A 265,659-nucleotide genomic window follows, 5' to 3' on the forward strand; every position below is an offset into this window, starting at 1 on the left:
AGGGATGCCTTCCCACAGCTGCCACACACACACACACCACACAGACCCACACACATGCTACACCCTCCCAACACACACACCGCACACACAGACACCCCCACACACATACCCACATGTTCACCACACATATACACACCCTACACATGCTACACTCTCCCAGTACACGCCACACACGTACACATACACCCTGGGCGGGTGGAGGAGAAGCATCTGCTGTGTACCTGCCATTGCATCACACTGTCTTGGTCTGTTGCTATAACAAAGTACCTGAGACTGGGTAATTTACAAAGAATGAAAATTTATTTCTTATTGTTCTGGAGGCTGGAAGTCCAAGATCAAGGTGGCAGCAGGTGCAGTGTCTGGTGAGGGCGCCTTTCTGTTCCAAGGCTGAGTCTTCTAGCTGCATCCTCTCATGGTGGAGGGGCAGAAAGAGCCAAAGGGAGCTCCTGTCAAGAACTCTAATCCCCATTCATTAGGGTGGAACCCTCAGGGTTAATCACTTCCCCAAAGGCCCCGCCTCTTAATAGTATCACACTGGGGATTAGGTGCCAGCCTCTGCATTTGGGAGGGACACAGACTTTCTGACCACAGCAGCCACTTTCACAGATCTCAGGTAATCCTCATATCAACCCAGCATAACAAATTAACACAAACCAGTGGCTTAAAACGACATACATTTATTATTTCCATCTCTGTAGGGCAGGTGTCTGGGCATAGCCTAGTTGGCCTAGCTGCAACTAGATGTCACCAAGATGGGTGACAGCCTTACTGAGCTGCAATCAAGGTCTCAATGAGGGCTGAGTTCTCATCTGGAGGCTCCAATGGGGAAGGCTCTGCTTCCAAACTCAATCAGGTTGTGGTGAGGTAGAGCTCAATCAGGTAGAGCTCAAGGTGGCTCTATCAGGGGTGTCCACCCTGTGGCTGCATGCAGATTATTTGAGGACTGTTTGCTTATCCGTGGTGTCAGATATTGCAAAAAGCACACACAGACCTTTTCTTTTGCTCATCAGCTTTTGTTAGTGTTCGTGTAGTTAATGTGTGGTCCAAGACAACTCATTTTTTCAATGTGTGGCAGGAAAGAAAAAAGGCTACAGGCTCAGAGCCCATAGCCCAGTGGTTAGGGCGCCGGCCACATGCACTGGGGCTGGTAGATTCGAACCCGGGCCGGGACTGCTAAACAACGATGACAATAACAACAGCAAATAGCTGGACATTGTGGTGGGCACCTGTAGTCCCAGCCAATTGGGAGGCTGAGGCAATAGAATTGCTTAAGCCCAAGAGTTTGAGGTTGCTGTGAGCTGTGACACCACAGCACTCTACTGAGGGTGACAAAGTGAGACTGTCTCCAAAAAATAAAAAAAAAGGCTGCACACCTCTGATAGAGTTTAGATCAAGTCTACTAGAAAGACTAAGTCTTATCTGACGATGTAATCCTGGGAGTACTACCTCTCACCTCTGTAATACACTGTTCGTTAGAAGAAAGGCCCAGGGGTTATGGAGCCACCTTAAAATCTATGCCACACATATGTAGAAACGTAAATTTGATCATTTCTTTCTTTATGGTTAGATGTCATGAAGGGAAGGGGACACTACGATGCCTAGGAAGCTTCGATTTATTTTGTTTTGTTTTTAAAACTTTCTTTTATTTTTTAGATACTTACCAGCCACATGAGGGCACTGGCAGTGGTCCCTGGAGATGCTTACAGAGAAGGGAGCAGCTCTGAGGCTGAAGCCACTTCTCTGTCCAGACAAGAAAGAGACGGTTCTCTCACAGGGGAGAAAAGAGACTTCTCCTCCCCAGAGGAAGAGAAGTGATTTTCCGAAGTCCCCTTGGGGGCCGCCAAATGACAAGTTTGGGAAATGCTCAGGGCTCAGTAGGTGCTGCTTGGGGGGTGAGGAGGAGAGAAAAGAATTTCTCTAGGTCAAGATTAGAATATCAAAGTATAAGTTTATTTTGTATTAGAGAAAGGAAAGATGGAGGGGAAGAGATGAGGAAGAGAGAGAAGAGAAGACAGAGCTCAGAGAACAGGGAATGAGAAGCGAAGATGGAGGTGGGGGGAGAAAAGGGACAAGAGAATGGCCTGGCACCCCGGGAAAGGAGGAACGTTCGCCAGGGAGCATCAGCTTTGAAGTTCCCCACTGGCAGGTCCTCTTCCAAGGCCGCGTGTGTGTGTGTGTGTGTGTGTGTGTGTGTGTGTGTAGGGGGGCGTGGGGGGGTGGATCCGAGCTTTGTGGGCCCCAACCCTGCACATACGTGGGAAACAACCAGCAATCGCTGGGCCCCTCCCAGGCCCCTCCCAGGCCCGCAGCTCCCTGCTGTGTCTTCACGATCCCTGGACTTTCACTGCAGCACTTTCTCTTTCAGTCCATTACAGGGTCCAAGAAACAGCAACTATTCCAAATACGGCACATCCATAAATCAGCAGAGGTGCTGCCTGCGCTTGGCCTGGTCCCTTCCCGTCCCTGGCTCCCCTGCACCCCCTCTCTCCTTCCTCCCCCCCAAACCAGGGAGGCGTCCCCAGACCCACCTCCTAGCTCCGGGTGTGTGTGTATTGGACGCCTCTGGCTAACCCCCAGTTACAGATGGACAGTCCTATCGCACACATGCGGATTCACGTGCGCACACGCTTTCCGCTCTAGAAGAATCACAGGGCAGAGTGCTGGGGTGTCCCCGTGCTCAGGGGACCGTCACCCCGCGGAGCCTGTCAGATCACTTCACTCCCCTGCTCTCCAGACCAACAGGTCAAACGTCGCCTCTCCTCAGTCTCAGCGCCCTCTCCTCCTCCTGCCTCTCAGCAGAGGCCCGTGCACCCCACTTTACAAGGAAAATAGAAGCCGCCAGATGGAGGGGCCCGACGTTCTCTCGCGGCGGCTGCGCCCCTGCACCCTCCGCCTACGCCCTGTCCCCACCCTGCTCAGAACCTCACCCAGGAGACACCCCTTTGTTCCTTTCGGTGATCTGTGTTAGCCTTTATTTTCAACCCTCGCTCTCCAAGAGCCTTCTCACCAGGGTCTGGTGTCTGGAAAGAACCGGAGAGGACTCGGCGCCGCCCTGGTGCCGCCGCGGTCTCCTGCCTCCTCCCACAGCCACGGTTGTTCTTGCTGGTCGCCACCAGGCTTTGCGCTCACTGTTCAGCTGCTCAGTCCCGTGGCCGCGTGTTCAGCTCAGCGTGGGGACTCCGTGGTCACTAAACCCCAGCAGCGCTTCTGCGTCGTCCTCGCGCGCGCTCCGCAGCCGCCCTGCGGCCCCCGGACAGGCTCCCCCGGGCTCCTTCCAGTCCCCTCTCCGGTACCTTCTTGGCAGAAGGGAGAATGCTAAAAACCACATTTTCCGTTCTTCCTTGCCATCGTTTCCAGATGAGATTTCAATTTCATCCATCAGACCCGCTGTCTGGGACGGTCAGGGGCAGGGCCGGGCTGGGGGCGTCCTTGCTGCTCCTGGGCGCTGCAAGGGCGCAGGAGGGCCCCGGCTCCCAGCTGCTAGATCCATGACTCCCCGACGACGGCAGAGGCAGCAGCTCCTTGGAGAGTTATTCCTGGACACTCGGCCCAGCGTCTGTCCTTGCCTTGCCTAACAATTCTGTAAGTTGCTAAGACTTTCAATAACCGCTTTTTATTTATATTTGCCAGAGTGGACTCTGCTGTATGAGACTAAGAAAGCTGGCCAAAGCAGGGGCTGTTACCAGCACTGCCCTTATCTTCCCTGAGCCTCCAGGCTCCTCCTGCTTTCCCAGGCCACTCTCCATCAGGCTCTGAGACCAAGCGGTCCCCAGCTGGTCCCAGCCACTTTTCCCCCGCCGTGGGTGCCCTTAACCCCTGTGGCTGCAGTCAGCGCTCGCAAATATGATGCACGGATGTGTCCAGCCAAACCACCGTCTCTGTATAACCATCATCACTGTATTAGTTTCCCATTGCTGCCCTAAGAAATCACCTCAAATGCAGAGGCTTGAAACAACAGACACTATTATCTCCCAGGTCTATAACTTAGCAGTGTAAGTACAGGGTGGGCTGGCTGCACATAGCTGCCATCTAGGTATACAGGGTGGCCCGGCTGCACACAGTTGCCATGGAGGTGTACAGAGTGGCCCAGCTGCACACAGCTCCCATCTAGGTGTCCACGGGACCGCATTCCATTTGGAGACTCTGGGGAGATCTACCTTCAAGCTCAATCAGGTCCCTTGTAGAATTCAGCTCCCCCGGTTGTAGGACTGAGGTCCCTGTGGCCTTGCAGGCTGTCGCTGGAGCCTCTCTCAGTTCCTAAAGGCCACTCCCCGCCACCTTGCCCCTTCCTTCTTCAGAGCAGCAGTGGGGTGTGGATTGAGTCTGCCCCACACAAGGAGTCTCTCTGGCTTCTCCTTAGGCATCTTTCATTGTTGTTATTGTTGGGTTTTTTTCTTTCTTTCTTTCTTTTTGGCTTTTTCATTTTTTTATTTTAAAAAATTGAGATAAAATGTACATCACATAAAATTTATCATTTTGAAGTATACAATCCAGTGTTTTTAGTACATTCACAAAGTTGTACAACTACCACCACTATCTAACTAACCCTAGAACGTTTCCCTCACCTCAGAAGGGATCCAGGCACCCAGTAGCCGTCACTCCCTGCACAGCCCTCTCCTTTGTCCTGTTGATCTACTTTTGGTTTCTATGTATTTGCCTATTGTGGACGTTTTATATAAATACAATCACATAAGGCCATGTCTTCTGAGTCTGTCTTCTTTCACTCAGTGTGATGTTTGCAAAGTTTGTCCACGTTGGCAGCGTCTCTTGATACTTTATTCCTTTTTATGGCTGAATAATATTCCATTGTATGGACATACCATATTTTTTTAGGCAGTCATGGACATTTGAATTGTTTATGCCTTTGGCTATTTTGAATAATGCTGCCACAAACATTCACGTACAGATTGTTATGTAAACATATGTTTTCAGTTCTGAGTAAATACTCAGGAATGCAATGGTGGGGTGATATTGTGACCCCATGTCTTAACTTTTTGAGAACTGACAAAATGTTTTCACAGCAGTTGCGCCATTTTACACTCTTACTAGAAATGTATAAGGTTCCAATTTTTCCACATCTTTGCCAACACTTGTTATCTTCCTTTAAAAAAATTTAAAAAATAAAAAATATCATCCTAGTGGTATCTTATTGTGGTTTTAATTTGCATTTTCCCTAATGACCAATAATGTAAACATCTTTTGGTGTACTTACTATTTGTATATCTTCTTTGGAGAAATATCTTTTCAAGTCCTTTGCCTCTTTTTAAATTGGGTTTTTGTCTTTTATTGTTGCGTTGTAAGAGCTCTTTATATATTCAGGATACCAGCCCCTTGTCAGATGTATCGTTTGTGGATCTTTCTTCCCACTCTGTGGGTTGTCTTTTCACTTTCATGATAGTGTCCAATGATGCAGAAAAGTTTTTAACTTAGATGAAGTCCACTTAATCTATTGTTGCTTGTGTTTTGGTGTCATATTTAAGAAAAACTCTTTGTTTTTAAGGACTCATATTGGGCCCACTTAGATAATCAAAAATACCTCTTAAGGCTCCTAACCTTAATCACAGCTTCAAAGTCCCTTTCGCCATGTTAAATTACTGTATTCACAGGACCCAGGGATTGGGATGTGGACATCTGCAGACCCATTCTGCCTACCACAACCAACCTACTCTGACATCTCCTTCCAGCTGCCTCAAGCTCTTCTGATACAGCACCTTGACGATCTGTCCTCTTCAGATGTTTGTGACCACCTGATACCACCTGTTCATTTCAAAAGCCAAAGTCATCCTTGAAATCATCTTCTTTGTCACTTTCTATACCTATCTGCCCACTTTCTTCTACTTCCACCAACCTTATTCACCATTTACTAGGTTTTTGTTTTACTTAATAATTAACAGATGATATTGAAACTGTAACATATTTCTAAAGCCTCGGAAGCTTGCCTGATACATAGTTAGCTTTCAATAAGTGTCGGCTATTGTGTTGCTGCTATTATTGTTGCTATACAGTTTCTGGATAGAGACAAATTGTTTAACAATGCCTGGGAGATGCTGTGTGGTCTGGCCTCTCTCTCTCCAACTTCATCTGTCATTGTCTGGGCTCATTCTCCTCCAGGCCCTCCTCCCTGGGACCGTGGCCTAGACTCTTGTTCTCTTTCCTCTTCTTTACCCAGTAAACTCTCAACACTCCTCCAATCTCACAGCAGATCCCACCTCCTCCGAGAAGTCCTCCCCGGCCTCCTTGACTAGATCATCTCCTTTCATAGCATGGTGCAGGGATCATGGTGAAACCTGCCCTTTTCCCTTGGTTGGTCCATTGAAAGATCAATTCACAATTATGGTAGATTAGTAAGAGGAAGGTTTATTCCCAAATACCATGCACATGGTAGGGGGTAACCACAAAAATGATTACCCCAAGTTTCAGTGATGGTCAGAGACCTTTATAAATGCCTTTTGGAAGGGAGGGGGGAGAATGTGGAAAATATAGGTGCAGCAAGTGGTTGCTGGGGGTGTGTGTGGAAGGCTGAAAACACATTGACTAGTAGGTTAACCTGAGAGACAGGTACCTGCTACAGATGACCCTGGGGCCAGGTCTACTAGCATGTAGTAAGGAAGTCAGCAGCCCCCTTCGGTTCTCATTCTGGTCACTCAGGTTTTATATAGACAGAGGAAAGCCTTCCTTCAATGCTTCCTTATCATGAATGGCCTTCAATTCTTTATACCAAGGAGTCACATTTTGGGGCAAAATTTCCTTAGCTTCTTCAGTGGTGTTCAGCTCCTGGTTAGAGTTGCAATTTTAAATTTGTTTGTGCAATTATTTGATTTGTAACCCTCTCCCTCACTAGACTGTAAACTTACCGAATTTCTCTAGCATTTGCACAGTGATTTGCATTTAACTAGCTGCTCAGTAAATACTTGTCGAATAAATGTAAATTATAATCAAAAGGGCCAGAATCCAGTTTGGAAGAGTTTATTCAAGCAAAAAGCTGAGAATGGCCATTCCAGGATGCACAGACTCCAGAGAAACAGCATCAGTGTTCTACAGTTAAACGGTCAAGTTCCTGCTTTTACCTGAAGAAGACAAATTCAATAAGATTACAACATTTTCTATACAAGGCTGATTTCAGAGTTACAACAAATTAATTGGTTATAGTTTGTTTTCTTTTCCCTACGGCTTTGTTTTATTTTCCTTATAGCTGGTTCTCCTTTCCTTTATAATTGAAAAAGTGTATTTAACATTCCATCTTAAGATAATGTAATGGTCTTTGTGTGAGAAAAGAGGGAGGGAGGTTAATCTATAGTGAACATCAACAGTGGGGTGGGAAGGATCTTTGGGGTACACTTCTGTCACTTAAGGCATTTCACAAAACAATGCCCTAAGGAAAAGGCTTAATTCAGACAAAGGAAAGCTTATAGCTGCTTATCCAATGACTCAGGCCCATGCTCATATTTCTTTTTCTTTTTTTTTATTTTCACATATACATGTGTTCATTAGGCTTCCACTTTTTGCCTTCACAAAATTAAAAAGGCTTAAAATTTAACACCAATAACAATGTTTAAGATAGGGACCAGAACCAAACCATGCTCATATTTCTTTAAGGCTGGAACTAATTTAGAGTTCCAACAGCTTAGATTTTGAATTATTTATTTTCACAGATCCAAAAATGTTAAGATGATAGATTGATCATCTGGCCTACCCCTTTCTCATGTGTAAATTAATAAAAAACACCCAAACGAAAGTGAGAAAAAGGGTATGTAGTCAGAACTTGCAAGGAGTCGACCCACCATCATTTGCCTTTTGGCAGAGATTCAGAGGCAGCAGAGAGGTGGGAAAGCTTTCTAGTAGACAAGAGGAAGGCTTTGGGAGGACCCTGATTGGAGCCTGTTGCCACAGGGAAGTTGCAGGTACCTAACTAGGAAGAGGACATTACTTGTCATTGGTTACAGGTGCAGATATGACTTTCTCTGGTTGAAAGCAGGGGCAAAAACTAGGATAACTGTACATTATTAATCAAGTCCTGGACCTTTGGGACCAATTCTTGCAGGGGTTCTTGTTTGGCTTCCTGGGTTGTTTGCTAGACGTAATGCGAAACTTACCAAGACTGGAAACTTACCAAACTTACTACCTTTAAGTTTGACTTACAGACAGCATGATGGCTTCCTAGGCTGGTGATTGTGGATACTGGATTGTTTTCCCAGACTGGTTGCTGCAGATTGTGGATCAGAGTTCTATTTTTATACATGGTCCAGCAATTGTCCATTTTTATATTCAGTCTCTCACTCATATACATGTATACAGGAAAAGGGATTCAGGAGTATTAAGAGACTTTTCCAAGTTTATATTGAGAGAGGACACCCGAGAAGGGTGAGGTCTAGAAGAACAGGTCAAGGAGACCACAAGGATACACCTGCAGGGTCCTCTCCATGGTGACTCAGCTCTTGGGAATTTGTAAACTTAACTTCCTGGAACTTGGAAATTTCCAAGATTTGTGAAATCCTATAGTTCTGTAGGGGCTGGAATAGCATCTCCTGCTTGATTCAAACTGGCCAATGAGAAGGGTAGTTGTGGGGTAGAACTTTTTGACTGTCAATAAAAAGGGAAAGACCAAGCCAGTTGGGGAGCTTGGCCATTTGGAATTCTATGCCATAAGCTCCTGGCTGGTATAAAGCCTTCCTTTTATAGACGTGGTGTTTGGGTGCTCTTTCTCTCCATTGGGCCTTGTCTTCCTGCAACAATATAGCTTGTTTCCAAGTTTATATAGCAAGGATCAGTACTGGACACCTTACCCTCCCACTCACCTAGAAGGCGGGTCATGCCTATTAGGCAAATCATGAAGTTCTGTGCTATAATCTATGAACCATGGGCTGAGAGGCTTTTACTGTGCTTCTAAGACTGAGGACAGACTATGTAATAAGACTATAAAACTTTTGGGTTGAGGTTGACAGTATGGTCCTACGGTTATGAAAAGTTCCACATTTCTCTTGACAAGTGAGTTAACTTTCACCTTCCCCTGTGTAGTGAGAGGGTGTGGATTAATTCATTTAAGTGCACTGTTTTTCTTAAAGTATGTAAGACTTGGGCTGGCTGATGCCCAGGGCATGTTGGGCACAGGTGCCTCTTTGGAAGATAATTGTGTCAGACATGGGAATAGGGAACTATAATTTGCAGACCTAAAAAGGATCATTTTTAGCTTCAGGAAATTTCTCCAGGAAGCTCTTGTCTGGAATAAGGCTGAGTGAAGTGTGAAAATATTGAAAATCTGAGTTCCGCAATTATCATCAGAATGTAGGTGGCTCCTCAGTAGCCCCTGTGGAGTGTGTCCCCTCTGTGATCCACATCACTGACCGTATCCTTGGGCTGTGTTATAAAGTTGGTGAGGAGCAAGGAGGCTTTCCAGGAAAGAGGCCCTGCAGGACCTTCAAGGGCATTCCTAGGACACAGTCATGTCCCTTCCGCCAACATTTGCCTGGTTTGGCTCAATGGTGGTAAAATACCTCCAGTGTGGTACTGAAGACCTACATCTTTTAAGGTCTCCCTGGGTAGACGTCAAGGGTGTTAAGTTTGGAGAATGTGGGAGGAACACAACTGCACCTCTTTATCTCATCTGTTGTTCTGGCAAATTCTCCTGAGGTAAGTGTGCATGTCTTGGTGGAAAGGCAGTGCAGCACCATCGTGTTGGAAGTAAACTCAATTATTGCCCCAAAGTGCATGAATTGCAGGTAAAATGGATGTGTGTAGCAAGTCTAACTACCCTTGACCAGTAACAGTATCTTCAAAAAAGAGGCCCAATGAGCCCCTAATGACAGCCCACAGCAGACAGTGAGGACTGGTAAAGTGACTTCTTTTTCCTCATGAACGTGCTGATTTCCTGGAGCCCGACACACATAGTTATGTTGGTCCACTAGTCCGTTCGATTTAAACTGTGCTTCATCAGACCAAACCATTTCCCACAAACTTCTCATCTTACACCACGTTTTGAACCCGCTCACTACACTGCACCCTCGGCTCAGGGTCATCTCCATCCAGGGCATGGAGTGATCTTGGGATGAAAACTTTCCATTTGGCTATTTTAAGAATGTGTCATATGCTTGTCCTGTTAACTCCTGTCCCAGGCACGTTGTTTGGCAGATTTCTGCTTGAGCGTGTGAACTGTTCCAACACCATAGCAGACGCGGCGGACTGTGCGAGGCCTCCTGGATCTCCCCTTGTGCACGTCACACAGCACCATGTGTCTCAGACTTGCCGTGACCGCATGCAGTTGTTAGACGTGGTAGAGGTTCGCTTACATGCTCACACCCCCATCGTTGCTGTACTTCCACAGTGTGGTAGAATTTGAAATACCATTTCAAAATGGTCTTGTGTTCCTTGAACGACAACCATGCTTCCACCATTTTCTTTGACTGTCCTACCTGTCACATGGTAGGACAGTCAAAGAATCAACTCCCCAGTATTCACTTGATTAAAACCATCTTTTGAGCAAATGTCATAATACATGGTGCGACCACAAGTCAACTCAATTTCAAAAATTAATACATAGATAACATCTCTTAAAATGAGTATACATTTTTTGGCACCCCTGGAATTTTAGAGAAAATCCCAGAAGTTGGGTCTTTTCACCTATAAACATTTCATCGCATATTGTTTTTCTTTTCTTTTTTTGCTTTTGAGACAGTCTCATTCTGACACCTGGGTAGCAAATTGGCCTCAGCCTCGCTCACAGCAACCTCAAACTCCTGGGCTCAAGTGATCCTCTTGCTTCAGCTTCCTGAGGAGCTAGGACACCCAGCTAGTTTTTCTATTTTTGCTAGAGATGGGGTCTTGCTCAGCTCTGGCTGGTCTCAATCTCCTGAGCTCAAGGAATCCTCCTGCCTCGGCCTCCCAGAGTACTAGAGGTGTGAGCCACCCCACCCAGCTTTATTGTACATTGTTAACTTAAAAATCACAAGCTCTATAAATTTAGAAAAGGAGAACTTTAATTCTTATAAAAGGTTATCACCTACACCATTATGACAGGCCAGGAAGTGTAGTTTCTGGCAGAAGCTGAGAGACAGACATTTGGAGAGAGGGAGACTACAGAGAAGTTTGCACTGGGCATGTTGGAGGTGTATATATATATACCCTATGCTGACTTGGGAGGTGCTCATGTCAACAATAAGTCCTTAGATAAATACCTATAACCCATGTTCAATGGGCTTATCGAGGTGGAGACTTAACAATTAAATATACTACAATTAGGCTCTACACATCAAAAGGTCATTTTGGGACATCCAGGCACTTAGGTGAGCAGCTTCTGTATTCCGACCAGAAACAGTCCATGGTCAGTGGTCTCCTAATAAGGGGAAAGATCCTAAAATCAGTCTTTCGTGTAATCAAGCTGTACTTACGGCTCATGGAAGAGGGCAGGGTTCAGTGTCTGGCAGTAGATGAGCTGCAAATTGTTTTATATTGCTCATCAGAAGGAGGCCAGGCGGGGCTTATTTAGCTACTAGACTGAAAGAGAAACCTGTGGCAGTTAAGACGTGGTCTGTTCTTTAAGGGTAGGGGTGGGTGACTTAACCCTGGCCTGGCACAACTGTGGATCCTGTTTATAACTTGGTATCTTATTGCCACAAAGAACCCTGACTCTGCTGTCAGTCTTATGGTCTCTATTTTAACACTCATGCTTGTGAGTTATCATTTTAAGCCATAAAAGGGCAGAGACATAGGAGGTAGAGTGAGGGACTTCAGACCTCCCATCCTGTCATGGCTGGTAACTCGGTTTTTAAGGTTTCTCTGGGGTCCCATTGGCCAAGAGGTGGCGGTTCAGTCAACTGGGAACTTAGGACTTTATTTTTAGTTTATAATATATTTAAGAGAAGATTATTTTAAAAACATAACAAAAATGCTATTATTACATTAAAAAAAATCAACATTAAGTCCTTAATATCATTTAAACCTCAAGCTATGTCTATAAACCATGATACAGATTATCTCAAAACTGTTTTATCATGGTTGGCTGGTTTGAACTGTGCACCAAACAAGATCCACATATTGTGCTTGGTTGACATCTTGGGGCCCTTTTGTGTCAAGGGAAACATTTTCTTATATTAAGTTTATAATATAACATTTATATTACATTAATGTAATATAACATTTAATATGCTATATTTATAACATGACATTTATATATTGTTATGTTATATACATTATATATACAATATAAGAATATAACATTTCTTATATTAAGTTACCCAGGGATAGAAGTCCAGATATCCTTAGCAGTCAGGCAGTAACTGTAAATGATTGTAGGGGGCTTAAAAAAAACTAGGCTTTAATTACAGGCATGTTTTACATACTAACCATCTAGAAATATACTTCCAAAGCAATATGAACTTCCCACCTCACTCCACTGCCGTTTTTGGGAAGTCTAGGTCTGTTTTTGGTTTTGATAGACACGTGGTATAACAATTCTCTCATTTTCTTGACAACCCTGCCAATAATTAAGAAGCACAAGATGATCGTAGGTGATTGACCTTTGTCTCAAGCTGGGGCGACAGCAGGTAGACCATCTGTGCTGTTGGCAGAGCAGAGGTGCTGACTCGGGAGGTGCTCGCGTCCACTGCTGTGGCACATCCATCAGAAAAGCCAGCCCCTTGTGGCCAGCCTTCCCAGTCTTTGAGAGAGGCTGGAAATTCCAATATTTAGTAGAAGGCTCCTGAGTTTATACTCTGACAACTAGTGAACACATTGCTGATCTCATGAGTTAGCTGGTAACGTGGATAGTTTCTGTGTAAAATTGCCAGTCAACAGTGTTAACACAACAGCTGTTCCCTGATTCATTTCTCTCAGTCTCCATTCCCAGTTGCCCCAAAGTCAGCCTATTTTATTCTTTCTCCCCTCCTCATCTCTCAGCTGCTTATAACATGAAATCACTTAGCACCTCTAACATCTTAACACATTGTTGATTGGAAATTTTACACAGAAACTATCCATGTTACTGGTCAGCAATGTGTTAAAATGAAACACAATCCAGAAATGTCCACTTACCATCCTGTGGCACTGTCTCTGATCAGAGAGAGATTCCTCATGTCTGCTCTAGGTCAGTAATCCTGGGATTTTCCCAGGATAAATTCCTGTAGGGGAGAAAAGGTAATATGTTTTCCTTTCCCATCACAAGATTCATAGCTAAACCCCCTATAACAAAAGACAGATTAGCATAACAATGTTTTAATGTAAGTTTTACTTGACAGACTTCAGAAATGAAGACCTAAATATCCAAGGAAAACTGTATTTTTATGGATTGTCATGCAGAGTGTGATTGGAGGACAGAAGGGGCTGATCTACTGCTATTGACCGGGGGGAGCTTGGCCAGGCCTCCAGGTATTGGGCAGAACCCCTCTGGAATGAGGTTTTTATGATCTACCTTTAGGGAGGGAAGTCAGAGAATTTTTTTATGACCTACTTTGGGGAGAAAGGTGGGAGAGGGTCAGACTGACCTTCCTACTCCAGTGGTTTTCTTTTTTTTTCTTTTTAAGCCACTGCAACCAAGATTTTCCTTTACTTATAACTAAAAGTAGTCCATACAACAAGTTACTATTCTTGTCTTTGGGAATGAAACCAGCAGCATGTGGGTCTGCAAACCCTTTCTCATTTCATCCTCTCAATAATCCATCAAGAGTAAGGTTAAAACCCTATTTTCACAGAGGTAGGGACTGGGGCTCCCACATTGTTCAGAATGAGTCCAAGGCCTTGCAGCTGGCTAAGGGGGATCAGAGTCAGACCCTTTTCCCAGGTGCAAAAAGAACACACCCCCTGATACTCCTACATGTCCAGCCTGCTGGAGGTCAGATGTGTTTTCTGGGCTCTTGAAGGTGGTGACAGGTGCCAAGGAAGCTGCTACTGCAAGTCTGGTGTGGATGCCCCCAGGTATACACGTAGGTCTGAGAGGGTGAACTGAACAAGCTTGGCAGGGATGGTCTCTCGCTGTAGCTGCTGGTAAGCTGCATAGCGGTGGCAGCCCCCAAAGGAGTAAAAGTAGTCACCACCCTGGGCCACCTTGATCCAGAGGACATCAACGGGGGGTACGCTGTCTGGGTCCTCCTGGATCGTGTCCATGAGGCTCTGCACCTTGGCCGGGTCCAGCACAGACGGCAGCGGCCGAATTAGCACGCTCAGAGGCACGTTGTGCACCATGGCGATGCAGCCTGAGTGGATGCTGCAGCTGTAAGCGCTGCCGCTGGGTCCGGGACCCTCGGGTGCCCCCTGGCCTACGCTCGCCCTGCTCAACGCTCCCCTCGCGCCCAGCCCCATCTCGCAGCCACCGGACGTGGGACACGCGGCCTCCCCAGGCTTTAACTCGGGCCGGGCCCCAATGGTTTTCTTAATTCCCTTCAGTTTTAAATACTGAGTATTCCAAGTGCCATATTTTGGTGTACAGTGTTCTGAGCCCCAGCATCCCCAAATAGATGGTTGGATAGTCTTTACACCATCCCCCCAGGATAACCAGGCTGGATAACAAGGCTCAGTATAAAATGATGCTCTGCTATCGTTGCAGAAAGACAAGGCCATATGGAAAGAAAGAACACCCGAACACTGTTCAAAAGAGTAAGAGCTTTATCTGAGCTGGTGGAGCCACAGGAGATGAGAGTCCAAAATGGCTGTTCTCCCTGAGAGGCTCAGTCTTTTCCCTTTTATCTCCAGTCAAGGGTTCCTGGTCCACTGATACCTTTCTCATTGGTTAGGTTGAATCAAGTTGGAAAAGATGGCTCAGGCTTTTATAGAAGTGGAAGCAAGTGTTAGTTTCCATGTCCCAGGAAGTTAAATTACTACAAATTCCTCAGAGCTGAGTCACCACTGGGAGGACTTTGTAGGTGTGTCCTTGGGGCTTCCTGGGAGAAGACTTCTGTTCTTTCAGACTTTACTTTTTCTGGGTATCCTCTCTTCCTACTGTTAAACAAAACTTACAGGGGCCATTGTTTTGGACTAAACTCCCATGCTAGGCTCCAAAAGGCCAGCCTAAAAATCAAATCAAAACCAACCAAGTTGTTGGCTTGGCGCCTGTAGCACAGTGGCACTGGCACATGTACCGAGGCTGGTGGGTTCGAATCTGACTCAGCCTGCTAAACAGCAATGATAACTGCAACAAAAAAATAGCCAGGTGTTGTGGCAGCCACCTTAGTGAGGCAAGAGAATCACTTAAGCCCCAGAGTTTGAGGTTGCTGTGAGCTGTGATGCTACAGCACCCTATCCAGGGAGACATGGCAAGACTCTGTCTCAAAAAACAAACAAACAAAAAATAAGTTGTTATCTGGCCATTCAAGAAATCAGGAGAGAAAGAAAACATTCGAAAGAAGCCAGTTTCAATCGTCAATTGGCAGGATAATAAAGTTCACTCTATTTTAATTCTTTTTTTTTTTTTTTTTGTAGAGACAGAGTCTCACTTTATGGCCCTCAGTAGAGTGCTGTGGCCTCACACAGCTTACAGCAACCTCCAACTCCTGGGCTTAAGCGATTCTCTTGCCTCAGCCTCCCGAGCAGCCGGGACTACAGGCGCCCGCCACAACGCCTGGCTATTTTTTGGTTGTAGTTTGGCCAGGGCTGGGTTTGAACCCGCCACCCTTGGTATATGGGGCCGGTGCCCTACCGAATGAGCCACAGGTGCCGCCTCTATTTTAATTCTTGTACCAGAGTATCCTGAAGTAACCTTAGGTTAGCCAACCATTTGTTTTTCTCTCATTCTGTCTTCCTGTTTTCACCTTACAAAGAAAGTAACTTTGAAATGACCAATCCAGTTTTCTTTCTCTCTACTTTCTTCAGCATTTTTTTGTCTATGCTAAATCTAACTGCCTCTGCTTAAACTTGGTAAAACACTTACTCTGTTTTATGGAATTAAGTTTGGCCCCCATTCTAGACGTTGGAAATCAAGCCCATTGAGATTGTTGAGGCTCAAAAACGGATACCTGAAAGTATGACACATCGACTCTCAGAGCTGAAGAAAGCACACAGGTCTCTCTGACCGGCTTCCCCACTTGGCTGCACCCCCTTCTGTCTGAATCTTCTGTCTTCCAAGCACAGGATGAAGTTGTTCTCGGAAGTTCCCTTATCTGCCTAAAGTCTGGACCCACCAAGAAAACAATGACCTCTGGTGGCTTTCTTAAGTTTTCACCAACAGAATTCATATGGCAAGTTAAAAGACTGCAGTAGGTCAACACACCCCGACAGACTTTTGTCATAAAACATAGTCTGCAGGCCCAACAGATTTTATCCCAGGCCATTGTATGTTCTTCAAGTTCATTTAATTTCTCTAAAATGCTTAAACCACTCCCCTAAAATTACCCACACTTCCCCATGTCCCCTGAGAAGGATATATAATTACCTGTACCCCATGCATGCTAATAGATTTGTATGCCATTTCTTCTATTTATCAGCTTTTTGTGAGTTGATTTTTCAATGCAAAAGGGAACTTCTCCTTTGGCCTTTACTGAAAGTCCATGTAGTGAGACTAAGACAGAGTCTGTCAGGCCAGGGCAGACATGACACAGCTAGTCTGGCCAGTTTAGGTCCTGCCTGACCTTCACTCCATCTCCCATTCTTACTATTTTCTAAGTTTAGCTCTTACCCTCAAGATGACTTTCTTGAGTAGTTCAGGTGAATTGATTTAGGATATCAACTTTTAAATTAGAATGTTGTTTATTTGTTATGACTCATGCTTTCTGCCAATTATTTAAGATAAGGGTTAACATGGTCTTCACTTTGAACTTAAATGCATAAAACTAATGTTGGAAATGGAAGAACAGAACAGTCTTGGAGAGGTTACTCTCACTGTTCTCCAGAATTTTAGCCTTCTGACAAATCAAGTTCTGTGCACCTATCCCCAGACTTGCATATGCGCCAGCCTCTGCACGTTGGCTGACAGTCACTGGCGGCTGGACTCTCTAAGTCTGGTGACCTTACAAGATAATTAAGCTACATTTGTAATTTTGTCTTTTGATACTTGTTGAGTTTCACCATGTTTCCAGACTTTCTCAGTCCTCCCTAGGACAGGTCAGTTGCTTAAAATTACTGTTACATCCTGAGAAGGAAACAAAACCTGCTCTTTGAGAAAAGACACAAAGAAAGGGACTTCAAGAGGGACGAAGAAAGCCTGGTCTGCGGAACCAGGAAGTCCCAGGGCCCTTAAGAATGTGGGTGTGCGGTAACCCAGGTAACCAAGGACCAACAGAAAGAGACCATGTGAAACTTGGTAGATGTGGAATGTTGATGTCTTAGCACAGTAACTGGGAGAATGCCAGGAAGGCTGTGTTGACCAGTGTGATGAAAATGTGTCAAACGGTGTATGAAGCTAGTGTATGATGCCCCATGATCATATCAATGTACACAGTTATGATTTAATAAAAAAAAAAAAAGAAAGAGACCATCAATGACCCATAGGAAGGGCAATACTGCCTGGAGGCGCAGAGAGGCCAATGAAAGAATTGCAACCAACTTCAAACAGAGAAGGAGGATATTTATACCTCTACAGGCCTTTGCATCTCTGTCCTCTCCCTTTTTCTGCTTTCAACTCTCTTTGGAAGTGCTCTAAACTTTCTCTTTGTTCTGAAATAAAATTTTTCCGTTACACTGAAACTTGTGCAGGTTACCTTTGCCTTTATTCATGGTGTCTGTGCTGCTTTTATTAATGGGCACAGGAGTCTTACAAAGATCTCAAAGAAGTGGCCAGATGGTTGATGTGTTTATACCATCTTGAGGTTACAAAAAGAACAGGGCTTGGATAACAGCAAAACAGGTTATGGGAGGGACAGAAGAAGAGGCCTGGCTGGCAGAGGCGGGCTTGTTATGCAGATGAAACCTCACAGGTGGCAGCCCTCCCCGAATATAGATGGTTAAAGCTTCTTTCAGAACCTTAAGGATGTCAATCTCTCAGTAATCTTTTCCAGATCCCACAAGAAAGGCCCCTGAGAAATCCTGGCTGCATCAATGCAAATTCTCTGCAAATGCAAATCTCCCCTCCCCACCAAAAATAAAAACAAGAAACTCAGCCCACGCCCCCTCCCCCCCCCAGCTTTTAAGCTGTTCTTGTATTATTTCTAGTCCTTCTGAGTAGCCATCTTGAAATATGTCAAGGAGATCTATTTTGGAGTGAGATGTTTTGGTTTCCTTCACCAGGTCATTGTCCTAAAGCTGCACCCTGCTCTGGTCTGACTCCACAGTCCCACGCTCTGCCAAGAAAAGCTAGACTTTGGCTCAGCGCCTGTGGCTCAAGCAGCTAAGGCGCCAGCTACATACATCTGAGCTGGCAGGTTCGAATCCAGCCCGGGCCTGCCAAAAAACAATGATGGCTGCAACCAAAAGGTAGCAGGGGATTGTGGTGGGTGCGTATAGTCCAGCTACTTAGGAGGTGGAGGCAGGAGAATCACTTGACCCCAGGAGTTGGAGGTTACTGTGAGCTGTGATGCCACGGCACACTACCCAGGGCAACAGCTTGAGGCTCTGTCTCAAAAAAAAAAAAGGAAAGCCGGACTTCCCAGGGTAAGATGCGCCTGTGCCTCTGTCCAGAGCCATTCATCTACCTTCCCTACTCTCTGAAGTCCCTTCGTTTTGTAAAATTAAATAACTCAAACTTAAAGCTGTTGGATCTTTAAGTTATTCTGGGCCTTGGAAAGAGTGTGACTATGTGGCCTGGGTCACACAGCTTGCCCTTGGAACTTGTGCCTTTTTCCCTGTCAGTAATAAGGAAAAACAAGTGGTGCCAGAGACGAGACCCCTCAAATCTTTACCCCTCCTCATGGAGTATTAAAATGGTCTTGAAATGTGACGATCTGTCTGCGACCAATCAAACCACTATAATGTATGCACTGGTCTCCAGTGGAAAATTCCGTAACCATGCTAGAATTTCTCTCTCTCTCCTGTGTTAGTAAACTTCGACTTCTCCACACTGGGACCCCATGTGTTTGGAGTCAGTGTCTCCTGGGTGGCTATCCTTGAGCTTTGTACCCTATTTAAAGGAAAATCATAGACCAATTAAATATAACAGCTTAATAGAGCAAAGAACAATTTTCAAATTGGACAACCCCTCCCACCAGAACAGATTCAAGGCAACATTGGGGCGGCCACATGGTCAGAGAGAATTTAAGAACAGAAAAAGGGAAGTGATTTATAGCAAACAGAAGTCAGGGACAGAAACATCTGGACTGGGAACAGCCTGGCATTTGCCCGATTTCAACATGGTTTGAGCACCTGGCTGCCTGTGATTGGCTAAAACTCAGTGAGTGGTTCAGGAGCAGATGACAGTCTGTTTACCCGTCCAGTTAGGTTACAGTTCACTATGTACAGAGAACCTTTGTTACCTGAAAAATCGGGGTTTGTTCTCAAGGTGAGTAACAAATGACTCTCCACAAGGATGTGGGATTGGATCAGTAGGAGTTTTATAAGTTGTAATGACAAAGGACAGCACTGCAAATATTCTCCAAAGCAATGTCTCCAAGGGAAAGTGGTGTAGGGGTTTTTATGGGGTAATAGAGAAAAAAGATGTGTCATTACAGGCAGGAGAGGGGTTCCAGTAGGGGGTGGTCACATAGCACTGGGTCCCTGTCCTGGTAATGAGGCTATAGCTCCTCCAGGGGTGGAGACTTACCATAATGAGGAAAGTTCCTTTGGGTTCATCTATAAGCTGCCAGGGTCCATCAGGGACTGGTTTAGCTAGCTGGGTGGCCACAGGCCCCTCGGGGCTCTGGAAAACAAGCTGCAAAAACAAGAAACTGCAATGTAGGCTGATGTTGCAGCTGGTTGAATTCCTGTAGTTCTCTCCCTGCACACTGACACCTATAGACTTTGCTTAAAATATGCGAGGAGAGGGCGGTGCCTGTGGCTCAGCAGGTAGGGCGCCGGTCCCATATGCCAGAGGTGGCGGGTTCAAGCCCAGCCCCGGCCAAAAAAAAAAAAAAAAAAAAAAATATGCGAGGAGGCAGCTTTAGGCTAATTTAACAGCTTGAGTAAACTCTACAGTTAATCACATTTTCTGACAGTTTGAAGTCTTGTCCTCTATCCGTCATTCCCCTCTCCCCTTTCCCCTGGCTATGGCTATGATAGTGTTCTGCGCAGAAAGGAAGTCCCAGTACTCTGGTCCATGTCTTGCAAATTCTGATGCTTGGGGTCTTTGCAGAATGGCAAGGCTTATTTCTCAACTCAAGAGACAAGTGAGATGGCTCAGCGCTCATAGCACAGTGGTTATGGCTCCAGCCACATACACTGAGGCTGGCGGGTTCAAACCCCACCGGGCCAGCTAAACGACAATGACAACTGCAACAAAAAATAGCCGGGCGTTGTGGCAGGCGCCTGTAGTCCCAGCTACTAGAGAGGCTGAGGCAAGAGAATCGCTTAAGCCCAGGATTTTGAGGTTGCTGTGAGCTGTGACGCCATAGCACTCTACCCAGGGCAACAAAGTGAGACCCTGTCTTAAAAAGAAAAAAAAAAAAAGAAAAGAGAGAGAGGTGAGATCTGTAACCAAGCCTGTTTGTAACATTTGTGTCTTTACCTCATAATAAAAAAATTGCTTCTCCCTAACCTTGGCAACTCAAAGTATATCCATAAACTAGCAATATTGGCAGGCCTTTCCTGTGGGCTTGTTATAAATGCCATGACTCTAGCTCCACTCAGACCTACAGAATCGGAATTTGCATTTTAACAAGATCTCAGGTGACCATGTGCACATCAAAGGTTGAGAAAGTCTGCTCTGAACAACCAGAAGATTGCACAGAGAAGCAAGACAGGAAAGAAATTGTTACCGATCTCCCAGCCTGCAGCCTTTAAATAAACTGCCCCCAACTCACCCATTTCGAATTGCACTAGCTCTTTTGCACGTGAAGTCTCAGTAGGGCTCTCAATGGCAAAGTCTCACGTATCCAGACCCTGATTTGGGCTGTGGACTCATTGGATGGGGAAAGAACAGACTTAATACTTTCATGTTGAAATTTTTTCTTTGAGTTAGTCCTTAATCTCCAAATGATGCTAAACTAACCTTAATGGAGCAAACATTTAATTCTGACAAGTATCACTGTTTCAACTTGACATCAGTCATAGCCCACCCTTCTGTGTGATCCTGATCCCTTGGGGACTATTGTTTTTACAATTCTGTGCCGTGTATGTAACTGGCAGAGATGCAAATTATGTCCTGTTTGCTGGAGATTCAATCTACTTCCCTCCCCCACTATGGAAAAATCTGCTTACCTTGATTTGCATATTAATTTCCATACACCTGATCTATAAATTTGCTCTTTGGATTCTTTTTTGAACTGGCTGTAGTATTTGTCCGCTTCCTGCCTGAGTTTTTTTTTTTTTTCTTTTGAGTCATCATCTCACTCTACTGCCGAGGCTAGAGAGCCCTGGCATCAGCCTAGCTCACAGCAACCTCAAACTTCTGGGCTCAAGGTCTCCTATGGCCTCAGCCTCCTGAGTAGCGGGTACTATGCACCAGCCACAATGCCCACTTCTATTTTTAGTAGAGATGGGGTCTTACTCTTGCTCAGGCTGGTCTTGAACTCCTGAGCTCAAGAAATCTACCCACTTTGGTCTCCAGAGTGCTGGGATTACAGGCCTGAGCCACCCCTCCTGGCCACTTCATAAGTTAAATGAACTCTTTATCCTGGGTTCATTTTTACATCTTTATGAGACTTGTGATATTATCTTTTTCTGAAAATTATTTTCTTTGATGACCGTCTTTCTTCTTCTAAGGCCTCGGCACTATTGCCATTTTGAGCCTGAGAATGCTTTGCAGGGGGTGGAGGGGTCTGTCCTGCGCGTTGCGGGATGTTCAGCAGCCTCCCTGCTCTTTACCCACCAGGTTCGTTCGAACGTCTCTGATCATTGTTAAATGTCCCCAAAGGGGGAGGGTGAAATTACCCGCCCACACCCCAGAGAGCCACTGGTTTGTAGTTAGTAGAAAAAGAACACGGGTCTCAGCACTACTGAACAGACACAGAAGGCACAGTTATAGAAGTAGCTCATTATTCTTTTGGTATTTTCCTAAAGCATAGGGATGATCAAATCTGCTGGCAATATCATGTTTCAGACGCTCTGAAAGGTCAGGAGCACATCAGGAAAACCAAACACTCTGAAATCCAAAACGGAAGCCTTCTAAGTGAGGAAACTTGGGAAAACTAAGAAACTGGTCCAAGGTCACATGGGTTATGGCAGAGCAGGAACACATCGCACCTGGGCTTGGTCCACTGTGTCGACCGCTGGCTCCCAGGCACCCTGCGTAAGTGTAGTCAGTAATGTACACACTCACAACACCAGGGCACAGCAGCCAGGGCAAGCGAGGACGGCTTCTAGGGGGAGGTGACACTTGAGCTATGCCTTGAAGCATGAATGGTTGTGAGCTTGTATTCACTCATCAAACATTTACAAGCATCTCCACGGACCCCAGGCCCTGCACCGTGAATTTAAAACTACGTTTTGGCTCCTTTCACGTTCTTGCCATTTAAACGTCCATTTCTTGGCCGGTGCCTGTGGCTCAAAGGAGTAGGGCACCGGCCCGATAGGCTGGAGATGGCGGGTTTAAACCCATCCCCGGCCAGAAACTGAAAAAAAAAAAAAAAAAAAAAAAAAGTCCATTTCTTGTCCTCCTCCGTTTTATGTGTGGGTTGTAGCACTCAAAGTTTCTGGTGGTGGTGTCACTGGACAAAGAGAGTCTGGCTGCTTGTCACTGTCAGCCAAAATGCAGTGACAGGGATAAGGCCACCAGGCTTTATCTGTCAGAAGGCCAGTGATTCTGGAGAACAGTGATAGGAGCCTCTCCAAGACGGTTCTGTTCCTCCCTTTCCAAAATTACAGTTTTATACATAAAATTTAAAAAGAAGAACGACTAACCCTTAAACAACAATAATTAGCACTCATCTTAGACAACAGTAAGCACCATAACCCATGACCCATAATGACAATAGTTGATATAACCTGTGAACCAAAACAACATTTCTTTTCTTTCTTTCTTTTTTTTTTTTTCAGACAAAGTCTCAAGCTGTTGCCCTTGGTAGAGTGCCATAGTGTCATACATAGTTCACAACAACATCCAACTCTTGGGCTCAAGTGATCCACTTATCTTCGTTCTTCTATTTAGTAGAGACAAGGTCTCACTTTTGCTCAGGCTGGTATTGAACTTGTGATCTCAAGCAGTCTACCTGCCTCGGCTTCCCAGAGGGCCCAAAACAACATTTCTAATTCAAAAGTTAATCTCCTAAATCAATTGCCCTCAACTACTCAAGACATGCACTTTTAGGTTAAAGCTGAGCTTACAAAACAAGAATGGGAGACATGAAGTAAAGGTCAGTTAGGACCTAAACTGGCCAGACCAGCGGGCTCCCCCTTCCTCTCACCTCAAGGCTCTCAGTGGGATGGGCTCCCTTGTGAGTAAAGCTGCAGTAAACATTGATGTCAAGTCTTGGTGGGTGTCCCTGCTTTCGGTCCTTTGGGTATGTGTAGCCCAAATGGAATTGCTGGGTCACTATTCTGCATAACCACCAAATTGCTTTCCATAGCAGCTGCACCATTTTTTATTCCACAGTAATGAACTTGGATTTCAGTTTATCTACATCCTGGCCAACACTTATTTTCCGTTTTTTGATAATAGCCACCTAATGAATATGAACTGGTATCTCACTATGGCTTCCATTTGCAATTGCCTAATGACCAGCGATGTTGAACATCTTTCCATGTGATTATCGACCACCCATATATCTCTGGTGAAAGGTCTGTTCAAGTCCTTTGCTTATTTTTTAATTGAGTTGTTTATTGTTCAATTGTAGGAATACTTTATATAGTCTAAATAGCCACCCGTATCAGATGGATGATTTGAAAATATTTTCCCTCATTATGTGGGTTGTCTTTTCACTCGTTGATGCACAAGGTTGTTAATTTTGATGTATTCCAATTTATTTATTTAGTTTTTGTTGCCTGTGCTTTTGATGTCCATGAAGTCATTGCCAAGTCTAATGTCATGAAGCTTTTTCCCAATGTGTTTTCTTAAGGAGTGTCATAGTTTTAGCTCTTATATTTAGGCCTTTAATATGTTTTTAGTTACTTTTTGTATATAGTGTAAAGTAAGGGCCCAACTTTATTCTTCTGCAAGTGGATACTATAGGCTAGGAAAAAAATTGCACCCTATTTTTAGATCTTTTCTTTTGTCTACTGTTTCTTGGATGGCCTTAGCTCAAAAGAACGCACATGCCAAAAAGGCGAATTTTCTGTCTGGCACGGTGGCTCATGTCTGTAATCCTAGCACGCTGGGAGGCAGACAGGTGACGCTTGAGCTCAGGAGTTCAAGACCAGCCTGAGGGAGAGTGATCTCACTCTCTTACAGGGGAGAACACCTCACCCTCCCCTAAGCAGACTTTTCATCTGTTCCTCTAAGGGCAGCTTGGAGAGGTTACTTGGGAAGCTTCATCTGCATAATAAGACAACCTTGGTTCACTGTGAAGTTCTGCACCTCACCCTCCCAAAATTTGGCTCCATCTCCCCAGAGCTCAGAGGAACTTTGTCCTAAGCCAATTGTCTATCCTTTGGACTCATTCATTTTCCCTCAAAGCACCTATTCCCCATCTAAATTGCCTATACCGCTCCCACCCTCTCCCCTAAGAGAGTTTAAGTTCCGGTGTCTCTTATTTTCTACAGCTTTGTGTTTATCATGTTAATACATTTGTATGCTTTTTCTCCTGTTAAGGTGTACACTGTCAGTTCATTTCAGCATTGAACCTTCAGAGGGTGGAGGGGAAGATTACTCTCAACCCTGACAAATAGATCTTTAAAAATCCTTGGAGTTGCTGTCATCCTTGTTGAAACTTGGTCTGATGTCTGCCCTCTAGAGCCACACCAGGCCCATTCAATCTGTGTTGGTTCGAAAGCTGGCTAAATGTCAATTCTAAGCTTTTCCAGGAGCAGCTTGATGAGTAAAACTTTTAATGTATACATAGGAACCTTCCAAAAACAACCTCATATTCATCTGCTTGTATTATTAAGTATTTCTAATCATTAGTGACTTCTTTCTCCCTCATACAGGGTGTCCATAAAGTTCATGTGCAATACGTTTTAAAATTGCACACAAACTTTACGGACGTTCTGTGTTTAAACACTAAATTAGTAATGCGACTGGGCCTGCCTTTTATTTCCCAGAATAGTGTTTGTTTGGAGAAAATCTAGAGGCATCTGAGCTCTTACAATAAAATGTAAAAACAAAGCATTCGTAAGCCTGCCAGTGTTCTAAAAAAGAAGGAAACAACCAAATACAACTGTGGTCTTTGGCTTAACTTTCTACAGCAAAGAAAACAAGCCATCTGCTGGTAACAGGCTGCTCACAGGGCCGAACAGAACATCCACAGTAATTAGTGGGAGCACCAAAATAGAAACTTCAGCACTGCTTTTCCTGTCGTCCTGGTGACAGTCCCCCAGCAGCCCACCACCCCCCGTGAAAGGCCTGCACTAGGCACTTTCTGCGGCCTTCCATCTGGTGTGCTGTCTTGGAGGGTGCAGGGAAATTAAACTGATTGCTCATTTGTCATCTCAGGGTTGTGTATATTGGGGTGTGAGGCAGAGAAGGATGTGAATAGGAAAATTCCATGGGGGCCCTGCAAGGCTGACAGCAGGCCACAGGCAGGTGCTGTCAAGGGCTGAGAGCCCACTGAGGTCGGGAGTGGCTGATGACAGATGGCCTTGAGAGAAGCAGACTCTTAACCTGAAAGGAGGAATGCCATGTCCCAGGCTCTCAGTTTACCAAGATGTCTCAAATTCACCCTTTCTTGTTGAGTAATTCCCAGGGGTTCCTTAAAAATCATCAAGTGTTGACATTCTTGCTGCTCTGCTAAAAATCTAAGAATTTGGCCAGAAGGTCTGGTTTGTTCCTGTTCAAAGTCTAGAGATTTAGAACTCGCACTGCTTATCATCTTCGGGTTCCTGTTCATTTTGGAGCTACAAGTTAAAAACATTGATTTGTGCACCCATATCATGAGCTGTTGTCAACACCACTATCTCCCCCAGAGGCCCTGGAAACTACTTAAATGTAGCTTCTTCATCACGGCACCAAGAATTATGGAGATGGGATATGAAAGTGTTTTGGAAAAAATCCTCAGCTATGCTCTGGACAAAGGTTTGATTGGCTTATAGCGTAAGGTCTATGTTTTGGAGGTATTTTATTCCCTTATCCCTTAATCAGTCTTCCCTATCTTTTGCTGTTCTGTTAACTGCCCTGGATTTTGTGTGATGAACAAAGTTGATGTCCATCACCGCTTGGTGGGGAGAAGTCCTGGGATTCCTGGGTGGAGGCTGCTAACAGGAACGCACACTTTCAAGCTGTGCCTGTCCCTGTTTGCATGAATCACAGCCCCGTGTGCTGCTGGTTATGTGGCTGACACCTTCCTTTCTGAGCTTTTATAATGTTAGTAGCCAACTTTGAGGTTCCTGGCTTCAGTGTAGCCATGTTTATTTTACTAGTTACATACATGATAGCTAGACCTTGCCATTAGTCACACATGCTTTTTTTTTTTTTTGCAGTTTTTGGCTGGAGCTGGGTTTGAACCCACTACCCTCCAGCATATGGAGCCAGCACCCTACTCCCTTCAGCCACAGGCACTGCCCACACATGCTTATTTTTAAGGACACATTTCTTTCTTTCTTTTCCTTTTCTTTGAGACAGAGTCTTGCTCTGTCACCCCGGCTAGAGTGCTATGGCATCACAGCTCACAGCAACTTCAGTCTCTTGGGCTCAAGTGATCCTCTTACCTCAGCCTTCCAGAGTGCTAGGATTACAAGTGTGAGCCACCATGCCCCGGCCCAGGGAAAAGGACTTTGAGTCTCTATAGGTGGCAGCTTGGGGGAAGGCAAGTGACTGCAGATAAAGTCTCACTGATGACACTTGTTAGCTAAGGAAGACTCCTCTGGTGCCATCTCTAGGTCCAGAAGGTCCAAAGTTGTCTGCTAAGGTTAACCTGGTTCTCCCTGCTGGGGGTGGAGGGGAGGATATCTTTTGTTTGTAGACCTATGACCTGCTTTAGACGAATGTGGGGAAGGCAGGGAGCTCTTCTGCGTCTGTGCTTCCCTGCCTGGCAGCTCTCCTCACCCTGGTCTGTGTGATCTGGTTTCCCTCAGTGCAGAGTCAGACTGCCCGGGCCTAAGGACACCTCTTGTGCTAGCTGTGTTCCTGGGGAAATTACTTGCACTCTCTACCACTTTCATCTTTTTCAGTCATAAACTGGGATTAATAATACTGTATATTCTTTGAAGTTCTAAAAATTCAATGAGGTAACACCTAAAAAGTCCAGGCTTACTGCCTGGCAGGGAGTAAGTGTAGCATCAGTTATTCTCATAATTAAGCAACTCACCGATGCTCCTCCCTACCCAACTTTTTACTCATCATTTCTTAGACCCAAATCTTCCCCTCCAGGCTCTCAGTAGAAGATGTCACTCATTTCCCTGCCAGGCAGCTGGTCAGGTTCAGGGGCAGATGGTCAGCGTTCTCATGTCATTAACGTTGGACAGCCTTTGTGAATGGCAGTATCTTGTGAACAACCCACAGCGTTCAAACTTTGTACTGGCAGTGCCTACCAGGGTGGGTCCAGGGCAGGGAGAAGGCTGCCAACGATCTGAGAGTCTCGTTCTCCAGGCTGCCTGGCTCCCTTCTGGAGGCCTCCAGCCTTGACTCTGTTGTATCTTTATCTTCCAGGATATTCATTCAACAAACATTTGAGCATCTACCATGTGTCAAAGACATGAAACTGGAGAAGATAGAGTCCCTGCCCTAGAATTGTCATGGTCTGGACAGCTGGGCATGCCTGGATAGCAAGGCAGGGAAGACCAGCAGTGACAAAAGTGCAGTAGTGTGGTCAGAGAAGGACTGTGGAACCTGCCACATTCCCAGGGTGGACTCCACTCCCAACACTGTTCCTGGAAGATGTCATGCCAGGAGACATCTCTTTCCATTCTTTTTTTGTAGAGATAGAGTCTCATTTTATGGCCCTCGGTAGAGTGCCGTGGCCTCACACAGCTCACAGCAACCTCCAACTCCTGGGCTTAAGTGATTCTCTTGCCTCAGCCTCCGGAGTAGCTGGGACTATAGGCGCCCGCCACAACGCCCGGCTATTTTTTGGTTGCAGTTTGGCCGGGGCCGGGTTTGAACCCGCCACCCTCGGTATATGGGGCCGATGCCTTACCGACTGAGCCACAGGTGCCACCCCCATTCTTTTTTTTTTTTTAACCAGCTATCTGGGCATCAATTACCCTAATCAAATGGACATGTAAAATTAACCATTAAAAATACTGAATTAATTCTAGTGTGATATAGAAACTTTACTCATGTACAGAATTATTCCCTCCTCTCTCTTTGGCATGAATTTTTCTCTCCTCTCCATGTGGCTCTGATGTACGTCTCAGTGTCCCCACTGTGTGGATGGGAAACTACGGTCTGGAGGGGTTAACTGCCTAAGCAAGGTCACCCAGTGCAGGAAGAATGGGGACCGAAGACTCCATTCTTGGCAAGGGAAAGCATCCCCAGAAAAAGAGGGAAATTAAAAAGTGACCTGAGTGAGTTGGAACAAAGAAAAGTCAGCTAGTTTACATTTAATCTAGCCATTGCTATCAAGCTTCCTGTCTTTTCTGAAATTCTAGCCTGGTGGGGATACAGCTTACGAATACCCCTGCTGGGTCTGTGAGCACTCTGAGAAAAAAATGGCCATAGAAGAGGTTATGGCAAAGACCCAGAAAGATACATTAACTGGGTCATTTCCTGCCTAGTAAACAGGCAAAGCAGATACCCATTGTGGAGAATTGTATTTGCCCGGGGCAGAGACCAAGGGAGAAGCTGAAGACCTGAGATTTGGGCAGAAGAGCTTATGTCCCTTATTGCAGAGGAAGATCCTCTGTGGTGGTGATGGGAGGAAAATTCCTCCCTCCCACTGATTCCTCAGAGGAGATTAATGCTGGTGGTGTTTTATTCCACGGAGAACTAGTGACCTAGAAATCTGTGTGTGATATCAAGTGGGAGGCTCTCCCAAAACAAGGATCAGATTTCATATTTCTCAAGGCTACTCCTGCTGGTGTCTTTGTTCCCTCCCTCATCTTACCCTCTGGGCAAATAGACTTCAATAAAAGCAGAGTGGCGCAAACACTCGGTGCCATTGCCGGAATCCCACAAACGGGCAGTGGACCCCTGAGTTCCCACCTTTAATTCTATTCTGTGTCTCATGTCTCTTTCTTTGTCATCATTTCTAACTTTATATTTCTCCAGTTGTTCGCAGCCAGTTCCACGGGTTTTAGTGGACCCTGCCCCTGGGGCAGAGCCCTGACAACCCAGCCTGTACGAGAGCAGTGGGAGTTGAGATTTACACACCACACTTGGCTGTTCAAGACAAACACACATTGATTATCTGTGACTGAGCTCATTAAATGCTGGATGAGATTCTTGCTGGTAGTAGGACAGACTTAAAGGAGTCCCTTAAATGTATTTCTATTTCTTCTAGCCCTTTCCAGTTTAAAACAGTCAATTTGAAGAGCAACTCCCCACCTAGGCTTTTTTCCTAGGATACATCTGCATTCAAGGAAGAGGTAACATTTCTTCCTGGCAGACTCCAGGAAGAGTCTCTGGTACTTGGGTGATGGGCTATGGTTTCTCTTGGGCATGTGTGGCTTTACCTAATTCTTTCAATACCTGCAAAAGCCCTAGGTGCTGGCATATCTAAAGCTGGTCCACTCTCTTAGCACAGTCAGGGGCTCCTACAGTTCTGCCCTTCCCTGAGTGCCTATGCCCCACCTCTGGGAGCTTGAGGACTTCCAGGACTTAGCTTAATCTCCATCTGACCCTAGGGATGGGGTCTGAACTGTCCTGTCCCTGGTTCCTGGTCAGTGCACCCTTATGTGGTGGCTCCATCAGGCCAATGGCTCCAGTTCCAGCTCCCTGGTAGTCTCCCTGAAAAGCCACTGAGACTATCCAGGCCCCAAACCATCTAGATAAAGTCAGCCAAGCCTGACTACTTTTATTTATTTTTTTTAAAGACAAGGGTCTCACTCTATCATCTAGACTGGAGTACAATGGAGTGATCATAGCTCACTGCAGCCTCCTGCAGCCTCAAGCTCCTTGGTTCAGGTGATCCTCCTGCCTCAGCCCCCTGAGTAGCTGGGACTCCAGGTGCTCACCACCATACCTGGCTAATTTTTTTTTTTTTTTGTAGAGACAGAGTCTCACTTTATTGCCCTCAGTAGAGTGCTATGGCATCACAGCTCACAGCAACCTCCAGCTCCTCGGCTTAGGTGATTCTCTTGCCTCAGCTTCCCGAGTAGCTGGGACTACAGGTGCCCGCCACAATGCCTGGCTATTTTTTTGATGCAGTTTGGCTGGGCCAGGTTTGAACCCACCACCCTCAGTATATGGGGCCAGGGCCCTACCCACTGAGCCATAGGCGCCACCATTTTTTGTTTCTTTTTGGTACAGATGGGTTCTCAGTATATTGCTCAGGCTCGTCTCGAACTCTTGGTTTCAAACAATTCTCTTGTCTTGACCTCTCAAAGTGCTGGGATTGAAAGCATGAGCCTGTAATATCCTATTGATAATGTTAAAGGGATACTAACTATTGCTATATTTACTTCAGATTTCTCTTTTCAAAAAAGAAATAAAAATTTAGAGGTATAGCTAAACCTGTTTCCCAACATCTCACCTTCCCATCCTCTCTAGGAGGGGATTCAGTGCCTAAATGTTGTGGTATATTGTACTTTTGATCATTTCTGTTCTTATACAGTCACTAAACTCTACATAATATTTCATGTATTCACTAAACAGTATATTATTATTTAGTGTTTTTAAAGAAGTTACATATAAGAAGTCATGTTACACATTTTTTTCACCTTCTGTTTTCTTTTTCTGAGACAAAGTCTCACTTTGTTGCCCTCAGTAGAGTGCTGTGGCATCACAGCTCACAGCACTCTCAAACTTTTGAGCTCAAGCTATTTCCCTTGCCTCAGCCTCCCAAGTAGCTGGGGCAACAAGTGCCTGCCACAACACCCAGCTATTTTTTTAGTGCTGGGGTCTTGCTCTTGTTCAGGCTGGTCTCGAACTTGTGAGCTCAAGCAATCTGTAGGCCTTGGCCTCCCAGAGTGCTAGGATTATGGATATGAGCCACCATACCTGGCCCTTCACCTTTTTTTTCTCTCACCATTTTGCTGAGTGATCTAGTTGATCTAGTTCAGGAGACAGCAAATTTTTTCTGTAAAGGATCAGAAGGTAAATATTTTCTGCTTTTCTGGCCATACAATGTCTGTTGCAACTACTCAGCTCTGTTGTAACAAGAAAGCAGCTGTGGACAATACATTAAGAAATGAGTGTGGTCATGTTCCAATAAAACTTTATTTACAAAAACAGACAGGGGGCCAAGATCTGGCTCATGGATCATTGTTTGCCTGACCTGTTTTCCAGTTCATTCATATTAACTGTTGAATACATGAAATGAATAAATTAGTTTATCATTTTGTTTTCTTACTGAGGAAGGATTACATTTTCTTTTCATTATTTCAAAGAAAGCTGGAATGTACATTCTAATGTGTTGCTGCATATGTTTGAGGGAGCGTCTTTAGGGTAGACACTTAGAAGTAGAATTGGTGTAATCTCTCCCCAAATAGAAAATAATTGTTATTTGCTATAAGTGAGCTACACAGGGAAGGATATGTGCCTTCTTTTAGAGGGATGCTTGTATTTAAGTAGCTCTGATCAATATTTAGTGACATTGGTGGGTGCTATTGGTATGAAGGTGAGAAAAGATTCAGCCATTCTAGGAGCCTCGATATATTTCATCCTCCTCCTCACCGTATGAATCTTTGTGACTACTGAACACTATAATAAGGAATTGGGTGAGGGGCCTGGAATCCTTCCTGAGTAGTACTGTAATCTTCCTCTGCATTTATCTAGTACACATCTTTAGAGAGAATTCTCAAGTGTATTATTCCATTTTGAACTTCACAAGGAGCACAGGCAGGCTTTCATAGATGTAGAAACTCAGGCTCAGTGAAATTAGATGAATTGTAGAAAATAACATAAGTAAGTGTCAAATACGTTAAAATATTCTGGCCTACCTGATTGCTTTTTTTAGGTTGACCACAGTTAGTACCAAGTACACATACTCACACACTTAGACACATGCTCATGTACAGAGAGGGAGGTGGGATGAGGGTTTGGTGGGGAGAGAGACTATTTAGTGAGAGCTTTACATGCATAATCACTCTGAGCACTATAACAACTCTACTGGACTAGATGACATAACACCGTTTTACCAATGAGGAAACCAAGGCACAGGGGGGTGATGTCATTTTCTCAAGATCACACAGGTTGAAAGTGCAGCGTCCACCTGGCTGTGGGATGGAGCTTTCCCTGTCTTCTTACTACCCTGCTATGTCATTGGCTGTCAATATTTATGCCCCTTTCCAGGAGGATGCTTGTGTTCAGGTAGCATCCAGAATACAAGCTGAAGACTTGAAAACATGCTACTAAATCCTTCAGATACTCACATTGACAAATAAGTTCATCCATATTATTTCCAAAATAAATTACCATGATGCCATAATTGTCATGAACAGGCAAAATAAGGCCAGTTTTAGGATCAAAAATGGAACACGCACATAATATTTAGAAAACTTGGGACTTTATGAAGCCAAAGGCAGGGAGCTGAGCCAAGAAAGAAGTTCAGCAAGCTGAACTCCAAGGAAGAGCATTCAAGAAAACAAATTACAGGTACAAAGCCTATTGACTAGAGGACAGGAGACCCCTCCCCCAAGCAGGAGGCCTGCCACAGGCTATCTGCAAACAAGACCTCTCATTTTACCTTGCTGGAGAGAGCCACTCAACTCCAGATCTCTTTCTCCAGGGAGGTCCCACTTATGAACCTAGACACCACCCTGACAGGCATAAAATTGAACAGATATTTTCCCCCACAAGTCCAAACTCCCAGTCCACCCTTACCCCTCGCATGGTGGTCTGAAATTCTGCCCCCTGCAGAGCACAGAGTGTTTGTTTTTGTCCTGAGAAGTGTGGACTGCCAACCATCAGGACAGAATCTGTGACTAGCAGGGAAGAAAGAGGTTGTGGGAAGAAAGGGACGCTGGAGGGAGGAGGAGCAGCCCCCTGGTTACGACTATGCCTGGTCAGTGCTGGTGTTGACCCTTGGTTTGGGCTGTGTCTGGAGGGATGGGGTGCAGAACCCCTCAGCTCTGACAGCACCCACAGTGGGAGAGTGGCTGCCCCATGTGGACTGAGTTTGGCAGACAGGGCTGGTCCCCAGATGTTGAGTTACCATCTGCCATTAGAACTCTATCACATACTTTAGTTTTATGTTTTGTAGAATTTTGGGGTCATGTGCGAATATGTATTACAGTAGTCAGTAGCAAGGCAGAAAGTAACACAGGCTTTATATTATTAAAGATGTTATATTATCCACAGAGTGCTTCGAGAATCTGGGATAATAAGGATTGTTCTGCATATTTCCCATGGTAAGGGTAAAGTGAGGTGAGGTATGCAGTAGCTTTGAATATTGCAATTATCACTAATAATCACTCAATAAATAAGTGACTGTGTGCTGGGTAAGAGGTCTTGTCTTCTCTTGTGTGTGTGTGTGTGTGTGTATATATATATATATATATATTTTTTTTTTTTTTTGAGATAGAGTCTCACTATGTCACCCTGGGTAGAGTGCTGTGGCATCACAGCTCACAGCAACCTCCAACTCTTTGTCTTAAGAGATTCTCTTGCCTCAGTCTCCCAAGTAGCTGGGACTATAGGCACCTGCCACAACGCCCAGCTATTTATTTTTCCTTTTTTTTGTTGTTGTTGCAGTTGTCATTGTTTAGCTGGCCCGGACTGGGTTTGAACCCACCAGCCTTGGTGCATGTGGCCGGCACCATAACCACTGTGCTATGGGCACTGAGCCCTCTTGTATATATTTTAACTGTAGGTTTGGTTTCTGGATCACATTTTCTTGGCACTTGGGCAGACCTATCAACTAATTTGAAGATGGTTCATTTTCCATAAGTTGGCAATATTTCCAAATAAAAATGTTACACAAACAGCCTTTGTGTTGGATGAGGACTTGGAATTGAGGCTGGCCATTTTCCTGCTTTACTGCTCACATGTTTTCATCTATAAAATATGAGTCAAAATTTATGCTTCAGAGAGTAGCTGAAATAAATAAGCTTTGTGTAAGAGCACTATGTAAATATACAGCACAAAACAATTGCACCACTAGTTATTCTTCTTCTTCTCCAAAATATCCAGGGGTGTAGTGTTTCCAGTTCTCTTGTCTATAAATCTTTCATCTATTCAAGAGATATTGGAAAATTCATTCTTAACACTAAGATTATGAAGGCAGAGCTATTATTTCCCCATCTTGTGACAATAAAGGCAACATTAATTCAGCTATAGCTAATTTAAAGACATGTTCGGTTATGTATACCTTAGCCCAGGTGAAAACAAATCATTATGCTACAAAGTTGTCGGCTACAAACACATTATCCTATACATTGAAGTTAGTGATGGGAAAGTGCTGTTGTCACAGAAAATTGGATTCTGAAAGTAGATAAATGTCCAAGTGCTCATTTTCAAAATAGGAATCATCCATCTTGCAAGAGTATTGTCTTCCAATAGCTTTATTTCCATTACCTAAGTGCCAGGCAGGCACTTATTATCCTGAGAGAATGCGAGGGCTCACTACCTCATCAGCAGATAAATGCTCTTGCCATTCAACGCCAGATGTAGTCTGAAGCCTTAAACTCAAATCCAACTTCTTTATTTAAAAAGTTTTTAATTTGTGTATTTAAAAATATGCAATATAAATAATGACCTCAAAAGTTAATAAGATTCAAAAGGAGGGCGGTGCCTGTGGCTCAAGGAGTAGGGCACCGGCCCCATATATCAGAGGTGGTGGGTGCAAACCCAGCCCCAGGGCCAAACACTGCAAAAAAAAAGAGAAAGAAAATGTAAGATTCAAAAGGATATATAAGGAAATTTCAGCCTCTAGCCCCTCATCTTTGGAGGCAAACGTTGCTTGTGGTCTGCTGTGTATGAATAGGTGTTTTATGCATACAGATCATAGATCTATACGTATGTCTATGGGAAAGGAATTCTCATAACCCTGACAGCATCCATTTTAGAAAACAAGCGATCTCCTCCCCAGATTCTTGGAGTGCATCAAGGCCAGAGTTCCTGGAAACACCCTACCCAGATGCTGGCTGGTACAAGGATATGCCCATAGTCCTGACCTCGCTAAAGAAGAGCCCCTGGGATATGCTGGGCTCACTTCCCCATCACCCCGCTCTTCCACCAGTACTGATAAGGTAAGAAAAGCCTTTTGCAACTGTGTGGGAGCTGCCCGGACTCCTGCTCAGACGCCACTCTCCTCTTCCCTCTAGTAAAGCCTTTCCTTACCCTAGCCTGGCCTCCTCTCCTTTCTTAAAGGCCTCACCCCAGTTCCAGGCCAGAGCCTCTGGATAGCTTTATTTATTTTTGCCCCCTGTTATGGACTAAATTTGTGTCCCCCAACTTTACATGCTGAAGTCCTCACCTCTGGTACCTCAGAATGTGACCGTATTTGGAGACAGGGCCTTTAAAGAGTCAGCTAAGGTAACAGGAGGCCATATGGGTGGACTCTAGTGCAATCTGACTGTGTCCTTACAGAAGAGGAGATTAAGGGACACAAACGCACAGGGAGAAAACGGCCACCCGAGAGCCCAGGAGAGAGGCCTCAGGAGGAACCAGCCCTGCTGATACCCCAGGGCTGGGATGTCCGGCCTTCAGAATTGTGAGGAAGTACATTTCTGCTGTTCAAGCCACCCAGTCTGTGGCGTTTGTTATGGGTGGATTAGCAAACTAATCCACCGCTCTGCTTTTACGAACTAGTAGCTTACAGCGCCCCCTCTGCTTCACTTGCTGAATTTCCAAGAAGTAGGTGAAAGCTTCTTGCTTCCCTCTACTGCTGAGGAAATACGGAATCTTTGTGTTCTGTAGCTGTAGCATAATTATTTGACTGCTCTCGTACTGATGAACACTTAGGTGATTTCCAATATTTTGCTATTAAAAGGAACATGGTAATAAATAAGCAATTTGTACATAAATTATCTTACACAAGGACAAGTATAGCTACAGGATCCGTCTCCAAAAGTGGTGTCACTCGGTGTAAGGACACATACAGAAAAATTTTGTTCGTGGTTGCCAAAATGAGAATACTTAATTCCCACTTCTCTCACATAGAATGAAGTATCAAACCTTTTGATTTTTACCATGCTGGTGGATAAGAAATTGGGCTTTGGGAAATATCGTTTTGCATTTCTTCCATTATGAATGATGTTGAATGTCTTTTCATACATTTACAAGACACTTCATTTGTTGGTGAAACTTGTTTTTCTACTGGATTTTTCATCTTTTTCTTCTTGTAGATATTTTTTACTTTTTAGAAAAACCGGTTATTTTAAGCGATATGAGTTGTAAATGTTTGTATTGGTCTTTTATTTATTTATTTATTTATTTGAGACAGAGTCTCACTATGTCACCCTGGGTAGAGTGCTGTGGCGTCACAGCTCACAGCAACCTCAAACTCTTGGGCTTAAGCGATTCTCTTGTCTCAGCCTCCCAAGTAGCTGAGACTATGGGCGCCCGCCACAACGTCCGGCTATTTTTCTGTTGCAGTTGTCATGCTGGGTTCAAACCCCCCACCCTCAGTGTATGTAGCTGGCGCCGTAACCACTGTGCTATGGGCGCTGAGCCTGTATTGGTGTCTTTTTACATTGTTTCTGAACAGGTCACATAGACACTTTTGTTCAATGTTATCAAGTTTTCCAGTCCTTTTTAAAGAGTGCAATGGCTTCTGATACTAACTGAAGGCACATAGAGTGAGAAAAAGATGGAGTGTGTCAGGCTGGGCAGACATGACACAGCTGGTCTGGTCAGTTTAGGCCCTGGCTGACCTTCACCCCCTGTCTCTCTCTCTCTCTCTCTTTTTTTTTTTTTTAGAAGAGACAGAGTGCCATAGTGTCACAGCTCACAGCAACCTCCCACTTCTGGGCTTGGTGATTCTCTTGCCTCAGCCTCCCGAATAGCTGGGACCACAGGTGCACACCACAATGCCCGGCTATTTTTTTGTAGCAGTTTGGCCAGGGCTGGGTTTGAACCCGCCACCCTCGGCATATGGGGCCAGTGCCTTACTCACTGAGCCACAGGCGCTGTCCCGCTGTTTCCCATTCTTACTGTTTTATAACTTTAGCTCTTACCCTAAGGTCCTGAGTAGTTTGAGTGGATTGACTTAGGAATAACTTTTGAACTGGAATGTTGTTTTGAGTCAGGGGTTATACTGACTGTTGTTTACTCTGGGTTCTGTCCTGGGTTCTGCCAATTATTGTTTAAGATAAGGGTTGACATGGTCTTCACTTTGAACTTAAATGTACGAAACTGTAATATTAGAAATGCAAGAACAGAACAGGGTTGGAGAGGCTACTCCCATGGTCCCCCAGCATCCCAGACTTCTGACAAATAAAGTTTGGTGGACTAGTCCCATCTCTGCATGTTGGCTGACCGTGACAGGCGGCCGGACCCTTTCTTCTGGTAACGTAATTACGCAGAGACAGGTCAAACTTCACAGGTGAAGATGGAGCCTTCCATTAGACTGCTCTCACTTTAGCCACCAGCTGCAAATTCAGGGCCACCCCTACTTCTGACCAACTAGCTACAAGTTCAGGGGTTCCCACAACCCTCTGAAGTTCAATAATTCACTAGAAGGACTAACAAGACTCAGGAAAGAGCTATATGTTTTTTTTTAATTTTCAGTTTTATTATAGCAAAAAGGCCACAATCGGAACCAAAAGAAGAGATGCGCCGGGTGAGGTCTGGGAGGGTCCTGAAGGAGATGCTCCCGGTCTCCCCTCTGCAGAGTCAGGGTGTAGCACCCTCTCGGCACCTCCGTGTGTGACGATACGCAGGGTATGGCAGTTAGCGATGGGCACGTGTGTTTCATTATGTGGGTATGAGTGATCGAAACCTTGGTCATGTTTTTTTTTTTTTTTTTTTTTTTTTGCAGTTTTTGGCCAGGGCTGGATTTGAACCCGCCACCTCCGTTATATGGGGCCGGTGCCCTACCCCTTTGAGCCATAGGCCTACCTTGGTCATATTTTAAACTTAATCTACAGGTCTCTGGAGGTCAGGCTGACACAGTTTGACTCAACGCTCCAACCTTCTAATCACATATCTGGTCTTTCTGTCACGGCCAGCCCCTGTCCTGAATCATCTCCTTAGCATAAACTGTCTAGGGCCTGCCATGACTCACCTTCTTAGCATAAATTGTGCAGCCCCACCACGAGTAACAAAGACATTCCCATCACTCAGGAAATCCCAATGATTTAGAAATTACTTCCCAGGAACCAGAAGACAATGCCCAGCAAATTCCTTATTACACAACATGTAGATTCTGGGTTTTGTATGTCACAAGGAAAGTTCTTTCTTTTTCTAAGATTATTACAAAAACAAATGGCTTCATGATTTCCTAGTACCTGAATGATTCTCTTTTTTCTTCCAACATACAATAGGATTACAGTTTCAAGTTTTTTTCTTGATAATTGTCTCCTAACCAATCATTGAATAAACTAACATATTCTTCTTAGTAAAGTATCTCAAGAATGGAAGAAAAAGTACCCAATGTACTCAGCCCTACTATGAAACTAATTTAGGGTTTTCACATGAAAGCTATAACCCAGTTACAACCTAAGAATAGGGGGAAGGGGGAAAGGGAGGGGAGGGAGGGCGGAGGTGGGTAGAGGGAAGGAGATTGGTGGGATTACACCAGCGGTGCATCTTACAAGGGTATATGTGAAACTTGGTAAATGGTCTGTGAAGCTAGTGAATGATGCCCCATGACTATATCAATGTACACAGCTATGATTTAATAAAAAAAAAGAATAAACTATCTTTTTTTTACTGATTGAAATGTCAGCCTATAATACACCATAGTCCTGCATGTGTTTGGATCTGTTTCTAAATTTTATTATGCGTTCTCTTGAACCGTTTTTCTATGTTCATACCACATTGTTTTAATTATTATAATTTCATAGTTTATTATTTCAAGTGAATAGTAAGGGCAAATTTCTTCAACTTTAAAAAACATTATTTTGGAATTAGATTTAAAATCAAATACCAGATAAAGGTAAGAGACACACATATAGCTGTCAGGTGAGTAGATAGCTTTCTATTCATCTGTCTTGTGAGCTACTTAGCAGCTTCAAGTAGGAATTGCTCTCAAAGAATTCACTTACTTTACTTTATTTTTATTTATGTTTTTGAGACAGAGTCTCACTTTGTCGCCCTGGGTAGAGAGTGTCATGGCATCATAGCTCACAATAGCCTCAAACTCTTGGGCTCAAGTGATCCTCTTGCCTCAGCCTCTCTAGTAGCTGGGACTGCAGATGCCCAGCACAATGCCTGGATATTTTTAGAGATGGGGTCTGGCTCTAGCTCAGGCTGGTCTTGAACTCCTAAGCTCACCACCTGTCTTGTGGTGCCCCACAGTGCTAGAATTACAGGCAGGAGCCACCACGCCCAGCTGGGATTCCCTTACTTTTTATGCCAGAATCAAAGGGAGCTCACAGAACTGTGCTCCACTTCTTTTTTTTTTTTTTTTTTTTTTTTTGAACTTTTTTTTTTTTTTATTGTTGGGGATTCATTGAGGGTACAATAAGCCAGTTACACTGATTGCAATTGTTAGGTAAAGTCCCTCTTGCAATCATGTCTTGCCCCCATAAAGTGTGACACACACTAAGGCCCCACCCCCCTCCCTCCATCCCTCTTTCTGCACCCCCCCATAACCTTAATTGTCATTAATTGTCCTCATATCAAGATTGAGTACATAGGATTCATGCTTCTCCATTCTTGTGATGCTTTACTAAGAATAATGTCTTCCACTTCCATCCAGGTTAATACGAAGGATGTAAAGTCTCCATTTTTTTTAATGGCTGAATAGTATTCCATGGTATACATATACCACAGCTTGTTAATCCATTCCTGGGTTGGTGGGCATTTAGGCTGTTTCCACATTTTGGCGATTGTAAATTGAGCTGCAATAAACAGTCTAGTACAAGTGTCCTTATGATAAAAGGATTTTTTTCCTTCTGGGTAGATGCCCAGTAATGGGATTGCAGGATCGAATGGGAGGTCTAGGTTGAGTGCTTTGAGGTTTCTCCATACTTCCTTCCAGAAAGGTTGTACTAGTTTGCAGTCCCACCAGCAGTGTAAAAGTGTTCCCTTCTCTCCACATCCACGCCAGCATCTGCAGTTTTGAGATTTTGTGATGTGGGCCATTCTCTCTGGGGTTAGATGGTATCTCAGGGATGTTTTGATTTGCATTTCTCTAATATATAGAGATGATGAACATTTTTTCATGTGTTTGTTAGCCATTCGTCTGTCGTCTTTAGAGAAAGTTCTATTCATGTCTCTTGCCCATTGATATAAGGGATTGTTGGCTTTTTTCATGTGGATTAATTTGAGTTCTCTATAGATCCTGGTTATCAAGCTTTTGTCTGATTGAAAATATGCAAATATCCTTTCCCATTGTGTGGGTTGTCTCTTTGCTTTGGTTATCGTCACCTTAGCTGTACAGAAGCTTTTCAGTTTAATGAAGTCCCATTTGTTTATTTTTGTTGTTGTTGCAATTGCCATGGCAGTCTTCTTCATGAAGTCTTCCCCCAGGCCAATATCTTCCAGTGTTTTTCCTATGCTTTCTTTGAGGATTTTTATTGTTTCGTGCCTTAAATTTAAGTCCTTTATCCATCTTGAATCAATTTTTGTGAGTGGGGAAAGGTGTGGGTCCAGTTTCAGTCTTTTACACGCAGACATCCAGTTCTCCCAACACCATTTATTGAATAGGGAGTCTTTCCCCCAAGGTAAGTTCTTGTTTGGTTTATCGAAGATTAGGTGGTTGTAAGATGTTAGTTTCATTTCTTGGTGTTCAATTCGATTCCAAGTGTCTATGTCTCTGTTTTTGTGCCAGTACCATGCTGTCTTGAGCACTATGGCTTTGTAGTACAGACTAAAATCTGGTATGCTGATGCCCCCAGCTTTATTTTTGTTACTAAGAACTGCCTTAGCTATACGGGGTTTTTTCCGGTTCCATACAAAACGCAGAATCATTTTTTCCAAATCTTGAAAGTACGATGTAGGTACTTTGATAGGAATGGCATTGAATAGGTAGATTGCTTTGGGAAGTATAGACATTTTAACAATGTTGATTCTTCCCATCCATGAGCATGGTATGTTCTTCCATTTGTTAATATCCTCTGCTGTTTCCTTTCTGAGGATTTCATAGTTTTCTTTATAGAGGTCCTTCACCTCCTTCGTTAGGTATATTCCTAGGTATTTCATTTTCTTTGAAACTATGGTGAAGGGAGTTGTGTCCTTAATTAGCTTCTCCTCTTGACTGTTATTGGTGTATACAAAGGCTACTGACTTGTGGACATTGATTTTATATCCTGAAACATTACTGTATTTTTTGATGACTTCTAGGAGTCTTGTGGTTGAGTCTTTGGGGTTCTCTAAGTATAAGATCATGTCGTCAGCAAAGAGGGAGAGTTTGACCTCCTCTGCTCCCATTTGGATTCCCTTTATTTCCTTGTCTTGCCTAATTGTATTGGCTAGAACTTCCAGCACTATGTTGAATAGTAAAGGTGACAGAGGACAACCTTGTCTGGTTCCAGTTCTAAGAGGAAAAGCTTTCAGTTTTACTCCATTCAGTAAAATATTGGCTGTGGGTTTGTCATAGATAGCTTCAATCAGTTTTAGAAATGTGCCACCTATGCCTATACTCTTCAGTGTTCTAATTAGAAAAGGATGCTGGATTTTATCAAATGCTTTTTCTGCATCTATTGAGAGGATCATGTGATCTTTATTTTTGCCTCTGTTAATATGGTGGATAACGTTTATGGACTTGCGTATGTTGAACCAGCCTTGCATCCCTGGGATGAAGCCTGCTTGATCATGATGAATGACTTTTTTGATGATAAGCTGTAATCTATTGGCTAGGATTTTGTTGAGAATTTTTCCATCTATATTCATGAGTGAGATTGGTCTGAAATTCTCCTTTTTGTTTGGGTCTTTTCCTGGTTTTGGTATCAGGGTGATGTTTGCTTCATAGAATGTGTTGGGGAAGATTCCTTCTTCCTCAATTTTTTGGAATAATTTCTGCAGTACAGGAATAAGCTCTTCCTTGAAGGTTTGATAGAATTCTGGAGTGAAGCCATCTGGACCAGGGCATTTTTTAGTTGGAAGCTTTTTTATTGTTTCTTTGATCTCAGTGCTTGAAATTGGTCTGTTCAGGAGGTCTATTTCTTCCTGGCCAAGTCTAGGGAGAGGGTGTGATTCCAAATATTGATCCATTTCCTTCCCATTGTCAAATTTCTGGGCATACAGTTTCTGGTAGTATTCAGAGATGATCTCTTGTATCTCTGTGGGATCAGTTGTTATTTCCCCTTTATCATTTCTGATTGAGGTTACTAGAGATTTTACTTTTCTATTTCTAGTTAGTCTGGCCAATGGTTTATCTATTTTATTTATTTTTTCAAAAAACCAACTCCTTGTTTCATTAATTTTCTGAATGATTCTTTTGTTTTCAATTTCATTGATCTCTGATTTGATTTTGGAGATTTCTTTTCTTCTACTGAGTTTAGGCTTAGATTGTTCTTCTTTTTCCAATTCCATAAGGTCTCTTGTGAGATTGTTGATGTGCTCTCTGTCTGTTTTTCGAATGTAGGCATCTAAAGCGATGAATTTTCCTCTCAAAACTGCTTTTGCAGTATCCCACAGGTTTTGGTAGCTTGTGTCTTCATTGTTGTTATGCTTAAGGAAGTTAGTGATTTCCTGTTTGATTTCTTCCTGCACCCATCTGTTATTCAACAGAAGATTGTTTAATTTCCATGCCTTTGGATAGGGTCGAGCATTTTTGTTAGAGTTGAGTTCCACCTTTAGTGCCTTATGGTCTGAAAAGATACAAGGTAAAATTTCAATTCTTTTGATTCTGTTGATATTTGTTTTGTGTCCCAGGATATGATCAATTTTGGAGAATGTTCCATGGGGTGATGAGAAGAATGTATATTCTTTATCTTTGGGGTGGAGTGTTCTATATGCGTCTATCAAGCATAATTGTTCTAGGGTCTCATTTAAATCTCTTATATCTTTGTTTAATTTCTGTTTAGAGGATCTGTCCAGCTCTGTAAGAGGTGTGTTAAAGTCCCCTGTTATGATGGTATTATCAGATATCATATTGCTCAGACTGAGTAAGGTCTGTTTCAAGAATCTGGGAGCATTTAAATTTGGTGCATAGATATTTAGAATTGAAATGTCTTCTTGTTGTAGTTTTCCCTTGACCAATATAAAGTGACCATCTTTGTCTTTTTTGACTTTAGTTGCTTTAAATCCACATGTATCTGAAAATAAGATTGCAACTCCTCTTTTCTTCTGAATTCCATTTGCCTGGAAAATTGTCTTCCAACCCTTGACTCGGAGCTTTAATTTGTCTTTTGAAGCCAGGTGTGTTTCTTGCAGACAGCAAATGGATGGCTTGTGTTTTTTAATCCAGTCAGCCAATCTATGTCTCTTCAGTGGGGAATTCAAGCCATTAACATTTATGGAGATAATTGATAAGTGTGGTAGTATTCTATTCGTCTTATTTGGTGAGAGTCCATTGCTTAGTTTTATCTTTTGCATCAGTGTGGAGGTTAGGTTCTGTCCTTTGATTTCTGAGTTCTTACTTTGCTGCTGATCCATTGTGGTGGTCAGTGTGCAGAACAGGTTGAAGTATTCCCTGTAGAGCTGGTCTTGTTGTGGTGAATTTCCTCAATGTTTGTATATCCGTAAATGATTTGATTTCTCCATCAATTTTGAAGCTTAGCTTAGCAGGGTACAGAATTCTGGGCTGAAAATTGTTCTGTTTAAGTAGATTAAAGGTAGATGACCATTGTCTTCTTGCTTGGAAAGTTTCATTAGAGAAGTCTGAGGTCACTCTGATGGATTTGCCCCTGTAGGTCAACTGGCGCTTACTCCTGGCAGCTTGCAGAATCTTTTCTTTTGTCTTGACTTTGGACAGGTTCATCACAATGTGTCTTGGAGAAGCTCGGTTAGAGTTGAGGCGACCTGGGGTCCGATAGCCCTCTGAAAGCAGTGTGTCAGAATCTTTGGTGATGTTTGGGAAATTTTCTTTTATAATATTCTCTAGTATGGCTTCCATTCCTCTGGGGCATTCTTCTTCCCCTTCTGGAATTCCTATAACTCGTATGTTGGAACGTTTCATAAAGTCCCATAATTCTGACAGTGAACGTTCTGCTTTCTCTCTCTTCTTTTCTGCCTCTTTTACTATCTGAGTTATCTCAAAAACTTTGTCTTCTACCTCTGAAATTCTTTCTTCTGCATGGTCTAACCTGTTGCTGATACTTTCCATTGCATCTTTAAGTTCCCTGATTGACTGTTTCATTTCCTTCAGCTCTGTTATATCCTTTTTATATTCTTCATATCGTTCATCTCTGATTTGATTCTGTTTTTGGATTTCCTTTTGGTTATTTTCCACTTTATTAGCAGTTTCCTTCATTGTTTCCATCATTTCTTTCATTGTTTTCAACATGTGTATTCTAAATTCCCTTTCTGTCATTCCTAACATTTCTGTATAGGTGGAATCCTCTGCAGTAGCTACCTCATGGTCCCTTGGCGGGGTTGTTCTGGACTGGTTCTTCATGTTGCCTGGAGTTTTCTGCTGATTCTTCCTCATGAGTGATTTCTTTTATCTGTTTCCTTGCCCTAATTTTCCTTTCACTTCCTCTTGCTCTTTAAGTTCTCGTGCCTGTGGACTAAGGGTTACAGGACCAGAAAGGTGAGAAGGTTGAAGAGCAAAAAAGGGATGAAAGAAAGGAGGACCGAGTGATAAGAAAAAAAAGAAAGATAGAGAAAGGAGAGGGGGTAGGGATAAGGAATATTGACAAAAAGAAGAGAGGCACAGAAAGAGGGAGACAGGGCAATATAGGTGTACAGTAGGGTACTTTGACACAACCTTAAAAAACCCCACCTTCTGGGGGTTGGGTGCCCAGTTGGGTGGTTCCTTTGAGGTCAGCAGCTCTTTGCTAACCTGGTCAGACACAGTACACCACCTCCACCAAGTAGAGAGGAAAGACAAAAATGCTATAACTCAAACCAAAACAAGCAAACAGAAAACTTTATGGCGATAAAATTGGGTGAAAAACCAAGTGATAGCGGTAGAAACACTAGCAAAAATGAAGTTGTAGTTATTAAAAAAGGCAGCAATGGGAAATTATAATTAAACTAGAAAAATTGAGAAAGAAAAAGGGATCTGTATGGAAAAGATTGAAATTAAGAAACAAAAGAACATCAACAACGTCAAAATAAACAAACAAAAAAACCCAACCAAACAAAAAAAAAAGAAAAAAAAATACACAACCAAAAACAAAGCAGTTTGTATATGTTGATGAATATTGTCTGGGCAACACGTGGTCTTTTGGGGTATGGGATGTTAGTCACAGTTCCGATACGACTGGAGGCTGCCGATTTCTCAAACCCCAGCAGGTAGACACCCTAAATCTCTCTTCAGCCCACTTAAAAGGCACTTTGAACTTGTAAACTTGCTGAGCAGAAGCTTTCCCAGCTTTCTCGCTGGAATCGCTGCTGAAGTGGCTATCCACTTACTCAGTGTGCCAAAACCAGTCTCACTCTGCCCCTGAGGGTTAGGGCTGCAAGGCGGCTCAGACCCCACCCTTAGGCTACTTGGTTGCTGGGTTACCAGCTCCCACCCGTTTCTAGCTCTGTGACCCTGAGGGCGGAGCTTGCCGGGGCAGATCACTGACAATGGATCCGTGTGACCCACCGCCAAACACTATTAGCTCCGTCTGGCTCAGCGGCTCAGACTGGGGCCCTAGACAACGGCCAAAGTTCTCCGCACTCCCACTCAGGCCTTCCCCAAGGCAGTTCAACTCAGTGCCAAGTCCAAGGACATCAAAAGAGTTCACAGGTAAGGCCTTTCTGGTTTGCAGTCTCGCTGCTACTGAACTTACAGTTGTGGGCGGGTTTAGACGGGTTGAACACACGCGACCACTTGCCGGTTTTCCACTGTTTTAGTCCTCCTCTTGGGGTCCAGAAGTCTCTCGCTGACTCCCTGTATCCTCATAGGAGTGATGATAGGCAGTTCCCACCAGCCAGAGATGCCTGGAGTCCTATCTCCCCAGACTCACGGTGCCCAGATGCAAGGAAGCTGTTACTCGGCTGCCATCTTGCTCCGCCCCCCCTGTGCTCCACTTCTTATCTTTTATAAGGAGTTATGTTAATTAGTTTGATTTACGCATTCCACATTGTAATCAAATCATCACACTGTCCCCCATAAATGTATACAGTTATGATTTTATAAAAATTAAGTAAAAAAAAGAATCATTCAGAACTAAATGAAAATTTCTTTACTGCCCTGTAAATAGCTCAGCCAACTCCTCAAATCCAGCAGAAGCACTGAGGTGTCTGGCCTTCTGGGCCAGCTGTTGAGTGAGTTGGGCACACACTTTCCTCAGTGACACGTCCTGTGTACCTTGATCTACAGTGATGTCACTTACTTTTTCAATGACTATGGTCTTGTCTATCTGGACAGGGAAGTCACTCACTTTCTCCCAGCAGAATCAAATGGGCCTTCCGCTGCTCCTGACCGGGATGAGTCTGTCGCTGCCAGTCCATCTCAGGTCCAGCGCTGGCGGAGTCTAGTTCTTTGGTTGTCAACCCTGAGAGGAATTGCCATCTTTATACCAGACTTTCCCTTCAGATGGGGCGAAGAACTCTTGGTGAACAGACAGACGGGTAAAAATGTAGCCTTGTAAGTTTGCCTGTGAACATAGCATGAATTTCAGACCCTGTCTCAGCTGCACTAAGTGGGGGAGCTGTAGGAGTTATGCATCAGTCTTAACTTCCCCTCTAACAGTGTCAAAACGTCTGCTTTATCCTATCTTTCCATCTTATATCCATTAATATTTAAACACTATGAAATTTTTTCTCTGACAGAAAACAATGGTAGTCTTATATATGTGTGCAGATGTGTATTTATATCAAAGGGAGGAGGGGCAGATTCATTGACGACCCAACCCTGCTGTAAGTCAAGTGTAACGTGCCGGAGACAGAGGGGTCACGAGATGGGACCTCTGGTATCAAAGCTTGAAATCCACTGGGGTAGCCTGATGGGGACTAGGCATGCAGAAAATCTCGATAGCATTTTATGGAAAAAACTGAGTTGGTAGAGCCCAGGCTGAAAGTGAACCCATGAGAATCCACAAACATAAATGTTTTTATTTATCACTCAGTTCCAGAGAAGATTGAGGTGGCTTGAAATGTTTGTTGACTTGAAAAACACACAGGAAAGTAGTATATTCACAACTAAAAATAGTAATAAAATGCTGTCTCACATTCAATTAGCAGTAATGGATATTACACATTTGAATTTCTATTTTTCTGTGACAGAATGGTATGTAAAATATGAAGTGTCTTTTTTTTTTTCTTTTTTTGCCACGTCAGGCATTGAAAATCTAGAGGACTAATATGCCATGTTGTTGGCTTATAAATTCAAAAGGAAAGGCCCAAGTGTGTGTGATGTAGAAGAATGTGGAAAGGAGGAAAGGTGGGTGCAGGGGTGTTGTCAGCACACTTGGTGGTGTCCCCTCTCCTGGGCTGAGGTCCCTACCTCCTAGCGGTTAGAAGTAGCAGGTGCCTCTCAGCTGGGCCTCTCTCCTGAAAGTGCCCTCAGCCACAGGGAACTGCCTCACAGCAAGATGAGGCATAACCTCCTTCCCCCAGGAAGAGGCTTGTGATCAGTGAGTGGCTGATCTGAGGATACAAATGCCCAGCTTCCCAGCCTCTTGTCTCAGTTGGGGCTAACTCTGCAGGGCCAGCTGGCCTCCCCTAGGACAGTTTGTAGCTGCAGTTTCCAGCACCCTGAGGGTCAGATTCTCCTTCAGTCCCTAGTTTTGCCTTCCTTACTTCCAGAGATTAGTGTGGGGAAGGGGGAGAGAAAGACAGGGATGCCTGTTCCAAGGCCAAAGACCAAGGCAGGATGAGCCCTGCCCCCAGAAGATACGCGCTGGGCAGCCAGATGCAGCTGCTTCTCATGGAGGTGTCATAGGCAGAGTGTTGAGAATCCCCCTCCTCTCCAGTTCCTGGGCCCTGTGTATTTGCACCGTCTCCCACTTGTTCAACCAAATACCCATCTAGGATCTGCTGTGATTGCATTTTGCACATACAATTAAATTTCCACAGTTGGTATGAAAATAGGGAGAGTATTTGAGGGTGGCAGACTAACCTAGTTACATGAGCCCTTTAAAAGCAGAGGGCTTTCTCCCTCTGCTACAGAAAAGGGAGGCAGAGTTTGAAGTACAGGAGGATTCGACACCCCTTGCTGGCTTAAAGATGGAGGCGGTCATGTGGCAAGGCTTCAAGCAGCTCCCAGATAACGGCCAGCGAAGAAACCAGAACCTCAGTCCTCCATCCAAAAGGAATTGACTTCTGGCAACAAGAAGCATGAGCTTGGAAGTGAAATTTTCCCCAGATCCTTCAGAGGGAAACGCCACCTCTCGAGCAGGGGACCCAACCATGCTATGCTGGACTTGGGCCGTGTAGAACTGTATGCTAACAAATGAGTGCTCCTTTAGGCTGCTAAGTTTGTGGTAGTTTATTACATGGCAATACAGTTAATGCAGAGGGGGAAATGAAATGGGAGGGGCTAGGATATGCTCCTCCCCACCCACACAAGCTGCATTTAGTGGATTCATTTGATCACATCAGCTGTAGGGAGAAATGGGGGCGGTGTGCTCTGAATGTGACTAAACTCCAAGGCTAACTGCATTTGAGTAAATTTATCTGAGACTAGACTGAGTTTTCAACAAGAGACAGAATGGGGGGCTCAAGGTAAAAATTAGTAACATTTTTACACTTCAGAGTCTGTGACCTCTGAACTTTACACTCCCTGTTCTTTTCACTGGGTTGCTGGGAGTGTTTCAGAAGTCCCTGCCTTAAGCTTTCCATGGGACAATGATTCATTGGTTTTGTTTCATTGCAGACGATTCATGTGCATTTCCCCCAGTGCCTGGACCTTCCCTGGAATGTGAATTGAAAGAATCTTAGAGCAACATCTACCAACTGCAACATGTGAAACTTAACGTGGATCCTGATTCAAACAGGGTCAATAAAAAAATTATGAGATAACGGAGACATTTCAGCCAAGTTGAATATTTTATAATGTAAAATAATCATTATTAATTTTCGAAGGTGTAATTTTATATGTAAATATGCATATTTATTATGTATTTATATTATAATTTGTATACTATATTTACATTATAATATATTATGTATGTACGTGTTTATAAACCAAATGCTTGGGCTCAGGTGATCCTCCTGCCTCAGGCTGTAGAATAGCTGGGATGACAGGCATGTGCCACTGCCTAATTTTTAATTTTTTTGTTGAGACAGGATCTCACTATGTTGCCCAGGCTGGCCTCAAACGCCTGACCTCAAGCATTCCTTCCATCTCAGTCTCCCAAGGTGGTGAGTGTGAGCCACCATGCCCAGATGTATTCCTTTTTAATATTGTATATTTGAACATTTTCATTAAAAAGAAAAAGCATCCCACTGTGGTTCCTTTGTTCCTTTCTGGTTCTGATGACTGAAGCCGCAGCCAGCCCATGCCTTTCCTGGCCCAGAGCCCCTCCGCGGGCCCCTCCTCACCAAGCAGGTGCAATGCAAGGTACAAAAGGCCTTTCCCACCGCTCCTTCCCCTCCATCAAGGTTTCGTGACAAAATCCCCACTGCTCTTCCTTTATATCATCCCTCTTTTCTATTTCTGAACTCCATTTCAAGCTTTTTCTAATTATTCCCAAGAAAGAAGAAACTTGAAATTCACATATGTTGAAACTGAAATTCTTATTGCTGAAAGGGCAGACAGAAATAGCCCAAAGGAGTAGAATTCTTCCCAAGGAAAGCAGCTGGGAAGCTGCTCCTTTCCTCTCTCCCTCACTCCCTCCCTTCCTTCGCTCTTCTCTCCCTCCCTCTCTTGCTTTTTCTTTTTTGAGACAGAGTTTCAGTCTCTTGCCCAGGCTAGAGCGCTGTGGTGTCAGCCTAGCTCATAGCAACCTCAACGTCCTGAGCTCAAGGGATCCTCCTGCCTCAGTCTCCCAAGTAGCTGGAACTACATGTTGGCTATAATGCTGAGGCTAGTTTTTCTATTTTTAGTAGAGGTAGCATCTTGCACTTGCTCAGGCTAGAACTCTTGAGCTCAAGCAATTCGCCAGCCTCAGCCTCCCAGAGTCCTAGGATTGCAGGCGTCAGCCACCATGCCCAGCCTTTTTTCTCTTTTTCTCTTTCCTGTCTTTCCTTCCTTTTTTCCTTCTTTCCACCCTCCTTCATTCTCTCCTCCTTCCCTTCCCTTCCCCTTCCTTCCTTCCTTCCTTCCTTCCTTCCTTCCTTCCTTCCTTCCTTCCTTCCTTCCTTCCTTCCTTCCTTCCTTCCTTCCTTCCTTTTTCTCAGCTTCTCTCTGTTGCCCAGGCTAGAGTACCATGGCCTCAAGGTAGCTCATAGCAACCTTAAACTCCTGGATCCAAGTGTTCCTCCTGTTTCAGACTCTTGAGTAGCTGGGACTACATATGCCCTCCACAATGCCTGGCTAATTTTTCTATTTTTACTAGAGATGGTGGGGTCTTTCTTCTGCTCAGTCTGGTCTTGAAATCCTGTCAAATGATCCTCCTGCCTCAGCATCCCAGAGTGTGCTAGGATTACAGGCATGAGCCACTGTGCCCAGGCCATTTCTCTCCTTCTTTCCTCCTTCCTTCCCTCCCTCCCTCCCTCCTTTCTTTATTTCTTTCTTTCTGTTGTTTTCTTTTTAAATTTCAGGTTAATGTGGGGGTACAAACAACCAAGTCACAATATTTTATTTTGTTAGGTACACAGTCCCTCTTGTAGTTGTGTCACACCCAAAATGTGTGCCACACACCCCTACATTGTGCCCATTAAGTGGCAGCACACCATTCCTCCCTCCTCCCCTCTACCCTTCCCTCGTTGCCCCTACTCCCAACTTGAATTGAATTGAGTTTTACTCCTATGTGGGCATGAATTAGATCATCTACAGGCTTCATATTAGTATGGAGGACTTTGGATATTTGCTTTTCCATTCTTGTGATACTTTACTGCAAAGAATGTGTTTCAACTTCATCCAGTTTAATACAAAGGATGCAAAGTCACCATCTTTTATGGCTGAATAGTATTCCGTGGTATACACAGACCACAGCTTGTTAATCCATTCCTGAGTCGATGTGCATTTAGGTTGTTTCCACATCTTGGTGATTGTAAATTGAGGTGCAACAAATAATCTAATACAAACATCTTTATGGTAAAATGATTTATTTTTTTATTGAGACAGAGTCTCACTTTGTCACCCTTGGTAGAGTGCTGTGGCATCATAGCTCACAGCAACCTCCAACTCTTGGGCTGAAGTAATTTTCTTGTCTCAGCCTCCCAAGTAGCTTGGACCACAGGAGCCTGCCACAAGACCTGGCTTTTTTTTTTTTTTTTTGTAGAAGAAAGGTCTCATTCTGGCTCAGTCTGGTCTCAAACCTCTGAGCTCAGAGCAATTCACCCCCCTTGGCCTCCCAGAGTGTTAGGATTACAGGCGTGAGCCACCATGCCTGGCCGATAAAATGATTTTTTTTTCTTCTGGGTAGATGCCTAGTAGTGCAATGCAGTCACACAAGGGAAGGATTGTAAGAGCATCCAAGAGGAGGCAGAAGAGGTCTGATTCTCACTCCCTGCCAGGGAAATGATCCTTATACGTAGAAAATCCCACAGACTCAACCACAAGACCCCTGGAAGTGATGAAGAAACACAGTAACATCTCAGGGTATAAAATCAATGTCCACAAATCAGTAGCCTGTGTATACGCCAAGTTGAGAAGCTAATCAAAGATACAGTTCCCTCCCAGTAGCTTCAAAGAAAATGAAATGTGTAGGAATATACCAAACGAAAGAGGTGGAGGACCTCTACAAAGAGAATTATGAAACACTAAGAAAAGAAACCGCAGAAGACATTAACAAATGGTAGAACATACCATGCTCCTGGCTGGGAAGAATCAGTATTGCTAAAACGTCTATACGTCCCAAATCAGTCTACAGATTCAATGCAACCCCCATTAAAATACCAACACTATACTTTGAAGAACTGGAAAAAATAGTTCTTCATTTCATATGGAACCAGAAAAAAGTCCCACATACCCAGAGCAATTCTTAGTGATAAAAACAAAGCCAGAGACATCACCCTACCAGACTTTAGGCTATATTACAAGTCTACAGTGTTTAAAACATCATGATAGTGGCACAAAAATAAAGACATAGACATTTGGAACTGAATAGAAAACCAAGAGATGAAACCAGTCTCTTAATAGCCATTTGATCCTTGATAAAGCACACAAAAGAATACACTGCAGAAAAGAATCCCTATTGAATAAATGGTGCTGGGAGAACTGGATAAACACATGTAAAAGACTGAAACTGGACCCACACCATTTCACCACTTACAAAAATTGATTCTAGATAAAAGAGTTAAATCTAAGACATGAAATAATAAGAGTCCCAGAAGAAAGTGTGGGAAAAACTCTTGAGGATAGTGGCCTGGGGAAAGATTTTATGAAGAAAACTTCCATGGCGATTGCAGCAACAACAAAAATAAACAAATGGGATTTTATTAAACTGAAAAGCTTCTGCACATCTAAGGAATACAATAATCAAAGCAAATAGACAAACTTCAGAATGGGAAAATGTATTTGCATGTTACAAATCTGACAAACTATTGATAACTAGGATATATAGAGAACTCAAATTAATCAACAAAAAAGAGCAAACAATCCCATCTACACTGGGCAAGGGACATGAACAGAATCTTCTTTAAGGGTGACAGACAAATGGCTAACAAACGTGTGGAAAATGCTCATCGTCCCTAGTCATCAGAGAAATGCAAATCAAAACCAACTTGATATATTGCCTCACCCTGGTAAGATTACCCCACATCACAAACTCCCAAAGTTGCAGATGCTGGCATGGATGTGAACACATTTTAGTAATGCTGATTCTTCCCAGCCAGGAGCATGGTATGTTCTAGCATTTGTTAATGTCGTCTGCTATTTCTTTTCTTAGTGTTCCATAATTCTCTTTGTAGAGGAGCTTTATGAACAAGAAAGCACTGTTAAATGGTGGGTGAGATTGCAAACTAATACAACTTCTTTGGAAAAAAAGTATGGAGAATCCTCAAAGAACTCAAATTAGATCTCCCTTTTGACCCCCCCAATCCCACTACTAGGTATCTACCCAGAAGAAAAAAATTCTTTTATCATAAAGATGTTTGCACTAGATTGTTTATTCAGCTCAATTTATAATCACCAAGATGTAGAAATAACCTAAATGCCCATCAACTCAGGAATGGATTAACAAACTGTGGTATATGTATACCATGGAATATTATTCAGCCATAAAAGATGGTGACTTTGCATCTTTTGTATTAAATTGGATAAAGTTGAAACACATTCTTTGCAGTAAAGTATCACAAGAATGGAAAAGCAAATATCCAAAGTCCTCCATACTAATATGAAGCCTGTAGATGATCTAATTCATGCCCACGTAGGAGTAAAACTCAATTCAATTCAAGTTGGGAGTAGGGACAACGAGGGAAGGGTAGAGGGGAGGAGGGAGGAATGGTGTGCTGCCACTTAATGGGCACAATGTAGGGGTGTGTGGCACACGTTTTGGGTGTGGGATACAACTACAAGAGGGACTTGTAGTTACCTTCACATTAACCTGAAATGTAAAAAAATAAATGGAAAAAAATACAAAAAGTAGCCAGGCATTGTGGAGGGCACCTGTAGTCCCAGCTACTTGGGAGGTGAGGCAAGAGGATCTCTTGAGCTCCAGAGTTTGAGGTTGCTGTGAGTTATGACGATGCGATGGCACTTTCCTCAGAGCAACAGAGTGAGACTCTGTCTCAAAAAAACAAGTTTAAGGGGCAGCGCCTGTGGCTCAGTGAGTAGGGCCCTAGCCCCATATACCAAGGGTGGTGGGTTCAAACCCAGCCCCGGCCAAACTGCAACATAAAATAGCCGGGTGTTGTGGCGGGCGCCTGTAGTCCCAGCTACTTGGGAGGCTGAAGCAAGAGAATCGCCTAAGCCCAGAAGCTGGAGGTTGCCATGAGCTGTGTGATGCCACGGCACTCTACTGAGGGTGATAAAGTAAGACTCTGTCTCTTAAAAAACAAACAAACAAAAAAAGAACAAGTTTTAAAAAAGCCCCATAGAAGAAGAAAAAATATTTATAATCATATATCTTATAGGGAATTGATATCTAGAACATAAAAAGAATGGGTACAACTCAATAAAAAGACATCTAATCCAGTTTGAGAAATGAACAAAGGATCTGAACAGACATTCTCCAGAGAAAATATGCCATGACCAGTCAGCACACGAAAGCTATCAGAGAACCGCAAATCCAAACCACAGTGAGATACCACTGCACACACTAGGGCAGCTATAATCACAGAGACAAATAATAAAGGGTGTTGGCTAGGGTACAGAGAATTGGAACCCTCATACATTGTTAGAGGAAGGTGAAGGATGTAGCTACTGTGGAAAACAGGTTGGCAGCTCCTCAAATGGTCAAACATAGTGACCATATGGCCTAGCAATGGGCCCACTCGTAGAAATAAATCCAAGAGCAATGAAAACATATGTCAGCACATAATCTTGTACATGAATGTTCACAGCAGCACTACTTATCACAGTCTGGGGCCAGATGACCACTTCTAAGAGGGCTGCTGGCATGGGGGTGCTGGCTGTTGGCTGGAAGACCAGCGGGGGCTGTGGCCTGAGGATGGAAGTCCTCTCTCCCAGTCTCCTGCATTTACCTACTGAGTTCCTCACAGCATGGTATCTGATTCCAAGAAGGAAAAGGAGTATCCTAAGAGACTCCCAAGAAGTAGAAGCAATTAGTTTCTTAAGGTCTGAGTGTGAAACTGGTACCATCACTTCCATTGTACTTTATTGGGCAAGCAGTCAAGGAGCTCAGATTCAAGAATATGGAACAATAGACCCCAACTCTTGATGGTAGGAGTGTTGCAATTTTGATGAAATGTTTCCAGAGCTGGGATGGAATCAAGACGTGTCTGACTGTAGAGTTAGAAGTCTTAAGAATTCTGGTTTTCATTTCAAGTAGGAGTGGTGAGAGCCCTGGGATGAAATAGTGGAAAAGCTCTTTCAAATATCCTTAGCTGGCATTGGAAGGGGTGGTTGTTGATGCTGTATCACCCGGCTCATAATCCAGAGAATCCACATCCTTTTGAAGAAAATATTTGCAGTATATATGGTACATTTCAGTGATGTCCCTTTAATGCTGAGCTTCTAGAGGTGGGAAGGCCATTTACAGCAGACAAGAAGCTATTAAAGAACAAACAGGAGAAGGCTTATTTCCCTTAGCGGCAGATCTGCAGTTAGGAGTCACTATTAGCAGAAAGAGCTCTGTCTATGCTTTGGTTTCAGTGGAGAAGAGCGTCTCCTTATGGTGGGCATGCGCTCACTCGGCATCAGGTTACTCAGTGGGGCTTTGATCCTTGAGCTATGATCAAGCTGCTCAGAACCCCATCATTCTACCTGACAGAGGGGCAGGTGCCAGCAGCATTCAAACTTGGCAGCATTCAGCTCTTGGTTTTAAGATGCAAACAGAATCCAGTCTCTTTCCCATTCTATCCTGTCGTTGTCCCTAAGATGACAAACAAGATAGGGGAAATTCCAGCCATTTCCCACATTTGTTTTAGGGGTCTTGGTTTTTTGTTTTTTTTTTTGAGACAGAGTGTCACTATGTTACCCTTGGTAGAGTGCCTGGCAGCACAGCTCACAGCAACCTCCAGCTCTTGGGCTTAAACCATTCTCTGTGCCTACACGCGCCCACCACAACACCCAGCTAATTTTTCTTGTTGTCATTGTTTTGTGGCAGGCCCGGGCCGGGTTTGAACCCACCAGCCTCAGGGCATGTGGCCAGTGCCCTAACCCCTGAGCTACGGGCACCGGGGTCTTGGATTTTGATCCCACTGGAGATGAGGATGTGCATAAATCACGGCTGCTAAAAGGTGGACTCACTGAATACAACATAGCAGGTAGGACCTTGCCTCCTGGATGACACCAGGTGCTCCCAAGTGACGCTGTGCTGAGGGACTGGAGCCTGCCTATGGCAACGACCCGGCAAGTAGGTCCAGGATGTGTTATCTTCTCTGGTTCCCATTCTCAAGAAGAACACAGTCATCCTGGATGAGCACGGAGCTTGTTTTGTGGAGTGAGGCTTCTGGCGGGGGCTCCCAGAGCCACGACCCTGGAACCACACTAGATTCCGGTCACACACAGCTTACCACAGGTTGTCCCTATCCAGGCACTTCCTCTAGGTCCTCATCCTCAGAGCCGTCCAGCCTAGAGTGCCTTGTGACGACAATTCAGAGTAGCCTGCAGTCTTTGGGAGACTACGACTGTCTACACTGACAGTTCTACAGGAATAGCCAAGGGAGCCGTTTCATGGGGTGACCACATGAGGGGTTGTGTCCTCAGGATCAGGAAGGATGAGGAAGTTGGCATAGGACAGAGCTGTCCTTCAGAGGCCCCAGTGACAAGTTTCTTCTTTGCACGGTGTCCTGCCCTCAGAGTTTAGGGGATGACCAAGGAATATTCCCAGAATCTTGCTTGGCAAGGCAGATGACACATGACTTGCTGGGGCCTGCACAGGCCGGAACTCTTCTCCCTCTAATGGACCAGAAGCCATTAGCACCATCGATCTCCGGTCAGGATGCAGACGGAGCCTCTCCCGGGATGATTTATGAGAAGGATGCTGAGACAAGAGCATCGACAGAGTGGCTCCCAGGATGTGGTCCGGCTGCGGCCGGAATCCTTTCAACACGAGCTTTTCACCAGGAGCAAAGCCCTCAGAAGTTGAGGCTGGCGTTTGGCATCAGGTGATGGGCTGGAGTGGCGTATGTGGAAAAGTAACCTGGAGATTTAGGACAACGTGGCTGGCAGAATGGGGACCTGCACAAGGACAAATGTTCACTTGAGCAGCTTGTCTCTGCACAGATTAGGAATCTGGGAAAGGAGCTGAAAGGCTCCCTGCAGCCTCTGCCTGCACCCTCCTTCCAGATGAGGGCTTGCTGGTCACCTTCAGAACCAGCCCTGTGCAGTTCCTACATCTTCCTCCCTGAGCAGGCAGTGTTTCAGCAGCAACCTTAGCCCCCGACCCGGGGGATTTAGAGTTAAGTCACTGACCTGGGATGGGGAGGCCTCGTCACCCTGGGTGGGCTCCTGTGGCCCTGGCCTGCCCCCTCCTCTCTCCTGGCTGTGGTTCTCCTTTGCTGTGGTCTGAGTTCTGCAGTGTCAGGCTGAGCCCCAGCAGAACCGTGCTCTGTGCCGCTGAAGGCCCTGCCCAGGCTCCCTATGCCTTCCTCTGATTTTCTGCCTCATCATTCCATCCAAGGCCTCCGTACACTCCCCTGCAGAGGGCTTGTGTCCTGCACCCTCCCGCCAGCTTTCCTTCCCAGGTAGGGTTCACGCCAGGACCTGGGTGGGTGGGTGGAGGAAGACGTGCTCCGTGCTGTGGGCACCCTCTGGCCCGGCCAGCAGCTGGGTCGCAGCCTGCAAGACCCTGAGCCAAGGACCCAGCTAAGTCCTGACCCATGGAAGCTACGAGATAATAAATATGGGTTATTTCAAACTGGTAAATTTGTGATAATTTATTAGCCAGCCAAGGAAAACTAACCACTACATTTGAAATTTCTGCTGCCTCCCTCTGGCCGGGCTGCCCTGTTTGTGGTGACCCAGTCCTCTCGATATCGAATTCTATCCTTCCAGGGTGGAAAACCTGCCAGCAGCTCTTTCTGAGTCTGGCCCGTGGGCCTTGCACACCTGAGTGGGTGAGCTTGGCTTTGGACTGAGAACTCTGCCAGGCTGAGATGTGTTCCAGAGTGTGACGATTGCCTCAGAGGAATACAGCAACTCACACACATGGTTTGAGGAGCACGGTGAGCGGTGTGCTGTGTGATGCCTACATCTCCCAGCCTCCCTCTGGCATCATTAACTCTAGTTACCCAAGTTCTAAACTGACTGAAACCCCCAAAGGGGTTGGCAAATAGAGATCAACCCAGTTGCAGATGAGGCTGGTATTAGAGGAAGAGGGTGAGCTGTCCAGGCCCCTCCTAACAGTGCGACCGGCACCACAGGCCCTGGCCCAGCCTTGCCGGGGCAGCCCTTCCCTGCAGGAGCAGAAGGTGGCCTTCTAGCAGACAGACCCTCCCAAGCAGGGGCTGGGTGCATGAGGAGTCCTCCCATGGCAGAAGCCACCCTGTCTTCACCAGGAACAAGTGAGAGAGAGAGCAGGGGGCAGAACAGTCTGCTTGTCAAGCTTGTTCTCCTTGGGGGGAAATAGCAGGACCAAGAGGCACCTGCCCTGAAATCCATTGTCCGTGATACAGTCGGAAAGCCCAGCTATCCCCAGCCAGACGCAGAGACACGGAGTGCTCCGCAGTCAACCCCAGGAAGGGAGGGCAAACCATCCCCTACAGCTGGGCTGAGACAGGCTGGACCTTCTCAATTCCTGTGAACCTGGAGGGAAAGGCAAGTAGGAAGCATGAACCCCACAAATGGATAAACTTACTGAGGCACCTCATTCTTTTTCCTAATTGGGCTGATTTTGGTCAGAGATTCCCTAGGTAGGGCGAGGCCTACTGGTTACGTAGTACCAATTTTTAAAAAAATATACATTGAGGTTAAAATACACACACACGTGCACACACATACATATAACAGCATAAAACTTACCATTTTATCTATTTTTAAGTTAGGTCGGGGCAATAAATACATTTACCTTCTTGAGCAGCCATTACCACTATCCATCTCCAGAATGTCTTCATCTTCCCAAACGAAAACTTGAGCCCATTAATTACTGACTCCCCACTCGCCCTGCCCTCGGGTGCTGGTAACACCTTTCTACTTTCTGTCTCTATGAACCACTCATATTAGTCCATTTGGGCTTCTATAACAAAAATACTACAGACTGGGTAGCTTAAACAATAAACATTTATTTCTCACGGTTCTGGGGCTGGGATGTCCAAGGTCAAGGTGCTGGCAGATTTGGTGTGTGCTGAAGACCCTTCCATTGTGTGCAGACATCTTGTACCCTCGTGCGGCAGGGAGAGCGAGAGCTGGTTTCTTTCTCTTCTCATAAGGACACTTATCCTATCATGCGGGCTCCACCTCCATGACCTTGAATAAATCCAATAACCTCTCCAGGGCCCTGCTTCCAAATACCATCACACTATGGGTTAGGGTTTCAACCTATGAATTTTGGGGGACACACTATGCAGTCCAGGCAGCATATAGCTGTAACCACGCAGTATTTGTGCTTTCGTGTCTGGCTTTTTTCACTCAGCATAATGTCCTCAAGGTGCAGCCTTGTCGTAGCCCATGTCAGAATTTCGTTCCTTTGTGAGGCCGAGTAATGTCCCATTGTACATATATATTGCATTTTGTTTATCCATTTATCCACTGAAGGACTGTTTCCACCTTTTGAGTATTACAAATAATGCTGCTGCAAAGATTGGTATACAAAGATCTCCCTGAGACCTTGCTCTCAATTCTTTAGGCATTTACCCGGAAGTGAGATTTCTGGATTATAGAACAATTTTGTGCTGAACTTTTAAGGTCCTGCAATTCTATTTTCTGTAGAACTTGCACCACTTTACCTTCCCATTAAGAATGCCCAAGGGTTCCAATTTCTCCACATCCTTGCCAACACTTTTATTTTCCTTTCACTTATTCTTTTCTTAACAATAGCCCAATAGCCTTCCAAATGGGTGTGAAGTGGCATCCTGTTGTGGCTTTGAGTTTCATTTCCCTAATGACTCACAACGTTGTGCATCTTTTGATGTGATTACTGACCATCTGTGTATCTTTGACGAAATGTCTATTTAAATTCTTTGTTTATTTTTTAGCAAGTTATTTTGTTGTTACTGTTGAATTGTAGGATTGTGGGAGGTTTTTGCATGTTCTGGATGTTAATCCTTTTGCAGATAGATGATCTGCAAGCCCTTTTCTTTGTTCTATGAGTTGCCTTTTCACTCTGTTGATAGGGTCCTTGGATGCATCAAAGTTTTTAATTTTGATGACATCCAATTTATCTATTTTTTCTTTTGTGTTTGTGCTTTTGGTGTCACAGGCAAGACATCATTGCCAAATCCAATGTGATGAAGCTTTTCTTTATGTTTTCTTCTAAAGGTTTTATAGTTTTAGCTATTATGATGAGGTCTCGGATCCACTTTGAACTAATCCTCGTCAAAGATGCATGGTAAGGGTCTTAGTTCATTCTTTTGCATGTGAATGACCATTTTTCCAGTGTTAGGAAAACTGGATATCCAATGCAGTCCTTTCCCATTGAATGGTAGTATTCATTCTTTTTTGACTTTAGCAGATTTTACTCCCCAAACCGTCAAATCTCAGGTAGCTCATGGTAGATGGAAATGTTCCCTGCCACTAGTCTGACTGTGCTTTAACCTTTGGGCTCTGCCCCAACCTCACATTCATAGGAACCAAATACAGAATGACGTATATAGGATTTAGGTTGTCTGGTCAGTACATATGGTAAAATCGCACATACTCAAAACTGCCTTTGGGAATCCTTCAATCACCCTAACATTACAGAGTGACACTCTCAGTGAGTTAACCGCTGCTGATTTCCCTGCCTGTGTCACGACTGACTGCTTCTTGTTTTTCCCTGAGTTGAGCATCAGATGCAGTGGCTGGCTTGCACTGAGGAGCAATTTTATATGAAAAATATGAACGTATATTGACAAAATCACCTTCAGCGTGGCAAGATGCTCCCCAGGTGGGCTGTCTCAGATGCTGAGATTGTCCTTGGGAGCAGAGCCCCAGCCCCACCCCTGCTTGGTCCAGGACACGTGCCCAGCGGGTGCAGGCGGTGGGCACCTGGCACCCTGACATGGTATTTTCTCACTCTCTGTAGGTGGGAGTGGGTTTGATTTGCATGTTAACTGCTAAAGGGCACGTGGTGTGGCTCCACTCTAAGCCAGAGGAGCTGGGAAGGTGGTTTTCTTGATGGATCCAGGACTACTTCTGGTCTACCTCTGCCTCAGTCCACTGTGTGCCCTGCTGGCCCTCTGACCTCAGTGTGACTCTTGGGCTTGGCCTCACCTCTGGATCAACTCCTCCCAGTGTTTTGGCTTCTGAACTGTTGGAACGCTTCAGTTCTTACACTGTTGTCTTTTGAGGCTTGGTTTGCTTTTGGATTAACTTCTCAACTTGGATTGCTGAACTTTGGGCTCAAGTTCAGAACGGAAGTGCCTGCTCTGGCCCCTGCCCCTGTGTGAACCAGGCCACCTCCTGGCCGGGGTTTTTATTACTCACCCACCCTTGCCACTGTGGGGCTCTCATTCTCCTGGAATCGGCTTCCTGGTTTGGCCCTGGATGTTGCTTAGAATCTTGGGTCTGGGGCTGGGCTGCTCTTTTTCTGGGATACCTGGTCTCTCCTAAGCAAGGAAGGAAATGTTCCACATCACTTCTGAAACATCTGGGACTTAGGTTGGCATGGCATGCATTGGCACTGAAGCCATCTCATTCACTCTTCTCTGGACAGGCTTTCACTCTGAGTATCTGAAAAATGTATTCTCAATTCTAATTTCCCTTTGTTCTGGATTTATCTCAAGTGTGCTTACTAGTTATTAGATTATAGTTGGCTCCTCAGTGGAGACTCTTTGGTCCTATACCCAGTAATGGTTTGCCTTTCCCAGGTCTGGCCATTGCCTTGGGGTTCTTTACGTTGACTTGTGCCTTGCTCAGGCTACTCCTAGGATCCCGTGGTCCTGTCACCACCAGTTTGCAGCAGGAAATCACAAAACAAACAAACAAAAAAGAGCCATAACAATGTTTTCCACACTGTGAGGTCAGAATTGCTAAGAGACTGGACTGGACTGGACTTTCTGTTACTCATGTTATCTACCTCTGGAGCTAGTGGGGAAGCCACAGAAAGACACAGCTGACTGGAGACTCCTGCCCACTGGGGCTCCAGAAAGAGTTGGGACATCTGTCACCCTGCCATGTTGGCAGGTGTGGGGACCAGAAGTCAGGTCCCAGTGTTCGTGTTTCTTGGTTCCCAGCACTGCAGAATGGTTACTAGTACTGAGCGGATGGCGTAAACAAGGAGAGCAAGCAGGCCAGGTGCCAAAGTTTACTAAAGCATAGAACATTCCGGAGAAGGAACCAGCCAGCCTCCACGAGTGGAGGAACCCTGAGTTTAATAAAATCGCTACCCTTTAGCTGATTCCCTAATTCTATGTTGGGGCGGCTGGAATATTTATGATTGTTTTTCCTGGAAAGGGGTGGAGAGTTCAACAAATTGAGAAGCCTCCCTTTTTCTATCTTTGTAAGGCAATTTCCAGGGGTGCCATGGTATTTGTAAACTGTCACGGCACTGGTGAGTGGACTTTTACTATGTTAATGAGGGTAGGCCAGTTAGGGACACTGTTGCTTCACCTGTGTATGTGCTCTAAAGACCCTCTATTGAAGCCTTGATCACAGTCCTGCTTGTTGGTTTTTCTATCCCTTTCTGGTTGGATAGTCCTTGGAGATCATCTGTTATTGTAGACCAAACATCTCCAAGTAGACAAAGCATCTTTTAGTGTCGCCTGCCTCTCAGTGGATACCCCCAGACAAAGCATCTGCTCCCTTCCTCCTCATCCCTACCTAACGTCATCTCCAGTGTCTACACACCTCCTGATGGAGTTTTGGAACAGCACACAGGTACTGTTCCTTAAGCATCTTGGTGTACCAACGCTGTGCTCAATATTTCACGTGCACGATGAAGCACAGCTCACATGCACAACCCCTGGAGGGGGGCATTGAAATCTTCCCCCATGGTTGGTGGAAATCCAGGGTGCTCAAGCCGCCAGGCCAGGGGCTCACAGCTGGTGACCGGCAAACTCTGTTCTGGCTGATTGCAAAATTTGTATGCTTAGCACTCCAAAACACAAGTGTGCAGCAAAATTCTGAAGCAGGTAATCTCATCTTTGGTGTTTTCAGCAGCTCCCCTCTCTCCACGCTCCATCTGCGAAGCCACGGTTCAATACAGGATTGCATTTTGTCCTGGGCTCTTGGGCAGAATCCTGAACTATGGTTTATTCTTTGATTCCCCCCCCCCCACCCATTCTCAAATAATTTGCCCTGAGGCCATCCCAGCAGGCTGGGCACTGGACTGGGTAGCCCCTAAGGCAATGTGACTGCAGTGCTAATAGGGGACAGTGGCTCCATATGTCTTCTGTTTCATTGAAGTGTTTGTACTTTCACAAAACTCTCGCTCAGAGGACCAATGGCAGGAATTTGAAACATGTAGCAACCTTGAATGGAAAATATTTCTGCTTAGGTGCTATGGGCTAAATTGTGTCTCCTCCCCACCCCCCATCATTCATATGTTGAGTTCTAACCCCTGGTACCTCAGAATTGGCAATATCTGTATTGACAGAGATAATTAGGTTAAAATGACAGTCATTAGGGTGGCCCTGGTCCAACATGACTGCTGTCCGTATGAGAACAGGATGCTGGGACACAGACAGGCACAGGTGGGAGAGAAGGTAAGACACAGGGAGGAGACGGCGTTGCAAGTCTGAGGGAGAGGCCTGCAGAGAAACCAGCCCTGCCCACACCTTAATCTGGAACTTTCCAGCCTCTAGGACTGGGAGAAAATAAATTGCTATTGTTTCAGCTACCTAGTCCGTGGTACTGAAAGCCCCTAGCAAACTAATGCCACGGGCCTTGTCAAGATACGGTGAGTCTCAGCTCACAGAACAGAGGCCAGTGCACGTGCTGGGGACCACAAGGGCACCCAGCCCCTTTTGCGGGACGGAAGGGCACCATCTCCTTCCTGGCTCTCTCTCAGTAAGTGCGGTAATGAGCTGGGAAGGGCTTTGTGGTCAGGCTCTGCGCACTTTGATGGGATATATGAGCTCGGAGACACTGCAGTCAACTTGGAGGAGCCAGACAGAAAGGCAGAGGGACGGGCCCATCGGCACACCCTGGAGCCAGACATGTGTAAATCCGAGATATGCCATTTGTGCTGTGCAACCCGGGCCCAGTCACCACCCTCTCTGGGCCGTGCCTTCTTGAGGTAGAAATACTAAGGCCTACTTCACAGGCTGCAAAGATTAAGGGAGTACGCCATACTATTAGTAACATATGTCCTTGTTCAGAAAATGACAGCCCCCAAATTGCAAATGACTTAACACTGCCCCTCTGGCCTTTTCTCCTTGTTCTTTTTAGACTTGGGTATTCACTGGGAGTGGCACTTAGCTCCCTCCCTCGCACCTTAGCCATGCTTCCCTGTGAGGACTTGGCTCTTCTTTTCTGGAGCAATGATTTAGGATTGTTCAGTTTGGAGCTCATTCTCGCCCTGTCACACCAAGGCCCAGAGAGGCGACTCTGAGCTAGATTATAGCAGAGTTAGTAAGAGTTAATAAGCCCTTTGCAACTTCTGTGCCAGGGAGGAAGCAGCCTGCTCTCGTGGAGCCATTGTACACAGAGACACAGACCCAGCCCGGGTCTGTGAGCAGGAGCAGGCTGCCGTGATTGCTGCCACCGCTGGGCCACGTGGACTGGCAGGTGTAGCAGGCTTCAGATGAGGGCAGGTGAGGATTCCCAGGACACAGCCATGGGACATGCACTCCAGGCCTGTAGTGTTCCCTTCCTACTGGCCCCTGTCACACTTGCCTCTTGGGCACAGAGTCGACTACATAGGTCACTACAGTGGACCTTCAAAGGATGACCCACCTCTATGCTCAAAGCAGAAAAGCTGATTTCCAAAGAAAGAGTGGAGAACCTATCTTCCCCAACAGTCAGGGGCCCTCCCTGGGGTCACAGAGCCTTGGAGCCCACTGCAGGGTCTGAGGGAGACAGTGGGGAAGGCAGGAGGCAGATCCTGGTGACAGCTGCTGGAAGGTGCAGGCAGCTCCATGGAGGAGGCAGAAATGCCAGCCGAGAAAGAATAGGGTTTCAGGTGACTTCAGTAATGTTGTCAACTATTGGATGGCAGGCAGAAAACCAGCACAGAAAGTCCAAAATGCCCTTGACTTCAGGAACGCCCCCAGGCCGGTCTGAGCTCAGTAAACCATCAGTGAGCTATTTAGGAAGCTCTTGCCAACAAGTGGAACACGGATGTTGCATTGAGAGGAAGAAGCCGGACACAGGAGTACACTCTGCATAACCCCATTCATATAAAATTCAAGAAGAGACACAACCAGTTTGTGGTAGTAGAAATCAGAACATTTATTTTCTAGCTAGAGAGGGGAGCTATCGCAGGGGCTGGAAGGGGAATAGGAAGTGATGGAGATGTTTTCTGTCCTGACTGGGTACAAACTTAATGAATAGGACACTTGAGATCTGTGCATTTTACTGATTAAAATTGTATCCCAGTAAAGTTAACTGCTACCCAACTTCCAAGCATCTGCTATGCACAAAGCATTGTGATAGGTGGTCTATCACGTGTAAATCAAACCAGAACCTGCTCTATAGAAGGGAGAATGGTATAGACAAGATAAAAGACATGACCCCCACGTCATAGCTCAACACAAACAGCAATAATGTCCCCAAGAGAGGCGAGGTGGGGGAAGACCACGTCTGGCTGGAAGAACTGGTTAGGCTTCATAGAGGCAGTGCTGGAGCTGAGCTTTGAAAGAGTCGGGCCAGAACATTTCAGAGAGTAGAAACAGTAAAATTAAAGGCGCGTGGTGGTATGGATGGAAAGCAGCGAATAGAGCAATTGGTTGCTGTGAAAAAATAAAAGATTAGAGAGTAAGTAGGATCAATTTGTACACAGCCTTAAATCAGGCAAAAGAGTCTGGATTTTATTAGGAGGCAACTGGGAGGAGCCGAGTGGGGATTTGACACTGGTGTGATGTACAGGTCACACTGGGATAGGGAGGGGCCCCTCAGGTAGCGTTTTGCCATCCACAGAGTGTGCAATGGCCAGGCACGTCGATGTCACCTGGGAGCTTCTTAGAAAGGCCGAACATCTAATGAATCAGACTCAGTGACTTAGAATCTGCATTTTGACAAGGTCCTGGGTAATTTTTACGCACATCGAAGTTTAAAAATCACCGGTGTGGAAGTTCGACAGTGGACGGTGGTCTTGTGTATGGGCAGGGCTTCTGAGTCATTCCGTCACTACCTGAGGCCTTGAGGGTGAGAGGCAAGGCAGGTGGATCACGGGTCTGCATGTTGCCATTCAGCTTACATGGGAGAGCAGCCTGTTTCAGGAGGACGGCTGCAGAGCAACTGAGATACGGAGGTAAGGAAGGGGTAAAAAATCCAAAGCGGAAATGCCGCTGGTCTCCACGCACTGGCGTCTAGAATGAAGGCCTCTGCGGGTTGTAATGGTAGAATCAATACTTCTGGGCTGCAGTGAGTGGAAGCTAAGATTATATTGTTTGAATAATTTATCAAGCCCCGCTACTCTTGAATTCTGTCAGTGGTTATGGACTTTCTGAGGCTGCCATTTTAGGTTAGGGGTCCATATGCCAGACTTTGCCAAGATCATTCCAGTTTAGAAAAAGAAGACAGAAGTGGCTCTTGCCTGAACTGTCTAAATTCCTCTGCTTTGAGTCTCCACCAGCACCATAATCTTGCCACGAGTAAATCTTTTTTTTTTTTTGCAGTTAAGCTGTGACTGGGTTTGAACCCACCACCCTTGGTATGTGGGGCCGGCACCCTACTGACTGAGCCACAGGCGCCACCCAGCACCATAATCTTGACTCATCAATGTTGAAGAACAAAGAAGCAAGGAAATCATCGGCCTGTCCCACTCAACCTCCTATTGCCTTCCCATTCTCCCCTGGGGTCCTGCTTCATTAATCATTTAACACCACGTATCACCTCTCCAAAGAATGATGGAGCAGTGATGGCAAGGCTGTAAGCATGGGCCCTTCCTGCTACACTAAGAACTTAGTGAAGACTCAGGGATCTGTAACTTCTGTCCTACTCAGACTCACAGGGAGTGTTTAGGAGGTTAAGTCATAACTCTCCTTAACCACAGGCTGGCATCAGGCCTTAGGGACTGCCGGGCAGTTCCAAGTAAGTCATGGATCTAACTAAGACAACCTGAATTCTGAGTTCAGACCCCCAGGCTAGTCTTCTGATGAGTATTAGCAGGGTGCATCCGTGGGTAGGAGATCAGTCCTGCCTCCTCTGAATGGAGAGGCGTTCTTTCCCATGGCCTGGCCCACCACACTGTACTGGCTTTAGAGCACTAAGAAAACCAAACCCCACTGGGTACAGCCTCTTGCGTAGTAATCCCAGTTACTTCAGGGGCTAAGGTGGGAGGATTACTTGAGGCCAGGAGTTAGAGACCAACTTGGGCCCTGTCTCTAAAAAGAAAGTAAAATTGAAGCAAACAAATAAAAAACCTAGAGGTGGCTCAGGCAGAATTGTCATCACTAAAATGCCTAGAGACTGGCTCCTGCCCATGGCCAGCTCCATAGAGCTCTCCTCAGCAGCTCCCTCCCCACAGGTCCTGAACCTTTAAGGAGGGGTTCTGTGGTCCTTATTGGTACTGCTGGCCATCAGGTTAGAGTCTTTGCTCTTTCTCCAGCAAAGAGAAAAGTGATTACGTGACTTTTTCACTATCCTATATTTGGTAAGTTGATAGCCTGAACAACCTCTAAAGATCTTCCAAAAGTCAAAGAATTGAGCTTCTGTGAGTGTTTGAGAACTCTTACAGATTTCCTGCCACACAGTAGAGTGTGCAAAGAATGCTCCAGTGTCACCAAAATAATTCCCCAAACTTTCTAAGAATAAGTCACTCAAAAGAAGTTACATTCTTTGGAGGAATCTCAGAAGTGCAGTTGGAGAGAAATAAAATTGATCTAGAAAGATGACGTTTCCCATGCATGTGGTCACATTCCTGCCTATGAACTTACAGTGAGGGGCCTGGTTTCCTGTTTCTGTGTGTATTTACTCTCTCAGTCGGTAAATATTCACGTGCCTACGTTTGCCGGGCACCATGCTGTGCAGGAACGTGAGAGGGGAGTGGAGCACTTTCAGCCGAAAGATTCTGTTTTCTAGTAGAGGATCACATTACTCCTATACTTAGCCAAAGCAAGAAGGATGAGCCTCTGGGTTCTGACAGGGCAGGGCTGAGCCTATGCTCTCCACTTTACTAGCTGTGGGGGGAGCTTATGATGAGTTTCACAAGCTCTCTGAACTTTAGGGTCTTATCTGTAAAATGGGTTTGCTGCAAGGGTTAAGCAAGCTGACTTTGGGAGGTGCCCCATTCAGGGCCTAACAGAGCGAGTATCCGGTAAATCACGGCCATTACTGCTGTCTTGTCCCTGAGTTTGTTTCATTGATCTTGTCCTCTAACCCAGGTGCTTGAGTCTGCTCCAGTAGCCTGGCCCATCTTAACAAAAATTTTCTCATCATTTTTTATTATGAAAATTTCAGACATAAATGTTGAAGAAATTCTGCACCCATATACCAAATACCTAGATTTTGATATTAATACTTTACTCTTTGTTTTATTACGTATTTATTTATCCAGCAATCAATCCATTTAAATTTTTCTGATGTCTTTCTATGTCTTTTCTTTTGAGGGAAATTCTGACATTAATGCAATGCTCAAATCTTTTTTTTTTTTTAATTTTTTTTATTAAATCATAACTGTATACAATGATATGATTATGGGGCATCATACACTCACTTTATAAACCATTTGACACATTTTTATCACAGTGGTTAACATAGCCTTTCCGGCGTTATCTCAGTTACTGTGCCAAAACATTTACATTCTACATTTACCAAGTTTCGCAAATACCCCCTCAAATCTTTAAGATTCTGACTCACTGAGTTTTTTCAAACCGCCTGAATCTGTGTAACCCATACCTCTGTGAAGGTAAAGAATATTACCATGATCCCAGAAAGCCTCTTACACCCTTTCCCTGTTAATTTCCACCACTCTTTCCTTCCCAAGGCACCACCAATCTGATTTTTTCTATCATAATTTTTCTTTCTTTGGTGTATTATATAATATATAAATATACGAGGTCTGACCATGAAGTCTGTGAACTCGCCACCATGCACTTACATTGGCAGCACAGTAAAAACAAGTTGTAAGGCTTTACGCCCTTGGTATGTCAGCGTCTCAGAACTGTGTCTGGGTTGACGTGTGGCTGTGTTTTGCTGACTGTTGTTCATTATTGCACATTTTTAAGTGTCATTGAGAAAATGTTGAAGCTTGAATTAGAGTGATGAACAAGCATAAAATTTCTTATTAAAAGCTTGGCGAGAGAAGAAGTGAAATCAGGGCCATGTTAGTTCATGTTTCTGGGGATAATGGCATAAAGAAAACAGCAGCACAGAGATGGATGAAATGTTTTCCTGAGAGGAGAGAAAGCATCACTGATGGAGAGAGGTCAGGGCAGCCAGTCACTGATGAAAGTATTGCAAAAATTGTCAAAGTGTGCATTAAAATTGCCAGCTGAGGCAACCTGTAGAAGACTGAAACTGGACCCACACCTTTCACCATTAACTAAGATAGACTCTCACGGGATCAAAGATTTAAACTTAAGACATGAAACTATAAAAATACTAGAAGAAAGTGCAGGGAAAACCCTTGAAGAAATCAGCCTGTGAGAGTATTTTATGAGGAGGACCCCCCGGGCAATTGAAGCTTCAAAAATACACTACTGGGACCTGATCAAACTAAAAAGCTTCTGCACATTAAGCTTCTGCACAGTAAGTAAAGCAAGCAAACAGCCCTCAGAATGGGAGAAGATATTTGCAGGTTATGTCTCCAACAAAGGTTTAATGATCAGAATCCACAGAGAACTCAAACGTATAAGCAAGAAAAGAACAAGGGATCCCATCGCAGGCTGGGCAAGGGACTTGAAGAGAAACTTCTCTGAAGAAGACAGGCACGTGGCCTACAGACATATGAAAAAATGCTCATCATCTTTAATCATCAGAGAAATGCAAATCAAAACTACTTTGAGATATCATCTAACTCCAGTGAGATTAGCCCATATCACAAAATCCCAAGACCAGAGATGTTGGCGTGGTTGTGGAGAAAAGGGAATACTTCTGCACTGCTGGTGTGAATGCAAACTAATACGTTCCTTTTGGAAAGATGTTTGGAAAATGCTTAGAGATCTAAAAATAGATCTGCCATTCAATCCTACAATTCCTCTACTAGGTATATACCCAGAAGGCCAAAAATCACATTATAACAAAGGTATCTGTACCAGAATGTTTATTGCAGCCAAATTCATAATTGCTAAGTCATGGAAAAAGGCCAAGTGCCCATCTATCCATGAATGGATTAATAAATTGTGGTATATGTACACCATGGAATATTATGCAGCCTTAAAGAAAGATGGAGACTTTACCTCTTTCATGTTTACATGGATGGAGCTGGTACATATTCTTAGTAAAGTATCTCAAGAATGGAAGAAAAAGTATCCAATGTACTCAGCCCTACTATGAAACTAATTTATGGCTTTCACATGAAAGCTATAACCCAGTTATAACCTAAGAATAGGGAGAAGGGGGGAAGGGAGGGGAGGGAGGGGGGAGGTGGGCAGAGGGAGAGTGATTGGTGGGATTACATCTGCGGTGCATCTTACAAGGGTACATGTGAAACTTAGTAAATGTAGAATGTAAATGTCTTAACACAATAACTAAGAAAATGCCAGGAAGGTTACATTAACCAGTGTGATGAAAATCTGTCAAATGGTCTATAAAACCAGTGTATGGTGCCCCATGATTGCATTAATGTACACAGCTATGATTTAATAATAATAATAAAAAATTGCCAGCTGACTGTGAGAAGGATAGCAGAACAAGTAAACACCGATAGAGAAACAGTTAGGAAAATCTTACCTGAACATTTTGGCATGAGAAAGGTGTGCACAAAAATAGTCCCAAAGAAGCTCACCAATGAAGAAAAGCAAAGGAAGAGTTGAAACTTGCCAGGATCTTTTGGAAAGACGATGTTTGGGGCCTTGTTATCACTGGTGATGAAACGTGGATAAACCAATATGACCCTGAAACAAAGCATCAGAGTGGACAATCAAAGTCAGCTAATTCTCCAGGACCAAAAAAGTTCTGTTAGTCCAAATCAAGAATCAAAACAATGCTGCAAAACTTTTTTGGCATCAGAGGGATTATTCATTATGAATTTGTACCAACTGGGCAGTTAACCAAGTTTACTATTTGGAAATGCTGAAAAGGTTGCATGAAAATGGTTTGGACTTTTCACTCATGGTTCTTGCATCACAACAATGCACCAGCTCTCACAGCACTGTCTATGAAGGAGTTTTTAGCCAATAAACAAATAACTGTATTGGAACACCCTCTCTACTCACCTGACCTGGCCCCCAATAACTTTTTTCTTTACCTGAAGATAAAGGAAATATTGTAAGGAAGACATTTCGATGACATTCAGGACATTGAGAGCAATATGATGACAGCTCTGATGGCCATTCCAGAAAAAGAGTTCCAAACTTGCTTTGAAGGGTGGGCAAGGTGCTGGTGTCAGTGCACAGCTTCCCAAGGGGAGCAGTTTGAAGGTGTCCTTAGTGATATTCAGCAGTGAGGTATGTAGCACTTTTTCTGGGATGAGTTCACAAACTTATCGGACTTCATATACAGAGCAGTATGTAATGTATACTCCTTTTTATCTGGCTTCTTCCACTTAGGCTGTTTTTGAGATTCACCCATGTTGTTTTGTGTATCAGTAATTTGTTCCTTTTTATTACTGAGAAGCATCACATTATATGAATACTCTGCAGTTTGTTTATCTATTTTCCTATTGGTGGACACCTGGGAGTTCCCAGTTTCGGAAATAATAAATATAAGAATTTTTTTTGTGTGGGCATATTTACTTGGATAAATGCCTATTCTGTGGATTGACTATTTGTTTTCTTTCTTTCCTTTTTAGAGACAGGATCTCACTCTGTTGCCCAGACTGGAGTGCAATAGCGCTGTTGTAGCTCACTGCAATCTTGACCTCTTGAACTAGCCTCAAGCCGTCTTCCATCCTCATCCTCCCTTCTCAACCTCCTGAGTAGCCGGGACTACAGGCATAAGCCGCTGCACCTGGCCTCTGTTTTTTGAATAATCATTTGAAGAGCAAAAAATTTTAATTTTGATGAAATCTAATCTTTTCATTTTTTGCTTTTACGGTTGTCATTTAATATTTTGTTTTCTAAGAATTGTTTTCCAACTCTCAAGTCATAAAGATATGTGCTTTCCTTTCTTATATTTGTGTTAGCTGTTTGGTTTAGGTTTATGCCTCCTATCAAGTAACATTTTCTGTTGGATGGGATCCAGAAGGGACCTGGTAGTGACCAGAGAGACCCAGAGCCATTTCTTTTTCTTTCTTTCTTTCTTTCTTTTTTTTTTGGAATCAGAGTCTCATAATGTTGCCCTTGGTAAAGTGCTGTGGCATCACAGCTCATAGCAACCTCCAACTCCTGAGCTTAAGCGATTCTCTTGCCTCAGCCTCCTGAGTAGCTGGGACTACAGGTGCCTCCACAACACCCGGCTATTTTTTGGTTGTAGTTGTCATTGTTGTTTGGCAGGCCTGGGCTGGATTCAAACCCACCAGCTCCAGTGTATGTGGCTGGCACCTTAGCTGCTTGAGCTACAGGTGTGGAGCCGACCCAGAGTCATTTCTATCTGGGGCACCAAGTCCCTGAAGGCAGGTTCTGGTGTTTCGTGTGGGACCCCAGCTGTCGAGGGCTTTCTCAGCGTCCATCCCCCGTGTTGGCCTGGGTCAGGCCTCTGTCCCTCTGTGCTGCTGGTTACTCTGTCTTCATCCCCCCAGTGGCAGCCCCAGGACTCGCACAGGCCGGGACGGAGGCCTTGGAAACAGAGCTTGCCTGTGTGTAAGATGCCTGTCTGGGGCTTTGACATTGTCAGATTGTCGAGCTCAGGCCACACTTAGGAATTTGTTAAGACTTTAGCCGTTTTCTTCTTCCTACCAGTTTTTTTGTGTGCAGCCACGCCCTCCCCTGGCTCTGACAAAGGTGAAACTCCTGTGGGTCTGCCTTTCCTGGGAGGAGCTTGTCATTCTTTGGAAATACGTTTACATCGTTGTTTTGCTGCCTCTGGAAAATTGAATGATTTTTTTTCCTTTTGGAATGTTAGGCTTTTTCTTGTTGTGAGGGTGGAAGCCACGTTCTCTTGCTGAGCCAAGTGGAAGTCTGTCTCGTTCATTTTAGTGCACGTTTGCTGAGTGCGCTGCTTGTCAGGCTCTGCGCATGCAGACTACATGAAATACCATCTTTCCTTCTGCCAGCAGAGCATCTACTGAGTCGGACCAGGAGCGATCGCTGCAGGATGTGATCACTGGTGTGTGTGACAGTAGGCACCCCATCTGTGGGGGGAGTCCCATCTCCCAGCAGAGCATCTACTGAGTCAGACCAGGAGCGATCACTGTAGGATGTGATCACTGCTGTTGTGTGTGATAGTTGGCACCCCATCTGTCGGGGGGTCCCGTCTGCCAGCAGAGCATCTCCTGAGTCAGACCAGGAGCGATCGCTGTAGGATGTGATCACAGCTATTGTGTGTGATAGTTGGCACCCCTGGGGGGAGGGGGCGGCCGGTGAGGCTTCTTCTGGGTTACAAAGCTTATTCTGCTGTCTCACAGAGGGTAGAAATACCCTGGTGGACAAAGGAGGCGAGGCGATTTGAAGGTAAAGAAAACCCCATGCCTGTCCTCAGAGTGGGATGAAAGAGCAAAGCCAACCTCATGAGGTCCGGGCTCTGAATGCCAAGTTTGCAGCTGGCTGCTGGAGCTCCCCCACAGTCTAGTTTTCCACAAGATGACTCCCCACCACAAACATAAGCCTACAGGAGTGGGCCTTCCAGCCGCCCACTGCCCTTGCCATCGCTCCATTATATACTCCCAGGATACAGGATGCCTGAGGCTTCCTCATCAACCCCGCAAGACCACGAGCTCCTCGGGAGTGGTGGGGTCTCACTCATCTCTGCGGTCCCTGCATCCGGTCCAGTGCCTGGCTTGGTATAAGCTCAGGAAGTGTTGGATGAACTGCGATCAAGTGATGTTCCTTTATGTCTCATCAGGGTGATTGGACTACTCTGGATACCTCCCCTCAGACGTGAATGTAGTCCTGCAAAACAAGTGGGCTGTCTGGAGCACAGCACGCAGCGTCTGTGGTCAGTCTGTTTGCTTTTAATTGAAGAGGGGAGACCATCTTATGCCAGCCTGTCACCGCCTCCTGGAATTTGCTAGTCTGGTCTTTTCTAAATGTTAACTTTTAGTGAGCTAAATTATTCATTCATTCCTCCCTCCCAGTGACATTTTGATTGCTACATTCACTGTTTAAATTTTGAATGATCTCAGATTCTATTTGAGCCTGTCTCAGACACAGTAATAACTGGAATAGGAGAATAAAGAATGGCTTGCTCTGTGACAATGGTTTCAATTGTAATTTTACAAAGCAAGTAGTTTCTGCTTAAACAGAGGAAATAGCGGAGGAATCTGTTTTCGAATGTGACATTTTTTCCCATGGGACACTCTTTCAAATGTTCTGTTGTTCTGTCTTTTGCTTCTGCCTGCCTCCTTGTCTCTCACCAGAAGAACAATGTCATATTTTTCCAGCGCACAGCTCAATCATGGGTACATGGGATGTAAAAGTAAGCTTGAAATACAAAAGACTAAAATTTTCTATCTGGTAGTTAACTGTGGGAAAGTTAAGGGCAGCTGATGAAAATATGAAGAATAGTTTACATTGGCATGGTTCAGTAATTACCAGATGTTTCAAGTAAGTAAAACAACACACACATACTTAGGGTTATATTTATAGTTTTGGTTGCAGAGTTGAGGGCGTATCTGGGAAGGAGGGATCAGAAATATCTTCAGAGAATTCACAGTGAAGGGATCAGGAATATCTTCGGAGAATTCACAGTGAAGCTGATTGTTGGAGGATGAGTAAGAAACTATGAGGGAAAAGATTTCCAGGAGGAAAACAGCAAGTGTTAGCACGTGGGATTAGCTAGTATCTCAAATTTAATCCACCTAATTATAAATAAATATCTGTTTTCCTTTTTTTAAATTATTATTTCAGGTTAATTGAAGGTACAAAGACTTAGGTTACAATGTTTGCATTTGTTAGGTCAAGTTCCTCTTATAAATGTGCCATATACCCTGACATTGGGCCCGTTAAGTGGGAGCACACCCATCCCTCACCCAATTGCCCTCTCTACCTCGTTCATTCCTCTGCCCTCCACCCTGAATTGATTAGAGTTTTTCTCTTACGTGGGTGTGTATTAGATCATCTACTAGCTTCATGTTAGTTTTGAGTACATAGGATTTTTGCTTCTCCATTCTTGTGATACTTTACTAGAAAGAACGTATTTCAATTCCATCCAGGTTAATACGAAGGATGTAAAGTCTCCATTTTTTTTAATAGCTGAATAGTATTCCATGGTTTACATATACCACAGCTTGTTAATCCATTCTGGTGGGCTGGTGGGCATTTAGGTTGCTTCCATATTTTGGCAATTGTCAATTAAACTGTGATAAACAGTCTAGTGCAAGTGTCCTTATGATAAAAGGATTTTTTTTCTTCCTGGTAGATGCCCAGTAATACGATTGCAGGATCAAAAGGGAGGTCTAGCTTGAGTTCTTTGAGGATTCTTCACACTTCCTTCCAAAAAGGTTGTATTAGTTTGCAGTCCCACCAGCAGTATAAAAGTGTTCCCTTCTCTCCACATCCATGCCAGCATCTGTAGCTTTGAGACTTTGTGATATGGGCCATTGTCACTGGGTGAAGTGATATCTCAAGGTGGTTCTGATTTGCATTTCTCTGGTGATCACAGATGATCAGCATTTTTTCAGGTGTTTGTTAGCCATTAGTCTGTATTCCTCAATATGTGTTTTCTTTATATCTCCTTTTATGTACCCTGAATTTTTCCCTCTTCCCATAGAAATACAATCTTAACTCTTCATTTTGAATGGTGGATACGTGGGTAATGTTATATTATTCTTTGTTATTATCTATATTTTGTTGTTGAATAGAAATAAAATTTGTTTTGAAATGTAAGCTTAGGATAACTTAAGAATTTTTCTGTCCTGCTATGGATATGAGCTTGATATATACACTTATAAATATCACCAAAAAAGAAAAAAGAGAAAGAAAGAAAGAAAAGAGGACGGGGCAGGGGCTTCCTCATCAGGGGAGGAGATGGCTGAGGTGGTATCTTCATCACCAGGTGACCACTGAAAGGCTCTCTCTCAATGTCTGTGTTCCTCTGATCAGCCTGGACCTTACTTGCTTCAGAGTCTGGGTTTAGATTTGCGTGAGGCCCGTTTGAGCTTTTGCCTGTGTGTTAGCTGGCCACACTTCCCCAGCCAGTCTTCTTCACCCTGACATGGAGCAGGTGTAGGCAGCATGGAGCCGGCTTCTGGGGGGAGGAAGGGAGAAGCAGTCAGAATGAGCCCCTGCTTCACGTGCCATCTAAGCCATGGGACCCTCCGTCCTTATGAGCCGCTTAGATGGTCGCCTTTGAAGTTCATGTGGAAGCAACGCACTTGCTTTTCAGCTTATCGAAGGAAAAGAAAGTTGCTCTGTCTCTCTCTCCCCAAATCAGTGATTCCTTCTGGTAGTTAGTCTTGAATATGGGAAGAGAATCCTTTTCTGTTTGACTGGTTTGGAAACAGATGCGGCAGGCTATCTCTTGGGCCTGTTCTCTCTCCTGTAGTAACACAGTCACATAAATCTTCCTCATTTTTTGTTTTGTATATATTGGTCCCTAGACTATTTTCAATCTTCAGAGAACAGGTAGTACATTTCAAATGGGCTGTCTGGAGAGCTGGGCAGTTTACCAAAACTCTGAAGCACGACGGAGTATTTGTTATTTTCTGAATGCTGAGTCGGCAGGAGCTTTGGGGATGTGAATCTATTTGGTGGTGCGCTACTTCTGGGAGGCAGTGAGTGTTTGGGACTCTTTGTTCAGTGCGTACTTCGTAAGTGTATTTGCTGTCCCTAGTACTGTGGGAAATCAAAGGAGTTAGTGCAGAGAAGGTTCCTGGTTCCCTAAGTTGAAATAATTCTAGAATAAAGTCAGTGGCCCATGAGGCTGCAAGGCCTGCCACATAGCTACAATTTCGTCAGTGGCATCAAGATCTTCCTCTCTGCCCTAACTCTCATTTGACCTGAGAGGCTTCATCTTCTGTGCTGTCAATGACATAAGCCTCCCGGCACCAACCTTCACCTTGACTGCCTTTCAGCCCCCAGGGCTTCATTGTGCCCTTGCTTGCAAGTGCTCCATTTCTGAGACCTTACACGTCAAAGGTTTACTCAGGCCATTTTCAGAGACTGCTAGAAAGCCGTCAATTGCCCTTGAAGGTCACAAGCTTGTTCAGAATAAAGCCTGTATTTTACAGCCTCTCTTATCGATGAGTATGGTGATGCCACCAAGTTCTATCTCAATGCGATTTAAATAGAAGTGGTATATGCAACTTTGAGAGCTGTCTCCATAGGAAGGAGAGCAAGGTAGTTTTTATTTCTTCCTCCTCGCTAGGTGGAATAAGGCTGTGATGACTGAGGCTTGAGCAGCTGTGGGGGACATGAGTTAGAGGCTCTCGTGTTGAGGGTGACAGAGCTGTCACGGAGAAGGGACCTGGCTCCTTTACAATCACAGCATTCCATAACCACCCTGGGCAGCTGTGTCTATATAGGAGAGAAGCAAGCCTCAGTCTTGTTTAAGGACTGTCCTCTTTAGTTTTCTGTCTCACATAGCCATCCTCAGCCCCAGTGTTCCTCCTGAACTCTTTTTCTCAGGGAGACCTCAGTCCTGTTTCTTCCAGACTCCCCGTTGGTGTTATTTCCTTCTTTCTCCATGGTTTCTTTCCAGCCTTTCCAGCCCATAAAGTGGTTCAGAGTTACAAGGTAGCCTGTTCTTCTGCAGGGTGCACAGACATTGTTCCTGTCCTGTGTCCAGGCAATAGGGGAACCCGTTTGCATCTCAGATTTCACAGGGAAGCCCTCCTTCTCTGTCACTACAACTACAGCCCAGAGGGCACCAATTTTACCAAGACCGTGGACTCTGCAAGATGGAGTGATGACACAGCAGAGCACTTTGGTTGGAGATGGGGCGGCAGCTTCACTGTGGACAGGGCCTGTGGTGCTCGCTGAAAGGCCTTGTGCCCATTCAAAGAGGCCAGTGGGTGAAGATGGTTCTTTTCTGTTTTTTTTTTTTTTTTTTTTTTTTTGCAGTTTTTGGCCAGGGCTGGGTTTGAACCCACCACCTCCAGTATATGGGGCCAGTGCCCTACTCCTTTGAGCCACAGGTGCTGCCCCAGTGAAGATGGTTCTTTTCACAGTTCTGTCAGCAGAAGGCTCTGATGAATCAGACCTGGCAGACCGGATAGGGAAGTGCTGCTGAGAATGAGCAGGGCCTTCCTGCTGCCCCTGGCTGCCCTGGTTAGGAGCCCTCCCCCGGCTTACGGGCAGGAGTCCGAGATCCCAGCCAGAGTCTGTGACTCCCTCACTGACTCCAATACGGGTGCTGCATTACTTCGTCATTCTGTCACCCTCACGACGTTCTGAACTAAATAACGTAGATGAGCCAAGGGTCTCGCCTCCAAAGTAGACTAAACGGTAACATCCCTGAGAAAATGATGTCTTCATGGGCCCCTTTGAGTTTGCTCCCCCACGTTGTAGATTAGGCCCACACTCACCAGGAGCTGTCCTGCACTACAGGGCGTGGATTTGTCCTTCCCTCCCACTGGACTCTGAGGGTCCCCGGACACAGCTCTCTGCTTACTCATTTATATATTACTGGAACCAAGACCAAGATGTGGTGATTAGTCAATAAATATTTGTTGACTGACTGAGAGAAAGAATCCTGACTGCAGTATGGATCTGAACTTAGACTTTGGACTGAAGAATAGTCACCCAGAGTCCCCTGTGCTGACTGAGCAGGAGGCCACGTGCGAGGTGGGCGCACGGTATGATGCGAGCTCTCTGGAGTAGGCTAGCAGCTGCGACCAGGAGCTGGGAAGAAGGTGGGAATGCTGTCAGATTTGGGTTCCATGTAGAATTGTATCCTGACTAATAAGAAGGCACCAGATACCTGCGTGAGCTGTCCTCACGGCTCACACACTTGTACTTCATGCGTGTGAGAAATAGCAAGTCGTGCAAAACAGCATTGCTCCTTGTCATGGGAGAGCTTGGTGTACAGCCTAAGCACAAGAGCTGCCTGGAGAGAGGACAAAGCCCTCCTGGCTGCGTAGTGTAGGGTAGTTGCGGGGAGCAGAGCTGTGATTCCCTCAGATGTGAGGCTGGCTCACTCAGGAAGGAAGGATGGCTTTGGGGGTGACATGATCCCTTGGGGACCTCCTGTGGGGGGGCTAACTGCTAACTGTTGCTCTTCTGTAGGAGCCATGAGCCTGTTGGGAGACAGGACTTTCCAGAAAATACCTTCTTATAAACTATATTCCAGTTCTTTCATTACCCATCCAGGCTTCCTCACTACAACCTTCTCCTTTCTTTCTCTGCAAAATCATGTCTTATCTGAGCTGGGAGAACACACTGGGGATCTCTTAATAGCCAGTGCCCTCGCATGAAGAATGGAATGAAATGAATCGAGGACGAACAAATGGATATATGTGGACGTCAGGGTGGGCAGAGAGAGGATTGGGCAAACAGGAAGACGTGAATAGTAATAATAATACTAACAAGGGTCAAACTAGGAATTGAGGCAGAGACACTGAACATCTCTTTTCTTTTTTTGAGACAGAGTCTCACTCTGTCACCAGTGCCATGAGTCACAGCTCACAGCAACTTCAAACTGTTGGGCACAAGCAATCCTCTTGCCTCAGCCTTCCAGTAGCTGGGACTATAGGTGCCCACCACAATACCTGGCTAGTTTTTCCATTTTTGTAGAGACAGGGTCTCGCTCTTGCTCAGGCTGGTCTTGAACTCGTGAGCTGAAGCAATTCACCCACCTTGGCCTCCCAGGGTGCTGGGATTACAGGCGTGCGCCACCAAGCCTGGCCCAAGCATCTCTTTGTTGTGTGGCGTGGCTGACAGGAAGGTGCCTGCAGTTGTCAGAGTCTAAAAGCACCTTAAAACTCAGTTGGGATTTTAAGCACATGCTAGTCCCACCGCTGTTCATCTGTTATCTACACACTGTAAATTCTTCATAGAGGCTCAGTCTGCACAATCAATGGAAGTGGGGATGCTGACGACAGTGATAAAGACAACGACGAAATATGTGGGCCTTGCAGGATTCACACAGTCACCTATGTTTAACAAAATAGCATCTCACCGAAGCACGCTGTTTGGCAGATGTCAGCACGTTAGAGCCTCAGGCCACTGCAGACTCCGGCCGTGTCTCTGTCCTCATACCGCCTGTGGCATCTGGTGCAAGGGCTCTGACTTAAACCAGCTTTGTTGGCAACTGGGCGTGCGCCAGCATTTCAAATTGCACCACCAAAAAAAAAAAAAAAAAATCCCCAAAAGTAACAAAGCAAACACCTGAGCAGTTTTTCAGGGTGTGACAGGTTTGGGGACAAAGCTCTCAGCTCCATGAGGACAAGAACACGGGCTCCTCTGGTGCCTGCAGTATGTCCAGGCCCTAGCATAGCACCAAACACAGGGTGGAGTCCAAATTATTTGTCAAACGATTGATTTGAAAGGGCCACTGTGTGAAGGCTAGGATAGGATTTGTTTCTCTGGCATGAGGAGAGCTGTCTGTTTCTAAGGTCTCTGGGCATAAAGCCTGACCTACCTGATTAAGCCCCTGTGTGGGGCTTAATCAGTTTTGAGGACGACAACAAGGTGTTAATGTCTCGTCTTCTCTGTGACTACGCCTTTCCCGAGCCCCACGCTCCTCGGGTTTACCTCCATCCTGACTAACATGCTATTCTGAATGTCCAGGCCTGCACTTGTGTCCCCTTCTCACGAGTGCAGGAACCCACATTTACTTTCCCAGAGTGCAGGCAAGTGGCCAGTAGGGTGGGTACTCATGAAGGGTTTGCTGAATGGACAAATGAACCAAAACCCTCACTGTTGCATTTCACAGATGGCCCCCAAATGTGGCCTGGGTCAGGAACAGTAGTAGTAAGGTGTGTTTTTGGAGATACTCAGAAATGCTACTGGAGGGGGGTTCTGCATGGAGTTGGGGCACAGAGGCTAAGGCCAGGGGAGTGTGTGCTAGCTGCTAGGGGCCGGCTGGGAGCATGGGCTTGGGGTCTCTTGATCCAGGATTCCAACCCCTGGTTCTTCTCTTCACTGTCTGTAAGCGACCCTGCCTCCCTGAGCACCCATTTCCTCCTCTACAAGGTACCTAGGATCGTTGTATAAATAACACCTGGGGTCAGGTGCTGCATAAAGGGTTGTTATTATGTTTGTTATTAATTGAAATACTTGGACATATTAGTGTAAATATGAAATAATCAGAAGGGTCAGAATCTAGTTTTAAAGAGAGTTTATTCAAGTGTAAAACGTGAAGATAGCCACTCAGGACACACAGGTTCCAAAGAATGGAAGCCAGTGTTCCAAAGTATGGAAGTTTGGGATTGTTTACCTAGACAAAGTTTAGGGAAGTGAAACAATTTCAGCATCTTTCTGTATAAGATTTAATGTAGTTATAATGATCTGATTAGTCAAGGTGGTCTTTCTCTTTCAGGAAAGGTTTATTTATTTATTTTGAGACAGAATCTCAGTATGTCACCCTTGGTAGATTGCCATGGAGTCACAGCTCACAGCAACCTCAAACTCTTGGGCTGAAGCGATTCTCTTGCCTCAGCTTCCCGAGTAGCTGGGACTACAGGCGCCCACCACAACGTCTGGCTATTTTTTTGTTGCAGTTGTCATTGTTGTTTAGCAGGCCAGGGCCGGGTTAGAACCCGCCAGCCTCCGTGTATGTGGCCAGTGCCCTAATCACTTGAGCTACGGGCGCTGAGCCTGGAAAGGTATATTTAATATTCTATACTAAAGATGTAAGAGTCATGGGGTCATCTGTGCCATCTGGTCTGAGTTAGGACAGGAGGAGGCAGTTAACTTATGACAAAGACCAGTGATTGGAAGGGGGTGGAGCCTTGTCTCCGGTCTCTCCTAGTTATACACAGAACATTACAGGGACAAGGAGGACACTTAGGCCAGAATCAAAGACGCAGAATCACAAGCATGAGGCATGACTCAGTCTCTAGGGCTTAACTTCCCCCTTGGCATAATAAATTCAGAGGATCTTCAAGTTTTGTTTTCTTTTACATTAGGCCCAGCCATGAATCCTGGGTGGAGTTTACTGGAGGCAGAGGGGAGAGGTGAGGCTTCAGACACCTACCTCTGCCTGTCAGCCCTCTCCCCTTGAGTCTGAAACAGCTCAGGACCTGCTTCAGTGGTTTTCTGGAGCCCTTGAGGGGAATCTAGGCAGGGGGGGAGGCCTCTGAGAGCCTCCCAGAGAGGGCATTTAGTGGTCTGGGGAGTACCCAAGTGAGCAGAAGGCCTGAGCGCGGAAGAGTTGTAGGCAGGGTTGAGTTGTAGGCAGGGTTGAGTTGTAGGCAGGGTTGATTTATAGGCAGGGTTGAGTTGTAGGCAGGGTTGAGTTGTAGGCAGGGTTGAATTGTAGGCAGGGTTCATTTAGGTCCCTAAGTCCTAAATATAGTGAAGTGTTTGGTCCAAGCACTTTTGAAACCATCAATTGTATACAAACTGTAGATACTAGCATTACAATGTGCTTATTAAGTGTGTGCCTTTCAGGTTCCATGAGTTGGGCTATATTCCTTAGATTTTATTTACTTTTTATTTTTTAAATTGACTAATACAAATTATATACATTTATATTATACAACATGTTCTGATCTATGCATATATTGCGGAATGACTAAATCAAGCTAATTAACGTATCTTTTCCCTCACATACTTATCTTTTGTGTGTGACAGAGAATATGTGTGGTAAGAACATTTAAAATCTATTCTCTTGGGAGGCTGAGAGTCGCTTGAGCCCAAGAGTTTGAGGTTGCTGTGAGCTATGATACCATTAGCACTCTCCAGAGGGTGACAAAGTAAGACTCTGTCTCAATATAAAAGTAAAATAAAATCTATTCTCTTAGCAATTTTCAATTATACAATACATTGTTATTGACTATAACCATCATGTTGTACGGAGATCTTCTTGTCTAACTGAAATGGTCCTTTGACCAACCTCTCCCCAGGCCCCCTCACCCCACCGCCCCTGCTAACTGACATTCTACTCTCTGCTCCTAGTTCAGCTTTTTTAGACCCATACATAGTGAGAGCATGTGGCATTTGTCTGTCTACACCTGGCTTATTTCACTTGAGCATAATGTCCACCAGGTGCTTCTGTGTCTCAGTGTTATGATAGGATTTCCTTCTTTTCATATTCCTAACATTTTAATGCACCCTCCACCACCCAAATTAGAAATGAGAGTGCATTGACCGAGGGTCTACTAAATGTGTGTAGAGCTCTGCAGGGTTACAAGGACGAGACCCTGTTGCTTCCATGGGGCCCACAATCCCATGTGCCTGTAAAGACATCGTTTGCTAATTCGTGGTTCCAACGAGGCTGGTAAGCCGCCTTAGCGTTCCCCTTGCTACACATGGCAGGGCAGGATTAGGTTGGTGAAGTTGGAAGCAGAATTCCCACTTTCCCTGGCCACACGCAGTAGCCTGCTGGGCTGTGCCACCTGCCCGGACACTCATATGGTGTGCTTCTGCCAGGAAAGGAGGTTCTGTCATTTTAAATGCAGAGGCAGAGGCAGGGGTTCTGCTCTCTGATGCATGTGCCCCACTAGGGCAGTAATTTGAAACCCATTTTACCTTTTGTTGAAATGCCAGAGTACTGTGCTAACCAGTTGAGGCTACTGATGCCCCTAAGAGTGACATCTATGTAAGGTCGCTAGGTAACAAGGTGGGCCTGTGTCTTACTGGGCTGCTCCGCACCTCACTGGGTGGCTTTGCACGTCACTGTCACCGTCACCACCCTGCCAGCATCCCCCCCTCCCCCACACTCTGGTGCTGCACTCAGGTGCCATGAGCAGCCCTTGCCTTGCCCAGCACGCATGCACTTTGCTGCTGTGGCATCTCACAGAATACGAGCTGTAATTGCATTTAACCTTGAAACCACCGGCTTCAAGGCTGCTTGATGAGGCATCTGTGCCTTGAGGACAGTGTCCCAAATTTCATTTTTTAAAAAGTTGGCTCCTCCCATAAGTGGGTCAGAGTAAATTTAGACAAGATCTTTAGTGGCTCTGAGGAGTCAATTCAATTTGAACTTGACTTTTAGGGTCACAGTGTTCTCATGGGGGGGGGGAGATGCTCCTGCCTTGTTATTTTGAGCTTTTGCTTTAACTGTATGGTCAGGCAATGACCTTGTTTCCTTGTTCTGGTTTGAGGTGGAGCAACAAGACAAAGCCCCTTCTGTGGCCAGAAGAATGGTGGCCTTTCACATGCAAAAATCCCTCTGCATTCTTGGGGACATCAAAATTGCCAGCATAGGTGGGAATGCAAACCCATATGTACCTTTTGGAAAGATGTTTGGAGAACACTTAGAGATCTAAAAATAGACCTGCCATTCGATCCTACAATTTCTCTACTAGGTATATACCCAGAAGACGAAAAATCACATTATAACAAAGATATTTGCACCAGAATGTTCATTGCAGCCCAATTCATAATTGCTAAATCGTGGAAGAAGCCCAAGTGCCCATCAACCCACGAATGTATTAATAAATTGTGGTATATGTACATCATGGAATATTATGCAGCCTTAAAGAAAGATGGAGACTTTACCTCTTTCATGTTCACATGGATGGAGCTGGAACATATTCTTCTTAGCAAAGTATCTCAAGAATGGAAGAAAAAGTATCCAATGTACTCAGCCTTACTATGAAACTAATTTATAGCTTTCATATGAAAGCTCTAACCCAATTATAGCCTAAGAATATGGGGAAAAGGGAAAGGGAGGGGAGGTGAGGGGGGAGGAAGAGTAATTGGTGGATTACACCTGCGGTGCATCTTACAAGGGTACATGTGAAACTTACTAAATGTAGAATGTAAATGTTTTAACACAAGAAAAAGCCAGAAAGGCTATGTTAACCAATGTGATGAAAATATTTCAAATTGTATATAAAACCAGCGCATGGTACCCCATGATTGCATTAATGTACCCAGCTATGATTTAATAAACAAAACAAAACAAAAAAAAAAACAAAATTGCCAGCATAGGGGGTAAGTCCTACACCCTGTAGTCCGTCACTTCTGCAGGGGAAATTCTGCCTCAGAACGGTTGTGGCTGATCCAAAACTTCATTCTAATTGAATGGGGACTAGGAAACTTGTGGAAATGGTCATGCCACTTTACATAACAACAACAAGTCAATTGTTCATATACATACACAGGAGTGAGAGGAGGATGGAGATGAGACAGATGGGGTAAATTCCTGTCTCCCTCCCTCCCCAGCCAGCCCTGCTCTGCTCCCTTCACCGGGGTCAAGGTTTCAGTCATCACCTGGGGCAGTGCACGGGTGACCCTTCCGAGTGATGAACATACTTTTTGAGTAAACAAAATAAACCTGTGGTTCTAGTGCTTGGTACCCTGCCAAGTTCTGTGATTTTATTTTATTTTTTTCACAGGTTGGGTTGAAGTATTATACTTCAAGGTGCAGAAATGCCTTAGGCCCATTCCTGTCTATTCTATAATCCATTCAGAAATAGAAATAACGTGTCGCCACTGCTGGAGTTCATCTTCTGTGTCATGAGTTATGTGAGGATGTAACAGGCCACGATCCCTTGAGAAATGACGCCACATTAACAAAACAGTCATTAGCAGCTACTGCGTTCTAAAACACATTGGGAAAAGGATTCTGGTCAAATAGGTTATTTAAGGCTATTTTACAACTTTGAAAAGAGATGAAATGAAGTCAGTGAAATTCAAGACCTGGGTTAGTCTATTAAGCTCCTGTCCAGAAGCAAGTGAGCTGACAGGGGCCAGGCTCTGCCATGACAGCCCAAATGGAGCCAGACCCCATCTGCTCACCAGTGGGGTGGTTACTAGAGTGGGTTTGGGGACAGCTGCAAGGGCCTGGTCAGGATAGCCCTGGTGTGAATGCCCACTTTGCCAATTATTACTGTGTAACCTCGAGACTGCTGGCAATGTTTCTGATCCTCCATTCCTACAGCTATAAAACTGGGACATTCGCCTTGATTGGCTGGATGGTCGGGAGGGTTCAATGAGCTGGTAGTAACTTGGGGTTGCTGAGCATTCTCCTGTGACAGGCCCTGCACTGGCTCATGGCCTCATTTGGCCCCCATAGCCACCTGGGAAGTAGGTGATGTCATCGCCTCACTTGACATAATGAGACTACAGAGAGGGCGAGGAGCACCCCCAGGGCCACACTGTGTGGGAGGCAGGATTTGGACCCAGGTCTGACTGGGCCCGCAGCTCTTAAATCTGCTCACTGCCATGGCTCCCAAATGTTGCTGAAAAATAGAATTACCTGGGAGCTTTAAAAAATTCTGATGCCTGGGTCTCACCCCAGATCAACTAGATCAGAAGGTCTGGGTGGGAGCCAGGCACTGGAGTTTTTCACTGCCTTGGTGAACCCAGTGTGCAGTACAGTTTGCGAACTGTTAGCTTAAAAAATCCTGCTCTGTTGGTGCTTCTCAATCCTGCTGCTCAGTAGAGTCATCAGGGGAAGCATTTGAAATAGACCAATGGCCACACCCAAGAGATTCTGATTTATTTGGTCTGGGGCAGGGTCTTATGTCACCCTGGATGATTCTAAGATGCAGTCAGCTGAGACTATTATGCTGCGTTACAGGGAAAGCACCCAGCCTACTGAGCACTCAGACAACGGGGCCATCACTGGACAGAAGTATAACATGAAGGCTTGGTAAGGCTATTCTTAAGATCCCTTCCAAGTTGTGCTCATACCCAGGTCCATCTGGCCACCTCCAGGAAAACTGCTGTTCACCTTTGTCTCAGTTCCTTGGCTCAGGGAGGAAATAAAATAATTGAATAAGGAACAAAAGAACTGTTTGCATAGATTTAAATCGCATTATCTCTGTCTTAACATGAAGAGGCATTTTTATATGCTCTGAAATTCTATCTTCTGTTTTGATTCCTTTCCTTGATATTACTTATATGTGCGTTTCCATTTTCTAGACAGTCATTCCAGTGAAAATTGGCATTCATAGACAATTCCCGGATCTCAGTGGCTTAACACAGGCTCATTTTTCACTCGTGCCACACATCAAAGTGGGTCTGAATCTCAGCAAGGACCTGCTGACGTGATACTCCACAGTTGCCGAGGTAGAAAAGAAACACGGTGAGTGAGCAGTGGCTCTTAAAACTTCCTGCAGGCGGTGACACACCTGGGTACTGTTCACATTTTATTGGCCAAAGAGCTGTGCTTGACTTCAGAGGGAGGTGGAAAAATGTGATTTTACTGTGTGCTCAGAAGGAGTAAATAGAATATTAATGATCAGCTCTAATGACCAACACAATAAAATTCATATGTATTGTTTTTATTAACACTCCTGCCCTGAGAACTTTGGCACCTGTCTAGAGTCAACTTACAAGTAAACAGGCACAAACCCACAATAAGACAGCAGAAGTGTGGCTGCTGGTGTCACGGGGACACGTGGAAGTTCATGTGAATTGATGGGGGTGGGGAAGAGTTGTTTATAGGAACAAAACGAAAAGTGACTCTTCCTACAAAATGCCATAGAAGATGCTGTGCCCAGGAAGGAGTAAACTAGTGTCCGTAGCACACCCACCGTGTGTCACACAGAGTAAACTAGTGTCCCGTAGCACACCCACTGCGCGTCACTCATCTCATAACACTTACCACGTTGTGTTAGGATTCGCCATATTATGACCACTTTATTTAACAAATCTTAGGGAATACTAGGTGCTATTCTTAATGCTTAGCTGGTGTTATTTTGTTTAATTCTCATAACCTGCCTATTCTATGATTACTATTACTATTTCTATTTTGGATACGAAACAACCAGGCCTGGAGGGAGCAGGAACTTTCCCCAGGGTTGTTCAGGGAGAAAGTGAGCGGCAGTATCAGAGCCCAGGGAGTTGGACTCTCCAGGTCAGGCGCCTCTTGGAGCAGGTGAGTTTAGCTTCACCTTCCCACAGGCCTCGCTCTGCGTTCAGTCCTGAGCAATGTTTATTAGGTGAAGGGGCACAATACTCAAACCTGGTGATGGACCATAATTTGACTGGCCTGTTTCCAGATTTCACTACATGATTTGTGATGCTGCAAATAAATGTATTTTACAATTACTTTGATTTCACTGGGATGATTTTGGGTAAATTCCTCTAAGTGAAGTGACTCATGAAACACAACAGTTTTACAGATGATTTCTTATTGTTTAATCACACCCCAGAAATTTGGAATTTAGAATTTAGAATTCCAACAGCTACTTTCAGGTGTACTTATCTTAATTAATTTAAACTTCTATTTTTAGGACACCAATGTGGGCCGGAGTTGGCCTCTGGACTACACTGTAAGCCTTGATGAAGTTTATTAGCTCACTGGGACGCTATAGACCCTCCTATATTTGAAATGGGGAGGGTTCTTTCAATCTAATAGGCAGATTGAAAGGGCCTAGGCTGTCAGTGCTGTTTGGCTCCTGTTCATCCTCTCATGTCCTGCCCCACTAGCCGATACCCAGAGACCTTAGTTGTCTCCTGGTAAGAAAAATTCAAAAGCAGGAACTCACTTCTACTAAATCACCAACGACTGATAATAGCTTAGAAGTGCCAACTTCTTTTGGCAAAGGACTGAAGCTTAAACAAACAAACAAACAACCTGAGAACCTTGCTATGTAACCTTGTGTCTTGAAGGGAATGGAGTTTAGAAGGGAGCCGGTTCTTCTTGGCCCAAGGCCATTTGCAGGAAGGCTGGCATGGCCTGAGAGGCAGCAGAAGTATAAAAAAGGGCTTCCTTCAGTTCTTAGCTGAACAATTCAGGTAGATTCTGGAGCTTGGCAGTGGGGCTTGAGGATCCCTCACAGCGGCATCTCCAGCGCAGTGGTGACATGGGGGCGATGAGGCTGGTCACAAGGGGAGTGTCGACTCCCCAGAGGAGCCTCCTACTTGGTCCCTGCTCCACTCAGCCTGATTGCTGTGTGTTTTCCAGCACTGAGCAGGGAGTTTGCCTCTTCTGTTTGTCTCTGGTGTTTGTAATTCTTAGCATGGTACCTTATACACAGAACATACCCAGCAAACCGTTATCCCTACAATAACCCGGGAAATATCATTGTTGCTGTTTTTCAAATGAGTCTTAAAGAGATGGCCCAGCTTTTATTGTTTGAACCAAATCTGCATTTTTCACTCTCAGTGCTACACTGATCCTTATAACCCAGAGTGTGTTGAGGAGCCAAGTTCATTTAAAGGGCTAGCTTCATTAGGAGTCAGAGCCTGATTCCTTGCACGACGGTAGTCTAACGCACACAGCCTTCAGACGATGAGGCTGTGAGGACGATCCAAGTATGAAGAGTATAAAATAGCTACTGGTGGTTTATGAATCGCCCCCTTAAGGGTGAATACTCAGTCTGGCTAAAGTGAGGTAACCAAAGGTTTTCTTTTAAGAATAGACATATACCATCATCTGATGAACGTGTAAACGAAATGGATCATCTACACAGTGGAATATTATTCAGCCATGAAAAGAAATGAAGTACTACATTGCTATAACATGCTACAACATGGGTGGGTCTCAAAACCGTCATGCTAGGTAAAGGAATCCAGGCACAAAGGCCACGTAGTAGATGACTCCCCTTACCTGAAATATCCTGAACAGGCAAATCCATGGAGAGGACGGTAGAGGAGCCAGGGCCGGGGGCGGGGGTGGGGAGTGTGGGGTGGGACAGGGCGTGACTGCTTAATGCAGGTGGAGCGTCCCTGGAGGTGCTGACCAGGTTCTGGAAGTAGAGAACGGTTGTGGCCACATGACACTGTGAATGACTAATCCCACTGAATTATGCACTTTAAAGTGGGTAACATGGCAAATTTTGTGTTATGTACCTTCTACCACAATTTTAAAAATCGGTGAATTAGAAAACAGATAATGGTAGTTGTACTTTAGTTGCCTTTTGGACACTAAATATGCATAATTCTGTCAAGCTTAATAGTATCTAGAGGTCTAATTTACACATACAACATAAGGGCTACAGTTAATAATACTGTATTATGTTTGGGATTTTTGCAAAAGACTACATTTTTTAGGTGCTCTTATCACAACATATGAGGAGGTTACTACCTGTATGTAAGATGAAGGATATGTTCATGGCTTCCCATTTCACTCTGTGTATGTGTATCAAAACATCCTGTACACTTTAAATGTATACAATAAAAATAAATCAAAAAATAAAATTAGGAATGTGTAAACCTCACATTACATTAACAAATGTGTTAAAAATAATTAGAATTATGATGTACGCAGCTTTTAAAAAGTAGAGGCACGGTATTGAAAACCTTAATGTAGTGTTAACTCCTGGTGAGGAGAAGAAACAAGGCCGCCGTATTTGCCTGCGGCTGGATGAGAAAAGTCTGCTGGCTGCCGGTGTTGGCTGTCACCCAGAGGGCAGAGCACGCCCTGCGTGTGAGGAGGGCTGGTGGCTGCGTCTGAGGAATCTGCTGCTGCTTTTTTAGGACATAAGAGCAACTGGCACATTCACAGTGGCTTGTGGTGCTGGTGCCTCCAGGCAGCTGCTCTCCTTCTGCAGCTGAGCATGACCCATGTTGCTCTTGGCATTCATCTGGACAGTAGTGTACAAGATGACTTCACCCTACTCTCTCGCCTTGCCTTTAGAAGTGGGAACGCCTCCCCAGTAAAGACTGAAGTGCACACGTGCCCAGCTATTAGAAAATGGGATGATGGGAGAAGTTCCAAACCAGCTTTCAAGGCACTGGCCACTGCCTGATGCAGCTTTGCTCACTGAAGGTTCTGCTCCCAGCCCAGCTCCTGTGCCCGATGTGACCTGTGTCTGCTACCATCTCCCCACATCTCTGCGTCCCCTGCTCCCACCTACCTTCCTCCTTCACACTGAAATGCTGCTCCTCCAGCCAGGGCCACTGCCAGCTGCCTTGTGCCTAGAATTTCTACCACACCAGTTTTGCTTTTAATTTTTTTTTTTTTTTGCCTAGGTATTTATATCTCTTTCTACCAGATGGCAAGTTCCGTTATGGCCAGAGTGTCTCCTTGCAATTTTGGCAAGTCCCACAATTGTCTACAGCTTCCAGAGGGCCTCTCCCTCGTATTCTAACCACAGCCTTATTGTCCTTTGCTGGGCCATCCTGCACTGTGATTGGCCGAGGGCCAGACATGTGACTTAATCTTGATCAAGAAGAATGATCAGCCCTGGGCGTTTGCTGGAGCTCCTGGTTAGCGGCCTCTCTTCATTCAGAGTTGCCAAACTAATAGACGGTCTTGGGGACCATTGTCACTAATCTCGGGATGCTCGTCTGAGAAGAATCTTGATGTGGTTTGAGCCTCTCAGTTGTGGGCACCACAACTCCCCTTCTTGGCTGTTGCTTCCAAATCAAAGACGCCGCTGGCCCTCTTGACATTTGCCATGGGCACAGAGTGGGCATTAAATAGTCAGTGACTTGTTTCCAGCTATGTCTAGGGTGGTTAAGTGAAATATTTATTTTTGGCATTAAAAAGTTTTTATTGTGGCAAAATATGCACAGTGATTACCACTTCAACCATTTTTTTTTTTTTTTTATTCACACTGTGGAACTATCACCACTATCCATTTCCAGGACTTTTTCTTCATCCCAAACCGAAACTCTCCATGCCTGTTACACATGAATTGCCCACGCTCTCCTTTCCTCAGCCCTTGGTAACCTTTATTTTACTTTCTGCCTCTGAATTTGACTGCTCTAGGCATCTCATATAAATGGAATCATACAATAATTATCATTTTGTGACTGGCTTATTTTACTTAACGTAATGTCCTTAAGGTTAATCCATTTTTCAGCATGTGTCAGAATTTACTTTTTTAATCCATGGTCTGTACAGACCACATTTTATCAACCCATTCATCTGTTGATGGACATTTGGATTGTTTCCCTCTTTTGGCTACTGTGAATAATGTTATGAAATGGGTCTATACACGAGTGTTTGACTCCCTGCTTTCAGTTCTGTGGGGATGTAGAAGTGAAGGGCTTGGATCCTGTGCTGATTCTACGTTTAACTTTTTCGAGGAAGCCCTACTGTCTTCCACAGTGGCTGCCCCATTTCACATTCCACCAACAGCGCCCCAGGCACCTGGTTTCTCCACATCCTCGCTAACTCTTGCTGTTTTTTATTTTTTGAAAAGATTTAAGCTTTGAAAAGATGGGACTCTGGTAATGGTCAAATAAGAAGGAAATTATTGGGTTCCTGAAACTATTAAAGCCTAAAGCTTCGGTCTGAAATCATTCTTCTCATGCCCTTTGGCAGCCCACTTCTTTGAAGATACTCGCTCCACCACAGGCTAACAGGTTGGGCAACATCTCAGTATCAGAGATGGAAACCTTTCTGCAGAGATGGGCCACTCCCTCGTTCCTTGTTGTGGCGGGAGGGAGAACACACGCTGACGTGTGGGTAGCCAGGTCCTCACGTGCTGCCCCACCCCAGTTTTGGCTTGTGAATACGGTGTCTCTTTCTCCCAGGACCCCTTACAGAGTGTAGGCAACCACATGACCACATCGCCGAGGATACTCGAGTGCGTTCCCGGAGGGTCCGTTAGCAACTGCTGCCATGGAGCCGTCTCTTCTCTGCCTCATTCCCCGCTCCAGGGGACCGCGTCCATCTGGGCCCTCAGGGAGAGATGGAGGGCGTGTGAGACGGGAGATCTGACAACGTGCTGCCATCTCAGAAAGGCTTTATTTCTACTCTGCGGTGGTTTCATACAGACTTAGACGCACCAGCATTTGTTTCAATTTGGTATCCTCATGACTTTTTAAGAGTGTTTTTCCTTAAACAATAAAATTGTGAGTCAACGCTGTACATTGCCAGTTAATCTTTTAACAATAATTTAAAAATGTTGTTGCTGTGGTATCGTCAATGCAAGAAGACCAACAATAAAAGTACAAGGAAATTCACAATGTGTTACAGTGGAACAGACGGAGTCACATTTAGGTGACGGCGAGGACACAGCAGCAGTTGTGTACGTGCACCGAAGGCGTGCAAGTCGGGTAGAGGGATACGTGGTTTATACAGCGACTGTCCAAGCCCTTCTGAGGACTGTGCCTTGTCACCAATGCGGTCCTTTATCCTCTCCAGTGTCTGGAGTATCTGTCTTGCCTACGGGCTTCATGGCTTTTTCACTACAAAAAGTTCACCGAATCACACAGTCTGAAGCATTTAAAAAATTCTTAAAAAATAGTAACACTGACAAAATAATATTAACTTAAAACACACTAATGCAACATGGCAATAAACCAACCCAAAATGTAACAGTGCAAATTAAACAGAGAGGCAGTCGGGGATCCAGAGCAAGGGTATTTGGAATCTCTTAAAATGTACATTTTTAAAACTTTAATTTTTTATATCTATTTATACCTTATTTACCTTTTGTTTAATATACTGTGTGTAAAAAAGATGGAGACAAAAATAGTTATCTGAGCTATGAAAAAAATTAAGTTATTACAGGCACGTTTACTGTTTCATTCTGGAAACATCTCAGTTTCACAGGTTGAACATTCAGCAGCTGTTTGTTTTTTAAAAACATTCTTTGACCTTGAGAAAACTGGATCTCTCCTTGGGGGCCGAGTCTGGTTCTTGGTGATGGTGCAGTCACACCGTCACAGCGGGCTGCTCTGTGACACTCCGTGCAAGCTTGCGTCGCGGCTCGGCTTCTCCTCGGGCAGCTCCTGGTCACCACGCTCCTCCAAGGACGCCGGGTCTCCAGGCAAATGAAATTGTGAGGCAGTGGGGGAATGTGGGGCCCATCGGGACGGAAGGCGACGGTTTGCTGGTCTTTCGGGTCTGGAGAAGCAGGGCTCTAGGGATGGAGCTAGCGCAGAACATGGTAGTTCCTTGAGGGCCGAGAAAGGGAAGACTGGGTTACTCACCTGCAGTTGGACTGTGGGCCATCACCCCAATACTCTTCTCAAGACTCACGTTAAATGGACAGACAAGGGGCAACTCATGAATATTAGTTAATAGTTTACTCATGGAAAATAAAGTGTTCAACACAAATGATTGGTGATAGGAATGGGAAGATAACAAATTATGATCAAAACATGGCAACGCTGTGAGGTGGTCTGGCTCTCGAGCTCCTGCAGAACTGGTCTGGGACACTCAGAAGACAGGGGAGAGTGACTGGTCTCCACAGGCACCTTTCCCATATTCCAAGCCAGCTGACCCATCATTTGGCTCTCCTGAGTGACCTACCGAGCTAGAGCAGCGGTTCTCAACCTGTGGGTCACGACCCACAGGAACTATATTAAAGGGCTGCGGCATTAGGAAGGTTGAGAACCACTGAGCTAGAGTGACCTCAGTGAACTGGTCCCTGTGATTTCATCCAGTTGAATTAGAAATGAGATTCATCTTAAAACAAACTCTGCTGCTGTTTATTCCAAACTGCCTGGCAGGAGGCTAAACAAGCACCCACAACATGGTAAAAACACTGCAGGCAGAAATTGTAATTTAGGTCTAGTTTTCTTTAGTGACTCTTCATTGTAGCGGCATTTTTTTTTTTTTTTGAGACAAGAGTCTCACTTTGTGGCCCTCAGTAGAGTGCTGTGGCGTCACAGCTCACAGCAGCCTCCAACTCCTGGGCTTACGCGATTCTCTTGCCTCAGCCTCCCGAGTAGCTGGGACTACAGGCGCCCGCCACAACGCCCGGCTATTTTTTGTTGCAGTTTGGCTGGGGCTGGGTTTGAACCCACCACCCTCTGTATATGGGGCCGGTGCCCTACTCATTGAGCCACAGGCGCCGCCCCATTATAGCAGCATTTTTTTTTTCCTTTTCTTTTCACTTGTTGCAGAGTGTCTTCCCATCACCAGCTACAGAACAAGCTGGGAATGGAATGGTACCTCTGCTAGGCTTGCTTTCCCTCCTGCTTCCGAAGCTGGCAGAACACTAGGGGCTCTCCAGATGCGATCGCAGGAGGTCTGTAGCAGCACTTTTGAAAAGCAGAACCAGCGTGCACTTGTTCTGTGTCACAGGCATCCTCGAGTTCTGAGAACAGGTGAAGTGGGACACACTTACCCGTGCACAGGTCACCTGGAATCCTTACTCTCAAGGTAGTTTTTTTGCTTTTAAAGTGTTGAACTGCTTGTTCTTAGTCTGCATGTTAGGAGACCAGGACACCCACACTGGAAATTTGCTGACACACAGAAATGTAAAAAGCTGTGGCCTGAGGGAACCCAAAGGGTCCTCCAGGCCCAGAGGCCCAGAAGGTGAAGCAATGGAAGGCGCAGAAGCAGAACAAGGGCCCCCAAAGAAAGGAAGTGAGTCGGAGGATTTAAAGAGATGTGACAGGCAACTGAAAAGACCAGAATGAGGAGAGATTCGCCAGCGGTACAGGAGAGCAGCTGGGGGCAGACGGCCTGTGAGATGGAGGGATGGAGCTTGGAGGGGACAGATGGCCTGTGGGAGTGCGAGGGTTCTGGAGGAGTGATGGGGTGAACGGTTTCCCTGCCTCCCTGTGGGGTCAGCAGAAAAGGAGCATTAAGCCCAGACACTGCTCCGTAGTTAACGTTTCCTGCTTGTTTTGTGACCGGCACTTTGGTGGCATTATGCTGCTGCCACCATGACAATCAAGTAAGACACCATTAGCACCACTGAGGGATGAGCCAGCCCACGTGCCACTGTGTCCTCACCTCACCTCTGCCCATTGTACTGGGGGGGGGCACATGTGGTTTGAGAAATCTGCTCCCCTTACTGTAAGAGCAGTTCATGTCATATCTGCTCTAAGTGTTGTGTCTGTGGCGTGTTGGTGAGGCTGTCACTGAACAAGAATAGGTTTTTTTATTTATTTTTACTTTACTATTACTTTATTTTAGTAGAGACAGAGTCTCACCTCATCGCCTTCAGTAGAGTGCCGTAGCATCATAGCTCACAGCAACCTCCAACTCCTGGGCTTAGGTGATTCTCTTGCCTGAGCCTCCTGAGCAGCTGGGACCAGAGGCGCCTGCCACAACCCAGCTATTTTTTGTTTCAGTTTGGCCGGGGTTGGTTTGAACCTGCTACCCTTGGTATATGGGGCCGGCGCCCTACTCACTGAGCCACAGGCACCGCCCAACAAGAACAGGTCTTTATGGGGCCAGTTTGCATCTGTTCACCAGCATGTGCTTGTGCAGGAAGGAAGAAATGTCATGTGACCCTGAGTTCAAGGGAATGAGTCTTTTCCTTAGAAATACACACAAGCAAATGTGTTGGGTTTTCCCAGCAAGTCACTGTAATGGGCTACTCGGGCGTCTTGTTCCGGCGCTGCCCCGTCGCACCGTCCTGAAATCTTGGACATGACCTTCCCCCTATGTTGTCATTTTTTCATGGGGACACATCTATTGTCTTTCACAGTCGACTATACTTTGAGTCAAGGTGAGTGGATGAGGCGGATGGGTGACTATGTCCTGGATCCAAAACAAAGTATGTGTTTTCTCATGAGCTTTGATTCAGGCTCTGAAGGCAGTTGTGAAATAAGTTCTCCAAATACATGGAGCAGGGATCCTTCGCTTACTGATTCAAAAAGTATCTGTTAGGAATCACTTACTCTGTCACCTACAGGGCTCTCTGGGAAGGATAAGATATATTTGGGTTTATTCCTTGTGGTATGGTGTTGAAAAAATGAGAAAAACCTTACCACTTTATGGTCACACCTCATTTTAGCAGGTGGCACTGAACATATGTCACCCAAATGATGGTGAAAAGGTGCGTGGCTGGGCTCAACGTCCCCTCAGGTGAGACCTTTGTGCCTGAGGCATCCTCCCCCAAGCAAGATCTCACTTCTGTGAAAGTGCCTTGGCTGCAAACGGCACAGGAGGGAAATCTCAGCAGAACCTCTATCATCTAAAACATTTCTTTGCTCTGAGTGATCAGCCCTTCAGTGGGGCACATGGGAGTTGGCCTGGCCAGTCTGTCCCTGGGAATAAGCCAGTCCCCGCAGCCCTGGGTGAGCAAGGGGGCACTTCCTCAGGTGTGAGTGTCAGGTACCATCCATGAGTCACACAACCTCTCCAGACAGTTGGGAAACAAGGAACAGAACACTTACAGCGTGAGGCAGGCAGGGCTAGAGTCCCCAGGGGGCAGTTAGTAAGACAGTTTGGTTCTGGACAGAACAGACAGAGAAAGAAAAGAAAAGCAAGTAGGTTGGAAAGTATTTTTCAAACAGAACAGTAAAGATTCAAAGTCAGCAAGCCTGGTGGCAGAATTCTGTCCCTGCCACTCGGGGACGGCCACCAGGAGAGCCTGGAGAGCTCTCAGGTCCAGCACATTGACCCTGAGGCCGCGTGGGGGAGTGGCCTGGGGCAGCACAGGCCTGTCCTCTGCCATCTGCCACAGAGCAAAGAAGGAACCGCAACGGAATAGCCGCTCTGGTTTCTGTGCTTTCCCAGCTGCCCTTTAGGATTTCAGAGGGGCTTTGGCAAACAGAGCGATGGAAATCGCATGATTGCTATGTCTGAAACAGAGGCCACTATACGCCGGTCTTGTTTTGGTCACAACAAATGGCTGCTGCTTATACTAAAAATTTCCCCTCCTATTTTCCACTTAGATGGGGGAGGAAAGAATAGCATCTTCCTCTCTGCACTGGACTCCTTCCCACAGCTGCTCTCGGCACTGCTGAGCCGGGGCCATCGCACTGAGAGGAGAGGAGGCCTAAGTCGCTCGGGTGAGAGTGAAGCAAGACTGTTGCCTAAGTCACCCTAGAATCTAGAACATTCAGGGAAAGATTCCACACCAGGATGCTCAGAATAGGCTGGACAATCAGAAGCAGTCCTGGTGATTTTGGAATAAAAGCCTGTAACTACTGCATAATGTATAGAGAGATGGGCGGGAGTCACCAACGGCCCTAATATTGTACACCAATTCAAACAAGGGATAATTCCAGTGGAATCTACAACAGAAAAGGGAAAAAGTGTCCAGGGCACGCAGACACTGCCACAGAGTGCTCCAGGCAGGTTCTGAGACCCTGAAACTGTCCTGTTATCTCCAAATCATCTCTTTTGGTCGCAAACACTAAGTGAGGAGAAAATCTAAATACTCACTTTACAGGCGGGGTGGGGGCACAGCTTTGTACTGATGAAACAATTTTCATGCCACAGTGCTGGGATCCTGTCATTAAACCATTTTCTTTAAGTTATGACAGATGGCTTGCAGCATTTACTGTTAGTAACTCAAAGAGTTAGTTCATAGAAATTAATTTCTAAAATAAATGGACACTGACACAGCAATCAACGCTCCAGGACTCAGCCCTAAGTTCAGCTGCCCGAGAAGGCTGAGTCTTCACTCGTAATCACATCTTCCTACTGCAGGAAAACTTACCTGAGGGCCAGGGGCATGGGGGTAACAGAAGTCCAAAGAGATGCCATTTGTGTCCTGGGAACACTCAACCAGCAGTGTGTGTCCATCTCAGCATGTCACCAAGGGCACCATAAAGACTCAGACCTTTGGAACATGTAGGCCACATACTAGCTATTCGTATTAGGTTGAACTGTATGGAATGGCCATTTCTATAGGTCACTGGCAGTTCCAGGAGGTTCAGACTTAAACTCTCTACCTTGAGTTAAATATTCCTTGGTGGGTGGTACCAGGAATTGAATTACCATCTTCCTGGGGGAAATTTACCTTCCTCCTCTCCCCCCATGAAGCCAGGGCTGGCTCTGCACAGCCAGAAAGCAGCAGTCAGCCCCAAGGACACTGCCTGCCCCTGTGGCTGCCTCCTCCAACCCTCACCATCTGCAGAGGCCTGGGCTGAAGAACACTCACAGGGTCTGGTGTTCCACCGTATAGAGTTTGCTCCTCCTGGCTCTGTATCAGAACCCAATCCAAGGTTGGTTAATTTGTGAATAATGTCAAGGGGCTCATGATCATCTCATATTGTATTCTGAATTTAGCCATTTGTTTCACCTGGTGTTATTTATCGGTAGGGGAATTCATGGCCACAGGGAGGGTGAGTGATCTATGAGACACCAGATGGCCATTTTGTACTGAAGCCAGCCTGGGAATCCAGATGTTCCTGTGGTTGCTGATGTGCTGTGTCTGTGTGCTCCAGCCCCCTCCCCCAGCTCAGCTCTCATGTGGTTACAAGTGTGTCCCCAGGTCTGCAGAACGCAGAGATCCCTGACATGGCTCTTACATAGGCTGCACATGTACAGATTCATACAGAATAGGGCAAATTGTGACCCCCAAAGAAAAGCCCGGATAAATAAATAAGGATCAATTGCTTAGAGCAGAGGACAGACCCTGAATTCAACCATGTCCTCAGTGAGGGCAACACAATGAAATTTCCCTCAGCAAGTTGTTCACGGTGCGTGTTTCTGCCTATTCCATTCTCCCCTAAACCCAACACCTCTCCAGCCTCCCAACAACAATTATGGACAAGGATTCCTGGAAAAGAGCCCAACTCCAGGCTCCAGCATGCCTGACAGCTACGTGGGAGGCCTGGGGTCAGGGGGAGGGGGAGACACTTGGCTTTCATTACCTCCATGGACCCCGGCTCCATCGTGTCCCCCAGCGAGTGGCTGTCACTGTTAAGACTCGGGGTGCCGTGGGCAGCCTGCCACCTCTCCTCCTTTAAGGCGTGTTCCAACAGCTTCTTGTTGAGGATCCGGGCCACATTCTCAGCGAGTGTGTAGCCAGGTGGAGCGGATAAGTCCTGCCTCACAGGTGTGCCCTCGCCCCCTTCCTCCTTGCACATCTCTGAGCCCACCCCACTGGGGCTGGGCGACCTTCCTCGGGAATTAGTGCCTGTTTCCTGGCCTGGGCCCAGCTCTGGTCGGGGTTCTGCTGAGTGAGAACGACCACCGGCCCGTATCCCCTTCTGGAAGGGGTCCTGCACCACGGGGCTGTGGTCGATGATGTTGAAGAGGCTGGAGAGGCCGTCGTTGATGGTGTTGTGCACAGGGCTCTCCCGGGTGGTGGTGGAGCGTGCCCAGGCCGACTCACTGTACCCTCTCTGGGTCATCCCTGGGGAAGTCCTGTTATTTGGCTGGTCAGTTTTGGGGAGCGGTTTCCTCTGCAATTTGGGAGAACCGTACTTAGGGGAGCAGCACGTGCGTTCAAACTTGGCCTGCACCTTTTCAATGGCAGGGGCCACCTGCCTGCTCCTAAGGCTGCGGGAAGGAGATGACACGGGGGTGGTGCCGCCCCCTGCCTTTGGCGTGAGACACTTGTGGGGGCTGCTGGTGACAGTGCTGCCACGCAGGGCTTCAGTCTGCAGGCCCACACTGGTGTTCTGGACGGTCTGTGTCCCTGTGGTCCGGGACCCGTTGGTCTGGCAGGCCATGTCCTTGACTTGTGGCTCGGCAGGACCAGAGCAGATGGCATTCCTGACAGAGAAGGCAACCTCCTTCATGTCATCACTCATGTTCTTGGATATTTCTAGGCTGTGCAACGGGGAGGCAAACCCCAGGGAGGTGCAGAGGGGTGTGTCGAGGGGGCGCCATGCCCCCTCTGTGTAGTCTCGGGGATGTCTGGGGGGAGTGCAGGACCATCTGCTAAGCATGGGCTCCAGAGGGCCCCCCTTGGCATCTCCCAGGCCCCCTCTGGCCCTGCTGGTGGGGAAGGGGCCCTCGTTGCCCACTGTGGTGATACAGTCGACCCTGCGCACAGCAGGCGGGCTGTGCAGCACACGCACCCCAGACTGCTCTGTGAGGACGTGGCTCCTCAGCGGCTGCTTCTGGCAGTGCTCTGGGCTGGTCATGGTGTCAGTGGTCATGGTGACACTTGTGGTCAAGTACCAGGAAGAGTCAGGGAAAGGCTCTGTGCTGGTCTCATGCCCTGCCCGCCCCACCTCGGTCCTCTCTGCCCAGAGGTCTGTAGGCCTTTCGGTCCCGGCCCCACCATGGCCCCTGGGGGGCGTGTACTCCCAGCTCTTGCTGTTGAACTCCTCGATGTACTTGAGATCATCTGGAGACAGGGGTGGAGTGACATCCTCCTTGCCACTGGTGGACGGCAGGCCCTTCTCAGGCAGAAAGGGGGAGATGTCCATCAGACGCTGAAATTCAGACATGGAGGACACGGACACGGCCCTGGGGAAAGTAGAGGGAGAGCATCAGCTCCCACCAGGATGCCCTGGCCCACCACAGCGCCTGCGTCTGCCCACCAGGATGCCCTGGCCCACCACAGCACCTGCGTCTGCCCACCAGGATGCCCTGGCACACCATAGCGCCTGCGTCTGCCCACCAGGACGCCCTGGCACACCACAGCGCCTGCATCTGCTCACCGGGACGCCCTGGCACACCACAGCACCTACATCTGCCCACCGGGACGCCCTGGCCCACCACAGCGCCTGCGTCTGCCCACCGGGACGCCCTGGCCCACCACAGCGTCTGCATCTGCCCACCGGGATGCCCTGGCCCAGCACAGCACCTGCGTCTGCCCACCGGGATGCCCTGGCCCACCACAGCGCCTGCGTCTGCCCACCGGGATGCCCTGGCCCACCAGAGCGCCTGCGTCTGCCCACCGGGATGCCCTGGCACACCAGAGCGCCTGCGTCTGCCCACCGGGATGCCCTGGCACACCACAGCACCTGCGTCTGCCCACCGGGATGCCCTGGCCCACCACAGCGCCTGCGTCTGCCCACCGGGATGCCCTGGCACACCACAGCGCCTGCGTCTGCCCACCGGGATGCCCTGGCACACCACAGCGCCTGCGTCTGCCCACCGGGATGCCCTGGCACACCACAGCGCCTGCGTCTGCCCACCGGGATGCCCTGGCCCACCACAGCGCCTGCGTCTGCCCACCGGGATGCCCTGGCACACCACAGCGCCTGCGTCTGCCCACCGGGATGCCCTGGCCCACCACAGCGCCTGCGTCTACCCACCGGGATGCCCTGGCACACCACAGCGCCTGCATCAGCCCACCGGGATGCCCTGGCCCACCACAGCGTCTGCATCTGCCCACCGGGATGCCCTGGCACACCACAGCGCCTGCATCAGCCCACCGGGATGCCCTGGCCCACCACAGTGCCTGCGTCTGCCCACCGGGATGCCCTGGCACACCACAGCGCCTGCATCAGCCCACCAGAATGCCCTGGCCCACCACAGCGCCTGCATCAGCCCACCAGGATGCCCTGGCACACCACAGTGCCTTTGTTTGCCCGGTGCGAGGAGGAACCGTGGACTGTTGGCACACTGGTCAGCTGCCAGACGTGCTCCACATCTAAGCTTTCCCAGTGGGTGTTCCCTGGACCTTTTATGGCTCTGGAATGTTACTGAAGCCTTGTACTGGTCAGAAATTGAACACAGCCAACCAGCCAACCCTCAAATCCTGTGGAAACAAGTAAGAGAGGGGCCTACAAGTCGGGCATGGCTAAGCTCCAGACTGTGCTCGGCCTCTGCAGGGAGATGAGCACCAGCAGCAAGAGCCGAGCACCGGGCGTCACTGCAGGGCCCATTCCATGCAGGGGACACTCCTGTTCCTGCCTGCAGTGAGCCACAACACAACAGACAGCCTCATGTCTCTTCACCCAGTTAACTGCTGTTGGCTTGAGGTACTAACAGTCTCCAAGGGGCACTTGGAAGATGTGGAAGAAAGGAGGGCAGTGGAAATTCTACTCAGATCAGAAATTACATACCAAACAGAAGCTCACCTGGCCCTGCCCCAGCACACCAGTGGGCTTAGTTCTTTATGAGCAATGATTAGTTTGTCTGTACTCCTAATTAAAAGAAAAACCCCCTCAGACACATGTAAAGATAGGTGGGCCAAACTGACAGCAGGCACCAGAGGGGTGCGGGGCATGCATGTACCTAAGACAGGTGGCTGGAGTGTTCGGCAGCAGCCAGCCCTGCAGGGCAAAGAGGTGATGGCCGGGGGGGGGGGTGGAGGCAGGAGGTTTGCAGACTCACTGTCTCTGCAACTAAGACCAGTTTCTCACGGGACATGCACCCCGCCCCCACCCCAGGGGTCTACACTGGCAGTGTCCTGCTGAAGGGGTCTCACACTGCAAGCTTAGACCACTCCCTTGTAGGACTCATTAATGACAACAAGGCCAGAATTTGGGTCCTGCTCTGAGTAAGTCTGTGCAGACAGGTGTATAGAACTACCCTGTTTCCCAGAAAATAAGACAGTGTCTTATTTTAAGGTGTGCTCCCAAAGATGCGCTAGGTCTTATTTTCAGGGGACACCGTATCTTTCCTGTAAGTAGGTCTTATTTTTGGAGGATGTCTTATTTTCGGGAAAACAGGGTAGCAACGCGCAGGGCGGCTTTGCTGATGACCACCTTCACCCTGGGGCAGGGCACACACTCTTGTGGTCCCCTGGAGTGAAAGAGCAGACTAAAAGTGACATTGTCAGGCATCCCATCTAAAAACAATCTGCCAACTGTCCCGTGGTGCTTCAACAACAGCAAGCTGGCTAGAACCAGTGCTGGAAATCAAAGGAAATTGAAGGGATGGATTGATTTTTCACAAGGTCTTCAGCTTTGTAGCAAATAGGAATTTCCTCTTTTTGCTTCTGGTCAGCTCAGAGTGGTTGCACTGACAGTGAGTGTCAGGTGCTATTCCGGATGCACGTGCTCCCCATTGGCTGCAGCCCATCTTCCCAGGGTTTGTGGGCGGGGTGCACCTCAATCCCACTCGCCCGCAGAGGAACTGCTCTCAGAGGTCATCAAGGGCACCTGTGTGGGTGGGGACACTGTGCCTCTGGGGCCTGGTTGGATATAGTGGAACAGGAATGACGAGGACAGAGAAAGGAGAGCCGTGAGCCTGAGCTGTGGCCAAAGCAAACAGACAGTACCCACGAGAACGGGATGCGCGGAGCACGTGCAGGCACTCACAGGTGTGCAGGAGAGACCGCGGGATGCACACCAGGCCCTTAGAAGCCAGAGGAGGGTCGCCGGCCCAACATACCAAGGGTGGCAGGTTCAAACCCAGCCCCGGCCAAACTGCAACAAAAAAATAGCCGGGTGTTGTGGCAGGTGCCTGTAGTCCCAGCTACTCAGGAGGCTGAGGCAAGAGAATCCCCTAAGCCCAAGAACTGGAGGTTGCTGTGAGCTGTGATGCCTCGGCACTATACTGAGGGGAACAAAGGGAGACTCTGTCTCTAAAAAAAGAAAAAAAAGCCAGAGGGAAAAGGGGCCGTGGGATGTGGGGAGGGCACATTCAGTTTTCGCTTAGGACATGTTGACATTATTTACATTTTACAACAAGCATGGATTATGTCTGAAATTAACTGAAGTAAGATTTAAAAAACAAAGGACTGCTGACTGGGTGCTAAAGGGGAAGACCCGTGAACTCAGACTCAGCACCAACGTGGACGCTGCTGTGAGTGGAGGGAAAGTGGGAACGAAACTCTGCTCACTACCTGTTCTGTGCCAGGGGCTGCTTTCATTATTGTCTGTGTATCACATATGCAAACTACCAAATAAACAAAACCCCAAATACTTCCTGTGTACATATAAGGAAACTGAGGCACCACGCCACCGAATAACCTCCCCAGAGTCAAGTGGATGGCAAGAAGAAGCAGTTTGCACCCAGGTGGTTTGGCCACAGCGTCTGAGCTGTCACATGCTGCCTGCGCTGCCCGAGAGGGACGAGAGAAGGCAGGGCAAGCACCAAAACGGGCCACCAGCACCACGTGGGGCTGCAGGGAGTTGACAGAGGCCACATGGGAAGGGGGCAGCTGTTCACAGATTGCACGTTCTGAGGAAAATCAAGGAAGAAAGGACCTGAAAATGGTAAATTTCCTGAGAAGAAACTTCATGTAGTGAAAAGAGTTACCTATTTGTCTGTAGAATTCATAAAAAGTAAAACTAGGGGAAAGGAGGCTGGGGAGGAAAAAGTTGGTATATAGCATCAGCATCCATCACTAGGTATTTTCTTAAGGACTATAGCTAAGGGAGCTTTTAAATAAAGTATATAAAACGTCTCAGAGCATATACAAAGGGAATTTTCCAGGCTTTAAATGAGAAGAGAGAGGTTTCCATGGGCTTTTCCAAAACCACTGAACACAAGCATTCTTGTGTATATATAACAACACTATAACCGGAACATCCTTGTCATGAAACCAACACATGCATGGACACAGCACATTTACCCTCCGTGTTGCTGATAATAAAAAAATACCAATTTATGCAATGAAGAATAATAAAGCAACCACTTACTCAGAATTCTTTCATTTTAAGTCATTTTGAAGAGAGTGTTAAAATAGACAACATCAATTAAGATGGAATTTTAAGACCAAGAGATTTTTATTTCAGTAATCTATTATTCTCATCAATCCCACTCACCTTTGAAGATTCCCCTTGTGATTTTCTTCTTCCTATAAAGAAGAAATAACTTGATCAGAATCAGCTAAGTTTGCTTCCCGAGGAGCCCTGCTGTGCTTCCGGGATGTGTCTGCCGCGCTCCTCCAGGAAGACACCATTTGAAAGGTACACCGAGGCCTGTGGTCAGGAGAGCTGCCGCCCCTAAGTCCTTTGAAGTACAGTAATAAGGCGGCACCCACGCCGTGATGAGGGTGAGGGAGCTTCTGCAGTTCAGGGAGGAGCCCACGCCACGAATGAGAGAAATGGGCTATAAACTTTGTCATGGGGGAAGTGGCTCCTCCTGCTTCTTTAAAGGACTTCACTAACTACGTGAATTTCAAAGGTGGCCCTTAAAATACCCGAGTAAGTCAGAGAGAGAGAGAGAGAAGAAAGAGAGAGAGGGGGAGAAGGAGAAAAGGAAGAGGGAGAATGGGGGGACAGAGGGAGGGAGAGGAAGAGAGAGGAAAACAGAGGGTAGTAAACTCAGTTGGGAGGCTAATGTCCTGCGGTCCAAAGCTTGCTATAAAAGTTGGTGTGACAGCCTTAGGTTTGAATACTCACTTGGTTTTAAATATTCCACTTTCCCTTGAGAAGGAGAATGACAGCTGTGCTGGCAGACAACACCACAAACACAGGTTTTCCAGAGAAAAACCACCCTGTGCCGACACAGCGTTGAAGAAGCAAGCCTTTGACAGTCACGGAAACGTGTTCCCGGGACAGCACACCACGGGGCATGCTTCCCCTTAAACTAAGAGTGTGCCCCGTCCCTGCCACACAGATGAGGAGGGAGGTCCCTGCCCCTGCAGAGCAGGAACACGGACAGTCCCCTGACCCCAGGCCTCCATCTTGTCTGCTATGAAATTGGCCATGCAAGATCGACGCTCGACCAAACAGGGCGGACTCGGGGCCACGTCAGGTCAACCTGGTGCATACTGCTGAGAGCAAGGTGCTTGGCCTCACGGACAGGTAACCGAAGTATAATTTCCCCAATCTCAGCAATACTATTTGACATGAACTCTCTGAAGCATTAAGTGTTTGGGAGACCAAGTGATGGCTGTGGCAGTTGTTGAATCTGTTTAATGGTGCTTAAAATTAGTTTTTAAAATGAGGTTTTAGAAAAACGCAGCTAATGCTGTGTCCTGGAAATTTCAGTACATAGCTTAGCTCCCTCATTTGGTAATCTAATTCACTTAAGTTTTCTAAGTGTTGAATTTTTTTCTCTTTTCCCCCAAATAAGAGATTTATAGTATATCATTGTTTTTAGTAATATTTGCTGTTTCCAAATGTTAGGAAATTTCTCTAAAATAGAATTTTTTTTGTTATTAGGTTTTATAGACTCGGAAGACTATGATTTCAAGAAAAGTTGAATCTACACATTTAGAATTATTTCCTTCTTCTTATAGGTTCTTGTAGGTTACATGCTTATTGATGGGACCTTCCGTTTACTTGAGACACTAGTTGGGTATTTCTAAATGTTCAACGAGGCGGCCAAACTCAACTGACCACAGAGCACACTAGGAGTCTGGGGGTCAGGGCCACCAAGCCAAACCCTTAGTACCCTGAAGATTTTGTTTTTATTCAATTCAGGGGTTGCCATATATGCACAAGCCACTGGCGCCTGCCAGGAGGGGAATTTAAAAGACACCTGCTTGGTTTAACAACCCCTCATTGCAAAGTATTTAACCAGGATGAATAAGACCCAGGCTGACCTCAGGGAGGCAATTCCTGAATTCCCTCTCAGGCCTGCAGGGTGGTGGCTCCTCCGGCTCGTCGTCCAGGGACAAGGCGTCCAGGTAGAGGTTCTCACTGGCCGAGCACCTGTCTGACTCCTTCAGCTTGGACAGTGGCCGGTCTTCAAATGAGATGGAATCGGTCTCTGTGCACGGCCACGCTGCCATGGGATGGGGCATGTGGAGGCTGCCCTGGTGGGGACAGGGGCCACCACTGCCTTCCTTTTGGTCACAGAGGAAACTGCCACTTCTCCGGGGACTGTTCTCTTTCTGCAACTTTAGAATTTTAAAAATGAAAATAATTAGCCTCACTTTTCCATCTCATGGTCTCCCTTAAACTTTCCTTCTCTCCGTAATTTGGAATTACACATGGGTCAACCTGGAAGACTTTTTTAGAAGCGCGTGTTCTTAAAGTTCTGACCTTTGTTTTGCAATATAACACAACATTACAAATGCTTAAAAAAAAAAAAAAAACACCGTTTTAGCTGGACTAGAAAATCTGCATTAACCCCACACAAGTATTGACAACTCTTTCTGATGTCAACATATGTTACTTTGGAGTGCTGTGCTCATGGGAAATGCTACATTTATTTTTTAAAAATCTAATTTGTTAAACTACATGTTCAAAATTCTTTTATGAAATTACCTTCAAAACGTAAAGCAAACTAAATGCAAGACCATCAGTGATAACAAACTTCCGAGTGTGAATCTGAATTTCCTGACTGGCCCCAAACCACTGGGCGGGTCCTACAAAGAAGTGCAGTGCTGAAACTGGGTTATAACCATTCGATGTTAAAAACAATTTATACTTTGCTTGAGAGGATTAAAATTTAGTTGTAAAGATAAGTAAAGATCTAGAATGACTGGAGGAAGGAGGGGATCCACGTATCGTACAGTCACACTGTTTCTGATTAGGTAAACTCAAGAAAACACAGGACCTCTTGCAGTTAGAAGACATGAATTGAAGCCATTAATTTGGCTTGCTGGTGTGCTGGCAGGTGCGTGTTCCCAACTCTCCTCAGCTTAGTTTCTGCATTTGTAAGAAGGGGCTGTGTACACAGCAGCCACCTGGCAGGGGCCCATCTGCCTGTAGCTCCTGGGGCCTGGGGCATCTCCCCATTAGAGCACTAGGGGGACTGGGAAAGTATGGAGCAGGGGGCCTGTGCCAAGTCACAGTACGGAGCTTTGACGGGATCTGTATTGGATGACAAGCTTACACTATGGACAGATCACTCTTTTGAATAAGTAAATTATCTGAATGTTGAAAGTACCGACTGGATTTGACCGGAAAGGGTGGCCAAATAAAGATTTAAAGTCCTCAAGGGCTGAGATAGTGCCAGGAAATTCTAAAACTCCCTTGAATGCAGATCAGTTGATTTTTTAAAACATCAATTACACACAGCATCTCTGTGGCCTCATCGAGCCTTCATCCCCAAGTGAGGTGAGAGTGGCTTGTGGGCAGCTAAGAAGAAAGCCGCATGAGATAACGGGACAGAGGATGCCACTCATCTGCAGTAATTGCTGAGGTCGAGGAACAGAAGTCTCCGAGCTTTACCTTTATTTTATGAGAAAGCTGGAGATTCAAGCAGCCAGAGATTAAATGTGAGAGTTTGAGGCAGTTTCAGTCAAATTAGGGAACAGGCAAATCACTCTTGGTTTGAGGCCAGACCCTCTGCTCTCTCCTCTTCTCCCCAATGACACAATTCCTTGTAGTTCTAAGATGCTAAATGCTTTCTTTAAAAAAATTAAAAGGGAGACTTTTTATATGTTCTCTTAACATACATTCCCACAATTTAGTTTTAACACATGATCATCTCCAAGCTATTTTGGGGAAGGAATTAAAATGCAAGGATCCCATTTCAAGCAGCACATGAGGGTTTGAGCGAAGCTCCAGGCGTTCTAACTCAGTAAAGCGGGATTTGAAAACAAACCCAGGCGGCCAGGAGCAAGTGCGCTGACGCTGGGAAGAGTTAGGTTTCCTAAAACTGAACTGGAGTGGTTGCAGCTGGGGATGTCTGCTGCAATACAAGGGTCCCTAGGAGGACAGGGCTTCCCAGGGGAGTCGCCTCAGGTCAGTGCTGCACCTGCCCTGACTGCAGGCTCACAGGACGAGCCTCAGTGCAGACAGAAAATTTCAAAGATCCGCATTTCTGATAGCACAGGAAACAATAAACCCTCAAGAATGGCACCTTACCCAGACTGGTGGTAAGAAAAAAGGTCACTTTGTAAACAAGCTTTAAAAGAGCAGCCTTTCATGTTGAGAGGCTGCAGATTTAAGAAAGTTGCTGGGAGGGGAAGGGAGGATGGACACTGTTCAGTGCTGCGAGTACAGTGGCGGGTCCTGTGTTTATCCCTGTGTTAAGGGGGAACAGCACAGTTCTAAGGAGAACTGTAGCGTGACACCACCAAAGTTTCCTACCAAACTTGGATTGAGCAGGAGACGCTGGGAAGACAGACAAAATGAGTTCTATGACTGCAGCCATATTCCTCCCGTCATCCATCATATAAAATGCCTCATGTGGTGTAGCAACGATGTAGGAATTTAATGACACCGGACAAGAATGAAGCGTGTGTTCTGGAGTGGAAAATGGATTTAGTGTTACTTCCCTCACCATCTGTGTCAGGTTCTCACAGTCAAGGTCCTGTGGCTTACCAAGTTGTCACATGTGGACAGGACACCCTGTGAAGAAGGCTCAGTGACACCTCCTGTGCATCTAGGGAATGTGTAGCTGACAGTTAAATGGATGGACAACTCGATAAGGGAGAAACAAACAAAATCTACACACAACCAGGAACACTGGAGCCAATTCCCTCTTGTCAGATATTCTAGAGAAGGCTTATAACTGCTTTACCTAATTCTCAGGATTGGGCACCAAGATTTATTAAGTCTTCTTTTAAAAATGTTGAATATTTTGGGGGAAAGGCCAGACTTATTTTTGCAAGCCACAATTGTACATCTGAAGCATCAGTTCATTGGTGACCAGTCCTCATCTAAAAACAGCAATGAAATCACTCACCACACAGATTTCAGGAGCAGACAAACGCCTAAAACTCGAGTGTTTCAGAGCCAGCACGCTCAGCGATGTCCACTCTGAGAACTGAGGTTCTAGGGCTGTCCGCTTGGCAGCAAGGTCTCAATACTGACCATTTGGAACTGGAGTTCAGCTCCTAACCACTTTTACCTTTCCAACATACAGTCGTAACACGAGGTGATCTTTAAGTCACTTCTTTAAAAGTTGAGTATCACCAGATGTATCTTACTAATATTTTCTTTACTAGAAATTTCTCATTCCCAAAAGTAAAATAAGAACCTAAAAAACTTGCTTAACTTATACCCATGGTGTGACTTTCAAAACAGACGAAGCTGTGACAAGACCAGCAAGCCACTGTAGCTCTGACAGGCAAAACGGGCCCTGGAAGGTCCGTGGCAGGGGTCAGGATGGCCTCGTGGGATCCAGGAGGGACGTTCAAAGGGAGTGATTCTAAAGCCAAGGCCACGAAAGAAGCCCGGGAACACGTTTCCCGGAGTTACTGTGACTCTGGTTAACTAAAGTTGAATATGATGAATTCCTGACCCTTTTCATAAGAATCCATGCTGCTTCTATCCTGAAAATTTCCACCTAACAACTGACCCTTTCAAAGGAGCACAGACCCACAGGAGATTTAATAAAGATGACTCCTCGTGAGGGCTGCATTTCCAAGCCAAACAGGAAATGGCCAACGTTCCTCTTGGTAAGATTTGGGCAATTCTGAAATGAAGCCGTATCAGAGGTCAGCGATGTGACTCATCTATGTGAGTGATCAAACCTGGGAAGACCTTCAGCCCCTTTCTATCTGCAATGTACTTCCTTCTCAGCAGTTTCCAAGCCAAAGGCTCCTGCTTCCTTGCAGCAGTTTGTTCTCCCTCCCTCCCTACCCATTTTACTTAAACGCACCTTTGCCACTGTACCTGCATAACACAGGTGCCACATCCGTGGATAACAGAACACATTTTTCAAAAGGCTCCCACAGAAGTGCAGGCAGTATCTAAAGTAGAGCAATAAGGTTATTTTTCCTGAACTCAGTTTCTTTCTTTTTGTGGTTTTTGGCCGGGGCTGGGTTTGAACCCGCCACTTACGGCATATGGGACCAGCGCCCTACTCCTTGAGCCACAGGCGCCGCCCCTGAACTCAGTTTCTTACTGATTAATACATTTCCTTGAGGCCTCATGAGTTTATAAAGTATGACAGGCTGAAAGAAGTAAGATGTATGGTGTATAAAAATCCAGGCTGGAAGAGCTCCAATTGTTGGTCAATTTAATCTGTGCATCCCTCAGGAGCTACTGCGACTACGTGAACTGTCTCGGTTGGATGCAGTGCCGGGTAGGGTGACCTGGGCAGTAGAAAAACAGCTTCCCCCTCACCTCACACTCATCTCAGTCTTTAAATCATTTGTTTAGCTGAAGACAATGAGCCACCTCCCCTGACTACACTCCTATCTAATCACACAGCTCAGCACGGCCACAGCAGGTACAATGGCCAGCCAATCTCCAACTTGATCCAGCAGTTTCTTTACTAATGACAACAATTCCATTCAAGCTGGAGCAGTCGCTGTGACCACATCTTTGGTGGCAAACTTAAAAGGTACTTTGCTTGTTGGCAGAAATCACTGGAAAAGATATGAAATTACCTCCTCTTTTAAGTTTAGTCTTTAAATTACTTTCAAAAGCTACTCCCTTCCCCACGAGCACTTACACCCAGGAAAAGTTACCTACGAGCTCTGCAATGACAAGGTCTGTGCCACGGAGGGGCAGGCACCTGGCTCTCCAACACGCAGGTTTCTCCCTCTTCTCTGGAAGCCCCTGGCACCTCCTGACGCAGCAAGGCCCACGCGGCAGCCTGATTTCTCTTGTTTCTAGGCACTCTTGCTGTCCTGGCCCAGTTGGTAGTCTGCACCCCCAGGCCTGGGTGTCCCTACCTGCTCTACCCTCCACAAGAGCTCCTTCTTCTGCCGCGCCCACTCCTGCCGATCTCTGTCCAGACGGTCAAGAAGTTCCACCTTTTCCCGGTTCCAGTTCTTCTCGCTGTGATGGATCTGCCAGCGCAGGTCCATGACCAGGCTGTGACTGTCCGCCAGGAGCTGCTGGTGCACCTCCCTCTCCTTCTTCAAGGCTCCTTTGCTCTCCGATGGAGAGCTTAGGTCTCCCAAGTTGTTCTCAGCCTTCTCTTCCAGCTGCCAAGGAGAAAAGACTTAGGAACTCCCTCCCTGACCACTCTGGCATTGGAGGATGAAGAAAATCTCAGCACAATTACCTATGATCCCACATTTAAACCAATATTTGGTCAATCCCATGGAAGAAATGAAATTTTCTTTTTGAGACAGAGTATCACTCTGTCGCCCAGGGTAGACTGCCTTGGGTGGCATCATAGCTCATAGTAATCTCAAACTCTTGGTCTTGAGTTTGAGACCTCTTGCCTTAGCCTCCCAAGAAGCTGGAATGACAGGTGCCACCAAAACATCCAGATAGTTTTTCTATTTTTAGTAGAGATGGGGTCTCAGTCTAGCTCAGGCTGGTCTCAAACGACTCAGGTTAAGAGATCTTCCTGACTCAGCCTCCCAAGAGTGTTAGGATTATAGGCTTGAGTGACCACACCTGGCCATAACAAATTTCATTTTAAAGTCCTAATTAAGAATATTTGACACAGACAGTCACACCAAATATTAAGTAACAAGTCCACGTAGCCCATGCTGGCTTCTCAGCTCAGACTTTCCTGGTCTAAGTCACCCTGTCTCTTGCCTGTACAGAATACAGCAATTCCTTCAGGGCAGGCACCACACCTGTTCCTATATTCTTAGCCCATGTGTGGAATCTGGGGATGGCACCATAACGGAACCTAATGGTTTTCCATAAATACTTGTTAAACATCCAGGAGGTTAAATATGACAAACAAAAATCGTATCCCTCATATATTCAAGGTGGTGAAAACCAAAGGGAAAACTTTAAAGGCAGACAAGAGACAATGTCATATTACATAGACAGGTGCAAAGGTGAGGATTATGGGGAGACTTCCCATCAGAAACCATGCAAGTGAGAAGATGATGGGGAGTGACAGCTAAGGAGCTCGAAGAAAGCTGTCCACCTCGAAGGAATTCTATATCCAGCAACAATATGTCAAAAAATGAAGGAAAAATACTTTTCAACAAAAATAACTGAAAAAGAAAATCATTGCCAGCAGACCCACAGTTTAAGAAATGACAGAGAAAAAAATAAAGAAATGATAGAGAAGTAAGTCATGAGGAATATGATACCAACGGATACTTTGGTCTGCACAGATAATGAACAATGGAAATGACATAAATAAACATAAAACTAATTTTTTCCTATTTTTAATGGCTTTTAAATATCACTATCTAAAGAAAAATGGTTGCTGTGGCCAGGTGTAGTGGCTCACGCCTGTAATTCCAGCACTCTGCGAGCCTTAGGCAGGAGGGTTGCTTGAGCTCAAGAGTTCAAGAACAGTCTGTGCAAGAGTGACCCCCATCTTTACTAAAAAAAAGAAAAACTAGGCAGGAATTGTGGTGGCATCTGTAGTCCCAGCTACTCCGGAGGCTGATGCAAGAGGATCACTGAGCCCAAGAGTTTGAGGTTATTGTGAGCTATGATGCCACGGTACTCTAGCCAGAGTGAGACTCTGTTTCCAAAAAAAAGGTCACCACGTACTGTGTGTTCACAGAGTACGTGTGTAGAAGTAAACATGGCAGCAACAGCACATAGGAGAGGAAGAAGAATTGGGAGCATACTATTGTATATTCCCAGCCTGCGAAGTCTAATATGATTTCAAGGTAGTCTTTGATTAAATATGTATTATTTGTCGTAAAACCTAAGGAAACCATTACAATTACAAAAATTTCAATTTCAAGCAGCTCCTGGCAAGCCACGTAAGTCAGAATGAAAACTGGGGTGCTGAGAGTCTCACAGGTGCACCCATCCACCTGCAGATGCATCCCGAGGCCGCCTCTCTTTACAGTTCCTTCCATAGCTGACCCCTGCCCTGGCAGCACATGGCCTCTGCTTTCCTACTTCATTAAGACATGAAGGCAGACTTCTCCTCCCCACGAGCTCCTCAGGTCTCCCTGTCAGAGTCCCCGCTCTGCAGACTTGGAGCCCAGGCCTGCTGCCTACTCAGGGCCACTGTGCCGTCCATGACCCTGCACAGCCAGGCCTCACCCCGTCCCTCTGCCTACTCGGGGACGCTGTGCCGTCCATGACCCCGCACAGCCAGGCCTCACCCCGTCCCTCTGCCTACTCGGGGACGCTGTGCCGTCCATGACCCCGCACAGCCAGGCCTCACCCCGTCCCTCTGCCTACTCGGGGACGCTGTGCCGTCCATGACCCCGCACAGCCAGGCCTCACCCCGTCCCTCTGCCTACTCGGGGACGCTGTGCCGTCCATGACCCCGCACAGCCAGGCCTCACCCCGTCCCTCTGCCTACTCGGGGACGCTGTGCCGTCCATGACCCCGCACAGCCAGGCCTCACCCCGTCCCTCTGCCTACTCGGGGACGCTGTGCCGTCCATGACCCCGCACAGCCAGGCCTCACCCCGTCCCTCTGCCTACTCAGGGCCACTGTGCCGTCCATGACCCCGCACAGCCAGGCCTCACCCCGTCCCTCTGCCTACTCAGGGACGCTGTGCCGTCCATGACCCCGCACAGCCAGGCCTCACCCCGTCCCTCTGCCTACTCAGGGACGCTGTGCCGTCCATGACCCCGCACAGCCAGGCCTCACCCGGTTCTGCTGCCTACTCAGGGACACTGTGCCGTCCATGACCCTGCACAGCCAGGCCTCACCCCGTCCCTCTGCCTACTCAGGGACGCTGTGCCGTCCATGACCCCGCACAGCCAGGCCTCACCCCGTCCCTCTGCCTACTCAGGGACGCTGTGCCGTCCATGACCCCGCACAGCCAGGCCTCACCCCGTCCCTCTGCCTACTCAGGGACGCTGTGCCGTCCATGACCCCGCACAGCCAGGCCTCACCCCGTCCCTCTGCCTACTCAGGGACGCTGTGCCGTCCATGACCCCGCACAGCCAGGCCTCACCCGGTTCTGCTGCCTACTCAGGGACACTGTGCCGTCCATGACCCTGCACAGCCAGGCCTCACCCCGTCCCTCTGCCTACTCAGGGACGCTGTGCCGTCCATGACCCCGCACAGCCAGGCCTCACCCCGTCCCTCTGCCTACTCAGGGACGCTGTGCCGTCCATGACCCCGCACAGCCAGGCCTCACCCCGTCCCTCTGCCTACTCAGGGACACTGTGCCGTCCATGACCCTGCACAGCCAGGCCTCACCCCGTCCCTCTGCCTACTCAGGGACGCTGTGCCGTCCATGACCCCGCACAGCCAGGCCTCACCCCGTCCCTCTGCCTACTCAGGGACGCTGTGCCGTCCATGACCCCGCACAGCCAGGCCTCACCCCGTCCCTCTGCCTACTCAGGGACACTGTGCCGTCCATGACCCTGCACAGCCAGGCCTCACCCCGTCCCTCTGCCTACTCAGGGACGCTGTGCCGTCCATGACCCCGCACAGCCAGGCCTCACCCCGTCCCTCTGCCTACTCAGGGACGCTGTGCCGTCCATGACCCCGCACAGCCAGGCCTCACCCGGTTCTGCTGCCTACTCAGGGACACTGTGCCGTCCATGACCCTGCACAGCCAGGCCTCACCCGGTTCTGCTGCCTACTCAGGGATGCTGGGCCACTGATGACCCTGCACAGGCAGGTCTCACCTGACATCCGGAAACAATGCAGAGGCTTCTGGTGACCCTGTGGCACTCTCTTCACCATCTAACTTACTTCTGCCACTCAGCACAGCGGCCTGCTCAGCCCACACCCCAGTGAAAATTGTTCTTATCAAGTTTTCCAGTGACTTCCTAGTTGCCAAGTTCAACAAAACTTTTCATCCCTTATCTGCCTTAGCTTCTCCAAAGCTGGTAATGTTGAACTCCACATGGAATTCTATCATATCCCCCTTGGCTTCTGAGACATTTGCTTCTAGATTTTCATTAATTTCTCTGGCTGCTCCTTCCCAACCTCCTCTTCCTCTACTAATTTGAAAATGGATATTTCAAGTTCCTTCTTGGAGTTCCTCTCATGCTATGCAGTCCTGGAGATTGCACCTTGTCCCCCACCTCCTCATTCCCACGCAGGTATGTACATCTTCAGCCCAGTGCCTATGATGACAGATGCCTCAACTCCAACCCTCTCTGTCCCACTGGCTCCATCCCTGTGTCCCTGTCTTGGTGATGGCACCATCACCGAGGCTCCGGATTACAGACCTGAGAGCCACTCCACGCAGCTCACTGACTGGCCACCAGGTCCTGCCAGTCTACGGCTTTTCGGCTGTGTCCCCTCCATTTTCACTGCTGCTGCTTCATATCAGCGCCGCCCCTTCTCACTGCACTGCTGCAGCCTCTCACCTCCACCTTCTCTCTGCAGTCCAGGGGTCCTGCACCTTCCTACATGTACCCAAAGGTCTCCTCCATGCTCATTTTGGGATAGCCCCATGATTAGAATGGGAAATAAAAAAAATCTACGATTTCTTTTGGGCTTGTGGCCAACGTTTGTAACTGTTCAAGCAATGCGCCCACCTTGGCCTCCCGGAGTGCGAGAATTACAAGCATGAACCATCACGCCTGGCCCACCCAGAATTGGGTGCTACATTTTAATGAAAGGTTAGCAAACATAAAGACACACCTTTTTCCTGTTCTAGTTCCGTGGTCTCCTGATTTCCATCTACAGACCCCAAGATCATCCATTTAATTCTAATGGTTCCTAATCTGTTCCCTGCCTTGAAGCCAGAATAACATTCTTTTCAAAAAGGGAATCTAGACTTGCATGAACAAATCAGGATCCAAGTACCAATTCTGTCAACACTCCTCTTTCCCCTCACACCTGCCTCCTTTCTTCACGCTGTTTCTTTTTTCTGAATCTTCCTTTTTTTTCCCTCCCATGTGGTAGGTAAAGAGTTCGTCTTCTGCTCAGAAATTTCTTTTTCTTTTGTTTTGAGACAGTCTCACTCTGTCTTCTTGGGTAGAGTGCTGTGGCATCCACTTAGCTCACAGTAATCTCAGTCTCTTGGGCTCCAGGGGTCTTCCTGCCTCAGCCTCCTGAGCAGCTGAGACTACACGTGCTCACACCTGGTTAGTTTTTCTATTTTTAGTAGAAATGGGGTTCCCTCTTGCTCAGGCTGGTCTTAAATTCCTGAGTTCAAGCAATGCAACCACCTTGGCTTCCCAGAGTGCTAGAATGACAAGCATGAACCATCATGCCTGGCCCACCCAGAATTGGCAGCCCAGGAAGCAATGCATGTGGGGCTGACCCTGGTCTACCTGTAACAGTCCCATGTTTGCCAGCTGACTCCTATCCATCCTCGGAGACTCATTCTCAGCAGGACTTTCACAGTCAGTTCTCCTTGAGCCCTCAAGCTGATGTGTGTGCCCTGCACACTCCTACCCCAGCAGCCCTGGGTACAAGGCTAGAGGCCCTCTCCATACTCCTATAAATGCCAGGCCTTGCGTGGGTCTCCACTGTACTGAGAGTCCCTTCAAGGACTTCGCATTTGTGGCCAGATCCTCAGTATTTAGAACAGGGTCTGACTTAGCAGTCTGCTGAAAGAATCACAGACTTGGGAAGTGACACAATATGGGCTCCACTGAGGGAGGATGCTTAACTTTTAGCAGAATTAAACTGTTTTTCATTGAAGTAGAAGAGGGAAAGATGGGGCTGTTACAGGGACTACATCAGCCCACATGTGTTAAAATGCCTGGGCATAAATGTTTAAGAAACTTCTGGGCAAACGATGAACTCTTTACTTATCACTACCAGGTTCTAGGTTTGAAATCCTAGCTTTATTTGTTGATACTTAGTGACTCTCCTTGAGGTTTCATTTGTAGCAAACAATGTATGGGTAGATACTATGTTCCTCTAAAACAAAGATGAAATGTTTTAAAACCGGCTTGCATCAAAGACTATGCCTCCCTTCTCTAGTTACAGTTACGCATTTGAAAATATTTAGGTCCCCTTTCATACGGGTATTTTAAAATAGGTTTAAAGGCTCATCAGAGTGTCCTTACTCACTTCCCTTCCACTGCTGACCATGAGGGCTGAGGACTACACAAGCACAGTGCACGTCCCACAGTGGGCAGGACCTGAGACTGGGTCAGCTGCTCCGTCATTGATGGGCCTGGTGTCCCTGGGCTGCTGGTTTCACACCACTGCTTGCTGGGACCAGTTGGCAGAGCAGGAGAACCTGAGCTATTTTCTTTTCTTTTCTTCTTATTTTTTGAAACAGAATCTCACTCTGTTGTACCAGGTTAGAGCACCATGGCATCAGCCTAGCTCACAGCAACTTTGGTCTCTTGGGCTTAAGTGATCCTCCTGCCTCAGCCTCCCAAGGACCTGAGACTATGGGTGCCTGTCATGATACCCGGCTATTTCCCCCCTATTTTTAGTAGAGACAGGGGTCTTGCTCTTGCTCAGGCTGGTCTTGAACTCTTGAGCTCAAGGGATCCTCCTGCTTCGGCCTCCCAGAGTGTTAGGATTACAGGTGTGAGCCACGATGCCCGGCCTGGAGAGCTGCTTTCTTTTGGCAAGGCTTTGTAAAGTCCATTTGAAAGAGGTCTCCTGGCTCAGTGCCAGCCACATATACCAAAGTTGGTGGGTTCAAACCCAGCCGGGGGCAGCTAGAAAACAACAATGACAACTGCAACAAAATAGCCGGGCTTTGTGGCAGACACTTGTAATCCCAGCTACACGGGAGGCTGAGGCAAGAGAATCACGTAAGCCCAAGAGTTTGAGGTTGCTGTGAGCTGTGATGACACAGCACTGTACCATTGGTGACAAAGTGAGACTGTCTTAAAAAAAAAAAAAAGAAAGAGGTCTCCTTTCTGGGCAACATTTTTCTTTCATATCCTGGCCAGATCCTATAAGATTTTAATTACTTTATGGTTGGCCTGAAAATAGAGCCTAGAAAGTAGATTATCAAACATATGCAGGCCTTCCCTCCCTCCTCATGATCAAGGGGCCAGAGAAACTTTGAGAGATGATCTGAGCAGCAAACACTGCACAGGAAGTCACCTTACTTTTAAGGATTTCTAAGGAATGCACATGCAGGAACAGAGGGTTCTTGTTATGTCTGATGACTCCTCTGGCTGTGGTGTGAGACCTCAGAGGAGCCAGCAGACGTGGGTTCTCTTCCTGCCCTGGCACTAAATGGCTCTGTGACCTGAAATGAACTGCTTCTGTGGGGCTGCTTCCTCCGGTATACATATGGAGACTAAAATTGATTAGACTTCTTGGGCATGCAGACAAGGTCTACAAGTTCTTTTCAATATTTCAGAAAATCTAAAGGAAAGCACGTGTGTGCCTTTTCCTGAGATGGCTGAGCCAGTCTGCTTTTGCTATGTTGCCATCTAGAATGACGTCAGCTCCGTCTGAGGACAGCTTTGTGCTGGATAACCTCTGATGGGGCTATGTACAACCTTGTTTAACGCAAAATGGAAAAATGAGCGCTGCTTTTAAAATGCTGCTCAGCAGAGGCTGCGTCTCCTACTTGGGAGATGGAGAACCAGGGAAATGAGGGGCCTTGGGGAGAGGGCACTTTGTGCAGAGGCACCCCGCCGCTGCTCTCCTTCCAGGAGCTGTGGCTCTGACCCTAACTGTGCCCCTCCCCACCTCTCCCACGGTCAGGGTGGGGATGCTGGTGGGGTAGTACCTGTTCCAGGCGGCACTTGAGCATGGCCCACTCCACGTCCCAGGCCGCCCTGTCGCTGGCGTATTGCTGCTGCAGCCGCAGCCGGGCACGCTCGTCCTCCCGCAGCTCGGAGCGGAAGTCCTCCAGCAAGGCCTTGAGGGCACTGAACAGCTGCTGGTTTTCCGACACCTGTGGGAACACTGAATCAGGCCCTGTCACCTGATTTCAGAGCATTCTTTAGGTTGGAAGAAAGGATCTGGCATCAAGGTGGTGCTGGGGCTGTTTCCCAGGTGTCTCTGGCAGGGGATGCCGGGCAGGTGGGAGGCTGCAGTTAGAGGGAGAGAACCAGGGGGTCCCTGTTACTGGGGTCTCCTCCTGGGGCTGAGACGAACGGCCTGTTCCATCAGGAGGAAGGCTGACCCTGGCTACTGGGTAGCTGCATTCACAGGCTGGGGCTGGCACTGTGGGAACCTGCAGCAGAGGTGTTCTGGGCCTCAGGAGAAGAGGTGAGGAAACGTGGGAGGCCACGGGAGCCCCCAGAGCCAGGCCTGCCAGGACTCTCTGTGACTTCAAGCATCCAGAGCTCTGAGGTGGGCTAGCCAGACTGTCGTGGGGATACCGATATGACGACATATACACTCATCCACATATGTGCTGTCTCTCCTGTGCCAGCTATTGAGCTAGGAGGGAATAAAAGCTTGGGGACTTTTACAAACACAAGGCAGTCATACTTTGACTTACAGTTGCCAAGAGCCATACATATGACAAGCGCGGCCTCTGGGGGTGGGGTGGGGGCCTTTGATGTTTAATAATTAAAGACAAAGGTTAAATGCTAAACCTGTCCACGGAGGCTTTGTTGTGGTCCTCTGAGATGGAATTACCAGCACCATCTCCCTGCCTCTCAGCAGGTGACCACTGCCCCTTCTGGTTTCTCTTGTGGCTGCCCTACCCTGTCAGCACTTTGAGCATCTGGGGGAAAGGAGCCTGCCACACCCGCACATTTCAGCACAACCCTAGGCTCATCTTAAGCGTGCACATGTGCACTAAATGAAGAATGGGTTTTTACTACTAATGTGCTGATACCTAACTTTAAAGATTTTATATTCTCTACAACCTGCCCAGCCCTTTGAAGCCATATTGCAAAGCCATGATTTCCATGTTTGCACGTTTTGGCAAGGGCGTTACATTAGAAAGGTTTTCCCAAGTGAACCACACATGCTGAGTCTTGTGTAGGACCTTGATAATAAATGCCACGTGGGGACATGCCATCCAGTCAGACAGCACTAAAAGCACCCCAGGCTCTCAGGGCAGTCTCACTTGGGACATTCATGAAGCAGCTGGAATAAGTTCTGCTCCAGGAAGAAAGAGGCCCACATGCTCAGACAGAGTCCTCTGCCTCCTACACTTTGTAAACCTGCTCTGCCTGGTACAGCGAGTACACCAGGGACCCTGCACTGGGGTCCTGCCCACCTGTCAGCCTTCACTCCTCAGTCACGCTGCTGAAACCATCTAGTGTCTGGGCACAGTGGCTCATGGATATAAGGCCAGCACTTTGGGAGGCCAAGGAAGTAGGATCACTTGAAGCTAGGGGGTTCAAGACCAGCCTGAGCAACATACTGAGATCTCATCTCTGTAAAAAATGTTTGTTTGTTTGTTTTCAATTAGTGGGGTGCACCTATAGTCCCAGCTGCTCAGGGAGGCTGAAGTGGGAGGACTGCTTGAGCCCAGGAGTATGAGGTTACAGTAAGCTGTGATGATGTCACTGTACTCTCGCCAGGGAGACAGAGTGATACCCTTTCTCTAAAAAAATGAAATAAATAAAATAAAATAAAACCATCTAGTTAATCCACTAATCCTACACAAAAATGGCTAAACATATGGGGGAGGAATTTAAGATATTTTGAATATATATTTAGATTTAAATAAAGTTGGATTAGAGAAGAGAAATTCTTTAATATGAACAAATTAATTATTGAAAACTCTATAGTTACCCATCATTTAATTGAGAAATTATAATGTTATTGTAGATGTAGTACACTTGTTGATGAAGCAGAAAGGCCTATTTGTTAGCATCTAGCGCAGTTTGATTTTTCTCACCTTGAATTCCAAAGTTTACTTTAATAACTCTGGACTAGAAGACAGTAAGAACAGAATTCAGTTAATATTTGAGAAACTCAGCGGATGGGGAAGCATCTACGAATCTTACGCGTTCTTTCCAAACATCCAAATAATAAATTACCACTATACTCAAAGAGATGCTCATAAAATGTATGAAGCTGTAACAAATGCAGAAGTTTTTAAAAATGTGACATCAAAAGTATCTAAAAATTATGTAACAGCAATTGAGTGAGAAGAGGTATCACAACCATCTTCTTAGAAATACACATCTGCATGTAGAATTTGCTGAAAAATTGTGTATATGTATGGTAGATTTCTTTGGTATTTTCATCTTTGGATTTTAAATTGAAAATCACTACTTTTTGAATCAAGAGTATGTCAAACATAAAATAACAGTAATAATTTTTTTTTTTGAGACAGAGTCTCAAGCTGCCACCCTGGGTAGAGTGCCGTGGTGTCACAGCTCACAGCAACCTCAAAGTCTTGGGCTCAAGAGATTCTCTTGCCTCAGCCTCTCAAGTAGCTGGGACTACAGGCGCCCTCCACAACACCCAGCTGTTTTTTTTTGTTGCAGTTGTCATTGTTGTTTTAGCAGGCCTGGAACCAGGTTCCAACCTGCCAGCCCCGATGTATGTGGTTGGCGCCCTGCCCACTGAGCTATGGGTGCCGCCCACTACCAGTAATAATTCTGATCCACTTTTTGGAATAGTCATCTAATTTCCACTAAAGGGAAAGCAGAAAACCATTTAACACAGTCTTATAGCTGGTTTGTTACAAAAGTTTTGAGATTCACAAAACTCAACAAATGTAAAACCTGCACAGACAGAAACAAACGCAGCCCTCCTCGCATCCCCCAGCAGCTGAGCAAGCTGAAACTTGCATGGGTGCATCAGAAGGGATGCTGTCGACTGTGTTTCCTGGAAATGAAATAATGAACCACACCACAGTCTGTCTCAAAACTTTTGTAATGACTTATATAGGTAACCAATAGCTTTCTATGAATCCCAAGTTGCATATGGTATTAGCTTGCGTTGTTCTTAGCCTATGCGTGTGACTGCCAACAACATTAGAATCAGAATGTTACAGTCCTTTTGCAAGTTTGGTTTTTCTGGAAGAAGGTACTTTTTGGTATTAGCAGATACCAGATTGAATAAAATTAAGCCTTAATGTCTTCATGCACATTTTGGGCCAAGTAGGCAATGTAGGGTTCTTTTTAACCAGAATAATATTAATTATCGTGGAATGAGCTCTGGAATTGCTTTGGGCTGAGAGTGGCCAGAGGGAGCTTGAGAACCCCGAGTGAACTCATCTGGTACTTGTCACCATAGTCACCCAGTCCCCGGCTGTGACACGGCAGGAAGCCAGGCCAGCGTCGGCCAGTTGTGCCCAGCAGTGAGGTCCCTATCAACAGGCCTCGAATGAGCCACAGTGGGCATGATTCTCCTAGAAGACTTTAACATGTATGCAAAAAACCTCAGTAGTGACTGTCACTAATATAAGCTGTTTCCTATGGGCTGAGGGTGTACTAAATTACTTGCCTATATGACCTTATTTATACTTCACATCAGTATTGGATACCGTTACGTCCCCACTTTACAGAGGAGCAGCTCAGGGACAGCCAAGGCCCTGCTGTGCAAGAAGTCCCCTCCAAGGCCAGGCAGACCAAGCCAGGAATATTCAAATTCTGATCTTATACTTGTTGAGATTTTTTTTTTTTCTTTTTTAAAACTTTGCCTTAGAGAAGCCATCTAATCCTTGTGAAGCTAATTATCATCTTCCATATCAAGGAAAGTAACTACAATGAGCCATCCAGAAAGAACACCTACAAGTTAACTGCTCTCTGCCTTTCTCCTGGTAGTACCCCTTGCTGGGCTACATTTCTGATTAACAAAAAAGATGACCCACATCAAGTCAAGGTAGAATCTGGCTCATTTAGAGCTTTGTGACTCTTTTGTGCTACGGGCCCAGCTATGCAACTTTTTAGCTTGTGCAATGATTAAACATTGGTCAGTTTCGACATGAAAACCCAACTTTTCAGCCTCTTCGCAGAGATCAGATGGTTTGTTTTCTCACAAAGAGAAAGATAAAATGGCACCATTCTCTCCTTCTCCTCCATCCAGGGGCATTTCAGCCTTTGATGCTCACCTCTTTTTTGTAGTTTTTTTGTTGTTGTTGTTGTTTGGTTGGGTTTGAACTTATCACCTCCCGTATATGGGGCCAGCACCCTACCCCTTTGAGCCACAGGTGCCACCCTGCTGCTCACCTCTCTTGAGCAAGGCTTTACATAGGGTGCTCAGTGTGCTATAAAGTCAAACTTAATAACAGATTCAGAGTTGGCCTTCTAGTTAATGTTACTAATAGAAAGTGAAAAAGAAGTTTATGGATAAAGTAACATTGTACCAAGATATTCATGATGCAATGCTGGTTATTTTTCACAACCATTTTCTTGCCTGGAAAAGTTTCTAAGACATGTCTATCAGGTGAAATCACAGCTCCGTGAAGAGCGAAACCACCATCTACCCTGTGGTTGCATCAGAGCCACTGGCCTTTGGAGATAGGTTGAATTTCAAGTGGGGGCATATACTCACCTGCTAGTATGGGTTGACCCACAAAAAACCAGTCACCAAAGGCAACGGCCTTCACCTATTTATTTAGGCTATTTGACAGAGGCAGGGAATTCCGGCTATAGCAGGTGTAGCTCCTATTTGAGACATAGCAGAGGGAGGCTCATGTGGTATTAGTCACAGCACCTCCTCCACCAGCTGGAGTCCCTAGACAAAGCCTTTTCCGTGACACAAGTCAGAAATGATACATCTGAGTGTCCAACAATATTTTTATAAGTAAGCCATTTGTCATTCTTACCTTCATTGTTACAGTCAGGTAAGTTTTAAGATTCTTTACTAACCCCCAGCCCCCCCCACCCCCCGCGTGGTTAAAGAGAATGGGCCATTGAAAATGGCCCTGAAAATATCTGATAGAAGTTAGATTCATTTACAAGCACAAGTCCTTTGCTCTCTGGCCAAGACTATGCCACATGAACTTGTCCAGGAGGACTCTGTGCTGTGGTCTCCATAATTGTCACTGAGAGCTTCCCAAGAATGAATATGGGCAGGTGAAAGAATTAATGGGACACATATTTAATAAATTACAAATATAGAGGTATCAGCCCAAAGGCTTACAAAACCAGGTTCGGTTATGCACTCTGGAGGGACTCGGGAGCTACTGACCCGGGGAAACTCCAGTAGGTAGGACAGGGGTGGAGAAAGTCCTTTCACTCAGAGTCCCTCTGGACACTTTTTTATCTCCTGTATGTGCTCTCTTCAGAGTGACAGAAACAACAGCCATAATAAACACTCACAAAAGATAAGATGAATCTCAGTCACAGGCTCTGGTTCCTTTGGCATTAAGAGCAGCATGTCTCATAGGTAAAGCTGTACAGTTGCAGGGTCCAACTAACACATCAACGCTATGTAAGCTCAAGAAAAAAACTTTATTAAAAATAAAAAAGTCAGGTGTCCATGGTTCTGAGGCACAGGCCTTGTCTGGCAAAGTGCTTGTCCTGGAAATTTCTGCACCCGCCAGGACAGCCAGGAAGCGAGGCTGCTGCGCCGGGGTGAGGCACATCCCAGGATGCCCAGGGCTCTTTGGAGAAGGAAGGGTGGCTCTGAGAGCAGCCCAGAAGGCCCTCATGCTGCAAACAAGCCCCGGACAAGGGACAGAGGGCCAGGGGTGTTCACTCTACTCCATCCTGAGGCTGGACAGAGAGAGACCTGTCAGTGACCAACAGCAGGTGAAGATTTGAATATAAATATGAAATTTAATCCCTTTAGCTCTTGCTGTGAATTTTACATTAGGTTCTTCACATTTGTACTTAGTTGTTTTAATATTGAGAATGATGTCATATGCCTGAAAGAAAAAGTAACTTCTCTTTTAATCAGTTAATCCAATGCTGGTAAGACTAGCTGTTGGCACCACAGGGTCATAATTCCTGCATCATTAATCACTTTGTGTTAAAAAAAAGCCTTGATTTCAGGAATTAATAATCAGTATAAAATGCATCCACAGTCTGAGAAACAGTGGTCCCAAATGCTTAATGTAGCAGCAAGTGTCCTGGAGCTCAAGGAGAACTGAACAGCTGGCTCCTGCGTGCATGCGGTCAAGGGAAAGTGCTCGCTCTGCTCAAGAGCAAGCAGGCTGCAGCCGTTGACACTGTGTAATTAAAGACCAGGAAACAGGGAACATTCCCAGCACCGAACTTCTGCCAACTTGACTTTTACGAACTATTCCCAAGGATGGTTGGTACATGCAATTTTTTTTTAAACCTCTCTGGACGTGATAAATGTTGCCATCTACTGTGTGCAACTGTGAGAATGTTCACTATGATACACAGCAAAGACCAAGGTCTGAGAAATTTCATTTCTTGTGAATCTGTCCTTGGGAAAGCAGGATGACCACGTTTCTCAGGCTGCCAATGGCCTGCTGAGGTCCTCAGCATTGCTGAGATAGCCCCGCTCTGCACAGCAGCATCCTGAGACACATGCCCAGCTCCGCTACCCCAGCTGCCTGGCTAATACTCACCCCTCTGATGGAGAGCTGCATCCAATACCCTAAAGGGGAATGTTCCCTCTCAGAGACCAGCTGTCGCCTACAGTAGAGCTCATCAATCTTGGGGCCCCAGACAGACAGCACTGCGCACCGGGCTCCAAGAGGCAGACTTGGTTCTGACTATTCGGACCCCACCCTGGGGGCCCATCCACGTGCTTCCACCACACTCTGCATGGAGCAGAAACTCATGCGTCCGCCTCCACTTTTATGGGAAGTCACTATAGATGAGTGTTGGAAGGTGTGGGAGGTAAACGGAAATGACATTCGGATCTGCTGAACGTGAGGTTCCAGCTCAGCGACTTTACGTTATTTTTCACCCCACGGGTAACATTGTCCATGACTGTTGTTTAGAACACCAGATGCATTACCTTTTTTTCCCAAAGCATTTGGATGCATGCGTGGGAAACACCCAACGTGCTTTCTTAGACGCCATAGGTTTGTGCCAAAGTGGCCACCAGAACACGACTTGAGTTAAGCACAGAAACTTCATAGGACTGACAATGTCTCTTTTTGAAATCATAAAATTGGTAGATTTTAAAGCATTTTTTGCAAAGTAACCTTTTAGTTTCTGCTGGGAAACCTCCCCATGGACCCTGCCATGATGACACACTTCCTAAGGGCTGAGTAAAGTTCCTTTGAAAGTCTAATCTCCTTCCTGAGTCATATTGTTCAGGGAAAATGAACGGTGGGTGAATGTCCACAGAAAGCAGCTGATTAGGGATAAAAATCTGATTTCTGTAGAGAGCAAAAGCAGGGAGTGGGGGTGGGAGAGAATCCCCCCTTAGCCTGCGCTCAGAGCCTCCTGCTCATCTCCATCTGGCTCAGAGCCAGCGATCAGATGACAGCCCTCTCCCACTGGACACAGGCAGCTCCGGGCTGAGGGAGCCTGGGTGAGGGAGCAGCAGCTGCGGAGGCCAGTGCAGAGGGAGTGCCCCGAAATGTCTGTGGTTGAGAGGCTGAAGCCACACCCAGACACTTGCTGTGCTGTGTCCAGCTGGCCCTGCTCTTTCAGCCCAGAATGTAGGCCTCCCTGGGCAGGGGGCCACAGGAGCCCTCTGAGAGCAAAGCAGGGTCAGCAGGGACCTGGAAGACTAAGAGTGAGAAAGCTTTGACAAGGTCCCTATAAAGAGCTCAATACTCCAAATCCCTCATAGATGCCATTTTGTAAAAAATGCAGTTAACTTGGATGTTATCAATAGTATCTTTTGGTTTATTAAGCCGGGTCTGTTTCTGTGGTGCTGTGCAGCACAAATAATTACTTAGTAACACTGAAGTCCAACCTCTATGCACACTTTAATTTGTTCTTTGAGGGATTATGTTGTAAGTGGGCCAAAGAGAACCAGAAACACTTTATACATGTTAAAGGATTTCAAAAAAAAAACCTATTCTGGGGCGGCGCCTATGGCTCAAAGGGGTAGGGCGCCAGCCCCATATGCCGGAGGTGGTGGGTTCAAATCCAGCCCGGGCCAAAAAAAAAGAAAAAAAAAAAACTTATTCTTTTCTCCTTATATGTTATGTTGCCAAATTAACAATGTTGCGGATGGCATTGTTCCTTCCAAGGTAAACTCCCAAGAGGGATACCTGCACAGTGCTCTGATCTTAACGCGGTCCTCTTTATATGGGTAAACCAAAAAAATGGCTTGATGGTATGATTTCTAGCAAAAACCCAGCACTACCAATGGCAATAGGTGGCCACAGCTGGAGTTGGTGGGGGTGTGTTCTGCTACCTGGAATCGAACAATTGAAACAAGATGACAAAAGCACAGCTTGCGTCTCTTCTCCCAGAAGGACGACTGGCATCTGAGCACCCACCTGCCTGTGGAGCTGTCCCCCATCCGTGGTCTGCAGCCGTGAGCTGTGGTCTCCAGTGTGCACTGGGGAGTGTGGGGAACGCTCCCCCCCTGGGAAGCCACAGCCTCGATGGCCGTCGTCCCGGTCTGAGCCGTCTGCCTGGTGCCCGCCCTGCACTCCAAGCTCACTGGTCCTAGGGAGGGTGTCTGGGTGCTCTCCCTGAAACCAGGAGGAGATATGGTCACAGCTTCTCCCAAACACTTCTGCTGTACAGCCTAACTTTTATTATTTGTGGATAATTATCTACTTTATGGATGACCAAGTCCTGTACTTCTGTCTTTTCCCCTGAAACACTCATTTTAGCCATTTCATTCATTGGCCACAGCTTTATTTAAGTAACATAGGGTAGGTACTTAGTTTATCAGAAAAGATTAATGAGAAGTTTTACTAGCTATAAACTATTAGTAGTATTGCTTATAGCTATGGTTTTATAAATTGGAAGAGGAAGAACTCCAGAGTCCTAATCAGCCAGGAACTCTGCAACTCCTTCTAGGCTCTTCTATGCCACAGCTATTTGGAAACTGGTTCAATTAATTTTTGAGGACTTTCTCCACCCTGAGGAAAGAGAATCACTATACCTTCCCATTCCTAGGGTGGGAACTTAAAATTACACACACTGTTCACTAGGGTGAAAGCACACGAAAGGTCTTTGGGGGGCTGAAGAGAAACCAAGTATTCCCGGTGCTTAAGCAGCTGCCCAAATGGCCAGGGGTGTGAGGCCCACAACTCGCCACACACCAGGAGCTGCAGCCCAGGCCCACCAGGAAGCAAGGCCGGGGGAGCTGATCACCCTGCCTTCAATGAAAATCAACCAGAAAGCAAATAACTGTTCTGTCCAAAGAAATCTGGGCATAGAGAGATTAAATAGAAGAACAAATGCAAATTTCAGAGGTGACAAAGTGACACATCTGAAGCTCAAAAGAGACCCTTTTAAACCGATGTGGGCAGAGTGGGCTATGCACAGCGGGGAACGTAAACTGAATGGAAAGAAGAGCGGACGCTTCAGAAGCCGCGGCTTCAAACCAGCAAGGGGACGCGGGACAAAGGGCCTCAGGGTGATGACTTTGCTGCACAGACCAGCAGCAGGCCTCTGCAGGGTGGAGCCGCACACCAGGACTCTTGAACCCAGGTCAAGACACAGCAAGGATTTCTTGCTTTCATGAATAACTGGACAACCCATTGAATTTCTGTTGCTTAGACTGAAACGACACAAAATAATTTAAAATAATAGGACATGGCTTTGTGCCTAGGGTAAGTGAGGGAACGGCAGGGCTTGGGGGTCAAGACAGAAACAGATGCACACACACGGGATGAAGGGTGCAGGCGGAGTCACCTGGGCTGCGTCCTCGCCGTCCTCCTCCATCTGCTTCCCCTGCCGCCAGTGTTTCAGCAGCCACCTGAGTTTGACGTAGAAGAGGAAGATGTTCTGCTTCAGCGAGCGGAGCTCCTGCTGCATCAGGTGCTTCTCGTCACTCCAGGTCCGCTCCTGCAGGGCGCTCTGCAGAGCCAGGCTGTGCACCTCCAGCTCCTTCCACCTCAGAGCGTAGAGGTGGTCCTCCTCCATCTCGAGTGAAACGAAAGAGAGACCGTGACAAGCTGCTCTTCCCGCCTGCCACCCAGACCAAACCCACAGTCCCACAAACGGCCGTGCAATCTGCATCACGCTGCATATGGGGTGTGGAACCGCCGTGGGCTGACAGATCTTCCCTCTTCATGAAAGTGCATGAGTTTCATGCTTCAGGAGCACGTGCCATTTCAAAGTCAGGGACTGTAATCATTTTCCCTTGTTATGCCTCTCGTGGTGTTTTTACATGTTTCTAAGAATCCTTTAGGAAAACAGCTGACTTGACTTCTATTTAATAGATTCTGTTTTCTCTCTGTATGTGGACCTGGCACTCATAAATGCACATTACAATTGTAAAGAGAAAATGTAGAAGTCCTCCCGCTTTACTTCCCGAGGCCTGGCTCCCCGCGGCCCTGACAGACAGAGCACACCCGCTGATGGGGAGCAGGCCCAGCCTGCACACATGGTAAGCAAACAGGAAAGTAAGTCTGAGAACCTGTTTCCACAACTGAAGACTTGACATTCCTCCTAGATATGGGTTTCCCTCAGGGAAGTAAAAGCATTGCTGAAAAAGAATGTCTCCCATCTCCACGCTAAGCTCCTATGATGTAGACACCACGGGTATAGGCGTTCCTCCAATAAGCAAACAACTAACCACGCAAAAGGGTGAATAAAATCTTATTTTGCAGATAAGGGCAAAGGACTAACATCTCCGGTAGCTAAAGTGATACAAGGACTAATATCTATGGTAGCTAAAGCGATACGAGCGTTCAGCCTTGTGTTCGAAAGACCAAAATGAAAAGGTTCAACTGCCAGCCTATGGTTATCGGCTGTCCTCCTCTAATTTAACCCTCTTTTCTATGCCAAAGACCAAGGCAGGAATTTTTTTCCCTTAAAGGTTAATTAAAGGAAATTCTCAGAAACCATGGGAATGGGACTGTGGCTGCCTGAGGCCAACTTGCTAAAGACCGTGACGGGTCAGAAGCAGCTCTGCTAGTACCTGGCCTTTACCGTACTCTGAGCTGAAGCAACAGAACACAGGGGTGATTTTTGTTCACCATCTCAGCACCCCTCAGGGCTCCACCACTGGTTCTCCCCTGTGGACTCAAGGAAACACGAGTGGGAAGGGCAGCCTGGTGCACCAGACACTCAGCATCTGCAGTTTCGTACTGGTTAGCCCAGGTGCTCCTTTGGGGGGAGAAAGGTATATTTAGGTCTAGTTAACATTTCACACTGGAGATGTAATAGTCATGGGGTCTTCTGCACAATCTGACCTGAATTAGGGACAGGACGGCAAAGGAGGCAGTTAATCTAAAACAAAGATCAGTTATTAAAAGCCGGGCGAGGTTCTGGTCTCTACTTTCTAAAACAAGAATAATGAGGGGGAGAGTTAATCTATAATCTAAGAAACAAAATTGCAAACATGTTCCATGACTTGGTCTCTAGGACTTGGCTTCTCCTCTGACACCATAAACTGAGAGTCCTAAAATTTTATTTTATTTTTGCATGTTTAAGCCAACTGACTCTCACTGGGAAGGTCTCCTCAGGGGCAGCATGAAGGGAACTCCAGCTCCTTCCCGAGGGCTGCTGTGGACAGACGCTGATTGAGACACGGGTGCCACACCCGGGGCGGCTGTTCCAGGGCCTTTCATCTGGAGCAGCCAGCCCGGCCCTCTGGGAAAGTCTCTTCCCTGACTCTCTCCGACTCCGACTCCCGGCCTTTCTTCTGCTTCCTCCTGTTCCGACGCTTCCCTTGCTCCCAAGTCTCAGAGCTCAGTCCTTTGCCCTCCTGCGTTAACGGACACCTTCTTTTCCCTTCTGAACAAGCCTGGAGGACACATTTCCACCTCCAAACCTTCAACACACTCTGTTACTATAAATTCAAGTACTAGAAACACCTGGGACCCTGCCATTTTGTTATCAGCATCTCTCATGGGAGATGCTCACTTTTCCAACAATTTTTTGGTACAAGGGAAAAAATTTTCTTAAAATTTTACTTAGGAGTTTATCATTCAAGTAATATGAAATTATTTTCCTTTGATAATGATACGTGAAACTGTAAACCAAACATTTAAAAAGAGGTTTGCACCTAGTGGTAGAGGCTGGCAGAAAATATTTAGACCTTGGCATTCGACTCTGCCTTCTCTAAGCTGTAAGGCACAGAAGGCGCTCCCTTAATCAGTTTGTGACCCATTTAGATCACATGGCCATGGCCAACCTGGGGGCTTATGTGCAGCACACATCCCTCACCAGGGTCAGTCTTGGATACACTCAGTACCTTAACTGCACAGGAGAAGCATTTTAAAACACTGAGGTGCCCTACTCAAGATCAACTGCTTTGTTTGGTTTTGTTTTAAAGACACCAACGTCTTTCAAGAACAAATACAAGGGGGGAGGAGCAGTCACAACCAATTCTGAACCTAGGTATTTGTTTACAGCTTAATTAGATTTGGGTGGCAGGGACTGGACCGTCCTCAGGGAGGCCTGCGGCAACAAGCACCTGCATCTGTGAATCCTTCTACCGGGGACTCTGAGAAAAGATCTGGTGGATACAGGGCAAATAGCCAGTTAACAGGTTATTCTAAAATAATAAAAATCAGCTACAGCTAAGGCAGCTTTTTGAAGATAGTGATTTAGGGTGAGCCACTGACGTCACATTGGGTGTCACCTTGACAAAGGTGACATGCTTTTCTGTCCAGTCACATTTGGGCCCTTGTTAAAGCACTGCAGGAAAGCTCAGATCAGATGCAAGGAAGACCTTCTGAGACCCCAATGTAAGTCCTAAAGCATGGCTCGGAGCACACAGGTAGACAGCATCTTTACCGGGCACCTGAGGGCAGCTCCGAGGGGCACCCTTTCCATGTACGTGCCCACGAGAAGCCTGCACATGCCGTCCTCTGAAAATGCATCTTGGCATTTCTCCTCAGGGGCTGTGCCGTCCGAGAAGCAGTGGTGCTGAGACCTGTGTTGCATATTTACCTTGCGGATCTTGTTTGTAAATGTCTCTGCCTCCTCCTGGTGCAGTCTGGCCGCCTGGGCGAGCTGACCCTGGAGCTCCTCTATGGATACACTCTGCTCAGGTAAAACAGAGGAGCCCCTGAGCTGATCGGTGGGATAAAGGAAGGGGTTTAGTGGAAACAAGATCTCTGCCTGAGGTGACAACGCAGGACAGACATCTCACAAGCTGGGGACACACACGGAGCGACACGGCACGTATGGGGTCTGCAGCAGTGGAGTGAGGGCGGCGACTCCCCTGGGCCTTCCCGCGGGCAGCTGGTCCCGAGCCTGGGCTCCACGGCAGCTCCCTGCCCTGCGTCTCACCCAGGGGGCGAGGTAGGCAAATGGATGTCTAGCCCCTTGAACTTCAATCACCAGGAAAACAGAACCAGAAACCAGGCCGAGGGAACGAAGCCGGGGCACCAGAGGTGTCCTGGTTACCACAACAGCTTCTAGACGGTTCTGACACATGCTCGGAGTGGTGAGAGCTCAGTAGTTAGGACTGAGGCAAACCTCGCAGATTCTCCGAGTCATGCAGGGTCTAAGTTGCATAATTAATTTTGTCATGTGCTTTCTTATTAGTTTTTTCCTTTCCAACTGAGAGGGTGACTTTCTTTTACCCACAGTCTGACCCTGGATGTTGAGGGCAGGGGGCGGGGTCCTTCAATTAGCAGAGACCTGTGGCTTCAGCAAATGTCGCCAGAGGGGACTTGAACAAAGAACTGCTCATTACTCTTCAGGTTGAAAATAGGTAACTGAGTCCGCATTATGACTTTTTTTTTTTTTTTAATAGACTCTCCCTTTATGTCCAAATGACAAGACAGGAGGAATCAGAGTCACTGCTCTTGAAATAAAATGTCTTCTTTAGAGATGGAAACACTATGAAACTAAAAATTCCAGACATTGCTAAAATTTTAAGTGTGTCATTTTATCCACTGGTTTATGCGACTTGAAGACAGGTGATTTATAAAACTGGGAATTCAAGTGAATTGTTGCAATAAAAATCTGTCACTTCACTGGTTCATTCTGATTCATTTTACAATGAATCTATTACTGCTCAGAGGACATTGTTTGCTCCCTAATCTATGTTGTCATGAGTGAAGATCATTCCTTAAAAATAGGAAATGCGGAAAATTAAAGAGCAGAGCCCTTCCTGTAGTGCAGGGATGAGAGGAGAGGAGAAGAGGAGGGAGGAGGAGGTGGGGAGGAGGGAAGCAGGGAAAAGCAGAATGCAGACAGAGCATCAGAGCCAGCTTCAGTGTAAAATTTGAAAGCCAGAGATTTAAATTTAGCCTACTTGATGGGAATTTTTGATTCGCTAGTAAGAGATAATTATCATCGTCTTCTATATGATTTAGGCAGCACTTGGGGTTCTTTTTGAACAGAGGCCGTTCTCTACTTGAGAGTTTACTTTAGTGAACGATCCTTCCTGCCCGCTAGCTCTATTATTTTCTAAGTGTGCGGGTTTTTTATGATGGTGACTCTTCTCACATTGGCCTGCCTTCAGCAATCTTGGACAAGCGTCTTTTACGCATCTCATCCTCTGAAGATCTTAGAGGTGAATCCTGCAGGTCTGCTGGCTCTTGTTCCTGGTGGATGTTTTTGGCTTGTGTTTGAAGTTGTGTGTTGTGAGTTTGTGATAGGTGGATTACACATGTGATCTGGGTTGAGACTGGGCCTCCAGGTTGTTTCGTGAAGCATATAACATCCCTTTCCTTGGGGATGCCTGGACCCCATGGGTAACACCAATTCAAAGCCCGATCCCGTGTGGGGGCTGGCTGTAATTCTTCTCTTGGCCTGGAGCCCACACTGATGGACAGGTATCCTCAATGTCTCCCTCCCTACCCTGGGACCAGCAGGCAGGAGTTCTTCCTGTTTGTTAATTCCTTTCCCTGCAGGTATTGGGCCTTGTCTCCTAGTCCCCTGGAGCTACGGCAACCCAGGGCTCCTGGCTTCTAACTCCAGCCATGATCCCTCATCTACCCGCCTAAAGGCTTCCGATAATGCTCTGGTCTTCAATTCTGAAATCAAGTCCAACCCTTTAAGATTTCTCTAACTTTCTTGAGAATTCATCTAAAAAGTTTAAAGGATGCTTTACATTTTATGCAGCATTTTGTTCAATAAGTTTTTACTGAGTACCTACAATGCTAAGCAGGGCCCCAGGGACAAGGCAGCAAGTGCAGCAGCCAGCCCTGCCCACAGAGGCTTCCGCCAGGCCCTCAGGAGCTCCGTACAGGTTCTCTGCAGGTCACATAGGCTTCCCCACCGCCAGCTTTACCTCCCCATTATGTATTACTTTATACATTCAGAATGTAAAATTCCTATTTTAATATGTTAGGTATTAGCCAAATGCTTTATATTACTAGATGTTAAAAGAGACATCCTAACCCAGCCTGTCATTTAAGAAAAGCAAAGATCTATTTAGTTTCTATACACTACAATGAACTATTTACTTTGGTTTTAGTCTTAATAATATACAAACCGTTTAAAATACAATAGACCCTCTGTAAGTTGACTACCCAAGGGACTGTAACAAACTGGTCAACATAAGGGACTAGGCCTGCTATACTGACAGGTACATGTACATGTCCCATCTGTGAAAACTGGGTCAACTTAAGGAGGTGGTCAGTGCAGGGAGTTGGTCAGCTATGGAGGTTCTACTGTACACAAGCGTCATACTTCAGCATTGTTTGATTCCAAATGTGCTCTTCTATCTGAACCATACCTTTGAAGGGTCACAGAAAAAATTCTCAAGGTCCTATAAGGATGTTCACGTGGGACATCTGATTTACCTAAGATGACTGCAGCATCTCCTGGGTACGCTGCTGCCACCTGATCAACAGCAGAAACTTTTAGAAATCCCTGCTCCGGTAGAAGTTTCCTTCTCCTTTATCGTGTTTTTGCTAATGGAATATTAAAACTCCCACAGACAACTGCTCCTAGCCGGGATGCCACTGTCACTCCAGTGTTACAGGGAGTAAAATACAAACACGCTGTGACAGAAATTTCAGTCCAGAATTATTCTACTGCCACACAACTACAAACAACCACATATATTTGGAGAAAGTTTTCACATAACACATAGATTTTCCTCTAGAAAAATAAAGACTTCCCCTTATCATCTGCTCCCCAAAGATTTGATTCTAAAACCATGCTTTGCTCACTTCCCAAGATTCTGATTAGACATCAAATGCATCTTGATCTCCCTACTAAGACCATTTATTGAAATGAATGCCACCCTCACTTGTTTCTGAGGCTGCTGAGGCTCAACATCCCAACCACCCACCCCCATGTCAGTGTTCCGAGGCTGCGTCCCACCCACGCTGATTTACACTGCTAATTTCCTGCATGTCTTCAGAGAAAGGCATATAAATTACCTTCCACACTTCAGATCATTTCACTATTTCAAAAAACAACAGGCAGATGCTTTTCCTTACCATCACTAGGCTGTCTCGTAGTGCCACTTACACATTAAGACCCTAGGCAACCTCCATTCCCATGACTTCGTTTTCTGGTGAGTTCCATTTTTGTCCTGGCAAGTTTTGCTACCACTTCTTTCAAAAGTGGCATACGAGGGCAAGGCATGTACAAATACTTGGCACAAGACCCCGGTAATTTTATAGCAGCTGGTATTTCACGGCCGAGGCATGAGGGATCACAAATGCTTTGTGTGCGCCTTTGATTAAGGGATAAGAGGAAGCGCTAAGGAGAAGAGCCCGAGATTTCTGACTCAGAAACTCAATCCTCTGGGCCAGGCTTGGTCTCATTGACATGTGAAATCTAACCAGTGCCCAGGATTAGCTACTTCTCATTCAGAACTATTTTAAAGGTGCCCAGCACATTCCAAACTATACCCCATACACTGCTCTCTCCTCATGAAGCAAATCTCTCTGCAGATTTTACGGGAACCCCAGGGAGCAAAGTCAGGGAAGAATCCAGTACCTGGCTAATGCCTCCTGAGATGAGTAGGCAAAAGGAATATTTGTCCTTTTCAAGTCTGGGGGTTGTTTGGCACTTCATTTTTATTTGATTGCATTAATGAGTTAGTGGGTGTTAGTGAGTTCTGACTGCAGTTTGAGCTGGCTGTGGCTGTTTGTAAGAATGCCAGGCTCGGAGAGGCCATTCCTATCACAGGTTCAGCCAAGGGTGGCATTGGAGCAGCAGGCCTCCTGCACTGCACAGATCTGTTGTCTGCTGGAAATACGTGATGCATAAGGACACACTTCTCTTCCTCTTCTTGTTACTGTGGCTGCTGTTACTGCTAGTAGTGGTCACAGTTTTAACCTAGCTAAAATACTACACTCTTCCAAAATAACAACTTATCTTCTTTCCCCTTGCCCCAAATAAAATAAAATCCATTAAGGGGAAAAAACAAAACCAAACTGCAGAGGCATTTTATAAATATAGCTTGAGAAATTGAACCTTTTAAAAAACTTCTGCCTAAATTCAGAAAGCTATTTCTTTTTTGATGCCTGATACTAGGTATCCTGTCACCTAGGGGGAGCTACAGGCTCTGAGCTCGCCCATGGGCAGCAGTGGCTGCCCTGAGGACATGGCCAGTGCAAAGGGCCAGTGGTACATCTGCTCCGTCCTGGGCAGTGTCCACGTTTGTCTTTGCCCTGGGAAGCCGGTGGGGTCTGCATGAGTCTTCAACACGCAGCAGCCGTGGCCGCACTACCTTAGGGAGCTTTGTGTGCTGTTTCCAGCACAGCCTCAGAGGAAAGCAGCTGCTGAGTGAGTCCAGGGATGTTCAGACTCTCAAGATATCTGCTCCCCAGAATTGTCCCTTGTGTAATTCTTTAGCACGAGGTAATATGCAGAGGCCAAACCAAGGAGGCTGTCAGAATGACATCCACACCGGGGATGGGCACCCTCTGACCCGGGCTCCACAAGCAGCTCCTCCAATGGAGGTGTTGAAGTGGCTCCAGAAGGGTTTATTTTTGTTGTTGTTTTAATTTAGAGTAGAATATTTGCGGCATCACTGAGTTTTCTCTTGTCTCTGTGTGAAATGCTTTTGTGAATAAAAACCTCAGAACAAAGGATGTTTAACTCCTGAGTAACACTATTTCCCCTACTAGGAAATGATGCTCCCTAGATCTGGCCTTTTGCTTTTGAGTTTCTTTTTTCTTACTTTCTTGTTAAAATATACAAAATTAAAGAAAATTGGACAAGTGTTTGAAAGAACCAAGGGAAGACGGCTAGCTGTGTAATGAGTTACCTGCGTGATGGCGTTCAGTGTTTAGGAACACGCAGCGGACAGTGGTGGGGTCAGCACTGGGCACTCATGGGACATAGGCAGGCATAGAGGACTGAAGCAGGCTCCAGTTCTGGGGGGCTGACCAGCCGGCCGCTTCACTCCTCAGGCCTCATTCTCTCTCATTCCCAGAATGGGAACACTGGTCTAAGGATCGGCCATTCCCTCCTGAGCTACAACTGTTCTGTGATTCTTTATTGCAATGTGGCCCCAACTATCTCTGGTAATGCACCTCTTATGAGAGGTTTACTGACCCTCAATATTCAGTTTGATTCAACTAAGTATTTCTCTGTCAGTCACTGGCCTTCCCTGAAGCTGTGCAGTGCATTCATGCTGTGGGTCAGCGCTCTAGTCAACCACAAGGACCTAGAAAGAGTCTGGGAGGAGACGACTCTCTGACACCCAAGTTTAACGAAACAAGGTTATATGTGACATGTTCTGAACGACGGACCCCCTGGAAGGGAGACACGGTTCTTATAAAATAGGCTATCAAAGGGAAGACAGCTGACCTGTGCAGGCAGAGTTGTGGTTCTGGAAAACTGCCAGTGGCAAAAAAGAAAGGGCACAGGGGGTTAGTGCCATGTTTAGGGAAGCTCTGAATGCCTTCCTTCCTGCAGCCCTCCCTGGTAGGATGTGCGGCCTTCTAGTATTCATCGTGCCTTACATGGATGCAGCATGTGGCATTTTTAAAGGTATTTTCTCACTAACAGCTCCTTTACTTTGAGAATCATCCATTTATAGCCCCCCGAGACAGGAAGGGCAGTATTGTTACTCCCCATTTTACAGATGAGAAAACAGGCTCAGAGACTTGCCTGCAAAATCAAGCTACTGATGAACACAGCTGGACATAAGGCCCAGGGGCCTTGGTGCCCTGGCCAGGTTGGATGCCAGGGCAGGACAGCGTCCCTGTTAGAATTATCTTAGCGGTGCAGTGTCATCTGAAGGCTGGGAAACGTGTCTTCCAGAGGGTGCCATCCTGGAAACGGATCACTCAGGCCATGGAGACGTAGCCTGGTGAGCTTGCTAATGGCCTCACAACCAGCAGTCTCAGCGGAAGACCCTGTGGAGCTGGGGCCAACCAAGGTGCTTCCCAGAAAGGTCGAGAGTCCTAAAGCACTACCTCACTGTACCAGGAGGGGAAATGGAAATTCTGCAAATACTGGCCTGTTCTGTGCTACCCTGGGGATAAAACCTTGAGACGCCTCCTTTGCAATTTTGGAAAAACATCCTGAACTTGACACGCTGTAACACATGTCTGACTCCATGTCCAAAGATAGTGGTTTTTTCTATTTAAGCCTTGCTGAGGTGGTGGTCCTGTTGGTGTGCTCCTAGTCACAGGGGTAGAGATGTGACACACTGTCCTGCAGGGCAATGGGAAGGGGCCTCACACTAGAGACACCTGAACGCCTCTAAGTGAGGCTGCAGCCCTGCTGCCCTGACTCTGACAACAGGCAGGGCCCATCCATGTCACGGCAGCTCCAGCTCCGCTCCACCCCAAACCTCTGCTCACTGCCTTCCCCGCCAGGGAACGGCCAGGCTTTTGACGGCCTGCGCCCTGTCTGCTTTCAGTTTTTATAGTCCCCTCCCCTCCCAGGCTTCAGTGCTAACATCCCCACAGGGACCGAGAAGTTGAGAAACTTCGTCAGCAACTTGGAGAAGTTACTGTTCTTCTCTAATGAAGAATACATGGCTCTACCCTTGAACAGTAGTAGCAGCACCAGGACGTCCTCCCTCAGAGCACCCATCTTTCTGTCCTGTAAGGATGGCTTGTGGCTGAGAGCTTTCTCTCTTACAGGGCTGCTGACAACCATTTCAACCATGCAGGTCCCTGTGGGGGCTGCAGGTCTGTGTACATAAGGTTACCATGGCAACAGAGACTGCGGCAGACACTACAGTCAGAGCAGTCAGAGACCAAACCTCCCTGATTCTGCCAACAGGCCAGAACAGTGTCATAAGAGATCATGGGAGGCTCACGGGAGGCAGTGACGAATCGAAAGAGGAAAACCCTAAGGAGAGTTTCCTCCAAACTAGGACAGATGGTGCCTGGTTTCCATTCCTACGTTCTCTACTTTTGGACAAGAAGCCACTGTATACTCCCTAATGAGTTCCACCTCCAGGTATCCCCGGGACCTGGGAGAACAGTGCTTGCCGTGACTATCACTCCTGCTCACATGCCGCTGCGCACACCCTCCAGTTCCCTGCAATGGGGTGATGCCAGGGAAGTTCCACATCCCCCTGTCACGTTCCCTCGGGGCCTCGTCCCAGGTGGGACACTTCACACAGCCAGTCACACAGCAGAAAGGGGGGCGGGTCTGGGGATCCCACTGACCTCCAGGCTGAAGCAGCTCTGACCTCCCGGCCCGTCGCTCCCAGAGTCCCCATCAGCGTGACGGTGCAGCTCCCTTGCAACTTGAAGACGCAGACTGTCCCTCTTGTCCCCCAGGGCTGGTCCAAGCTGCCACTCCAGCTGCTCTCTCTGCCTGGACTGTGAGGTGCATGGGAGGGATTTGGTTTTTTTTTTATTATTATTATTGAAAACATAAAACACAGGACAAAAGGGTGGGAAGGGAGGGTAAAGAAACAAAATAGGGGTGAGGAATACACAATTAAAACAGCACCAGAGGAGGAGACACGAGACGAGAAATGGCCACTTAGAGACAGGACCTGAGACAGAGGAGCACAGAGCAGAAATGAGGGTGGCCCGAGGGTGAGCGGACACGTCTGGGAAGCACATGTGGGGCAGAGAGCAGGACGCTGGTTATGAGGCACATGCGATAGGGGTGCATGAACTCCAAACTCAACTGCAAGCACACGACCTGTGAAGGGCGACAGAGGACAAGGTTCCTTCTTCCTTACTTGTGGGTCGAGCAGCAAAAGCCACAATCCGGGCGCAGCTGGGCCATGCACCCAAGGCGAGGCCACTCCACCCGGCCGCACCCTCCAGCGGGCAGCGAGATTCTCCACGAGACACAGCCTCCTCCTCTCAGAACCGGCTTCTGCCCCCGGGCCCGCTGCAGCCGGTCGGCCCAGGCTTCCTAGGGCCTCAGACCGACCGCACCGTGTCCCTTGGGTAACGAATCCAGGTAGGGATTCGCTCGCCCTTTAGCGAGTCTGCTAATTATCCTGACTGAGACATGAGTTTGTACTTGGTCTTACGCTCCTCATCGTTCTTCACCGGGGCAGCTGGTTGTCTGAGACACCAAAAAGGAAGGAGCCAGCCGGCCTGGACGAGCCCTAGAGCCTGCACTGGGCTTGGCCTCCTGTCTGAGAGGGCGTCTGCACCACAGCCGCAGCAGCGGGGAAAGTGAGAGAGGAAGAGGGAACCCAAACAAGGAAATAAAAGAGAACGTAAAAAAACCAAAAAGGGAACCCAACCGATAGCGAGGATCTGGGTGACCCTCGAGGCTTTAGTACAATGCAGGTTTGAGATCATAACCAAGCAGCCGTGAGCAGCGTGAGCCCGAGCGCAGCAATGCCAGCCAGGAGCAGGGAGAGCGGGGCGGAGCAGGGAGGCGAGGCCGGGAGCCCCCTTACCTGCAGGTCTGGACCCAGCTCCTTCCCCAGGTTCCCGATGGGGGAGTCCCGGGACCCGGAGGTCGCGGTGGAGAGGAAGCTGGAGGACTCGGTGAGGTGGGGCACGGGGGACAGCCCGTCCCCCAGCCGATTCACCTGCTCCAGGAAGGCCTGCAGCTCCTTCCTGAAAGCCTTCATCTTGGTGCTGATGGTCCCCAGCAGGTGCGGCTCGTCCTGGGCACCCTCGCCCTGGACGCCGGGTTCCAGCGCAGCCCCCGCGTCGCGGAGGAAGCCGTCTGTGTCCGTGAGCAGCCGCTCCACGGTGCGCTCCAGCCGCTGCGCCTCGTGCTTGACGGCCGCCAGGCACTCGGCGTCCTCCCGCGCCCGCAGGAGCTCCGCCGGGCACTGCTCGCTGGCCTCCGACGGCTTCCCGCTGCCGAAGCCCGACGTCTTCTCGCAGGTATCCTCCGAGTCGCTCTCCCCGCCCACGGGGCCCTCCCTCCGGGGCTGCGACGGGCGGCCCTCCTCCCCGCCGCTCTCCTTCTTGCCCGCGTCGCTCTCCGCGTAGCTGTCCCGCGGGCTCGTGGCGCGCGGCCCCCCGAGCACGGCCAGGTCGCAGCGCTGGACGCTGGACAGCAGCACCCGATTCTCGTGCTGCAGCCTCTGCACCTTCCCGCTCAGCTCGCTGATCTGCAGCCGGGCCGATTTCAGCTCCTCCTGCAGGGGCGTCCCTGTCCCAGCGCCCTTGCCCGTGCTCTCCGCGGGCCACGCCGGCTCCTGGTGAGGCTCAAATTTGAACTTGCTCAGCTCATGCGTCAGCTGCCGGTTGTGGTCCTCAATCTCGGATATGGACCTGCGGAGCAGCTCCGCTTCCTCCTCCACAAACTGCAGGTGGCGGCGGAGCTCCGCGGAGGACTCCACCGAGTCGCCAAAGGGTGAGGTAAGGATGCCGGGCGGATGGTCCCGGCCCGGGCCCTCTCGCTGCTCGTGCTGGCCCCGCGCATCCTCCATCTCCGCCTTGAGGCCGCGGTTCTCCACCTCCAGTTCCACGATCTTCCGGCCCAGGATGTTGGCTTCTTCCTCCACCAGCTTCAGCCGCAGCTTCAGCTCTGCCTCCCGGGTGCTGGGTGGCCCGCCCGCTTCCCCTGTGGGGAGGGGGCTGTCCACGTCGCCATAGAGGGACTTGTACTTCTGGAGCTCCTGCTCCAGCGCGTCCTTCTCCCGCCCCAGCTTGGCCATCTTCTTGCGCATCAGCGAGGCTTCCTCTTTGGCAAACTGCAGTTGGCACTTCAGATCGGCACTGTCATCCTGCCAGGAGGGAACAGCCGAGGAAAGGGTTATTTGGAAAATACCACATGCTCGTGTTTTTGACGATTCCCCTCGCACCTCGCCCCCAGTACACACGCAAATACAAAACACCCATCTTTCTGTCGGCGCCATTTCATTACATGGAGAAAGAGAGACAACCAGAGGTGAGGGAGGCGCCTGGAAAGGCCTGGAGCTTGCTGCTTTTTCCCGGGGGCAAAAGGAACCCAGACGCTGCTTTGGTAAACAATGTGCACCTGAACCGTCCTAGGAGCTGGAGAGAGGAAAGAGAGAATCAGAGGAAATCTAACCACCACCAAGAGCACGGGCCCTTTGGCACTTGGTGGATCCACCTGGTTGTGTCATAGCACCGGTGAGGGGACCCAGAAGCCCTCACTGGCCTCAGGCAAGTTGGACTTAAGGGCCACTTCCACCCTGCGGCACCCACTTTCTCATCCCAAGTGGCTGGTGACCCACAGGTTATTACCAGGATGCGGTGGGCCAGGTGACCCCAAATCAGAGCCCAGCTTTGCCTGACTTGCTGAGGAATGTGAGACAGGGTAATTTGCCCCTCTCCCCTAGTCTCTCAGGAGATGTAATGTGATATAATGTCCCACAAGAATGACACGGTGATGAGAAATTGAAGTGAAGAGCAGGAGGTGCTCAGAAGTCCTTGCCCAGTTTGGATGGCTGGTATATGGTGGCTGCTCACAGCCTTTCACCCAGCCAGGGAATGTTAGTGTTGTCAGAGTCGTGGCTTCTGTTTCCTGCTGATTAGTGACTGTAACGTGACAGGAACTTAAACTCAGGAGACCCCCCCTGGCAAGGAGTCAAGTGGACAGAATCAAGTGTTCTAAAACCTGAGGAGTGGTCCCTGGGGCTGACTCTGCTGCTCACAGCCCACACTGATTGGCTGGGCTCAAAGGCACTTTGGGGAGCAACTGAAGAGTCAACTCTGCTTTGCCAGTGGTGACCTCCCTGCTTTGAACTTGAACCAACTTCCATCTTGGTCTTTCAAAAATGGTTTGCGGTTTACATTCAGGGAATGGGAAGAATGACCATTTCACTAATCACTCCTCTTTGACTGAAGATCAGAAGTTCCAGAAGGCTTCATCCAAGGGTCCCCTGTCACACAAAAGAACCATCAACCATGGGTCTGCAGGAGTCAAACCTCACCAGCCTTGGCTGGGTTGAAGGGAGACCTATGGGGCTGCTCTCCAGGCCTGATAAGCATGCTCGGAACAAGTCAGCCCTTTGAGAGAGAATCAATGCTTTCACATCAGTGCTGGCGCTCACGATGTGGCTTTTACACTCAGAGAACACGGCCATATTCTTGTCACACACTCACCACATGGTAGGAAAATGCAGAAATCCCTCCCTCAGGGCCTCCTGGCTTTCCTTCCCACCCTGCCTTGAGCTCTCCTTTCTTACCATGAACTCCATGCAAGGAGGGAAAAATGATGTGACAATGAAGACTCAAGAAAGACCCATGGCTAAGGTGTAGCAGTGCCGTCTTCTGGCACTATCTGTGGTGCCCTGGGAGGGACAACGTACCCATCGTCATCCTCCTGGCCAAGGATTAAAGCAATCCCACTGGACTTGGGATCAAACATGCTGCCTGGCGTCCTCTCTTTGGGCTAATCACAGAGCCCTGGGGAGCCTGTCTCTTTCCGTGTACAGCAGGATGCTCACCCAACCACAAAGTCATTGTGAAGGTCAAATAAAATAATGTACAGGGAAGTGGTTTGCATGTGATAATCTAGCTCTCTGAAATTCACTTTGTTCTTCATCTGAACCACAGTTCACATTGGAAAAAGGAGCCAGTAACTCTTTTTGTTTTTCCCTCTTTGTGCCTTAGAAGAATAATACATGTGTCACCTGGTCTCCAAAGGTTTTAAGACCTCATCACATGAAGGATTTGATTTAGTTTTGGTTAGGCAGACATAAAAACCATTTCTGTGACTAATTCAAAGCAAGGTTATCTGCCCTACTCAACTACTGAGCAAACTGGTTATCATCACTGCTGAGGAAAGGATGGTTTTTAACAACTCACCTACATAAGATGACATGGGCTATAAAGACACATATTGTGTTTAATCTGAATGCTAAAGGAAATGCATGCTTGTTTATTTGTTCACTGATTCTTTCAGTAAATATTTATCAAGCACCTACTATGATATGTGCCCCAATTGCTACTTTAAATAACCCCAACTTCTTAGAACTTTCAAAAGTAGAGAATCAAAAGCACACTTCCAATTTTCATCAAACAGATTTGCAAGAAATCCAAAAAACATACACAGGTCTTTGTTGTTCACATGAAAGAAAAGAGTTTAAATTAAGCTAAAATATAGATCAGTGGAGACAGAATGTAAATACTTTGTAAATAAATTAGGTTGGAAGTTGAACGCTTGGGGCTAGAAGATGGGGGCCTACCCTCAACTCCATCAGCTTGGGAGCCAGTGTGTGTCACTGTCCAAATTCACCGAAATCATCCCATCTCCACTGCTGAAGCAGAGAAACCCGCAGCAGCAGAGATCACTGAAGACAAGGTCATTCTCAGCTATCGGAAAACTTACTCCAACCTCTACTCACCACCAGCCTGGGGCTCAAGACTGGGCCAGACCATAGGGTGGGCAGGGCCACGTGTTGTGACCAGTGTTCTGACTCTACTTCCATTCAAACTTGCAGCTGGTAAGGATGTGATGAGAGGGAAAGCTGGGAGGGGTAGATGCTGGGGGCAGAGTTGCCTGCACAGTGCCAGAGGCTTCATCTTAAACCAGAGTCTGGATCAGAGTCCGGATCAGGAACTGTGGGCTCTCTCCCCAGAGGGGCCCCCTACAGGTTGAACTGAGAACTTGGAGGAGGGAGACAAGATCTCTGAGAAAGGTTTTAAGTGTTTATCTGCCCATCTTGTGCAGGTAGGAGAGTCCAGAGAGCCCTCCAATCCCCTTGATTTCAGAAAACTCCTCTACCCGCCATCCCCTATAAGTCTGTCTGTAAGCAGAACAATTCTCCTCTGTTGCCTTGAACCTAAACCCAGGGATGTGAAAGTACCAAGGTTCTATGACATACCCTAATGAGTGTCTGATTTGTAGATTACCTGGGAATTGATAGAATGTCCAGAAAGTCTTCTTGTTCCTTAAAGAAAGAAGCCGTACACACACCGAGGGATCTAACACAAGATCCAAGCATGCTGTAATTTCGGCGCAACACCCGTGCATGCACAATTAGGCCTGCCACCGAGACTAAAGCAGTGTTTGAAAGAAAGACAATCTTTGAAGCCATGGGAGAGTGATCAATGAGGGGACCAGCTTCCTCTGTGGGGAGGCTGGGGCAGGCCCACTGTGCCTGTGGGGGCCGGGGTATAGGAGAGGGAGCCCCAAGGGAAGCTGAGCTCCACCTGTTCCTTCCAGTAAGATGGGAATCACAGCCTCAGCTGCAGGAGGCTGGATACTTATCCCATCTTGTAACATCAGATGTTCTAAAACCCTGGCAAGACTCCAGGACAGGGGTCAAGGCCAAATCCTAGACTTAGGGACATCAAGCTCTGGTTTCAAGAGATCATTGGCTAGCTCCAGGAATGCAGTGGGAAAGCAGCAGGTCAAGTCAAACTTTCCACAGGACGTGATTCCTGTTGCTGGCAGAGAGGCAAGCGTGGCATGGAGGGCAGACACACGGACCCACCACCATCACCACCCGCAGGAAAGGCTTTGCCAAGCATCAGAAATATATCGCTGTCTGTATATATTCTTGGGTTTGCAAGTCTGCCACCTAGCCAGCAGCCCGAGCGGCCGTCTGCCCACGTGCCTACCTTGCGCAGGGGCACCAGCTTCTTTTGAATTTTGGCCGCAGACCTGCAGTTCCCAAGGCGCGCCAGTCCACCATTCTGCTGAACAGAAACTCCTTTCTCAATAACCCCACAGGCTGACTGGGGCAGCTCAACACCCCCCAGGTACTGCCCAGGAGCAGTAGCTCCTGTCCTTGGCCTGTTTCAGGCCAATACAATTCCATGCTCTTTGTTTCACAACGGAGCAGAAATTCCCCTTTTAAGGAAAAGATCTCCCTTGGTCAAGAGCCAGTAAGTTAGAAAGGCTCTCTGCTCTGGAGGGTGTGACAGCAGGGGGATGGCAGGCTTTCACTTTGTGATTAGGGGATTCCAGGGTGAGAGGTGGGGGGTTAGAGAGGATGGAATAGAAAAGCTGATCTTTGGCATTCCTGCTGCTCACACGGGCTGGCCCTCCTGGAATGACATTGTGGGCATCAGTGAGTTTGGAGAATGGAGAAACCAGATGGGCTCCTTAAGAAGTGAGTTCATGGGGCCGGGGCTTTGAGCTTCTCAGCTGCCCGGATTGACTGTGTCTCTCTAATTACTACTTCTCCTGGAGTTCAGTAAGCTGATATCCCAATAACACCTTTGTTCCCTCCAACATCTAATACTAGCAGCAATTAAAAAAAAAAAAAGCAGAAGAAAGGAACCTAGTAAAACAACTTTTCAGAAACGCTAAGAAAATTTTGAAGAACACATACAGTGTGCATAGAAAGGGCTGGGCTTCTTTCCCCCAACCATTTCTCTGCTAGAATCTTTTACTTTCAATTAGGACAATTTAAGATACACAAATTAGTTTGCACATTGAGTAAAAAAACACTCAAGACAATGGCTTGTGGATGACCCCACACTTCGGCAGCGATATTCTTTTACTGTGCGCAGGACTTTGAAGGTCAAAATACTTTTTACCAGTCATGAGGACTGCCAGGCCCCTCAACCACACCTCATTCTGCTGCAGACAAAGCCAGTTTGTTCTTCTCTTTCCTGAAAAAATCACCGGCTCATCAGTGTGAGAGAGAAACGAAAGGGAGGAGTTGTGGGTTTGGAAAGAAAATGGAGGTTTTGAATGAGTCCAGACATTTCGCCAGGTAACATTTCTTTGAATGTTTTAAAGGCAAAGCTAATACATTTTGAGAAAATTCAAAATGAGATGACTTGCTCTTTGGGAGATGTAACATTAGAATGAAAACCTCTACTTACCTGATTAAAGGTTTTCTTCTCTTTGTACATTTCCCGACTGCCTCTTCTTTTTAGGGAACTCTGAAATAGATGCAAGTGACATTCTGTTACCAAGGGGGGGTCACATGTGACAGTCACCACTAGGTGGACATGTCTTTACAGGTGGGAACATATACAATTTGAGAATCAAGTAAAAAAAAAAAAAAGAAAAGAAAACAAAGAGAAGGAAAGTAAAGAAAGAAAGAAAGAAAGAGCAAACTTAGAGTCAATGTTTAAATGCAGTTGGGTAAGCTGGTGAGATCTTTGAATCCTAATCATTGTATTTGGAGTATTTCTTAATTATTCAGTTTAATGTGAGAGCAGGGTGGCTGGGTTAATGTGTACCAGTGCAGAGAAGGCATGAATAGGAGAAAGGAGGGAAGTTTTGAGAACAGATATATAATATTTCCAGAGCTGGTTTATCTTCCAAATTATGTTTTATTTGAGCTAATATAAAAATTAATTGCTGTTTCCTGTGTGGCCAGATAAAAAAGATGATAGGGAGAAAAGGGGAGCCCTAATTTATGGAGAAAACTTAATCTAGGTTGCAAAATTCTTTGAAAATTTACTCTAGTGCAACATTAGGCCTCCACCTTAAAGACCTCACAGAGTCCACCCCCCTCCTGGGTGTATCCTACAATGGGGGAGGGGAGCTGTCCCACACACTTTAAACCACACCTGCACCTTTGCCTGGTTCAGGCAAGAGATTGCAAATGTGTCTAAACTACAAACGTGAGCATGAATTAAAGGGCCCAGGATGTCTGCAAGAGACTAGCAGGGAACCAGGACAGTTCCTACTAAGGGGACATGTGAAGACAGCAAGAAATGACCGGAAAATGAGCAAGAAGCATCCTGAGGACTATGAAGCAATCTGTAGCCTCTACATCTGGAAAGATTAAGTCAATCCTGAGGGAAGTAGGAAACAAGCAGGTGGAAAGGAGAGCTCGGCTGGCCCCTATTCAGGTCTTGGCAAGGGTAAGAGGCTCTCCTGACACTGCAGCTCCACCCCATCCTTCTGGGCCTCCTCCTGGAGTGGGCTCGGAGCTCCGACACTCGGCTTTATTCCTGTGACCTGTGTCAGAACAGTTTGGAAAGGAGGCTTGTGCAAGTCACTTATATTGCAGATAGAATTTAAGCACATGGACGCAGTACCATTCGTGGCTTAGGAGTCTCACTCTCAGAATCCTAGTTAAGAACCCCATAAATGCATCAGTGTACACAGTTACGATTTAATAAAAACAAAAGAACTGTAACAAAAAAGACAAACAGTTAAAATTCTAGCTGCCCCTTGGCCTCAAGGAGGCTGGAGCCCTGCCTGACACAGGGGTATGAAACCCCAGCTGTACAAGCGGCTTTTTGGTCTTTTTGGTAAAGCAGGTCAACTACAAAGAGAACCAGTCCCTCCAACAGGTAACGTGAAGCCGGTCTTAAGAACAGCTTGACTTTTCCCACTGTCAATCAGTAGGTTTCCTGAGATTTCTGCCTACGCACTTCAGTTGAGGAGTGTCTTTCCTTTGAATGAGCTGAGTGAGGTGAACATTCCTGATGATTCACTGGAGAAGCCTGACAAAAAAGCATCTGGGAAGAGAGCCTGTCCCCGAGCTTCACCTCGGGGACTGGATTCCAGGACTGTAACAGCGACAAGGCCCAAGGTCAGCGCAGAGCCTGCTGGCTACGAGCTGCCCCAGGTTTCATCGTGTCCTCTCCAAGAACAGAGTGCAGGTTCTGTTCGTGCTAAGTATGTAGAAGCGAAACAAAAGTTCCATAAAATCTCTGCAGAATCACTGTTGCTGTGCGTGCTGCTGGAGACAGGAGCACATTCTGGGTGGGGGAGATTGAAGGCAGGAGTCCTGCCGGATGTGTCTTCCCCCGTTGCTGATGGTCTGGAAACTGCAGCCCCAGGTCCTGTGACTGTGCTAGCAAACCACAGAACAGGCAGGGAGTTGTGGAACTCCAGACACAGACCTCATTCATAATGACAACTAGAATGAAAAACACTGTAAGGAGCAAAGTTACCCAGGAATTGCAGTACCTGTATGAGGGAAACCATAAAATCGTGGGATAGACATAAAATAAGACTCAGTGCTGAGTGATGGGACGCCTTTGTTAGTCAGACATCCCTCATGTTTCTCCCCAACCATCTATGACAATTCCTTTCTCTCTATATATATATATTTATAATATACTATTTATATACAAATATACACATACTTTTAGCAAGGGCGATAAGAGGATGGAAGGACACGACAAAATCAAAACTTTGCCAGGCCCAGCGGCAGGTGCCTATTGTCCCAGCTAGCTGCTCAGGAGGCTGAGGGAGGAGGATTGCTTGAGCCTAGGAATTTGAGTCCAGACCTCATCTCAAAATATATATGTATTCATCAAAAATGAGAGATGGTAAACTATGACGCTCAGGACAAACCAACCCATGCTCTGGTTTGTAAACAAGGCTAATTTAGAATACAGCCCCATTTACTATTGTCTGTGGCTGCTTTGCACTGGAATGGCAGAGTTGAACACTAGTGACAAACTATTAAGGCCTACAATGCCTGAAATATTTATTATCTGGCCCTTTTCAGCAATAAAACCCCTGCTAATCCATGATCCAGAAAAATAAAATTGGTGAAAATAGCCATGAACATTTTGAAACGGAAGAATAACAACAGTAGGTCTGCACTAAATACAGAAATACTACAGTGATTTGGTGCTGGTACAGAAATAAACAGACCAGTGGAACAAAACAGAAAGCTCAGAAATTGATTCAAGAATATAAGAGATTATAACAATCAATCCAGGTAGCATTTTAAACCAGTGAGGAAATAATCAGCTATTTGATATGTGTTGGTGAAACAACTGTATAAAAATTATGAGATTAAAAAAACCTAAGATCCAATCCATACTACATAGCAAAACAAATGCTAGATGAATTAGAACTTTAGATGCAAAAAATCATAAAGGAACTAGGAAAAAAGGTACGTTTCTATGTGTTAATGGGGCGTGGTCTTTATAAACAGAAACAAAAGAAGAAAAATTCAGGGAAGACTGACAGATTGGTAACCCTTTTAACCTTTTAAAAACATACCAAAAGAAACCACTTAGAATATTCAAAGGCAAATGATAAACTGAAAAAAAAGACTTTTCTAACACATGACACACAGAAGAATAGTATCTTGCAAGCAATAGAAAAGTCCTCTTTATAAGAAAGTAAACAGGCCCAGTGCCTGTGGCTCAAGCGGCTAAGGCGCCAGGCACATACACCGGAGCCGGCGGGTTCAAATCCAGCCCGGGCCTGCCAAGCAAAAATGACGGCTGCAACCAAAAAATAGCCTGGCCTTGTGGCAGGAACCTGTAGTCCCAGATACTTGGGAGGCAGAGGCAGGAGAATTGCTTGAGCCCAGGAGTTGGAGTTGCTGTGAGCTGTGATGCTGTAGCACTCTACCCAGGGTGACAGCTTGAGGCTCTGTCTCAAAAAAAAAAAAAAAAAGTAAACAAATAGTCAACAAACATGATTTATTAAAACAAGATGCCCCCCTTGTTTTTTGTACTTAAAGATTTACAGACTCAAAAGAAGTAAGGCATACAGTGTTGGCAAGAGCCCAGAAGGCAGGCACTTCCCTGCGGATGAGTGGGCGTGGCGAGCCATGTGCCCCTGCAGAGTGAAGTCTGCCCCACACAGGTATTTGTCCTGAGGCACCAATTCCACCCTGCATCTACTCAAGGACAAATGCAGAGACGTGGGCCCGGATTTACGGCTGATGCTCCTCACAGCACCTTTTGTATAGTAGTTGAATGCTATGGAGGTATTACAGTGATTTTTTTCCCTTTTATTGGGTATATTTAAAGGTATAAGACGTGATGTTTTGATATACTTATCTTGATATGCATTTATATAATGAAGTGATTACAGTCAAGCTAATTAACATAATCATATAGTTTTTTTTCTTTTCTTTCATTTTATTTTGTGGTAAGATCCCTAAAATCCATTCTCTTGACAAATGACCGCTATGCCTTACTGTATTATTAATTACAGTCCTCACTGTTGCACACTGGAACAGATCTCCAGATATAATGATGGTCTTGAAGGACAAGTAAAGACACAGGGACGTGCACACAAGACACAGAAAGGAAAATGCACGTTACAAACGGCACGTACATTGTGATCTTGATACAGTTAAAATGTAAATATGTGTACCGTAGGTGATATACATATATGTAGATTACACGGATACAGGTTGGATGTTGGTTCCCTCCAAACCTCATGTTGAAATGTGATCCCCAGAGTCGGAGGTGGGAACTGGTGGGAAGCATTTGACTCATGGGGGTGGGTCCCTCTTAATGGTTTGGTGCCCTCCCCATGGTAATGAGTTTGCACTTCATTAGTTCACAGGAGCAATGGTTGTTTGAAAGAGCCTGGCACCTCCTCCTCCCTCTCTGCTCCTTCTCTTCATGTGACACACCTGCTCCCCTTTCACTTCTGTCCTGGTTGGAAGCTCCCTGAAGCCCTTTCAGAAGCAGATGCTGGTGCCATGCTTTTTGTACAGCCTGCAGAACTGTGAGCCAAATAAACCTCTTTTCTTTATAAACTACCCAGCCTAAGGTGTTTCTTTATAGCTGTGTTTTTCAACATTTATTTATTTATGTATTTTTGCAGTTTTGGGCCAGGGCCAGGTTTGAACCCGCCACCTCCAGTATATGGGGCTGGCATCCTACTCCTTTGAGCCACAGGCGCCACCCTTTTTTTTTTTTTAATCTCACAGCACACTTGATGGCATATTTAAATTATGCTGATCAAAAAAAAAAAAGAATAAAAAGGTACTTCACTGTGCTTTAAACATCTTTTGAAAACAATGTAATGACCTTTAAAAATTTTCTTGGCACATCTAAGATCATCTCATGGCACACTAGTTGAAAATCACTGCTTTATAGCAACACAAAGCAGACTAACCCAGGACTGGGGGTATACACCAAAATGTTGAACGGGGATCATGTTCAGGCAAAACAGACTAATCCAAGACTGGAAGGTATACACTAAAATGTTAAACAGGGATCAAGTTCAGGTGACAGAATTGTGAGTGATTTTAATATTATTTTTGGTGACATTTCAACCCCTAAATTATCTACAGTGAGTACTATTTCCTTTAAAATGTGGCGGGGGGTGGGGTGGGGTGGGGGAACCAGGAAAGTAAAACTTGTAAAGATGTCAGAGGAAATAGATTATTACCAGTCTCCTCGATAGAATTGAAATGGTGTTTTCATTATCAGATACTCGCCAATTTCTTGGTCCTTCAAGTATAACCCATACTGGTTTCAGAGACCAGGAAGTCCCCTGAAGGTTGGGGAAACTGGCTAGGTAGCCCCCTGCATTAAAGGTCTGGAGGCAGATGGTCCCCTGGCCCAGCATCAAGCAGGCCTGAGAAACAGCCACCACCCTCCAGCACAAGGCAGGTCCTCTCCTCACAGCCACATGCAGAGTGCTGGGTGCCAGGAGGGGAGAGGCAAGAGACCCGGGGGTGGGACAATTTGTGTGAGCATCATTCACGTCCTTTGGATGACTCAGAGACCCAGGGGAGAGTCTCTTCCACAGAACACTGAGGGGAGGAGTGAACGCAGATGATCAGGTAAACGGAGCTCTGCAGGGTGACTACCCTCTTCCTTTAGTCTGATCAACTGCCAGCAAACCAACTGCATAGCCTACTGAAAGAAGAAAGATCAAGTTTGTGAATCTAAACTGAGTCCATCCATGGCTGACACATGTGTTGAGTACTGAATATAATTAAATAAAATATAAAAATAGGAAATTTACATTGCATGCCAATTCTTTTTTTTAAACATTTTTATTTTTTTAATTATTTTTGTTGTTGTTGTTGCATTTTGGCCGGGGCCGGGTTTGAACCCACCACCCTCGGTATGTGGGACCGGCACCCTACTCACTGAGCCACAGGCACTGCCCTGCCTGCCAATTCTCAATGCTTCCTATTTTAACTTAGTCAGTTTCTTCCAACAAATTTCAGAAAAACTGACAAGCTCTCAATTGCTAACGTGTCTCAGAGACTGACTCTGAAGTCTGTGTTTTTACATTTAGATTGATAATAAAAGGAGGCAAATAAAAATTAGGATACTGTAAATCATAAGTCAGTATGGGAAAGGGAGTACAGATGTAAGTTGGTAATTTTCAGAATTCTCACAGATTCTTATTATTTAGAAAGTTTGTAGGTTTTTTGGGCTGGTTTATAGCACATACAGGAATAAAATCAGATTCAGGAAATGAAGACGCAGAGGTCTTCTTCTTCCTTTTAGGAAGAGGTTATCAGATTCTTCCACTCATATCAAAGTTCCCATTTAAGTTCTATGAGATGTGAAGCATGAGAATTACTAGCTTCTCATTCAGATAAAAGTCCTGGGTCCTGACTAGAGGAGCTCCCCCTTCGTTTATTCTTTCCTTCACGGCTCCCAGGAAGACTGCACCTTGCCCTAGAGTTCCGCTGCAGGACCCAATGAACATAATCCCCGCTCAGATTTAGAGAAAATGCTTCATGGCCATAATGCAAAGGAAACCCTTTTTCCTAAGCCCTGTAAAGAGGACAGTGATAATCTCATTACTAGGCATCTACCCTGAAAAAAATATTATCTTATCATAAGGACATTTGCACTAGATTGTTTATTGCAGCTTAATTTATAATCACCAAGATGAGGAAACAACCTAAATGACCACCACCCCAGGAACGGATTAACAAGCTGTGGTCTATGTCTACCATGGAATACTATTCAGCCATTAAAAAAAGATGGACACTTTACATCTGTTATAGGAACCTGAATGGAGTTGAAGAACATTCTTCCTTGTAAAGTCTCACAGGAATGGAAAAGCAAGCATCCAATGTTTTCAATACTTATATAAAGTCAGTGAACAAACTAATACACCCCCACACAAGAGAAAAACTCAATTCAATTCAAGTTGGGGGGAGGGAGGAGAGGGATTAGGGAGCTTCCACCAAATGGCCACAACATAAGGGCACAGGGCACACGTCCTGGGTGTGGGACACAACAACAACAGCGACTTTACCTAACAAATGCAAACATTGTAACCTAATCATTTGTACCCTCATATTAAATCTGAAAATTTAAAAAAAAGGGACAGTGATGATGTTAACAGCCAGCATTTTGGGGGCACTTATTCATGCCAAGCACAATGCCAGACCCTTTCTTTACATGAGCATCTGTTGTGGACTAATTGTGTCTCCCCAAAATCCATATGCTGAAGCCCTACTGTGATGGTATCAGGAGGTGAGGGCTTTGGGAGATAGTTAGGTTTTGATGAGGTTCTGAGGGTAGAGACCCCACAATGATATTTAGTGTCCTTATAAGAACAATCACCAGAGCCTCTTTGTGTACCACGGCAGGATTCAGTGAGAAGGTGGCTTTCTGCAGGTCAGGAAGAGGGTCCTCACCAGAGCCCAACAGTGCTGGCCCCCTGGTCTGAGATTCTGCAGCCTCTATAACTATGAGAAAGAAACGTGTGTGGTTTCGGCCTCAAGCCTGTGGCATTTCATCATAGCAGCCTGAGCCAACAGAGCCAATATCTAATCTAATTCAATTTAATTCTTATGAAGCTCTGGAAAGGCAAACATTATTAACAGACAAGAAAAAATAAAACACAGAAAAAGTTAGGTAATATCTTATTCATGTGGCTCTAAAAAAAAAAAGTGTCGGGTAATGTTTCAAGGTTCCCCAGGTTTGGAGATGGGGCACCAGCCTCTCTCCAACCCCGACCCCGTGCTCTTGGTCACGGCTCTTGGATGCTCAGATGCCTTTTAGGGCCCACAGAGTCCAATCTCCCAAAGTTGGGCTGTTTTTCTTTTTTGTTTTCTTGAGGTTTCTGAGCCCTGAATTGCTGAGTCTTCTTATCCAAAAAATCTCTGCCTTTCTTTAGTAAAAGAGCACAAAGAACTATTATAGGAATGGGTAGAAATTGCTATATTCATGGGGCCCCTCACAGCTGTGCAACGGTGTGTGCTGGTGCTCTAATGGCTTCTGAGAGGATCTGAGGCTGCAGACAGCAGAAGTCCTTAGTTGGAAATGTAAGACAGAAAACCACTATCAGAGGACAAAATGTCACAAAGTAAATGAGGAAAAGAGAAGAAAATTACATCGAGGCACCTATCCTAAAGGAAGGCAGAATCATGAAGTCAGATCATGGCTTGGGATTCCTTGCAGCCAAGACCAAGTGGGAGGTGGGGGTGAAGGAGCCCAGGGCCACAGCCCAGCCAACAAGTGCAAAGTCTAGGGCCAGCAGGCCCACCCAGAATGCAGCAGAGGCCCCAGGGGACAGGACATGATGATAAAAATGGCGGGTCACAGCACATGCAAATTTGGGGAACATGACATACATCTGCTTTGCAACAAGGCTGCTCAATTCATTTTAAACCTTGGGGACATAATATCTTGAAGCCTAGTCATTGGAAAACTGCTGGCTACAACTACCACACAGTTGTCTGAATTGACCATCACAACATAAACTAAACCAAAGATGACAAAGTAAAAACTGTCAATTCTAATTAATACACACAGAAAAATTGAAGCTGATGACCGTTACAAAACCATAATAATGAGTGCACCCCAAACAAAGTATCCTTTCCCCAAATTTCTAAGAATTCTTAGTTTGAATGTGCAATGGGGGTAGGCGCTGGGCAACACCACCAAGCTTCATATTAAGTATGGAACTAGAATCCACACTGCAGAAAATCCTGCTGAATCACTCAGCCAGTTGGTAACCAGGAAGAGGCCCTTAAACACTCACAAAGGTGAATAACTATAGAAATGTATGCCATTTGCCTGAAGGTAACTCTCTGTCTTTTTAAAGATAATTTGTGTCCAGCCCTCCCACAGGCCTGGAAAGAAATCTACCAGTCCATCAAGAGAGACAAATTACCTCCTAGTCTAATGAAACAATGAAAACAAAACAAAGCCAAAAATCATACAAATAGATACAATATTAAAGTGCCCTCTTTTCAGAGAAAATTTATCACTTTTTTTAGATGTATTTAAAATGAAAAATAGTGGTTTGTTTAATTTTCAAAGAAGAAAGCATATGAAAAAGTTCTGAGTGACTCCTGACGCTATTTTGTAATAATCTACAGACCTAATTTGACTTGCGTAGCCTTCATGGCATTTTCTTAGTTATTGTATGTAGACATTTGTATTCTTAGTTATTCTAAATGAGAGTGCACTATTACACCAATAAAACCTTATGCAGTGAGCAGGGCGCCGGCCCCAAATACCAATGGCGGTGGGTTCAAACCCAGCCCCGGCGAAACAGCAACAAAAAAAATAGCCGAGCGTTGTGGCAGGCATCTGTAGTCCCAGCTACTGGGGAGGTTAAGGCAAGAGAATCACCTAAACCCAGGAATTGGAGGTTGCTATGAGCTGTGATGTCATGGCACTCTACCAAGGGTGAAAAAAGTGAGACTCTGTCTCTTAAAAAAAAAAACAAAAAAAAACCTTATGCACATAGTCATCAAAACTCAGAGAATGTAAACTCAAGATATATGCATTTCAGTAGATGTAAATTAACTTAAAAAAAAAAAAAACAAAAAAAACCAAAAAAAACCCAGTATGGACAAAACCTGAGCGCTAGGTAACAATGTGTATTTTGGGGAAAATGAATGGGTTATTAATGATCCATTGTCAAATGTGCCAAAAAATAAGATAAGTGACTAGGAAAACAGATGGTCAGACAAACAGATGTGATAAAACAAGCACAGTAAAATGTTAACATGGAGTGTGAGATCTGGGTACATGGGTGTGCTCACTGTAACCTCGAGTGTGAGAGCTGGGTATGCGGGCATGCTCACTGTAACCTGGTGTGAGAGCTGGGTATGCAGGTGTGCTCACTATAACCTGGTGTGAGAGCTGGGTATGCGGGCGTGCTCACTGTAACACTGAGTGTGAGAGCTGGGTATGCGGGCGTGCTCACTGTAACCTGGTGTGAGAGCTGGGTATGCGGGTATGCTCACTGTAACCTGGTGTGAGAGCTGGGTATGAGGGCGTGCTCACTGTAACCTGGTGTGAGAGCTGGGTATGCGGGCGTGCTCACTGTAACCTGGTGTGAGAACTGGGTATGCGGGCGTGCTCACTGTAACACTGAGTGTGAGAGCTGGGTATGCGGGCGTGCTCACTGTAACCTGGTGTGAGAGCTGGGTACATAGGCGTGCTCACTATAACCTGGTGTGAGAGCTGAGTATGCGGGCGTGCTCACTGTAACCTGGTGTGAGAGCTGGGTTTGTGGGCATGCTCACTGTAACACTGAGTGTGAGAGCTGGGTACATGGGCGTGCTCACTGTAACACTGAGTGTGAGAGCTGGGTATGCGAGCGTGCTCACTGTAACCTGGTGTGAGAGCTCGGTATGCAGGCGTGCTCACTGTAACCTGGAGTGTGAGAGCTGGGTATGTGGGCATGCTCGCTGTAAAATTGTTTAAGGTTTGCCTATATACTTGAAAATTTTCATAATAAAATGTGAAGAAAAACATTAGGCACATATGTTTTCATCTTCACTAAAGATAGTTACATATAGCCATTAAAGGATGGTTACTACAAATTTTTAGTGAAGGGAAAGTTTTCACAAAATATCAATCTTTTATATGTAAGACAAAAAAGATACACTCAATATAATCTCAACAAGATTAAACATTTTTGTCTTGGAAATGTCTGGAGGCAAATATACTGAGATGCTGACAGTCTCATCAATGGGGAGTAGAAATTATGGGTGACTTTATGATTTTGTTTGTAGATTTTTTTTGTATTCCCCCAGAAAGGCAAAATTAATATATATTGGTTTTTCAAATCAGTTTTTAAGGGCCCTGGGATTAACCTAGTACAATGCAGACATCCGCACGCCCCTTTAAACTTTGGCTCTTCCTCACCTGGAAGTGATGGATGAAATGGACGGGCTCCAGGCACTGTGGCCAGACAGAAGTGGACGGGAGATTAAAGGGGAGGATTAACCCCAGGCAGGATTAGCTCTGTGCTCCCAGGGATCCTCAGATACAGCTCCGAGCAGAGGACAAAGTAATGCCTAATGGACATTTGAGAGCAACAATGAAACTCTGAAACTAATTGCCTTCCCCGGCTCCAGGATCCTATCCAAGAGGCTCTCCCGCTGGGTGCGGCTTAATAATACTCCACCAATTTACTGACCCATATCTGCCAGGATCCATGTTATCTGGAGCCACTGCTTAGTTCCATTAATCATCCACCAGACTGTTAAGAAATATCGAGTGTCCCTGGCAGGCATTCTGCATAAAAGCCATTCATGTCCCTCAGTGAACTTCAGCAATTCTCATTTCCAAGCACCAGCAGCTTGGATTCCTACTTCCAAGCACCTACCAGGGCACACTCTTTGCCCCATGGCTTCCTGGTTCTTGTGCAGCAAAAGTGCATTCTCTCCCCTGCTCCATTATCCTCCACCTCTACCCAGGGAATTGTAAATGATTCAGAGAGCAGTAAGTGAGCTGCAAGGGTCATGGGGGGAAGGCTACCAGCTCCTGCAGCCCCAGAAAGCCCTGGAGGCCATAGGGCTGTGTTGACGCAGTGGGAGGGGCTGGCCCTCCTGGCCTTCAGGGTGGGGCAGTATAAATATACTTCCAATAAGTGGGAACCTGGGAACAGAACAAACTTAGGTCCTGGGACTAAGGAGGACAGAATGGGCCCAGTACAGAGGGAGGGGGAGGAGTGGCCGGCTGCACCTGCTCACCCACAGCTCTGCACTGGCCAGCCCTGCCTGGGAGGCGGCTGGGGTGGAGCTGCAGCTGGGAGCAGGCATTCTGCAGAAGAGCCAGGACAGCCCTGGTTTCATGTGATGAAAACCAAATAAGCTAATAAGTTTGTCCCCAGTGCTGTCTTGAGTGAGCACAAGTGCTAAGAAATTTGACACCCCGAGCTGAGAATCTTTTTGCTAGTATAATAGATTTATGAGACAGCACATTGTAGACAGTATCTAAAGGCATGATCAGTGGCCAGACCTGGTGTTTCCATGACAGCCCCTCAACAGCTAAAGTCAATTCCCTATTGGGGTGCCCCAAGCCCCGGCCTCTAATGCAGAGTGACCAGGTTACACCCACGGAGCATCCCCCCACCAGCCGAGGAGATAGAGCTGCTCCTCTCCCCATGAGTTCACGCCTCCTTGAGGACAGAGCATGGTGGACTGGCTTACAGGACAGGGCAGCTACTTGGGGAGTGATGGCCGTGGCTTCATCAGGCATCCGCTTCCAGAGGGCCCCTGACGCATGTTGGCCTGAGTGCTCATTAACTGTGCGCCCTGCTTGTGTGCAGACTCTGCTCCATGCTTTATAACCACAGCAGTCTAGTTTTTTGTCTGCTAAATGACACCAAATCTATGACCAGCTTCTTACACGTAACTCTGGCCTGAGAAAATCTAGGAGTTGTTGGATCTTTACCTGCAAGCTATAAAAATCTGCGAGACCTCCAGCAGGTATAGAAGGGCAGGAGTGTTTTGTTAGGACAGCTCTTTCTGAGGCTGTCTATAGATCCACGCGTGCAGGTGGGCTGGAGTCTGAAGTTTCTGAGCTCACAGGAGGAAAGAGACTTCGTCAGGAAGTACCTCTGTCTCCCCGCTCTGCTGCTTCCTTCTCTGCTGTGGTCACTCCCTGCTGGGACAGACCTAAGTCTCTGAGGATCCCACACACAGCGTAGGCCCCTTGAACTCTTAAATTCTCTTACTATTCAACAAAATCGTTCCCACTCGAAACAGAAAAGTGGCATCTTCCCTGGAAGGGACATGTGGAGAGGGGTGCTGGCTGCCTGTGACACCTCACCCTGGGCATTTCCCAGCCCGGGAGCTCAGCCCATACACCCTAAGAATGGGCAGCACAAGTCACTAACCCAGGAGGCTCCTGAAGGCTGCCTTGGCCGAGGACCTGCCAGGGGAAGCAGGGCCTCACTCTGAGCCGTTCTGCTTGACCACATCACAGCTGCCTCTGAAGCTCACTTGACCGGGCCATCCCTGGCACAGCAATTCCGCATCCAGTTGTCACCGAAGTGCTAATCAGTTATCTGTTTGGTCATTTCTCACTGCTTGAGTTCACCAGAGCAGAGCAAAGTATATCTTTGGCATAGTGGCCCTGGGTCTCCATGAAGTAATGTGCTTAGGAAGCCCGTTCATGGCTGCATCAGCCGTCCTCAAGTGCACACACTTGGCCTTTTCAACATCCATTTGGAGAGGCAAATGTGCTTCAGAGAAACAACCAGATTTCAGGAAAGAACCCCTTGGAAATCAGCAGTGAATGGCCTGCAGACAGGCAAAGGCTGGGGAAGGCTTGTTTTCATCCCACCAGGTGCCAATTCACCAGCTCTGCCCCTTGTCAAGCTTCCAGGCAGCCCACAGCACTCTGGTCACACACCTCCCCCCAACATTTGGATCTGACTCTTCTCTTACGCATTTTAGTTCTCTCTCTTTTAAAAAATCCATGGGAGCTATGGCACCTGTGATTATCTCTCAGAGGTGATCAGCATTGCAACTGGTTTTCAAAAGCCACCAAAGCATGCCTTTAGAAAAACTCTGAAAATTCAAATTATAGCTTGTTTTGCATTGGATAATAAACTTTATTCCAAAATTGGCCCAACATGTTCATTAAGTTCTCAGTTTTTCAGCAAGCACGTGCAAGTGCACAAGCTCCGAGGGTAAAAGGAAGAAAAATGAACTAAGAACATGAACGCCCACGTGCAGTCCACACACGCTCAGCTGCGGCTGAGGGCCAGTTCCTCGGGCACCTGTACCTCAGTTTCCTTATCTGAAAGCGGGAATAACAGTAATACCTATCCTATAAAAAGGGCTCCTGTAAAGATTAAATGAGGTAGTACAATAAATAATAATGATAAAACACAAACATTACCCTGCCAGTTATCACTCTTTTCTTAGACAATCTTTTTCAGTGCTAATCATTGTGTGGTTTTGTTGTTTGAAAAGTAGATGAAAAAAGCTATTAATAGTCATTCTAGCTTCCTACTCTCTCTGGGGAAAAAATAGTGTTTAGGAAAAAAGTCCTTTTCACTCTGCATGGGAAACTTGTGTTTGAGGCATAAACTTTTTCAATTGTGTGATTTCCATATAATCTGTTCTGTATATGAAACAGCACTTAGATAATTTATAATCCTAACTTCATACCACAGGTCTTATAGGGTCTGTCATGAAAATGTCTTACTACTGTTGTCAATAATTCATGGAAGACATTTTAACATTTAATTTTAAATTCTCTCCCCCAGTGAGAGGGCATTTTCCCTGCCTCGTCAGAGAGAGAAGTGGGTCAGATTTTCCACAATATAATTAAGTACGCCAAGAGCCTGTGGCAAAAACGGCTTCACATACAATGTACAGGATGAGTCAAACCAGGAGAAAAACGCTGATGCATGCTGTCCCCCTGCTGTCGGCCTAATTGCCAAAGGAGAGAACTCTTGGTGACTGGCAAGGCTTTCCTTCCAACACATTAAAATAAAAAATGAGCAATAAGGCCAAGAGAGACTGGCTAAACCAAAGGATAAGTAAAAGCCTGAGGAAGAGGAAAGGAAAACAGATAAGGAAACCTCTTCCACACATGGCTTCTAGCCTGGGTTGGAGAGGGAAAAGGAGTGTCACGTAGAGAGCCACAGAGCCACATAGAGAGCCATGCAGAGAGCCACGCAGAGAGCCATGTGGAGAGCCACATGGAGAGCCACGCAAAGAGCCACGTGAACGGGCTGGAGCCTCTCCCCTTTGGTCACAGTGTCAACCAGATGCACAGATATGTGAAATCTCTATATGAACCAACATCCAGCTGGGATAAATGAGGGAAGACCTAGAGTCTGTCCCACGTGGGACTTTATGACACGTTGGACCTTGCCCCATGGAAGGAGGCAGCCCAGCTGGCCCCCAGCCGGCCTGCCTCGTCCCCGTCCCCAGGTGACCCCTCCGTGATGCTGGTCCAGTCTTGGACACTTTTTCCTCCTCCTTTACTCATCACATCCTGATCACTTCTGGGCTTTGGTTCTGTTTTCCTGCACACAGCTGAAAACAGACAGAACCACTCAGCACCTCTTGTTACCAGGCCTCCTTCATGCTGGACAAATAGTGAACAGTTTATAATAAACAAAGACACTTTGAATGGGCTCAGTTGTGCATTAGAGTGCTAGGGCAGAGAATGTGCATTTTGTAGGTTCTTTCAGGCTATTCAAAAATACAGCAGATTTCCCAGCTACTAAAAGATAATTTGGACTGAAATTGATAAGAGGAACAGAGAATACATGGAAACTGAAACGGAACCCTGCCCAGAAGCAGCCCCTGTGGTGACAGGTGGGCACAGGTGCACCCTCCTGAGCCCACGGGGCCATCCCCCCTCCCGGCTCAGCTCCCGTGTTCTCACACTCCTCCCCTTTGTGCAGACTCCCCTAAAGTCCCAGATCTCCCACTGTCCCTCCCTTTCTCCAGGCCCCCCTCAAAGAGGTTCCCCACTTGCTTCTGCCCCGCCACACCCCGTGCTCCCTTGTTCTGTCTCTGCTGCCATCTCCATCACTCCTGTCTCCAGCCCCAGGGGTTCTCTGCAGCCACTGTCCTCAAGGGTGGAAGCCACACGGTCCCTGTCAACTCCTGCTTCACCCCACGTCCAGAACCTGCCGTCCAGCACACACCCTGGCTTCTCTGTCCATCTTCCTTCCCTTCCACAGCCACAGAAGGCTTGCTCATCTGAAAGGATCATTTGAGAGCCTCACAGGTGGGATACACCCCAGAAAGCTCCCCTCAATCAATCCTGAGCTGTTTAATAATGTTTGGGGTGGGGGAGCCATCATGGCAGCTTCTCCTCATTTAATTGTCCCTACACATCGAGGCACGGTGGCCTCTCTGGTGACACGCACGTTCTGGGGTATGCAGTGCTCACAGGCAGGTGGCCAGCCCTAGCCAGGGACACGGCACAACACCACGTCAAGAGCTGGTTTCATGAAGGTGAACAGATGCCACTCACTGAAGTGTCCTTATGTCTTCTCTCCGAAAACTCAACCCACAGCAAGAGGACCTTTTAAAACACCAATTGCCAAGGACTCAAACAACCCTAGTGTTCATAAACACAGGATGGATAAACACAATGGGGTATGCACACCCGAGGGGATAGTCTTCAGTCTTACAAAGGAAGGAAGTCCCAGCACATGCTGCAACACGGATGAACTCCGAGGACATGATGTGAAGTGAGATGAGCCAGTCACAAAAGGACGAATGTGCAGGATGCCACTTACACGCGATTCTGAGCATGGACAAACCCAAAGGCACAGATAGCAGAACAGAGGGTGCAGGGTGGACACGTGGTCAGAGGGGAAGGCATGTTATTGTTGATGGGTACAGAGCTTCTGTGGGGATAATGAAAGAGTTCTTGAAATCGTGGTGATAGCTGCCCTGACCTTGTGAATGTAATTAATGCTCCTGAATGATATGCTTAAAAGGGATTAATTAAAATGGTAACTTTATCGCAATGTATATTTACCACAATTTTTAAAATGCTAATTACAAACAAAATAGTCTATTTTATGAGTCATAAGAAGAACCCTGGCAAGCTGTGCATATGGAGGCTACAGCTGGTATTTGGGGTGTCACTGTGCAATCCCGCGATTGATGGTCCTTCCCGCGAGTACAATTCTATAGGTTCTCCCTCCTCTCCTTTTAAGGCCTAGAAGCTAAGACTAGTTAGCACTGTTTTTAATCTGTAAAACACACATTCAGACAGACTCAGACTTTTAATAAATATTTTGAAGGTAGCTTTTAAACAGCGATCAAAACTTTAGCACATTTTCTCTCCAAAGACCTTACTATTTTTTTTTTAAATCATGGCACACATTTTAAACTTTTATTTTATTCCATCTCTAAAAATAGTTCCTCCTCTACTGCCATCTCAAGTCAGTGTATGTTAACCAACTATTACATGTATGATTTCTTCATAAAAAACAAGTAATTTCTCATTCCTTAATTCGTTTGTGGAAAAATATTTCTAAGATTTACCAGAAAATGGGAGAAATTGGAAAATTGGAAAGTTGGAGAAATTTTGATTTTTCTGTAAAGTTGTAAAGTCTTTTGTTTGTTTGTTTGATACAGAATCTCAAGCTGTCGCCCTGGGTAAAGTGTGGCGGCGTCACAGCTCACAGCAACCTTAAACTCTTGAGCTTAAGCGATTCTCTTGCCTCAGCCTCCCAAGTAGCTGGGACTGCAGGCACCCGCCACAACGGCCTGGATATTTTTTTGTTGCAGTTGCCATTGTTGTTTTAGCTGGTCTGGGCTGGGTTTGAATCCCCCCAGCCTCGGTGAAGGTGGCTGGCACTCTACCCACTGAGCTATGGGCACTGCCAAAGTTGTAAAATCTTGCTGGAAATAATGCAGGAGGATCTGTTACAATATCCTGTAATTGCTTTATATACACACACAAATAAACTGCTGCTTATGGAAATATGGGAAGAAAAAAGGAGGAAAGGAGGAAAGGAAATTGGAAAGAATGGAAGAAAAGAAGGAAGGAAGACAGGGGAAATTCCCAACATTGCGCTCTGCTCCAGAAAGAGCTCTAACTGAGCCTCTGCCCCGACAGAGCAGGCCCGACCCTGACATTTGCTTCCAGCGGGTGAGCAGGCCAACCGCAAGGAGAGGACAAGACCTCCATGCAGGGACTGTTTAGAGAAGCCAAGTAAGTCAGCACACACTCTGTACGCATTCTGCATCTGATGACTGGTCCACTGTGACCCCTCACATTCCAGGTCTCTGCTGCTAACAGCACTGTGTGAGGTGGTTGGTACTGTTTTTGTTTCAGGTGGGACGTAACAGGCTCAGAGAGAGAACTCTGCACACCGCCCCAGCTGGAATTTGAACCTGGTCTCTTCCTGACAGCCTGAGACTCTCCACTGTGAGAGAAAACTGGGTCAGAAACACCGTCCATCTCCAGGCTGACTGCTCTCCTGTCCCAGGCAGTTGCATGAGGTTAGCGTCACTTCAGAAAACCAGACAAGGAACAGAGCTGTAGCTTTGCTATTTGGTGGCTCCGAAGGGGGCGAATGGGGTTCCAAGTGTTCCTTATACAAGTGGAGTCACTCTGGGACCTACTTTTACTGCACCGGCACCAACGTCCTCAGGTAGAACAGAGCCACCTTCCAGGACACGGAGGCCCTGTGAGCATAAATGCCTTTCCATCCCCCTGGAGAAAGCTGGAATCCCAGACATGGCCTCTTCTGCCACTTACTGATGTGAACCTGGTTCCTGCTCTTCCAGCCCTGGGACCCTGGGTAGACCTGGTATTTTCCATGTTACTGGAAATAACTAGGTTACTAGGTTGTCTTTTGTGGCCACTGCACTATTCTCTAGAAATCTATGTCAATTACATGCTTCTGTAAAAATCCTGGCTGGGAAGGACAACTCCCTTGCAATAGGGGCCTCATTATGGCCTTCTGCTCTTTGAAACGTGTTTTTTTCCTACACGATTATACTTATGTTGTTTGTGGCAAATGAGACTTCTTCGACTTTCCTACTAGAAGGGTCTCAGTGAGAGTCTAGGGGAAAGTGGTCTCAAAATGAATTCAGGACTGGGAGAAAGGGTTAAGCTTGCCTATTCCCAGCAGTATCTCCATCTCTTACTTTGAAAACCATGTCACTGGTTTCTGGGGTAGCAGCACAATTTGCAACAGTACAGTTTTGTGCCCTTGTGCTGCCTGATCACAAAGACCTGGTAACCAAGAATTCACAGTTCACTGAGGCCCCTTGGCCTGGAGAGCACCTGCATATGTTATAAGCATTCACCTTGGGAAAGGCCGGGCACGGTGGCTCACGCCCATAATCCTAGCACTCTGGGAGGCCGAAGTGGGAGGTTTGCTTGAGCTCAGGAGTTCGTGACCTGCCTGAGCAAGAGTGAGACCCTGTCTCTACTAAAAACAAAAAATCTGGCTGGGCATTGTGGCAGGTGCCTGTGGTCCAAGCTACTTGGGAGGCTGAGGCAAGAGGATCATTTGAGCCCAAGAATTTGAGATGCCGTGAGCTATGACGCCACGGCATTCTTCCCAGGGCACAGAGTGAGACTCTGTTTCAAAAACAAACAAACGAAAACCATCCTCGGGAAAACTTCAGTAGCACAAAGGAGCATGGTGACAGATATTTGTCAAGAGCTTCACTAGGACCCTAAGGCAGAAGACCCAAGCTCACTGCAGAGGAGAACAAATCAACCTGAAAAATGTGCCCATTGCCTTTTGGTGCCCCAAATCCTGCTGGAAACCCCAGGAGAGGGGGCACAGCTGAGATTTACAGAGGAGAACGTCGTGTGGAGGGGTCACCTGGAGAGGGTGAACTGTGCTGCTGGTATGTCCCGCACAATTCCTGAGGGCTGAGGAAAGCAGGCGCCACCCATCAACTTTGCCAAGTCATTACTGGAAATACTGCAAAGGAGGAGCTGGTGCTGTTTCCTTTCATCTTTCTCGGATAAAAAAAGCTGATGAGCCAGTCTTGAAAACCTTTCATAGCCAAATCCACAGTTCTACAACTAAAGGAAGAAAAATTGATTTCTGTTGAAAGAACCATGGGAGTACTTCACACTCAGTAAAAATCTATTGCTTCTAAAGAACTATGAAATTTTACCAGACCCCCTTTCTGAGAAGACGCTGCTCCTCCAAACATTTTAAAAAGGCAAATGCCTTCCTTTTTCTGTGTATGTGTCTCCAAACACATCCTTGCGTTTGCCGTCGAGGCCCCCATAGGATGACCTGGGTTAGACGCTGAGGCCCACACAGCTCCTTCTTATCCTAAACTCCCGCCGTGACCCCAAGTCCCTTCTCGCAGCTCACTTATCCTCTGTGGGCAGCAAACACTTGCGCTGGATCTTTCCACACCTTTTCCTGCTTCCGAGTCTTCCCTATTTTTATTTCTGACCCTTATTTTCTATACAATATATCACGGAAACATTTCTAAAAGAGCCCTTCTGAAGTTGAATTGCCTGGCACATAGCCTGTGGGGAGTCTGCTGGTGACCAGCACACACATTTTTCAGCTCCTGCAGTGACTGTCCACTGGTCCGGCATCTTTACACAGGCCACATTGCATATCCAGGAAAATAAAATTTTTCCCTGGAGAAACTAGAACTTAAAATAATACTTACATAAATAGAGCCAATCACTATATAATAGATGGATATGAATTTCTAAACTTCTGGAAGTTTTAAACCTAGGATGAAAATACTGCAGTGGCCCACGGCACTCAACAGTGGGACAACTAGTATTTTCTAACTCTCAGTTACTCGTTTAGAAAAGATATTGTTCTGTTGCCTGCCTTTTTAAATGGAATTGATAGGATGATGGTCCAGGAATTCATCCCAGAAGCCTCAGGGACCCCACATTGTGACTCTCTGGCTGACTATTCCACATTGCTAATGGTCTTCCCCTCACTCACCATTAAGGGGTCAGGGGCACCTCCCCTTTGCCCTGTTAGAGACAAATCAATTAGGGGCAAGGGTCCCAGACAACCACAGCCACTAAAAGTAGATAAAAATCCAGCTGACTGGATGGGCTCCCATGGGTTCCCATTGAAGGGCTCTAGGAGGAGAACTCGCCCATGACTTACATCCCTGGGGATTCACTACAGCTCTCCTGGTTTTTTTTGAACACTCGGTGTTTCCTGACCGTATCCCTGACAGTGCCTGGATTCTGGGTGACGGGGAAATCACCATATAAACAAAGACACACTCTCATCTTTCATACTTTGCTTTCTCCCTCCCTTGCATAGCCTAAATTTTTCTTTTCGCCAAAAAATTTGCCCCTCTCCTTTAATATTCTTAAAACTATCTACCTGGGCGGCGCCTGTAGCTCAGTCGGTAAGGCGCCGGCCCCATATACCGAGGGTGGTGGGTTCAAACCCGGCCCCATATACCGAGGGTGGCGGGTTCAAACCCGGCCCCGGCTGAACTGCAACCGAAAAATAGCTGGGCGTTGTGGCGGGCGCCTGTAGTCCCAGCTACTCAGGAGGCTGAGGCTACAGAATCACTTAAGCCCAGGAGTTGGAGGTTGCTGTGAGCTCTGTGATGCCATGGCACTCTACGGAGGGCCATAAAGTGAGACTCTGTCTCTACAAAAAAAAAACTATCTACCTGAGAATTCGAATCTCCTGCCTTTGATACATATACTCCTTTCTTATGGCTAAGTAAGATGGAAATCTCACACTTTAATGGAAATGGGACAAGGATCAGAAGTCACCACACTGTTCTGATGACCTCTAGAAAGGCCCGACCTTGCCAAAGAAACCTGCAGGCGTGTGCTAAAGCCGGTGTGGTCATTCTTACTTTGAATACAAACCTGAAAAAGTGACAAAAGGAACTGTATTTGGCCAGGCAAGGTGGCTTCTGCCTAAAATCCTAGCACTGTGGGAGGCCAAGGCAAGGGGATACTTTGAGCTCAGGAGTTCAAGACCAGCCTGAGAGCGAGACCCCATTTCTATTAAAAATAGAAATAAAAATTAGCTGGGTGTAGTGACAAATCCCTGTAGTCCCAGCTACGTGGGAGGCTGAGGCAGGAAGATGACTCCAGCCCAGGAGTTTGAGTTTGCTGTGAGCTGGGCTGAGGCCTCAGCACTCTGGCCTGGAGCAACAGAGTGAGAATTGGTCTCAACAAACAAAAAAACAAAACAAACAAACAAAAAAAGCAGAAAGAAATCATGTTCAAGTCATGTTTTATAACCTACTGTGTAACCTCCATGACCAGGTCCTTCCCTAAGAACAGACTTTCGGTTGATTTTACAAGACTGTGTTCTTTCAAAGAGAATGATGGATTTTATTTTTATTCTTTTTTTTTTTTTTTTTTTCTGTAGAGACAGAGTTTCACTTTAATGCCCTCAGTAGAGTGCCGTGGCGTCACACAGCTCACAGCAACCTCCAACTCCTGGGCTTAGGCGATTCTCCTGCCTCAGCCTCCGACTATAGGTACCCGCCACAACGCCCGGCTATTTTTTTGTTGCACTTTGGCCGGGGCTGGGTTTGAACCCGCCACCCTTGGTATATGGGGCCAGCGCCCTGCTCACTGAGCCACAGGCGCCACCCTTTATTTTTATTCTTTTATTTTTTGAGACAGAATCTCACTCTGTCATCCTGGGTAGGGTGCTGTGGTGTCACAGCTCACAGCAACCTCAAACTCTTGGGCTCAACAGATCCTCTTACCTCAGCCTCCCAAGTGTTGGGACTATAGGATCCTGCCACACTACCCAGCTAATTTTTCTATTTTTAATAGAGATGGTGATCTCACTCTTGCTCAGGCTGGTCTAGAACTCCTGAGTTCAAGCAATCCATCTGCCTCAGCCTCCCAGAGTGCTAGGATTACAGGCATGAGCCACTACACCTGGCCTTCATTTTTGTTTTTTGAGACAGGGTCTTGCTCTGTTGCTTAAGATAGAGTGCACTGGCATTATCACAGATCGCTGAAACCCCAGACCCCTGGGTGCAAGCAATTCTCCTGCCTTGGGTTCCCAAAGGGCTGGGATTACAGGCATGAGCCACTGTCTTTTTCAAAAGTGGTTTAGATATTAAAAATAATCATAAACTGCCATGAAATAGGTCAAGTTATCACAAGGGCCCTCCTGAGAGATGTCCTGGAACTCTCATAAGCTACACTAGCTTCAAGGAGGTTTTCTGGGACAGAGCTGGTCCCAAAGAAAGTGATGGGAAGAATGTGAGATGTCCTTGCAGTGCTCTTGGCAGAACGGATACTGGCTTGGTTCATCACTTTTTCATAAAGAGTAAAGAGCTCACATACGTACTACAAGGTCAGGGTTAGAGAATGACCTCGCCACTGCGCCAATCACTTATTAAACTCCAGCTTGTTTAGGAAACAGAATCAAGGACCAAACACTGGTGTTTTGTGCTGATGTGGTCATTTTCATCTCCAATAAATCCTGGTTAAACAACAAAAAACCTCAAAAAGGCACTTGTGACCTTGGCTGAGTCCTGGTGCTTGCCCTGTCACTTGTGTGACCTTGGACAAGTCCTCTGGTGACCCTGAGTCACAGCTGTCCCATGCACAGAGAAGTTACCACTTAACTCACAGAGTGGCAGTGAGGACCGTGGCGTGGAAGCGTTTGGTAGGATGTGGGGCAGTGAGGACCGTGGCATGGAAGCGTTTGGTAGGATGTGCGGCAGTGAGGACCGTGGCATGGAAGCGTTTGGTAGGATGTGCGGCAGTGAGGACCGTGGCATGGAAGCGTTTGATAGGATGTGCAGCTTCACTCAAATGTGCTGTAGAGTTAATGTGGCCCCCTGCACAGCAACATTGCCCAGGGACTCCAAAGTAATGTCTTCAATGATTCCGGGTAAGTGCCCCCTGCTTTGCAGGAGCAAACATGCTAGGCTGCTGACAGCCAGGGGGACTCTTTGAAAGTGTAAGGCAGACAGATCAAAGGATCAGCACAGAGCTGGGGAGGCTTTTCAGCGTACTCCACCTGAGCTATCCTCTTCCCATCAAAAAGCCTGAAGAACTGAATCCTCTTTCCACTCCTACACTTCATACACCAGAGAGACAGAGATAGGAATGGAGAGCAAGAGGGAACACAAGACACGGAGAATTGAAAACACACACACAAAAAAGATAATGGTCAGGTGGCAGGCATTTTGCAAAACCGCACGCATCTATACTACAGCTAGTAAGAGCCAAAGACAAATTAAAAACTATTTAACCATTCCTTTTAAAATATATATATTTTTAATTATATTTATTTATTTATTGAAACAGAATCTCACTCTATCATTCTGGGTAGAGTGCTGAGCCATCATAGCTTACAGCAACCTCAAAGTCTTGGGCTTGACCAATTCTCTTGCCTCAGCCTCCTGAGAAGCTAGAACTATAGGTACCCACCGCAACGCCTGTCTAGTTTTTCTGTCTTCAGTAGAGACAGGGTCTCGCTCTTGCCTAAGCTTGTCTCCAATTCCTGAGCTCAGGCAATAATCCACCAGCCTTCACCTCCCAGAGTGCTAGGATTACAGGTGTGAATCACTAAGCCTAGCCTATGTCACCATTCCTGATAGAAATTGTACTAAATGATCCAGTTCACTTTTCTCTCTGACATCACTGCTACTTCATTATCATAAAGAGTAAAGATTGCATGTACATGTTACAAGGTCATGGTTAGAAAGTGACCTTACTGCTGAGATCATCACTTATTAGACTCCAACTTGTTTAGGGAACAGAATCAAGGACTAAGTATGGATGTTTGGGCTGATGGACTTATCTTGGTTGTTTCCCATAAGGCTATCTCATCATTCTAATATGTTATCATACAAAGCCAAGGTCAAAGACCACATCATTTACATCTTCCATAATCCCAGGAGCACCTGGTAGGGTACTATGCACATAGGGGTTATTTTATGGGTGCTTGTTTAAAAATAAGGGAGAGATGAAGCAAGTAGGGGAGGAAAATTTTCAAGCAGTTGAGTTAATGTGGCCCCCTGCACAGAAACGTCAGGGTTAGAGAATGACCTCTTATCCCGTTGTCTGCAGGGAAAGCAATAAAATTTGTAAATAGTCTGAAATAAAAATTAACATATATAGTATTTTAAATTTGAGGCATACTACATATAAGCAAGTTACATTCTATGAAACAATCCTGTGTTAAATAGTCACAAATTGTAACACTCCTCTCAGATTCCCACCTAACATATGGTGATGGTGATTTCTATAATTTTACGTCATTAGGAGACAGTCTCCATGGGTCTCTGACAATCCCACACATCCTACTGAGTGTGCCATGAGCCAGTCTTCACCTGGACCACTCCTCGGCCAGTGTTGACAGTGAGCCACCTTGAATGAATGTTTCTCTCTACGGCAAAGAGCAGTCATGCTTACTACAAAATGCCTATTAAATGGTGGGTCCTCCCAGCTCACTGTTCCTCAGCTGTGACCCCCATCTCATTGTGTGCACAGCATTCATCTAAATTCATCAGGTTGTGCTCATTGGACCTGGGGACAAGGGGACCTGATGGGCTGATGCTGCTTGCTGTGTCCTGAGTAATGAAGACCTTTGTCTGGGACTCAGGCGTCTCCTATCTTCTGCTAGGATCTGAGGAAGAGCAACAGCCTACTGTGGTAGCTTGTAAATAGGGTAAAATCAAGTCCAGATCTCTCAATATCTTTATTTCAAATGGGTGTCTCCAATTTTTTTTAATTGGCTTTATAGTTGAGTAAAAGGAAAACAACTAGATTAGAAAGCCATGCCTCTAACAATACAGTTCGACATTTGATATTTTAAAAGATGATTTTAACATTTTATGAAAACCTTCTCACCCACGTTGGGCTCCTCTATGTCCAATTATGAGTGTGCACAAAGACTTCTGTCCATGACACGGTAGAAGCAGCCAGGCAACTCCAATGCCCAACCAGGAGTTTGGCCTTTTTGTTCTACTCTCATCCTTTGTGAGGGCTCCCATGGCTCTGCTGAGGACAGCTGGTCTTACAGCCTAAGATCAACAGGCTATCAGCTTCCAACCCTGGCCCAATGCCACCCGTTTTCTTTGCAGTAGTAGGTGACAAAGGCCACAGTAGATAAGGCGACATGTCCATGCATCTGGCTGCTGCCCAGCATCTTCTCTGCAGTTTCTTGTGTCCAGTTCTCCGTAACACTGTACTTACGTCTTGTTACAGTCTACTGTGCATTGGGCAAAGCCCAGAGCCTCCTTCCTCGCATTGTCTGTTGGAGGCAGGAGCCATGCTATTTGCAGAATAGGCCACATACCTGGCAATAGGGCACCTGCCTTTCAGTAGCAGCTCCTTAATACTTGATAAGTGATTGGATTAATTAATCATCATTTCTAAATCTTATCTGTGGCCCTATTTTCTAATATCAATCTATTGGGTTTAACAACTGAGACAGTAATGAGTAAGATTTTTAAACAGCTACCCCCAAGAACCTTGGAAGTACACTGTATGTCTGTGGCATAAAAACTCAGCATATCTGAGACTGGAAACATTTTTACTCTTTGTTTAACTTATTCCATCTGCTTTCTTTTGAGACAAAGAGCCAGACCAAGCCTTTTTTAAATTTTCTTCCCAATCAAACATGAAAAACCAACTCATAGTTGCCAAAGAAAGCCATAAAAGTTAAAAAAAAAAAAAACCCAACCTATTTAAAGTTATGTTGATAACTTCTTTATTATGCAGCAAGTTATGTGGAAGTTTAAATATTAAAATAGAAAACTTGCTCTTGAGATAACTCAGATATTAAAGAGGCAGAAAAGAAGAGAGAGAAAGCCGAATGTTCACTGACAGAATTATGGGACTTTATGAAGCGTTCAAACATACGAGTTACAGGTACCCTAGAAGGGGAAAAAGAATGCCCCAGAGGAACAGAAGCCATTCTAGAGAATATCATAAATGAAAATTTCCCAAATATCACCAAAGATTCTGACATACTCCTTTCAGAGCGATATTGGTCCCCTGGTCGCTTCAACTCAAATAGAGCTTCTCCAAGACACATTGTGATGAATCTATCTAAAGTCAAGACAAAAGAAAAGATTTGGCAAGCTGCTAGAAGTAAGTGCCAACTGACCTATGGGGGCTAATATATCAGGGTGACCGCAGACTTCTCTAATGAAACTTTTCAAGACAGAAGACAATGGTCATTTAATCTACTTAAACAGAACAATTTCCAGCCCAGAATTCTATATTCTACTAAGTGAAGCTTTAAAATTGACAGAGAAATCAAATCTTTTACTGGTACGCAAACATTGAGGAAATTTGCCACAACAAGACCAGCTTTATAGGAAATATTTCAACCTGTTCTACACACTGACCATCACAAGGGACCTTCAGCAAAGTAAACACCCAGAAATTAAAGGACAGAACCTAGCTTCCACAATGATGCAAAAGACAAAACTAAGGAATGGACTTTCACAAAATAAGATGAATAGAACACTACCACACTTATAAATTATCTCAATAAATGTCAATGGCTTGAATTCCCCACTGAAGAGGCGTAGATTGGTTAATTGAATTAAAAAGCACAAGCCATCTATTTGCTGTCTGCAGGAAACACATCTCACGTCAAAAGACAATTAAAACCAAATTCTTGAAAAAGACCTTGCTTAGTCTGAGCAATATGATATCCTATAACACCATGATAACAGGGGACTTTACCACCCCTCTCTCAGAGCTGGACAAATCCTCTAAACAGAAATAAAGAAAGATATCAGAGATTTAAATGAGACCCTAGAACAACTGTGCTTGATAGACGTATATAGAACACTCCATCCCAAAGACAAAGAATATACATTCTTTTCATCGTCCCATGGAACATTCTCCAAAATTGATCATATCCTAGGACACAAAACAAACCTCCTGAGAGAAAAATTTATCGCTTTAGAAACTACATTTGAAAAACAGAAAGAGAGCACATCAACAAACTCACAAGCCATCTTATGGAATTGGAAAAAGAAGAACAATCTAAGCCTAAACCCAGCAAAAGAAAAGAAATATCCAAAATTAAATCAGAGATTAATGAAATTGAAAACAAGAGAATCATTCAGAAAATTAATGAAACAAGGAGTTGGTTTTTCGAAAAAATAAAAAAATAGATAAACCTTTGGCCAGACTAACTAGCAATAAAAAAAGTAATCTCTAGTAACCTCAATCAGAAATGATAAAGGGGAAATAACAACTGATGCCACAGAGATACAAGAGATTATCTTTGAATACTACCAGAAACTCTATGCCCAGAAATTTGACAATGTGAAGGAAATGGATCAATATTTGGAATCATACCCTCTTCCTAGACTTAGCCCAGATGAAATAGATCTCCTGAACAGACCAATTTTAAGCACTGAGATCAAAGAAACAATTAAAAATCTCCCAACAAAAAAATGCCCTGGTCCAGATGGCTTCACAGCAGAATTCTATCAAACCTTCAAAGAAGAGCTTATTCCCATACTGCAGAAATTATTCCAAAAAATTGAGGAGGAAGGAATCTTCCCCCAACACGTTCTATGAAGCAAACATCACCCTGATACTAGAACCAGGGAAAAACCCAACTAAAAAGGAGAACTTTAGACCAATTTCACTAATGAATATAGATGCAAAAATTCTCAACAAAATCCTAGCCAATAGATTACAGCTTATTATCAAAAAAAAATCAGACATCATGATCAAGTGGGTTTCATCCCAGGGATGCAAGGCTGATTTAATATACGTAAATCCATTAAATGTTATTCACCATATCAACAGAAGCAAAAACAAAGCCTATATGATCCTCTCAATAGATGCACAAAAAGCATTTGACAAAATCCAGCATCCTTTTCTAATTAGAATACTGAAGAGTTTAGGCATAGGTGGCACATTTCTTAAACTGATTGAAGCTATGACAAGCCCACAGCTAATATTTTACTAAATGGAGTTAAACTGAAAGCTTAAACTGAAAGCTTCCATTTAGAACTGGAACCAGACAAGGTTGTCCTCTGTCACCATTACTATTCAACATAGTGCTGGAAGTTCTAGCCAATACAATTAGGCAAGACAAGAAAATAAAGGGAATCCAAATGGGAGCAGAGGAGGTCAAACTCTCCCTCTTTGCTGATGATATGATCTTATACTTAGAGAACCCCAAAGACTCAACCACAAGACTCTTGGAAGTCATCAAAAAATACAGTAATGTCTCAGGATATAAAAATCAATGTCCACAAGTCAGTTGCCTTTGTATACGCCAACAACAGCCAAGATGAGAGGTTAATTGAGGACACAACTCCCTTCTCCATAGCCACAAAGAAAATGAAATACTTAGGAATACACCTAACAAAAGAGGTGAAGGACCTCTATAAAGAAAATGATGAAACCCTAAGAAAGGAAATAGCAGAGGACTTTTTTTTTTTATTATTAAATCATAGCTGTGTACAATAATGCAATCATGAGGTACAATGTGCTGGTTCCATATACAGTCTGAAATATTTTCACTGAACTGGTTATCATAGCCTTCATGGCATTTTCTTAATTATTGTGTTCAAACCCTTATACTCTACACTCTTCCAAGATGCACCCCAGGTGTGGACCCATCAATCACCCTCCCTCCATCCTTCCACACCCTCTCTTCCCCTCCCTTGCCCCTTTCCCCATATTCTTGTACTGAGATTGGGTTTTAGCCTTCGTATGAAAGCTATAGATTAGTTTCATATTAGGGCTGAGTACATTGGGTACTTTTTCTTCCATTCTTTGGATACCTTGCTAAGAAGAATATTTTCCAGCTCCATCCATGTAAACATAAAGGAGGTGAATGGGAGAAGATATTTGTAGGATATGTCTCCATCAAAGGTTTAATAACCAGAATCCATAGTGAACTCAAACATATTAGCAAGAAAAGAACAAGTGATCCCATCTCAGGCTGGGCAAGGGACTTGAAGAGAAACTTCTCTGAGGAAGACAGGTGCACGGCCTACAGACATATGAAAAAATGCTCATCATCCTTAACCATCAGAGAAATGCAAATCAAAACTATTTTAAGATATCATCTAACTCCAGTAAGATTAGCCCACATCACAAAATCTCAAAACCAGAGATGTTGGCGCGGATGTGGAGAAAAGGGAACACTTCTGCACTGCTGGTCGGAAGGCAAACTAATACAGTCCTTTTGGAAAGATGTATGGAGAACACTTAGAGATCTAAAAATAGATCTGCCATTCGACCCTATAATTCCTCTACTAGTTATATACCTAGAAGACCAAAAATCGCACTATAACAAAGATATTTGTACCAGAATGTTTATTGCAGCCCAATTCATAATTGCTAAGTCATGGAAAAAACCCAAGTGCCCATCGACTCATGAATGGATCAACAAATTTTGGTATTTGTACACCATGGAATATTAAGAGAGGACTAACAAATGGAAGAACATACCATGCTCATGGCTGGGAAGAATCAACATTGTTAAAATGTCTATACTTCCCAGAGCAATCTACAGATTCAATACCATCCTATTAAAATACCAATATCCTATTTTCAAGATTTGGAAAAAATGATTCTGCGTTTTATATGGAACCAGAAAAAATCCCGTATAGCTAAGGCGGTTCTTAGTAATAAAAACAAAGCCGGGGGTATCACCATACCAGATTTTAGGCTGTACTACAAGTCCATAGTGGTCAAGACAGCATGGTACTGGCACAAAAATAGAGACATGGACATTTGGAATCGAATAGAAAACCAGGCAATGAAACCAACAACTTACAAGCACCTAATTTTCAATAAACCAAACAAGAGCATCCACTGGGGGAAAGACTCCCTATTCAATAAATGGTGCTGGGAGAACTGGATATCCACATGTAAAAGACTGAAACTGGACCCATACCTTTCTCCACTCACAAAAATTGATTCAAGATGGATAAAGGACTTAAATTTAAGGCATGAAATGATAAAAATCCTCAAAGAAAGAACAGGAAAAACACTGGAAGATATCAGCCTTGGGAAAGACTTTATGAGGAAGACTGCCATGGCAATAGCAACAACAACAATAATAAACAAATGGGATTTAATTAAACTGAAAAGCTTCTGTACAGCTAAGGAGACAACAACCAAAGGAACCTACCCAATGGGAAAGGATATTTGTATATTTTGAATCAGACAAAAGCTTAATAACTAGGATCCATACAGAACTTCAATTAATCCACAAGAAAAAAACTAACAATCCCATACATCAATGGGGAAGAGAGATAAACAGAGCCTTCTCTAAAGAAGACAGATGAATGTCCAGCAAACACATGAAAAAATGCTCATCATCCCTAATTATTAGATAAATGCAAATTAAAACCCCCCTGAGATATCATCTAACTCCAGCGAAAATGGCCTGCATCACAAAATCTCAAAACTGCAGATGCTGGCGTGGGTGTGGAGAGAAAGGAACACATCTACGCTTCTGGTGAGACTGCAAACTAGTACAACCTTTTTGGAAGGAAGTATAGAGCAACCTCAAAGAACTCAACCTAGACCTCTCATTACTGGGCTTCTATCCAGAAGGAAAAAAAACAAACTTTTATTATAAAGACACTTGCACTAGACTGTTTATCACAGTTTAATTTATAATCACTAAAATGTGGAAATGGCCTAAATGCCCCTCAACCCAGGAATGGATTGGCAAACTGTGGTATATGTATACCATGGACTACTACTCAGCCATTAAAAAAATGGAGATTTTGCAACATTTGTATTAACCTGGATGGAGGTGGAACACATTATTCTTAGTGAAGCATCACAGGAATGGAGAAGCATGAATCCTATGTACTCAATTTTGATATGAGGACAATTAATGACAATTAAGGTCACGGTGTGGGTGGGGGAAGGGGAGAGCAGAGAGAGAAAGAAGGAGGGAGGGGTGAGGAAAAGGAAAAGAAAAGAAAATACTGACTAATTTTCACATAAATTGGATTTAATTTCGACCAAAGTAAATTACTTGAACGCTAATTTTTAATTCAACTTGTGAATATGTTGTTTAGGATATTGCATCCTCATTTATAAGTGAAATATGTTTGCAATTTCCCTTTATAATAATATATTTTTTCCAATTTTAGTATCAGGTGTATCCAGTTGAAGTAGAATGATTTTGAAGTATTTCTTCTTTTTCTATTGTTTATAAGATTTGGCATGATTTGTTTTCTGAAATTATCTTTTATTTTTATTTATACATATTAATTGTCTATTTTTTGAGACTTTGGAAAAAACAAAAAAGACGTTAACTGCTGGCTCCATACTGAACCTCAGAGTCAAAGCATTCTGTGATAGACATACTCTTATCTGACAATGTGAATGTTACTTTTTTTGCATTATTATTATTATTGCTCAATATTTCTTTTCTGAATGTATTTATCTTCATTCGTTCTTTATAAGGTTTTTGTTTCTAGTCCTTATCTTAAACACATTATTGTTATTAAAATTTAAGCCTTTTCAATTTTGTGAAGGCAAAAAGTGGAAACCTAATAAACACAAGTATATGTCTAGAGAAAATTTAAAAAAATAAAACAGAAAACTTGAACAAATTTTACAAAGCTCAATATTTTTAATATTCAGATCACTTTTATAAAGAATCACAATATTTACATCTTACTCAACATAAAACTATTCTATGGTCTCAGTTAAAACAAGAAGTGATGTTTAACTACATCTCAGCAAGCCAACCTGGCCTGGTCCTCTTCTCCCCAAATCAGCCTCTGCCTTTCTGTCACCAGGACATCCCCGAGTCAAACTCTGGAGTCCTCTCATTCCCTCCCCTGCCCCTCCTTGCAGTCTGACAGATTCATCCACAACCTCCTCTCAAGATGCCTCCGCATTTATCTTTCCTCCTATTTCTGGCATCAGTATCCTCATCCAGGTCTTCATCCACTCCTGCCCAGATCAATAAAATAACTTTCAAAAGAGAATCACAAGGGCTCCATCTGTCCCAACCCAGAGATTTCTCAGCCTTCTGCTCTAAACTTCCTAACAACAGAAAAAGATTATTGTGTTTCACTGCAACACCCCCTTCTTCCAGAATAGCAGCCAATCTCACTCTGCTCTCCCTTATCTGCTGCGACATCCACCCACCCTGCTCTGGACCCATGTGACTTGCAGCAGGGAGAAAGTTCGTCTCGGGTCTCCTTGACCTTGAAGGGTACGGAGTGCAGCCTTCGAGAAGAAAAAGCAAACGCTGATGTGTGGGACAAAAGTGTTAAAAATAGCATCCTGGGGAGAAATTATAGCACCAAATTCAAGTTATCTTGTTCCAAAACAGCACCCATCTATTCTGGAAGGATTCGGGTGGCCCATTTTTGAGCACAGCCCAGAACAGTAGCAGCAACTTTATTTGTATCCCCCGAAGCACAGACCAAATCCTGCTTTTCACTCATGGGTGGTCTCGGGAAGAGGCGTGTTTAGTGTCTACACACAATAAAACTTAAAACAGAGAACCAGGGCCCAGCAAAATATCCCTTTGGAGCCTTCTTTTGACAGAACACACACATGCTATGTCCAAACATGTTGAAGATTCCAAAAAACACTGAAGTAAAAGTGCAGAGTCAGCAGCAGCCTAAGCCTGACAAATCTCTTTTTTTGCACAAATATTTTCTTCTCAACAGAATCCAGACTCATACTGTCCATGTGCTGATAAGAGCCATGCATGTGGATTGTGCACACGCAGACTGCCACACCCGGTCACCCTGCTGAGGCCCAGCTGCCCAGAACACCTGCCCATGCCTTCCTCTTCCTTGAAGCACATGAGGGCCTGGTCCTGACCCACGGCCTGCCTGACCCCAGCACTCACGCCAGCTCGCCAGTAATGTTAATCAATGTATAAATAGAAGGTAGCTCCACAGGCCTCGGTCCCAGCCAAGCCAAAGGGGACTATCTTGTGACTCCCTGAAATAAATTCAGTTGTACCAGCACGTCATCTCACTAAAATGAAGACAGAGCAGTCTCACAAGCCAAGACTGTTAAATCAGATGAAAAATCTGATTATGATTGCAATGCATTCAAAACACAAGTTAATAATCTTGTTAACATTCCTCCTATGCCTAGAAAAATGTCCTCAAGCTATTTGTAGGACTGTGTCCTCTGGATGTAGGCATTTGGGGACCAGTCTTGTAACCCTAAGGAAGAGTGGGGAACATTTAATGTTTCTCCCTGCCCTGCATCTGATCAGGAGGTAGAAACTTCCTTCCTCCCTTCACAGATCCAGCCAGCCAGGTGACAAACACACCCTACACAGACACGAGACACACCAGTACCCAGGGCCCAGGTCACAGAGGGCGGCAGGTGGGGGTGGCCTCCAGGCCTGGGTGGCATTGGCAGTCAGGGAAATGTCAAATGACACTGCCATCCAGCTAACAACTTTAATATTCCCTGTGTGTAAGCAGAAACAAATTCAAAATCCAGTTTTATTATTATTATTTGTATTACCATTTTTGAAACAGAGTTTCACTTTGTCACCCTTGGTAGAGTGCCTTGGCATCATAGTTTACAGCAATCTCAAACTCCTGGGATAAAGCAATCCCTCTGCCTCATCCTCCCTAATATCTGAGATTATAGGTGACTGTGAAAGAGCTGAGACCACCTGGCCGTAAGATGCAAGGATCTCCTGTTGGTTCCAGTTTACAAACCACGTGGCTTCCTTCCTAAAGGGACCCCTGAACTACTGTTAAAAAAAAAAAAAAATCCAAAGAACATACTAATAGATTAGTACATTTCCCTAGCTCTGACAGAAATGTATGTATAATATGCACATCTCATGCCTTCACTTCTGCAAAAGTGAGCCAGGGTCATTTTTCTGTAGCTCTAAATTTTCACGCCTCCTTTCCATCAACTATTCTTTTTCTTTGTTATAAATATTTGGTTTCATTAAGTTTCTGTTCAATATTTTTTCCCGATGGGAGTTTACTTTGCTTGTTCTATATGCTGTACTACCATCAAACAGTAATTCACTATCCATAAAGAGCAAGCAGAAATCACGGGAAGTTTTAAAAAATTTGAAGTAGAAATGTTTTAATTCCAAAAAATTACTCTGGATCAACATTGTGTGTTTGAGCCAACAGCTAATCTGCTGTGCTCTCTGCCACAGTCCCTCATCTCCTGCGACCCGCCCCACGGTTACACTTTGTGTACAGCTAGTCACTTACTCATTCCTACGCTCAACAAACCAGAGTTTTACTATGTGCTAAGGGCTACTCCACTGTGATGGGGGCAAAAATGAACTCAAGACAGTACCTGCCTTCACAGTGCTGAGGATCTAGCAGAGATGTGGAGACCACCACCCAAATAAAACCAGACTGCGTGTGACAAAAGCTCAAGTGAGCAGAGGGGGGTGGACCCTGCCTAAGGCTGGGGAGAGCAGGCATGCTTGGCAAGTGGACAGGGATTCTTGGGAACGGGAAGGGAGATGAGGGTGGGAGGACAGCTCGGCCATGGTGAGGGAGGCTAGCGCCAGGCTAAGAGGTTCAACTTCATTCAGGAACAAGTGAGTCCCCAGAGATTTCTCAGCCTGGGAAAGACCATTGTGGGGCCACTTCAAGAAGACCCACCTGCCAGCCTTGGGCAAAACTGACTGCAGGGAAGGGACGAGCACAGGGGTCAGTCCTGGGACCACGGCCACAGGCCTGGTGTGTGATTCTGGGCACCTCAGCTCAGTGTGGGTTGGGGGGAATGAAAAGAAGAAGGGCAGGACCAGAGACTTTTCCACAAAGGGAGCGGAGGGAGTCAGGGCTCTGGGACAGGTGGCCAAGGGCAGTCCTGAGGGGTCTGCTCTGGGACTGAAGACCAGTGACACTGGCCACATGACCTGGAGGGAGGAAGGGGAGCTGGTGCATACAGGTGACACCCAGCCAGCTCTCCTCACAGTCCTCAGTCAGTGTGGGACACATGAGGACGACGCGGTGAGGACGTGCTGCTGCTTAAGCTGGCCATCTGGAACCATGCAGGGAAGCTACAACACGGATGGATTACCAAGAAAAAAAAAAAAGAATAGCAAACACAAGCCCACCAATGGCATGCTCACGTCAGACGCCTGCCAGAACTCCTCGGGCTCGCTCTCCACGTCCGTGCTCACCTCGGCACGAGGGGGGCTGAACTGTATCCCCAAAAGATCAGTTCAAGTTCCACCCACCCCACACTGGTGAACATGACCTTATTTGGGAATAGAGTCTTTACAGAGTGATCAAGCTAAGAGGCAGTCACACTGGAGTGGGGCAGACCTAACCCAACAGGACTAGCATCCTTCTAAAGACATACACACGGCACACACATGTGCACACAGGGGCACATGCACACGGGCACACACACACACATGCACACGCACACACACGGGCACACGCACACACACATACACACATACACATGCACCACCTGCAGGCTCAGCCACATAGAGGGAACATGGGCGTGTGATGACAAAGGCAGAAATTTCAGTGATGTAGCTACAAGCCAGGGAATGCCAAGGATTGCTGGCAATAGCAGAAGCAAAGGAAAAGGACTGGGAGAGATCCTTCCTGGAGCCTTCAGTGGGAGCACAGCCCGCAGACACCTTCACCTTGCTCTTGTAGCATCTGGCACTGAGAAAGGAAGTTTCTGCTTTTGAAGCCATTGGGCTGGTGGCCCTCTGTCACAGTAGCCCCAGAGTGACAAAGCCAGGACCCATGTGGACCAGCCACGCCCAGATCATTCCAGGGCAGGTGTGGGCCCTGCACCTGCCGCCCTGAAAGGCTGAACGTCCTCTTAGATTTCCATCTGGAAGAGTCAGGCCAGCACAGGACTCTCGGGAAGAGTGAGCCCTGTGATTATAAATGGCCCTGGCGACAATGCCCAGTGTGAGTGGACAGAAGGGAGCTGGCAAGCCCAGACTCTCAAGCTGAGTCTTAGGCTGGCTCCCCTGTTCCATTCAGCTTTTGTCTCCTTTCTCTGAGAATAGAACCTCCCCCTTTTTTTGCATTTATACTGAACTCTGCATCTTAAGTCACTTAAGGACACAGTTTTCCCATGAGAAGCCCCAAAAAGTCAGCTCAATGAAAAGAAAACAAAAAGATCCCATTGTAGGCACACCCAGTCCTCTCGTATTTATTCACTGCTACAGATATAATGGGCTAAGTACCTGTTTAATAATCCCACACCAGTACCGACACCCAGCACCCCCAAGGGCTCTGGGCTCAGCTGTACTGTGAGGACTCCCACTCATGAGCCATCAGGTGACAGGAGCAGGCGGAGGGGCCCCTTCCAGCAAGGTCTGTGGATCCTGAAAACAGCCCATGAAGAAAGTCTCCTCATGGGAAAGAAAGCCACCGTTTGTCTCCAACCTTATTCGCAAACCACTTTAATATACCAGGGTTTTCTGGAGTAAAATTTCAGGGGAGTCCTCATACACACACATCAGAGAATGACAACTCTGATAACAGCAGTGACAGCCACTGTTCACATATTCTCAGAACCCTGATTTCACCTCAAGTCCTCACAACAATTCAGAAAATAAGCAGTGTCAGTAAGGATGTGGGGAAATTGCAACGCCGTGCATTGCAGGTACCAGTGTAAAATGGTGCAGCTACTGTGCAAAACAGTATGGCAATTCCTTTACAAATTAAAAGGAGAAGTATCATATGATCCACAAACTCACTTCTGAGTACACACCCCAATGAACTAAAAAGTAGTATCGAAAAGACAGCCATACACTCACGTTCACAGCAACACACTCACAATAGCCAAAGGATGAAAGCAAGCCACGCGTTTACTGATGTATAAATAAACAAGATATGGTATATACACACAATGGAATATATATGTGTACAGATTTTTTTAACTGTCTTAAGAGACAGGATCTCATTTGGTCACCCAGGCTAGAGTGCAGTAGCATAGTCAGAGCTCGCTGCAGCCTCGAACTACTGGGCTCAAGTGATCCTCCTGCCTCAGCCTCCCCAGTAGCTAGGAGTACAGGTGCCTGTCACAACACCCAGCTAATTTTTTTTCATTATTTTTTGCAGTCATGGCATCTTAGTATGTTGCCCAGAATGATCTCCAACTCCTGGCTTCCCAGGGTCCTCAGCCTCCCAGAGGGCTGGCACTACAGGCATAAACAACCACCCACAATGAAATATTACTTAACCTTAGAGAGCACAGAAATTCTGATCCGTGCTGTAACATGGATTGAGCATGGATTGAGGACATTTTATGCTAATGAAATAGGCCAAAACCAAAAGGAAAAATACTGTATGATTCCAGTTATAATGGGTACTTGGTATAGTCAAATTCATACAAGACAGAAAGGAGAAAGGTGGTTTCCAGGGGCTGTGAGGAGAAGGGAATTGAGAATTGTTGTTTAATGGGTCCAGAATTTTAGTTTTCCAGATGAAAAGAGTTCAGGAGATGGATGGTGGTGACGGTGGCACAACAGTGGGAATGTGCTTGATGCCACTGAACTGTACACTTAAAAATAGTTAAAATGGTACATTTTATGTTATATATGTTTTACCATAATTAAAAAAAAATAAAAAGACTAAAAACTGAATGTGGGAATACCCCACAGCTCAACACACTACACCCAGGAATATCCAGGAGAGTAGCGGTCCCCAACCTTCTTGGCACCGGGAATCAGTCTCATGGAAGACAATTTTTCCAGGGGACATTAGATTCTTATAAGGAGCACACAGCCTAGATCCTTCATATGAGTGGTTTACAGTGGGGTTTGCTCTCCTATGAGACTCTAATGCCACTGCTGATGTGATAGGAGGCAGAGCTCGGGTGGGGATGAGAGCGAGGGGGAGCAGCTGGAAATACACAGGAGGCTTGGCTTGCTCACCGCCACTCACGTCCTGCTCTGTGGGCCTGGTTCCTAACAGGCCGCTGGCGGGTATAGGCCCGTGGCCTGGGGGTTGAGGACCCCAGTGTTAGAGAACATGATGAAGACCAAAGACAGAAACATGTGTTACAATGACAAGATCCTGGAAGCAACCACACAACCCCCAAACAAGAGAAGAGGCAAATACTTTGTGGTGTGTCCAGACAATAGAATCATAAAAAGCAGGAAAAAAATGAACGAACCACCAGCAGGGACACATTCCAGAGACACACTGTCAAGTAACGTGAGCGTGCCGCAGAAGAGCGTCCACCGTCTGATCCATTTCTTCGCTTATTCAAGAGCAAAGCAGAACTGAACAGTATACCTCGTAGGGACACACCCATAGTGAGCACACTACAAAGAAAAGAGCAAAACTAACACCATTTCACACAATGACCACTTGGATCTTCCCATCAGCTGGTAACGTTTTACTTCCTAAGATGAGTATCCTTTTTATGATACTTCTTTAAATGATACGTGTAGCTATAACATATATGTTCTGTTTACATACAACATAGTTCACAATTTTTTAATCATAACATGTATTGAAGTTGTGAATCTTTGTTTATAACAGAGAATCCCCAAATCCCAAAGCCTCTCCAACTCCGGGAAGCAGGAGGTGTGCTCACACCCCTGGTCCTCCCAGCAGCGGCAGCCCGGGCTGCCCCTCTGGGGTTTTATGGACGGTGAGGTTTGTGGAGTCCACAGGAGATCATAGCTGGACAAATGCTCTGGTACAAACACCCTCTGCACAGGCCTCTAGTTGCCATCAGAGCGAGGGCTCTCACAGAGCTGGTGTGGGGTAGTGAGGGACTCTTCCGGAAATTCCCTGCAGCGAGCCGGAAGGCCTGAACAGGTGAGTGCCCTCGTCTCTAATAAAGGTGGCTGCCATCGCTATTCAAGAAACCTAAGAGATACCACATCATGTTTAAGTGGGACAAATTAGGGTCCTACACTCTAAAAAGGTTTCCAAGTTTGTTTTGTTTTATTGTTGTTGTTTGTTTGTTTGAGACAGAGTCTCATTTTGTCACCCTGGGTAGAGTGCCGTGGAGTCACAGCTCACAGCAACCTCAAACTCTTGGGCTCAAGCAATTCTCTTGCCTCAGCCTCCCAAGTAGCTAGGACTACAGGTGCCCGCCACAACACCCGGCTATTTTTCAAGACGGGGTCTCGCTCTGTCTTGGGCTGGTCTCAAACACGTGAGCCTGGGCAATCCACCTGCCTCGGCCTCCCAAGTGCTAGGATTACAGGCGTGAGGCACCACACCCGGCCTTGGTTTCCAAGCTTGTTAAAGGAAGAAATTAAAACAGACAAAAGGAATGAGGAAAAAAAGACAAAGAAATATGTCAGAAGCAGCAGCAGGAAGCAGGAGGAGGAAGGAAAACCAAGTGAAGTTTTTATCTTAGGACAAAAGTCTCCCGTGGCACCAGAACTGGGTGACCTACCACAAAAATCACTCTGTGAGGATGACAAAAGGATTGTGTCCCTTAAACCAGGCAATCAGGGCTACAAAAAACGGGAAAGGTTTGATAAGAACAATGAGTCTAAAATCACTGAGAGAAGAGGTTCTGGGAAAGACATTACTGCTTACGTCATGGGAGGAAATGTGAGACAGCAGAACGGGAGGAGAGGAAAAGAAGGGCAGGCAGGAAACTGAAGGGCTGGCCGCGAACCACCCGCACCCCGTGAGCATGCAGAGAGGGCGATGGGCGTGAGGGCAGCAGGTTCCTGGGTGGCGCCCTCAGCTCTTTGTTTTCTTCAGTTTTCTTTTTCTTTTTGAGACAGAGTCTCACTTTCTTGCCCTCCGTTGAGTGCCATGGCGTCACAGCTCACAGCAACCTCAAACTCTCAGGTTTAAGTGATTCTCTTGCCTCAGCCTCCCAAATAGCCGGGACTACAGGCGCCCGCCACCCAGCTATTATTTTGTTATTGTTGTTATTGCAGTTGTCGTTGTTTAGCTGGTCTGGTTTCAAACCCACCACTCTCGGTATATGTGGCCCACGTCATAACCACTGTGCTATGGGTGCCGAGCCTGAACTTCAGTTTTCTTATTTTTAAAGTAGTAATATAAAAATACCTGCTTAAAAGGGCTGTCATGAAGATCAGATGAAGATTTCAAATAGTCTAGCACCCAGTGGTGCACAATAAATGTTATATCCTGGGCTTTCCAGGTGTCCCAGCTAAGCAAAGGCGAAATTTTGTTTCCCTGCTGTGGTGGGCAGAATAACGCCCTCTCACCAAATGTCCACATTCCTGATCCACAGAAAACGTGGCTGTGTCACGCCACATGGCAAAGGGAATTAAGGTCGCTAATCAGCTGGCCTTGCAGTAGGAAAGTTATCCTGGATTATCCAAGGTGGTCCAGTGTAATTACAGCGTTCTTAAAAATGAAAGAGGGAGTCAGGAGGGTGAGCCACAGAACTGGCAGGGAGAAGACCTCCGCTTGCCCCTGCGGGCTTTCCAGACAGAAGAGGAGGGCCATAAGGACAGCTCTGGAAGCTGGGAACGGCACAGAAGTGGATTCTCCCCCAGAGCTTCCAGAAGGAACCAAGTCCTGTAGAAACCTTCATTTTAGCCCAGCAAGATCCATGTCAGACTTCTGAACTATAGCGTTATGAGACGATGATACACTCTGGCCTTGCCACTAAGTTTGTGGTCCTTTGTTACTGCAGCCACAGGAAATGAATTCACCTGCCTGTGGTCCTACAATCTTCTTTGCTTGGGACAGAATCTGCACTGTGCTGGTGGGGACAGAATCGTGCAAAAAACAAGGGAAAATAAAAACTGCAACACAATACACTAATCATGACACATGTGCTTAGATTTATCAACTCATTTATGCATGCTATATTTGCATCTGAACATGAAATTTTTTTTTTTTTTTTGCAGTTTTGGCTGGGGCTGGGTTTGAACCCGCCACCTCCAGCATATGGGGCTGGCGCCTTACTCCGTTGAGCCACAGGCGCCACCTGAACATGAAATTTTTTAAATATGTAGCCTTACAAACTGCTAGAATAATGTTCTGTACTAAAGAATTGGAAAATATCAATGAAGGAAGATCACAGTACCTTCTCTGGCTTGGGCGCCACCCAAAGCAGTTTAGAATGACTTTCTTAATTTTCCCAGTGGTTAAAACAACTCATCCAGATGTTCTAAATGATTTTAATTTAATAAGGAAATATGGTTTTGTGGTAAGTAGAAAAATAATACTAATAACTTATATCGCCAACCTCAAAGTAGAAGTCAGAGGCACGCAGGTCAATGAGAAATGTGTGCGTTTTGTTTTGTTTTGTTTTTATTTTGTTTCTTTTTTTTTTGCAGTTTTTGGGGCCGGGTTTGAACCCACCACCTCTGGCATATGGGGCCGGCACCCTACCCCTTTGAGCCACAGGTGCCGCCCAGAAGTGTGTGTGTTTTGAAATCCACAGCTGCCTCCTCCCTCTGAAGTCGAGGTTTCATGACTGTCATTAAGGGAAAACTTACAAATTATGGGCTGCTGGGCTTGTTAGTGTATGTTCTAAGTGTTCCGTTTGGAATTCAGAGGCCTAGGTATCATGTGTGGAGCTATCTCAGATTTGCCTTTAAAGAATCAGTACAAAAGAAGGGAGGAGAAGGGAGACGGCCTGCAAAGGTTGGTTATGGCTAACGCCAAGGGACGGGTATTTGGTGGCTCCTTATACTACTATCTCAAGTACGGTTTAGGTTGGAAACTCTCCATAATAACAACAAAATTTAAATCAGGTTTGCCTCCTGCCTGCCTAAATATTCCCACAGAACTGGGATTTCTCCTGGGACTCCTGTTGAGAAACGGCTTCTGCCTCCCTGCTTGATTCTGTAGCAAAGAGGAGTTTGTGTTCTGTGCTGCCTGAGAGCTCCAGAGAAAACCAGGGCAGCCCTGAATAGGATCAGAGAAAACGGGTGCTTCCCTGAAAACACAGGTATCCACTTCTCAGCAGTTTCCCCTTAGCCCTATTCCTCCCCGCGGAAAACCAGATCTCCTGCCAGACAGTACCCACCCCAGGGCCATGCCAAGCGATCACAGGCCCTGGCTTCCAGCTGCCTCCAGCCAGCGTGCTTCAAGAGCCATTTAACTCTCCATTAACTTGATTTGATGAGTTCCTGGCCGGCCACCAAGTGCATGGAGAGATAAACTCCAAGGCAGCGATCGCAATGCCGTTTCGTGTACCCACCGACTGGCACGAAAGTAGATGATTCTGTTTTCTGATTTTTCCCTCTGCTCTTCCTCCCTTGTGTGTGCACAAGTTGGCCCTGGGCTGCAGTTTTCTATTTCTCTGTTGTTCCTTCCATGCTTCCCATCCTATATTCTTGGACTCAGCTGCACAGTTTGCTATCACCATTCACAGACTGTTTGCGCTGGAAAAGCAGCCACTTCCTCCTATTAATGAATGCAGTGGAAACCCAGCCTTTATTCATTTAAAAAAAATTCTTTTGAGGGCGGTGCCTGTGGCTCAAAGGGGTAGGGTGAAAGCTATATTGATTAGTATGATGTAAACACTCCAATTTGTACAAATAATCAACACACTGAAATTGGCATAAATGTATTTATGATCTATGTGCAAAAGACTTAATAAAAATAAATACATAAATAAATAAATAAATAATTCATATCCTATAGACAAAAAAAAAAAAGGGGGAGGGTGCCGGCCCCATATGCCGGAGGTGGTGGGTTCAAACCCAGCCCCAGCCAAAAACTGCAAAAAAAAAAAAAAATTTTTTTTTTTGAAACAGAGACTCAGTCTGTGCCCTGGTAGAGTGCCATGGAGTCCTGGCTCACAGACTCTTGGATACAAGTGATCCCCCTGCCTCAGCCTCCTGAGTAGCTGAGACTACAGGTATCTACCACGATGCTTGACTAGTTTTTTATTTTTAGGCGAGATGGGGTCTCACTCTTGTTCAGCCTGGTCTCAAACCCTGAGCTCAGGAGATCCACTCACCTGGGCCTCCCAGAGTGCTGGAATTACAGGGGTGAGCCACCCTGCCTGAAAATCCAGTCTTTAAAAATTCCCAGGTGTTAACCATGAAATAAAAGGCCCTTTACTATTATTAAAAGCAATTTATCTGCAGTTGGGAAAGCAGAAGCCAAAACAAAGAACATTGAGGATGATTGAAACATGAGTGTCCTCCAGCATGAAAGGCAGGGAAAGGGCAGCCCAGCCCAGTCACCTGAGTAATTAGCACTGCCGTGACCAAGCACAGCCGACTTCACGCAGACAACCCTCAAACTCCTTCCACACTCTTCACTTCAAAATGTTCCCGTAATGAAGCAACTACATGATGAAGCTGTGTTAAGAAAAGCATTCGACTGAGACTCAAGAAAACCCTGGCCACGTCCCTCATCCATTCAGCCTCTGGTATCTCCCATGTAAAAGGAGATGGTTTGGGGTCTTTAGTAGAAAGAACTCTGAATTCCTGGTAAGAAGATCTAAGGGGCAAAAGATCTGGTTTGATGTTTACTTTTCTTCTTTTTTTTTTTGAGACAGTCTCACTTTGTTGCCCTGGGTAGGGTACCACGGCATCACAGATCCCAGCAACCTCAATCTCTTGGGCTCAACAGATCCTCTTGGCTCAGCCTCCCAAGTAGCTGGGACTTGTCACAATGCCCAGCTAGTTTTTCTATTTTTAGTAGAGACAGGGGTCTCACTCTTGCTCAGGCTGGTCTGGAACTCCTGAGCTCAGGCGATCCACATGCCTCAGCCTCCCAGAGTGCTAGGATTACAGGTGTGAGCCACGGTGCCCAGCCTGATGTTTACTTTTCAACTCAGCTTCACAAACGCAAGAGTAACTACCCCATTCCAGGTACAGCCTTAGGAGCCTTCGTCTCCTGCTCCGAAGAAGCCCACAGTCTGGCAGTCACATGCTTTCTAAATGAATGAGCTAAAAATTAAGTTTCTCAATCTCCTTAGGCCTCAGGGTCATCTTATATCATCTCCCATGCTGATGATAAAAGAATCAATGAGCCTGTCTCACAAGGCCAGCAAGTACAAATAAAACCAATGCTTGGCCATGATCTTGTTTCTCAAGGATTTCCCATGCTCCATCAGGTCTTGCTTCCCTAAATGCATATGAGTAAGAGAGCCTGAAAGACCTGACTCTGGATGGTGGAAGGCACCCAGACAAAGGTAAGTGAGTAAAAAGTGCAATACATGAATACTTGACTATTTCCTTCCTAACCAGCTACTAAGTTATTTGCCTCCAAACTCACTCAGCAGAATGGGGTGGAGGAGACGTTAGCATGTTTTACCAGCACTAGTTACCTCAAGAAAAGAGACATTACTCTTGTTTCCTCTTTACAATCTCCTTAACGTAGGTGTCTGTGGCCACCCTCCCCGGGTTCGCCCTCATGCACACAGACCTCCCTTCAGATAGTGCTGTTTCCCACATTGATGTTCTCCCTGAATTTGTCATGGGGTTACTCTGACTCCTCTGAATGTGAGGGATGTTGATGCTGACGTCCACAACATGCATTCTTGTTAACACAGAAAAACCTCCAAGGCAGTGCAGGATCTGCCATTAACACTTAGACGTGCATAGGAAGTTTTAGGGGAAGGCGTATTCCTATTTCTAGCAGAACACCCTCCTGTACTGCCTGGCCCCACCATGCACACGTGTGCACTCGCACTGCGTGGAGGACGCGCTGCCTAGCGGAGCAGCCTCCCACCTGCTCCTAGCTGGGGTCCTCTCCCCTGAGCCCTCGGCATTTCAGGGATTTCTAGGTGAACAAGTGACACCTCTTCCATGTCACCTTAGAGTTAAGTGGACTCTTGCTTCTGTGTAGTATCTGCTGTTCAAGGTTTGAATTCGTGGTTTTCCACTCTGCTGAGCCCAGTCTGTGGATGGCCCACGATGCTGTGGGGTGAAAGTTGGCCAGCAAGACTCTGTGAGTCTCCCTTCCACATCTCAAAGCTGCGTGTCCTTGGAAATGCTCCTGCCAGGTCTGACTTCCCGCTAGGTCTCACCTCTGGCTAGGTCTATCTAACCTCTCACCAGATCTAACCTCCCGCCAGGTCTAACCTCCCTCTAGGTCTAACCTCCTGGTAGGTTGAACCTTTGGCCTGGTCTAACCTCCTCCTGCCAGGTCTAACCTCCTGCCAGGTCTAACCTCCTGGTAGGTTGAACCTCCGGCCTGGTCTAACCTCCTCCTGCCAGGTCTAACCTCTCACCAGGTCTAACCTCCTGCTATTTCTAACCTGACTTTGAAAGGCAGTTCTTGGGCAAAATGTGTATTGTGAGGAAGAAAAAAAAAAAAAAAAAAAAGAGGGAAAGCTCAAAAGAAGTGGCTTTATTTTACATCCTGGTTTTCTTTTTTTTTTTTTTTTTTTGCAGTTTTTGGCTGGGGCTGGGTTTGAACCTGCCACTTCTGGTATATGGGGCTGGTGTCCTACTCTGTTGAGCCACAGGTGCCGCCTTATTGTATATTCTGAAAGCAAGAGAAATGCTGTGCCTTTTTTCTCTGCTAATCATATGAGGTCAACCGGACCTCCAAACCTCCTCCAAGGTAGTTTTTTAAATTATTTGCAATTATAGGCCGACGTGTCTCAAAATATCAGAAACTACCACTCAAAAATCATGCTGTAAATCCACAGGGCTTCACATTAAAAGTACCTAGAAAGAAACAATTTTGCAGATAATGACAGAAATCACTTATTCTTTCTTTTCATTTTCTACCACCTATAAATTGGGAATAAAAATATGTCTGCGACATCGTTAGAATATTAGTATACAGGGTAGTAGCAGTGTGCCACCGCACATGGGGTGCTCTGAGAGGCTCACAGATAAGCCATGAAAATTTCAAAGATCATTAATTAAATTATTTTTGAAAGAAGTTCAAAGCACAGTAAGTATATTCTTTTTTTTACTCTTTTTAAAGTAAAAAAAAGAATCAAAAAGATCAACATAATTTAAGTGTGCCCTGGAAGTTTAACTCTACGTTCAAGTGTGCTGTGAGATAAAACAGGTTGAAAAAAACTGATCTACAGTAACGTACCTGGAATACCTATAGCAAGTAACTTTCTTGAAATAACAACATTGCCATCTAGTAAATCGTTAATGGGTAAAATTGTCTTTTAAAAACTACACCAGTGAATGTAAAGTGTGAGTAGAAACAGACTCCCGAGCTCTGCAGGGGGTTGTCCCTAGCAGCACCCAAGGAAAGGGAGGCTAGAAGTGATGGAAACAGGAGACCAGGGCAAATGCTTTTGGAAGGAAATGATATCACCGATGAAATCATTGAATAAACTTTTGCTTTTTAAAGAGTATTGAAGGAGAAATAAGAAAAATGAAAAAAAAAATTTATTCTTTTAGGCCAGCGCACTCTAACATTTGCTTAATGGCTGTCCAAATTAAACTCGTTTTTTCTTTATTGTCCTGACATGGCCCGCCAAAACTAAAGACAAGAAAGCCAGCACACAGGTCGGATGGGGGGGTGGGGCTTGACCTGCAGTTGGCTAGGACTCCTGTGTAGTTCCTAGTCTTGAGCAGGTCTGAAAGCTGTCAGGGCGCATGGTCCTCCCCTGCATGTGACATGGGACTCAAAGCCCATACTCGTTGTTTAAAAAACCTTCCTCAGCCATCTTCTCATCTCTGAGGAAAGTGAGGGAGGCGGGTGGATTGCCAGAGCTCAGGAATTAGAGACCAGCCTGAGCAAGAGTGAGACCCTATGTCTACTAAAAATAGAAAAACTAGCTGAGTGTAGTGGTACACACCTGTAGTTCCAGAGTCTGGTTTTTTCCATTAACCTATACCCAAACTGTTTATGTGACACGGGGTTAAAACCCTGCTGGGGGTTGCATGGGAAATTCAGTTCTTTGTTTCCTTGTTTATCTTGTGCACACACACATTACACTTCACACAAATAACCCCTGAGTTCCCCATGCTCTTAGGAAAGGGGAAAATATTCTGGTTAAAAAAAAAAAAAAAATCAAAGTATCTGCCTTGTCCCTTACAGTGTTACCTACTGGTGCAAGGTCCTGTCTGCCACGTACAAGTCATGTGACACAAGCAGTGGCCGCACAGAATTAGCATGTCCTTCCCAGCAACTAAAAAGAGTGTGCTCTTGAGGTGGACAGTGGAACAGGACAGAGAGGAAATAACCCGAGAGGGCAGAGAGGAAGGGGTGACCTGGTGAGTGGCGGATTCACATTAGTCCAAGCTAAGGCTCCCCACCCCCGCATGCGCATGGCCTCAGCTTGTTTTAGGGAAACTATAATTAACGGACAGGAAGCCATATAATTATTTTCCTTTCCAACTTCTGTAGTTACAGCAGTATAAAACTTGTGACTGTGAATTTACCAACTCACTAGGGTAATGATGCATCATAGCTTTGATGGAAAGAGGTCTTCTGTCTGAACAAGTCAATCCAAAGCCTCACCTTCACAAAATGCCAGTTTGGGAAACTCTTCTATTTTACACTTTATTAATCTGAACAACTCCCAAACCTCTCCTGGGCAAAAAACATTTAGCCACAGTTAGGGAGATGCTGCAGACACCCCACTGCTGCCCTGACATCACCCGCCAGGAGAAGGTTTAAAGGCCACAGACACCAGGGTCCCCACCCCAGCCAGGGTCTGATGTGATCGCCAGGATGGGCTTGGGCAGCAGGAATGGGCATCACCAGGCTAAAGGGCTGGATCCCCGCAGGCGCTCACATGCACTTTCCCTGCCTCAACAAAAGCAGTGCTACACGAAGCAGCTTGTCAAAACCTGCTCCCAGCACCACTGCTCTCTAATCCTCCCGCAGAGGAGGATCCAGACAGCTACATAATCATTTTAAAGGCGTCTTTGAGGGTGTTCTGTGAGCGGCTGAGAGCAGAGGTGAACATGCAGTCCCTGCTCTTGGATGAGCCACGGCACTCTACCGAGGGCCATAAAGTGAGACTCTGTCTCTACAAAAAAAAAAAAAAAAAGAAAACTTGGGGCAGCCTGCCCTTCCGAAAGGGATGCCTCAGGGTAGGCCTAGGCCTAGTGAGCAGGGAGACAGGAGGGTTTTCCTAAGGTGCCCCACCTCACAGTCATGTTTCTCCAAGAGTAAAGAACCGACCCGGCTCCCAGCAACCAGACGTGTCCACAACACCGCATGCTCGCCTGGGTCACACTGGGACTCTTCCCTTCAGAGCCCCAGGGGAGCCGGAGGGAGAAACTCCTGCTCAGCCTTCCTGTTTGCTCATCTCTCAGCCAGCAGGATTCTAGGCTGGAAGGGATTTCCTCCCACCCCAAGACAATGGGCAATGTCTAGAGACATTTCTGATTGTCACAAATTGGGGGGGGGGGTGTAGCTGCTAGCATCTACCCTGTTTCCCCGAAAATAAGACAGTGTCTTATATTAAGGTTTGCTCCCAAAGATGCGCTAGGTCTTATTTTCAGGGGATGTCTTATCTTTCCTGTAAGTAGGCCTTATTTTCAGAGGATGTCTTATTTTTGGGGAAACAGGGTAGTAGGCAAAGGCTCAGTGTCTGGGGGCCTAACGTAACCCTCTGGGAACCACCCCCCACTCCTCCTCCTGAAACAAGAAACACCCAGGATCTACTCAGTCCCACCCCCACCCCCACCCCCACGAAATCTCAGGCCCTCTGGGGAGCTGTGGAATTTGCCCACCCCCTGCAGCACTATATAAAAGGGGTCTCTAAATGCCCCTAGCACAGAAGCCATCCTGACTCTGCCCAGATGGGTCACCGTCCCTTTTCAGCAAACCTGGCCTGAACTTCTCTGCTCCTGGTCTCATCTCTGGGTGCCACCGAGATGCCTTTCACTGAGGATGCCGTGCAGCCCCTACAATGCACAGGACAGCCCTACCACAAAGAGCGATCCAGCCCAGGTGTCAAGAGAGAAAGTCTGCTCAACGCAGAGTACTCAGAGGTGACACCTCCAGCCACCCCCACAGGTGACGTCCAACAGGGTTAGAAGACAGACAGGGTGCATTGCTTAGGTGACCCCATGAGTCACCTTGTTCACACAAAAAAACCAAAGTATGGCTCTTTCCCCAAAGATGATAAATCCAACCCAAACCCCAAATTCCGACACATGAGAACCCTCAGAAATAAACAAGAAACTCTCAGTGTTACTTGAAAATTGAAAAGTAAAAGACTGGTGTGGCCAACCTGCTACGCTGGTTCAGCCAGACAGATCACTGAGAGGATGTTCCTACAACCCTCCCCTAGCAGAAAGCTTGAGTCTGCCGGTCACTGTGGGTATGTGCTATGCACACACTATTAAACCCAAACACACAGGCACGTGTTGCATAAAATTGTATGAACTTTACATTTTAACATTTCCTATAATTTGCAAAAATAATACACAGAGGATTTTTTAGCAATGATTTTGTGTCTCACAAATACGAAGAAAAATTGTTGATAATCCTCACGAATAAATACAGAAGATCAAGCCTGGGAGAGTCTCTTCTCATCCCCACTCCCGCCAGGCCGTCGGGGGTCCTGCAGGGAACGCCCCATGCCCTGACACGCCGCCTCCGGCCCCCACCCCAGGCTGCACTCCTCCCCCCAGAAGAGATGATGTGTGATGGGAAAACAACTGCCCGGGCTCTGCCCCGACCGTGGAGCAGGAAATGATAAACACAACCGTGGATAAATACACTCTGCCCGCCTGGGCAACCCGTTCACGCTAGCACCGAGGCTGGAGAGCGTCTTTCTGTCTTTATTCAGATGCCAGCTGCCCGACCAGCATCATCCCACATTCCCCTGTCGCAGCCAAACTGCTGCAGCTCACAAGAAAGCGCATCTGTGATGACAGGGAACAAATGAGGGCCCGGCCATCCCACCCAGACATCCTTTCAGTGAAAGAATTAATCGCCCGGCACAAATCAACCTCCAGGAAAAGGGCCCTGGCTGGCGGGGGGCCCTGGGGGTGGGGGGGTGGGATGGGGTCTCTCCACTCTCTGAGGCTCATCCTCAGGTCAGAGATTCAAGCGCTGCTTCATTCACTGCTCAACAGTGAGACACTCTGCTTGGGTGCGGAGCTACATATATGACGTGGTGTCTTTTCAGCGCTGAATAATTTCTGATTACTAGAGGGAAAGAAGCCAACAAAACCGCTTATTTAGCTCCTAATCATACCACTCAATGTGATGGCTCACTTGAGTCAGGAAAATACTAAGACAGCACACTCAGGAAATTTTCTAGGCATTTCTGCTTCTCTTACTCTTGATTCTGCACCTGAGGATAAAAGTGACCCAAATCCTGTGACATCAATAGCATGATTTATACCAGATAAATTCACAAGATCCCCAAGAATCACAGGTGCATTGTGAGAAGTGTTTATTCCCATAGCACAAACAATGCCACCAAGTTGATGCCGCTAACAGCCTTGTGAAAGCCTGAATTACTCAGGACTCTGTGCTGTCTTGTGTGTATTTTAATTATATTCAAGAAAACCAACCTGAATGCAGTGGACGGAGGGAGGGGGGTGGGGCCTTGGTGTGTGTCACACTTTATGGGGGCAAGACATGATTGCAAGAGGGACTGCCTAACAAATGCAATCAGTGTAACCTGGCTTACTGTACCCTCGATGAATCCCCAACAATAAAAAAAAAAAAAAAATCAGATGTTCTATTCTAATGCTTCCATACTATAGGTAACATGTTGTCCTCCATGTTATCAAAGACTCCTGCCACCAGGGCGGTGCCTGTGGCTCAAAGGAGTAGGGCGCCCGCCCCATATGCCAGAGGTGGCAGGTTCAAACTCAGCCCTGGCCCAAAACTGCAAAAAATAAAAAAATAATAATAATAATATTCCTGCCACCCAAGAAAGGTTGAGTAGAAGAAAGGAGAAATAATTGGCTCTGGGGTAAGTGTGCAAACTTACCCAGAGGTGGCTCACACAGCATCCTTGCTCCTGATGCGGCTGTCCCAAGGGGTGCCACCATCTACCCAGGAGGCCATCTGAGTATCTCAGTGCCATGGGTGGGGCTTCCCAGAAAACAAGTAGAGAGGAGGGGACCATTCTGTCTCTCCAGGGGATGAGCCAGGGTTGCATGACTTCAGCAGTGAGCCTGCTGATGTGCAGGAAGTTGACCAACAGAAGCAGCGTTGCGTACTGCTAACCAAACAGGGTGATTTTATGAGTCACTGTCAAAAAACTTGACCTAGAGTGGAATTACTAGCTTATGTGAACTATCCTGAGGAAATCATTTACAGAATCAGAAATTCCTCAGCCAAAGACTTTAAAATAATGTTTTGGCTCTTTCTCAAATGAAAATAAAAATGATAAAATCTTCATCCACGCAACAAATATGTGCTGAGTGCTTGAGGGCGGCAGGGACATCTAGACACATGTGCACACGCTACACGGAAAAGATGTCGGGTCCAAAATGCACAGACACCATAGCAAGAAAGCACTTTGAAGATTTATATGACTGAGTCGTCAAGGCTGGGGAGCATTGGCAGAGATCAGTGGAACAGAACTGAGAACCAGAAAGAGACTCACACACATGTGCTCAACTGATTTTCAACAAAGGTACAAAAGTGATTCTAAGTGTACTAAGAAAGGGAGCAACCAGAGGTGCTGCAGCAAATGGACATCCACAGGCTAGAAAATGAACCTCAACTTACGGACTTACATGTAAAACACAAACAAATAATACCTGTAGGAAAAAACATAGGAGAAAATACCTGGGATCTAGGGTTAGGCAAAGAGCTCTTAAAACTGATACCATAAAACGGAATATTCATAAATTAGACTTCATCAAAGACTAAAAACTTCTGACCCGAGAAAATCCTATGAAGAGGATGAACAGACAAGCTACAGAGTAGGAGAAAATACGTGCAAACCACATGCCCGACAAAGGACTGGTGTCTAAAATAGACAAAGAATTCTCAAAATTCAATAGTTAAAAAAATAATACAATAGGGCAGTGCCTGTGGCTCAAAGGGGTAAGGCGCTGGCCCCATATGCTGGAGGTGACAGGTTTAAACCCAACCTGGGCCTGCCAGACAACGATTACAACTGCAACAGAAAAGGAGGTGGGCAGTGCGGCACGCGGGGCTCAAGGTGTAGGGCGCCGGCCGCATATACTGGAGGTTGCGGGTTCAAACCAAGCCCTGGCCAAAAACTGCAATAATAATAATAATAATAATAATAATAATGATAATACAATAAACAAGCAATCCAATTAGAAAATGGGCAAAAGATATGAAGAGACATTTTACCAAAAAGGAATTTACAGTTGGCAAATAGCACATGAAAGAAGTCCAACATCATGAGCCATTAGGGAAATGCGAACTCAAACCATAAAATACCACCTATCGCAAAGGCTAAAAATGAAAAATGACAACAGGCAATGCTGTGAGGATGCAGAGAGAATGGAGCGCTCGTCCATTACTGGCAATGTTGAGTGGTACAGCCACTCAGGAAGACAGTTTGTCATTTCCTTAAAAAAAAAAAAAAAAAAAAAGCGAACATACGACCCAGGAACTGCATTCCTGGGAATTTAAACCAGAGAAATGAGAACTTACATCCCACAAAAACTTGCACACAAATGTTCACAGCAACTTTATTTGCTACAGCCTCTGAGACAAAAAACAAACAAACTGCCTTTCTCTCTCTCTCTACCCACATTCAACAGAGACCCCTTCTACGATTGAACGTGTGGGGTCTTCTCATGAGCGCTGAGCAATTCTCCTGCACCAGCCGGCTGTCCTCTAATTCAACGTGGTGCTTACAAAACATTGTGGGCTTAGAGACAGCGTCAGCTCCCAGAGGCTAGAAACTCAGCCTTACCAACTCCCCCCTCTTCAGAAGCCGACTGTAAGTGGGGGGCCCAGGTTACCCACAACTTCTGTCTGACTTGGTGTCAGATCAGATTCACCCCCAGGCCTGGCCCCCTCGTTTTTGATCTTTGCTATAATGGCTCACAGAACTCAAGGGAACGCTTTACTTAGACTATTTCACAGATCTTGCTGGAAGTAAAATTGGTCATTCCCAAAAAGTGTGTAAATTTCAGGTAAAATGGATGTCCACAGCATGTCCGGGTACACTCGACCAGTAACGGCACCTTCAATTCAACTTGAAAAAATTAATACATAGCTAACACTGAAAATACCCATACGTTTTTTGGCACACTCTGTATTTAACCGTTATTATGAAAGGATACAATTTAGGAAAAACCAGATGGAAAAGAAGCGCTGGGCAGAGTTTGTGGGAAGGGCCTTGGGCCTCCCTGCCTCTCAGGGCAGGCCACTTCCAGGGCTCAGCAACCTGGGACCCTGTCCTTTGATGTCATCACGGAGGCTTCATCACACAGCCATGACTGCTTACATCATCACACAGACACAACTGCTTACATCATCACATAGACACGACTGCTTACATCATCACACAGACACGACTGCTTACATCATCACACAGACACGACTGCTTACATCAACACACAGACACGACTGCTTACATCATCACACAGACACGGCTGCTTACATCATCACAAGACATGGCTGCTTACATCATAACACAGCCACGGATGCTTATATCATCACACAGCCATGACTGCTTACAGCATCACACAGCCACGGCTGCTTACATCATCACACAGCCATAGCTACTTACATCATCACACAGCCACGACTGCTTACATCATCACACAGCCACAGCTACTTACATCATCACACAGCCACGACTGCTTACATCATCACACAGCCACAACTGCTTACATCATCACACAGCCATAGCTACTTACATCATCACACAGCCATGACTGCTTACATCATCACACAGCCACGACTGCTTACATCATAACACAGCCACAGCTACTTACATCATCACACAGCCACGACTGCTTACATTATCACACAGCCACGACTGCTTACATCATCACACAGCCACAACTGCTTACATCATCACACAGCCATAGCTACTTACATCATCACACAGCCATAGCTACTTACATCATCACACAGCCACGACTGCTTACATCATCACACAGCCACAGCTACTTACGTCATCACACAGCCACGACTGCTTACATCATCACACAGCCACAACTGCTTACATCATCACACAGCCATAGCTACTTACATCATCACACAGCCATGACTGCTTACATCATCACACAGCCACGACTGCTTACATCATAACACAGCCACAGCTACTTACATCATCACACAGCCACGGCTGCTTACATTATCACACAGCCACGACTGCTTACATCATCACACAGCCACAACTGCTTACATCATCACACAGCCATAGCTACTTACATCATCACACAGCCATAGCTACTTACATCATCACACAGCCACGACTGCTTACATCATCACACAGCCACAGCTACTTACGTCATCACACAGCCACGACTGCTTACATCATCACACAGCCACAACTGCTTACATCATCACACAGCCATAGCTACTTACATCATCACACAGCCATGACTGCTTACATCATCACACAGCCACGACTGCTTACATCATAACACAGCCACAGCTACTTACATCATCACACAGCCACGGCTGCTTACATTATCACACAGCCACGACTGCTTACATCATCACACAGCCACAACTGCTTACATCATCACACAGCCATAGCTACTTACATCATCACACAGCCATAGCTACTTACATCATCACACAGCCACGACTGCTTACATTATCACACAGCCACGACTGCTTACATCATCACACAGCCACGACTGCTTACATCATCACACAGCCATAGCTACTTACATCATCACACAGCCACGGCTGCTTACATCGTCACACAGCCACGGCTGCTTACATCGTCACACAGCCACGGCTGCTTACATCGTCACACAGACACGACTGCTTACACCGTCACACAGCCACGACTGCTTACATCATCACACAGCCATGACTACTTACAGCATCACAAGACACGACTGCTTACATCATCACACAGACACGACTGCGTACATCATCACACAGCTACGACTGCTTACATCATCACACAGCCACGACTGCTTACATCATCACACAGCCACAATTGCTTACATCATCACACAGCCACGACTGCTTACATCGTCACACAGCCATGACTGCTTACATCACAGGCCACTGGCGATCAGCTCAACCCTCCCACCCACTCTCTCCTTCCTCCTCCTCCGCCATCCTCTGCAAGGGGGTTAGGGCTGAATCACAAAGTTGGTTCCTCAGGTAACCAGCCCCCACCAGCTCCATTAACATACAAAAAGATGCTTGGCACTCCAAGATTCCAAGGGTCTAAGGAACTGTGTGTTAGGAGAGGGGGTGGGGAAGGAGACCAAACACATATCATTGTGTCACACAGCACCAAATGGAGGCAATCCACATGTTCTTCAACCAGTGAATGGTTAAATCATACCACGGAATACTACTTGGCAATAAAAAGGAAGAGACTAAGGATAGAAATGATAATCATGACCCGGATGAATCTCCAATGCCAAGGACAAAATTACAACAAATTTAAAGATGTCAATCGGCTTTATTTATAATTCTAGAACTGGGCAGCACTTCATTCCATGAAACAGAGTAAGTGTTCCCAGGAGCCGAGCAGAAGAGGTTGATTTTATAGATAGCGAAGGACTAAAAAAGACAAAAAAGAAACAATGAACAAAAAGCAATTGGTCATTTCAAAGTCACTTTCTCTTGTAAGGCAGGAACAGAGAAACGGAGCAGAGAAATAACTCATTAGCTAATACTGGGCTACTTCCAGTTATCTTTACATTTTTATTTTGCAAGGATTAAAGCAGAGAGAGCTTCATTATCATGCCCTCTGAAACTAGCTCGTTTAGGAAATTAAGCTATTCTCTCCCCCTCAGTTTTGGCTTGGAGAGCAGAGCTTTAGCACCGTGACTCCAGTTTGACGCTTAGTCTGGCTGGCAACAGACATGTGCAGGAGCTTCTTCTAAACCAATGGCCTCCTGTGATTTTTATTTTATTTATTTATTGTTGAGACAGAGTCTCACTTTATGGCCCTCGGTAGAGTGCCGTGGACTCACACAGCTCACAGCAACCTCCAACTCCCGGGCTTAAGCGATTCTCCTGCCTCAGCCTCCCGAGCAGCTGGGACTACAGGCACCCACCACAACGCCTGGCTATTTTTTGGTTGCAGTTCAGCTGGGGCCGGGTTTGAACCCGCCACCCTTGGTATATGGGGCCGGCACCTTACCGACTGAGCCACAGGCACCGCCAGTGTGATTTTTATTTTTTAGGCGGCCTCCGAGCTCACCTCCCAAGCCTCACCTGCCACCAGCACTGCCCTCCAGCAGCAGGGCCCTGCCCATCTGGCAGTCTCCCCTGCACTGGTCAGGCCAGTCTCTCCTGAGACTTTACCTCCTGCAGAGTGCGGCTTCTATCCTAACTGAACTTGAACAATCATCTTGAACAGTCTTGGAGCTCACTCAGTGAGTGGCTGATGTGTCGAGTTCTCTCTTATTATCTTTCCTCCTCAGTGTGAGCCAAAAGGGAAAAGAGAATCCCCTGTATGGCAATAAACCGTGCGATCCGTGAAGTCAGCTCGGCTCAGTCTTCATTCCCACCACACGGAAGAATATGGTGTGTTTCCAATTTCACATGAAAAACCAGACACATCTCTGGGTTGTTAGAATTATGGGAAATTTCTACCTCTACAATTTTATCTTTCATGTTTCCCATAATAACTATGTCCTAGTTTAAGCACATGAAAACGTTTGTTTGGGAGGCTTCAACGAGGAGGTAGCATTTCAGGGGAACTTGAATGGGCAGGACAGGGTGGTGCCTGTGGCTCAAAGGAGTAGGACACCAGCCCCATATGCCGGAGGTGGCGGGTTCAAAACCAGCCTCAGCCAAAAACTGCAAAAAAAAAAAAAAAAAAAAGAATGGGCAGGACAGCACCAGGTAGAGGTGAGACTGGGGAACATCCCCGGAAAGGAACAACCTGGCCCAAGTGCGGGATGGCAGGGAAGGGCTGCTAAGGAAGGGCCTAGGCAGGTGGCAGGGCCGGCTGGAGTCCCCCCACCACCATCAAGGTAAACTTACCCTCCTCCTTCCCCATGTAATTTTCTCAGCGGAGATGAAAGAAGCAGCTTAATAAATACTTACAAAAGTAGAAATTAATTTTATATTGAAGCATCACTGGATCAAACATATAGTCACTCCTCTTGGCCTACCGACCAAAGCTGAGCACCAGGTGCTGCTGGAAGCTCTCAGGTCCCCCAACATCACAGACACCTGTGGCTCCTCGGAGGGACGCTGCCCTCAAGCTGGCTCCAGAGCTTTCTTCCCCAAAGTTTTGACCCCAGTAACCAGTTGCTTCCTTTCAGGTCTACAAGGAAGGTGCCATTAGAGCCATGGTCTAATGAAAGGGAAGAGGACCGGCAGGGAGAGCCCCACTGCACGCCCCAGGTCTGCAGGGAGCACCTAGCCTCACAAAAGCCCTGACCGTGAGTTTGCCTTGATTTTGAGGAGGACCCGGGCCCAGGGAATGGGTTCATGTGGCTGGAACAGCCTGTGATGCAATGGGGCCTCCATAGCAGCACCCTTGGGAATCAGCTCTTAGTGCTGTTTCTGGTTGTTTAACTAAACACACTCCTCCTGTCTTTTCAGCCACCAAAACTATTACATTTATAGCTTAAGCTTCAAAACTATGTATGCCAGATCCTCCTGTGTTTGCCGCCTTGCTCCTGACCCTCCACAGCCTCTACCCTGTGCGTCCCACCCAAGGGCTGGTTCCCCAGCTCTGCTCAGCCTAGCCCAGTGGTGCCCCTGCCCACCTGGACAAAGCAAGGCCAAGAAGCTGTCCCTTGCCCTCCCCGGGTCCCAACACTGTGCGCACCTGTGCACAGGAACACACGTGCACACACAGACCCTGGACTTTCATCAGGTCTCGGTGTTTGTGGAAAGGCTTAGCCAGACACCCCTGAATCTTCTCCCACATTCTTCATCCCATTTACCTCATTATTCATCGATCAAGCCACATAGCTGGGATACCACTTAGGGCAGCAGATTTCTCTCCTCACCCCAGTGCCCAGCCCTGACCCCCAATCATGACTAGCAAATGAAACCAGGAGCTGCTCTTCCTCAGAAGGTGTGCTGAGTTAGCGCCCGGAAGGCCGCCTGTATGCCACAAGACCTACTGGCCACAGCCCACTGCAGGCTGCCCTAAGGGTGAGGCCCTGACCCCAAGGCAGCCACCCATAACCTGGCTAGTGTGCTAGGAGGTCCCTGGCATGAGAACTCTGCCCAAAGATGCTTATAAGGGGGACCAGATCGTTGGGAAACGTGGATAATGTTATTTTATTGCACTGTACCATAAAAGCAGGAAACCATTGGCTTTGTTTGTGCACCTGTGTTTCCGGACTCCCTGAATGCCTGACAGTTTGAATGTAACGACACAGAGAAAAAAATCCTCACTGGTTGAGGAAAAGCAGAAAGATGCTGAGGGAGAAGACAGTGAGTAGACAATGACACAGCAGGAACCATGAGCAGAGAGAAGCCATGCACCTGTGGGAGATAGGAGCGCAGGCGAGAGAGACGGGACAGGCGCGGTGGGCTGGGCCACGACTCCCTGGCCTCGGAGATGGGAGCGCAGGCAAGAGAGACGGGACAGGCGCAGTGGGCTGGGCCACGACTCCCTGGCCTCGGGAGACGGGAGCAGCAGGCAGAGAGAGACGGGACAGGAGCAGTGGGCTGGGCCACGACTCCCGGCCTGTGGGGCCCGAGCTACTGCTGACCCCGGAAGGGTCATGTCCAGTCTTGGCGACATAGCACACTGAGCCACCGTGAGCCCTCTTCCCAACACTCAGCTAGAAATGCTAGATACAAGATTTGTGTAACAAAACTGACATATGCCTGAACTTGAAAGTTAAAAAAAGGCAAATTGCCCCGTGTCAGAAATGAGTAAGGGACTGCAGAGCAGTTAGCACAAGAGTGTGTGTTAGGGGCTGAGGGTGGGCAGTGGTTGAAGCTACCAGACCCAGAAACAGGTCCTCATAGCCAAGGCGGTGGGAAGGGGCTTTGATTCACACACTCAGGCAACTCTCAGAGGAAGTGAAACTAGTCGGGGAGAATAAGCCCAGGTCAGGCCTGGATGGTGAAAACTATCTCCTTAGTCATATAAAACTGCAGTCTCCAACCCCAGGCTGCAGCCCAGTACTGTCAGTGGCCTGTTAGGAACTGGCCACACTGCCCTCCTGTCCCATCCTCCACACCTCCAAGGAAAAACTGTCTTCCTTGAAAACAATGCCTGGTGCCAAAAAGGTTGGGGGCCACTGGCACAAAATAGCCCAGGCCTGTGCCACGTTCCAGTCTGACGGCAGACTGACGCCATCAGTCCAGTGTCACTGGACCGTACGACTGAGGCTTCTGGGAACAACCAAGGTAAAAGCCTCACCAGCAGGACATTCAGCAGACCCGAGGTGAGCTCATAATAAAATCCACCAGTGCACCAGCAGAGCCGACAACAGAGGGACGAGGAACACCCAGAACTCAAGGGAACACAACAGCCTGAAAGAGACTATAACTTTAAAATGCTTAAAGACGGACGTAAAGGAAGAAATAGACATGACAAGGAAAGAAGAAAATTCCGGGGAAAAGAACAAAGTTTTTAAAATTCTAGAAATGATAGGCAAACTCACTGAAATGAAAAAATGTAATGGATGAATGAAACGATAATTTTCTTCTTTACAAAAGAAGTGAGAAAGAACGAAAGAGTAATAATACTCAAGAAGCAGTGACAAGTAAATAAATTGGCCGAGCTGTAAATGAATCTATAAGAGCATTAACTGTTAAATCAGTTAACTGGATGGAGGTTTTTTTTTTGTAGAGACAGAGTCTCACTTTACCGCCCTTGGTAGAGTGCCATGACGTCACAGGACTCACAGCAACCTCCAGCTCTTGGGCTTTCGTGATTCTCCAGCCTCAGCCTCCCGAGCAGCTGGGACTTCAGGTGCCCGCCACAACACCCGGCTATTTTTTGTTGCAGTTCAGCCGGGACTGGGTTTGAACCCGCCACCCTCGGTATATGGGACCGGCGCCCTACTCACTGAGCCACAGGCAGAGGTTTTAAAAGACAACACTAGAATGATACTAAATAACATGAAAGGCAGGAGTGAATGGAGTTGAAGTATTCCGAGATGCTTGTATTACTCAGGAGAACGGTCATCTGTAACCTGTCTCTGCCTCCCTTGTGCCTGGCTTATGTCTAACATGGAGTAGGTACTCATTCTAGGTCGAATGAAATATTCTTGAAAGTATTTGGACAATCTTTAAGAAGTGGGAATAAGCTATGTTTAACCATTTTCAATTGTTGAGAGATTCTACTAGATCAGTGGTTCTCAACCTTCCTAATGCCTTCAAATGCCACGACCCTGACTCCCAACCATAAAATTATTTTCGTTGCTACTTCATAACTGTAATTTTGCTACTGTTATGAATTGTAATGTAAATATCTGATATGCAGGATGTATTTTCATTGTTACAAAGGGGTCGCAACCCACAGGTGGAGAACCTCTGTACTAGACAGAATTGAGGACTAGAAGTAACTAGTGGGGTAAAAAAGGTGAAAACAGTTTGAGCTTTGCACACATGGAGGAGTATGTGGGTGTCTGGGGACATGGACCATGTTGTGAACAGGCACAGGAGCCAGTAGTGAGCCAGACAGGCCAGCCCTCTTTATCAATGAAGAAAGTGACATTTCCAAGACACACCTGTAGTAATTCAAAGAGGACCAAAGGGCACAGGGCCAGGTCACCCAGCAGAACCACCCCTGCATTTCACTCCAGGGTTTATAGACCCAGGTGGAAAGCCCAGCAGGGAGGCATGGATGGGCCAGGTGGTAAGAGTCGTGGTGTTATGCTAAAGAATTAAGCAGCAGGGACCAAAGCTGCTGCACTAAGCAACACTCAGAATTAGAGAACAGAAAAGGGCAGGAATAGAAATAGGGCAGACCTTCAATGCATGTGGTCAGCCCACACTGCCAGCCCTCAAGTATTCATTTTGGGGGGAAACTGATGACAGTATGGCTAGAAGAGAGAAACTGTTTTAATTGGGCTAAAACTCACATGACATAAATTAGCCATTTTCAAGTGTACAATTCAGTAGGATTTAGAGCACGCACCATGTGCAGTATCAACCACGTCTATCTAATTCCAAAAGTGTCCTGACCCTAAAACTCCTAATCTGTTTTCTGTCTGTATTAATTTACTTTGTTTCTTTGTTTGAGACAGACTCTCACTTTGTCACCCTTGGTAAAGTGCCTTGGCATCCTTGGCCTCACAGCTCACGGCAACCTCAGACTCTTGGGCTCAAGTGATTCTCTTGCCTCAACCTCCCAAGTAGCTGGGACTACAGGTGCCTGCCACAATGGCCGGCTATTCCAGAGATGGGATCTCGCTCTTGTTCAAACTAGTCTCAAACTTCTGAGCTCAAGCAATCCACCTGCCTCGGCCTCCCAGAGTGATAGGATTACAGGCGTGAGCCACCCTGGCAGGCCTTACTTTACATTTTTTTTTACTCACTCAGTAGAGAAGAATATATGAATTTACCTATTCTGGATATATGCTATCAAGGGAGGCACGAATGATGCCTGGCTTTTTTCTCTTAGCATATCGTGAAGGTTCACACCTACGATGTCAGACTCTGACAGCAGAAGGGCAGAATCTGTGGCACTCAGCAAGCAACTGCAGATGGGGAGCAAGAGACTTGAGGATAATTGCCTTCATCAGCCATGGGGTCAGTGGTACCTTTACACAAATAGGAAGGACACAGAGGATGAAGTGCTAGGAAGAGAACAGAGAAGGCAGCTCCAGAGGGGTCTGAGACAACTCTTCCACGGTCCTCTGAGGCCGAGAGGTACGTACGCATCTGGAACAACTTCCGTTACCCAGACACACACATCACATGAACTACCCCTGCCCTTTTGAGGATGCACTTATAAAACATCAGAGGTGGGCTGCAAAGAGCAAGGCCTGCTACAGACAGATCACCATCCCCAACTCAGTGCATTTGTTCTAGCTTTTGTAAAAAGAACCCATTTGCAGAGACAATTGTTGGCATTTTCTAATAAATATTTCCTCTACCACCACTGAACTTGGCATCACTAGCATCTCTTCCTAGCACTTCATCCTCTGTGTCCTTCCTATTTGTGTAAAGGTACCACTGACCCCATGGCTGATGAAGGCAATTATCCTTCCATCACTCTCTGCTCCCAGTATAATTTGCCAGCATCTAACCCTCCTGAGACTCCAGTAGAATTTTAGTGTATATAGCCAGTCCCACAGTCTGCAATTCTGGAAGTAAAACATTCATTTTGTCCCAATTGGGCAATTCCTCAGAGGAATTCCAGCCCCCAGAGAGAGGGCCAATCCCAGCACCTTCTGTCCTCCTATCCACTCTGACCAGCTTTAAGAGACCCTGGCCTCCCTCTGGCCTTGCTTTTGAATGTCAAGAGCAATAGTAACCATTACTTCCTCCAAAGAGATGCCAAGTTCTATACACATCTACTTAGATGTATGCAAAACAATCGCTGCTTGCTTAAAAAAAAGGTACACATTTTATATGTATATTTATTTATCCACACAAGCATGTACACGCATAAAACATTTTAAGATTCACATGTAACTGTTGGCCCTTGAACAACGTGGGCTTGACCTGCACGGGTCCACTTACACACACGCATGCTCCTCGGCCTCCACGATGCTGAGACAGTAAAACCAAACCCCTCCTCCCTCCTCCTCAGCCTGCGCAGTGTGAAGATGATGAGGATGGAGGCTGTGACGATGATAAACCTCCACTAATGAGCAGGAACCACTCGGGCAGCGGTCAGAACAGAGGCCAGACAGCTCTTTCTAATGATTCCCTTAGTAACATTTTCCTTTCTCTGGCTTACTTTCTTGTAAGAATGCAGTGTACAAAATATATAATACACAAAACATGTTATGTTAGTGGGAAGGCTTCCAGTCATCAGCAGGCTATTAGCAGTTCCTCTCTTGCTTTATTTCTGTTAGAGATGGGGCCTCGCTACATTGCCCAGGTTGGTTGTGAACTCTTGGCTTCAAGTGAGCCTCCTGCCTGGGCTTCCCTAGTAGCTGGAACTACAGACATGCACCACAGCTCCTGACTGTGCTCAGATTTTCTAAGCCCTGTGTTGTTCAAGGGTCACCTATAAATTGTTTTCTATACCCACAGGTTAGGCTCTTTTTTTTTTTTTGGCCGGGGCTGGGTTTGAACCCGCCACCTCCGGCATATGGGACCGGCGCCCTACTCCTTGAGCCACAGGCGCCGCCCAGGTTAGGCTCAAACCAGAAATTTTGAGAAGAGAAACTGCAAGGTGTCCCAGAAATTGTCAAAAACACGGAAAATGGGAACTTGTAGCTAAATCCACCTTTGTTTACAAATTATCTACAAAATATTCTCTACATGTTGGCCACCTTTTTGTGAAATTCTATGGTGAGTATTTCGTAAATACATTTAGCTACAAGTTCCCATTCTCCACATGTATGGTGACTTTGGAGACACTCTTTCTCACAGTGTGCCAAACTCAGGCCACAGGGACAGGAGGGAGCACAGCCCTGGCAGCTGTGAGAACAGAGGCCAGAGATCCTCGGTTAGAGAACAAATCCCCCCATTGTGGGGGAAAATGGAAGTGTGTGTTGTGGGGCAAGGGCCACCCACGGGGACAGTGAGCTCTCAGCAGCTCACCTCTCCTCTTCCTCCTCTCACTCATCCCCTCCCCTGGTGTACGCCAGGCCCTGCTCCAGGTGCAGGGGACCCAGAGTGAACTAGACTGACAAACCCCTGTTCCTGTCCCGTGGAGCTCAAGTTCCCGAGGGGTATCAATGAAGGCGGGAGGGGGTGGATGAAAAACAAAGAAAACACAACCTTGTTCAGAAAAGTGGTGACAATACACCAGTGATGACCCTCAATATAAAGCATGTCGGGTAGGAAGGAAGACAGGGGTGACCAGGGTGATGGAGATGGTGACAACTTCTGTGCTGTGCAGAATGGAGTGGAGCTGAGTTAATCTCAGCAAAGACCCGAAAGAGATTAAGGGAGTGAACCACAGGCGGCGTGAGTACCTGGGGAAAGAACATTCCAGCCAAGGACAAGCCCAGGGAGGGCAGGGAGGCCAGGGCGGCAGTGAACCGAGGGAAGGGGTGACCCAGAGAAGGGAGCACCTACTACGTGGCTGCAATGTATCTATTTTTCTCTCCTTGGGCCTGGCTGACCTGTCCACACTTTGAGAGCAGGACCTGTACCGCATGTGCACAGCTCCGTCCCAGGCCTGAGCCAAGTGAGGGGGGTGGGCGTCAAAAAGATTGACAGATGGACAGGGACTGATGGGTTCGTCAGGTAACTTAACCAGAGGAAAAGTGAACCACTAAGTGAGCCTGTTGGCAGGTACAGGTGACAGGCCAGCATCAGCCACCAAGTTAACCATAGCCCTTGCCAGAGGTTTTTAATTTCATCACTGTGAGGATATATTCCAAGAAAATACTTAGCTTTAATCTCATAATGGGAGTCAACAAAGGAAAAAAGTATATTTATTTCCCAGACCATTTTGCTAGAACAATCACTACCGAAAATCAAGCAAAAAGAGCCTATATTTAAATCACATTGGCTACATAATATACATAAATAGCATACACACTTTATCTGTTTTCGTAGCTTTGATAGACAACCATAAAATACTTTGAAGCTCACTAGAGAAAACTCTCAAGAAAATAGCTATTGCTTAATTCTGTATTCTAGTAATGATAGGCCCCATTGGGACATATCAAAGGAATTAATGGTCAGCTCATCTGAGTGGACATTACCAAAAAAAGCTTTAGACAAGGGCTCATCAAACCTTCTAGAAAATATTATAGGTTTTGCAAACAACACACACTATTCCTTCTGGTAGTCTTCTTTGTTTTTAGGGGGTTTATTTCATGTGGGTCTGTTTGTTTACCATGCCAGAGAAACCATCCCTAGTTCCTGAGCCAAACAAACAGCCCATGGTCTTCCACCCCTGCCTTTGCCCACAATATGAGTGAGTCACCTGGATTTCCAAGTGTCTAACAAGTAAATAAAAGAGGAAGACGCCCTCGCATTTCTGGGTTACCTCTTTCAGTCTCTCCAGCTCATTCTGGAGGGCCTGTTTGGATATTTCCACTTCAATCATCTGCTGTCGGAGAGTTTCATTCTCATCTTCGGCTTTCGTGCGCTTTTCCTCTACAGTCTCAAGTTCATGGTGCAATCTGACAGACACATCTTTGGCCACCTGCAGTGACCAAACCAGATAACTGTCAGGATGTGAAGCGTTCTATGTGCTGAGGGCGTGTTCAGACAACATCAGAGGCAAAGGCATTAAGTAATATGAAATTATACTAGCTAGCAAAGACCCTGGCTATAGTTAACAGACCTATTTTTAAAGGAGGAGGGTATTAGTTTAAAACATGAAATCAACAGTATGAAGGGAGGAGAACCAGGATTTAGATTAGAAGGCCACTTGGGCTGGCCCAAAGGTAGTGGGTTATCAAAACTTACTAGCTTCACTAAAGTTGATATTCAACCTCCCTGCTGCTAAAATTGACTGGCTAAATAAGTAAATAAATAAATTTTTGGTTAAAAGACTACTCTGGATAGTCCTACTCCTTCACAGAATACCATTAAGTTGCCAATTCTACCCAGCTCATATGCTTTAAGTGAGAAATTAAAAATAACAATAATGGGTGGCGCCTGTGGCTCAAGGAGTAGGGCGCCAGTCCCATATGCCGGAGGTGGTGGGTTCAAACCCAGCCCTGGCCAAAAACCACAAAAAAAAAAAAATAACAATAACACTGGCCGGGCGTAGTGGCTCACGCCTGTAGTCCCAGCATTGTGGGAGCTGGGGTGGGTGGATTTCCTGAGCTCAGAGGTTCGAGTGAGCCAGAGTGAAACCCCATCTCTACCAAAAAAAAAAAGCCAAGTGTTGTGGCGGGCACCTGTAATCCTGGCTGCTTGCGAGGCAAAGGGCAAGAGAATTGCTAAAAGAAGAACGGGAACAAAATAAAATAAAATAAAATAAAAACTTCAAACTAAGAAGAGTGAAAGTCAGCTAAAATTGAAAGCAAAAAAACAAAACAAACGAACAACAACAACAAAAAAAAAAAACAGACAAATAAACATTATCACTCCCTAAGGTAATTCTGAACCTGCCTACTGAAAAAAATAAATAAAAATAATTCTGTGTGCAGATGTTCCATGCAGTTGAGTTTCAAAGTAGACACCGTGGTTCTAAATGTTCAAAGCAATCAAACATTTCTACTTTCTTAAGAGCAAATGAGGAAAGAGACTTTGTAAGATAAATAATCTCCATGTATCACACTGGAAGCTATTTTTCTTAATGGTTTATACCTTTGGCAGAATGACAGAGATTCTTTTTCCTGTTAATCAGACTACAGGGCTAAACAAGATTTCGCAAGGATGCCATAAGAAGGGGCACAGGATGCATAATTCACCTCTAGATAAATGATTTGATAATCGGATCATCATGGAAGCTCTGCTGCCCATGGAGGGAGCAAATGGTATAAAGCCTGCGATCTCTTCACCCATCCCCGTTTATGCCAATGGTTACCAAAGACACTTTAAACAATCAGTTAGAATCCTATGTCTCCTTAAGTTAAATCACCATTATTTAAGCCTCAATTTGGTCATGGGAATTTCAGGTTTCTAGGTTTCCTGCATCCTAGGAATCTAAAGAACAATATAAATGTTAAGTTATATGATTCACTTTTAAGACTGGCCTTAACTAAAGTGATAGTCAATAGGTTTAAAAAAAAAAAAATCAGATCTTTTGAAGTTTCTGCACAATTCTATGTAATTGTCAGATTAATTGGCAGATATTAATTCTTGACTACAGATCCATTACTATGATTACTTACATTCCTATGATGACAAATTTAGAACTCTGGCCATCAAGGTCATGGGACTAAACATACTCTATATGCCATAAACTAAACCAAGACTGTTTATGCTGAAGTCTGTGGACACAGACATAAGCAGGGAAAGAACACGTGTGCGTGTGGTGTCTGGGCGACCCGTCCGCAGCAGCCTCCAGGGCACGCGTACACCACCAATCGCTCACCTTCAGGTCCTGCTCCAGGCTCCGGATAAGCTCGCCGTCCACCTGCCCTGTCTCAGCCACTTTCAGGCTTTTCTGCTCTGCTTTCCGGAGACGGTACTGCAGGATTCGACAGTTTTTATTAGCACGGTCCAGTTCTCGCCGGAGTTCCTGCAGCTGGTAAACATCTTCCTCCAAATAACTGTCTCTCATTTCTTCCATCTCAGCACGGAGTTCGTCTAACTCATCCTATACAAACCAAACAGAGCAGATTTATGAACTAAATATATTCAAAAGGACGGCATCTCTCTCCTCCACCCCTGCTCCTCAATACTAAATATTAAACACCTACATGCTTACCCATCAGCTTTCCATGCCTGGGTGACATGGCAGAGGGGCCTCTGGACATTCTCACGTGAGATAATGTCACAAATGTCTACGAAGATCTTATGGATCCAGAAACCAAAAACCTGCCAGATCATTCACTGTGGGCTTTCAGAACTTACTCCACTCACAGTATTTCTTTGCATAATCAAAAATGCAATCAGCTCTGCAGATAATTAAACTTTAGATTCAAACCAAACCTTGACCTAATCCTGTATCTCTAAGGCACATTCCAGACATTTCCAGCCTTCAAAGAACATAAACTTTAGTGCAATAATAACTGTTAATTGCCCTGGAATCAGAACATACCTACAAATGTCCCTAAAATTCTGCTCAACAACACAAATCTCAGCACTAATTGACCCTGTCTAAAAATGAAACATTTTCCATTTTTTTCCACTACACGCTGGGTCTGTTTTTTCCCATACCACTACATTTTATTTCCTACATCTCTGTTCTCCTTTGCTGCCCACGAGTCATCCCTCACTCCCTCCCACTCCACGGCCACTCCATGGTCATGGTCAGGGTGGTGTTCATCGCAGGTGGGCACACTCTCTTCTCTCGGGGCCCAGCACCCTAGTCCAGGCCTCTACTGCTGGGTATGGGGAGGCCACTGCGTAAGATCTAAGTATAGACACATGGACCTCTCTGCTTCCCCATCCCATGATCCTCCCCAACTTCCACACTGACGATGAAAACAGAATTAAAAATACAAGGTGCCCTCTAAGATAAATCTTAACACTGAAAATATTGTAACGTATATCCAAATTTCATTTCTTTTTTTCTTCCTGGAGGTCTCTCTCTGTAAATCTTATTCCTGATGGGAAAATTTGCTTGGATCGGGAGTTACTGGACTGAACATCAGAGCTGACTGTCAATGGATCACACATTAACAGAATGGGCATTCTGGGCTCATTGGGGAACCAGAGAACTCAGCTCTTTCAGGAAAGTACCTCCTCGAAAAGGAAGCAGTCACGCCAATCCCCACGCCGGGGCTGCGACAAATCTGAGGAGGAGCTGTGTCCCCTGGACCCACTCGTGTTGGAGGAGGCCAACCGTAGACTGGCCTTGCGGTGGCCATCCTTTCATGAAGAATAGAAAAATCAAAGTCAAGTTTCACTGACAGCCATCTATGAATCTAATGGATCAGATTTTAAGAGCCTTGACTCAATAGTTGTTTCTGAGTACAGTTAAAAGGTAATTGTTTTGCTAGGTAATTAATAAGAAAATAGTTTCACGTAATCAATAGTCACAATATATCTACTACTAAATCCATATAGATGCATGCATACCCGTACATAATAATATACAGTGACTTTGGCCATTCTGTTCATAAAAAGCATTCTTTGAGATTTATGCCTGGAATTATCTGTAGGTCAAACAAAAGTTTTAAAAATGTGATATACTGGCCTGGCACGGTGGCTCATACCTGTAATCCTATTACTCTGGGAGGCCGAGGCGAGTGGATTGCCTGACCTTAGAGGAGTTGGAGACCAGCCTGAGCAAGAGTGAGACACTATCTCTACTAAAAATAGAAAAACTAGCCAGGCGTCGTGGCAGGTGCATGTCCCACCTACTTGGGAGACTGAGGCAAGTAGATCATTTTGGCCCAAGAGTTTAAGATTATTGAGACGCACAACATTCTCAGGGACAGAGTGAGACTCTGTCTCAAAAAACAAAAAATAAATAAAAATAAAAATGTGATATGGCCACAAGAAGATGTAAGATACAGGTTGCAGGTATAAAAATGGTCTCTGGTTTTCAGACTTTGCAACAGGAGGGCCCTCATCTATGCTAAAGTTACATGCTACGTCACTACATAGATGTGTAAACCACCATCGCAGGCTATAAAAACCTTTCAAAAGCTGGACGCATGCACGTTTCCACGTCACTGAACAGGCCACATGTAAACAGCTAATATTTGGGGGATAAAAATTAAGCAACATTTTTGCACTGAGAAGAAAATTAGGGAGAGACCCTAATTGCATGTATTTAAATCACTGCTTTTATAACTGATATTTTATCTAAATGTATAGAACAGAAGACAGCCTTCATTAAGCACTCTACCCTCATTACTAACCCTACAATAACCCTGTCAGAACACATTCCTCCCATTTTATAAACAAGCTGGTCACACACGTCCAAAGCCTCACATCTGGTAAACTGAAGCCAGCCCACACAACCAGGGCTGTCTGCTTTCAAGCACATGCTCTTTCCAGTAAATACCACAAATTATTTGCTACAACCTGGCAAATGAAATAGTAACAGACCTCCAACTATACTTTTAAAAGGCCCCCATCTACGTAAACCAATAAAAGCAGCCTAACTTTTAGGGCTTGACAGTAGTCAACATACAGGCATGTCACAGCCATTGGTCCTCAGGAAAATACTGCAAGGTGCAGTGCAACAACCTATCCAGGAGGAAACTGAGATTCTAAAAATTTAAATGCCTTCCCATCACTAGTGTGTTGTGGAGACTGGACCAAGGACAGTGTTTCAACTCTTTCCATAGTGCCTGGGGAAAAAACACCTTGGAAGCTCAGTAAAACTGAGTTGCAACAGAAGCAAATTATAAACCTTGTAAGCTGGAAGGAGCCATCGAAAAAGCAAAAACTGGGCGGCGCCTGTGGCTCAAGGAGTAGGGCGCCGGTCTCATATGCCGGAGGTGGTGGGTTCAAACCCAGCCCTGGCCAAAAACCAAAAAAAAAAAAAAAAAAAGAAAAAGCAAAAACTATGATTATCCAAATTAGGGTCATGACTGATGGTGATTTTCAAACAAACATTACATTAATTTTTCATGCTCCGACTTAGAAACAGTGCATTGCAGAACTGTAAAGGAATATATCACTTAAATGTTTAAGAAAACCAAATTAGGCAGAACATACAATGTTTCTAACAGCTATAATTTAAAGGTGGAAAATTACTGTTGTCCTTTTATCCACAGCAATTAATAAGAAAAAAACTGTCCTCTTGACAAGCCAATTAAAAACATTCAACAGGGAAAAGATCCCCTACTTAGTAAATAGTGCTGGGTGAACTGGCTGGCGACCTGTAGAAGACTGAAACTGGACCCACACCTTTCACCATTAACTAAGATAGACTCTCACTGGAATAAAGATTTAAACTTGAGACATGAAACTATAAAAATACTAGAAGAGAGTGCAGGGAAAACCCTTGAAGAAATCGGTCTGGGCGAGTATTTTACGAGGAGGACCCCCTGGGCAATTGAAGCAACACCAAAAATATACTACTGGGACCTGGTCAAACTAAAAAGCTTCTGCACAGCCAAGAACACAGTAAGTCAAGCAAGCAGACAGACCTCAGAATGAGAGAAGATATGTGCAGGATATGTCTCCGACAAAGGTTTAATAACTAGAATCCACAGAGAACTCAAACGTATTAGCAAGAAAAGAACAAGTGATCCCATCTCAGGGTGGGCAAGGGACTTGAAGAGAAACTTCTCTGAAGAAGACAGGCGCACAGCCTACAGACACATGAAAAAATGCTCATCATCCTTAATCATCAGAGAAATGCAAATCAAAACCACTTTGAGATATCATCTAACTCCAGTAAGATTAGCCCACATCACAAAATCCCAAAACCAGAGATGTTGGCATAGATGTGGAGAAAAGGGAACACTTCTACGCTACTGGGGGAATACAAACTAATACGTTCCTTTTGGAAAGATGTTTGGAGAACACTTAGGGATCTAAAAATAGACCTACCATTCGATCCTACAATTCCTCTACTAGGTATATATCCAGAAGACCAAAAATCACATTGTAACAAAGATATTTGTACCAGAATGTTTACTGCAGCCCAATTCATAATTGCTAAGTCATAGAAGAAACCCAAGTGCCCATCAACCCACGAATGGATTAATAAAGTGTGCTATATGTATACCAGGGAATATTATGCAGCCTTAAAAAAGATGGATATTTTACCTCTTTCATGTTTACATGGATGGAACTAGAACATATTCTTCTTAGCAAAGTATCTCAAGAATGGAAGAAAAAGTATCCAATGTACTCATATGAAAGCTATAACCCAATTATAGCCCAAGAATATGGGGAAAGAGGAGAGAGAGGGGAGGGGTGGGAGAGGATGGGTGGAAGGAAGGTAATTGGTGAGACCACACCTACGGTGCATCTTACAAGGGTATGTGTGAAATTTACTAAATGTAGAATATAAATGTCTTAACACAATAACTAAGAAAATACCGTGAAGGCTATGTTAACCAGTTTGATGAAAATATTTCAAATTGTATATAAAATAAGCACATTGTACCCCACGATTAATGTACACAGCTATGATTTAATAAAAAAATAAAATAAAATAAAACTAGCCTTAATCAACAATTTAATTAATTAATTAATTTATTTATTTACTAAGACAGAGTCTCGAGCTGTTGCCCTGGGTAGAGTGCTATGTTGTCACAGCTCACGGCAACCTCCAACTCTTGGGCTCAAGCAATCTTCTTGCCTCAGTTTTCCTATTTTTAGTAGAGACGAGGTCTTGCTTTTGCTCAGGCTGGTCTCAAACCCATGAGCTCAAGCAATCCACCGGCCGTGGCCTCCCAGAGTGCTAGGACCTCGCCCGGCCAACCAACAATTTTATATTGAATAAACATCAGATTTATGGGATGATTAAAGTTAGATCATTATCTCATTGAAAAGATAATTTAGTTTTAATTAAATATCTTTTGCAAATTAATTTTTCTAGAAAGTGAAATCGTGGGGGGGGCATTAAAAAAAATAAAATCTTGGGCAGCGCCTGTGGCTCAAGGAGTAGGGCACTGGCCCCATATACGGGAGGTGGTAGGTTCAAACGCAGCCCCAGCCAAAAACTGCAAAAAAAAAGAAAAAAAAAAGAAATCTTGAAGTAGTGTGATGCTGTCCAAATATTCCCCTTTACTTCTAGATGACAAACCAAGCTTTATTTTATATACTCTGTGTCACACACACACACAAGGTGCCAAAAAAAAGTACACATATTTTAAGAAAGGAAAGAAAAAACTATACTTAATATATATCAATAACAAAAGATGAATACAAGTCATGTTTGAGCACCTCTTGTAATTACAGAAGTCAAATGTAATTTGAGTATTACAATTTTAATACAGTTTTTCCTGTCTTTTGGGCACCTTCTGTGTATCAAATCAGAGAAATAATGAAGGACCATGTGTGCCCCAGAGCAAACAGAGATTAAAATTAAATGCTTCCGTGAAAACCTCTGGGGCAGTGACTTTCAACTGGTGTGCCACGAGAGGATCGTAGCTGTGCCATGAACAATTTTAAAGATCATTAATTTAAATTATTTTTGAAAGAAGTTCAAAGCACAGTAAGCATATTCTTTTTTTTACTCTGTTTTTTAAATCAATATAATCTAAGTGTGCCACAGAAATTTAATTAAAGGTTCAAGTGTGCCATGAGATAAAAAAGGTTGCAAAAAAAAAAAAATGGCCTGGTGTTGTGCCAAGCACCTGCTGTCCTAGCTACTTGGGAGGCTGAGGCAAGAGAATCGTTAGAGCCCAGGAGTTTGAGGTTGCTTTTGATGTTGCTATGAGCTGTGACGCCACAGCACTCTACCAAGGGCAACATAGTGAGACTCTGTCTCAAAAAAAGAAAAGAAAAAAAAAAAAGGTTGAAAAATACGGCTCTAGAGGATAGTTTTATCCACAACTTATAATGAAACGGAATCCATGATTTCTTAGTCTATGCACTGAAGACTCTTGATCATATGGATCACTGTATTCAAACCTTAATCTCTCTTTAAACGACCTGAAATCAATAGCTATTCCTATTTTACTAACTCCTCTTTAAACAGACCCAGTTTGGACCCTGGGAGCAGTCCTCTGGCTCTGCTGCCATGATTCCACCTTCTGGGAGTTGCAGGCAGAAACTCTTGTCTTTTGTAATACAGGAATAATCTGCCTCATTTCCCTGTGGACAATGGAAATGTTCTCATAGAGTCCCAGCTGTAGCTCAGGAGGCGCAGGGGCCGCTCCCTTTGTTTACCAAGTGACAGTTCAGCCAGCAGCTGATGGGCTGGGCGCCCTCCTCTGCATCAGCCACCTAAAACTATTATAGCCACTTTTCCACGGGCTGAATAAAGAATGGGTGTGTGGAAAGCGGAACGTCAGGAAAGAATGGGGAATATTCTCCATGTCAACCCTTCCAAAAGAAAAAGAAGGAGGGGGCAGCAAGGAAAGAGGAGCCGAAACCCCTCAGCTGCTGAGCTGACGCCCATCTCGCAGGGTCCCCTCCAGACCACGCTGGGTGCCCGGCATCCAGGCAGCAAATGCTAACAAACCAGGTCAGGAGCTTGAAACTCAAAAACTACCTCCAATGAGACAGAGGAGAATGAGGTAGGACTAGTGGTGACACACTGCAACCTATAAAACCAAACCTCCATCTCTTCCCATAGGAAATCATTCCTCTCTAGGAAGCCAATTTTATCTGCCTTGTAGCTAGCACTGACTTGTTTTCTTTTAACCAAAAATAATTATTATGAAATAAATGAAAAAGTAGAGCAATAAGAAAACAGCCCTTCCCACCCCAATCCTTACCCGCCCTACAGGAAATCCACCCAGGAGAGGGTACTATTTGGGGGCAAGGGACCAGTGGATTTTGACTGCAAAAAGCATATTTCAAAACAGGCCAATAAACTCAAAAGGATTAAATCCTTCTGGAAAAACTGTGGAAACAGGGAGCATAAGTAATATGTTGACAGTGAGCACTCCAGCTTGTCTGATTGTCTCAGAGCACTCGAGCAAAACACAGTCCTGGTCTCCTGCAGGAAAGGGGCGCACCAGCACACTGAAGTCCTCAGCATTGAGAAACGCGCCAGGGAAAGAAGGCCTTTGGATGACTAAACTCAGCCACTCACCCTAATTCCTGAATGCTTCCAAATACATTTTTGTTCATCAGAGGTGTTTTTGTGCAAAAGAAACAACCTGGATTGAGATATTTCGCATTTTTCACCTAGTCACCCTGGTGCCCTCTGCTGAAGGTGGAGAGGGAACAGAAGACAGAGTGAGGGATGGTCGCATTTGCTCCCGGAATTTGCTCCTGACAGCACAACAGAATGTGTGTGCTTCTCTGTCGACATTTGCTATTTCAAAAAATACATCAGTCTGGCTAACAACCAAGAGAATTCCACTTAAATTTCATGGTCAATAAGACATCCTCCCATAGGTCTGCTGGTCTTATTTTTCTGAAATTAGGCTTTGGTCCTTCTAGCTCAGAAACTGTGACAGTCTTGGAACACCAACGCTGCCAGCACTTACTCAGGAAAGCATCTAATACTTTATGTGGTCACAATCTTCCAGAATATGTCAAAGTAAAATTTCTGGGCCAAGTCTCTTCTGGTTGGATAATCTGAATAGATGAACGCTATATCTAATCACAAGCGTTCTGGGCAGTGTTCCCTAAGAAGGCAGCGGGTCCAGGATGTACTTTTACCTACCATCTCAGAAAAGTACCCCAAATGACAGCAGTGACAACAAAAGAAGTTCTGATTTATAATGTGACACTCTGAGGACCACGTGTAAAGGCACAACTACAGTCTCTGCCCTATGGGGGGTTGCTGATGCTCTGAACTCAATTTTGCACAAGTAGGCAGGCTCAAAGACCTATAGAAAAGTCCACCCAGATTCCTGTGTTTCTGTCCCAAATTGAACTGTAATTTAAGCTTTCAAGTGACCAAGCATGTACCTTTCACACAAATATGCAACAGGGTTGGCCTGCTGGCCTCCTCTGGACCTCCTCCGCCTTCTCTCTCCTGCTGTCAGAGGAAGGGCTGGGGAGTGAACTCAGGCAGAGCAAATGGACAGAGGTGACACTTTGCCACAGGAAATGGCTGCTGAGCGTTTCCCACAAGTTAGCCATTGCCAGTGGGATTTATATGTCCGTTGGTGCACAGGCTAATGGAGAGGTATTCATTATGGCCCTTCGCCTGAAAAGAAAACACAGGTCCCCTAGGAGAGCTGGACATTGGAAATATTTTGAGCTTATAAAGCTCCAAAGCAGTGCACTCTGAGAAAAGCAGCTTACTGCAAAGAGAAATGCAGACTGGCACAGTGAAAAGGGCAGAGGCTCTAAAGACAGGGAAGACCGCAGTGGCTCCATTTATTAGCTGTATGACTCTGGGCAAGTCATTTATGTTTTTTGATTCTCCGCATCCACGTCTGTGAAATTGGAATTATGCTAATTGTAACATCCTGGGTAGTGGTGAAGACCCACTGAAATGCATCAGACACTATTTCATTCACTGCGAACTTAACAATATGAAAAGCTAAAGCAAACAATCCATCAGCCAAGACCAAACCTTGAAATCATGTGGGATTGTCTCACTTCAGGGAAAGATGTGATGAGAAACATTTCTTTTTTTTTTTTTTTGAGACAGAGAGAGTCTCCCTCTGTCACCCCAGGTAGAATGTAGTAGTGTCACGGCAGCTCACAGCAACCTCAAACTCCTGGGCTCAAGTGATCCTCCTGCCTCAGCCTCCCGAGTAGCCAGACCACAGGTACCCACCACGATGCCTAGCTCATTTTACATATTTTTAGTAGAGACAGAGTCTCCCTCTTACTCAGGCTGGTCTTGAACTCCTAAGCTCAAGGGAACGTCCTACATCGGCCTCCCAGAGTGCTAGGAGCCACCACGCCTGACCAAGAAACATCTTTAAAGAAACTCAATTGTCAGTTGTAGAGAAATCATGTGGATAAACACCACTCAATTAGGAACACCTTAGGTCAGAGATTATGCTAAAAACTGGGGCCACAAAGACCAAACAAGATTATCTTTCTCACTCTCGGGAGCCTATGTTTGTTGAGGACTTACAAGAGTGCTGCTTTCTTGAGGGAGCTACGGACAACAGAGCTGCCCTTTCTCTTCTGCGTCTTTGTACTTTCTCCTGCTGTCCGTTACATAAGAGGAGGTGACAAAAGCAGACGTACTATTTGAAACATCACCCTCCATCCCCAATCTGCTCGTTTAGTACCTCTCTTGCTCTGACTCACTGCTACCTTTTTGCACAAGATAAAATAACTCCTGAGCTCAGCCGTGGGAAGCTGCTCCTGTTAAGAGGTTTAGTGTTTCAGGACCACCCAGCAGTTAACACACTGTGTTCTAGTTTGAACTGCACACTTCACCACCATTCACCTTAAAAACCCAATCCCTGGTCTCACTGGCCTTTACAGGGCTTCAATGGAGTAGATTTATCATTTGCTGAGAAAACAGCTCACATCACATAACCCACCGCTTACAAACCCACCCAGCTGCTTTGGGAGGATACTGAGTGATCAGATCTTAACAGGTATGTGGATAAATTGATACCATGGGAGCGATTTATTAACCTGAGGATTATGATAAATAAAACAGTTGCCATCAATACACCCCCCTTTAGTTTTCCTCAAGTCCCCTCAACTGTTTTGTCCCCTCCCCCAGTGTTTCTAAACGTTCTTGTCTGCAGCACCAGCTCCCTCCTAGGAGGAAAGATGGAGTCGGGTTAAGTAAGCACCCCAATGCTAACAAGACTGGGAGGCCACTGCTGGCAGGCCCCGCCTGAAAACACTGGCGACAGCGCGGCAGAGGCTGGGATTCCTTAGACAGAGCTGGCAGGGCCTCTCCTGACATAGAAAGCCACCTCCAGGGTGCTTACAAAGGACCAGCTAGTGAAACTGCTGTCCCTCAGCCCAGGCCCCAGTCCAGGGACCCTTCCTGAACTTACCATTTATTCCCCACAATGACGGAGCCTCCACCCCCACCCCACCTGTGCTGTGGAAACCTGAGGAGACTGAGGGCCCCTGGTCTTTTAAGGGCCAGCCGCACCTTGGCAGCCTGGGCCACCCAGGGCACTTTCCTGGACAGCCACACTGTCACACGTGGCCAGGCTGGAGAGCCTTGGCTAGGGACAACCTGCTCGCACACGTGAGGCTGGGCACGCATTGGGACAGGGAGAGAAGAGTCAACTGATGTACCCAAAACCGTGAAGGCCACCTACTCCCCAAGACGTCAACAAAAGTAACAGGCATCCGCCGAGAGAAGCGAGATTTCTGCACACGAGGAAAGCTAAGCCGGCTGAGAGCAGTCAGGGCCCAGGTCTTGCTGCCCTTCCAGAAGTTTTGGCTTAAGTTCCCAATGGCTACGAGCGCAGGGGCAGGAAAGCGTAGGGCAGACGGGAGAGAGGGGGCTCATCAGGCCACCAACAGGCGGGACCAAAAGGCGCCCAGCTACAGCCAGACCTCCGAGGCGCCTCGGGGACGCTTGCCGCCCGGCCCAGCTCACCTTGAGATAGTCGTTCTCCGAGCGCAGCTCCTCCATATCCCGCAGCAGTTCCTCCTCCTGCACCGCCGGCACGAGCCGGGGCTGCTCGCGGGGGCTGGGCTCCTTGGGGGTCCCGGGGACCGGTCTCTCGGGCGGCGTGCGCCCCCGGGCATCCTCCGCAGCTCCTGACCCCGTGGAGACCCCGCCCGGGCTGCTCCGGCCCCCGGGACAGGCGCCGGCGGCGGGGGGCACGGTGAGGAGCGCGGGGGGCTCGGGGCTGCCCGGCGGCGCCCCGCGGGCTGCTGGACTCGGCGTGGGCGCTCCGCGCGGGGCTTCTCTGTCGCTGGAGCCGGTCCCGGACTCGGCATCGCTGCTAGCGGCTGGAAGCAGGCGCTGCTCGTCCGACAGGGGTTCAGAGGGGCAGTCGGAGAGGTCGGAGCTGCTGTCCGTGTGGCTGACGCGCGAGCCTCGAGCCGGGGAACCGGCCGCCGAGCTCACGGCCAGGGTCACGGCAGGGATCCGGGCGGCCGGGGCCGAAGAGTTAATGGTGCGGGCGGGGACGGCCCCGGTGCCGCGCTTGGCTTTGCGGCCCTTGGCAGCGGCGGGCGGCGGATCGGCCCCAGGAGGCTTCCCCGCCCGGGCCAGCGGCTCGGAAGGCGCCGCACGCGCCGCCCTCCTGGTTCCCAGGGCAGCCTTGGCGCCGCCCGCCGCCCTGACCCCAGCGCCCGGCGGTGGCTTGTCCTTCGCGCCGGGGACGCCGCCGCTACGCCGGGAGAGGTGGCCGGGCGCGGCCAGGGGCCCCGGGGAGGGCGGCGCCTTGCCCGCGAGGTTGGGCGAGCGCGGGGCAGCGGGCGCCGGGGCTCGGCCCGAGGAGGGGCCGGCGGGGGGAGAGCCGGCTGCGGCGGGCCGGGCGAGCAGGTCCTTGAGGAAGGGTCTGGCGGGCGACGGCGCACGGTGGAGCCGCCGCCTCTCAGCCAGCGGGTGGAGGTGGTGGTGGCGGTGGTGCTGGCCCGGAGATTGCGGTTTCACGTCCGGGGAGCCGCCGCCCGCGGGACCGTTCAGCGTTTCCATGGCCGGGGCCGGGACCGCGCGCAGCAGCTCGGGCGGCAGATGCTCCGGGCGGCGGTGGCGCGCAGCCTCCTCGCACGCTGGCTCATCACTGTCCCCAGCTCCGTCCGGTCTGCGCCCCGGCGCCTTCGCCGATCCCCTCCCGCAACCCGGCCTGAGAATCTCCGCAGGGCTCGCAGCCGCCGCGCTCTCTCGCCGAGATCACCGCCGCTCGAGTTCCCCAGGCACAGCCGCGCGGCAGCTCCCGGCCGCTCGCATCCCCTGGACCTGGCGCTCTGGGCTCCTGGTCACTGCTCGCGCGGCGGCGCTGGCGGCGCGCACCCGGCTCCCGCGTCCTGTTCCCCGCCCACCCCAGCCCGCTCCGGCCCGCGCCCGCGCCCGCCCCCGCCGCTCCCGGCGGAGAGAAGCTGCACACGCGCTCCCCGGCCGCCCGGAGCCCTGACTGAGCCCGCGGCCGGTGAGCAGGCCCCGCCTCCCGTCCGCCGGCGCCGGGCCGGGCAGGGGGCAGGAGGACCGGGGCGCAGGGCTGGGGGTGTAGGAGGCGGGGCCTGACCGCCTGTGCGCTGCGCCCTGCGGGTGGTGAGACCCGCCTTGCTTTTTGAGGCTCTGGTGACACTGCCAAGAGGAGAGGAGGGAGGGAAGACGCGCAGGGGCAGTGGAGGAGGGCACCGGCCAATTGCCGGAAGACTGAGGGCCCGAGAGCTGTCGGAGGGCCCCCCTGCGGCGTGCGCCGTGAGGCGCCGGCTCCCCGGTGGCTGACCGACGCCCCCCACAGGCCCCTCCATCCCGGCTTTGCCTCCTGCGGCCCCTCAGTGTCCTCCCCCTCTGTCCCCTGCACACTGTGGCCCTGGTCCCCGCGCTACTTTAAGGACTGCCGGTTCCCGGCGCAGCTCTCTGGTCAAAGCGCGCTGCACAGTTGGCACCCCCAGTGGCCTCGGGCGCTCAGAGGAGGAGCTGCCGTGGAAATAGGAGCAGCAGCTCGCCAAGCTTGGGGTCAGGAAGGGAACTCGCATTTACAGTCCCTGTGGCCAGCCAGGCACAGTTGCACACACTCAATGGGCTTTGTTTTATTTAAACCTCGCAACAATTCTGAATCAGAGTTGCTGGGCTCTTTAAGGATGAGCACACGGGCGCAGTGAGGTGAAGTCTCTGCCCGAGGCACCTTAACTAGTCCCTGGCTGAGCCGGGCTCTCAGCCTGGATCTGCCCCACGTGCCGTCTGCCGTGGGAGCCGGGAGCTTGGGTACCGTTCAGGCGCGTGAGCGTAACACGGGCAAGGCACTTGGTCTTCTTGAACCCCAGTTCCCTCGCCTGTGTAATTAGAAAATACTGCCACCGCGTGCGTGCGAGGATTAAATGGGCTGTTTACACCTCCAAAGCTGTAAAGTGCGTTTCTCTGTCATTGGGCCACAGTTTATGTCCCGGGCACTGGACACTGGGCGATACTGTAAGGAACAATAAGGACCAGCCATAGCTCTGGCCTCCGCGCTGCAGGAGACAGAGAGGCAGGTGCCAATTACAAGATGCCGGAGGGCTCTTAACAGGAGGGGGGGGTTGCATTTTCCCAGAAGGACGCCGCGGTCCTGGGGGTGGGTCAGTGCCCAGGACACACCCGGGCACAGAGAGAGCAGGGCGGGGCGAGCAGGGGCGGGCGAGGCCGGGTGTGGAGCTGAGGCTGGAGGGCGGGGGCAGCAAATGTCCTGCTCTGCCATTGGACGTTTCTCTGGAGGCTGGGCGAGCCGCGGGAGGATTCTGAGCAGGGTTGATCTTATTTGCTGAGAAAGACGCGGCTGGCGGCGGCGCCCAGGGCCCGAGCGTCGGTGGCTGAGGCAATGCCAGGGCGCAGGCCGGTGGGAAAACTGAGCGAACTCGCAAAGGTAAAAGGGGAAACAGACTCTAAAGTCTGTGATCCCAGCCTAGACACTCCCTTCAAAACACGCAGGTTGAACTGCTTAGTTCCGGAGCCGGCCTTGCCGCACCCGGCTGATTCTGACGGTGCCGAAACCTCGCCGGCTGCGCCGCCGCCGCCGTCCTTGGAAGTTGTTTTTCCGGGAATTCCACTATGAAACGGCGCACACAAAACGTAATCTGTACTGAGTCAGTTTGGTGCAATGTCTAGCAATACTTCGGCCTGTTCTCATCCGGCGTTGTGGGAAGGACGCAGGTGGCTGGGTGGTGGGCGTGGGTGGCCACACAGAGGCTGGGGAGGGGTCCCCGCCACTGTCACCCCCGCCCCTGGACCTCCTCTGGAAGGCTCTGGGGCGCTCCCCTTCCGTCAGAAAGGGCTCCTGTCAGCCCCCCAGAGTCCAGGCGACCGCAACTCCTGGTCCACCACTTCTGCCTGGAACTCCCTCCAGGGACCCAGAAGTCTCCAACACTCTTAACATTCTTGAAGAATCTGGCCAGGATTCCTAGCACGAGCGTGTCAGCTCCTGATACCACATACCCTGAAGCAAAAGACTGCTCCAGAAATGCTCTATACTAGTAAGTTAGTCTTCCGGAAACATTAGCCAGATGACCATACAATTTGTAGCCATCTTCTCCTTCCTTCTCCTAAGAAGTCAAACAAAATTCGTCCTCCTTGGTTCTCGGTGCTAGCCTGACATAATGTGGCTGCTTGCCCTTGGCAAGGTTGTGTTCAACAATGCCTGCTGCTTTTTTTTTTTTTTTTTCATTTTTTCAGAGATGGGGTCTGGCTATGTTGCCCAGGCTGGATTCAAACTCCTTAGTAATCCTCCCGCCTACCCCTCCCTAGCAGCTGGGATTACAGGTTCATGCACCAATTCCTCTAACCAGCAAGGCTTTGTTTCCCAATATTCAGTGAGGGGCAGGTCTACAGAGATATCTGCTTGCATAATAGAGTTTTTAAAGGCACATGTAATTTAATTTTTTTTTTGTCAAATCACATTAATCTAAAGGCATTAGGGGATTTACTATTTGAAGGAGGCTTAAAGTGCTCGTTGTATAAAATGACAAAACCCAGTGTGGGTGTGCCTCTTTTGCTTTGCTGCCCTCAGGGGCAGTCCTTGCCCTTCGCTGCTGTCCTCTGTATAGTGGAGGAACAACCCCAAACCCCTAGGATGGGTTTCCAGGAGGGAAGAGACCAGAGCAGTTTTTCCTTTCTTTCCCTCTCTCTGCCTGGGGGGGTAGGGAGGGTGGAGGTTTCTCCAGCACTGGCAGGCCTTCTCTGTGGGGTGGATTTCTGAGGTTACAGCTCTCTCCGGATGGCCCACTTCCCCTGGTAGCTTTTTGCCCTCCATTGCCTCCCAGTCAAGGGTGGCAGTGGTTCCTGTGCTTGCTGACTGCTGTGTGGCTTCACTGCCCGCAAGTTCTCACTGGATTCCTCAACCTCTTCTGTGCCAGTTCCCTGCATCACAAGTACTGGCTTTATGCTCCTAGGTGCTTACCTCCTCTTCTGCAGAATCCTAAGTGCAGGCCTAGGGAACTGTGAGCAGCATTGGTGTAATAAGTCATGTTTGTGTGACTGTGACCTCTTCGTTAGAAAGCAGTATGCTTGACATGAGGCTTTGGCGCCTAAATCCGAGTTCAAATCTTTCATAAGTCACTTGCTGTCCCTGTGGCCTTGGATAAGGTATCAATATCATCATTATTTAAGACCAGTAAATAATTTTCAATACTCTTTAAAAATTGGGCAAACCATGCTTGGCACCCAGAGTTCAGAGGTTAGCATACCAGCAACATACACCAGGGCTGGTGGGTTCGAACCTGGCCCGGGCCTGATAAACAACAATGACAACTACAACAACAACAAAAATAGCCGGGAGTTGTGGCAGGTACCTGTAGTTCCAGCTACTTGGGAGACCGACGCAAGAGAATCGCTTGAGCCCAAGAGTGTGGGGTTGCTGTGAGCTGTTGATGCCATGGCACACTACCAAGCACGATGTAGTGAGACTCTGTCTCAAAAAAAAGAAAGAAAAGAAAAATTGGGCAAACCAGACTCTGAGTGAGAGTTAAAAATCTATTCTGTGTCTATACAGTTATAGAAAGAGAAATGAATTTTATTTTTAGTGTGTAGAAGACTCACTACACTCAGGACTACACTTCATGTAGTGTTCTAGACTCTTCAGTAGAATTATACACAGAATTTCTGCACCCTCACTGCCTTGTCCAGCTTAGACGTGTGTCTGTTTTTCATTTTTCCCCCCTTACTGCCACACACAAGTCACATTTAGAATATGAAACCATGTCTGGTTGACATCATAAAAAATCATACTCTTTGAAATGAATGGGAAGAAGAAATTTTGCTGGGCACAGTGGCTCACATTTGTAATCCCAGCACTCTGGGAGGCAGAGGCAGAGGCAGCTTGAGCTGAGGAGTTCTAAACCACGCAGAGCAAGATTGAGACCCCATCTCTAAAAATAGCCAGGCGTTGCTCCCGTTGCCAGTAGTCTCAGCTACTTGGAAGGTTGAGCAAGAGGATTGCTTGAGCCCAAGAGTTTGAGGTTTCTGTGAACTATGATGTCACAGCCCTCTAGCAAGAGTGACAAAGTGAGACTCTGTCTCAAAAAAAAAAAAAAAAAGAAGAAGAAAAGAAAAGAAAGAAACTTTTAACAGAGTCAGCAATATTTTGGCCCTGCAGGAAAGTTATATTGTTTGGGACAACCTGAAGTTGAGAGTTGAGGGGCCCTGAGGCTGAAGCAGAGGCCTGTGTCCAACACTAGAGGGATGAGTGCATCCCAGCTCCGTTGTGGGGAACTACTGGCATTCAAGTGATGTGGGAAGTTAGGCAGACCTAGGTGCCTGTGGGTGTCCACAAAAGAATTGTCCTGCTTACTGAACAACTCCTGAATGTCCCCAGAAACATTAACATGGGGAAAAAAGCTGCTTATCATTATCTGAGCCTAGAAGTAACATTTTACATAAAACACAATACTTTTACATATAAAGTAGTATCTGTAAGTGCTTTAAAAAAATTACAAAAATTGACACTCATAATTACATTATATAATCTTAATTGTATTAAATGTATGGAGTACAATGCGATGTTTTGATATATGTACACTAAACAGTATTTTTAGGATTGTTTTGATATCTACTGAACTTTGTTTAGAGATGTAACCACCATAGAAATTAGGACTGTACTTCATCCTGTTGGAAATTTTCAATGCGTTTTCATCTTTGATCATTTCATTTTGGAGGCAGTGCTGCTCAAGGTATTGAGTCATCAATATAACACACTTGCACTTGTCTGCAATTTTAGCAGTTGCTTCTATTTAGCAGTTGCTTCAGAAGTAGAAAATCTGATGACTTCACTGTATATTGTAGTATATTTATACCTATGCTTTATATATTGAAATACGTATTATTTTGTTATAATTGCTTTCTTATTATTTCTTTTTATATTACCACTAGGGATTTATATCCATTTTTTAAAAGTATATGGGAGGCTGAGGCAAGGGGAGTGATGTCGCAATGATTCTCATTCAAGAAAGTAAAGGACAATTTGTAAGAAGGGGGCCTTGAAGCAGGCAGGGTTGAGAATCACAATTTCTGCCCAGAAAGTCTTGGCAGGTGCCCCCTCGTGGTGGATTCTGGGATAGCATCCCCTCCCCCACATGAAGAAGCTAGAGAATGGAGAGTTCTCAGCCCTAGGGGCTGGGGAGTATATAATTTAAAATAGATCCTTGGCACTGTAGGAGGCTGAGGTGGGTAGATTGCCTGAGCTCATAGTTTGAGACCAGCCTGAGCAAGAGGGAGACCTCGTCTCTAAAAATAGCCAGGCATAGTGGGGGGTGCCTGTAGTCCCAGCTACTTGGGAGGCTGAGGCAAGGGAATCCCTTGAGCCCAGGGGTTAGAGGTTGCCGTGAGCTGTGATGCCACTCTACCCAGGGTGACAAGTGAGACTGTCTCAAAAAAAAAAAAAAGAACAAAAATAAATAAAATAAAATAGATTCTTTGTAATTCTAAGAATCTGCTTTCATCAAAGGAAGCAGCGTCCCCTTATACAAGCATTTGTCAAGGTTGCTAACCTTGAAATTAAACATTTGAACTCTTTTTGTCTCCTAACATAACCAAATTATTTTAATCATTCTGGGATTCTCAGCTTGATGAAGGGAAAATACATTGCTTTTTAGGGAAATTAATCAAAGTTCTCTACCTTTCCTGATCAGCAGGATGTGTATTTCAAAAACTTAAGAGGCATTAATGGGTTACGTGGTCACTCCTTTAATGGAGAATGTTCTACATTTCACCATATTTGTTTTTGTTATGAGTAACCATTCCTGATTTCTCTACCTATGGAATTCCACCTCTTTGACCCAGAAATGGAGATTTGAAATAGAAGATTTCACCACTTCTTCCTGCGATAGCTGGCTTTCCAGCCCAACTTTAAGGTGCATCTATATGCTTAAAGTAAGGCTAGGCTTACATGAAAAGCAAAGAGAGAGCAATGGACCTAAGAAAGTTCCACAGCAGATAGCAGACGCTTCCTGATTGACTCAGGAGAAAGGACGCTGCATAAGGTCATACGTGAAAATGCATCTTAAGTATTATTTTTGTGTAAAATTGTGTCAGGCAAATTTTGCCAATGAAGTGATAGAACTCAGAAGACAATATGAGTTCTATGCCTGGACACAGTGATTTCCTTAGTTCCCTTAAACAAAATACCTCAGTCTTTCTGGCTGTTGGAGGCCTCATCTATAAAATTAAGGAGTTGAACTTAAGTAAGTTTTAAAATTCTTCCCAGCTTTATGAACCTGAGGGTTAAAGTGAACTTACAAGCACTATTTTAATTATCAACATAGGATTATTCATAATAAATTCACCTCTGTTCATTCTCAGATAAAATATACTTAAAGGATGAAACTAAATTTAATAGAAGAATAGTATAATTAAGAAGGTTAATATGATGGGATAAATATAATAGTAAATAGCCACTGCACCACAGCCTGGGCAACATAGCAAGACCCCTTCTCTTTAAACAATTGTCAGAAAGTTTGGTTTCGCAAGGACATTCTCTGAGGCAGCAATAGTCACATGTGTTCAGCAGCAGCTGCCTTACCTGGGAACATGCTAGGAATGCAAATTGTCATGTCCCTCTCCAGACCTACTGAGTAGGAAACCGTGGAGGTGGGACTCAACAATCTGGGATTGAGGTGACGCTGACACATGCTAAATTTAAGAACCCCTCCTGCTCTGCGGACACTGAAGCGCATATGGGTCTTGGTGCTGGACCAACATACGGACCAACCTTGGGTTGGTTGTATGAAGTAAAAGGGTCTTAACCAGTTTTCTGTGTTCTTCTTGGTTCAAAAGGGCCTCACTCCACTGAAAATTATCCCAATGACAGAGGCTGAGACAGTGACCCCGTGAAAATCCCACCTACGGTTTCCACTGTGGACTGTGGAGCTTTGTTAGGGAACGTGGCCAATGGTGCTTCTCCTGGGCCCCTGGCAACCCCAAGCTGTAGGCTAGGCTGGCTTCTATTCAGGAGCAAGGTAGCAAGAAGGGGTAAATGTGGAGTTTCCTCACAGGAAACACGCTCAAGCAAGTCAGCAAAACTCTGATTGGCTGGTAGTTGTTAGCCAAGCTGATCCCCTGCTTAGGGACAATGTCGCGTTCCCAAACAGGAGGCCTCAAAACTTGGCTGATGGCAAGAGCTAGCATCTCCCTTTAGAATGAGGAGCAGGGAAGAAGCCCTAATAATCAGAAGAACATAAATTTGGAAAAGAAAAAACTGGCCACCACCTTACTCAGGTTCACCAGCCCCTCCCCCCTTCATCAAGGAGAAATGGTTTCTCTTTCCTTTGTACCCCACTGTGGTGTCATCTCCTGACACAGCCTGCAGTACTGTTCTCCTTGTTAGGGACGGGCTCCTTCCTGAGACACTGATGGCCACAGTGATGATTAGTCATCTTTGTGTTCTCTGTCGAGCAAAATTTATTTGCTGAATGAATGAGCTTTAACGAGGGCTGATGCGCATATCTGGATGCCAGAGAGACTCAGCTAGCAGACCCAGAACCTTCCTAACCACACACACTTCTTTTGGACACGCAATCATTGTAATTGCAGGTCAGTTAAAATTTTCTTTCGGTTTAAAAAAGCTGCAAATGGCTGTCATTGGTGGCTAATTGCAACAGTCTTTGCAAGTAGAAGAATCAGCTTCCCAAACAAAACACGAGTCTTACAGGAAGGTGGCCTACTTACTACCCAGTCACAGGGTGGTGTCTGGCTCCATCACTGAATGCAAAAACATTTTGAGAATTCAAACTGCATTTTGTCCACCTTGTCAGTTCTTGAGGGGCTGTGAGAAGTGTACCTTTGTGTTCTCTGCGAACAGGGTTTGCTAAGGAAATGAGAAGTGTCAACAGACCAGCGACACTGTTTTCTTAGTTGAGTGAGGCCGCACTATTCAGGGCTTAGACATTTACATATAAACATCATAATTGCAGGGATAGCAGGAGCCGGCATGCATTAGTCTAGGGTTTGATATGCTAATTACAATTCTCTGTAATCTTTGAAGGCTGTTTAGAAAGGGAATTTAGAATTGAAGAGAACTAAAACCCAGTGAGGTTAAGTGATTTGCACAAAGGTCTCACACCTAAGGAGTGGGAAATTTGATGCGTGTTTCCAATATGCAAGGAGTTTTAGGTATAAGATCTAATTTAATCTTCCCAACAACTCCCAGGTGAATTTTTTTTGCTATTATCTCAATGCTGCTGATGGATAGGGAAACCACAGTGCTGTAAGTTGCCCAGACTTACTCCCCAAGTGAGGAGAAAGATTAACGGAGGTTCGTTAAGATTTCTTTTCTTTTTTTACCACTCAAAGATTTGAAGGCTCAGTTTTCACAGTCAAATTTCTATCAGATTTTCTGATTCATAGCAAAATGTACTAGTTCAAAAAAAGTGCATTCTACAGCTTTCTTGTACACTTTTTTGCCTGTTTTTCAAAATTGAGCACTGGGTATTTTTAACATAAGTAATGTTATCTTCTAGGAACATTTAAATGGAGTGTTTGGGGAATAAATAAAATCCATGATATTTTGGTAATTCATAGGGTTTGTTTGTTTTGAGATAGAGGCTAACTTTGTCACCTTTGGTGCTGTGGCATCATAGCTCACAGCAACCTCAAACTCTTGGGGTCAAGCAAGCTTCTTGCCTCAGCCTCCTGAGTAGCTGGGGCTGCATGTGCCTGCCGCAACGCCCGGCTATTTTTTAAAGGTGGGGTCTCGCTCTTGCTCAGGCTGGTCTCAAACTCCTGAACTCAAGCAATCCACCTGCCTCTGCCTCCCAGAGTGCTAGGATTACAGGAGTGAGCCACCCCACCCAGCCCTCACAGTGTATTTATAAACTAAAAAGCTCTCTATCAAACTATACTTTTCACTGTGAAAAATAAAACAGAAAAGTGGATCTACACCAAGTAAGCATCGACACTGGTAGATTTCAGCATTGGATAGTCCATTGCAAACCAAATTTTCCCTAATTCCTGCAAAGCTGCTCAACTTCTAAGTTAAGAACTTAAAAATATTTTTAACTGAGATTTTATTATGTTGACATTTGCTCTCATGCCATATCATGGTCACCTGTCTCTGAGCAGTTACAATGGTGTCATTGCTGGGAGTACAGTCAGAAGCATCTGGACCTCTGGTGATGGTAGAGTTTGCCGTAACCCTTGCAGTAACTGCTTGCTGGGCCATTGTCAGGAGGTCCACACACCCTCCCATTCACCCTGAGCTAATAATACTACTGAGCTACATTTTTTCAAGGAAAGACTCTGAACAGCTTCAGCATCCTTAAAATTAGGCCATATAGAAAGCTCAGCTCTTTCCTTGTCGACTTCTGTTTCTTTATTCATTCTCACAGTCTATTTTTTTTTTTTTAATTTTGAGGCAGAGTCTTGCTCTGTTGCCCAGGCTAGAGCACTATGGCCTAGTTCACAGCAACCTCAAACTCCTGTGTTCAAGTGATCCTCCTACTTCAGCCTCCCAAGTAGCTGGGACTACAGGCACCTGTCACAATGCCCAGATAATTTTTCTATTTTTAGTAGAGATGGGGTCTTGCTTTGCTCAGGCTGGTATCGAACTCCTGTCCTCAAACAATCCTCCTGCCTCAGCCTCCCAAAGTGCTAACGTTACAGACATGAGCCACTGTGACTGGCCTAGGATCCCAATTCTTAAATCAGCAAAGCACATCTGCTGCTTAGTTCTATTATACCTGAAAGGCTACATTTCTTAAATCAGAAAAAAGTTAGGCATTCTATATGTTCAAGTTAGCCTGCTAGTTGGTTCCTGACCAAATTTATTATTATCAGGATGTTTACATATCATTGCATTCACAAGCTGCCTAAAATAGCAACAAATGGTGCAAGAACATTGTGAATTAGGGGCAAAAAATATATATGTGGGTTGTTTTTTTTTTCTGTTTTCCTTCTCGTTTGAGATTTGCAATGTACCTAATAGCAACTGATGTGGTCTATTTTTTGTCACAATTTTAAAAATTAAAAAAAAAAATTCAGATTGACATATTTGGGGAAGAATATTTACACTTTTGCAGGGCAAAAATAAATACATACACACTCTTCTCTTTTGTTCGAGGAAGTTTTTAGCAACCGAGTGAAGCTGTCAGTTATCCCGGCTGTTTGTACAAGATAAACATGGAACTGCCGTGATTCTTACAGCTGAAGGATAGGCTGGGAGAGGGAGATGGGTGCTGGCAGTGCCTGGCACGTGGCAGATGCTCAGATGCATTCCCTGGACTGTTGTGGTGGCTCACGCTATAATCCCAACACTGTGGGAGGCCCAGTGGGTGGATCACCAGAGCTCAGGAGTTTGAGACCAGCCTGAGCAAGAGCAAGGCCTCCTCTCTACTAAAACTAGAAAAACTAGCCAGGCGTTGTGATGGGTGCCTGTAGTCCCAGCTGCGCAGGAGGCTGGGAGGCAAGAGGATCAATTAAGCCCAGGAGTCTGAGGTTGCTGTGAGCTTTGATGACACCACTCTACTCTACCCAGGGCGACAGAGTGAGACTCTGTCTCCAAAAGAAATTTTTTTAAAAATGCACTCGCTGAATAGATGGCTTGAAAGTCTTTGGGGAAAGAGAAGAGAAAGGACAAAGATAAACCTTTAGAGCCCAGGATCGACTTAAAGGAGCAGAAAGATAGCGCAGAGAGGGGCTCCTCTAAGCACCTGCCTGCTCCTCTGCCCTCCAGAAGTGCCTTCCTGTTGGGGTGTCAGGGCATGCAGCTCCCAGCTGTCCTTTCCCCCTCATCAAGCCTTGGACAGAACATAACTCCAGAGAGACCTCAACAGCCTCCAAAATGGACAAATGGAGGAAAGATGGGATTGTGGCAAGTCTTTCCCTGCTCATTAATGTGGAAAAATAGCCCTAGGAGATGAGCAGCGGAAAATGTTTAAGTCCCTGACCTCATAAGCTAAGTCAATTTCCTCCCTACTCCCTCACACACGCACATGCATAATGGTCTATGATGCTATTATACTATTATCATCAAGGGCTTTCCAGGCCAGGTGAGGTAGCTCACACATTATAATCCCAGCACTTGGGGAGGTTGAGGCAGGAGGATCACTTGAATCCAGGAGTTCCAGACAAGCCTGAGCAACATAGCGAGACCCTGATTCTACAAAAAAAAAAAAGAAAGAAAAATTAGCTGGATGTGGTGGCAGGCACCTGTAGTTCTAACTATTCAAGAGGCTAAGGCAGGAGGCTGGATTGAACACCTGTTGCAGGTGTTTGAGGTTGCAGTGAGCTAGGGTCATGTTACTCTTCTCTAGCCTGGGTGACAGAGTAAGACCCTATCTCTAAAAAAAGAAAAAAAGGGGGCAGCCCCTGTGGCTCAAAGGGGTAGGGCGCTGGCCCCATATACTGGAGGTGGTGGGTTCAAACCCAGCCCCGGCCAAAAAAAACTGCAAAAAAAAAAAAGGACTTTCTCCTAAAACATCTATCTTATTGAACCAGCATTTGATCTAATCACAGTGTCTGTGCTCAAAGCAATGTCTTGGACTAAGATAATTTTTGAAAGCATGGGTCAAGGTCACCCTTCTTTTTTTTTTTGAGACAGAGCCTCATTCTGTTACCCTGGGTAGAGTGCTAGGGCATTATCATAGCTCACAGCGAACTCAAACTCTTGGGCTCAAGTGATCCTCTTGCCTCAGCCTCCCAAGTAGCTGGGACTACAGGTGTCGGCCACAACGCCTAGCTGGTTTTTCTATTTTTAGTAGAGATGGGATCTCACTGTTGCTCAGGCTGATGCAGAACTGGTGAGCTTGAGCAATCCATCCGCCTCAGCATCCCAGAGTGCTGGGATTACACATGTGAGCCACCGTGCCCTGCCAAGGCCATGCTTCTTATTCACCCTATAGCTCTTAAGTCCAAGCCAAGACCCTTCTGGGCCAGCTGACACTTGTCTTCTGTGTGTAGCATGAAGACTCTCTGGTCCAAACCCAGTAGGGTTGTGGAATGGAAGCCAAGAGATCATAGCAAGTTTTCCTCAAGCTTAAATGGTTTTTGTTTTTCTAAAGTCTCAAAGAAGCTAACTGCTTCCTCTTTTGCTTTCTTAATTAACCTTCTACCAGGGCCAAATTTAAAACTCCTGGAGGGGTCTAAAGACAAACAGTTAATTCAGGAGCTCAAGGCCAGCCTTCCCTCGCATCCCTGTATGGGGATGCCTCCACACATCAGGCACACAATGGCCCTATTCAAATTGTTAATTTATAAAAACGGCTTCCACACTTTTTCAATTCTTACCTTATATAGAATTAGTTTGAACAGAACTCATCCTTCCTGTGGACTCCAAGTTCTCCCAAAGGCCTCTGATTTCTGATAAATGTAAAACTTTTTTTTTTCACTGTCATTCTGGCTTTGACAGCCCCGAGAGCAGATGTCTTCCCCCTGAAGCATAAACTTCCCCGTGAGGATCAAGACATCTACCAGGGTCTTCTGATGACCATGAGTTCTCTCCCAGCCTCTCTCACGTCTCTGTCCTCCGTGGGTCTTCCCACGTTGGCCCCGTTACACCCCAGGAAGGACCCCCGGAGGCTGCTGGCTGCCCAGCAGCAGAGAAGGGCAGATGCGCACGGTACTTCCAAGTTCAGGCCTGGCCTTTAACAGTGCCGTGGTGCCAGGCGGATGACTTATCATTTCCTTGTGTCTGGCTTTCTTCCTCTGCAGAACTGAGAGAACAGTAGTATCTGTTGACCCCACCTCTGTACCCACTTTTCCACCAGAAAGCTCGCTGAGCACAATTCCCTTGTAGGTTTTTATTCTTGTTTCTGCCCCCTGCGAAGCAGAACACCTATTTATTTTCCAATGAGGAAAGGAACTATCAAGTGCGTTCTTTGCACTTGAGAAAGCCAGATGTGGTCAGGAAGGTGGCTGGTGGGCCTGACCTCCGAGGCCTGACCTGTGGGGACAGTGGGAACCTCACACACTCATCTCCACTCACAATAGCTAATCTTTATCCAGGTCTTGCTTGATGTCAAGTAATGTGATTCTAAATGTTTACACCTATTAAAATGTAATCCTCAGCATAACCTCATGAGTTGGGTGCCATTATCGCCCCCATTTCACAAACAAGCAAACTGGGCCTGGAGAGAGCAGGCCACGTATCCATGGGTGCACATTTGGCGATGCTGGGTCTGCCCAGAGTCCGAGCTCTCAGCTCTGAGCTCTCTCTGGGGAGAAGCCCCTCCCTGCTCCTCTTGCACTTTTATCATGTGCATCCAAACTGCTGGGCTGGCTTCCCACAAATGACCTGCATATCCCCTCAGGATTCAGACTCAGAAGGGCTTCCCCCTGGGCTTAATATCCTGCTATTGTGTTCAACCTAAAGCGCTTAATGCATTTATTTCTGAACCTGTGCTTTTTAAGGGAAGTCCATGGGATAATGGCGCCTGTGAATGAGCAGAGGAGACACATGCATGTCTGTGTCCCTTGTCCCTCGGTCACCCCTGAGCACAGTTTCATAGTGGGCCACGATCCTTGGAGCTCAGTGAGGCTCAGTGCACACAGCCAAGTAGTCAGGGGCAGCACTGAGAGGCCCCGCTTTCCTTTGGAACCAGAAACTGCTTGACCAGAACTGGCTTTGAATGCAGAAAGAAGGCAGTGGTGTTGGCAGAGCCACGGATAGCCAAGGACCTGCTGTATGCTTCCTTCCTCGTGTTACGTGCCTTTCCTTAGTCCTTAGTAAGCTGACTGAAGAGAATGTGTGTAAAATGCACAGGTATCAGGAAGCAAAACAAAGGGGCCGGGCATCATGGTTCCTGTAATCCCAGCACTCCGGGAGGCCGAGGTGGGTGGATTGCTGGAGTACGAGTTGGAGACCAGCCTGAGCAAGAGCAAGATCCTGTCTCTAAAAATAGCCGGTGTTGTGGCTGGTGCCTGTAGTCCCAGCTACTTGGGAGGCTGAGGCAAGAGAATCACTTGAGCCCAAGAGTACAAAGTCGCTGTGAGCTATGACATCATAGCACTCTACCAGGACAAAGTGAGACTTTGTCTCAAAAAAAAAAAAAAAAGCAAAATAAAAATAGTTGAGTTAGAGCAGTGTTTCCACTGTTCTAGTAAGATCGAAATAGACATAAACAAGTGAGATTCAAAATACAAATTGTGTAATTATCCTTGACCCACATGGATACTTGAACATGGGAGCTAAAAGCTATGTTTTTGCATTTAAAAGTGTCATTGGACAACATAAAGATTATGGTTTTGTTTTTGTCTTGTGCGGTCTCAGAGTGCACAGTGCACTCTGTGAGATATTGAGGGTCCATGAAATGGTTCAACCTGAACAGAACAGGGGCCAGCTGGGAGGGCCAGGCCAATCCCAGGAGCGCCAAGGACTGGTGACAGGAGGGGCAGCTCTGGAGATCCCTGGAAGCTTTTCTATTTCTCATAACATTTTCTATATGAGAAAGAAAGGTGGGTACTCCTAAAGGTGGGTACCATGTTATTTTTCATTCCTGCTGTTTATAGCAGGCTAGAGCTTTGAAATTCTGGGCTCAAGTGATCCTCCCACCTCAGACTCCTGAGTAGCTGGGGCTACAGGCATTTACCACCATGCCTAGCTATTTCCAACTATTTATGTGTGGAATTAATACAGTTTTTCATTCAATGGAAAAGGCCCTTAATAGAATAATGCAATTTCCTCTTTGCAGAGATGTTTTACAGGAAAAGAAAAAAGCTTATTAGATGATTATCTCAAGACCAGATAAGATCAGAAAAGGATATTTGATTAAAGATCATTTTTGTCTTACCTGACTGGGTGGGTGAATAACAAGTTTCTTAGAACATCTTAACCTTTACTAATGTTTAACATTAAATTAATTTTTGAAACTCTAGAATGTTCCTATAAAAAGATTGGGGAGGGGCGGTGCCTGTGGCTCAGTCGGTAAGGCGCCGGCCCCATATACCGAGGGTGGCAGGTTCGAACCTGGCCCCGGACGAACTGCAACAAAAAAAATAGCTGGGCGTTGTGGCGGGCGCCTGTAGTCCCGGCTGCTCGGGAGGCTGAGGCAAGAGAATCGCTTAGGCCCAGGAGTTGGAGGTTGCTGTGAGCTGTGTGATGCCATGGCACTCTACCGAGGGCCATAAGGTGAAACTCTGTCTCTACAAAAAAAAAAAAAAAAAAAAAAAGATTGGGGACTGGGCACAGTGGCTTGTGCCTGTAACCTCAGTAGTTTGGGAGGCTGAGGAGGGAGAATCACTTGAGGCCAGGAGTTTGAGACCAGCCTGGGCAACATAGCAAGATCCTGTCTCTATAAAAAAAATTTTAATTAGCCAGGCATTGCTAGCATGAGCCTGTATTCTCAGCTACTTAAGAGGCTGAGGCAAGAGGATTGCTCAAGCTTGCAGTGAGCTATCTGCCTTCCAACCTGTGTGACAGGGCAAGACCCCCACCTCAAAAAAAAAAAAAAAGATCAGGAATTACTTCACACAAAATTAGTTTCTGTCCATTGATTAGGTTGGAGGTATATATCCAAATTAATATATCCAACTTAAGTGGAACACAGCCCACTTAAGTTAACAAAAGATGGTTTAACTAAGGCTGCAACAGTTACTCCCTCAGGCCTGTAAGATGTGAGCTGGGTGGGTGCAGCCGCACTGCACCAGAACTGCAGAGACCCATCTTCAGTGCAGCAGCGGAGCTCCTGGCCTCCAGTGCCCCAGCCCACTCCCAGCTTCTCCTGTCCCTTATCATTTCTCTGCATGTGGCTTTGGTCTGATGCACTATAACCACATGTGACCTACAGCTCTGCTCCCCACGGTGCACTGACTCTTTTTCTCAGGATCTGTGTTTCAAAGCTTGCAGGAGAGAAAATCCAATTGACCCAGCAAGGGCCGAGTGTCTGCCCCTGGTGCAGCCAGTGGGGGAACAGGTGGGAGCTGCCAGCTCAGCCTCCCTGGACAGGAATCTGGGTGGGAAGCAATGACAGTGGAGTGTTGCTCAGCCTTCAAGACACACGGTGGACACTTAGTAAGGATTAGTTTCTCATCACACCCCTCTCCTTCCCAAATCCATCGGGAGTTTAGGGAATCAGGTAGAGGCTTCTGGTTGACATGTCCAGCAGGACATTTTTCTGGCGGTGACAGGCCACAGCCTCGGGACTCAGGCACCTTTTCCCCTCCGCACTCAGTGGGACAGATGGCATCCTCAGGTCTGTGAGCCCAGGACACCAGGGAGTAGTTACACACTGCTCCTCCTTCACACTCCTCAGAAGTGTGACCATTTTGCCAGAGATTTTCTTTTCATAGAGAAAGTGACCGAAAAATTATGAATGTGCAAAATTGCACCTCGCTCCCAAAGGTCTGAGCCACACGATGAACTGTAATCCAAATGTCCAAATGTGGGGATTTAATAGCACCAGTGTAGTTTTGTGGCAATCTGTGAAAAAGGAAGTTTTGTAATCCCAGCAAACACAATGGCTTTTAAAACTCAGCATGAAGGGCGGTGCCTGTGGCTCAAAGGGGTAGGGCGCCGCCCCCATCTGCCGGAGGTGGTGGGTTCAAAATGCAGAATACAAATGTCTACATACAGTAAGTAAGAAAATGCCATGAAGGCTACGTTGAACAGTTCGATGAGAATATTTCAGATTGTATATGAAACCCGCACATTGTACCCCTGGATTGCACTAATGTATATAGCTATGACTTCACAATAAAAATAAATAAATTAAAAAAACAAAAAACAAAAAACCCAGCCCTGGCCAAAAACCGCAAAAACAAACAAACAGCAATAACAACTCAGCATGAAGTGTTTACCAAGACAGTCTCCTTTAACTCAGCCTGGTCCAGGCCTGCTCCCTTTCCCTGCCCTTCCTCCACAGCCTCTTTCCCTCCTTCTTTCTGTTTTTAACTCCACTTAATGTTACTCTGAAAGACAAGCCGAGAGCCCAGTGCCACAGAAAGGTCACACAGCACGTGCTCGCTCTCCCGACTTGGAGCCTGCAGCAAGACGGTGTCAGCAGGGAGTGGCCGAGCCTGGGAGTCCAGGCCACCCCTGGCCTCAGTCCCTGAGAAGAGGCTGCCTGGTTTAGTTTCATTTTAAAATATTTACATTTCTATCTGGAGTAGGGTAAACCATATATAGGTTAAGCATTTATTATTTCCCAAAAGTCAAAAAGAGGATATTTCTTCCTTCATTTTTTTTTTAGCTGTGTAAACTATTATTTGCCATGTATCAAATTAACTATTGACTACTTAGGCACTGTAAGTAAGAATATTTCAAAGTTATCTCCTTTGGAAATTCTGACTATTGTTTTTATTTTATTTGTTTATTTTATTAATTTATTTGTTTGAGACGGTCTCACTCTTATTGCTCTGAGTAGAGTGAAATGGCCTCAGCCTAGCTCACAGCCTCAAACTCCTGGGCCCAAGCAATCATCTTGCCTCAGCCTCCTGAGTAGCTGGAGACTACAGGCACCTGCCACAACTCCTGGCTAGTTTTTCTATTTTTAGCAGAGACAGAGTCTCACTCTTGCTCAGGCTGGTCTCGAACTCCTGAGCTCAAGCAGTCCACCTGCCTTGGCTAAGATTACATGCGTGAGCCACTGCGCCTGGTCTGGTCCTGACTATTGTTTTTAATAATTTTCATTTCTAGAGGAAAGAAAGTCCTGAAGACATTTTTCACTGTGTTCATACTTATTAAATAGCTTCCTATATTACACCAGTGGCTCCTAGAAGAATTAGACAAGGGAACCCCAAAGTAAAAACTTCCAACTAAAAAAGTGGCACTTTTTCTTTCAGATAGCTATAATTTTTCAAATTGTTTGACCAAATTATGGAAAATAATATTATATCCACTAGTTATAATTAATACTCGTGCACTTGCTGTGACTTCTACCTCAATTAACTATTGTCATGTATTTTAGAAAGAAAAGCTTTTATTTAGCATTATTCTCTATTATGTTTTAATTTCTTGCTTGAATTGGCATCTGAAGCTGTTCCTATAGTCTTCTGAATTGAAAATGATCTTTTCTTTGGAAATGTGGGGCTGTGATTGTCAAATTTTAGTGTGCATCAGGATCACACGGAGGGTTTGTCCAACACTGACCTCTGGGGCCATCCCAGAGTTCTGAGGCAGCAGGTCTGGGGAGAACTTGCCTTTCTATAAGATCCCAGGTGCTGTTGGTGGTCCAGCCCCCCCCGCCCCCGGTGAGAACCTGAGATAAAGAGTAGAGAGCAGCTGGGCTGGATTCCCTCCCAGCTCCCAGTCACCGCCTTCCCCTTCCACAGTCCCTTTCAACTTCTTTTTTTTTTTTTTTTTTTTTTTTTTTGGCCGGGGCTGGGTTTGAACCCGCCACCTCCGGCATATGAGACGGGCGCCCTACTCCCTGAGCCACAGGCGCCGCCCCCCTTTCAACTTCTATGACTTGGCTCTGGGGGACTCTAGACAGGCTGAGCAGGATCCTTAAATCCAACATCTTACAGGAGAAGCAAATCTCATAGGTAAACCCATCTTTCAGAGGTTTCCATTTTTTTCACTGTGTTAATACTTATTGCACAGTAAGTATTCTATAATTTTTCAATTATAGAAATAAACAAAGATTTTGTGCATTATATTGGATCATCTATGTAGATTTGATTAATCTTTCAAAATCCTCACTGCAAGTCTCCCAGACTGTGCAATTTTCTTTTCACTATATTTTGCTACCTCATATATATACTTTTTTTTTTAAAGTGAAGTCTGGCTTTAAGGAGTTCTCCTCTGCCTCCCTCCCTCCCTCCCTTCCTTTCTTCTTCCTCATTCTCTCCCCCTCTCCCTCTCCCTTTCTTTGACAGAGTCTCACCCAGACTAGAGTGCAGTGGTGCCATCCTAGCTCACACCAACCTCCAACTCCTGGGCTCAGAGATCCTCCCACCTCAGACTCCTGAGTAGCTGGGATTACAGGTGCCCACCACCATGCCCAGTCTCAATCTTACATGGTGAGGCCTCTTGCCTTGACCTTCCAAAATGCTGGGATAATAAGCATGAGCCACTGCACCCAGCCAAGAGTTCTCTTTTCTAAGCATTGAAAAATTCCTGAAGAAAAGGTGAAGACTAGCTATTGAGTCCCACTGACTATGCCACTTAACTCCAGGTGAGAAGTTCAAGGAGGGATGATACCTGGAGGTTTAGCCTCCAGTTTTGAGATATTTCTTGTAAATTTGCCCTCCCATTTTATAAAGGGAAAATGGTGGTTGTGCAAATAAAGGATGAGAAAAGTGTATGTTACATTTTTTTTCTAATGAAGTTCGGTCAACTACTAAATTAAGAAAACATTTCACATGCTATTTTATATCAGTTGGAGATACTGATAACACACGTTTTTTCATTTATAAGTGAAAAAATTCTCTCTTTTCTCCATCTTATTAAAGTTGAGAACTTTATCATTGACACCTTCTAGGTTAAAAACTGTAACCACCCAAAGATGAGACAATTAATTAACCAGTGAAAATTTATAGCATTATAAATTTTCTTAGCTCAGGAGGGGAAGAAGGAATGATATGAACAGGGTCATCTTTTCTACTGTAGATTACAAATGCATAGAATAAAAATTGGTTGACAGAATACATAATTAAAGTGCTTTTATGTTTACTTATGTTTGATTAGACAAAAAAGGACATTTTACCATTTATTTTTAAATTAAAAGTAGAGAGCAAATAGTCTCCCTAGAGATTTTCTTACATTGCTAAAGAGAAGATCTCCTTCTGGAGGGGAGAATGAAAAGGTTGCTAGCAGCCCTGTCTGAGACTGGGGGTCTCGTAGGCTCAGGTTGCTCTAGTTTGACACGGAACTACTGTCTCTGTGGCCTCCCCCACACCTGCCTCCAGAGAGCTCCTGCAGGATTTGGAGGGCGAGAGGAGCCAATTAAAGAAAGCTGTCTCAATCCACCTGGAGCTGTGTTTCTTTACTGGCCCAGTACGCAGAAGAGAGCCGGTCAGCCTTGCCTCTGCCACTGTGTTGCTGTTTAGGGCCTTCTGGACGACTCAGGAAACCCAATTTTCCGTGTTATGTAGCAATTCTTTAAACACTGTGAATACAAGTCCTCCATCATTTAAATGTAATGCAATGTAATGTGTTTGTTGATAATAAGCAGAACCCATTTTTTACAGTATAATATTTAGAAAAAAAAGTACCCAAAGTGAGAGTGTACATTGTAAGAATAAGACGAGTCAGTCAGGCCAGGGCTGAGATGACACAGCTGGTCCAGTTGGGTTAGGTCCTATATGACCTTTACCTCTAGTCTTCACATTCTTGTTGTTTTATAAATTCAGCTTTGACCTGAAGGGGTATATTTGAGTAGTTTAGGATGATTGATTGAAAAGATTAACTTTTAAATTAGAAATATTATTTTAGGCCGGGTGAAGTAGCTCACACCTGTAATCCTAGCACTCTGGGCAGGTGAATCATCTGAGCTCAGGAGTTTGAGACCGGCCTGAGCAACAGCAAGACCCCATCTCTACTAAAACATAGAAAATTAGCCAGGGGTTTTGGTGGGTGCCTATCGTGCTGCTCGGGAGGCTGCGGCAAGGGGATCACCTGAGCCCAAGAGTTTGAGGTTGCTGTGAGCTGTGATGCCACAGCACTTTATCCAGGGCACAGAGACTGGTAGACTCTGTCTCAAAAAAAAAAAAAAAAGAAAGAAAGAAATATTATTTTAAGTCATGAGTTATGTCAATAGTTGTTTATTATAGGTTATGGGTTATGGCAATTAACTGTTATTTCAGATAAGTGTTAATTACTGTTGTTTAAGATAAAGATTAGTACGGTTCTTTCTTTTAACTTTTGTGTATAAAACTAAGATTTTGGAACTGGAAGAACAGAACAGTCTTGGAGAGGCTACTCTCATTGTTCTCCAGAATCACTGGCCTTCTGACAAGGCTTTGGGGACTTATCCCTGTCTTTGCATGTTGGCTGACAGTGACAGGAGGCCAGAGCCTCTTTGGTAACAACACCAAAAGCATACAGCTGGGTGGATCGTCACAGAGTGAATACACCCACCAAGCAATAGGACATCACCCACACCCCAGAGGCCTTCTTGTGGCTCTGCTGGAGGTGGCCCCTCTTCTGACTGCTGACGCCTGGGTCAGGTTTGCTGCCCTGAACTTGGTAGGAGTGGAATCATACGGTGTGCTTTCTTCTGTGTCTTGTTTCTTTGGTTCAATGTTACGTTTGTGAGTTTCAGACATACCTAGGGTTCTACGCAGCTGTATTTCACTCATTTTCATGGCTGTATAGAATTCCGTTTGATGACTGCTGCCATTTATCCCATTCCACTGTGTGTGGTTGTTTTGATTGTTTGCATTTGGGGGCTATTAAGAATAACTCAGAGATGGACCTTCTTTGATGAGCATATATTTGTGGTTCTGCAGGCTATAATTTTAGTAGATGATACAGAACTAGTTTTCCAAAATGATGGCTGTACCCAATTATACTCTTACCAAATTGTGTGAGCTTTCTGTCCTCCAACATATGGCATTATTCTTTCATATGAATTGCAAACCTGGCCTCGATTCCAATAAATACACACAGAGAATATAGACACATTATGCAGCATTTGCACTGAACATACGCTACCTCGCTCTCTGCCTCTCCCCCCTCTCTGTAACGTTAACAGACAGTACGTGTGTTCTAAAGCATTTAAATTTCTACCCAGATTTGGAAGGATAAGGGATGTTCTTGAAATTTTCTATTCTCATAGGGCAGTTGTTTTTAATTTTCAAGTTCATGGACCTTTTTATGAATACAACTTATAGATTCTATTCTTTATCAAATGTATTTATGTACGAATGTCCATAAAATTCTACCTGAGCTGGAGAGGAGACTCACCACCCCTAGGAGCCCATCATTTCAGGGCCCTCAGCTCAAGAGCACTCAGAACCTCAGCAGAATAACCACTCTCAGGTCTCCCGGCCATTTCCTGCCCTTTCATTTCCGACTTACTTTCCACAGAGAAAAAGTTCCAACTTCTGACGTTGTGAGAGTTACACTCATTTCAGGGAGGAGAGTCAGCTCATGCACGTGGCTTGGGACGGTGTCACTGTTCCGGGCTGCTCAACCCCCCCCCCAACCCCCGCCATGTCCACATTGCTCTCTGTGAACCCTCCACCCTGTGCACCCTGGGCCCTCACCATGGGCTCGCCCACGACACAGCTCTTGGGCTTACAGGCATGGACCACAGCTGCCCCACCCACCCTGGCTCTGTCTCTCTCTAACCTCCATGTTTCCAATTGGGAACTATCATTCCCCAATTTCCACATTTCCAGGGGAAAATCATAGTGGTCAGAAGTCATGAGGCAGTTGGATTAGATCCATGTCTGGGGACAGGCACCAGATGTTTGAAGTTTCCTCTGTTAATTCTGATGCTCAGAGGATGTTGCCTAGGGTTGTGGATAGGCAAAGAATATGAAAAATGTTTTATTCAAATGTATAGGAGAGCCTATACATTTTACAGGAGAATGTAGAAGGGAATGGAGACATTTCTGCAAGACCTAGAAAAGGTTCACGTGTGCCTGCCCTGAAGTTCAGCGCCCTTTGAGCAGCAGGTATGCGCTCTGCCTGCTCTGTCCCAGCTCACCACCCGCCAGGAACCAGAAGTGAAAATGAGGCCCTCACCCTGGCACTGGCTGATTCATTTATTTATTCTTTTAAATTAAATTCCTAGCGTTTGTTTTTGTCATTAGAGTAATGCACACTCCGACAGCACCTGTGGCTCAGTGGGTAGGGCGCCGGCCCCATATACCAAGGGTGGTGGGTTCGAACTCGGCCCTGGCCAAACTGCAACAACAGCAACACAAAATAGCCAGGCATTATGACGGGCACCTATAGTCCCAGCTACTCAGGAGTTGAGTCCTAGTCCTGAGTCCTAGTCCAGGAGTTGGAGGTCGCCATGAGCTATGATGCCATGACACTCTATTGAGGGCGACAAAGTGAGACTCTGTCTCAAAAAAAAAAAAAAAAAAGAATGCACACTCAACAAAGAACAACTTTTGGAATATACAGAGTGGACATGAAGTTTCTGTGCAATTTAAAGTTACAACTATTTGGGCCGGGTGCAGTGGCTCAAGCCTGAATCCCAGCACTCTGGGAGGACGAGGCGGGTGGATTGCCTGAGCTCATGAGTTTGAGACCAGCCTGAGCCAGAGTGAGACCTTGTCTCTAAAAAAATAGCCAGGTGTTGTGGCAGTCGCCTGTAGTCCCAGCTACTCAGGAAGCTGAGGCAAGAAAATTGCTTGAGCCCAAGAGTTTGAGGTTGCTGTGAGCTGTGACGCCATAGCACTCTACTGAGGATGACAAAGTGAGACCTCAAAAAAGTAAATAAATAAAAAATAAAGTTACAACTATTTGAAATTGCACATGAACTTTATGTCCACTTGTATATTATTCCACATAATTTCAAATAACAAATTAAAAGAAACCAAAAGATCTGCCAAAAGAAATATTATCATTAGGGCAGCGCCTGTGGTTCAAAGAAGTGGGGTGCCGCCCCCATATCCAGAGGTGGAGGGTTCAAACCCATCCCTGGCCAAAAACTGCAACAAAAAAAGAAATATTATTAAAGGTAGTCCTGTTCATTTTTTCTCTATTCATTTGACTTACTTTTTTTTAATCCCCGATGTAGTTGTTATTACATTTTTTTTCCTTTTTTCTTTCTTTCTCTCTCTCTCTTTTTTTTTTTTCTTGAGACAGAATCTTACTTTGTCACTCTGGGTAGAGTGAAATGGCCTCAGCCTCTAGCTCAAAGCAACCTCAAACTCTTGGACTCAAGCTATTCTCCTGCCTCAGCCTCCTATAGGCACCTACCACCATATCCAGCTAGCTTTTTTTTTATTTTTAGTAGAGACAGGGTCTCACTCTTGCTCAGACTGGTCTTGAACTCCTGAGCTCAAGAAATCCACCCACCTCAGCTTCCCAAAGTGCTAAGATTACAAGTGTGAACCACTGCACCCAGTTGTTACTACATTATATTAATTAAATTTTCTGCTTTCCCCCTAAATTCTAACATAGATGGTTTTCCTGGCTGTTACATAACCTGAAAATATTATTTTAAATTGTGTTTAAACTTTAAATGTTTATGCCCATGATACCATCACTACAAACAAGATAATGAACATATCCATCAGAATATCAATCACCTCCAAGATTCCTTGTGTCTTTTTGCCTGCCTTTCTTCCTTTCTTCCCTTCTGTGTTGTGGCGAGAACACTTAGCAGGAAGCTGCCCTCTTAAGCTTCTGAGTGCAGAACACCACCTGTTAAATTATAGGAACTATCTTCTCACTCTCTGTTTTCTTTCTTTTCTCCCATTTTCTTCAGATAACATTGAGCTACGGTGCCTGAGTTCTTCCATTGTAAAATGGGGTTAATAATGGTACCTACCTCTTTTCCACTTAAGCGTTTATTTAAGGAGTGGTTATATGGCACTCAGGATTGCAAGGCACTGTGGTAGACGCTTCATGAATATCAATACAGTTAATCCAAGTAAGGCTTCAAAGACTGAAACTTGTCAGAATTAAAAGGGAGTCGCTGTGTTAACAAGCCTGACAGAGCAAGGGAGGGCAGGAAGGAAGGGCCGTCGTACATAAATGCTGCAAAGGAACCTGTAAAAACCACAACCACACACAGAGGTCATCACAACCTACCAAAAAAGAAAAAGTAGTCTTCTCCAAGGATACCTGCCCGGTAACTGCCTGTCCAACCTCAGACTGGTACCGTCCTTGTTATTGATCCTGACAACCAGGGATAATAATCTCAAACCAATGATGTGATCCTTCTTCTTTTTTTTTCTTTAAAAATCTTTGTTTTCCCTTACTTCCCAGAATATGGGCATAGTTTACTAGGACGTGTGTATTCTTATTGCAAGGCCTATTCCCAGATGACAGTTAGACAAACTCCCTCTCTGTTTTTTAGGTTGACATCATGGTGGCAGAAGTGGGATCAACGCAGCTCACGTGGGACAAACCGGCAGCGCCTGGGACTGCGTGAAGCAGTGAGATCTAGGTGCTCTCCACTTTGGCGAGTTGCCCTTTTTGCCCTGGTGAATCTCCTGTCAGATTCCTGGACTATTCTCCGTTTGGTAAGTTATTTCTGACTTTATTTGGGATCTGATTTGATAATAAAGCCTCCTTAAATAAAGAACCTTGTACCTCTCTTGGGACTAGAACGTTTTGTTTTTATTTTTGTTTCTTGTGTAGTTTTGGCAAGTCCTTTCTGGTGTAAGGACAATGTCCTGGTTTGAGTGCTCTGGTTCCCACAGAATTTACATTTTACCTGTGAGGCATGCCTTTTTGGATGAACTTATTTTTGTTTCTGTGCACCTGATGCTACCACTCTCTCGTTCACTGTACATGCTATACCAATTGGCATTCCCACCAGACTAACTGATTTCAAGTTCAGGCTCTGCCAGTTACTAAATGTGAGATTCTGGGGAAGTAAACTTCACGTCAGGCCTCACGTACAAAGGGAGGACAGGAGAAGATTAATCACCTACAGCAGAATGATTTTATCAAGGTCAGTACAAATCCAAATACATGGCCGGGTGTGGTGGGTCACAGCTGTAATACTAGCACTCTGGGAGGCCCAGGCAGGTGGATTGTTTGAGCTCAGGAGTTTAAGACCAGCCCGAGCAAGAGGGAGAACTCTGTCTCTACCAAAAATAGAAAAACAACCTGGGCATAGAGGCACTTGCCTTTAGTCCCAGCTACTTGGGAGGCTGAGACAAGAGGATTGCTCAAGCCGAAGAGTTTGAGGTTGCTATGAGCTGTGATGATGCCACAGCACTCTACCCAGGGTGATACAGTGAGACTCTGGCTCAAAACAAAACAAAAACAAAACAAACCCCCCAAATCTAATACATGCATAACACTTAAAATCTCCTGCTCATGTAAGGTGTGTATTATGATCTCCTTGGCCTAGTAATACAGGGCTCCTGCAGAACAGTCAGTCAGTGGGAACCACCCTCACTGTTGCCACCTGCTAGGCGGGAAACATGAAGTAGACACGGCCCCTGCTGTGGGCCTGGGTAGGTTACAGAATCTCCCAGTCCAGCACATGGTGCAGGGGGCTCTTAGCTTAGGAGGGTGAGGCAGACATGGTTCCCGACCCACAAGAAACACCCAGTCCTACCAGCCACTGCTACGTGTCAGCCCATGTGTGTGCACAAGCCCATCTAAACCTTAACACACCTCCCAGCGTTCATCACTGCCTGAGGCTACCTTCCTTTCTCCTAGGTGAACAGTTGCAGTTAGAATGGAGTACAGAGCCCACTTCATGGGCTGCACAGTGTGTGACTCAGATCCCTCACCAGGGCCACTGTCCTCTGGGACCCCTCCCCGGGGCCCTGTCCTCTGTCCCCAGCTTGCCTGGCGGTCCATTGCTGCCTAGCATCCTGCCAGGGCCTGTCTCAGGGCTCCTGTGGCTTCCCCTGGCCCCGTGTCCTGGATGACATGTCCCTCCTTGGGGGCATCCTCTGAGCTCCTGTGGAAAGCCCCTCTCAGCCCCACAGCCTCACTCTCACGCCTGTGGCCGTGTGTGCGTGGCCCTGCACCTCGCTGCACCTTAGTGCCTCCTGCGTCTGTCCACTGTCTCACAGGAGGCCAACCGGCCTCGGTGCAGGGCGCTGCCCTGTTCCAGCAGCGTGGCACTCAGCAGAAGATGTCACTTATGATGAGTAGCTAATTGTTTACCTGCCTGCGTATCCATACTACCACTGTTTGCTTTTCCTTGGATTTCACCTGGCCTGCAGGGACCACGCCACACTGGTGCTCCCCTGGCTTCCCAGCCCAGTGCGCTCCAGGAGCACAGGTTGGGGGGAAAGCTCCTCCAGGTCAGTTCCACAGCAAACCAGGCAGGTGGCAGCTTGGGCCCCACGCCTCTCACGAGCCTCAAATCTCCCCCTCCTGCCAGGCTGAGTGTGGTCACCTACATTGCTCATGTGGGCAGGCCGGGGGCAGCTCAGGGCCCAGGGTCTCTGGAATCAGACTGTCCCTCCTCTGCCAGTTACCTTTCTGCATGTGTGATTTATGCCCATTGCTTTTTTCTTTTTTTTTTTTGAGACAAAGTCTCACTCTATTGCCCAGTCTAGAGTATCATCATGTCATAGCTCGCAGCAACCTTAAACTTGCGAGCTTAAAGAATTCTCTTGCCTGAACCTCTCAAGTACCTGAGACTACAGGTGTCCACCACAACGCTCAGCTAGTTTTTCTATTTTTAGTAGAGACAGGGTCTCTCTCTTGCTCAGGCTGGTCTCTTAATTCCTGAGCTCAGGCAATCCACCACCTTAGCCTCCCAGAGTGCCAGGATTACAGGCATGAGCCAGCACACACAGCCTATGCCCATTTGTAAAATCAGCACAAAAACTAGTTAGGAATAAAGTCATTTCATACATACAAAGTCCTTAGAAAAACACCTAACAACTAAAGATGTTAGAAAAGGAAGAAACTGGTGATATAGCAAAAACACACCCCTTACCCCAGGAGGCCCCATAGCCCCACTTTGCATACAGCTGGAGCACAGCCTGGCTCTTAGAAGTCACTGCACACAGCTGGCACACAATGCTGCAAAGAAAGGAGCGGCTGTCGCCAAAGCCCCGGCATAAAGATGGAGCCTGCTAACAAATGCTGGGGTCCCTCTTTAGTCCAGGCAGGCTCTCCCACCTCTTCCTTATTAATTTTGTATTTTAATTAACATAACTAAACTGGGAGCCCAACATCTTCGTCCTCATCTCAGCCAGTCTAACCTGCAGGCTCTTTGGAAACATGGCAAACAGAAACAGTGGTCAAAGTTGGGAACCACAGGACCTTGCACGAAGTGCCAATCCAGAGCACATTTTCCTTTTTATCTTTTTCAGATCAAAATACTTTCTGGCCTCCTTCTTAAGGGAAGAAAAAAGCGTGTCACAGCTTAAACAGCCTCCTCACAGAGGCAGAAGCCGCCTGTGAGTGCAGGTGGATCTGGCGGAGTCCAGCACCCTCCTTCAACAGCGGGATCAGATTAGCTTTCTGTCCTCCTGCGAGGTCACCAAAGCCCTGCTGCAAATGCAAATTTGCAATGAGAAAGGGTGCGGTTTCCAATCCCCGCCAGTCAGCAGGAGAGCCAGTTACCTAGGTGACAGCCTGTGCTCTTTTCCTGGGTAAATGCACAGGAAGGAATGGAAGGGAAAAAAATTAAAATGAGCCTGAGCCGTGAACTAACCCACTTCACCAGTCAAGGCTGATCTCCAGCCACCACCGAGAATTGTTCTCTAACTTCCCTAATCCTTCTTCCAATCAATGCCGTGGATGACAAATTTGATTGTCCACTGTTTACTTCTCAATTCATATGAAGTGGCCAAAAAAAAAAAAAAAAAAAGCAACTGTGTAATTTGTATTTCCACAAGGTATACTGCTATGCAGCCATCAATGCTAATTCTCAAGTTACAATACGACGACGTGTCTATGTGCCCATCTATGTATGAAGGTCTGATAATTAAGTTTGCAAACTCATCCTAGAAAAAGTGCTACAACACCTCATTGCTGGATGTCACTATGGTCACCTTCAAAGTCCTCCCCTTGGGAAGCTGTGCACTGATGCCAACAGCTGGTCCACCCTTCAAAGCAATTTTGGAACTCTTTTTGTGGAATGGTCATCAGCGTTGTTGTCTAATGGCACACAAAACATGTGACAACGATAATGAACACCACTCAGCAAGACACTGCCACACGTTGACGCAAACACAGCTGTGAGGCACTAATATACCAAAGTTATAAAACTTTACCGAGCTATTTGTACAACGCTGCCAACGTAAGCGCACGGTGGCAAGTTCAAAGACTTAATCATTAGATCTCATAGGAAGACAGCTCTGATGGCTATTCCAGAAAAAGAGCTCCAGAACTGCTTTGAAGGGAGGACAGTGTGTAGCTGCCCAAGGGGAGGACTTCAGAGATGACCATAGTGACAGTCAGCAATGGGGTATGTAGCACACACGTCCCTGTCAGGCTTTGTACCACCTCTCCCTCCCTCGCTCCTTCCCTCTGTCTCTCCCTCCCTCTCTACCTCCCTCCCTCCCTCCCTCTCTCCCTCGCTCTCCATGCAGTCACCTTAACAAGCAGAGGTCACTCGTGTCCCCTCCTCCACCCACGGCCGTGTCCCAGAGTCTACTTGGCTGACCTCTAAACAGGATGGATACGCAAAGGAGCAAATAAATAAATGGACAAAACTAAATAGGGTCCAGCTGGGCATGCCTTGAAATAGGGATGAATATGTTCCTGAAAACTGGTTCATTTCATCTCCATCAACTATCTTAAAATACCGAGAGAGAGAAATTACTATTTAAAGCCCCTTGGTAGGAAATCATTTTGTAAAGCAAGGAAATGACCATCACTTGGTGATAATCACAATTAACAAACTTGACTTGGTGTGGACCTCCACGTGGGATCTTCCTTAGAGCACGTATGTCTCCCCTGGGAAGCTGAGTGGAGTCTCAGAGGGGCGGCACGGCCCTCCCAAGTATGCAACGAGCATTCTGTGGGAAAGTTTTGTTTTGTTCTGTTTTCGTTTTTAAGGCTTCCCTTTCCAAAAGTTAGTCTTGACTAACATTAGAAAATTGCAAACTGGTCTGTGGAGAGAGAAGTCAGGTGGTATTTCTGGAGGGGACGGAAGAGCTATTCAAAGTAGAGCATGGTTAAGGCTTTAACAGAAATGCTGAAACCCAGCGTAGGGGAGGGGATGTCAAGTAGGACCACGGATTAGGACACATCATCTGAGCCAGGACTTAACACGGACAGCTGGCTTTTCACGGGGAGCTGGGACGGGTGGTCAGCTCTGTCACTGGGTAGACTGCTGTTCTGGAATTTCGCTCTCTGGGACATGGGGCAGGTGAGAGGGGCCCACAGGGCTCTGTCTGGGACGGAGTGTTAGCCCCTCCCAAGGCTCACAGGGAGCCCAGGTCCTGTAGGGCTGCCAGGCTCTCAGAAGTACCCACAGCTGAGCACCAGACTCCCATTCCAACCCAACAGTCACGCGCTATCCCTCCTCTGACACCTCAGTGTCACCTCGGAAGAACTTTCAAAAGGCCGATAATAAATCCTTGAGACCCAAGGGGCTATTTCCATACTTTGAGAAGAGAAGGTGTGGTCAGCTGGGAGGGCGGGCAGTGCAGGAAGGGGAGGGGAGGGCTTAGCAGGACTCAGACCTGACAGCACGGGGCCAGCTCCTCTCAGACCTGCCCGGCCGGGGAAGCAGGCCTTTCTCTGGGTACCACGCGAGGGCCACTGGAAGACTCGGGACTTCACAGATGTGCTCTCCTGTCCCCCTCACAGTCTCAATGTGTAGATGGAAAGAAAAGGTGCTTCAGAAAATGCAGGGAATTTTCTAAATTCATAGTTAGTAAGGAAGGGGCAGGCTTCAAACAAAAGTGGAAATCTGCCAGAGCCCAGTCCCTATTCATAGGCACGGTCAATGGGTGCTATGGGCTGGGCTTGCTTTGCACCCTGAAGGGCCTCTGTCTCTGCTCACACTTCTACTTTCATGGACAGCCTGGAAGAAAGCTGACATACCATCTGAGTGTGGTTATTAATAGCAGGATCATGAGTAGCAAAGCTACATGAGGATAAGTCCTTTGAAACCTCATGGTCTGCAGGCCCCCAGACAACTGTCTGATCAATGGGGACTTTATGTTGAAGGCAGACCAGCGGCTGTGGCCAAAGCTGAGTCATCCAGGACCAGCCCATTGGGTGGCTGAGGGCGGTCCCCTCCCCATCTGAGGGAGCTGTCTGCCTTGCACTTTCACCTGGAGCCTTTGGTGCTAAGCAGTTTATAAGTGATTGTGAACCCATCCATGTGCTCTAGTCTACAGAGAAGCATTTGAGAGAGAAAGTCCATGGGGTGCCATAGGAATCCTTCCCTAGAACAAGTGGAAGCTCCTTGGACTATTTAAGAACAGCAAGGTGCTGAAAATATAATAAAAACCATCTTTCCAAATGGAGCATAAAATCCGTTTGTTTTTTTCCCTCCAATTATTTAGAGTCCTTCTCTTTTCTCTGCTTCTAGCCAGATTCCTTATGAAAACACAAAGACTGAGTGGGGACTATCATTTCAGCTTAAAAGGAATTCGTTCTCCACTTTCCAACAAACCGGCTGTGAGGACAGAGTGACACCTGCTTTCTCTGTAGAGGAAACACGCAGAGCTTCCTGGTGGCCTGCACCTGGGCATGCTCTGCACTCCCATGAGCAGCCATGTCAAGAGAGAGAGCAAGAGAGCACTGTAATCCCGGCACTCTGGGAGGCTGAGGCGGGTGGATTGCTTGACCTCATAATTTGAGACCAGTCCGAGCAAGAATGAGACCCTGTCTCTACTAAAAATAGAAAAACTGCGGCAAGAGGGTCACCTGAGCCCCAGTTGGAGGTTGCTGCGAGGTATGACACCGGCACTCTACCCAGGGCAACAGCTTGAGACTATTCTGTCTCAAAAAAAATAAAAATATATTCTACATCTAGTACATTTCACATGTACCCTTGTCAGATGCACCGTAGCTGTGGTCCTACCAATTACCCTCCATAAATGTCTTAACACAATAACTAAGAAAATGTCGTGAAGGCTATGTTAACCAGTGTGATCAAAGTATTTCAAATTGTATATAAAACCTGCACACTATACCCCATGATTGCATTAATGTACACATCTATGATTTAATTAAAAAAAAAAAAAAAGAAAAAGAAAAAGCAAGAACAGAGCTAGCAGGTTCCTTCTATGCACAAGGGTACTGAACGGGGTCATTTCATGTCATGCTATAGGGAGGTCGGCTGGCTGGACCAATGCCGAAGGCCCCAGCAAGCATACCTCAAGCCCTCAAGCTCCTGACTGGACAGGTGGCTAGTTGTCATGGCAACTCAAAAACCCAAAGAGACAGGCAGGGTGGGGGCCTGAGGAGGAAAAGGCCAGGCCGCTTGACTATTTCATGGGGGCGTGGTGGGCCTGGGGGTTCTTGAAAGAACTTCAAGTATATGTGAGACTTAACAGCATTTTTATTTTCTAATGAAGAAAAAATCATAAATGGTGATGATAAAGAAAATTGCACATGGCAGAGAAAAAGAAAGGAAATTATAAAAACCTGAAAGGGCCCAGCTGCTGGGCATTACAAATGAAGGCACAGATAGTGAGAAAGCAAAATCCTGGTGGAGTTGAAAATCCTGCCCAAGGAGGAAAGAACAACCCAATCTTTGGAGCCCAGGAAGAAAGGACATGAAAGAGTCTAAGGAGGCCCCCTCCGCTGGCAGCCTGGGGCAGTGAGTGACCAGGGAGGGGGAGGGAGTGACCTTGGCCATGACAAAGCCAGGTTTGTGTCTGGAATGGAAGAGCTGCAGCCAGCTCTGCACACCAGCAGTTTTATATTCTGTGCTGACAGATAGCTGGAGATTTTGCACTGCCTTGAATTTAAAGTATTTCTTTCTTCCTATGAAATCAGACCTTTTTTGTAATGTGAAAATGGATTTAAGTGGCTGTTTCAAGTAGTCATCACATGTCCGGTCAGGCACATAATGAGTTGTGAGCAGGCAAACTTCATACATGAGGCCAGTTGGGGCAGGTGCCTGGCTCTCACGTGAGGCCAGTCGGGACAGGTTCCTGACTCTTGGGAAACCTGCTCCCAGGTGAACCTCACACTCCTCTGATGACAGATAAGACCTTCAGGGCCAAGTCAGTGAGCACGAACCTCGCTGTGGGGGTGAGTGCTCTCTGGAACAGCCTGTTGGGAACTGTAAATGCACTTTATAACCTTAGTCGGAGGGCCTACTGTTAAGGAGGTCTCCAGCCTTCCTGTAGAGCGTGGTGAACCTAAGAGCCCTACCTCTTGCCTGACCACTCAACTTTCCCTGGAAATAAATCTGAGTGGAAAGTGAGCAGAACCAACCTTATCACTTCCAAAAGAGTGAAAGCAATGCCAAGATGCTGTTTAGTGCCAAGTTGGGTTTGTTTCATGGCAAATCATTAGCCATATAGGAAAATTTCTTACAATCGACCGTGCAGATCAGTTGGAAGGAATGACCCATTTTAGAACTTGCTCTCAAGCACTTTCTTTGGAAGATGCTACAAAAAGTTGTCGGGTAAAACACAAAGTCACATATTATTTGGATTGAATTTCGCTTCTGTCTTTGCTGCCTGGAATTGAGCAGTGTGGGCCTCTGCTTCTCTCTTCCAACCACAGCCCAGGGAAGCCGAGCCGCCAAGGCTCATCCTCTAGGCTTTCCTCCCTGAGGCTGTGTCTGCCCAAGACATTGGGTTCCCCCGGCATCCCGTGGGTAGCCCTGATATCTTTATAAGAATGCTCAGGAGAAGGCTGGGCACAGCGGCTCATGCCTGTATGCAATCCTAGCACCCTGAGAGGCCAAGGTGGGTGGATTGTCTGAGCTCTCAAATTCGAAACCTCCCCGAGCAAAAGCAAGACCCCATCTCTACTAAAAATAGAAAAACTGAGGTGGGAGGATTGCTTGAGCCCAAGAGTTGGAGGTTACTGTGAGCTATGATGCCACAGAACTCTATTCTACCCGGGCAACAGCTTGAGACTGTCTCAAAAAAAAATACTCAGGAATATTTCTAGTATATATAAAGAGCTCCTATAAATCAATAAGAAAAAGGCAGACAATTCAATAGAAAGATGGGCAAAGATGGGAAAAAACATTAAAACCAAAATGAAATACCACCATATGCCCGTCAAAATGTATAAGATGGAAAAGATGGGCAGTTTCAAATTGTTAAGAAATTATATTGCTATAATTATGGTTAACAATTATAATTAATCGCTGGGCACAGTGGCTCATGCCTGGAATCACAGTGCTCTGGAGGCCGAGGTAAGTATGTTGCTTGCTCTCAGGAATAAAAGACCACCCTGACCAAGAGCAAGACCCCCATCTCTACTAAAAGTAGAAAAATTTTAAAAATTAAACAGATAAAAATAGAAAAAATAATGCGGTGCTGTGGCAAGTGCCTGTAGCCTCAGCTACTCAGGAGGCTAAGGCAAGAGCATCAGGAATTGAGGTTGCTGTGAGCTAGGCAACAGAGTGAGACTCTGTCTCAAAAAAGAAAAAAAAAATTCAATTATTTAAAAAACCCAAACGTTCATTTAATTTTAAATTAAAGCATTTAAATATTTTATTATTTGAATACTTTAAAATAGTTATTTGGATAATTATAATTATTTTTATTATAAAATAATAAAGTATTTTAATAATATTAAATACCAACAGCCTAATTATAGAATAATATATAGAACATCTATACCCTGTATATTTATTTTTTATATTTCAGATTAATATGAGGGTAATCGGTATTGAGAACAGTGGATGCATGCCTTTCCATTCTTGTGACATACACCGTAAGTTGCTATAAATATTGTGGGAAACTTATTTGTCAGTATATACGAAAGACAAATGCGCATGCCCTGTGACCCAGAACTCTTCTAGGTACGCCTAACAGACGTGCATACTGAAGGGGCTAAGGAGACTTCATCCCCAAATATCACTACTTCAAAGAATACTCTGAATTAAAGACCACTGGAGATCAGAAAGCATTTGGAAGGGGCTTTCCCTGTGTCCTCATAAAACCGGACTGTCAAAAGATCAAAAGGAGGCACCGGACTGCCTTTCCTCCCCTGAGTGCTGGAAGACTTGCCTCAAATCATGTAAAACACAATACCTGACTCTCAGGTTAGTTCAGAAGTCCATCTGTTTCTCCACCCATCTATTCATGCTCCCTAATAACCACTTACGGCACCTGTGCCCCGCATTGCCCCCTTCCCTGCTGAAAGGCAGATCTAAAGGCGCCTGGCCGTTACTGAGACACAGCATAATCACTTTTGTGATTCTCCCATGTGATGGTATTTAGAAATGGACATTTTTCGCATTAATCTGCCCTACCTGTGGATCTTTCAGCAAACTTTCAGGGGAAAGGCACGAGTTTCTCCTCGCTGCTACAATACATATGTTCACCAGAAGAACAAACAAGTGTGTTCACATCAGCCCCAAACCATCCAAATGTCCTCTACATAGAAAGGATAAATTCACACAAGGGAACACCGTTTCCAGGAGATTTCATTGTTGTGCTGATATCAGAGAGTGCACTTATGCAGAGCTAGGCCGTAGAGCCTGCTACCCACCTGGGACATCCTGCTCCGGGGCCACACACCTCTACAGCAGGTTATTGTGCTGAAGACCACAGGCAGCTGTATCACAAAGGTGAGTATTTGTGTATCTAAACATATCTAAATATAGAAAAGATACAGATTTACGATCTTTCAAGACCACTGTAAGATACGCAGTTCATGGTTGAATGAAACACTGTTATCTGGCACATAACTGTCCCATATATGAGGAGGCTGAACTTCCTGCAACAACACAGATAAATTTCACAAACATCATATTGAGTGAAATTAGCCGGCAGAGAAGAGCACCTCGGGTACGATTTGTTCCTATAAAGTTCAACACCCAGCAAACCAATCTAGGGAGTTAGAAGTTAGCAGGTTGTGCAGGAGGGAGTATCTGAGGCTTTGAATCTGCCCTTTCTTGTTCTGGGCGTGGGTGTAGTCCCTTGGAGAAAAATCTATCAGCTCCACAACTCACGATCTGTATTCTTTGCTTTATGTATGTTCTACTGTGATAAAAGTTACCAAAGCAAAACAGAACCAAACCAAAGGCTCTCTCCCCCTGGCAAGGGGAATCTGTCTCCTCAGAAGCCCTGGCCCTCCAGTCCAGGGGGTCCTGGGAGCCCTGGGAGCCACAGCTGGCCTCCTGTTGACAGTCCCTACCCGAAAGGCTAGGAGAGTACGGCCCTTCTCTCATCAATTCCTCTTTCTTACCTGCTGCTCCTGGCCACCCCACAAAGGCCTCTGCAATCGCTCTCTCTGCCTAACCCCCGCTGCTCAGGGAAGAAACGAGAGCAAAGTTAGTATCCTTTTCTACATTCTATTTCCTTGTGTTTGTTGTTGTTGTTACAGTTGAGGCAGAGTCCCTAACCCTTACTACCTATATTCATATGACAGGAGCAATCATTTTGCTCTGGCCGGTCTGTGACGTCCTTGCCACATGACCCATACTTAACAAAATTCATCGTAACTCCCACCTGGTTTTTCCTCTCTTTTTCTCCTTCCCAGAGAAGTCGTGATCCTCCCAGTAGCTTTGTATCTCCCAGGGTACCTGATGGTGCTGTGTCCTGCAGGCCCTTTTCCCAGCCCAGGGGGGACAGTGCCACTTTGTGGAAACTGTCCCTTGGCTGCCACCAGCCTTTGGCTACCTGCGATACACTATGGTCATGAGTCATGATCCGTATGTGTGGTCCATGACAAAAGTTTAAGAAGCAAATGGCAAATAGATTTAGTGAATAAAATAGAGTTTTGTTTTCCTTAAATGGCATCTAGGAAAAAAGCAAACAATAGAATTATCTTTAAAACTATTATTGTACACTGTCTACTTCTAACATTTCTTGATGCTTAAAAAGCTTCAGCCTTCTATCGAGGAAAATTCCCTGGAGTTCAGCCGAATTTATTAGGTCTGTTTAAACTGCTGCTGAAATGTAGGGCATAATTTTTAAAATTTACAATCTTCTTCCAAATTATACCATACCTTCAAATGATACCTTTTAATTATGTATGTCTTTTACATGTAGTGGAAAACATTGAAATAATAAGGATTCTAATTTAGAAAGAATGGTACAATTTGTTAAGCGATGGTCAACTTGCAGTATTTTATCATCAGTGCTCTATCTCCCCCTAGTGGAAAACCTGCTTATTGCAGTGGTTCTTGAGACATCAAGGCATTTATTTCATTGTGTTTAGAGTTCATGTACTTCCCAAGAGATTCGAAGTGGCTGAATAAATTAATACACAGTATTCTAAAGTTAAAAAAATGGAATTCATGATTACAGTGTATTCAACAACATCGCTTCACTCCCGGTAATGATGGATCCCATGAGAGTTCCCTAAAGTTGTTCCATGTTACAGGAAGGAATAATAGCAAAGCACAGAAAAGACAATCTCGCGAGCCAAAACCATTAATTTCTTTCTTTTTCTTCTCTTTCTTTCTTTCCTTCTCTTCCCTCCCCTCCCTCGGTCCTGCCCTCCATTCTTTCTTTCTTTCATTCTTAGATGGGGGTCTTGCTATTGCTCAAGCAGATCTCAAACACCTGCTCTCCAGCAAGCCTCCTACCTAGGCTTCCTGAAGTGCTATGATTACAGGTGTGAGCCGCTGCATCCAGAAACGGTAAGTTTCTTTATCCAGCTCTCAAGTGAGCTTGACCTGGTAAATAATACTCAAGAAAGGTGTAAAGTGTGTGACTTTTAAACTATACAGAGTTCTCAATAAAGTTGAGCTCCAGCTATTTGAAGTTTGGATTCAATTTCAACAGATTGGAGTGCCTACAATTTGTGGAGCTGATTAAGGTTAATTCGTATGTTTTACAAGCACCAGATGATAGAGCTGCCTTTATTTCTGGTGGAAAATAAACAGCTGAATGAAAATACCAGGTGGAGTAGATGCCCACCCACGTCATGGAGGCTTTCAGTGTATTCCTGTATTCCGTCTCACTTGATACTTCTATAGGCTTTTGAGAAATAGGCTGTGGTGAGTTATTTTGGCATCGGTCATGGGGAGGAAAAGAAGGGAAGTGACAAAGAACTCAATATTTAAAGAGCAGGCACTGTGTTAGTCACCTTCATTTTGCTATCTCATTTATCGTCACTAAAATTCTAGGGTGGGGCAGTGGCTCAGACCTATAATCCTAGCACTCTGGAAGGCAGGGACGGCTGGATGATTCCTGGAGCTCAGGAATGGGAGATTGGCCCCAGCAAGACCCACCTCTACTGAAAATAGAAAAACAAGCCAGGCCTTGTGGTGGGTGCCTGTAGTTTAGCTAC

At 46.2% G+C, this 265,659-nt stretch overlaps 2 protein-coding genes and 1 non-coding gene across 11 annotated transcripts; all 3 read right to left on the bottom strand.

Moving 5' to 3' along the window:
• Window positions 1–13,836: 13,836 nt before the first annotated feature.
• On the bottom strand, window positions 13,837–14,286 carry LOC128572050 (sulfiredoxin-1-like). The gene has a single exon (XM_053571950.1). It carries the CDS (start codon window positions 14,284–14,286, stop codon window positions 13,873–13,875), a length of 414 nt encoding a protein of 137 aa, XP_053427925.1. The 3' UTR covers window positions 13,837–13,872.
• Window positions 14,287–93,014: 78,728 nt separating this feature from the next.
• Window positions 93,015–227,475, bottom strand: MTCL1 (microtubule crosslinking factor 1). Of its 9 annotated transcripts, XM_053571762.1 has the most exons (17): window positions 226,290–227,475; window positions 215,643–215,867; window positions 213,639–213,797; window positions 148,251–148,310; window positions 147,036–147,113; window positions 141,941–143,227; window positions 140,736–140,891; window positions 133,135–133,257; window positions 129,925–130,155; window positions 128,553–128,750; window positions 120,039–120,206; window positions 112,252–112,506; window positions 107,275–107,571; window positions 105,548–105,579; window positions 99,800–101,348; window positions 95,190–95,334; window positions 94,049–94,186 (listed from the first exon to the last, which is right to left on the bottom strand). In XM_053571762.1, exons 1-16 carry the CDS (start codon window positions 227,337–227,339, stop codon window positions 95,236–95,238), a joined length of 5,967 nt encoding a protein of 1,988 aa, XP_053427737.1. In that variant the 5' UTR covers window positions 227,340–227,475; the 3' UTR covers window positions 94,049–94,186; window positions 95,190–95,235. The 9 variants fall into 9 exon arrangements, with proteins under 9 accessions (XP_053427734.1, XP_053427733.1, XP_053427735.1 ...); XM_053571759.1 differs by lacking the exon at window positions 95,190–95,334 and having other exon boundaries at window positions 93,015–94,186; window positions 147,036–147,110; XM_053571758.1 differs by lacking the exon at window positions 95,190–95,334 and having other exon boundaries at window positions 93,015–94,186.
• LOC128572202 (small nucleolar RNA SNORA7) lies at window positions 95,130–95,268 on the bottom strand. Its single transcript, XR_008376109.1, has one exon. It is a non-coding gene; the product is annotated as a small nucleolar RNA SNORA7 (small nucleolar RNA).
• Window positions 227,476–265,659: the final 38,184 nt, after the last annotated feature.

The sequence above is a fragment of the Nycticebus coucang genome, chromosome 19 (assembly GCF_027406575.1).
Source record: "Nycticebus coucang isolate mNycCou1 chromosome 19, mNycCou1.pri, whole genome shotgun sequence".
In the NCBI taxonomy this organism is placed as follows: domain Eukaryota; kingdom Metazoa; phylum Chordata; class Mammalia; order Primates; family Lorisidae; genus Nycticebus; species Nycticebus coucang.

Excerpts from the sequence above, each read along its gene's own strand:
- LOC128572050 (XM_053571950.1), bottom strand. The coding sequence starts at position 14,286 with ATGGGGCTGGGCGCGAGGGGAGCGTTGAGCAGGGCGAGCGTAGGCCAG.
- MTCL1 (XM_053571758.1), bottom strand. The coding sequence starts at position 227,339 with ATGGAAACGCTGAACGGTCCCGCGGGCGGCGGCTCCCCGGACGTGAAA. Across the intron at positions 128,751-129,924 it reads ACGGCGAGGACGCAGCCCAG|GGAGAGCACCCAGACACCCT; the intron begins GTGACTCCGCCT and ends TCCTGGTTTCAG. Across the intron at positions 94,187-99,799 it reads TGGAGCCGGGGTCCATGGAG|GAACTACCATGTTCTGCGCT; the intron begins GTAATGAAAGCC and ends TCGGCCCTCAAG.